The following is a 280,392-nucleotide window of genomic DNA, read 5'->3' as shown; positions in this document are numbered from 1 at the left end:
ATCCCAGGTCGTGCAGCCGGGCACGGACGCTGGCACAAACCCCAAGCCACACAAGTGTCCTCAAATGCCACTCAGGCCCCTCTGCCCAGGTGGGTGTGGGTGGGTGTGGGCAGCCTCAAGAGAGGCCCCTGGTTGCACTTCTCCTCCTGCCTCCTTGTGGGCGCAACAGGGGCAGAGAAGAAAGGGCACGCCAGATGGGCAGGTGTCCTTTGAAGCATAGGATGCCACAAGGGAACCTCTGGGCAGCTACTGGCTCCGATTCTTGCCAGGCCACACAAGCAGGCCACCGGGGGACAACGGGTCCTCCCTTCCCGGCCTCAAATGCCTTGTGGTTATCGGTCAGTTTCCACCACCAGGACTCCTGACCCAGACAAACCAGCCAGCCCTGTGGACCAAGGGACAGGCCAGAGTGGATTGACTTCCCCGCCTGCCCAGTTGAATGTCAGGTCTGCCGACCAGCCTGGCCACCGACCCTCTACTGAGGTTCGTTTTTGAAACGTTTTTCCCCTGCAGAAACACTGCAGAGAAGAGCAACCTAGAGGATTAGGGGACTGGAGGCTAAAACATAGGAAGAACGGTTGCAGGAACCGCAGGGGTGAAATGCTACTGGTTCGGGCCGGTTCGCCCGAAACGGTAGTAAAAATGCTTAACAATTTTTTTAAAAAAGTTCGGAACGATCAGCTGTGCTGCGCGATGGTAGGAACTTTCTTAAAAGTTTTTTTAAGCATTTGGGGTCCGTTTTTGCTCCCAGGAGCCTTCCCTGAGGCCTGCTAGGCCAAAAACGGGGGATTGGGGAGGGGTGCTGCGAAAGAAAGAAAGGAAGAGAGGGAGGAAAGAAAAAGAAAGAAAGAAAGAAAAAAAGAAAGAAAGAAAGAAAGAAGAAAGAAAGAAAGAAAGAAAGAAAGAAGAAAGAAGAAAGAAAGAAAGAAAGAAAGAAAGAAAGAAAGAAAGAAAGAAAGAAGGGATGGGAGAAATAAGGCAAGGAAGGGAGAAAGAAAGAAAGAGAAAAAAAGGAAGAAAGGAAGAAAGAAAGAAAGAAAGAAAGAAAGAAGAAAGAAAGAAAGAAAGAAAGAAAGAAAGAAAGAAAGAAGGGATGGGAGAAAAAGGCAAGGAAGGGAGAAAGAAAGAGAAAAAAAGGAAGAAAGGAAGAAAGGAAGGAATGGGAGAAAAAAGGCAGGGAAGGGAGAAAGAAAGAGAAAGAAAGGAAGAAAGGAAGAAAGGAAGGAATGGGAGAAAAAAGGCAGGGAAGGGAGAAAGAAAGAAAAGAAAAAAGAAGATATAGGAGAAAAAGGCAAGGAAGGGAAAAGAAAGAAAGAAAGATGGAAAGAAAGAAAGAAAAGAAAGAAAGAAAGCAAGGATGGGAGAAAAAGGCAAGGAAGGGAGAAAAAAAGAAAGAGAAAGAGAAAGAAAGAAAGAAAGAAAGAAAGAAAGAAAGAAAGAAAGAAGGGATGGGAGAAAAAGGCAAGGAAGGGAGAAAGAAAGAGAAAGAAAGAAAGAAAGAAGGGATGGGAGAAAAAGGCAAGGAAGGGAGAAAAAAAGAAAGAGAAAGAGAAAGAAAGAAAGAAAGAAAGAAAGAAAGAAAGAAAGAAAGAAGGGATGGGAGAAAAAAGGCAGGGAAGGGAGAAAGAAAGAAAAGAAAGAAAGAAAGAAAGAAAGAAGGGATGGGAGGAAAAAGGCAAGGAAGGGAGAAAGAAAGAGAAAGAAAGAAAAAGAAAAAGAAAGAAAGGAAGGAAGGAAGGAATGGGAGGAAAAGGGCAGGGAGGGGAGAAAGAAAGAAAGAAAGAAAAGAAAAGAATTGGAGGATGGAAGGAAGAAAGGAAGAAAGAGAGGGAAAAAGGAGAGGGAGGAAGGAGCACAAACCTGGCACTAGATTCAGCTTCATAGGATGCCTTGAAAGAGCACAGCAATCCAGAACTGGAAGGGACCTGGAGGTCATCTAGTCCAACCCCCTTCTCCAGCAGGACATTGTTAGTTTCTGTCTTTTGACTCCCCACCCCCCCCACACACACACGTGCCATGACTACATAGCCACACCCACCCAGTCATATGACCCCCTCCCCAAACCACGCCCACAGAACAGGTAGGAAAAAAACTTTACTCAGGAACTGGGCATATGGCTAGTTGAATGAAAAGAAGGACCAAGGGAGACATGATAGCAGGGTTCTGATCTCTCACGGGTTGCCCCAAAGAAGAGGGAGCCAAACTATTCTCCAAAGCACCTCAGGGTAGAGCAAGAAGCAATGGGTGGAAACTAATCAAGGAGAGAAGCAACCTGGCATTAAAGAGAAATTTCCCAACAGTTAGAACAATTAATCAGTGGAACAACCTGCCTCCAGAAGTTGTAAATGCTCCAACACTGGAAGTTTTTAAGATGTTAGATAACCGTTTGTCTGAAGTGGTGTAGGATTTCCTACCTAAGCAGGGGGTTGGACTAGAAGACCTCCAAGCTCCCTTCCAACTCTGTTATTCTATTCTGGAGCCTTTTTTTTTAAATTTTGGCTTTTTCAACCTCCAGAAATAGGGTGAAACCGAGCCTTTCCTGGCAGATGGCACCCAAGGCAATAATGTGCGGCTTGGAGGGAGAGGCTAGCTAGACCATGGGCTGACCACCAGGAGCCCCGGCCAGCTGGGTTGGCAGCCAGATCTGGGGAAAGGTTTGCACAGCGGGAGGGTTTAGATAAATATTTATCTCCAGAGGGCAGGTGCCCAAGGAGGTGAGAAAAGGCAAACCTGGGCAAGATTCAGGTGAGAGGAGGAATTCAATGCCCAGATAAGAGAGGAAAACAGAGGTGCTTCCCCAGGTGGCAGCAAAGGGGCTGTGCCAACGCTGCCCGGAGTAGAGACCAATGCCCCTTCCAAAACCAACCAATCAGGTCATCGTGGAGGGCTGGCAAAGCCGGACACAGAAAGCCTCTGTCCTCTCCATGCCACCAGGCCAATTCTGCCCGGGCACTAAGAATAGCAACCGGACAGGAGACAGGGAAGGGCCCTGAAAAGCACTTTTGCAGATTTGCTCTTCGCGGAGCCAAGTACCAGCTCTCTTCCAGTGCCAGAGCAGGAGCACACGGCACATCGGATCCTGGCATTTTGGGGCGAGCTGGGGGGGGGGTATCTTCCCCTTGACGGGTTTAATACGGGGTGTGTGTGTGTGCAGATTTGGTTTTAGAGAGCCCAAAAATCAATAAAGTAAAAATAGAAAGCAGCCACAGGTGGTTTTCTTTCAAGTTTCCTTCCTTCCTTCTCCATCTCTCTCTTCTCTCTCTCTCTCCTTCCTTCTCTCTCTTTCCCCTCTCTCTCCTTTCTCTCTCTCCTTCCTTCTCTCTCTCTCTCCTCTCTCTCTTTCCTCTCTCTCTCCTTTCTCTCTCTCCTTCCTTCTCTCTCTCCTCTCCTTCCTTCTCTCTTTCCTCTCTCCTTTCTCTCTCCTTCCTTCTCTCTCTCTCCTCTCTCTCTCTCCTTCCTTCTCTCTCTCCTCTCCTTCCTTCTCTCTCTTTCCTCTCTCCTTTCTCTCTCCTTCCTTCTCTCTCTCTCCTTCCTTCTCTCTCTTTCCCCTCTCTCTCCTTTCTCTCTCTCCTTCCTTCTCTCTCCTCTCTCTCTCTCCTTCCTTCTCTCTCTCCTTTCTCTCTCTCCTTCCTTCTCTCTCTCCTCTCCTTCCTTCTCTCTCTTTCCTCTCTCCTTTCTCTCTCCTTCCTTCTCTCTCTCTCCTCTCTCTCTCCTTCCTTCTCTCTCTTTCCTCTCTCCTTTCTCTCTCCTTCCTTCTCTCTCTCTCCTTCCTTCTCTCTCTTTCCTCTCTCTCTCCTCTCTCTCTCCTTCCTTCTCTCTCTTTCCTCTCTCTCCTTTCTCTCTCTCCTTCCTTCTCTCTCTCTCCTCTCTCTCTTTCCTCTCTCTCTCCTTTCTCTCTCTCCTCTCTCTCTCCTTCCTTCTCTCTCCTTCTTTCTCTCTCTTTTCTCTCTCTCTCCTTTCTCTCTCTCCTTCCTTCTCTCTCTCCTCTCTCTCTCTCTCCTCTCTCTGTCCTTCCTTATCTCTCTCCTCTCTCTCTCCTCTCCTCTCTGACCTTCCTTCTTTCCCTCTCCCTCTTTCTCTCTCTGATTGCTGACCCTCCAGGTCACCGCGCCCTCTTCTTTCCTGGCAGTTCCTGCAACAATTCACAATATTGGAGTTACTGCCAGGCCTTTCCCGAAAAAACCAAGCTTCTAAAAAAAAGAAGAAGAAGAATAACCCCAAACCACTTGGCAAGGGACAATATGGAAACCAGCTTACAGCCAACCTTGGGTAGGGTTCCCCCACAGGACCAGACAAATCCCCCCCACCCACTTTCAAGCCCAGAATTGATCACCTCACATCCACAGCCTCTTTTCTTCCTTCAAACCTCCGGGATGAGAAAACGCTACCCTTTAAAATTAAACATCTGGCCCTTTTACAAACCCAAGGCAACCGCTGGCTTGGATCCGATCCCTCAGGAAGGGCTGCCATCCCTGGGGTTGACAGAGCGTGCCTTGAAATATTGGTTTATTTCTTTGCCCCTCGGACATTATTAAGCTGGAGAATTTCCTGCCCGAGGTGTGTGGTGATGGTTACACATTTAGACGACTTTCAAGGTGGAATACCTGAATCTGGCCAGAACTGTTGAGGGATGCCTTACATTAACGTCCCTGTGTCTCAGGGGTCCCTCCCCTTGAAAAACGGGGATGGGGGAATTGGATCCCGCTCACGGCTTCTGCAGGGGAGGGATGGGGCTGAGGCAGGAAGGATCTCCTCTTGGTGCTATTTTCACTGTGTTGATCCCAAGGCATCAATGTTGTCATTGTTGGTTGGGAAGTCATGTCCGACCCATCGTGACCCCCATGGACAACGTTCCTCCAGGCCTTCCTGTCCTCTACCCATCCTCCGGAGTCCATTGAAGCTCACTGCTTCGGAGACTCCATCCAGCCGCCTCCTTCTCTGCCGTCCCCTTCTTCTTTTGCCCTCCATCGTTCCCAGCATCAGACTCTTCTCCAGGGAGTCCTTCTTCCTTCTCATTAGGTGGCCAAAGTATATATTTTTTATATTATAATTTTTTTATTTTTTTTATTTTTTTAAAAGACAAAACAACACATACAGAACAAGAGCAAGGAGGGGAGAAAAAGAAAAACAATTTCATCAAGCATGTCGTTTGGTTACAAGTTTTTGTGCAGCGGTTTTTACAATTAAGAATAAAGTCACTGGTTATCCATTAGACATAACTAAATATTTCATTGAGCATTGTGTGTTCAGATTGCCATTAGTATCCTTTCATTTGTGGCAGCCCTTATTTCCTTACATCCATAATTATCTATTAGGTAACAATAAGTCTTTATAGAATTATAATATCACCAATCTCTAAGAAATAAGAATAAGGATTAAATAAAAAAAATCCCATTAATTCATATTACACATTTCTACTTTCATATATCCATAAAATTTTCAATCATCCACAACTCCAGATATAATTTTAAGGTTTAAGGTTTAAGGTTTATTAAATTTATAGACCGCCCCCTCTCCCCGTAGGGACTCGGGGCGGTGTACAGACCGTTCATGTTCAAGACAACAAAACATAACATAAGACATCAAACAAAACAACGCACACATACCGTCTGTGTATAAAACCCAAAACCAATTTAAATAATTAAAAACAATTCTAAAACCAGTTTAAAACCCCAATTTAAAATTTAAAAAGCCATCCAGGAAGGTTAGTAATAGATGTTCCCTGTAAATACAATTACAATTTCAATTATATTGTATATTGTAATTAGGCCAGGCCGGCTAATCGAAACAGGTGGGTCTTGAGTTTCTTGCGGAAGGAGCGGAGGTCCAAGGTGGTTCTAATATCGGGGGGGAGGTCGTTCCAGAGGGTTGGGCCCATCACAGAGAAGGCCCTATTCCTAGGCACCGCCCGCCCGCACTGTTTAGCAGAAGGTACCCGGAGGAGACCCTCTCTGTGAGAGCGGATTGGTCGCAGGGATGTATGGGGTAGAATGCGATCCCGCAGATAACTAGGTCCCGAGCCATGGAGCGCTTTGAAGATGACAATCAACACCTTGAAACGCACCCGAAAAGCCACAGGCAGCCAGTGCAGCTCACGCAGGAAAGGTGTTACATGGGAGTACCTAGTACTCCCCATAATAACCTGCGCGGCTGCATTCTGAACCAGCTGGAGCCTTCGGGTACATCTCAAGGGGAGCCCCATGTAGAGAGCATTACAGTAATCAAGACGGGAAGTCACCAGGGCATGAGTGACTGTGCAAAGGGCGTCCCGCTCTAGTAAGGGGCACAATTGGCGCACCAGGCGAACCTGGTGGAACGCCCCCCTAGCCACGGCCGTCACATGATCATCTAGCGACAGCTGGGAATCTAGGAGGACGCCCAAATTGCGTGCCCTATCCACCGGGGGCAGTTGTACCCCCCCAATGGCCAGAGATGGAACACATTGGCTAAAGCGGGGCGCCGGTAGCCACAGCCACTCCGTCTTGGAAGGGTTGAGCTTGAGTCTGTTGTCACCCATCCAGACCCGCACGGCTTCCAGACACCGGGACATCACCTCGACGGCTTCGTTGGGGTGGTTCGGGGTAGAGATGTACAACTGAGTGTCATCTGCATACAGATGGCACTCAACCCCGAATCTTCGAATGATCTCGCCCAGCGGTTTCATGTATGTGTTGAACAGGAGAGGTGAGAGGACCGACCCCTGTGGCACTCCACACGTGAGCGGCCTCAGGGTCGACCTCTGCTCCCCCGCCAACACACATTGCGTCCGACCGGAGAGGAAGGAGGAGAACCACCGCAAAACGGTGCCCCTCACCCCCATCCCCTCCAGTCGATACAATAGGATACCATGGTCGATGGTATCGAAAGCCGCTGAGAGATCTTAGAGGACTAGGATGGAGGAACAACCCCCATCCTTCGCCCTCCAGAGATCATCCACCAACGCGACCAAAGCCGTCTCCGTGCTGTGGCCGGGTCGGAAACCGGACTGGCGCGGGTCTAGATAAGTAATTTCCTCCAGGTGTCGAGGGAACTGCTGCGCCACCACACTCTCAACAACCTTCGCTAAAAAGGGAAGGTTGGAGACAGGACGATAATTGGCTAACTCTACTGGGTCTAGGGAAGGCCTCTTAAGTAGGGGCCTCACCACCGCCTCTTTCAAGGCGGTTGGTAGGAACCCCTCCCCCAGCGAGGCGTTCACCAGCCCCAGGAGCCAGTCTCGTGTAACCTCCCAGGCTGCCAGTACAAGCCAGGAGGGACACGGGTCCAATAAACATGTGGTGGCCCGCAGTCACCCGCGTAGCCTGTCCATATCCTCGGCGGCAACAGAGTCAAACTCCTCCCAGAGTGGTACCTCAAGACTCGCCTCCGGTGTCTCCCCACGATCACTGAGGGGGACCCATTCGCTCCGGATTATTAATTATCAATCCATGTAATCATTAAGTGTTTCAATTTATATATATATATATCCATTGTTCATTACATCATCATTAATCCTTTTTATATTATAAAATAGTCACTACCTACAATTATACCTAACGATTTAAATCATCCCACGCTTATACATTAAGTACATTATTATTCTTCATCCAAAGGATTTGAGTTTCCTCTTCAGGATCTGGCCTTCTAAAGAGCAGGCAGGGTTGAGGACGGACCGATTGGATCACCTTGCAGTCCAAGGGACTGGCAGGAGTCTTCTTCTCCAGCATCAGAGTTCAAAGGCCTCCATTCTTTGGCGCTCCGCCTTTCTCATGGTCCAATCTTCACAGCCATCCATTGCAACTGGGAAAACCACAGCCTTGACTATATGCACTTTTTGTTGGCAGGGTGATGTCTCTGCTTTTTAGTCTGCTGTCTAGATTTGCCATAGTTTTCCTCCCCAAGGAGCGAGCATCTTTTAATCGGGCTGCATTCCCCATCTGCGGTGATCTTGGAGCCCAGGGAAATAAAATCGGTCACTCCCTCCATTTCTTTCCCATCTATTTGCCAGGTATTGAGAGAGCCGGATGCCATGATCTTAAGTTTTCTTAATGTTGAGTTTCAAGCCCACTTTTGCACTCTCCTCCTTCACCCGCCTCAAGAAGCACTTTAGTTCCTCTTTGCTTTTTGCCATGAGAGTGGTGTCATCTTGCATACCTGAGGTTGTTGATATTTCTTCCGGCAATCTTAATTCCAACTTTTGATTCGCCTAGCCCCGCCTTCCTCATGATGTGCTCTGCATATAAGTTAAATCGGCAGGGCGACAGTATAAGGCTGTGAGGGCGAACCTATGGCAGGTGTGCCCCAGGTGGCACACGGAGCCATTTCTGAGGGCATGGGAGGCTAGCCAGCTGATTTTCAGCCTTGATTTTCAGCCGTGACTTTTGCCCGTTTTTCGCCCTCCGGAGGCTTCCCTGAAGCCTCCTGAGGGAGAAAAACGGCCCAAGGCGCAAACCAGAAGTTCGGGAAGTGGGGGCTTCCCTGAACCCTCCGGAGGGAGAAAAACGGCCCAATGCACAAACTGGAAGTTCAGAAACAGACTTCTGGTTTGCGCATTGGGCCATTTTTCACCCTCCGGAGGCTTCAGAGAAGCTTCCGGAAGCCTCTGGAGGGAGAAAAATGGCCCAACGGGCAACCCAGCAGTTTGGGAAATGGAGTCTTCCCTGAAGCCTCCAAAGTTTGAAAAATGGCCCAATGCACAAACTGGATATTCGGAAACAGACTTCTGGTTTGTGCATTGGACCGTTTTTCACCCTCCGGAGGCTTCAGGGAAGCTTCCTGAAGCCTCCGGAGGGAGAAAAATGGCCCAATGGGCAACCCGGCAGTTTGGGAAATGGAGGCTTCCAGAAGTTCGGGAAAGAAGTTCGGGAAAGAAGTTCGGGAAAGAAGTTCAGGAAATGGGGCTTCCCTGAAGCCTCCGGAGGGAGAAAAACGGCCCAATGCGCAAACTGGAAGTTCAGAAACAGACTTCTGGTTTGCGCATTGGGCCATTTTTCACCCTCCGGAGGCTTCAGGGAAGCTTCCTGAAGCCTCCGGAGGGAGAAAAATGGCCCAGCGGGCAACCCGGCAGTTTGGGAAAAGTTTGAAAAATGGCCCAATGCACAAACTGGACGTTCGAAAACAGACTTCCGGTTTCCATGTTGGCCCGTTTTTCGACCTCCCCAGGCTCCTAGAAAGGGGGGGGGGAATGGACCTACCGAACTCACTGGAAGTCGGAAAACCACGCACGCATGCATGGGGGGCAGTGGTGGTAGTGGGGTCACGCAAGCATGCACGGGGGGCATTAAATTATGGGGGTGGGCATGTGAGCGAGTGTGCATGATAGTGCGTGCTTGTGTGTGTGTTTTTGGTACACCGAGGTGAAAAAAGTTTGCCATCCCTGGTATAAAGGACCGATGCTGAGCTTCTCAGAAAGGCAGAACAAAGCGAGAAGTGGCGAGTTCCTTGGCATTTCTAACTGGGTGGGCTCCTTCCCTTCAGGTAAACATCAATTTGCTCAGCACGAGGTAGATTAAAGGGGAAAGCCCTTAATCCCAACCGGCAACCCAGGCAGAGAGGGGGCGCCGGGGAGTGGGGTGTCCTCAGACAGATGCTTATCACTTGAACGCAGAAAGCACAGCATGTTTTCTTAAACGGAGGGAGGGGGGGGCGGTGGAGGGCCGGCACCCAGGGTGGTTGCTTGCTTGAAGTCTCCTTGAATCACACACCACAACCCCCCCCAGCCCCCCAAAAAAGGAAAGGCAAGAAGGGGAAAAAGAAAAAAAGAAAGAAGGGAGATAATGGTAGGAACAAATTGTTTAGAAATTGTTGAGATGACTAAAAAGTTATCCTCGTCCCAGCTGCGGCCAAGCTGGAGAGCTCTTGATGGGGGATCCGTTTTCCCTCCGGTGACGACAGTTCCCAGGGTGGCCTGGAAAACTCAGGTGGGCCGCGCCCCCCTCTTCACCCTTCCTGTTTGGGATTTGTTTCCACAAACTTTGAGCGGATCAAGTTCAGAGGGTAATGGGGGAATTTGGCTGGAGATTTTGCAGAGGCAATCTGCTGTGGGGAGAGAGAGAGAGAGAGAGAGATAGAGAGAGGAGAGAGAGAGAGCGGCCCAATAACACAATGTCCCTTTTGTCCCCCACCCTATACTCCGTATGCTTCACATCCCCTCTTTTATCAGAAAATAACAGCACCCCTGACGTTGGAAATGCCCCCCCCCCCCGGAAAGACAGCATCTGCGCCACGAAGCATCTTCCTTCCTCCCAAGATTATAGTGTTGGAAAGAAATGTCCTTCTGGGATCAGTTCCAAGTGGGAGAAAAGATTCTGGAAACATGGAGGCTGCTTGGAAAGATGGTTTTAATGGTGGACAGGATCACAGGGCTTGAGCTCCTGAACAGGAAAAGGGGGGATCAGATGCTCCAAAGATGTTGGGTGAAGAAGAAAAAAAGAGAGACCGAGATGCTGAAAGTCCCTGGTTTTATGCCCTCTCTGGGCTTTGATCTTGATCTTGTATTCTGATGGGTTGTCAGACACCCAATGGGGCCACGCAGGGGCAACTTTTTGGTTGTGCTTTGAGTTCAGGTTTGCTTCTTCCCAGCTGCCCTGTGGTGAGTTTCTGTAGAAGGCTAATCCTATCTTTGTTATGTAGAGTAGACTAGCCCAGAGCCCCTAATGGCTCATTGACAAAGGTGGGGGCTATTAAGAGTAAGTCTGTTTTCCTGCCCAAAACATGTTTCTCCATTTCTGATCCAAGGAAATATAATATTCTGCCTTTTCAATATTTCCCAGAATATTTCATTTTTTTTTCTAGGAGAGGCGTGGGTGTTAACTTCCTACAATAGCAAGTGAGTCCCATCCTGCCTCCCACTTATCTCCACTTGCTTCCCCCCTAAGACGGCACTCCTTTAATTATTATTTTTTAATTAATAGGTGGAAATGATGAGGGGCTCCGTTTCCTTCCTCAAGCCTTTTAGAATTTCGAATAACAGAGCTGGAAGGGGACCTTGTAGGTCTTCTAGTCCAATCCCCTGCTTAGCAGTGGTGGGATACAAAAGTTTTTACTACCAGTTCTGTGGGCGTGGCTTGGTGGGCGTGGCATGGCTTGGTGGGCATGGCAGGGGAAGGATTCTGCAAAATCCCCATTTCCTTCTCACTCCAGGAGAAGGAAGAATACTGTAAAATCCCCATTCCCTCCACACTCCTGGGGAAGGATACTGCAAAATCTCCATTCCCTCCCTACTCCTGGAGAAAGGATACTGTAAAATTTCCATTCTCTCCCCACTCCTGGATAAAGGATACTGCAAAATCTCCATTCCCTCCCCACTCCTGGAGAAAGGTTACTGCAAAATCTCCATTCCCTCCCCACTCCAGGGGAAGGATACTGTAAAATCTCCATTCCCTCCCCACTCCTGGAGAAAGGTTACTGCAAAATCTCCATTCCCTCCCCACTCCAGGGGAAGGATGCTGCAAAATCTCCATTCCCTCCATACTCCAGAGGAAGGATACTGTAAAATTTGCATTCTCTCTCCACTCCTGGAGAAAGGATACTGCAAAATCTCCATTCCCTCCCCACTCCAGGGGAAGGATACTGCAAAATCTCCATTCCCTCCCCACTCCAGGAGGAGGATATTGCAAAATCTCCATTCCCTCTCCACTCCAGGGGAAGGATACTGTAAAATCTCCATTCCCTCCCCACTCCAGGGGAAGGAAGGGTACTGCAAAATCCCCATTCCCTCCAGATCAGCTGGGACTCGGGAAAATCCCCATTCCCTCCAGATCAGCTGGGACTCAGCGGGCAGAGAATAGATGGGGGTGAGGCCAGCCAGAGGTGGTATTTACCGGTTCTCCCAACTACTCAAAATCTCTGCTAACGGTTCTCCAGAACTGGTCCGAACCTGCTGAATACCACTTCTGGTGCTTAGGCAGGAAACCCTACCCCACTTCAGACAAATGTTTATCCAACATCTTCTTAAAAACCTCCAGTGTTGGAGCATTCATAACTTCTGGAGGCCAGTTGTCCCACTGATTCATTGTTCTCACTGTCAGGAAATTTCTCCTTAGTTCTAAGTTGCTTCTCTCCTTGCCTGACGTGCCAGAGAGGAAGGTGTAATGGGAAAGACGGAGCTGCAATCCCTGTTTTAAAGATATTCCGAGGATGTTGGCCCCGTGCCGGTCCCTCCCTCTGCCAGATCATTCCCCAAAACAAATACACAAAGCATCCTCTCCCACGTTCCTACTCCTGGGTTGCTCCTGTCCCCAAAGGTGATATCATTGCAAAGCTGGCTCTGCTTTCTACGCAGAGGCCCGGCCAGCTTCCTCGGACGTCATCAATTGATCCCCCCCGTCCCCCGTCTCCACCTTGCTTGATCATTCCTCATATTTGATGTTGAGATTCTAGAAAGATTGCAGAGAAGAGCAGCAATGATGATGAGGGGCCTGGATATTAAAACATATGAAGAACAGTTGAAGGAACTGGGTATGCCTAGTTGAATGAAAAGAAGGACAAGGGGAGACAGGATAGCAGCGTTCCAATATCTCAGGGGCTGCCCCCCAAAAGAGGCAGTCAAGCTAGTCTCCAAAGCATCTGAGGGCAGGACAAGAAGCAAAGGGTGCAAAATAATCAAGGAGAGAAGCAACTTAGGAGAAATTTCCTGACAGTGAGAACAATTAATCAGCGGAACGTCTTGCCTCCAGAAGTTGTGGGTGGTCCATGGGGGCTTTTAAGAAGAGATTGGACAGAGATTTGTCTGAAATGGTACAGGGTTGCCTGCTTATGCAGGGGGTTGGATTAGAAGACCTCCAAGGTCCCTTCCAACTCTCTAGTTCTGTTATTTGTGAATCAGGGAATTGAACGAGCAGAAGTCTGTGGGAATGAGTTCGGCCAGAAATAATAAGTCAGCGGGTAAATAAGGGCTGGGAATCTGATGGTGGAAGCTTCCCGCTAAGAAGATGGGAACAAGGAAAGTTCCCAAGGGAGCAAGTGTGGATGGATCTCCAAGAGATCTCCAGGAGATCCATTCCTGGGTTCCCACGTTATTAAGTTTCTTGTTTCTTGCCGTGGCCGGAGGCAAATTTACTGGAGTTTGAACTAACGCACCATCTCATCATCTGTCACATTGTAAAAAATACCCGTTGTGTTTGTTGAGAGGGCCTGAGACCTTTTTAAGGTGTGTGAATGCAGCAATCTAGAATAATTTTCCACAAATGGTGGAGTCAGCAGGTCTGCCAGAGGTCATCTAGTCCAACCCTCAGCTTTGCGCAGGGAAACCAACTCGAATATCCATACAAGAGCCACAAAGGTCCTAACTGGAAGCTTTTCATTCAATTCTGGAGCCAACCGGAAGTCTGGTTCCCCCACCATAGAGTCTCTTCCTAGCATGGCATCCTTTTTCCTCTTCCCTTCCTAACCGAAAGCCCTATCAATTGTTGAGCCAACTGGAAGTCTGGTTCCCCCACCATAGAGTCTCTTCCTAGCATGGCATCCTTTTTCCTCTACCTGTCCTAACCGAAAGCCAGGGACGTGCGGTCAGGGGAGGCAGGGAAGGCAGAGCCTCACCGCTCTCATCATGAAAAGAAAAAAAAAAGGGAAAAGGGAAAAGGCACACGTGGTCCCATTCCCCGCCTTCCTGAGTCAACATGAAGGGGACCGCGGCTCGCACTCCGCGATCCCGCGGCTCACGCTCCACAGTCCCCTTCATGTTGACTCAGGAAGGTGGGGAATGGGACCACGTCCCATTCCCCGCCTTCCTGATGACATCACCAGCCATAAACCTCACCGCACGTCACTGCCGAAAGCCCTATCAATTGTGGAGCCAACCGGCAACAGGGAGCTGCAGCAGAGGGATGAAAAGAGCCACATGTGGCTCCAGAGCTGCAGGTTGCTGCCCCTTGAACTAAGGGCTTTTAAAAGTTCTTTTACTGGACTTAAAAGAAAATTGAGACTTTTGGTTCTGTGGTTAGGGACGCAGGACAGGCCCAGCTCTGCCTCTGCAAAGTGGAATGACCGTGCCAAAGTTCACTGGAAGAGTTTTTTTTGGCCGGCTTGCCAGGTTGTACACCTTCCCAGTGGGGACTGGCCAGGTATGAACTCTCGTCCCGGAATGACCTGTGATATCACCCCAGATGGAAAACGAAGAATCTGGAACAGACGCAAGTTCTCGCTCTTTGCAGGAACCAAGTCTGGAAAAGTTTCCAGACTTCTTCACCCTGGGAAGGATCACAGAGCTGTCAAAAGGCCATTCAGACAGAGCTGACCGTCCAATAGGGACCCTCAATCAAAGAGACCTCACTGGAGAGATTCGGTTTCCAAAGATAGCAAGAATTTTCCAAACACAGCGAGCGTCGGCGAGAGGTAACAGGGGAAACCTTTCTTCGTAAAGGGGACAACTGGATCAAAGCCACCCAAAACAAACAAACAAACAAACAATAATAAAATAATGGATGCAAAAAGCGCCACTGAACTTAAATCAATACCCAACACAGTTCAACTGTTCAGCAGCGACATCAAAATGAACTTTGGATTTAAAACATCTGCTATATTATCCATGCGGCAAGGAAAAATGGAAAAAAAATAGAAGGAATAGAACTGGGAAATGGAAATATAGGGAAAGCATTAGCAAAGGACCGGAAAACCTTTGAACATGTACCATGCTTTACATCCACGAAGTGACATTGATAGGTTGTACCTGCCAAGAAAAATAGGGGGCAGGGGGCTATTGCAAATCCATCAAACTGAAGACAAAAAACGAAGTTTGAATGATTATGTGAACCAAAGCACAGAAAAATTGCTGCAGGCTGTGAAAACGGGGAACAGCATAAAAACAACAGAAGCAAAGGCAGAATCTAAGGAAAAACAGCTGGATGACAGATTAAATAGATGGAAAAACCAAAGCTTTGCATGGACAGCACTTGAAAAACATTGAAGGAAAATGTGATGACAACTTGACACGGACATGGCTTAAGATGGGAACCATCAAGAAAGAAACGGAAGGTTTAATACTGGCTGCTCAAGAACAAGAACTACAAACTAATGCCATGAAAGCGAAGATACAAAAATCCACCGACAAACCAAACTGCCGACTTTGCAATAACAAAGTCGAAACTGTTTCACATTTAACATGTGAGTGCAGCAAAATTGCACAAACTGAGTACAAAGCTAGACATGACCGAGTTGCTAAATTAATCCACTGGTCATTATGTAAAAAAATACGACTTACCTGTATCCAAAAAGCCATGGGAGCACAAAATGGAAAAAGTCATGGAAAATGAGACAGTGAAGATCGTGTGGGACTTTTGAATACAAACGGATCGTCATTTGGAGCACAACATGCCAGATATCGTGGTTGTAGAGAGCCGAAGTGTACGGTTTATTGATATCGCTGTTCCTGGAGATGCCGGAGTCGAAGAAAAAGAACTGGAAAAAATCATGAAATAACGCAACCTGGCCATCGAAACTATACGGCTATGGATGAAGCATGTAACAGTGATACCCATTGTCATCGGGACACTTGGCACCATGTCCAAGAATTTTACAAGATACATCAACAAACTGCAGCTTCCTGCAAATAACCCCAGCGGAACTGCAAAAAACTGCGCTACTCGGAACATCGTATATTTTAAGAAGGTCCTCGGTTGATACCTAGGACGCTGGCAGCAATCTGTATCAACCATTAGCACCAGTCACTGGTATTTGCAACACATCTTTAAATGTTCAGTTGACTGAGTTTCATGTTTAATGAATAAGAGAAATAATATTAATAATAATTGGAACATCCTATATTTTAAGAAGATAGTTGGTTGATACCTAGGACGCTGGCAGCAATCCGTATCAACCATCAGCACCAGTCAATGGTATTTGTCATGCATTTTTGAATGTTCAGTTGACTGAGTTTCATGTTTAATGAATAAAAGAAATAATATTAATAATAATTGGAACATCCTATATTTTAAGAAGGTCCTTGGTTGATACCTAGGACGCTGGCAGCAAACCATATCAACCATTAGCACCAGTCAATGGTATTTGTCATGCATTTTTGAATGTTCAGTTGACTGAGTTTCATGTTTAATGAATAAAAGAAATAATATTAATAATAATTGGAACATCCTATATTTTAAGAAGGTCCTTGGTTGATACCTAGGACGCTGGCAGCAAACCGTATCAACCATCAGCATCAGTCAATGGTATTTGTGATGCATTTTTGAATGTTCAGTTGACTGAGTTTCATGTTTAATGAATAAAAGAAATAATATTAATAATAATTGGAACATCCTATATTTTAAGAAGGTCCTTGGTTGATACCTAGGACGCTGGCAGCAAACCGTATCAACCATCAGCACCAGTCAATGGTATTTGTGATGCATTTTTGAATGTTCAGTTGACTGAGTTTCATGTTTAATGAATAAAAGAAATAATATTAATAATAATTGGAACATCCTATATTTTAAGAAGGTCCTTGGTTGATACCTAGGACGCTGGCAGCAAACCGTATCAACCATCAGCACCAGTCAATGGTATTTGTGATGCATTTTTGAATGTTCAGTTGACTGAGTTTCATGTTTAATGAATAAAAGAAATAATATTAATAATAATTGGAACATCCTATATTTTAAGAAGGTCCTTGGTTGATACCTAGGACGCTGGCAGCAAACCGTATCAACCATCAGCACCAGTCAATGGTATTTGTGATGCATTTTTGAATGTTCAGTTGACTGAGTTTCATGTTTAATGAATAAAAGATATAAGAATAATAATACAGGTAGTCCTCAACTTACAATCACGTTTGAACCCAACATTTCTGTGGCTAAGAGAAGCACTTGCGAAGTGAGCTTTGGCCCATTTTACAACTTTTCTTGCCGCAGTTGTTAAGTGAACCACTGCAGTTATTAGATTAGTCACACAGTCGTTCTGTGAATCCGGATTTCCCCCACTGACTTTGCTTCGTCAGGAAGTCGTAAAAGGGATCACATGACCCCAGGACACTACGACCGTCGTAAATACGAGTCAGTTAACAAGCGTCTGAATTGTCCTTAAATATTAATTTTTATTGGGTTTTTACAATTGGGGTATTTTAAAGTTGATTTTTAACTGTCTATTGATGTAATTTGTTTCCTCCTCCGTGTATGTATGTAGGTATGTTGTGTATGTATGTACGTTTGGTGTTGTTATATATTTTTTATGTTTTATGCTCCATTGTACGCCGCCCCGAGTCCTACTTGGAAAGGGAGCGGCTAATAAATCCAAATTTATTATTATTTATTATTATTATTATTATTAATTTTTGATCACGCGGCTACGGGGATGTTGCAAAGGCCGTAAGGGTGAAAGACGGCTAGAAGTCCCTTTTTTCAGTGAGGTGGTAACTTCAAATGGTCAGTAAACAAACTTGTAAATCAAGGACCACCTGTAATAATAATAATAATAATCAAGTATGTTTTGCGATGAAATAAAAGAGAGATGTAGAGACAAGCTTAATTTGAGAGTATCATTAGGGAGGCTCAGTGGCTAAGATACTGAGCTTGTCGATCAGAAAAGTCAGCAGTTCGGCGGTTCAAATCCGTAACAGAGTGAGCTCCCGTTACTTGTCCCAGATTCTCCCAGCTTCTGCCAACCTAGCAGTTCGAAAGCACGTAAAAAATGCAAGTCGACAAATAGGGACCACCTTTGGTGGGAAGGTAACAGCATTCCGTGCGCCTTCGGGCGTTGAGTCATGCCGGCCACGTGACCATGGAGACATCTTCGGACAGCGCTGGCTCTTCGGCTTTGAAACGGAGATGAGCACCGCCCCCTAGAGTCGGGAACGACTAGCACATATGTGCGAGGGGAACCTTTACCTTATCATCAGCACTTAAGGATCCTCAGAGGATTAAAAAGCCAGGAATTTGATGGGGTTGGAAGCCAAAGATTCTGTTAAAGAGAAAACCGAACAGCCGGGAAAAGATGAAGAATATTGGGGGGGGGGGGGGGGCGGGAAACCTGGGAACATTCCTGCATCCGTAATCACAGAAACGAAACTCTCTGTTTTCTTTCAAGTCCAGAAAAAGAACTTTTAAAAGTCAACATCCAGTAATTTTGCATCAGACCATGGTAGCACTACAAGAAACTTAAGAACTTGGGAACAAAAAGCTGCGGAGTTGGAAGAGAATAATATACGGAATGATTCTGTTTATGCTCTGAAAAGAAGGGCAAGCCAAAAGGGTGCGTTTGAATTTGAGAGTGAAAGATAAAAGCCAGGATCAAAGCAATTGGGGTCAGCTTTGAGGGTTTGCGGGGGGGGGGGGGGGGCTGTAGCTGCAGGGTCCTTGGGGAATAGCCCAGCTCTAGCAGAAAGACCCCTTCAGGGACCCCTGGAAGAGACTCATAAGTGTGAGCGGGTGCGAAGAGGTTAATCCTCTAGATAAACTCTTGTTCATCCGGATGGAATTTTTTCCTTTGGAATATAAACAGTTGTGGCTAGCACCAAAGGCAGTTTTGCATTCTCTCTGGCCTGTGTACCCCAACTGCGGTTTTCTGCTCTGTGTGCGTCCCCCCTCCCAATTTTTCGGGTGGGGGGGAGAATGTCAGAGACATCATTACCCTGAGCAAACATTGAGGGGGGAAACGATGCCAGGCGAGCTCAACTCCGATGAAGGAGGATATCTGCCTTTCAGATATCTCTAGTACCCCAGGAAGCAGTTGTGATGCCAGCTGTGGTGCCAGCAGTCCCCAAAAGCAGAGAGAGATAGAGATAGAGAGATAGAGAGAGAGGAGAGAGAGAGAGAGAGAGAGAGAGAGAGAGAGAGAAGAGAGAGAGAGAGAGAAGAGAGAGAGAGAGAAATGAGAGAGAGAGAGAGAAGAGAGAGAGAAGAGAGAGAGAGAGAGAAGAGAGAGAGAGAAATGAGAGGGAGAGAGAGAGAGAAGAAAGAGAGAGAGAGAGAGATACAGAGAGAGAGTAGAGAGAGAGAGAAATGAGAGAGAAGTGAGAGAGAAAGAGAGAGAAGAAAGAGAGAAGAGAGAGAGAGAAATGAGAGAGAGAGAGAGAAGAGAGAGAAGAGAGTGAGAGAAATGAGAGAGGGAGAGAGAGAGAGAGAAGAAAGAGAGAGAGAGAGAGAGATACAGAGAGAGAGAAGAGAGAGAGAGAAATGAGAGAGAAGTGAGAGAGAAGAGAGAGAGAAGAGAGAGAGAGAAGAGAGAGAGAGAAATGAGAGAGAAGTGAGAGAGAAGAGAGAGAGAAGAGAGAGAGAAGAGAGAGTGAGAGAAATGAGAGCGGGAGAGAGAGAGAGAGAGAAGAAAGGGAGAGAGGAAGAGGGAGAGAGAGAGAGAAGAGAGAGAGAGAGAGAGAGAGCTCTTCTGGCAAAGCAGTTGGCATCTTTGGGCTATGTTGGGACTCTAAAGAGAGAGAGAGACTGTCCAGAGTCTGGCGTGCTCTCCTCTCATCAGCCCAGGGGGATTAAATGGGGCTAAACCTACCCCCCCCCCAGTATCCACAGAATTAACAGAGTGGGAAGGGGCCTTGGAGGTCTTCTAGTCTAGGGGTCCCCAACCTTTCAGACCTCAAGGACCACTAAATTCATAATTTTAAATCCTGCGGACCATTAATATGATCTGTCTAAAGACCGGCTGTGTGGGGGTGGCAAGGTGGACGTTTGACTGATTGGGCGTGGCCAACTCGATGTCCCTCACGTCGAGGGGTGCCTTGCCAGCTTCTACTCGCCACTCCTCGCCTGCCCGCCCGGGATCCTTACGGCCCCAACAGGAAGCAGTTGCTGGAGCTAAGGAGCGCCCAGGAGAAAGAGTTGGCAAAACAGCTCAGTTCAAATTGGATCTGGCCGAGAAGGAGGCTCAGCAGAAGCACCTCACTGAGGACTGGGAGCATAGGCTTTCCAAGCAGAGGGCAGACCTGAGGGAGTGCAAGGCCAGGGACCGGCGCCTGGAGGCTCAGTGGGCTGAGATGGTCAGCCAGTTCCAGGCCAGGATGCAGTCCCACTGGAACGAGGCCCTCCAGCTCTTCACCACCAGCGGTTCTTCCCTCCAGCCTTCGCCCAAAGCCCCCCACCAGGAGACCAAAGCAGATCCCGAGTTGGAATTTCTGCCCCCCTCCGGACCCGCATAAAAAGACCCCGAAGGGGGAGACTCTCTGCAGCAACACAAGCCTTCATTGCACGTGTCCGTCCCAGGGGCCGTAGTTTGAGGACGTCTGATTTAGTGCAATGTAAAAAATGCAAATAATTTTTCTGCGGACCACCAAAATTTTCTCTCAGACCACCAATTGGTGACCGCTGTTCTAGTCCAACCCTCTGGTCAGGCAGGAATAGGTAGTCCTCAAGTCAAAACCGCAATTGTGCCCGACATTGATGTCGTTAAGCGAGACATTTGCTAAGTGAGGTTGGTCCCCCGATTTACCCCCTGTCCGTCGTTAGGTTCAAGATCAGATTAGCCTCTATGACAGTACAGTCTGGAACTACGCCTAACAAAAACAACTGGGGTGTGAACTTTATCCTCTTTTTCAACATATTTTGAATAACCCACCATATTTTTATCCGAAATGCTTTAACTTTTTTACAAGTCCACCAAATATGGTAGTACGTGGCACCAACACAGTCACATCTCCAACATTTGGTCTGAAATTATTATTGTTTTCCAGCCTAGCAAATTGGAACCTTAATACTGGACTGTAAATGTTATCTCACTGCTTGTGTCTTGCTTCTATCCTTGGTTTCAAAGCTAGGCCCATTCTTGAAAACATAGAAGAAACTGTTACACGGGTTGCATAGATAAAGGAACCAAAGTAGGGAGTTTTCCTGGTTCATAAATCCTTAAAGCATTCTGCCGAAAAGCAACTTGGCAAAGGGGGGCAGCCACCCCCCCCTACCCAAGGCTATAGGAATCCTCCACAGATAAGATAGACAAAAGACAGGAGCTTGAACAAAAGAAGGCTTTAAAGATCATGTTGGTAACGAATCTTTGTCTCTGATTGGACAAACTTTGTTTCTATCTGCCTAAAATATATAGAATACTCTGAGCCTCTCTTGCAGGGAGCGGCTAATCCTTACCTGCATTTATTTGCATGTTTTGAATATAGTTTTGTCACCCAGCTTCTGCTATGGCCATAAATAAAAGCTTTTTGCAAGCCTCGTCTGGAGTCTCCACTCTCTTTAGCATTTCAGTAGCTTGGGGAAAACTGCTGGAACCTTACAATTCTATTCTATTCTATTCTATTCTATGAGGGGGCTGGCCTCGCCTTGCGCACCCGAGGGAAAGACAGGGCCGGTGGTGCGCCTTTTGAGGAAGGGGATTCTGCAAGAGGCCTGGCCCCGCCTCCCCCCATCATCCAAACGCCTGACTAGGTGGCTCAGTGGCTAAGACACTGTCGATCAGAAAGTTTGGCCGTTCGAATCCCTAGTACAGGTCTCCCGCGTGAGCGGGGGGTTGGACTAGATGACCTCCAAGGTCCCTTCCAACTCTGTTACTGTTACCTGCAGCAAGGCTCTCCGCTCGCTTCCCTCTGTCCTCCCAGCGCTGTGCGTCGCTCGCTCGGTCTCCCCAGGGTTCAGAAAAGAGCGGCGGGATTGGCCGGGGCGGAGGGGGGGGGAGGAAGCGGGAAAGTAGCCGCACATCCAACCTGCAGCCAAAAAGGGTGCTGGGAACAGCTGGAGGGGACCTGGGACATGCCAGGCTTCTCCACGGCACTTGGATCTGCTAGTTTGCGCAGAAGCGTCTGGGCGGGTGGGTAAAGCCTCCCGGCGATGCTACTACCGGTTTGGCTGATCCGGGCCGAACCGGCAGCAACTCTCTGCTGCATGCAGACCTTCCCTTCCCTTTTCTTTCTTTCCTTCCTTTTCTTTTTCGTAACTTTGTTTCTCTCTCTCTCTTCCTTTACTTTCTTTCCTTCTTTTCTTTCTTTTCTTTCTTCCTTCTTCTTTCTTCTTTCCTTCCTTCCTTCTGGCTTCCTTTCTTTTTCTTTCTTTTTTGTTCTTTCTCTCTCTCTTTCTTTACTTCCTCTCCTTTCTTTCTTTCCTTCCTTCTTTCTTTCCTTCCTCCCTCTCTCCTTGATTTCTTTCTTTCCTTATTTCTTTCTTTTTTCCTTCCTTCTTTCCTTCCTCCCTCTCTCCTCGATTTCTTTCTTTCTTTCTTTCTTTCTTTCTTTCTTTCTTTCTTTCCTTCTTTTTTCTTCTTTCTTTCTTTCCTTCTTTCCTTCCTTCCTTCTTTCCTTCATTCCTTCCTCACTCTCTTTTCTTTCTTTCTTTCTTTCTTTCTTTCTTTCTTTCTTTCTTTCTTTCCTTCCTTCTTTCCTTCTTTTCTTCCTTCCTTTCCTTCCTCCCTCTCTCCTTGATTTCTTTCTTTCTTTCCTTCCTTCCTTCATCCCTCTCGCCCTGATTTCTTCTTTCTTTCTTTCTTTCTTTCTTTCTTTCTTTCTTTCTTTCTTTCTTTCTTTCTTTCTTCTCTTTCTTCTTTCTTTCTTCTTTCTTCTTTCTTTCTTTCTTTCTTTCTTTCCTTCCTTCTTTCCTTCTTTCCTTCCTTCCTTCTTTCCTTCCTGCCTTCCTCCCTCCTTTCTTTTTCTTTCTTCTTTCTTTCTTTCTTTCTTTCTTTCTTTCTTTCTTTCTTTCTTTCTTTCTTCTTTCTTCTTTCTTTCTTCTTTCTTTCTTTCTTTCTTTCTTTCCTTCCTTCCTTCCTTCCTTCCTTCCTTCCTTCCTTCCTTCCTTTCTTTCTTCTTTCTTCTTTCTTTCTTTTTTTCGCTTTCCAGCCAAAAGGCCGCTTTTGATGTGGCCCTGAGGGAGGATTCCGGTTTGGAAACCCCAAACATCCCACAAGATCCTCCGGGGGAGATTTACGGCTGTTGGGCTTTGGCTCTGCCTGCAGTCAAATTTTGAGGTTTTCCCTTTTTTTCTTGTTTCCTTCCTAATATTCCCCTAATTAGCCTCGGGCAAATACAGGTAGTCCTCGACTTATGACTGCCATCTCAGGTGAGACTATCCCGAAGTGAATTTTGCTCCGTTTTATGCCCTTTCTTTGCTGGATTAGTTAAAGGGAATCTCTGCCATTGTTAAATGAATCACACGGTCGCTAAGCGAATCCATGGACTCCATTTGTTTTAAGAAGGACATCACCCAAGGGGATCACCGGGCCTGCGCCCATTGTAAGCACCCAAACGTAAATCGGGGAAGCTGCAAACGGATCCTAAATCTGAAAAAATAAAATCACTTCCATTCGGTGCAAGTTGTGACTCGGAACGGTCGCTAAGCGAACCGCCGTAACTCGAGGACGACCTCTAAAGGCGGCTGGTTTGCAAAAAGGCGGAGAATCTGCTTTCCTTCCCGATTCTATGTGGTGCTCTGCTCCCCCCCCCTCCGCTCCAGCATGTACCCACAGAATGGCTTAGCGCAATGATGGCTAAACTTTTTGTCGTAGGCCAAAAGTGCGTGCATATATGCGCAAAAGCGCGTTGGCGCACCTGCACCCATAAGACAATACCCACGTGACCCCTCCCCCTTGCACATGTGCGCACACCTCCCCTAAGCTCCCCTCACGCATGCATGCATGACACACACAAACCCATGCTCCATTTTGGGCCTAGTCGGCTTCCCCGAAGCCTCTTGGGAGCAAAAACAGGACACGGGGTGGGTGGGTGTCTCCCGCATGCCCCCCCGCCTCTGCGCATGCGTGGAAGAGACCCCAAAATCAGCTGGCCGGTGGGAGGCGCATGACGGGCTTAGCCATTAAGATGTCAGTCACCCCAGTAGCCCACAGCCCTGTTAACCATGGCTTAGTGAATAAACCACAATTGGAGGAGAGAGGTGGACTTCAGCTCCCAGAATCCCCTCTTGCTAAAGCTGAGAGATATTACACTGAAAACTTTGCTCCTCCTCCCAGCATTTTAAACCTGTTTTTTCTGGGAGGACGGAAAGGAAAACCGTGACGGTTGCATATCCGTCCAAGCCTCCCAAATGCTATCGGGTTTCCTCCTTCCTACCCAACCTCATCTCCAGACGAACATTAGAATTGGACATGGGACTGGAGCAGGAGGACTCCATCCTGCCATTGAAAGAGTGGTACAGAAGTTGCCTCCAGAAGTTGTGAATGCCCCAACACTGGAAGTCTTTAAGAAGATGTTGGATAGCCATTTGTCTGAAACGGTATAGGGTTTCCTGCCTTGGCAGGGGGTTGGACTAGAAGACCTCCAAGGTCCCTTCCAACTCTGGTATTGTATTGTATTGTATTGTATTGTATTGTATTGTATTGTATTGTATTGTATTGTATTGTATTGTATTGTATTGCATTGCATTGCATTGCATTGTATTGTATATTGTATTGTATATTGTATTGTATTATTGTATTGTATTGTATTGTATTATTGTATTGTATTGTATTGTATTGTATTGTATTGTATTGTATTATTGTATTGTATTGTATTGTATTGTATAAGACAAGCAGATCATGGCCTCCTTTTTCTGACCGAGGCTTCCCAACAGCCTGAAGCCAACTCCTGCTCCTGGCAAAAAACCCTTTTATTCATTGACTGTGAATTCTGCTCATTAACATCCAGCAAAGTCTATCAAGGGAGGATTTACAGTCACAGACCTTCTCTGGCTTGGAGAGCTGCCAGGCCGATATCTGCAAAACTAGGCAAGGAGTCTCGGAGAGTCACGAACCAATGAAGCGAACTAATTGTCTCCTTTCCTCTCTTATTTCCTCTGGGAGGGGCCATTCATCGTCCACCTGTGGCCTTACTCCCAAGTCGACCCCTGTTCTTTAGCTGTTGCCTTCGTCTGGCAACTCTGCGCATGCGCACACTGGGAACAGGCTCCAGCTGTTCTTCTGCCTCACTGATGTCTGACTCTGAAGGCAGCTGATAACTGGCACACGGCTCTGGCCTCCTCTCTGCCTCTGATGCAGAGCCCTCATCAGAGCCTTCCCCAGACTCCAGGACTGGCCCATCTTCCTCCCCAACCCTCCTCACTCTCTGAATCTGCCGCCAGCTCCTTCTGGCAGCAGATCTGGGCCACACCATCTCCCAAATCAGAAACCTTCCTTCCAGCGGGACCGGGAAACGGAAAAAAAAAACAATGTGGAGGTTTCTCGTTTTATTTTCCAGCCTGTATATCTTAAAAAGCATTTTACAAATAGATTTCTTCTTACAATAGCGATAAATAGATATATGTATATTTATATATATATATGTATATTTTATACACAGGTCACTGGAAACACGAGTACAGTCTGGGAGTTTAAATTAAACGCAAGGTTTAAACTTCGTTAAGTTCATGGATTTTGTGCATCTTTTTTTAAAAAATAAAATAAAAAATGAAATAAAATGAAGCAACCAAAACAACCCCCCCCCCCCAAAAAAAAGGGAAGGAAAGAAGAAAGGATGGATATACGCAACAGACATAAGGACATAGAGGCCCAGACATTGTGGAATTAATATTTTCACATCACCGGAAGGATGTTTAAAATTAAACGTGGATGCCTAGGAATTGGGGGGGGGGGCTTTTCCCTGATCCAGACACCTGTGGAGCCAGTAGGGTGCATTGCCCACCCCTAAACCCTGCACAGCATGGGGGTAACTCAACTACAGCACGGCGGGGAGGTCCCTGCAGCTTAAGAGCCCAGCCAGAGTGTCAAATGAGGTCTCCTGGCTCCTTTGGCCAGCCCATGGGGTCAAGGGAGGGGGGGGCAGCTGGTGGCCCAGCTGTCTTGGACCAGCCTGAAAGTCACCGGAATCAGCTGAGCCCCATCCTCCACACCCTCGCTGACCTGTGGCGAGATTGTCAAAGTTTCTTTGGGATGAACATGGAGGGAGGGAGGGAGAGATTGGGCACGTCTGGGCAGGATACGCTCTGCCCGCCCCCAACTGCCCTAGGATAAGAGGGAGCACACGGCTGCCATGAGGAGGGAGGGGGCAACGTGATGAGAACTGAGGGCAATGTGCCAGCCGGGACGCAGAAGGAGCATTGGTGGCAATGCCAGCTGGAAAAACGGAGACGGAGGGAGCTGATCCAGATGTTGCTCCATTAAACAGCTCCATCCATGGAATCTCCTCAGCGAGATCCAGAGGTCTGGAAAACTCCTGCTTTCAGTTCCTTGCCCTTTTCCTGTCCTTTTCCAAGGGGGGGGGGGCGTGCAAATGGCATGACCGCCGGCCTCTGCGACAGGAAAGCCAAGAAGAGGCCGAAGGCTCTCTGCCCCCCCCCCACCGTAGCCAGTCCAGACGGCCTCCCCAGATGGACGGGGATGGTGGGAAACACGCAGGCCCTTTTCCGTAGTGCTCCGCGATTGTCCGCCATTTTGACTCCACAGGGTTTGGGTTAGGGATGGAATTGGGGAAGGGGGCATCTTGGAGCACAGCTCATGGAAGAGGTGAGGGAAGAAATCGAGGCCAGAGCCAATGCCGTTCCCGGCTTGCCTTGCACCGCGATGGAAGGAATCCGCCGCACGGACGTGGCGGGAGGGTCGGAGAAGCAGTGGCTTAAAATGGAGGATCAGGAGAAGCAGGATTTGCTGGTCGCTGGTCGGAGAGGTCGTCTTTGTTCCAAGATGAAGATGGGACTTCTCCACCGTTGCCTCAGCTTGTGCTTCTTTGTCGTGAGCTGTCGGGGAAGGGCAAAGGAGGTATCACCGCTCCCCCTCCAGACCCGGGATGGAGGGGGGGGCCTAAAAGGTAGAGGACACAAGGGAGCAGAAGAGAATAAGCAGAGACAGGGACTAGTGTGTGTGTGTGTGTGTGTGTGTGAGAGAGAGAGAGAGAGAGAGGGAGGGAGGGAGGGAGGGAAGGAGAGAGAGAGAGAGAGATGGGGCAGGACCAGTGGTGAAATTCACAATTTTGTATTATTGGTTCTGTGGGCATGCCTTGGTGGGCCTGGCAGGGGAAGGATACTGCAAAATCTCCATTCCCTCCCCACTCCTGGAGAAAGGATACTGCAAAATCCCCATTCCCTCCCCACTCCTGGATAAAGGATACTGCAAAATCTCCATTCCCTCCCCACTCCAGGGGAAGGATACTGCAAAATCCCCATTCCCTCCCTACTCCAGCGGAAGGATACTGCAAAATCTCAATTCCCTCCCCACTCCTGGAGAAAGGATACTGCAAAATCTCCATTCCCTCCCCACTCCAGGGGAAGGATACTGCAAAATCCCCATTCCCTCCCCACTCCAGGGGAAGGATACTGTAAAATCTCCATTCCCTCCCTACTCCTGGAGAAAGGATACTGCAAAATCCCCATTCCCTCCCTACTCCAGGGGAAGGATACTGCAAAATCTCCATTCCCTCCCCACTCCTGGAGAAAGGATACTGCAAAATCTCCATTCCCTCCCCACTCCAGGGGAAGGATACTGCAAAATCCCCATTCCCTCCCCACTCCTGGAGAAAGGATACTGTAAAATCTCCATTCCCTCCCTACTCCTGGAGAAAGGATACTGCAAAATCTCCATTCCCTCCCCACTCCAGGGGAAGGATACTGTAAAATCTCCATTCCCTCCCCACTCCTGGAGAAAGGATACTGTAAAATCTCCATTCCCTCCCTACTCCTGGAGAAAGGATACTGCAAAATCCCCATTCCCTCCCTACTCCAGGGGAAGGATACTGCAAAATCTCCATTCCCTCCCCACTCCTGGAGAAAGGATACTGCAAAATCTCCATTCCCTCCCCACTCCAGGGGAAGGATACTGCAAAATCCCCATTCCCTCCCCACTCCTGGAGAAAGGATACTGTAAAATCTCCATTCCCTCCCTACTCCTGGAGAAAGGATACTGCAAAATCTCCATTCCCTCCCCACTCCAGGGGAAGGATACTGTAAAATCTCCATTCCCTCCCCACTCCTGGAGAAAGGATACTGTAAAATCTCCATTCCCTCCCTACTCCTGGAGAAAGGATACTGCAAAATCTCCATTCCCTCCCCACTCCAGGGGAAGGATGCTGCAAAATCTCCATTCCCTCCCCACTCCAGAGGAAGGATACTGCAAAATCTCCATTCCCTCCCCACTCCTGGAGAAAGGATATTGCAAAATCTCCATTCCCACCCCACTTCTCGGGACGGATGCTGCAAAATCTCCATTCCCTCCATACTCTAGAGGAAGGATACTGCAAAATTTCCATTCCCACCCCACTTCAGGAGAAGGATACTGCAATCTCCATGAAGGATACTGTAAAATCCCCATTCCCTCCACACTCCATGAGAAGGACACTGTAAAATCTCCATTCCCTCCCCACTCCTCGGGAAAGGATATTGCAAAATCTCCATCCCCCCCCCCTCTCTGGGACCAGCCAGAGGTGGTATTTGCCAGTTGTCCCAACTACTCAAAATTTCTGCTACCGGTTCTCCAGAACTGGTCAGAACCTGCTGAATTTCACCCCTAACAGGGGTTGGCCAGAGGCTCGGAGGTGGGGGGGCAGGGAAAATACTGGGGGATCCCCAGGTCTGACCTGCTCAAGAGGCACATCCATGAGACAGGAGGGAGGTTAACAGCTCTGGGGGGAAAAGACAAAAAGAGGATTAATGCTGCTTCCCATCGAGATGCTGCATGTACCAATTCCCTACCCGACAGACCCCCTCTCAAGAAAAGGCCCTCCCTCCACTATCCCTCGTGGACCCCTCACCAGATGTGGGGGTTGCTCGTCCGAGTGTTCCAGCTGGATCTGGATCTCTGGGCAAGGGGGGTCCGTGGGTTTCCTGGGGTCCGGCTGGGGGGAGCGCGAGGGGCCTGGAGGGGGAAACAAGACAACCTTGGATTAAAACCATTCCTCCCTCCCTTGGGAGCAAAAGGGCCCCACGTTGGGCACCAGGGGGGGGGGTGAGGATCCATCCCATTTGTGTATGGGGGGGGGAAGAAGGCCGATTCCTCCAGAGCAGCCTTGTGGGTCTCAGGGAGGGGCAGGGAGGTACCTGGAGAGCTGCCCCCACTGGCGGTGCTGGTGCTGTCGTCCAGCCACGTGCTGTACATGAAGGAATCGCGTTTGTGGGAATGCGTTGAGGGGAATGGGCTCTCCTGGGACAGAGAAGGCAGAGGGGGAGGGTGGATTAGGGGACACCCAAGCCAAACCGAACGAGAATCCAATGTTCCTCCGCCAAGTTCCTAGTCCACACCGTTTAGGGCAGGGCCAGCCTCGGATCAGGGAGTTCTTTAAGTGGGTTGTTGAAACTGAGAACCAGGGTCAAGCCAGGGGACGTCGAAAAGAGGGGTGGAATCCTTGAACCATTTCCATTTAATGGCCGCAGAGATGGCCTCCCTGCCCACTGCTTAAGATACTCCGGGAGGCTTTCATTCAGCTGAACAACAAGCCCCGATTTCCTGGGGCAAACTGTGGCCCGTTACTGCTTTTAATTTGTCTACTTTCAAAGAGGCTAGAAGCCAAGAAGAGAATCTATAAAAGCCACTTTTCGGCCTCCTTCTGAATCCCCTCCTGGCTTCTGTGCCCTCAGCCCCTCTCCCTTAAGCCCCCTCCTCCCCCGTGCCACCTCACCCTGCTCGTGTCATCTCGACAGCCTTCGGTATCCTCCACCATGCTGCCAAAGCTGCTGGCACTGGAGGAGGAGCGGGACGATTCGTGCCCGGCTTCTGGCTTTGGCATCACGGCATCCGCCCTGCAAGGGGGTTGGAGAAACAGGGGTTTAAGGGGTTGCTGAGAGTCCAAACTAAGGCCGGACTCAGCCAGGAGATGCCAGGGTGCCTTTGCCCAATGCCCACCTGTTCTTGGTGGTGGGCATCTCTGGCGAGCTCTGAGTGGAGGAGGCCTCGGACCGGGGCTCCTGGCCGGGGTGGCTGCCGTCTGGCGTCTTCACACTGTCCGTCGGGCTCTCCCTGTGGGATACACAGCCGGGGTTTCCTGATCAATGCTGGGGCAGAGGAAGGCTGGTGTGGGAGCAGGTCCTTCCCCAGCCTCAGAAAGTGTTGTGGCCCGCCAGCAGGTCTGGCAGCAGACTCAGACAGTGAGGAGGGTTGGGGAGGAACATGGGCCAGGCCTGGAGTCTGGGGAAGGCTGTGATGAGGGCTCTGTGTCGGAGGCAGAGAGGGGGCCAGGGCCGTCCGACAGTTATCAGCTGCCTTCGGAGTCGGAGATCAGTGGGGCAGAAGAACAGCTGGAGCCTGTTCCCAATGTGTGCATGTGCAGAGTTGCCAGATGAAGGGAACAGCTAAAGAACAGGGGCCGACTTGGGAGTAAAGCCACAGGTGGACAATGAATAGCCCCTCCCATAGGGAATAAAGAGGAGTGAAAGGGGAGTGGAGTTTGCAGGAGACAATGAGTTCAATTCCTTAGGGTGAAGATCTGTTCCTGACTTCTTGCCAAGTCATTGCTGCTACAGCATGGAGTTTGGAAGATATCGGCCTGGCAGCTCTCCAAGCCTAATCAAAGTCTATAGATGTGAAATCTCTTGAAAGACTGTTGGCCGGGACTTTGCTGGAGAGGAATTCCCTTTAACTTAAATAAAAGGGGTTTTATCGGGACGAGGAGTCGGCGTCGTGTTTTTGGGAAGCCTCGGTCAGAACAGAAAGGAACAACCTCTGTTGGGCCATGAAGGCAATGAATTTGAGTGGGCCTCAGTGACTTTGAGGATTCCCTCCGTTGTGGTTTAGTGCGCTTAGCGTGATGTACAATTGTGGCCTCCCAGGACGGCTCAAGAAATCCAGGGTGGGTGGAATATGGGGGTGGGGGGTGGGGGGCAACCCGCCTGCATCTTCCCCACCTTTTCTCCTGCACTTCCTGGATGTTCTCGATGCCGATGGCGCTGCTTCGGCGGGAACCAAACGGCCCCGATTTCTTTCGCGTTGGGCTCTTTCCGGGCACGATCAGGGACTGCAAGAGACGGGGAGAAGTGAGGTGGCATGAAGCAGAAAGATTGGAGAAGAGGGGGAAGCACTCCAGACAATTGGGAAGTGGGGGGGGGGGTCTCTGCCTTGGGAAACCCTGCTCCAGAGCTGACCAGCAGGCAAGCAAGCCGAGGGCGGAGGTCGTGACAAAGGCCACCCCCAACTCAAGAACAAGAAGCTGCGCTAACCACCGTTGTCTCAACCGTGTTTATTCCAAATATTCCAAATAACTTAAACATCTCCCTTGGGAACGGCACCGGCCTGGGGTCCCTGAATAGCTATGGGTGTTCTGGGCCAGACCCCACAGGGGCAATCCATCCAAATCTTTTTTAGGCCAACCTAAAAGTGCTTACGATGCCCCAGAACAGGATCTGCAAAACAGACAGCAGGACTGGGGCAAACCATACCTCCTCCCACCCCGAAATAATAATCCCGCTGCATCGTGGCAAGGTTTTAATGCTTTTCCTGGAGAGGATTCCCCGGTAGAAGGGGGAGGCAGGGTAGGGAGTGGGAGGGGGGAAACAGGGGTGAAATTCAGCAGGTTCTGACGCGGTTCTGGTTAACCAATAGCGGAATTTTTAGTAGTTCGGAGAACTGTCAAGTACCACCTCTGGCTAGCCCAAGAGTGCGGAGGGAATGGGGGATTTTGCAGTATCCTTCCCCTGGAGTGGGGAGGGAATGGAGATTTTGCAGTATCCTTCCCCTGGAGTAGGGAGGGAATGGGGATTTTGCAGTATCCTTTCCCTGGAGTGGGGAGGGAATGGGGATTTTGCAGTATCCTTCCCCTGGAGTGGGGAGGGAATGGGGATGTTGCAGTATCCTTCCCCTGGAGTGGGGAGGGAATGGGGATGTTGCAGTATCCTTCCCCTGGAGTAGGGAGGGAATGGGGATTTTGCAGTAACCTTTCTCCAGGAGTGGGGAGGGAATGGGGATTTTGCAGTATCCTTCCCCTGGAGTGGGGAGGGAATGGGGATGTTGCAGTATCCTTCCCCTGGAGTGGGGAGGGAATGGGGATGTTGCAGTATCCTTCCCCAGGAGTGGGGAGGGAATGGAGATGTTGCAGTATCCTTTCCCCAGGAGTTGGGAGGGAATGGGGATTTTGCAGTATCCTTTCTCCATGGAGTGGGGAGGGAATGGAGATTTTACAGTATCCTTTCCCCAGGAGTGGGGAGGGAATGGAGATTTTACAGTATCCTTTCCCCAGGAGTGGGGAGGGAATGGGGATGTTGCAGTATCCTTCCCCTGGAGTGGAGAGGGAATGGGGATTTTGCAGTATCCTTCCCCTGGAGTGAGGAGGGAATGGAGATGTTGCAGTATCCTTTCCCCAGGAGTGGGGAGGGAATGGAGATTTTACAGTATCCTTTCCCCAGGAGTGGGGAGGGAATGGGGATGTTGCAGTATCCTTCCCCTGGAGTGAGGAGGGAATGGAGATTTTACAGTATCCTTTCCCCAGGAGTGGGGAGGGAATGGAGATTTTACAGTATCCTTTCCCCAGGAGTGGGGAGGGAATGGGGATGTTGCAGTATCCTTCCCCTGGAGTGGAGAGGGAATGGAGATTTTGCAGTATCCTTCCCCTGGAGTGAGGAGGGAATGGAGATGTTGCAGTATCCTTTCCCCAGGAGTTGGGAGGGAATGGAGATTTTGCAGTATCCTTCCCCTGGAGTGGGGAGGGAATGGAGATTTTACAGTATCCTTTCCCCAGGAGTGGGGAGGGAATGGGGATGTTGCAGTATCCTTCCCCTGGAGTGGAGAGGGAATGGGGATTTTGCAGTATCCTTCCCCTGGAGTGAGGAGGGAATGGAGATGTTGCAGTATCCTTTCCCCAGGAGTGGGGAGGGAATGGGGATGTTGCAGTATCCTTCCCCTGGAGTGGGGAGGGAATGGGGATGTTGCAGTATCCTTCCCCAGGAGTGGGGAGGGAATGGGGATTTTGCAGTATCCTTCCCCTGGAGTGGGGTGGGAATGGGGATTTTGCAGTATCCTTCCCCAGAAGTGGGGAGGGAATGGAGATTTTGCAGTATCCTTCCCCAGGAGTGGGGAGGGAATGGAGATTTTGCAGTATCCTTCCCCTGGAGTGGGGAGGGAATGGAGATTTTACAGTATCCTTTCCCCAGGAGTGGGGAGGGAATGGAGATTTTACAGTATCCTTTCCCCAGGAGTGGGGAGGGAATGGGGATGTTGCAGTATCCTTCCCCTGGAGTGGAGAGGGAATGGGGATTTTGCAGTATCCTTCCCCTGGAGTGAGGAGGGAATGGAGATGTTGCAGTATCCTTTCCCCAGGAGTGGGGAGGGAATGGGGATGTTGCAGTATCCTTCCCCTGGAGTGGGGAGGGAATGGGGATTTTGCAGTATCCTTCCCCTGGAGTGAGGAGGGAATGGAGATGTTGCAGTATCCTTTCCCCAGGAGTGGGGAGGGAATGGGGATGTTGCAGTATCCTTCCCCTGGAGTGGGGAGGGAATGGGGATTTTGCAGTATCCTTCCCCTGGAGTGAGGAGGGAATGGAGATGTTGCAGTATCCTTTCCCCAGGAGTGGGGAGGGAATGGGGATTTTGCAGTATCCTTCCCCTGGAGTGAGGAGGGAATGGAGATGTTGCAGTATCCTTTCCCCAGGAGTGGGGAGGGAATGGGGATGTTGCAGTATCCTTCCCCTGGAGTGGGGAGGGAATGGGGATGTTGCAGTATCCTTCCCCAGGAGTGGGGAGGGAATGGGGATTTTGCAGTATCCTTCCCCTGGAGTGCGGAGGGAATGGAGATTTTGCAGTATCCTTCCCCAGGAGTGGGGAGGGAATGGGGATTTTGCAGTATCCTTTCTCCTGAAGTGGGGAGGGAATAGAGAGCCACCAAGCCACGCGCACAGAACCAGTAGTAAAAGAAAATTGAATTTCACCACTGAGGGGGGAGGTTTAGAAAAATGGAGGCGTGAGCCAGGAAATCCCCCCCCCCCCAATGGGATGAGTCTCTCTCTTCCTCCCAAGCCTCCATCTTTCTTTTTCTACAAACATTTTAAAAAAAAAACACCCTACAGCATGACAAGAAATCTCCAGGATCCCCAAAAGAGGTCTGGAAGACAAATCGAGCCATGGAGAGAGCAGGAGAAAAAGGACATGATTCTGAGGTGGGGGTGGGGGGTGGGGTGGGGGAACCTGACCCTCCCCACCCAGCAGGCTCCTCCATTTGCTACAAATGCATGTCTGGTTCATGCGTAAAGAAAGAAAGAAGCGTGCTGTCGAATCCTGAACCTTGCACGTTATGTTCTGTGTCTCCCAGGAGAGTTCGTCCCTCAACCGTATTTTCCAGCTGAGGACACAAGGCTCCCCATTAAAGATAAAGCTTCCCCTCTCACATATGTGCTAGTCGCTCCAGACTCTAGGGGGCGGTGCTCATCTCCGTTTCAAACCCGAAGAGCCAGCGCTGTCCGGAGACGTCTCCGTGGTCAGGTAGCCGGCATGACTCAGCTCCCGAAGGCGCACGGAACGCTGTTCCCTTCCCAACAAAGGGGGTTCCTGTTTTTCTACTTGCATTTTTTAAAATGTGCTTTCCAACTGCTAGGCTGGCAGACGTTGGGACAAGTCACGGGAGCTCCCTCCGTTACGCGGCGCGGGGGATTCGAACCGCCGAACTGCTGAACCTCTCTGATGGACAAGCTCAGCGTCTTAGCCGCTGAGCTACCGCGTCCTAGGCTGCCCATTGCAGAGGGATAAACGGGAGACCTTGAAACTATCTGAAAAGATGGGAGACCCAGCTTGGCTGGCTGGGCGGGGAGGTGGGAGGGGACTTCAAGGGTTCAGAAATAATCAACCCCCCCTCTAACAGACCCACAACCCCCTCGGTTCGTGCATGCAACTGAGGTATGACGTAAAAGGGGTCAATAGCAAAGGCCTCTCTTTTGAAATGAGTCTCTAACTGTCTTCTATTCCTGTTTCCTTGGGATGCCAGCTTAACCAGAGGTGCTGGGGAGGGAGGAGGGTCCAAGACCCCTGGAGGACTGTGGGGGATGGGGAGAAAGAAAGGCTAAAAGGACAAACAAGCCCAGAGGGTCCACTACTTCCTTTCAAATGCAAACGGTTGTAATCATCTCGCAAAGCAAACTGGCAGAAGGAAAGGCCTTAACAAGCAATTTCCCAGGCTTAGGAAAGATGCCCCCCCCCCCACCCCTCAGCGGGAGACGAGAGGGGTGTGGGGCATGCAATAGGGCAGGAAAGGGGATGGGAAGGAAAGAGTAAGAAAAAGAAGAAAGAAAGAGAGAGAGAGAGAGAGAAAGAAAGAAGAGAGAGAAAAGGAAAGAAGAGAGAGCGAGAAGAGAGAGAAAGAAGAGAGAGAGAGAAAGAAGAAAGAGAGAGAAAAGGAAAGAAGAGAGAGCGAGAAGAGAGAGAAAGAAGAGAGAGAGAGAAAGAAGACAGAGAGAGAAAAGAGAGAGAGAGAGAAGAAAGAGAGAGGGAGAGGGAGAGAGGGGGGAGAGAGAAAGAAAGAAGAGAGACAGAGAGAGAAAGAGAAGAAAGAAAGAGAGAAAGGAGACAGAGAGAGAAAGGAAGAAGACAGAGACAGAGAGAGAAAAAGAAGAGAGAAAGAGAGAAAGAAAGGAGACAGAAAGAGAAAGAGAGAGAAAAAGAGGGACAGAAGACAAAGAGAGAGAGAGAGAGAAAGGAAGAAGAGAGACAGAGAGACAGAGAGAGAAAAAGAAGAGAAAGAAAGAAGGGAGACGGAAAGAGAGAGAGAGAAAAAGAAGAAAGAAAAAGAGAGAGAGAAAGAAGAGAGAGAAAAAACAGAGGAGAGAGAGAGACAGAGAGAAAGAGAGAAAGAGAGAGAGAGAGAGAGAAAGAAAGAATGAGGAAAAAGTTCAGCCACCTCTTCAATGGTTCCTATGCCTATCGCGCTGCCTCGACGTCCGTATCTACTTGACGTTTTTCCGGGCACAAGCAATGACTGGCAAGCAGGCAGAGCATGAAAAAGGGGAGGGGTGAAGAGGACAGAGGGGGGAGAAAGGGGGGAGGACAAAGGAGGAGGAAGGGAGGGAGAGAGAGAGAGAGAAAGAAAAAGAAGTCATGCGAACAAAATGACGCTCAGTCATTATCCACCAAGGGCCCAACCTCCCCTGAAAGGGCCAAGGCAGCCAGCGGGCATGGAGAGGGCATGAGAAGGCAGAGGAAGCTGCTGGGGCTGTGCCTGGGATGTGATGGGGGTTGGAGGGGAGGGAGAAGCTGGGGTTGGGCAGCGGAAGCGATGCCCAAGACGAGGGCCTGGAATTCCTGGGACTCTGCCACGCTCGCTGCCCCCTCTTGTTACAGCAACCCAGACGTTCCCTGGCATCCACCTGATGCCCTCCACCCCAGAAATCCTCCAGCCTGGGGGAGAAGGAGGAAGCAGGGGAGGCCGGGAGACGGCCCCCTTCATAAGTTCCTGCCAGCGACGGTGAGGGAGAGAACCTGGGGATGCCCAATGCCCGTCAGCCATCAGAAAGGGCACGTGGGGACCTGCTTCCAGCAAGGCAAGGAGGGCTTCAGCCCATAAGACCACCACCCCTCCCTTCCAAGCCCTGCCCAAGCAAGGGTCCCGCCCACCCCTCTAGGCAGCCAACTCTTTGCCCATCGGCCAAGGCTCCTATGCAGGGCCAAGGCTGCCACCCAGTGGCCACTCTGGGGCACTGCATACCAAACAGGGAAGAACAGGGGGAGATGTGGGCCGTCTGCTGAACCCTCCATCCTCCCCTGCCCACCCTGCCAATATCCAACGCCATCCCCATTGGGGCGGCGATCCAAGCAAAGACTAAGGCTACCCCAGGAGGCGCTGAAGGATTTGGGGGGCTGTGAAGGGGAGTGGGGGAAAGCGGGCACTGAAGGCAGAGGGGGGGGGCACTCACTAGGCCCGTGGCTTTGCCGATGTCAGGGCTTTGGTGACCAAAGCTGCCGCTGTGGCTGATGGTGACGGTGTTCTGTCTCTTGCTGCTGAGACCCATGGCGTCCATCGACTGGCTGCGGCTGCGAATCACCCGCTGGAAGGGAAGGCCGGCCCACCCTGAGTCACCCTTCGCCCCACCCCGGGCTCTCCCCCACCCACCTTGCCCCTCCAAGTAGGGACTTAGATGGCGGACCAGTCCGGCTCCCACTGCCTGCGAAGAGGGCAAAGGGAGGTAGGCCAGGGAAGGAGCGAAGGGCTGAGGAGGGGCTGCCGAAGGCGGTGGGAGATCAAGGCACGAACCCACAGGATGACCCAAAGCATCTCCGGCCGCGCTGCCCTCCCTCACCTTGAACGATTCGAAGAAGCTGCTGCTGCCTCCCCCGCCGTTCTCCATCTTGTCCTCCTCAGCCCCCAGACCCATCATGGACTGGCTGTTGAGGTGCAGCTCCTCGTAGAGGGTCTCCAGCAGAGCCGCCCGGGTGCGCTCCTGTCACGAGAAGGGAAACCACCCACCACCCCGTTGAGCCGGCTGCAGAGGCCGTAGGAGGATCAACAAGCTGGGTAAGGGGGGAGGCATGGAGGAGGTACTGGGACACCCACCCACTCGTCCACTTGCAGAAGAGCCAGCCAGAGAGGCTCCTCTCCCGCCCCCCCCCCCCAATTTCCTGGAAACTCACTTCTAGTTTGGCAAACTTCTCTGCTTTGTAGCAGGCGTATTCGGCGTTGATCAGCTTGGTCAAAAGGAAGGCCTGGAAGTCCGGCCCCTGCAGGGAGAGTAGCGGGGGGAGTGTTTTAAAGGGTTGGTTTGGCTGGGCGAACACCCGCCCCCTCCCGGCTAAGATTTAGCAATAGCCCGTAGACTTATATACCGTTTCACAGTGTTTTTACAGCCCTCTCTAAGCGGTTGACAGAGTCAGCCTCTTGCCCCCCAACAATCTGGGTCCTCGTTTTACCCACCCCGGAAGGATGGAAGGCTGAGCCAACCTTGAGCCGGTCGGGATCGAACTGCTGGCAGTCAGCAGAGTTAGCCTGCAATGCTGCATTCTAGCCACTATGGCCCAGGGCTCTTAATAGGAATAACACTTGGACTTATATACCGCTTCACAGTGCTTTACAGCCCTCTCTAAGTGGTTGACAGCCTCTTGCCCCTAACAATTTGGGTCCTCATTTTACCCACCTTGGAAAGATGGAAGACTGAGCCAACCTGGAGCCCAATCAGGATCGAACTGCTGGCAGTCGGCAGAATTAGCCTGCAATACTGCATTCTAGCCACTGTGGCCCTATGGCTCTTAATAGCAATAGCACTGAGACTTATATACCGCTTCAGAGTGCTTCACAGCCCTCTCTAAGCGGTTTACAGAGTCAGCCTCTTGTCCCCCAACAACCTGGGTCCTCGTTTTACCCACCTCGGAAGGACGGAAGGCTGAGTCAACCTTGAGCCTGGCGAGATTCGAACCGCTCAACTGCAGCAAGCAGTCAGCTGAAGTAACTCTGTAGCACTGCGCCACCTCGGCTCTTTAGCCCAGGATTCTGCCTGTCGCATGAGGCCAGCGCCTGACTGTCCTGTGGCAGCCCCCAGACCCAGCTGGGGAGCATTGCCTGCCCACCCAGAGGGAGGGATATTGCACGGTGCTGCAGCCTGCCCACCTTGGATGCCCACAAGAGGAGACCCCCAAAATAAAATAAAAAGTTAAAAAAATATGATGGAGCTACAAAAACAGAAATGGAGCCCGACAGAAAACGAGGACTCGGCAAATCAAATAAAATCGGCACAAGACAACTTTTTTGAAAATGCAAACAAATAGATTTAAGATGCTGTAATGAATTGTTATATGTAATATAAATGAATCCAATGCCTAGAATATCTCGCTTAAAACGAAGGAATAATAGTTATAGTCAAATAAATGATGTACAATGATAATAATGTAGACATATATATTTGATTGGATAATTATGTGATAATAAGGATGCACAAAAACCGTGTAACCAATCGACACACTGTATGTAATTGAAGATGGTTTTATGTTTTGTTTGTTGATGTCTGTCTAAAAATAAAAACTTTTTTATACATAAGAAAGAAAATGCAAATAAACCAGGACCGTTGGCTGGCTTACAAGATGAAAAAGGAAAGAGAAAAAAAAAGGATAAGTCAATTGGCAGATGAAGAAGGGTATATACAACATTTAAAATGAAAAAAAAGAGAGAAAAATAATTGAAAACATCTACAATAAGTTGTATCAACAAGAGGAGACGCACTCACCTTCTGGAAAACGGCTGGGTTGGGCAGCGGTGGCCCGAAAAAGGGGACGTCGTCCCGGGCAGTGACCGAGACCTAAAGGGGACAGGGCGAGGCTCTGGCATTGGCACTAGGGGGCTGCTCCCTCGCGGCCCGACCTGGGGACCTCATTGAGCGGCTCCCTCCTCCCCACCCAGCCCTGCCTCCTGCAATCTGCCCGGGTCACCTTGTAGAGGGTCTTATCCGAACAGGCATTCTCGGCCTGCACTACCACGTAGGCGTGGAGGAAATTGGAGGCGATCATATCCGGCACGAAGGGAGTGTTCTCGTCCTGGAAGACGATGGCCACGATGTCGTTGCCGATGTGGCGCTTCCGCTGGAGCTGGGGGGAGGGCGGGAGAGGCGGGGGAGAAGAGGGTCAGCCTCACCGGCTATTCTGTGGCGTGGAGGCGAGGAAGGAGGTTCCCTCCCCCTTACCTGCTGCGCATCCCCTTCGGTGTAGGGCAGCTTGGTGGAGACGTGGAACATGATCTCGTTGTTTCGAAAGTTGCAGTAGACGGACTCGGTCCCCGTCTGGCCGTGGGTCACGTCCAGGCCGCCCCGGAACCTGTGCAGGCCCCAGAGTTTTAGTTTTAGTTTTAGTTTCAGTTGTAGGTTTAGTTTTTTGTTTTGGTTTTGGCTTAGGTTTTAGTTTTTAGTTTTGTTTTTAGTTTTGGTTTTAGTTTGGGGTTTGGGTTTGGTTTAGTTTTTAGTTTTGGGTTTGGTTTAGTTTTAGTTTTAGTTTTGGGTTTGGTTTAGTTTTTAGCTTTTAGCTTTTAGTTTTGTTTTTAGTTTTAGTTTTAGTTTTAGTTTTAGTTTTGGGTTTGGTTTAGTTTTTAGCTTTTAGCTTTTAGCTTTTAGTTTTGTTTTTAGTTTTAGTTTTAGTTTTAGTTTTAGTTTTGGGTTTGGTTTAGTTTTTAGCTTTTAGTTTTTAGCTTTTAGCTTTTAGTTTTAGTTTTGGGTTTGGTTTAGTTTTTAGTTTTGGGTTTGGTTTAGTTTTAGTTTTAGTTTGGGGTTTGGTTTGGTTTTTAGCTTTTAGCTTTTAGCTTTTAGCTTTTAGCTTTTAGCTTTTAGTTTTGTTTTTAGTTTTAGCTTTAGTTTTAGTTTTAGTTTTAGTTTTGTTTTTAGTTTTGGGTTTGGTTTAGTTTTAGTTTTAGTTTGGGGTTTGGTTTAGTTTTTAGTTTTTAGCTTTTAGCTTTTAGCTTTTAGCTTTTGTTTTTGTTTTTAGTTTTAGTTTTGGGTTTTGGGTTTTGGGTTTGGTTTAGTTTTTAGTTTTAGTTTGGGGTTTGGTTTATTTTGGGTTTGGGTTTGGTTCAGTTTTTAGTTGTTGTTTTTGTTTAGTTGTAGTTGCAGTTTAGTTTAGTTTTAGTTTACTATATACTTCACTTTATTGTCACTGCACCTCGTACAACAAGATTAAATGCCACCTTCAGTGTACATTATAACTGTACAAATAAATGAATGAATAAAATGAAATATGGGGGGATTTTATAAAATCAGCGTTGTTGGAAGGCAAAGGGAATAAACCTACGCAAGAATATCTGTTGTTTTTTTGGGGGGGGGAGGAGGGATAAGGGCACAATTGGAATATATTGCGTATCTGCACTGTAATATGTGGTTTTTTTCCCTTTTCCTTTGGTCTTTCTTTTTTTGTATTCAGTTGTATATGTACTGTTTGTATTATTTGTGTGTGTATGTATGTGTGTGTGTGTATATATATATATATATGTTGTATTTGTACTGATAAATAAATGCAGACCATGCCTACATGGTCTTCTGTGATAAGCCGAAGGACAGAAAGAGGGAGTAGTGACCTTCCTCCCATATTTAGGCATACCAGGGGTTGTAACACAAATACATATGTATGTATGTATGTATGTATGTATGTATGTATGTATGTATGTATGTCTTTGGTTGTTCGGGTTTTCTCCCGCGTAGAATTGGAAGTATCTTCACGACGTTTCGATTAAGTCTCATTCATCATCTTCAGGCTGGTGCTTCTGGCTTGGTGCTTCCGGCTTGGTGCTTCCAGGAGCAATGTGAGATCTCAGCCGGTTCCTCCTTTTAACTGCCAGTGGGGGTTTGTGCTGATTGGGTGGGAGCTTGGCTGCATTCTGATTGGGTGGAGGTGTATTCTGATTGGTAGGGGGCTTGGCTGTGCTCTGATTGGATGGGGGCGTGTTCTGTTTGGGTGGGGGCCTGGTTGTGCTTGTGTTAGTCTGAGTTGCAGAGGGATTTGAGCTGGTGAGCTGCTTTACTGTTGTTTGGCTTCGCGTTTGTGGTCGTGCCACATCTCCGTGGTGGGCATCAGTTTGCTTAATGTATGGATCGGAGGGGTTTAAAGTGGCTAATAATGCAGCTGTGGTCTGGCTTCTGGTTTGTGGTCCGGCTTCTGGTTTGTGGTCATTATCGGTGTGGGGTTTGGGCTTGCTTTTTGCGTGGATGTGTGATAGAGACATCCTGTGTGGTTTTCGTGAGTGTGGGTCTGGTATCATTCTTTGTGTTAGGGACTCATTTGTCAGTGAGGGCGGGTTTCCAAATGGCTGGTAGGCGGGAGGTATCATCTCGTTTATTCATGCTGTGTGGTCGTTTTTCTATCTCAATAGCTTCTCTGATTATTCTGTTGTTAAAGTGTTCAATTTTGGCAATAGTTCTGGTCTTTTTAAAGTCTGTATCATGTCCTGTGGCTTTGAGGTGTTGGACCAGGGAAGAAGTTGGTTCCTCCTTTCTGACTGAGTTTTTGTCTTCTTCAATGCATGCCTTTATTCTTCTGTTGGTTTGTCCGATGTATGTGGTGGTGCAGGTGGTGCATGGGATTTCATATACTCCTTGATTTTCTAACTCTATTTTGTCTTTGGGAGCCCAAACCCACACCGATAATGACCACAAACCAGAAGCCGGACCACAAACCAGAAGCCAGACCACAGCTGTATTATTAGCCACTTTAAACCCCTCCGATCCATACATTAAGCAAACTGATGCCCACCACGGAGATGTGGCACGACCACAAACGCGAAGCCAAACAACAGTAAAGCAGCTCACCAGCTCAAATCCCTCTGCAACTCAGACTAACACAAGCACAACCAGGCCCCCACCCAAACAGAACACGCCCCCATCCAATCAGAGCACAGCCAAGCCCCCTACCAATCAGAATACACCTCCACCCAATCAGAATGCAGCCAAGCTCCCACCCAATCAGCACAAACCCCCACTGGCAGTTAAAAGGAGGAACCGGCTGAGATCTCACATTGCTCCTGGAAGCACCAAGCCGGAAGCACCAGCCTGAAGATGATGAATGAGACTTCATCGAAACGTCGTGAAGATACTTCACGACAATTCTACGCGGGAGAAAACCCGAACAACCAAAGACATACATACAAACACCTGCGAAAACCTCAGAAAACACATATATATATATAAATAAAAACCCAAAGACACTTCCTTCGCATGCTATATAATCGAAACTGAAAACCCCTGATATTACATTAATATTGCACTATACCGCAGAATTCAATATAGTTACTGCCATTATATAGTTAGAAACTGTTTTTCAATCTATTTGTCCTTGTTTTTATTGTCCTGTACCGGCTGCCAGATGGTCATAATAGTTTTTTTTAAAAAAGGGATGCCCAGGATGAGATGGATCTTTAAGGATGTTTTGAGCTTTCTTAAGGCAGCGGGAGCTATCGAGCTCTTCCAAAGAGGGGAGAGGGGCAACCCATGATCCTCTGGGCAATGACATTGACCCTCTGGAGCACTGTCCTATCTGTCACTGCGCAATTGGCAAACTATAAACAGGGGCAGTAAGTTAAAATACTCTCTATGGTGCAGCGGTAGAAGGTCACCAGCCGTTTTTCGTTAATTTGTTGTTTCCCGAGATGTCTCAGGTAGTATAATTTCTGCTGGGCCCTTTTGACCTGGGCTGCAATGTGAGTGTCTCAGGTCAGGTCCTCTTTTTATGACGACACCCAGAAACTTAAAACTGGCCATTTGCTCCGCTTGGTCTCCATTGATAAGCAAGGGCTGAATGTCTGATCTATGCTTTCTGTAGTCCGCTATAAGCTCCTTGGTCTTTTGGTGTTAAGGACCAAGTTACTGTCTCCACACCACGAAAGCAAAAATAAAAATAAAAAAATTGTTTAGACAAATCAGCTAAATGTTGGAAAGGCCACTAGACATTGGGTTCGTACTATCATATGTGGTGGACCTGCGCAGAAGCAAAAAAATATTGGCCTAAAATACATATGTGGCTGGAAAAGATGATACAACAATATATTGCCTTAAAACCTGAAATATTTTTGCTGGGGATTTTACCAGAAAATCATAGTAAAGATAATGTATATTTGATTATTCATTTTATAACAGCAACTAGGATTGTATTTGCACCAAATTTGAAAAGCGAAGAGATTCCTACAGAGGAGAAGGTGATTAGGAAAATATTAGAATGTTCAGAAATGAACAGATTGACACTGGCAATCAAAGAACAAGAACAAGCTGATTATTTCACAATTTGGGAATCTTTTTACCCGTGGTTAGAGAATAGACATAAGAATTAATAATAAAAGAAGTTATCTAAAGTATAGAAAATAAACACAAAACGGCGGAATGAACAAGTGGGGGGGAAATGTAAGATAGATTGTATATAAAATAGTACGGAATAAGAAATATAAGAGAAATATATGTACATAGAAGGATATGAGATGTATTGTATGGAATTAATAAGAGTAGATGAAAAATACGTAAAAATGGACGGATAGATAGATAGATATAGATATAGATAGATAGATAGATAGATAGATAGATAGATAGATAGATATAAATAGAGATAGATAGATAGATAGATAGATAGAGATAGATAGATAGAGATAGATAGATAAATAGAGATAGATAGATAGAGATAGAGATAGATAGAGATAGATAGAGACAGAGATAGATGATAGATAGATAGATAGATAGATAGATAGATAGATAGATAGATAGAGACAGAGATAGATAGATAGATAGATAGATAGATAGATAGATAGATAGATAGATAGAGATAGATAGATAGATAGAGATATAATATAAAGGTGTATGTGTATGGATAGAAGGAGTATAATAGATATGTAAAGATGTAGAAATGTGGCAAAGATGATAAGTATGTTTATTAAAAAATTAAAATAAAATAAAGTATAGAAAATGCATTAGCATTTAATATAATTAACAGAGTTAAATAAATTACAGTGGGGCTGTTATAATATTAGATACTTAAGGTATTGGAAAATTAAGCCAAGATAGGATTAAATAATGAATAAGATTGTATATTTTAAGGTTGGCACAAAATATTTGTACCCAGATGACACACTGGTTAATGGAAAATGGATTGTTTATATATGTATATAACATGTATGTATGTATGTATGTATGTATGTATGTATGTATAGTATGTATGTATGTATGTATGTATGTATGTATGTATGTATGTTTTCATAGATTTTCATGGGTACAGGTATGCAGGTCTTGGTGTATTTGGGTCTTTTCCAGTGTAAGATTGAGAATATCTTGGCGAGGTCCCACTTATATACAGTATATATAAAAATAAAAGAAAGCCTCCCTGGGGGATTTGCTGTGGGGGGAGGGAGCAGCTACACACACACACATACACACACACACACACTGCCCCCTCTGCCACACTCACCCTTTGAAATCCTGCAGCTGCACCTTCTCGCCCAAAAACTCAAGGAATTCCAGAAAGGCCGGGCTCTCCTCCATGTTGCTGAATAGCTCCTCTTCCGACGTCTGCAGGGAAGGAGTGGGGAGGGGGGCGGTGGCATGCCCAGGCAGCCGAGGGTGGGGGGGCACAGGGGGAGGTCTGGCTCAGGCTCAAAGGTTGCCTCTGCCCACAGCAAGCATCCTGCCGGATCTCCGGAGGTATGCGGCAACGCAGGGCACCCCGTCTAGCCGAGGCCAGCTGCATCGCGGACGGGAGCGGGGTGGGGGGAGGGAAAGGAAGGGCAGACACCCTCCCCAGCTGGAGGCCGCAGATGGCACTGCCTCCCTGGCACACAAGCAGCTGAAGCCTTTTGGTGAAGAAGCGATGGGAGGGAGGAGGACGTTGGCATCTCTTATTTGGCAAGCTTTTCCCCTCAACGGCCCAGCTGGAAGGGCAGCCGCGCTTCAAGAGAAACCACAGGGGGGGGGTTCTCTGCACTGTGCCCGGACCCCCCCCCAATCTCTATTCCCTTCCCCCCATCCTGGCCAAAGGCTCCTCGCCCTGACAGCCTCACCTGCTCCCTCCGGCTACAAGGCGCAGAACTCACCTGGCCCAATTTCTGGTAAATCACCCCAAATTTGAAGTTATTGCTGATGACGTGTTCGTCGAAGGTGACGATCAAGCGGGAGGCCTGGGGAGGGGGGCAAAGCAGAGGCGGGGGGGGGGGTTTCTGGAGAGACCGGGAGGGGCTTGGGCGGTGGGGAAGGGGCTTTTCCATCAGGACATTCCCCCCTCCCTCCAAGTTCAATTCACGCTCTTACCTTGGGATACAGGACGGGGTAGAAACGGTCCAAGTTCACATCTTCACAGACCAGCTGCAGGGGGGGGGGCAAGGAGGGAAGTGGCCGTGTGAATACACACCTGACCCCCCTCCCCCTTCTACACAGGGGGGGGAGATCATCTCCCCCAAAAAAACCCCTCTCCTTTAAGTTTTTCTTTTTCTTTTCCCATTCAAGGTTTTTTTAAAACAAAAATACAAATTATATATATTATAGAAAGCAAGAATTGTCCCGAGTCTTTTATTTTACATCCTCTCAATTACATAGTCCTTTTTTACATCACAGTTTCGTTTTCACTTTCCACCAAATGATTATCTCCCATTATTTTTCTATCTTTATAGTTATTTTTTTCTTAAGACATAAATAATATGCTCTAACACTGGAAGTCTTTAAGAAGATGTTGGATAACCATTTGTCTGAAGTGGCGTAGGGTTTCCTGCCTAAGCAGGGGGTTGGACTAGAAGACCTCCAAGGTCCCTTCCAACTCTGTTATTCTATCCTATCCTATTCTATTCTATTCATTCCATCCCATATTTTCTATTCTATTCCATTACATTCCATATTTTATATTCTATTCTATTCTATTCTATTCCATTCCATTCCATTCCATATTTCTATTCCATTCCTTTCCATTCCCTATTTTCTATTGTATTCTATTCTATTGTATTCTATTCCATTCCATTCCATATTTCCTATTCTATTCTATTCCATTCCATATTTTATATTCTATTCTATTCCATTCCATTCCACTCCATATTTTATATTCTACTCTATTCCATTCCATTCCATATTTTATATTCTATTCTATTCTATTCTATTCTATTCCATTCCATTCCATTCCATTCCATTCCATTCCATATTTTCCATTCCATATTTTCTATTCCATTCCTTTCCAATCCCTATTTTCTATTCTATTCTATTCTATTCTATTCTATTCTATTCTATTCTATTCTATTATCTTTAATTGCCTCTTCAAAGTTACACCAAATTTTACGTTCTTATTTTCTCCATTGGTATATTTTGCTATAAACAGCATGCATCCTCTAATTTAATTTAAGCACAGAGAGCATTTCTTTCAAAATTTTTCTACCATTCACAATCTACGATCATTTCTTTATTTCTTAATTAGTTACGTAACAATAACAATCTTACTACTGTTCTCTTTAGTCTACTAATATAACTCCCCCCCCCTCTTTCTTCCTTTTTGAACCGATTTCTCTCGGGCTCCCTAAAATCCCAGTTTCAATTCTTTTCTTTCTTTTCCCAGTTTCCCCTCACTTCTTCTTTTTCTTTCTCCTATTTTTGTGGCAATTATATCTTTTCTCTCCTTGAGTTTTTTGTGACCGGCACGCCCAGGGGTGGGCTCCGGCTGCTGCTACTGCCGGTTTGCTTCTCACACCCGCTTGATGCGCGCAATGCACACATGTGCAGTACAAAAAAACCCTGCGCATGCGCAGAAGCAAAAAACAAGGTGGCGGCACCTAGGGCGCTGCCGATAGAACCGGTTTGGGGGCGTGGCAGGCTGAATTACTACCTACTCCGGTCCGAATTGGTAGGAACCCACCTCTCTTTCACACCTCCCTCTGCCCTCGCACCCTCCTCTGCGGCAACCTCACACGGCAATCTGCAGCGAACGTCGCTGGGGTCAGCTGCCGGGAGGAAGCGCCAAACCCGTGGCTGAGCTGGTTCTCTTATGGGAAAAGAGAAAGGGGCAGTGGTGGGTTACAAACGGTACGCCCTGGTACGGGCATCCTGGTGCCTGCCGGGAGCACCGGGTACCGTTCCGGTACGGTGCTCCGGAGGGCCCACCCGCCCACCCGCACTCTTTACTGGTATTTGAGCTCTTTGGCGCTTCCACGCATGAGCACAGAGCATACTCCGCCGAGCAGATGGAGCGTCATGGAGGCATCGTGGAGTGTCGCAGGCGGTAAGTACGCACGCCGGGCCCCGTTGCACCGTACCGATTGCACCGGGATCCAGAACCCACCACTGGAAATGGGTGACCCCCACCCGAAGGCCTCCCAGCCCAGCCCTGCCCAGAACTTGCCTTGGCCATCTGGATCACGTTGGGGAATTCGGTCAGGCAGGAAATGGGGATGACGTCGTGATAGGACCGGCTCTTGGTGCTGCGACGGAGGGGGGAGGGGAGGAAGAGGAGAGTCAGGGCCAAGCGGCCAGGGAGGGGGGGAGAGAGAAAGGGGGGCCACCCCCACCCCCAGGAGGTACCCCTGCTCTTACCGCAGGAGCAGGCGCAGATGCTCCTGGTCCCCAATCACGTCGTACTTGAGCGAGAAAACCAGGTGTCCCAGGGCCGCGTCCACCGAATAGTAATTGAAATGTTCCTGACCAGACACAAACAAGATGATCAAGATCTACTGCTCCTGACCTTGGAGGGCCCGCGACGTGACGGCCGCAGAAAGCATCGCATCGGACCAATTCCAGTTTGACAACTACTTTGAATGAGGTATTCTCCCAAGAAAACCTCCCTGCCCCTCAGTTCCACCAGATTGGGCCGTACCCACCCCAGCCAGCGGTGGGTTGCTCCCGGCATTACTGCCGGCTCAGTGTGCACAAAACATTTGCACGCGTGGATGCGTATTTGCACAAAAATAGGTCAGTGCATGCACAAAATGTTTAAAAATGGGGGGGGGGGAATTAAATTTGGGCAATTACAATTGCTTCGCGCATCCACTGAACCAAAAATAAAAATGGCGGCCCTGTAGGAGAACCAGTTCGAGGGCGTGGCAGGCCTAGGTTGCTGCCAGTTCTTAGGGACCCAGGCCACCAAATCACTACCGGTTCGGCTCAACTGGGCCAAACTGGTAGGATCCCACCTCTGACCCCAGCTGGGGAGAGCAATGGGACCCCCCCCCACACACACATACAATTCACCCTTCCTGCTTTCATCTCTCTGCAAGGCCTCCTTTCTGAGGAAGGGGATTGAGTTGGGGTCCCTCTGCCCCCCCTCCCAGTGCTGCATTCCTTGGAAGGGCAGGGCAAGAGGAGAAAAGGGGTTCACCCAGCCCTGCCCAAACAGCTGGGGCAAAGGGCACAGCCCATTCCTGATAATCGCAGCTGCCCCACCCAGTAGGCACACAGGTGGCAGAGGGCAACTCCTCCGGACAGGGGAGGGGTGAAAGAATCCACACACTGGGAGAAGGGGTGGGGGTGGGGGGGAAATAGGAAAGTATTAAAATACAAGTATACAAATTTAAAAAGACGGCACAAGTGGATTTAATACTGGGAAGTAAAAGGTTACAGAGAAAATTATTTTTTTTAAGTAAATATCAAGTTGGGATCGCTGAAACGCCACCCCGAGAACCCATCAGAGAAGGAAAATGAGCAAAGGGAACAACGGAAAGGGGGGGGGGAGGAAGGAAAGGAAGGAAGAAGGAAGAGTAGGAGAGAGGGTAAGAAGGAGGAGAAGAGAGGAGGAGTGGGGGAAAGAGAGGGGAAGAAGAAAAGAGGAGGGAAAGGAAGGAAGGAGAAGTAAGAGTAGGAGAGAGGGGAAGGAGGAGGAGAAGAGAGGAGGAGTGGGGGAAAGAGAGGGGAAGAAGAAATGAGGAGGGAAAGGAAGAAAGGGTAAAGCAGAGGAAAGAAGGAAGGAAGGAAAGAAGGAAGGAAGGAAAGAAGGAAGGAAGGAAAGAAGAAGTAAGAGTAGGAGAGGGTAAGAAAGAGGAGAAGAGAGGAGGAGTGGGGGAAAGAGAGGGAAGTAGAAAAGAGGAGGGAAAGGAAGGAAGGAAGGAAGGAAGGAAGGAAGGAAGGAGAAGTAAGAGTAGGAGCGAGGGGAAGGAGGAGGAGAAGAGAGGAGGAGTGGGAGAAAGAGAGGGGAAGGAGAAAAGAGGAGGGAAAGGAAGAAAGGGTAAAGCAGAGGAAGGAAGGAAGGAAGGAAGGAAGGAAGGAAGGAAGAAGGAAGAGTAGGAGAGAGGGTAAGAAAGATGAGAAGAGAGGAGTGGGGGAAAGAGAGGGGAAGAAGAAGTGAGGAGGGAAAGGAAGGAAGGAAGGGTAAAGCAGAGGAAGGAAGGAAGGAAGGAAGGAAGGAAGGAAGGAAGGAAGGAAGAAGGAAGAGTAGGAGAGAGGGGAAGAAGGAGAAGAGAGGAGGAGTGGGGAAAAGAGAGGGGAAGAAGAAAAGAGGAGGAAAGAAGAAGGCAGAGAAGGAAGGTTGAGAAGACGGAAGGAGCAAAGTTGTTGCAGAATAAAATGGAGACAGGTGGGGGCAAGAAAGTGACCCAAACTGTATTTTGTAAGAAGTTAGTGATAAACATTCATGCTTAATAGATAAAAAGAGCACTTATAAGAATGTATATTTGTGAATGCATTTGAATGAGAAAAAAACATATTTTTTAATAAAAAGAATCCCCACACTGGGGATCCCCAAAATCTGCAGCATCCCTCTTTTTCGTCCCCTACTCAGAAATCTCCCCACCCCCCCCTCCGTCCTTGTGCCGAAGCCCCACAAAACAACATCTAGGGTGAACAGGGGCACCATCCGGGGGAGGAAAGAGGGAGGAAGCCCTGCAATGGGGGGGGGGAGAGAAGCTGGGGGGGATCCCCGCGGATCCCTCCGCCCAAAGGAAGGACGGGGACAGCTCATCCTCCAGCGTTGGCTCCGACTTGTCGGGCGTTCTTTGCATTCCTCCTCAAAGCCGGCAGGCCCAGGCAGAGCGGGTGGGAGGTCCAAGGCTGCCCGTGGGCAGAGCAGCCCGCACCCCGACTTCGGAAGGCAGCCCCTCCCCCACCAAAGAGTGAGAAAACTGGAGATGACCCTCTTAAAGAGAAAGGTTCCCCTCGCACATCTGTGCTAGCCGTTCCCGACTCTAGGGGGCGGTGCTCATCTCCGTTTCAAAGCCCAAGAGCCGGCGCTCTCCGAAGACGTCTCCGTGGTCATGTGGCCGGCATGACTCAACTCCCGAAGGCGCGTGGAACGCCGTTCCCTTCCCACCAAAGGTGGTCCCTATTTTTCGACTTGCATTTTTTTAACAGGCTTTCCAACTGGGAAAGAAGCTGGGAAAAGTCATGGGAGCTCCCTCCGTTACGCGGCACCAGGGATTCGAACCGCCGAACTGCCGACCTCTCTGATCGACAAGCTCAGCGTCTTAGGCACTGAGCCACTGCCTCCCTGACCCTCTTGGGAGGCACCAAAACATCCCTTCCAGGCGGGAGGAGAGGAGAGGGGGGCACGGGCTACTCAGGAGGAGACAGACTTTTGGGGAGGAGGCTGCACCCCAACAGATTCAAGGACGCTTTGAGGAACACGGCCTGCCCAGGTCGCAGGGCATCACAGAGGCCTCTTGATGGGGGGGGGGTCCCAGTGGGGTTATGAGGGGGTGTTGTTCCCCTTCCCAAGCCCCCTCCCTCCCTCCCTCCTTGGGGACTGACCTTGCCTAGGAAATGCTTCCGGTAGACCCTGGCCAAGTGGTTGCATTCCAGCTTGACCTTACAGCCGGGAGACTGGAATTCGGACAGCTCCGCCAGATCGTGGTTGGTGCCCTCGATCCAGTAGCCCCCAAATTGGGGAAGCAAGATGAGGGGGAAGGGAGGCCCTCGGCCCAGAACCTGCCGAAGGGTTGGAGGAGGAGGAAGATTTGAACCCGGAGCAGGCAGGTAGGAAGACTGCCCCCGTCCTCCCCTGTCCCTCGCCCAGCTGAGAGACAGGAGAGTCCGCCCAACGGCCCACTACCCCCCCCCCAAAAAGGGGAGGGGAACACAGGCGGGCAACGATTCTCCCCACCACTCTGAGGTAGACTGCTCCTAACCATGGGATCTCCTTTTCAGCGGATAAGACTTACTCTTCCTTACCTCATGGACGCTGGGATACGGGATGTAATCCTCTTCCGTCTGCGAAAACACAAAAACATATATGTGTGTGTGAGAGAGAGAATGCACAAGCAGGCACATACACATATGCGCCCAGACCGCCAGCCCCCCCGCTCTCCTTCGCCTTCCCACAATCAGTCCTGCAAGTGGTGGGGAAAGTCGGGGGAAAGATCTGAGGGGCTGCAGACTCCACTGCCCCCCCCTCCCACGGACCGGACAGGAGGAGACTAGTGGGGGCGAGGAATGAGTGAGGGGGGGGAAGTGATGCCATCTGAAGCAGGGGCAGCCAAGAGAGGGCATAGCCCCATAATGGGCGAGGAAGAGGCCAAGATGACAACCCCCCCCCCCCAGTTTCATGGGGAGTAGACAGAAATACACTTTCAGGCTGGCAAGATTCTGCCAAGGTAGCTTTGCGACACCATGGAAGGAGCTCAACCTGGTGGATTTCTGCCTGGGGGAGGAGAGATGTGACCTGAAGCAGGGGCAGCCAAGAGAGGGCATAGCCCCATAATGGGCAAGGAGGAGGCCGAGATGACAACCCCCCCCCCATCCCTCTAGTTTCATGGGGCGTAGACAGAAATACATTTTCAGCCTGGCAAGATTCTGCCAAGGTAACTTTGCGACACCGTGGAAGGAGCTCAACCTGGTGGATTTCTGCCTGGTTGAGGGGTGGGGGAAGGAGGGATGGAATACCTACCTTGAGGGTAGGTGGGAAGGCACAGCGCTGCTCGTCCATCCGGTTTCCCTGGGGTGGGGAAGAGAGAGAGGGACCAGCCCGAGTCAACAGCCGCGCCTGGGCCGCCCGCCAGCTGCGCCTGGTCTCGGGCAGAGGCCAGGAATTGCGGAGATCCTGCTTGGCACAGGTCGGGCATGGGACGGGAGAGGGGGGAGGGGAAGAGCGTGCGTCCAGCTGCTGTTTCTGAGCCAGAGGCACAGCCCCGGGGGCCACACGGGCCCTCCAGATGTGGCCATAAACCAACCCCACGGGAGACCCGACTGGTTGGCACCCTGCAAAAACCCAGCTCTCTTTTAAAAAATGCCCCATGCCATCCCTCGCCATCCTTAGGGACAATGGTGCCAGCTGAGTTTTAGGGATACTGCAATCCCACACGCCGGAAGAGCCCCGGGGGAGGAGGGGGGAGGAAAGGAAAGGCGGCTGTGGATTATGAGCTCGAGGGAAGGCACGGGCACCTCTGAGCATGCAAAGAGCCCATTTCTCAGATGCCCACTCCCCATCACCACCCAAAGGCCCAGGGGGAGCCCGTTGCCTGCCCATCCCACTCGAGTGCCTTCCAAAGCCAAGGGCCGTGTCCACTCGCAGAAAAATGATCGATAACACTCCTTATGCTCCAAGAGGGGACGGACGCTCCCCCCCACCCCACTGTCTCTCAACCGCCCCCTCCCCACTGCCCCAGCTCCACCAGATCCCCTGTGGAGGATCTGCCTTACCTGCATCTTTTCGATCATCGCAAACAGTTCGGTGTGCTGCAGACAGAGAGAGAGAGAGAGAGAGAAGGGATGAGGCTGGGGGTGGGTGGGAAGGGGCTTTCAGACCCTGAACTGGAAGCCCCCCACCCCAATTTGTCAGCCAAAGCTTCCTTCTTCTTCTCCAACGCAGAAGAGGCACAAAGAGGGCACATGTACCGGATCCTCTCCCAAGGCAAGGGGGTAGGCAGAGCGGGAGGTCAGCGGTGGAAGGGGGGCAGAATCACGGGAGGGGGAGACCCCCATGGTCCAGGATTCTCCATCACAGGCAGATGGGTTCCTTCCTGCTAGCCCCTCTTCTCCCCACCGCCCCTCTTCCCAGAGGACCCTCGGTGGGAGAGCCAAAGGGGCTGAGGAGACCCCTGCAGCAGTGGCTACTCACACTCCAGCCCCTGGGGTCCTCGCCAGCCCCCCTCCACTGGGGGAACTTTGGGAGGGGATCCGCCATTGGCTCCCTCTCTCTCTCTCTCTCCTCTCCCTATACAAGGTGGGTCAGATCACATCCTTCTCCCCACGCGCTGCAGGGGAGGGAGGGAGGAGGGAGCTGCACAGCACCTCCCGCCAGGTTGATCTGGCTCCTTCCTCCGAGGGAGGGAGGGGCGAGCCGCACACGCCTGGCATCTCCCCGTGCAGCCATTGGGCCGCCAACCAGGTGGCCGGGCCAGGAGGAGGCAGGTCTTTCTAGAGGGAGGGGGAGCAGGAGGGAAGAAGGAGGGCAAAGGGTCACCATGGCAACTGAAGGGGATGAATGGCAGGGGGGGCTGCCATTGGGGAGGGGGCTAGGCCAGGAATGAATCCATCCAGGAAGCAAGGAAGGCTTGGATGAGGATGATGGTTTTCCTCGTGGAAGGGGTTGCAGCTACACCCCCCCCCCCCAAAAGGAGAAACTGGCATAGGCGGAAATGTTGGTAAAACACATGGAGGGGGGGGGAGAAACTGCAGACACAGAGGGGCTACAGGAGAGCAGCCCACCCCCAGCCCCCACTCCCACCTGTAATGCTGGCATTTGGCCATTGAATTAAAAGAGAAATAAAACTTGAATGGGCCTTTCATGGCTTCTCTTGGGGCATGCGGAGAATACGGAATAACAAGAGTTAGAAGGGACCTTGTAGGTCATCTAGTCCAACCCCCCGCTCAAACAGGAGACCCTGTACAAATTATACCACACACAGACAGACAGACAACAGACAGACGCATGCAAATACATTCCCCTGAACTAAATTGCCAATCGACCACCAGGGAAAATCTGTGCCCCCTCCCCACATTCTCCTTCCCTATGGCTGACCCCCTTCTGGAGGTGCTGGTCTGTCTCCCTTGCTCAACCCCAAACTGCCCAACTTCACCGAGGAGGGGGTGGGGAGCAAGGCTACGGAGAAAATTATTTTTTAAAAGTAAATATAAAGAACCCATCAGAGGGGAAGGAGAAAAGAGGAAGGAAAGGAAGAAAGGGTAAAGCAGAGGAAGGAAGGAAGGAAGGAAGGAAGGAAGGAAGGAAGGAAGGAAGGAAGGAAGGAGAGGTAAGAGTAGGAGAGAGGGGAAGGAGGAGAAGAGAGGAGGAGTGGAGGAAAGAGAGGGGAAGGAGAAAAGAGGAAGGAAAGGAAGAAAGTGCAAAGCAGAGGAAGGAAGGAAGGAAGGAAGGAAGGAAGGAAGGAAGGAAGGAAGGAAGGAAGGAAGGAAGGAGAGGTAAGAGTAGGAGAGAGGGGAAGGAGGAGGAGAGAGGAGGAGTGGGAGAAAGAGAGGGGAAGGAGAAAAGAGGAAGGAAAGGAAGAAAGTGCAAAGCAGAGGAAGGAAGGAAGGAGAGGTAAGAGTAGGAGAGAGGGGAAGGAGGAGAAGAGAGGAGGAGTGGGGGAAAGAGAGGGGAAGGAGAAAAGAGGAGGGAAAGGAAGAAAGTGCAAAGCAGAGGAAGGAAGGAAGGAGGGGTAAGAGTAGGAGAGAGGGGAAGGAGGAGGAGAGAGGAGGAGTGGGAGAAAGAGAGGGGAAGGAGAAAAGAGGAAGGAAGGAAGGAAGGAAGGAAGGAAGGAAGGAAGGAAGGAAGGAAGGAGAAGTAAGAGTAGGAGAGAGCCCTCCTCCAATTCTGGTCCTCCTGAGCTCTGGGCCAAACTGAGGACCCTCCTCCCAACCTGTGAGATACCCGAAGGCCTACCCTGCAGGGCTGGTAGAAAGTGGCCGTCAGCCAGGAGGCCTGTCTGGTGAACAGCCCCCCCTCCACGCCCTTCCCCCGCGAACCCCAGGAGGGGGGATCATGGAGGTAACTTCCCACAGCCCCCCCCCTCATTTCAGCTCTAAGGACAACTTAGGACGCAGGCTATCAGACATGTGGACATGACCCCCTCCTCCAAAAAAAACAATCAGCTGTGAAAACTCTTACCTTGGGATGGAGAAATGTGGGGTGCGAAGAGGGGGAAATCCTTGGGGGCAGGTCTAGGGGTCCGCTGGAAGAGGAGTGGGGCAGCCCGTCATTTTTCCTGCGGTGGGGAGGAGAGAAAAGTTTGTAGGGGGAAAAAACCCGCACAGGAGAAGCTCTCTAAACCAGACCCTTTATTGGGGGGCTGGGGAGGGGGTAATCTGAGCCTGCTTTGGGTACCGGCCCACCCCTTGGTCAGCGGGGGAAATTAAATGCAGGGAAAGTGGTTGGGGGTCTTGAAAGCATCACCCCTTCCCAACTGTGCCAGGATGCACCAGAGGTCCATGCGCAGTTAGCCGCGTGGGGAGGGGTCCTTTTTTAAGGCAGAGTCACCCCGGTGAAACTGCCTCCCGTCCTGTCTCTGGCAGCCACGCCTTCAAGGGGAGGGCTTCCCAAAGCCACAAGACCCCCCTCCCCAGCCAGGCTCTCCTCCCCATCCATCCCCGGTAACCCTGGCAACGGGATGCTATCGGCAACCTCTCCTTCCCCTACCGGCAAAAGTGGGCCAGCTGGGGCCAGGCTGAAAGACACTCGGTGTATGCTCAGAGGCTCCACGCTCAAGTGAGATGGTGGCCAGAGGAAACCCCCTCCCAATTGCACGCACCCGAGTTTCCGTAGCAACGCGATACCGTTAAATTGATGGGCAATTACTATACGTCATGCTGGTGGCAAATTGTGCGTTGAACTCAAGGCCCTTGTGCAGAGAGGAAGCGGATGGGGGGGGGGGTTTGTCGGTGGGCATATGGTTGTCAAGGCAGTGGATGCCTCCCGCTCCGGAGCCACCTGGTGCTTCTAATGCCAAGTCTAAGAACCAGAGGGATGCCCGCTGGACTTCTGTGGGCATCCCTGCTGGGACCCCAGAAAGCCCTGAAGGGGTGGGGGGAGGGTTCCCTGGAAGGATGAGCACCCATCCCCTCACAAAGATGGGGGACTTGAGTGCTGCAGCCTTGTCTCCCCCCCCCTCCCCAACCCACCCGGGGCGCCCCCTGCCCAAACGGAGCAAGATTTCGCAAAAACTAAAGGAGTCAGCATTCCCACAGGTGGCCACCAGGGGGTGTGTGATCCCTCTTCCCAAAAGGGAGTGGGCGGAGTCCGACCGTCACAGCTGGGATGCAGCTTGGATTTGGGCCCTCCCCCTTTTAAAGGGGGCTTCCAAATCCCTCAAACCCACCCCCCACCCCAATCTAGAGCTGAAGATTAGAATGAAGAGGTGCAATACCACGTCAGCGCCAGTAGGGAGCGCTGTGTCGCCTATGAACTTAGAACTAGAGGTCTGTAGAGAAAGAATTTGCATTTTTAAAAAATATTCCACTAAATACTATTTATCTTTTTTTTTAAAAAAATTCATGTTACGGTCCGCGGGATTTAAAATTAGGAATTTAGTGATCCCTGAGGTCCGAAAGATTGGGGACCCCTAAATTCTAAGCCAGTGTTTTTTTCCCCCCAACCTCGGCTACTTTTTTAAAAAAAAGTTTATTTTTATTCTTATACATCTTGCTGCGTGAATGGTTTGATTCCTGAGTGTCAGGCAGTTCAATACCGATAAACATCACAGTATCATTCCTAGTAATTACATCTCATTTATCATTTTTAGTTTTACCAAGACGTCATTTCTACTATCGTCCTTCAATTCTAAACCTTCTCATGGTTCTACCAGACATTGGGTCATCTTAACATCTGTTTTTGCTATTCCCCCCCCTTATTTCTACCTCTATTTTAGCCCTCCCTTTCCCCTATCATTCTAATATTCAAAGACCTGATCCTTCCTTTTTTCATTTTTTGGCAGCAGCTGCCAAAAAAGCCAACACAGTCCTAGGCTGCATCAACAGAGGGATAGAATCAAGATCACGTGAAGTGTTAATACCACTTTATAATGCCTTGGTAAGGCCACACTTGGAATACTGCATTCAGTTCTGGTCGCCACGATGTAGAAAAGATGTGGAGACTCTAGAAAGAGTGCAGAGAAGAGCAACAAAGATGATTAGGGGACTGGAGACTAAAACATATGAAGAACGGTTGCAGGAACTGGGTATGTTTAGCTTAAGAGAAAGAAGGACCAGGGGAGACATGATAGCAGCCTTCCAATATCTCAGGGGTTGCCACAAAGAAGAGGGAGTCAAACTATTCTCCAAGGCACCTGAGGGCAGAACAAGAAGCAATGGGTGGAAACTAATCAAGGAGAGAAGCAACTTAGAACTGAGGAGAAACTTCCTGACAGTGAGAACAATGAATCAGTGGAACAGAAGTTGCCTCCAGAAGTTGTGAATGCCCCAACACTGGAAGTCTTTAAGAAGATGTTGGATAGCCATCTGTCTGAAACGGTGTAGGGTTTCCTGCCTAAGCAGGGGGTTGGACTAGAAGACCTCCAAGGTCCCTTCGAACTCTACTATTGTATTCTATTGTATTATTCAATGTGTCTTTTTTAAACAGATTTTTTATTGTTTTTCTCCTCTATATCTTACAATCATCACATTGTTTTTCTCCTCTATCTTACAATCATCACATTAACATTGTTATGTCGTCATACCTGTATACATCAATCTTATATCCCTTCTATATTCATATGCATTCATCTACAGTTCTATACATTTCTCTATTGTTTCACAGCTGAATTAACTTTATTCCTGTTACGCAACCATTTAGACCAATTATCCCAAATTTCATACTGTTCAGACTCTTCTTGGTCTTTTATTCTTAATGTTAACTTGTCCATTTCTGCAAAATCTAAAGTTTTCTGAATCACTAATTCATCTGGGGGAATATTACTTTGTTCCCAGCATCGGGCAAATGTTATTCTAGCTGTAGTCGACAGGTGTATTAGTATGTATTTAATTTTCTTTCTATATTTCCCCTTGGTTATTCCCAGCAGAAAGAGTTCCAGTTTATATTCTATTTCTTCCTCTGTAATTTGTTGCATCCATTATTCAAAATTTCAATATGCCCTTCTAGCATCAATCATGATCATTCAAAGCATTGATCAGGTTACTTAATCCTAGCTTTTCACTGTTGATCACCTTTTTATACCTATTTAATAATACCCTTGTGCAAATTCTTTACAAACTATTTTTCAGCCTCTATAATTCTAATAATAATATACATTACATTTACTACCATACTAAGATATATTGAAAATATGATTTTGGTCTCACATCACATACAAAACAGTGATTTGCATTTTTTTTATCCCACTAAATACTATTTATCTTTTTAAAAAAAATCATATTATGATCCGCGGGATTTAAAATTGGGAATTTAGTGGTCCTTGAGGTCCGAAAGGTTGGTGACCTCTGGACTTGGCCGTGTTCTAAGCCAGTGGTTTTTTTTCCAACCTCGGCTACTTTTGAGAGGAGTGGGCTTCGATTCTCAGAATTCCCCAGCCGAGGGTCCGAGAAGCTTTGCTGGTTATGGGGTCAGCCTCCCAGGCCCCTCCAAGCAACAGCTTCTTCCTTCACGCGAGGCTGGCAAGGGCATCCTGGCAACACTTCAGGCGGGCACCTTGCCAACGAGGGCTGTGAGTGGCTTGGATTGTCCCCTCAGGACTCAGGGTGAGGGTGGAGGGGGGGGGTGTCCCCAGGTAGCTCCAAGGGCCAACGGTGGTGGGAGGAACTCCGGAAAGCAGCCCCCCCCCAAATGTCTTGGGAGCACAGAGACAAAGTGGGCACTCTCCTTTCAATATTCAGAGAGGGGGGTACCCCAATTCAAAAGAGGGGAAGGAGAGTTTCTTTTAAATGGCTTTGGAGCCCTGACTAGGCCAGGAGATACCTGAAATTGGAGGGTGGGCAGGAAGAGGGGGGGGAGAGAGAGAGGGAGGGAGGGAAAAAGAGGAGAGAGAGAGGGAGGGAGGGGGAGGGAGGGAGAGAAAGGGAGAGAGAGGGAGGGGGATAGAGGGACGGAGAGAAAGGGAGAGAGAGGGACAGTGGGGGACGGAGGGAGAGAGAGAGAGGAGAGAGAGAGGGAGAGAAAGGGAGAGAGAGGAGAGGAAGGGAGGGAGGGGGATAGAGGAGGGAGAGAAAGGGAGAGAGAGGGAGAGATAGGAAAGAGGGAGGGAGAGAGAGGAGAGAGAGAGGGAGGGGGACAGAGGGAGGGAGAGAGAGGGACAGTGGGGGACGGAGGGAAAGAGAAAGAGAGGAGAGAGAGGGGGGGAGGGAGAGAAAGGGAGAGGAGAGAGAGGGAGGGAGGGGGATAGAGGGAGGGAGAGAAAGGGAGAGAGCGGGAGAGATAGGAAAGAGGGAGGGAGAGAGAGGAGAGAGAGAGGGAGGGACAGAGGGAGGGAGAAAAAGGGAGAGAGAGGACAGAGGGAGGAAGGGAGTGAAGAGGGGGGAGAGAGAGAAAGGGAGAGAGAGAGTAAAGAGGGGGGGGAGGGAGAAGAGAGAGAGAGAGGGAGAGAGAGAGAGAGGAGAGAGAGAGGGAGGGAGAGAAAGGGAGAGAGAGGAGAGAGAGGGGGGAGGGGTATAGAGGGAGGGAGAGAAAGCGAGAGAGAGGGAGAGGAAAGAGGGAGGGAGAGAGAGGAGAGAGAGACGGATGGGGACAGAGGGAGGGAGAGAGAGGGACAGTGGGGGACGGAGAGAGAGAGAGAGAGAGGAGAGAGAGAGGGAGGGAGAAAAAGGGAGAGAGAGGAGGGAGAGGGAGGGAGGGGGATAGAGGGAGGGAGAGAAAGGGAGAGAGAGGGAGAGATAGGAAACAGGGAGGGAGAGAGAGGAGAGAGAGAGGGAGGGACAGAGGGAGGGAGAGAAAGGGAGAGAGAGGACAGAGGGAGGAAGGGAGTGAAGAGGAGGGAGAGAGAGAAAGGGAGAGAGAGAGTAAAGAGGGAGGGGGAGGGAGAAGAGAGAGAGAGAGGGAGGGAGAGAGAGGAGAGAGAGAGGGAGGAGAGGGAGAGAGGATTGGAGGGGGACGGAGGGAAGGGGAGAGAGAGAGATGCATCTCCAACAGAAGAGAACAAAAGCATTTTATGATTTGGAAAAGATGCCTCCACAGAGGGAAGGAACATTTTTTTGGCTGGGGGGGCAGTTTGCCGGGGGGTGGTGCTGGTCTTTCCTCCACGGTGCATGTACCAACCCAGCCAGGAACCCCATGCCCTGGCACTGCCCTCCTCAGCTTAGCCAAGGGCGAAAGTCCCAATGCCAGCTTGTGCCAGCTTTCCGACGGAAAAGCCCTGAGCAATGCTGCCCACCGCCCACCACCCCCTAGAGCCAAGCTGGGCTCCTCGTGTGCCCCATGCCGGGGTGGTACTCACCGCAGGCTCCAGGGGTAGGTGGTCGTCTTGTCCACCCTGAGGGGGAGAGAGAGAGAGAGAGAGAAAAGAGGCAGCGGCTTCAACATCCGGAGCCAAGCAGCGCCAGCGATCCTGCGGTTGGCTCTACAGTGGTGCCCACCATCTCTCTTCACCAAACGAGCCCCCCGCCCACAACCCTCTTGGCACCAAGGCGCCCCCCCCCTCCAAGCCAAATGTAGACCAAAGTTCGGCAAACAAACAAGGCCTGTTTAGGGTTTCTTTAGCCGAGTTTGCAAACCAGTTTAGCCGGCCCGAGAACCGGTCGTCTTGTTTGGGGTAGAACTAAGGAAGCGGGCAGAGCTGAGCGATTAAGCCTGCACCACCCGCAGCTCTGGCAGGAAGCCCCCCCCCTCCCTCCCTCCCTGGGATGCAGCAATCCCAGGTGTGATGGTGGTGGAGCCTCCACCCTCAAGGGCAGTCTACCCTCGCCGTCCTGGTGCCGATACGGAGGATGAGGCAGAGCTGTGTTAAAGGGGATTTCGCAGGAAGGGAAAGGGGGGGGGGGAAGCTGGGATGGGAACCCCCCCCCTCCCCAGCAGGTGGGACTCCTGTGAGGTATGGCAGAGCCTGGGTAGTGAAGAAAGGGGCACTGTTTTTTTTTGGAGGGGCACCAAGCCTCTTCCCCTGAAAATATAATAACAACAACAATAATAACAATAATAATAATGCTGGCAGCAAACTGTATCGACCATTAGCACCAGTCACTGGTATTTGTACTGCATTTTTGAATGTTCAGTTGGCTGGGTTTCATGTTTAATGAATAAAGTATGTAATAATAATAATAATAATAATAATAATAATAATAATAATAATAATAATAATAATAATAGGACCTTGGTTAGAACTCGAGCTACCAACCAGCCCCAAAGGCTGTGAATCTCACCAAAGATTAATCACGCAATAATAATAATAATAATAATAATAATAATAATAATAATAATAATAATAATAATAATAAGTCCTTGTTTAGGACTCGAGCTGTTGAGCTACCAACCAGCCCCAAAGGCTGTGAATCTCACCAAAGATTAATCACGCAATAATAATAATAATAATAATAATAATAATAATAATAATAATAATAATAAGTCCTTGTTTAGGACTCGAGCTGTTGAGCTACCAACCAGCCCCAAAGTCTGTGAATCTCACCAAAGATTAATCACGCAATAATACTAATACTAATACTAATACTAATACTAATAATAATAATAATAAGTCCTTGGTTAGGACTTGAGCTGTTGAGCTACCAACCAGCCCCAAAGTCTGTGAATCTCACCAAAGATTAATCACGCAATTAATAATAATAATAATAATAATAATAATAATAATAATAATAATAATAATAATAATAATAATAACAATAATAATAATAATAAGTCCTTGGTTAGGACTCGAGCTGTTGAGCTACCAACCAGCTCTAAAGACTGTGAATCTCACCAAAGATTAATCACGTAATAATAATAATAATAATAATAATAATAATAATAACAACAACAACAACAACAACAACAACAACAACAACAACGTATTTGTCAGTGCACAGCGTTTCGTACAATGAGATTTGAAACATCTCCCTTCCTATCTGGAAGCAAAAGTACCGTTGAATTGGGGAGGGGGGGCACGAGATGACCAGGCCGCATCACTTGGGGTGAGGGCAATGAATCAACCCCCCCCACTACCAGCTTTCCCCACCCCCCACATTCCCGTAGCTGGTTGGGGAGGGGGGTTTCCCAGCAGCCCCCTACCCATCTTGTACCAAGAGGGTCATCGAATCAGAAGTCAATGGACTGTCCTCCCTCTCCCCAAAAACACTCGGCAGCTCTGCCCCTCCCACGGAGGAAATTCCCCAGCCTGGAGAACAGGAGCTGCCTTGTCCCAAGGCAAGAGGTGGCTTGGCGGGGGTGGGCTTAGAGGGGGGGGGCACGGAACCAGCTCAAACTCAAGCAGGACAAACACCCCCCCTCCCCATTTCGAATCTGAGAGAGACAAAGGGTTTTTCTAGCAGCTGGTTGAGAGGGTGGGAGGAACAGAAGAGCTACAGAGCCCCCTCCCCTCTTTCCGAAACAAAGTTTTTTTTTCAACTTTTGGTTATATATTTCACTTCTTTTATAAACATAGTGCTTCCCCCCCCCCCCCTTAACGTGTACCTGGTAGTTCATTTTACATCATGTCTCCATTTCCAATTTCAGCCTTATTATTTTCTTTCCATATTTCATAATTTCTTCTTATGAAACAATATCGTTACTTGCCCCCTCCGAATTGATCGAGTTTAACATTTCATTTCCCTCTCTAATTCTTTTTCTTTTTACTATAAATCACACCTATCCTCAGATGTAATAAACATTTCGCTTAGTTAATTATCCACAATTCCTAGCATGCATCTATTTCCCTCGCATCCTATTAACTAGATGCCATTAGCAATGTTAACGTATTTCATTTTATTCCACTGGTAAATCCTTTTCCTTCTTTTCTCCTCTCCTAACCATCTTCTCTTGGTCTCCCTGAATCTCCACTTCTTTCGTATTCTCTTCTTTCTCCTCCCTTCTCCTCCTTTCCTAATCATTTTCTCTTGGTCTCTCTGAATCTTCACTTCTTTCGTATTCTCTTCTTTCTCTTCCTTTCTCCTCCTTTCCTAATCATTTTCTCTTGGTCTCTCTGAATCTCCACTTCTTTTGTATTCTCTTCTTTCTCCTCCTTTCTCCTCCTTTCCTAATCATTTTCTCCTGGTCTCTCTGAATCTTCACTTCTTTCGTATTCTCTTCTTTCCATCCATTCGTCTAGCTTTTTTTTTCCTTTTCTCTCTTTCATGGGGAGGGGGGGCAGTGGGGTATGGTGGGGAGGGGAAGTTTCCTTCCAGCTGTTAAAAAAGTCAGTTTTGGGCAACGGCTTCTATTCATGCAGGACCCGAGTTCAAGATGCTCTAGGAGCCTGCCGGGGCATCTCGTTTCGTGCCAGGGGGTGCCAGCAAATAGGGAAGGGAGGGGATGCCCTCTTTTGAAAAGGTTTATTAACTGCCTTTATTGCAAGTTTGTTGGCACAGCACCGGGGGGGGGGGGGACAAAGCGAGGACGAGCCCATTTTAAAGAGGGCTGACTGAGGCCGGACACGGAGTCTGTCTGCCCTGGGGGGTGGAGGGGGGGGAAAACGCGCAGGATCTGAATGCCGGTCCAGGAATGGCAAGAGGGAGAGAGGCTTGGTCTGCCCTCCCACCCCAGAGATGCAAACCCCCCCCCCCCAACACCTCACCCACTCACCCGCCGTAGGCTCCGAAGGTGAAGCTTCGCTTGCGGGAGCCCATCCTGTCTCCCGGAGTGCTCGGTGGGGCTGGCCAACCTGGGAACCCGGCTGAGAAAGGGGGAGGGCCTGGCTGGCCCCTCCCGCCAGTCCAAACTGGTTGGGCGGCTGCAGACGGCCTCAGGGCACTTGGTTTGCCAGCCAGCCAGCATCCCCGGAGGGCAGAGGGGCCGCTCATCCTCCCTGCCTGTCAGGCCTTCGGCTGGTGCCAGTCTCTGCCAGTGCCCTCCCATCAAGCGTCTCTCTTGCTCTCGGCCCTGGGCAGCTGGGGGAGGGCCTGGAGCATCTCCTGCAGTGCACCCTTTGCTGTCCCTCAGACCCAGACACAGCATGGCTCTCCTTCCTCCCTCCCTCCCTCCCTCCCTCTCTCTGTGTGTGAGAGAGAGGGGGGGAAAGGGATGGAGAAAGAGAGGAGGAGAGAGAGACACACACGGAGAGACAGAGAGACAGAGGAGAGGAAGAGAGAGAGAGAAAGAGAGACAGAGGAGAGAAAGAGAGAGACACAGAGAGAGAGAGAGACAGAGGAGAGGAAAAGAGAGAAAGAGAGAAAGATACAGAGGAGAGGAAGATAGAGACAGACAGAGAGAGAGACGGAGGAGAAAAACAGAGGCAGAGACAGAGGAGAGAAAGAGAGAGATGAGAAAGAGAGAGAGGAGAGAGAGAAAGAGAGAGAGAGACAGAGAGACAGAGGAGAGAAAGAGACAGAGAGAGACAGAGGAGAGGAGGAGAGAGAAAGAGAGACAGAGACAGAGACAGAGGAGAGAAAGAGAGAGACAGATAGAGAGAGACGGAGGAGAAAAAGAGAGACAGAGACAGAGGAGAGAAAGAGAGAGATGAGAAAGAGAGAGAGAGGAGAGAGAAATAGAGAGAGAGACAGAGAGAGAGACAGAGGAGAGAAAAAGAGAGAAAGAGAGACAGATACAGAGGAGAGAAAGATAGAGACAGACAGAGAGAGACGGAGAAGAAAAAGAGAGACAGAGACAGAGGAGAGAAAGAGAGAGATGAGAAAGGGAGAGAGAGGAGAGAGAAAGAGAGAGAGAGACAGAGAGACAGAGGAGAGAAAGAGACAGAGAGAGAGAGACAGAGGAGAGGAAAAGAGAGAAAGAGAGACAGATACAGAGGAGAGAAAGATAGAGACAGACAGACAGAGAGAGACGGAGAAGAAAAAGAGAGACAGCGAGACAGAGGAGAGAAAGAGACAGAGAGAGACAGAGAGAGAGACAGAGGAGAGGAAAAGAGAAAGACAGATGCAGAGGAGAGAAAAATAGAGACAGACAGACAGAGACGGAGGAGAAAAAGAGACAGATGGAGGAGAGAAAGAGAGATGAGAGAAAGAGAGACAGACAGACAGGCAGAGAGTAGAAAGAGAGACAAAGAGTCAGAGGAGAGAAACAGAAACAGAAAGACAGACAAAGAGTAGAGAGAGAGACAGAGAGACAGAGGAGACAGACAGACAGACAGACAGACAGACAGACACAGAGAGACATAATTCTCCTCCTTCTGTGCAGGGGATTCTAACCACCCCCCCTATGGCCTCCCAAGGTGGGAGGACACAAATGGGGGGCTGGGAAGGACGATGGGCAGACCCCAAACTCAGGCAGGGAGACTGGCCCAGGGACAGGACAAGAGGAACCCACCCTACCCTGGGCTTACAGCAGGAAAGAAAAGAAAAGGCTATTGTACATGTGCAGAGTGCCTTTCTTTTGCTTTTGAAACACATCTGTTACCCCTTCCCTTCACAGCTGGATTCGAGCCCAAGCACCCTTCCTTAGCAGCCTTTGGGGTCGAAAGCGAGGGAAGATGTCCCAAAGCAGGGACTTCGCAGCCCAAACACTCCCAGATCATGGAAACCTCCGCCCCCCTCCCACACACAAAGGGTCCAGCCAAATCCCTCTGTAATGGGGCGGGGGCGGGGGGGCGGGGAAAACCACCTCCTCTCCCTCTCCATCAAAACACCACTAAAGAAGGAGAATGTCCTGCCTCTTTAAAGGTAAAGGTTCCCCTCGCACCTATGTGCTAGTCGTTCCCGACTCTAGGGGGCGGTGCTCATTTCCGTTTCAAAGCCGAAGAGCCAGCGCTGTCCGAAGACGTCTCCGTGGTCACGTGGCCGGCATGACTCAACTCCCCAAGGCGCACGGAACGCTGTTCCCTTCCCACCAAAGGGGGTCCCTATTTTTTCTACTTGCATTTTTAACGTGCTTTCGAACGGCTAGCTTGGCAGAAGCTGGGCAAGTCACGGGAGCTCCCTCCGTTTACGCGGCGCTAGGGATTCGAACCGTAAACCTTTCTGACTGACAAGCTCAGCGTCGTCCCCGCCTCTTTAGGGCAGCCCAAATCAGCTCCCCCCCCCCATTCCCCAGAAGGCTTGGCCCAACAGAGAGTGATCCCCAAGGCAGCCAATCTCTTCCCAGACTTCCGAAGTTGTGACTTTGCAAGTACCAACCTCCCCTCTAGGTAGGGGACATCGGACAGGGAGCATGGCTGGCTCCCAGTCCACAAGCGCCCCCTACTGGAGTATGCCAGGTGTTGCTCCAGCCGGTGGGGGGGGGCACAGCAGAGGCAGCGTGCGGTGTGAGTAGCACCGTGGACAGCGTCTCTCGACGGCTTCCTTCCCACAGCTTGTGCTAGGCGCGTGGCTTGTGCCTCTCCTCGACATCACCCACCCACCCCATGCACCTGCAACGACGCCCACTCAGCCAGGCAGCGGGTTTTCTTTGGCAAATGAGGTGCCAGAGTGCACCCAGCGGGTTCCAAGCACACCCACCCACCCACGTCAACGGGCACAAGAGAAAGGTGCGTTCTTCTTTGCAGAGAAAAAAAAACACAACGTGTGTTGTGTATGTTGCGAGCTTTAACGGACGAGCCAAACAAACAAACAAACAAACAAACAGAGCCCGGGCAGGGGTCTCTGCAGCCTGGATGCCCATAATAAGCCAAGCAGCGAGGAAGCTGGGCCTGCCACCCCCACCCCCCCACCGCCTCTGACCAATTCAGCCTGGGAGATGCCGATTTGCAACGGTATCTCCTATTACTACAGATGGGAAGACTGAGGCCAGAGAAATTGCCTGGCTAATGAGCTCGTGACAACGGATCCGGATGAGACAGGCTGGCAAGAGCTGGCACATCTCTCTCTCCCCCCCCCCATTCCCTGTTTCTGGGAGACAAAGCCTGGCAAGGAAACGTTGCCAGGCGTATTGGGGTAGCGGGTGGTTGGTAGGAGGTGTGAAGCCGCCGAGGAGTGTGGGCCACGTTTTCGAATCTGGCAGAAGGACGCCGGAGCTGAATAACAAGGGGAGGGGGGGGAATTGAACAAGAGCGAACACGGGCAAGAAGCAAACTCTCAGCCACGGGGGGGGGGGGGAGGGCAGGGAAGCGGGCAAGGCAACAGGGAGGGCAGAGGGGACCCTGGGCACAGGGGGTGAGAGCTGGCATGGCATCCCGTGGGTAAATTAAACCTCCAGGACCCCTGGCAAGGAAAAGCACAGAGCCCTTGTTATGGGGGGACTTTTTCCAAGGGGATGACATTTATGCCATCCTCCTCCTCCTCCTCCTCCTCCTCCTCCTCCTCCTCCTCCTCCTCCTCCTCCTCCTCCTCTTCCTCCTCTTGCAAGGCATGGGGAAATTCAGCAATCCCCCCCCCCCCTTTCTTCACCCGAGGAGAGGAAAAGGAGGCCAAAGACTCCCCCCCTCCCCTCATAGAAGTGCGGCAGGCAGAAGGGATGGGGGGGGGGAGGCACGAGGCCAGGGAGGGCACGTGGCAAGCAAGGCGGGCAGAGGCCGGGCACAGTTTCTTTCGCAGGGCGCCTGCCAGTGCCTCTCAAGCCCCTCTTACAGGACTCCCCTCCTCTTCCTCCTCGCCCCCCCAACCCACCCCCGTCAGCCATCCAGGATCGATGCCCTCTTACCTGGCACAACCTTCCGTGCCCTTCAAGAGGCTCTACCTGCCCAAGCACACGGGGGAGGGGGAGGGAGGGAGGGAGGGAGGAAGACGCCCCCTACCGGACTCCGGGAAACTCTCCTTCTCCCCCCCTCCTCCCGCATCCAACCCCCAAGCCCCTTTGCTGCCCACTCCTCCGCCCGCAGCCCCCTCCCAAACGCCCCGCTTCCTTAGCCAAGCGCCGCGCCAGCCCAGAGGAAGCGGGATGAGGAGGGGTGGGTGGGGTGTTTCCAGCCCACGGAGGGGAGGCGAGACCACTACCCCCACCGCCCGGGACTCCGAGGGCCCCGGGCGATGCTCTGCCTGGCTGACAGCCAGACTCGGGCACGCGTCGCCAACACAAGCGCGCGGAGGGAGGGTGGGAGCGGGAGCTTCAGACCGAGACCCCCGTTCTTAAAAAGAGACCCCCGTCTCTTCCAGCGCAAGGAACGGGGTGGGTTCGGCAGGAGCCCCCTCCTCCGCGGATGCCAACCTGGTCCTCTCCTTCCAGAGGATGCGGAGGGATGGGAAGGACCGGAGAAAGGGAGGGGGGCTGAGTTGGGGGGGGTCTCCTCCCTCTTCTGCCCCAAGAAGGGTGGCCGGGGTCTCCGCAAAGCGGCCAAGCTTTTGCCCGGTGCCGGGGGAGATGGGAGGCTGGGGGGGGGGTGTCTCCTCCTTCTCCTGCCCCGAGGGTGGCAGTGGGGGGGCTGGGGTCTCCCGCCACGCAAAGCGGCCAAGCCTGGCAGCCGGGAAACGCGGACGGCCTTGGAGGAAGCAGGGAGAGAGAGAGAGAGAGAGACCTACCGACCGGAGCCGCCGCCGCCGTTTTCGTCTCGCCTCCGCCGGGCAGGAGCCGCTCTCGCTTCGCGCAATGCCAGCTCCGGCCCCCTCCGCGCGTGCCCATTGGACGCCCGCCGCAGGAGCGGGAGGAGGGATGGATGGAGGGGGCGCGTGCCCGGAGATGCTCGTGCCCGCCTCTCACGCTGGGGAAAGGAGAGGAGAGATGGGGGGGGGGGGAGGGAAGAGAAGGTCTTTGCCCCCTGCGGAACGCGCTGCTACCCGGTGCGCCTTTTGGAGAGCCCTGGGTTTAGAGGAGGGAGCACGGGGAGGGGAAAGGCTGGGAATTGGGGGTGGGTGGGGGGGCGCCCTAGAGTTTTCCCTTTTTTCTGATTTCCTGCACCAAATCAATTGTGTTTCTTCTGCACAAGGGCTAAAAAGAAAAGGTTCCAGTCCTCATTGTTCCAAATCCAGCCGGTTTAAGAGGGAAGCGAAATGCGACCCACCCACCTCTCTGCTATTATTGGCTGGGGGATACCCCCCCCACCTCACCCCCATTTTTCAAGAGACTTGGCTGAACCTGCCCTAAAATCCTTATATCCTGCAAAATGGAGCCTCCCTCATATTCTTCTTGCCTCCCCCCCCATCCCCATCCCATTTTTTCCCACGCAGGACCCAACCCGGGTTTAAAGAGAGGCTGCAGCATCACCACCCTGGCACCTGTACAGACCTGGGACGGCACCTTCCATCGTCCCCGGCCAGAAAGGCGTACGGCTCCAGGCAACGTGAAAAAGGGCCACGGCTGGACAAGACGCCCACGCAAGAGGCTGACGGACTTTGAACCCAGACAGGCTGCCAGTCCCTGGCAGGTGGAGGGATGGTGTGTGTGTGTGTGGGGGGGGTTGTTTGCAAATAGGGGGGGAAAGGCAGGAGCCTGAGAATGGGCATTGCTTTTAACGGGCCAGGTGGGCAAAGCAAAAGACGGGCATCTGCCTACGGCGGGTTTTGCTGGCAGAACTTTTTGACCAACAGAAAATAGCAGCAAGGCCCATCCTGAGCTGGAGTTACAAATAAAAAAAATGACTTTAATGCTTTTGGCTGTTCTGTGGTCAGCCCTGCAATAGGTTTCTCAAAGGGTCTGGCTTTTATGCCAAGATGCCAGTGGCGGGCAATTATTGGGCGATTCCTGGACAGATGGGCTGGAGAGACTCCCTCGACGCCATCCAAATGGGGACATTCCCAAGAGCCAACCAGCATGGCAACGTCCAACCCATGCCATGTCCGAATGGCTCTCTTGACGGCACGACCTCCCTCTGTGCCGCCACGCCTTCAGCTGCTGGGCAAAGAGGCTGGATACCAACCGGTGGCTTTTAATTACAACGGGATACCCGAAACAGAGGTGGCGGAGAGGGAAGGAGGGAGGGCATGGCGGTCACTCTGACCCCCCAAACCCGATCCCAGGGAGATTTTAGATGATTTTTAAAATAAAAAATTAAAAAGCACAGAGCCGATGCCCGAAGAGCTGAGTGGGAAAAAAAAGACATATTTTATGCAAGGCAATACGATACAAAGAAGACCGACTATGTGTACATACTCTTTAATAAGGCTCTGAAGGACTAGTCCCAAAAATGTTTGCAGCGCAGGCAGACGGGGCGACGGAGGGGAGGGCTTGGGGCACCCCTCTACCTAGACTGGGCCAGACTCGAGTGGTCTCTGACCCTCACCCGGGGCAACGTTTCGGCTCTCCTGGGGCTTAAGACTTTCTCCATCTGGGAGGCTGGCCAGAGAGAGACAGAAGGGGGGGAGAGAGAGGGAGGGAGAGAGAGAGAGAGAAAGGAGGGAGGGAAGGGGGAGAAAGAAGAGAGGGAGAGAGAGGGGGAAAGAAGAGGGAGGAGGAAGGGGGAGGGAAAGGAGGGAAGAGAAGGGGAGGGAGAAGGAAAGAAGGGAGAGCTAGAGAAAGGAGGCAGGAGGGAAGGGGGGAAGAAGAGGGAGGGAGGGAAAGAAGGGAGAGAGCATGCGGGAGAGAAAAAGAGAGGGAGAGGGAGGGAAAGAAGGGAGAGAGAGCGCGGGAGAGAGAAAGAGAGGGAGGGGAGGGAGAGGGACAGAGGCCAGGATGGTCTGGGAGATGTGGGACAGCCCCTACCTCCAAGATAGGCAGGCAGCCCATGATGGGGAGGGGGGGGAGGCTGGGGAAAGGGAGAATAGGCAGGAAAAATCCTCCCCTCCCCTCCCCTCCCCTCTTCACTTCTGTGAAGAGCTGTAAACTCAGCAGGATCCATCCCCCCCCAACCTCCCCCCCCCCCGGGTCTGGGAAACGCAAGCTCTGGGGAGGAAGAAACACCCCACCCCCGAAAGGTGTCCAGCATCCCTGCCCCCCCTCGTCTTGCTGGGCTGCCCCCCCCCTCCCACCACCACCGTCGTGGACCGACAGCCGAGACATCGAGCCTCCGTTCCCTCCACCCCACCCGCCCACCCTAAAAAAAAAATCCACACTTTTGCTCTACCCCCCGCCCCCCCCATCAGGAATGGTTCACCTGCTGGCCCAGCTTGGGACAGCCTCGGAAGGGTTTATGTGTGCAAGCCCCCTCCCCCCCCTCAAAGAAGCCAGGCCTCCGTTGCTTTGGGACTGAAAGGAACTGGGGGGGGGGGGCGGGAGGAAGCGGCTGCAAACTTCGGGAGCGCATCGCCCCCCCCCTCTGGTCAGACGTCACAAGCTGTCCTGGAGTGAAGGCCCCGATTTGGGGGAGAATGCCTCGGTGCAGGAACAGCGGCCCCCAAAGGGAGAAGTGGTGCTCAGGAAGGGGTCCCCGGAAAGAGGGTCGGCCGCTGTGTGCTTGAGGAGCTCTCGGGGCCGACGTGCTTCCCCGCTCTCCCGTCCCGAGGAGGCCATCCGCCGTTGGCTTCTTCAACCGCTTGTTAAAATCTGTTTCAAGAATCTGTTTCAAGGGGGACCTCAAAGTAGGGGCTCCCCTCTTGGGAGTCCTCTCTCTCCCCAGATCTGCACCAAGATGAGGCCGTGGGGGTGGCCGGACTGAAGGGGGGGGGTGTCCCTCTGAGAGGCTGCCGGTTGCTTCCCCCCCCCCCCCCCGAGGCCCCAAAATCCTTTCCCATTCCGGCGATTTCAGGAGTGGCCGGCTGGCCGAAGAGCGAACGTTAGTGTCCAAGGAGACCGGTCCCTGGAAAAACAAGGAAAGGGGGGAGTTTCAGCTAAGGAGGTGGTGGGGTCTGAGGAGGAGAAGGAGATCGGACAGGGAGGGCGTGGCTCACCTACCTTTAAAGCCTTCCTCCGGAATGCAGACTGGAAAGGAAGAGAAACGTAGTGAGGGAAGAAGCCTCCAGAGCCCACCACGTTCTACTTTGCTGTAGAGGAGAATTCGGGGCCTTTGCCCCCCCCCACCACCACCCTGCAGCGCTTGGGGGGGGGTAACCAGGAATGCCGGAGGAGGGAGGTTACCTTGCATAACGTCATCTATCGCGGCGTAATCCACAATTGGCTCATCGGCCTGTTTTGGGGGGAGGAGGGAAAACCGGGTGTTTGAAGATGCAGGGGTGGGATCGTACCAGTTAAAAAACCGGGTCGCTGAGCACGCGCACGAAGAGGTTAGAGAAGGCTGACATTCCGGATTAGAGCTTGGGAAGGAAAACACCTGAGGTGCGGCAATATACTCTGCCGCGCGATTCAGCTGAGATGATAAAGGTTGGTAAAGCACCGGGCGAGCCCATTTGCTCGTGAGAATGAACTGGTCCGCTCAAACTGGTCCGAATAGGTAAAATCACATCCCTGGTGTGAAGGTGGCACACACACTCCACTGCTCCCCGGCTTTTGCAACGCCCTCATGAGAGGAACAGGGACATACCACACCCGCCATGGGACCTCCGGCTGACCCTCCGAGTCAAAGCAGAGCAACAGCCGTGGGCAAAATTTGGGAGAGCCACTTTAGGTCCGCTGCGTCGAGGGCCGCGACTCGCTCACCTTCAACAAAACCACAGACTCGGGAGTGACCCCCAGGCTGCCCAGCGTGGCCACATCGTCGGACAGCACGGTCCCGTCGATCGAGAGGTTCTGGTCGAAGGGAGCCACGGAGAAAGCATGCATGATCTGCGCCAAAGACACACGGTGAGACACCCTGAAGTGAGGCCATCTTGGAGGCTTCAGGGTTGCCACACAACCGAGGAGGGCGGGGAATAGCTAGAATGGTTTTTTTTTTAGCCAAAACAATGAAGTTTTCCTGTGGGAACCAAGGACGTTCTCACAGGTGGCTAGTCAGAGGAGGAGCAAAGTAAGCAATCAACCGGCCAGCACTTGGATTGGACATCCTGACCAGGGACTTGGAGGAAAAGGGGAGGCATTTACTTTTTAATTAGGTGAAAGCCGCGGGAAATTTCAGAGTTGGTTTTCACCAGTTGTGCCAATAGGATGTATCCAATTAATTGTTCCTTGAGGATTATGGGTGCATTACTTGGAACGCCAATGCTAGCTGAACAGGTGAGCTTCCCTGCAGGAAGGACCTGCCTACCTGGGGACACACACCCCACACACCTTTCTTCTGCAGAACTCCGAAACTCCCACCCCCGGCTTGGCATTCTCTGCTTCCTGAACGGCTCGAAGGCCACGGAGAACGGCCTTGACACGAGCAGCTGCAATGCTCCTTCTGTGCTGAGAAACGGGGGCCCCCACTGCGCATGGGCAGGAAGGAGGCTGCTGGAGGCAGCAACAGTGCGGCCTCACCTGGATCTTCAGGTCCTTCAGCGTCTGGTTGGCGGAGACGAGGAGGGCCTTTTCCCCCCGTATCCTCCTGTGCCGGGTGCTGCGCCGGATGCCCTGCTTCTGACAGACCACGGAGTTGGGGTGCGAGACTTTCTGTCGCTTGGCATTGTTCTCCTTTGATGTGAGAAGAGATTCAAGAAGGGGGAAAACTGAGTCCCATCCACCTCTTCCCCAACCTGCTGGGTTCCCGAGGATCCCGAGGCCGGGGATCCCAAGACCCCTTGACCCAGAGCGACCTTCTTCCCTTTGTGTGACTCCAAAATCTCCCTGCGCCGATTCAAAACAGGTAGTCCTCGACTTACAACAAACAATGGAGCCCGATGTTTCTGTCGCTAAGGGAGAAAGTTTGTCATGGGGGGCCCATTTTTACGCCCTTTCTTGCTACGTTTGCTAGGCGGATCGCTCCGGTTGTTAAATCCGCGACACGGTCGCTAAGCAAATCCGGTTTCCCTCCCGTTGCCTTTGCTTGTCAGGAAGTCGCAAAAGAGCGATCGCGTGACTCTGGGACCCTGCAACCGTCATAAACGTGAGTCGGTTGTCCAGCATCCAAAAAATCACGAGATGCTGAAACGGTCGTAAGTGTGGAAAAATGGTTGTGTGTCACTTTTTCGAGTGCCGTTGTAACTTTGAAAGATCACTCAGCAAACAGTTGTAAGTCGAGGACTAGCTGTAGATGCCTCCAGGGAAGCCTCAAGTGGACCCCTCAGCAAGAGAGCTTGGGGTGTGGGATTGTTTGTATCCTTGGGAATTCTGACATGTTCAGTTTGACAGTTGGAGATGAAGAAGGATGGAGCCTTCACTCAAAACCTCATCCCTAAACCGATGAGTCAACCACATTCTAATGTCTGGCTCACCGGAGGAGGAGGAGGAGGAGGAGGAGGAGGAGGAGGAGGAGGAGGAGGAGGAGGAAGAGATGTCGCCAAGCAACCAGCTCCCATCTTGATTGGACAATGTGACAGTTATTTTCGAAACGTAAGAAAACGGAAACTTATCTTGCAGTGAAAAGCCCGCGAATTTTAGTACTGGCTTTTCAACCAGTTAGCGCCAATATGATGTATCTAAATTAAATTTGTACTTTTGAGAAAACGGAATGCCTCCGAGTTCAATTTGTGATGGATGCATTGCTTGGCAACTGACAGGAGCTGCCGCCCGGGGCAATCGGGGTCTGGATCACAGAGGACACCCCCGCCCCATTTCCCCGTGACAAATACCCCCCCCTCTCTGTTTGGCCGATCCCGGTTTAACACGAATGCCTCTAAAAATCGCCATGCCGCCTCCCTCGCCACTTTCTTCGTAGTCTTCCCACTCGCCCAGCGGTCCGAAGTCAAGGGGGAAACTTCGGATGAGAATTCGGAGCCACCGGAGAATCGCTTCCATTCCCCCCCCCCCCCCCAAGACCAGAATTTACCTGGTTGAAGTCCGGATCGTGTTCCCCTTCGGCCCTGGCTTCCTCCCGCTCTTCTTCGGCCTCCGAACTGCTCACATTCAGCTCCGGAGCAGCTTCCTTCATGACCTGGGTGGGTGGGTGGGAGGAGGGGGGGTACCATTAAGGGACAGAGATGAGAGACAGGAAGTGCTCTCAGGCTCCTCCAATAATATAGGTGGGTAATGTGCTTAATTCTGTATTTATCTATATTTATTTATTGATTCTGTTAAATTATGCAGTGTATATTGGAGGTGGTGACTCTTTGAGAGCTGTATGCAACGAAATTTCACTTTAATGTATGCAGATTAGTGCACATTTAAAAGTGACAATAAAGTTATCCTATCCCGCCATTATTCTACTCTATTCCTTCGCTATTCTATTCTATTCTGTTCTATTCTTTTCCATTCCTTCATTAATCTATTCTATCTGCGGGATCGCATCCTGCCCCATACATCCCTGCGGCCGATTCGCTCTCACAGGGAAGGACTCCTCCGGGTGCCGTCCACTAGGCAGTGCCAGCGGGCGACGACCAGGAGTAGGGCCTTCTCTGTGATGGGCCCGACCCTCTGGAATGACCTCCCCCCAGATATTAGAATAACGACCGATCTCTGCTCCTTCCGTAAGAAACTTAAGACCCACCTGTTCAACTTAGCTGGCCTGGCCTAACTGTAGTTTTGTGTCCCTCTAGCCTGTATTTTAAATTTTTAGGGGTAGATTTTTTAAGTTGTTTTAATTTTTAACTATACTGTACAGACTACCACTTAATCTGTTTTATGGGTATTTAAAAATATCTAAGTTTTGCATATTGTTTTATTTGTGGTCTGTACACCGCCCCGAGTCCCTTTGGGGAGAGGGGGGCGGTCTATAAATTTAATAAAATAAAATTAAATTAAATTATTTCTTCATTATTGTTTCCCTTCATTATTCTATTCTACATTCCATTCTATTCTGTCTTCTATTCTATTCTTCTATTCTATTCCTTCATTATTCTATTCTTATTCTATTTATTCTTATTCTATATTCTATTCTACATTCTATTCTATTCTTTTATTCCATTCCTTCATTATTCTATTCTTATTCTATTTATTCTTATTCTATATTCTATTCTACATTCTATTCTATTCTTTTATTCCATTCCTTCATTATTCTATTCTTATTCTATTTATTCTTATTCTACATTCCATTCTATTCTGTATTGTATTATATTCTTTTATTCTATTCCTTCATTATTCTATTCTTATTCTATTTATTCTTATTCTACATTCCATTCTATTCTGTATTCTATTCTGTTCTTCTATTCTATTCCTTCATTATTCTATTCTTATTCCATTTATTCTTATTCTATATTCTATTCTGTATTCTATTCTATTCTCTACTATTCTCTTCTTTGGAATTGAACGTTCACACTGAGTGGGAACTCACTCATAACAACCCCCTGGGAGATACTCAAAGCTTGGGGCCCAGTCCCCAAAAATAAGGATACACCCAACAGGGCTTGTCTGCAGATACTCAGTCATACAGGTCACGGTTGTCGCTTCTCATCCAAGAAACTGTTCTTCAGAGCCGAAGAAGCTTCTTGGATGAGAAGCGAAACCTCTTCAAAGAAAAACCAAGAAAGTCCAGTGGCCTTTTGAAAAAAAAAAAGCACCTTTGGGATCCAGGGCCATGCAAACACGAGAGATCAAGATTTTCTAGAAAGAGCACTGTGGAAAACAGCCAGAAGGGCCCAAGCCCCCCCCACCCCCCCTAAATCAGCCTTGCTTGATTGCAGCCCTGGCTGGCTTTGCATGGGGGTGGGTGGGGAGAGGGGCGATGCAGCGACCGTGGACAAAGCCAAGGCCCGGGGGCTGCCATTGGGAGAGGCATCTCACAAATGGAGGGGTTCCCCCCACCTTCTTGCTTTTAACAGAATTGCTGAAGGGCCGGGACTGATTGTGACATCGAAGAAGGAACCCGGCCTTGAATGAATCCACCCCAGTTTACAAAAGCCCTAAAGAGCAGAATTAGCTCTATTTTGGGCCCTCCGTTCATCGGCCGCCTAATGGAGCAGAAACAGACACCAAGTGCTCTGCTGAGACTCCGGCCCAGAAGCGGAGGGGTGGTGGTGTTCTGAACCCCAAAAGCAGAATATCCGGGCCCGTCACCAGCTCTTCTAGCTCACCCACCCTTTGAATCCCCAAGATTTTTCTGGCCGGAGAGGAGGGGGGTGGGGCGTACAACCGACCTTTTTATCGTCCACCACTTTCCGCACGTAGATAGTGGCCTGGGTGTATTCCCGCAGGTCTCTCTGCTGCTGGTACAACAGCCCTTCTCGGCAGTCCAGGCACAGCTCTGGGGGTGGGGGAAGAGAGCAAGGAGGAAAAGAGGTCCCGTCTCTGCAGAGACCGCCGTGTGCTCTGCAGGATCTCAGCCAGCGAAATGGACTGTCGCGGTGGGGCAGAGAGAGAGTCACAATTTGTTCTGACCGAGGCTTCCCGAGAGCATGAAGCTAACTCCTGGTCCCGACAAAACCCCCTTTTCTTAATTTCTTGTGAATTCTGCTCATTCACCTACAGCAAAGTCTTTCGAGGGAGGATTTACGGTCACAGACCTTCTCTGGCTTGGAGAGCGGCCAGGCCGATATCTGCAAAACTTGTCCAGGAGTCTCGGAGAGTCACGAATCAATGAAGCAATCTAATTGTCTCCTGCAAACTCCACTCCCCTTTCGCTCCTCTTTTATTTCCTTTGGGAGGGGCCATTCATCGTCCCCCTGTGGCCTTCCTCCCAATCGACCCCTGTTCTTTAGCGGTTCCCTTCGTCTGGCAACTCTGCGCATACGCACACTGGGAACAGGCTCCAGCTGTTCGTCTGCTCACTGATGACTGACCCATGTTCCTCCCCAACCTCCTTACTCTCCAAATCTGCCGCCAACTCCACTGGCCGCTGGCAGGCCACAACAGATCCCACCCGGCATCTGAACCCCTGTCCCGCCCTTCTCATCCCCCCCAGGGCACCTTGTCTCCCCTGAAGCTGATAAGTGGCATACGGCCCTGGCCCCCTCTCTGCCTCTGACACAGAGCCCTCGTCAGAGCCTTCCCCAGACTCCAGGACTGGCCCATCTTCCTCCCTAACCTCCTCACTGTCTGAAATCTCTGCTGGCGGTCCACAACACAACACAACTCTGACTTAAGGCCCTTGGAATTAAAACTCAACATGCCAGACCAGAGAGAGAGAGAGAGAGAGAGAGAGGAGTCACAGCTGCGATGGGTGTAGAAGAATTAAAGGTGACATGCAGCAGCCCTGGGCAAATCAAGGGAAAGGAAGGAGACGTGGCATGCAACCAACATTTCTCTTCCCCCCGGTGTGTCTGCTCTGAGGGTCCTGGCAGAGAGGCTGCCACGGCACCCAGCTGCCCACTAGGCCGCTTCAGAAGTGGGATATACCCGAGCTTGACGCCTGCCGAGAAGTGCCCCACAGCTGAAGGGAGCAGCGTCCGTGATATGTCAATTTCTCTTGCCCCCCTCCCCTTCCTGCTCGCTCGCTCACTCACCAGGTTCGGTCATGTAGAGCAGGCGCTCTGCGCTCTCCTGGGGGGCTTCCCTCCTGATCACTCGGATGGCGTGATCCACCACGAAAAGCTTTCCGATCTTCTCCCATTCGTCGGGCCATATCAGAGCTATACTGTGCCAAGAAGCAGAACCGGCTGTCTTCTCTCAAAGGCCACCCACGCGACCCCTCGCACCTCCAGACCCTCAGGGACGCCGGACACCAGGGAAGAGTCGAGGGGGGAGGGAAGGCTGAATGCCTTGTGCAAAGGCCGTCTGGTGTGTGTGTTTGTGTGTGTGTTATGCTGCTGGAGCCGCAGACACACACACACCCCGGTGCCCTGAGCCGCTTGGCTCTTCTCTCCAGCTTTCCAGGGGGGGAAAGGCGCCGGACGGAAGACACTCACAGTTTAGAGTCGTCCTTGGTCATGGACGCAACAGTGAACATCAGCCCCCCGTGGGGGCACAGCAATTCCCGGTTTCCAACGGAAGAGACGGGGCTGCATCGGGTGGGCCTCCTGGTGGAAGGCAAGAAAAGGGGAGGGAGGGCGTGTTGCAGACTCCCTTTGGCTAGCAGAAATGGGGAGGGGGGAGGAAAGGCGCGTGCGTGAGCGCCCAATGGAACGGAGGGGTGGGGGGTGGGGAGGGAGAAAGGGGTGGGCACACGAGCGGACCAAAGGATGTGGAGGGGATGGAGGAGCCGTTCCCAGGAGAGCTGCCCTACATGGAAGGGAAGAGGGGGAGGAGGAGGGGGAGGACGACAACGACTGTAGGGTCCTTGGTGCTTTCTGAGCGTGGTTGCTTTCTCCAAGACATTTCATGACCTAGCTAAGGAACATCATCAGGGCTAGAAGGGAGTGGGGTTTATGGAGAGGAGGAGGAAGAGGAAGAAGAGGATGAGGAGGAAGAGGAGAGACTGTGAGGTCCTTGCTGCCTTGAGCTGGGTGGTTTTCTTGCAGCTGTTTCGTGACCCAAATAAAGGAACGTAATCAGTGCTAGAAGGGAGTGGGGTTTATGGAGAGGTGGAGGAAGAGGAGGAGGAGGAAAAAGAGGAGAGAACTGTGAGGTCCTTGCTGCCCTGAGCTGGGTGGTTTTCTTGCAGATGTTTTATAACCCAACTGGGAAACGTCATCAGTGCTAGACGGGAGTGGGGTTTATGGACAGGAGGAGGAAGAGGAGGAGGAAGAAGAGGAGAGAACTGTGGGGTCCTTAGTGTTCTCTGAGCTGGGTGGTTTTCTTGCAGATGTTTCGTGACCCAACTAAGGAACGTCATCAGTGCTAGAAGGGAGTGGGGTTTATGGAGAGGAGGAGGAGGAAGGAGAGGAGATAACGTGGGGTTCTTGGTGCTTTCTAAGCTTGGTTGCTTTCTCCAGGACATTTCATGACCCCGCTAAGGTTTGTCATCAGGGCTAGAAGGGAGTGGGGTTTATGGAGAGGAGGAAGAGGAGGAAGAGGAGGAAGAAGAGGAGATAACTGTGGGGTCCTTGGTGCTCTCTGAGCTGGGTGGTTTTCTTGCAGACGTTTCATAACCCAACTAGGGAACGTCATCAGGGATAGAAGGGAGTGGGGTCAATGGAGAGGAGGAGGAGGAGGAGGAGGAGGAAGAGGAGAAAACTGTGGGGTCCTTGGTGCCCTCTGAGCTTGCTTGCTTTCTCCAGGACATTTCATGACCCAAATAGGGAACGTCATCAGGGATAGAAGGGAGCGGGGTTTGTGAGGGAGGAGGAGGAGGAGGAGGAGGAAGGCGGCTCACCTCACAAACTTCCGCCATTCCTCCACAAAGAACCTGGAGACCACGTAGAGCTCCCCCACCTCCTGGGGAAAAGAGAGGTCATCATTAAGGGCCCCGAGGGTCCCAAAGGGAGGCCCGGCACTCAGTCAGGTTGCAGGGGAACTTAAGCCTTTTGGGAGAAATGGGGAGGGGGAGAGAGAAGGAAAGCAAAGCCAGGACTCCGGGGAGATCCTGCCTCACCCTCCTGCTCCCCAAGGAACACACAGGACCTCTAGGCTGCAATTCGGAGAATTCTGTCGCTTGCAAAGCACGGCTGAATCTTTTCCTGCGGCTGCTGATTTACGGGGCCGGTCACAGCGGTTCCTCACTTAAATGGGCAGCCCCCTCCCCTCCCTCCCCAGCGAAACATCTTGGCCAGAGAGCCTTGAGTCGCTTCCCCCCCGCTCCCCCCCCTAATATCCCCCGTTTCCCCCCCACCTCAGGCCAGCTGCTGAGACAGGGCCGGGTCTTGTCCTGGAAGAGGTGAGGCAGGCTGGCCTTCTGCTCATTGGCCATCATCTTGTGCAGGGCTTCGTTCTCCTCCCCTTCCCGCTCCAGGATCTGTAGAAAGGCAAGCGCTGGTCACAGGGGGCCCCTTCCTGGAAGGAGTGAGGGTCTGCCTGTTTTTAGGAGGTGGGGGGGGGGGATTGGCCTACTCCACTGGGCAAAGCAACAACAGCGGAAGGGGCTGAATGTCCTGATCGAGGCTTCCCAAAAGCGCGAAACAAACTCCCGATCCCTGCAAAAAACCCTTTTATTCATTGACTGTGAATTCTGCTCGTTCACTTCCAGCCAAGTCTTTCGAGGGAGGATTTATGGTCACAGACCTCATCTGACTTGGAGAGTTGCCAGGCTGATATCTGAAAAACTTGGCAAGGAATCTTGGAGAGTCACAAACCAATAAAGCGAACTAATGGTCTCCTGCAAGCTCCACTCCCCTTCCGCTCCTCTTTTATTTCCTCCGGGAGGGACCATTCATCGTCCATCTTGTGGCCTTCCTCCCAAGTCGAGCCCTGTTCCTTAGCTGTTCCCTTCGTCTGGCCGCTCTGCGTATGGTCACACTAGGAATGGGCTCCAGCTATTCATCTGCCTCACTGATGTCTGACTCCGAAGGCAGCTGATAACTGTCCGATGCCTCAGTCCCCATCTCTGCCTCTGACGCAGAGCCCTCATCAGAGACTCCCCCAGACTCCAGGACTGGCCCCATCTTCCTCCCCAACCTCCTCACTGTCCGAATCTGCTGGCAGGCCACAACACTGAAGTTGCAATCTTGCCGAGTCCGAAGGCTGGAAGGAAACTGACCCCAGGCCCCTCTAGGTCTCAAGGAAGACACACACCCTCCCCAAAATGCCTTCCTGGTGTGAGGCTTCAGTCCTGACTCCACAGCCAGTCTCCATCTTGGCCTCCTGAAGCTGCTCACGTGACTTCTTCCGTGCTCCCTCCCTCCAAAGTTCCCCCCGCACCTTGCACTGGGAGCAGGAGTCTCTGCTGCTGGGGAATTCTGGGGCGTTCCGGAAGTAGCGCTGAAGCTTCTCCCAGGCGTCCCTGCAGACCACGCGCCTCTCGTTCTCCAAGATGCAAAGGTTGCCTGCGGACGGAAGCGGAAGAGATGCTGTCCGGATGGCCGAGGGGCAGATCCTGACCCCCCAGAGACTCCGGTCGCCCTTTGGCTTGCCTGCCAACAGCGCAAGGACCCCAGAGGAGGAGAGCTTCCCTGCCAGGGAAGTGCGCCCACACAGATCTGTCTCACAATAGCACTTAAGACGTATATACCTCTTTGCAGTGCTTTTACAGCCCTCTCTAAGGGGTTTACAGAGTCAGCCTCTTGTCCCCAACAATCTGGGTCCTCATTTTACCGACCTCGGAAAGAGGGAAGGCTGAGTCGACCTTGAGCCCGATCAGGATCGAACGGCTGGCAGTCGGCCAAATTAGCCTGCAATACTGCATCGCAAACACTGTGCCATTATGGCTCTTGTAGCAATAGCACTTATATACCGTTTCGCGGTGCTTTACAGCCCTATTTAAGCAGTTACCCACCTCGGAAGGATGGAAGGCTGAGTCAACCTCCAGCCTGGTGAGATTTGAACTTCTGGCAGCTGGCAGTCAGCAGAAGGAGCCTGCAGTACTGCACTCTAACCACTGCGCCACCGCGGCTCAAGACCCCTTCCTTCTCTGTCCTCATGGAGGACATTGGAAGTGACCACAAAATGGCAGTGGTTTTGCCATGGTGAGGGGCCAGGGGGAGGGAAAAGGTGGTGCCCGAACACCTTCGGTACCACCATCAAGCATTCCTTTTTGGATGCCAGCTTTTTCGTTTCAAGATGTTGACTATCATCTTCAAAGCGCTCTATGGCACAGGACCTAGCTACCTGCGGGATCGCATCCTGCCCCAAACATCCCTGCGGCCGATTCGCTCTCACAGGGAGGGACTCCTCCGGGTGCTGTCCACTAGGCAGTGCCAGCGGGTGACGCCCAGGAGTAGGGCCTTCTCGGTGATGGGCCCGACCCTCTGGAATGACCTCCCCTCCGATATTAGAATAACGATCGATCTCCGCTCCTTCCGTAAGAAACTTAAGACCCACATGTTTAATCTAGCTGGCCTGGCCTAACTAGCTTTTGTGTCCCTCTAGCCTATATTTTAAATTTTAAATGTTTAGGGATAGACTTTCTTTAGGTTGTTTTAATTTTTAATTATAACTGTACAGCCTATCATATAATTTGTTTTAATGGGTATTTATAATTATCTAAGTTTGTATATTGTTTTATTGTGGTCTGTACACCGCCCCGAGTCCCTTTGGGGAGAGGGGGCGGTCTATAAATTTAATAAATTAAATAAAATTAAATTGCCATGGGGGGGGGGGGGGGGAAACGGGACGGAAATGCCGCCTGAATGTTGCACCGTGTCCTGTCCCCCTCCCTCCAGCAGCAGCTGGCTCCTCCAAAGAGCCCCTCCTTCCCAGCAAAAGGGACCCACTCCCAAACTTTACAGGTAGCAGGGGGACCAAGAGAGCTGTTTGCTCCCCCCCCCCGCCGGGGCTGGCTCCTTCCCTCCCCCTTCCCCCTAAATTGGGAGCCCCTCTCCTGGCCGCCCCTTCCGAGCAGAGCGTGCACACCAAAAGGCCCCCCCGCTCGCTGCTCCCCTCCGCAGCGAAGGGAACATCTGGAGGAACCCCGTTGCCATCCAACTCCTTGCAGAGCTGTCGCTAAGGTTACCGGCCAATTACAAAGGAGTCAGCCGGCAATTAAGCCGACGGGGTGGGGTGGGGGAGTGGGAACTTGCTTTGCTTCTGCCGCTCGGCTCGTTCCTGCTCTGCAGCGGCACAAAAGGAGGATTAGATCCAGAGAAACACCTACCTAAGCTCCCCGAGGACACGATATGCCTGGCAGAGGCGGCCAGAGGTGAGCACCGCTGTGCCGGCAACGTGTTCTGGCACGACGCAAACTCCTCCCGAGGCCCCAAATGGCCTCCGGGGCACATGACAACCAGATCAACCCCAGGCCAAGGGAAGCCCAAAGTGGCTTATTTTGTTTTTTTTGTTCAGGAGGCAACTGGAGTTGCTTATTCCCCCCCCCCCCCCTTTGGAAGATGTTTCGCTCCTCATTCAAGAAGCTTCTTCAGCTCTGGCAGAATTGAAATTAAGAAGATGAGACCGGGGAGGAGGGAGCATCTTTGGGACAACCAGGACCTGGAGGACTTGAGAATCTCGACAGACTTTTTAGCTAGGCAATTTGGGATGAGGACCCTTGGAATGGTGGGGGAGGAGGAAGGGATTTCCAGAGGGGGAAAAAAATTACAGGAACTATTTGCACCACTCTGGTGACCCTGAGGACACAGAGAAACCTCTGAGTGGCCTCAACGACCCTCTAAAAGGATGCAAATGACCAGCTGTCCGCAAGGAGGATCAATCCTTCCTTTCCCCACTCTCATCCAGTCAGAGCTGATGAAGCTTCTTGGATGAGAAGCAAAAGAAAAACAACACAAACAAGGAAGTCCAGTTGCCTCCTGGAAAAAAAAGCACCTTTGGGAGAACCACGACCAGGATGACTTGAGAATCTCTACGGACTTTTAGCTACACAATTTGGGATGAGGAGCCTTGGAACGGTGGGGGGAGGAGGAAGGGATTTCCAGAGGGGGGAAAATGGCAGGCTACAGAAACCATTTGCACCGCTCAGGTGACCCTGAGGACACGGACAAACCTCCGAGAGGCCTCAACGACCCTCTAAAAGGATGCAAATGACCAGCTGTCTGCAAGGAATAGAAACCTTTCCATTCCCCAGCATCCTGCCAGAGCTGAAGAAGCTTCTTGGATGAGAAGCAAAATGTCTTTAAAAGAAAACAAAACAAAACAAGGAAGTCCACTTGCCTCCGGAAAAAAACAACAAAACTTTGGGAGAACCATGACCTCTACAGATTTTCAAGCCAATGGAAGCTCTTATCTAGAAAGGCTCCTCCCCTGTCCTTCCTTCCTTCCCTTCTTTTGTCCTCCCCTTTCTTTCCTTCCCTCCTGCTTCAGGACCTCACTTGTTCTTCCCAAATTTTTATTTTTAAATTAGCCTCTAAAAGAGCAGAGGAAATACCCCAACGATGCGTCTTGCTCTTCTCCCTCCAGTGATGCGCTAACCCTGCTTGCTCAGAGGTTGCCAAGGCCTCTTTTTGGGCAACTGCATAGATGGGCAGTTTCTCCTCTCCTCCTCACCCTAGGTCCACCATCCTAGGGGGCCACAGTTTGGGGGAGGGGGGTGGGGGAGGCAAAGGAACCCGGACGAGCAATAGGCAGGTTTTCCTCCACAAACATATAGGAACAAGTAACTGGGTGGATCACAACCCAATAAAAGAAGATGACATATGACTGTGGAAGAGAGGCACGAAAGCCTTTTGTAACCAACTGAAACACTTCCTACAGTATGCGAAAAAGGAAGATTTTATGTGTTGTGTTTGTTTTGAAAATTAAAAAAAAAGTCTTGGGGGGAAAAAAAAGAAGATGACATATGTTACGACGACAATAAAATGTGGAGGAGGGAATCTATTTTTGTGTAAATATGGAACCTTGAGCTTGCTTGGATCCCAACCTGAAAATCCATCAGAGTGAAGCAGAAAATAAGTACCACATTTTTCAGAGTATAAGACGCACCTTTGTCCCCTCAAAAAAGAGGGTGAAAATCTGGGTGCGTCTTATACACTGAATACAGCATTTTTGGCCTCCCGAAACCCCGCTCCCTTCACCAAAATGGCCATGCAGAGCCTTTAGGAGGCTTATATGCTAGAAGGAGACTTTATGGTGGGAGGAACTGGACTTCCTGTCAGCCCCACATTTGATAGGGCTTTCGGTTAGGACAGGCAGAGGAAAAAGGACGCCATGCTAGGAGGAGACTCTATGGTGGGAGAACTGGACTTCCTGTCAGCTCCACAATTGATAGGGTTTTTGGTTAGGACAGGTAGAGGAAAAAGGATGCCACGCTAGGAGGAGACTCTATGGTGGGAGAACGGGACTTCCTGTCAGCTCCACAATTGATAGGGCTTTTGGTTAGGACAGGTAGAGGAAAAAGGACGCCACGCTAGGAGACGACTCTATGGTAGGAGAACTGGACTTCCTGTCAGCTCCATAATTGACAGGGCTTTTGGTTAGGACAGGTAGAGGAAAAAGGACACCATGCTAGGAGACTCTATGGTGGGAGAACTGGACTTCCTGTCAGCTCCACAATTGATAGGGCTTTCGGTTAGGACAGGAAGAGGAAAAAGGACACCGAGCTAGGAGGAGACTCTATGGTGGGATGAACGGGACTTCCTGTCAGCTCCACAATTGATAGGGCTTTCGGTTAGGACAGGTAGAGGAAAAAGGACACCATGCTAGGAGACTCTATGGTGGGAGAACTGGACTTCCTGTCAGCTCCACAATTGATAGGGTTTTTGGTTAGGACAGGTAGAGGAAAAAGGATGCCACGCTAGGAGGAGACTCTATGGTGGGAGAACGGGACTTCCTGTCAGCTCCACAATTGATAGGGCTTTTGGTTAGGACAGGTAGAGGAAAAAGGACACCATGCTAGGAGACTCTATGGTGGGAGAACTGGACTTCCTGTCAGCTCCATAATTGATAGGGTTTTCGGTTAGGACAGGCAGAGGAAAAAGGATGACGTGCTAGGAGACTCTATGGTGGGAGAACTGGACTTCCTGTCAGCTCCACAATTGATAGGGTTTTCGGTTAGGACAGGCAGAGGAAAAAGGACGCCACGCTAGGAGGAGACTCTATGGTAGGACGAACGGGACCTGGTCAGCTCCAGAATTGAATGGGGGGGGGGGGCGCTTCCAGTTAAGACTTTTGTGGCTCTTTTGAGTGTTTACGGTTGCCGACCCCTGGATTAGAGACGGAACTACACAACGACCCACCAAAAAAAAGGATATAAGAAATCAAATGGATTTAACGAAACATAAACTGAGACTATAGAGATAGAACTACAAAAAGATCCAATGAACGGTAATCTCAAGCAGAGGAGTCGGGAGGGGGGAGGGGGAAGAGGAGAAATGCCTTGGGGTATGATCCCGCTGGGGCCACACCTCCACCTGCTCTCCAGTTTGGCTGAGAGTGGAAATTAGGGGGGCCTGGCGGGAGGTGTGTCCCTCCCCAACGCCACACAGCTGCAAATGTGTCTCCAAGGTGAGCGAGTCGCCCTTGGGACGCCGGTGTCAGCCTGACCAGGAGGACCAAGCGATCTCGGCGCTTCCTGGATTTTGAATGATGTCAACGGCTGGATTCCCACCACACGCGCCTGGCCAGGTTTGGGAGGAAGAGTGGAACAAGCCATTCTCCTGGGAAAGCCAGTTGCAGGAACAGCTCCCGAGGGAGGGAAGGAGGAAGGGAGGGAAGGAATGCCTTGCGGCTGCTAGAACCAAGTAAGGATCTCGTCGTTGCCCTCCCTCCCCGCTCACCGTGGGGGCACACGATGTCCTCGTTGAACTTCAGCTCCTCTTCTTCTCCTCGTTTCTCTGCACTGGGCTCCTCTGTGGAGGAGAAAAAGCAAGGAGGGTGGGGTGGGGGGACAAGTCAAAAGACCCTCTTGCAACCTGGCTGAGGGGACAAGATGGGGTTGGGTGATCCTCCCTCCACAGGACAGAGGCAGGCTGGCTGCACTCTCAAGTCTCTGGAGCATTTGCCCTGGAGCCTTCCTTCCTTCCTTCCTTCCTTTTCTCCCCTTTTTCATCTCCTTCCTTTGGCTTCTTCTCCCCTTCCTTCCTTATCCTCCCCTTTCTTTGTCCTCCTCCTTCCTTCCTTCCTCCCCTTCCCTTCTTTTGTCCTCCCTTTTCCTTCCTTCCTTCCTTGTCCTTTCCCTTCCTTCCTTTCTTTCTTGTCCTTCCCCTTCCTTCCTCCCCTTCCCTTTTGTCCTCTCTTTTCCCTCCTTTCTTTCTTGTCCTTCCCCTTCCTTCCTCCCCTTCCCTTTTGTCCTCTCTTTTCCCTCCTTTCTTTCTTGTCCTTTCCTTTCCTTCCTTCGCTACCCTCCCCTTCCTTCCCCCCTCTCTCTTTTTCCTTCCTTGCCTCCTCCCTCCCTCAGACTCTCCCTTCCCCTGAAAGCAGAGGATAACGGCCAGCCTGCAGGCCCAGGGAGTTTGCCACCAGCAGGGATTCCATAGAGTCTTTAACCAGGGAAGCAGACTTCGCTTCAGGTTTGTCCCAAGCTCAAACCAGGATGATCAAGGTTAAGGCTGAATCCCTCAAGTCATCCTGACAACCTTTGAGGCTGCAAACAGGTGCTGGCCCAGGGAGACCCAACCTTGGGGGCCATATGGAGAGGCCAGGCCTGCCTTGACTAAGAGAGTTCGGGAGTGACGGGGGTGAGGAGGGAGCTACCTCTCTCCTTGGCGTCGCCGTTCATCTTGCCGTTGCTCGGCTCGGTGTCCTCGTCCGAGTCATCCAGCTGCTCCAGGGCCAGCTGGCGCCAGCTCCGTAGGGAGGACTTTCCTACCCAAAACCCGTCGCTCCTGCGGGGCGAGAGGGGCAACTCACAGCCCGGGGAGGCGGGGAGGGAGCGGCGGAATTGGGAACCTCCACCTCTTGCCCGCCCAACTCCCGAATTCCCTCTCTGCCCGGCGGAAGCCGCTCACCCCTTGACGGCTGCTTTGAGGAGGTTGCAGACGGCTTTGTAGTCCTCGCTTAACCGACTTTTCAGCCGCAGTACCCGGCATCTCTCCACCACGCAGTCCTTGCAGAGGGCTTTCACTGAGGGAGGAAGAGGAAGGAGGATGAAAGGCATCCATCCATCCAATCACCCAATGATCCAATCATCCAGGCAGGCAGGCAGCAGGTAGGCAGAGAGCCAGCCAGCCAGCCACCCATCCATCCATCCTATCTTTCATCCAATTATCCAAACATCCAGGCAGGCAGGCAGCAGGTAGGCAGGAAGCCACCCACCCATCCATCCATCCAATATTCATCCAATTATCCAATAATCCAGGCAGGCAGGCAGCAGGTAGGCAGGAAGCCATCCATCCATCCATCCATCCATCCATCCATCCATCCATCCATCCATCCATCCAATCATTCATCCAATTATCCAAACATCCAGGCAGGCAGGCAGGCAGGCAGCCACCTATCCATCCATCCAATCATTCATCCAATTATCCAATCATCCAGGCAGGCAGGCAGCAGGTAGGCAGGAAGCCACCCACCCACCCACCCACCCATCCATCCAATCATTCATCCAATTATCCAATCATCCAGGCAGGCAGGCAGCAGGTAGGCAGGAAGCCACCCACCCACCCACCCACCCATCCATCCAATCATTCATCCAATTATCCAATCATCCAGGCAGGCAGGCAGCAGGTAGGCAGGAAGCCACCCACCCACCCACCCACCCATCCATCCAATCATTCATCCAATTATCCAATCATCCAGGCAGGCAGGCAGCAGGTAGGCAGGAAGCCACCCACCCACCCACCCACCCATCCATCCATCCATCCATCCAATCATTCATCCAATTATCCAAACATCTAGGCAGGCAGGCAGCAGGTAGGCAGGAAGCCACCCACCCACCCACCCACCCATCCATCCATCCATCCATCCATCCATCCATCCATCCAATCATTCATCCAATTATCCAATCATCCAGGCAGGCAGGCAGCAGGTAGGCAGGAAGCCACCCACCCACCCACCCATCCACCCATCCATCCATCCATCCATCCATCCATCCATCCATCCATCCATCCATCCATCCATCCATCCATCCATCCATCCAATCATTCATCCAATTATCCAAACATCCAGGCAGGTAGGCAGGCAGGCAGGCAGGCAGGCAGGCAGGCAGGCAGGCAGGCAGGCACCCACCCACCCACCCATCCATCCATCCATCCATCCATCCAATCATTCATCCAATTATCCAATCATCCAAGCAGGCAGCAGGCAGGCAGGAAGCCACCTATCCATCCATCCAATCATTCATCCAATTATCCAATCATCCAGGCAGGCAGGCAGGCAGCAGGTAGGCAGGGAGCCATCCATCCATCCATCTAATCATCCAGGCAGGCAGGCAGGCAGGGAGCCATCCATCCATCCATCCAATCATCCAGGGACCCCCCTTCTCGGCTATTCAGCAAGGGGGAGCCTTTGCCATCCCACTGCCCACCCTGCAGAGGAGACTCAGCCGAGAGCTCCCGCACGGGGGGGGGGGGGGGGGGAGAGGAGAGAGAAGAAGGCGAAGGGAGATTTCCCTGAGCTTTCGTAGGCAGTCGCCCGGTTTTTGCCAATGGGGATTCCTCGGGTCGCACCTCGCATCTGCGAAAACGTGCTGGGGAAGGTGCGAGGGGGAGAGGGAGGAAACTGACAAATGTGGCAACGCACCAGCAGAGGTGCAATGCCAACTTTGCAACGGTGTGAGAGATCGCACCTCCTGCAGAGCGGGAAGGCTCCCTTCCCCTTCCCTGCAAGCGCATAAGCAGCTCCATCTGCCTGGTATTCCTTGCCTTCCTTGCAGAGGGGATCACACCGAAAAGGAGGAGGAAGAGGAGGAGGAGGAGGCACAGGTTGAAGCTGGCCTGGTCCAGGAAGGGCTCCCCCCCACACCTCCCACACACACACCTGTCAGCCTGGGTCCTCCTCCGTATCGCTTGTAGAAGTAGTCGGCCACGTCCTCTGAGACTCGCTTGATGGTGGAGATCTTATCTGGGTGCAGTTTGCCGTGGGAGCACAAACAGCCCGTGTTGTCGATGGCTTTGGGGGGCGTCGATTCGTCCAGCCACTGCTGCAGCCATTCCAGGGAGACAAAGTCGTAGGGGCAGCCTGAGGGAGGGCGCAGAGGGCCAGAGCGTCAGCACCCCCGGCTCCCTCCGCCTCCAACACCGACCACAGCGCACAGTTTTAAGATCGTGCATCTTCCCCACTCCCCTTCAAACCACCAATCAACCCCTCCGCCACGTCCCTTCCCGGCTATGCAACAGCTGGTCAGCTTCTGTCCCGTTCCTGCCCTCTGCCCTGTGGGGATTGGGGGGAGGCGGCAGCAAGTCAGAAGACCAAGGGCCGAGCTCGGATGATGCCCGCCAAAGCGAGGGGCCTTTAAATAGACATCAAAAGGCAGGGGGTCTCCAACCTTGTCAACTTTTAAGGCTTGTGGATTTCAACTCCCGGAATTCCTCTGGCAACTTTTAAGGCTTGTGGACTTCAACTCCCAGAAATCCTCTGGCAACTTTTAAGGCTTGTGGACTTCAACTCCCAGAATTCCTCTGGTAACTTTCAGACTTGTGGACTTCAACTCCCAGAATTCCTCTGGCAACTTTTAAGGCTTGTGGACTTCAACTCCCAGAATTCCTCTGGTAACTTTCAGACTTGTGGACTTCAACTCCCAGAAATCCTCTGGCAACTTTTAAGGCTTGTGGACTTCAACTCCCAGAATTCCTCTGGCAACGTTTAAGGCTTGTGGACTTCAACTCCCAGAATTCCTCTGGTAACTTTCAGACTTGTCGACTTCAACTCCCAGAATTCCTCTGGAAACTTCAACTCCCGGAATTCCTCTGGAAACTTTTAAGGCTTGTGGACTTCAACTCCCAGAATTCCTCTGGTAACTTTCAGACTTGTCGACTTCAACTCCCAGAATTCCTCTGGAAACTTCAACTCCCGGAATTCCTCTGGAAACTTTTAAGGCTTGTGGACTTCAACTCCCGGAATTCCTCTGGAAACTTTTAAGGCTTGTGGACTTCAACTCCCAGAATTCCTCTGGAAATTTCAACTCCCAGAATTCCTCTGGTAACTTTTAAGGCTTGTGGACTTCAACTCCCAGAATTCCTCTGGAAACTTCAACTCCCGGAATTCCTCTGGTAACTTTCAGACTTGTTGACTTCAACTCCCAGAATTCCTCTGGCAACTTTTAAGGCTTGTTGACTTCAACTCCCAGAATTCCTCTGGCAACTTTTAAGGCTTGTGGACTTCAACTCCCAGAATTCCTCTGGCAACTTTTAAGGCTTGTGGACTTCAATTCCCAGAATACCTCTGGCAACTTTTAAGGCTTGTGGACTTCAATTGCCAGAATTCCTCTGGCAACTTTTAAGGCTTGTGGACTTCAACTCCCAGAATTCCTCTGGAAACTTCAACTCCCGGAATTCCTCTGGTAACTTTCAGACTTGTTGACTTCAACTCCCAGAATTCCTCTGGCAACTTTTAAGGCTTGTTGACTTCAACTCCCAGAATTCCTCTGGCAACTTTTAAGGCTTGTGGACTTCAACTCCCAGAATTCCTCTGGCAACTTTTAAGGCTTGTGGACTTCAATTCCCAGAATACCTCTGGCAACTTTTAAGGCTTGTGGACTTCAATTGCCAGAATTCCTCTGGCAACTTTTAAGGCTTGTGGACTTCAACTCCCAGAATTCCTCTGGTAACTTTCAGACTTATGGACTTCAACTCCCAGAATTCCTCTGGCAACTTTCAGACTTTTGGACTTCAACTCCCAGAATTCCTCTGGCAACTTTTAAGGCTTGTGGACTTCAATTCCCAGAATTCCTCTGGAAACTTCAACTCCCAGAATTCCTCTGGTAACTTTCAGATTTGTGGACTTCAACTCCCAGAATTCCTCTGGCAACTTTCAATCTTGACTTCAACTCCCAGAGTTGAAGCTTTGCTGGCTGAGGAATTCTGGGAGTTGAAGTCCAAAAGTCTTAAAAGTTGCCAAGGTTGGAGACCCTTGTCCTAAGGCATTCCTGCTGAGTAAATATGGACGCCCCGCCCACCCCAACTCAGAGAGTAGGCCATGCTATGGTTGGCTCTCTTGGGAGATGGAAAGGGGGGGGGACTGTACCTAGCGTCGTATGTAGGAAGCTTTCCAACCCTGGGGGGAAGGCCAGAGCCGCCCCCTCCCCTGCCCTTCTGCCTTGGCCCAGAGCCGCCCTACAAAGAAGAGACACGTAATTGGAAGGTCTTACAGACCAGCTTTGGCAGGCAACTTCTGGTAGAGCTCCTTCACCTCTTCGTGCTTGACCTTGCCCCGCGCCACGCTCTGCTTCCGCATCTCGGCCATTTCGTGGCACCACTCCTCAAACCTGCTGTTGTCCTCATCCACCAGCTCCTGCAGGAAAGCTAAGGCGGGGAGAAGCCGAGGAGAGGGATGGCAGCAGGAGGCGGCAGCCACGCCCAAAGACCTCCTCCTCCCTGGCCCAGGGAGACACACACACACACACGCACACACCGAAGAGGCCTCTTCCTCCTCCCTGTCGAGGGAGCTTCTACACACAGACACAAGAGGTCTCCTCCTCCTCGTCCCTTGCCCAAGGAGCCTCTACACACAGACACAAGAGGTCTCCTCCTCCTCGTCCCTGGCCCAAGGAGCCTCCACCCCAGCTACTCAAAGGCAGCACTAAGGGAGGAAGCCTCCCCCAAGCCCTTCCTTCCACTCAGGGAGGGGCTGGCAGAAGAAGGCTTCTTCCAATCCCCCCCCCCCCCCCAGCACATCACAATTCTGAATTTTCAACCAGGCAACCAAAGTGCGGCAGTTTCTAACCCTCGTGTGCATCTGGGACGGGAGCGTGTTCGGCTGTCCTGACGCACCAACGTGTCATTGACGGGCGGGTTGGGAGGAAAGGGCCGAGAGTGGAGACATGCGGGAAGCCTCACCTGGGAGTTCAACAGCCAGGGACTTCTCCCGCGACTGCAACCGATACACCAACATGTAGGCATTCCGGGAGCGGTAAATCCCCTTCCCGCACTTGGGCTTCCGAGACTGAGATTTAGAAGGTTCTGGAGGAGGGGAAAGGGGGAAGGGGGGAGAGGAAGAAGGCAAATGCTGTGGACCTTTGTTCTCCTGCCCCGCTTCTCTCCCTCCACCCCACCCCCCCACAACCAGAGACAATCTCGGCCAAGGCCAAGTTGTAGCGAGCCAAGTAGAAGGGGCCTGGCGCCAACCTACATGCTGAGCTGTGGACACCCCCTCCGTATTTGATCCAAGAAGTGACTCCATTTACCCAAGTCCTCCTCCGCTCCCAGCTGCAGCTTCTTGCTTTCCATCTTCTCGATCTCTTCGTCGTTAAATCGGTACCACTCCCCGGTTTGGGGGTCCTTCACGTGGGCGATGTAATGGCCCGAGTAGGCGCTGACCCCTCGGTGGATGAGGATGGCGCTGAGCTCGTAGACGAAGACACTGGCTGAAACAGCAGAAGGCGGCGCTCAAGGCTTGGGGAACAGCGAGGCTTCCCCCACCACCCCTACCGCAATCCTTGTTTTTCCCGCCAGCCATGGGCAGCAATGCTCCTCCCCATAATATTCTAGGCTTCCAGGTGGGAGAAGGGCCCTGTCCTCCCCCCCCCCAATGCAGGGAACAGGACCCCGAACGAATGGAAACGTGCCCACCCCAACTCTGTCTACCTTTGTCTTCCATGAAGGGTCCCAGGTCCAGCAGTTCAGAGAACTCGATGTAAGCGTTCAGCTTCTTCTTGTGCCCCGTTTGCCTACGATAGCAAACTTAGTTAGTTAACACAGGAAAGCTCTCGTTCACCCCTTTCCACCTGGCAGTACCAACACAAAGTAATAGCGACAACTGTTCTGACCCGAGGCTTCCCAAGAGCTTGAAGCCAACTCCTCGTCCGGGCAAAAAAACCCTTTTATTAATTGACTGTGAATTCATTCACATCCAGCAAAGTCTTTCGAGGGAGGATTTATGGTCACAGACCTCATCTGGCTTGGAGAGCTGCCAGGCCAGTATCTGTAAAACTTGGCAAGGAGTCTCGGAGAGTCACGAACAAATTAAGCGAACTAATGGTCTCCTGCAAACTCCACTCCCCTTTTGCTCCTCTTTTATTTCCTCTGGGAGGGGCCATTCATCGTCCACCTGTGGCCTTCCTCCCAAGCTGACCTCTGTTCTTTAGCAGTTCCCTTCATCTGGCCACTCTGCGCATGCGCACACTGAGAACAGGCTCCAGCTGTTCTTCTGCCTCACTGATGTAAGACTCTGAAGGCAGCTGATAACTGTCAGACGGCTCTGGCCCTCTCTCTGCCTCCGACACAGAGCCCTCATCAGAGCCTTCCCCAGCCTCCAGGACTGGCCCAGGTTCCTCCCCAAACTTCTCACTGTCCAAGTCTGCTGCCAGCTCTGCTGGCCCCTGCCGGGTCACAAGAGCAACAGCACAGTGTCCTTTTCCACATCAAGAGTACAGGGGGCTGAATTGGGAACCTGGAGACTCCCTGGTGTCGGTGCCCCTCAGGCGCAGAAGCATCTGGGTCACTTGGGGCACTTCATGTCAACGTTGACCGTTATTCCTCTTCGCTTGCAGCTTGACAAGGAATGGGTGTGTATATGTGTGTGTGTGTGTGTGTGTGTATTGGAATGCAAAGGTGGGGGGAATGGCCTGCCAAGCATGGTGGGTTCTTGTGCTCCCCCCCAAAAAAAACCCAGAGCAATTGTCCCAGAGTGGGCGCCTGGTTCCCATAACAAAACAAACAGTAGTGATTTGGTGGACGTTAATGGACTCCGGGTGGCCCTATGGGGAAAGGGAGAATGAACTATGCACACGTTTGTGCAGGGAAGCCCAGAGCCGGTTTTGCTTCTTCTGTGCCAAGGTGGACTTATTTAAGTTTATACTCTTGGAAAAAATAACATCCCAGGAGTTTCTTTTTTCTGGATTCCCCAACTGGACAGTTGGCATTAAACCGATCTCTCTCTCTCCCTCTCTCTGTCTCTCCCTCTCCCTCCTCTTTTTCTCTCTCCTTCCCTCCCCCCCTCCGTCTCCTGTCTCTCCCTCTATCTCTTTCTCTCTTTCTCCCTCTCCTGTCTCTCCCTTTGTGTCTCTCTTCCCTTTCTTTCTCTCTCCCCCCCTTTCCTTCTCCTCTGTCTATCCCTCTGTATCTCTCTTCCCCTTCTCTCCCTCCCTCCCCCCTCTCTCTCCTCTCTCCGTGCCTCTTGCCCCTTTCTCTCCCCCTCCCCCCTCCTCTCCGTGTCTCTCTTCTCCCTCTTTCTCTCCTTCCCTCCCCCTCCCTCCCGTCTCTCTTCCCCTCTTTCTCTCTCCCTCCCTCCCCTCTCCGTCTCTCCCTGTGTCTCTCTTCCCTCTCTTTCTATCCCTCTCCTCTTCTCCCTCTCCGTGTCTTCTCTCTTCCCCCCCTCCCTCCCCCTCCCCCCACTTCTTCTCCTCTCCCTCCCTCTGTGTCTCTCTTCCCTCTTTCTCCCCCTCCCCCTCTCCTGTTTCTCCCTCTGTGTCTCTCTTCCCCCTTTCTCTCCCTCCCCCCTCTCCCCCTCCTGTCTCTCCCTCTGTCTCTCTCTTGCCCTCCTTTCTCTCTCCCTCCCTCCCTATTCTCCCTCTCCGTGTCTCTCTTCCCTCTCTCTCCCTCCCCCCTCTTCCTCTCCTGTCTCTCCCTCTGTGTCTCTCTCCCCCCCTCTTTCTCTCTCCCCCCGCCCTTCTGTTTCTGTCTCTTTCTCCCTTTCTCCCTCCCTCCCTCTCCCTCTCTCACCCTCTTTGTAGTAACAGGAGCAGGGAGTTGGCCTAGAAGACCTCCAAGGGTCCCTTCCAACTCTTGTTATTCTAAATTCTAAATAGATCGCTTTTAGTTGCCCAAAGAAAGGCAGGACACAGTAAGTCAGCGGGACAAACGAAAGCTGAGCTGCCGTGTGTGTGCATGTGTGTCTTGTTCTGAAGATACTTCATGCCCAGCCAGTTCGATTCCAGCCTCGCCAGGCGGCCCACTTTCTGATGGAAATGGAATCCCGCCGCGAAGCGAAGGCTTCGGGCGAGCGCAGGAGGCAGCTCACCTATCAAACACGAAGCGCATGAGCTGGAGGTTGAGGGTGCAAGGAAGGCTGAGCAGGCGTATCCTCCGGGTGGCGTTCTGTTTGCTCTGGCAGGACTCGCAGAAGTAGCGATTGTCCCCTTCCAGCTTCTCCTCCTGCCAGGGGAAGAAAAGACCAAAGCTGGCTGCAGAGGCACCCCGACCTGACTGGCAGCGGGACCCCCAAGGTCATCAACTCTCCCCAACCAAGCTCAGGGGCAAGCAAGACCCCCTCCGGGTCCCCTAGGCTGCTCCCAAAGCCGGCGCTGCTGTGTTTGGCCCTTCTTCCCCCTCGCGGACAGGTACCTTCAGGAACTCCGTGATGCAGTCTGACAGCTGCTTGTGGCCCTGGATGTTTAACTCAAGCTCGTAAAACTTGGAGATTAGTTTGGACTCTCGGCCACACTGGTTGCAACTGGAGAGAGAGAGCAAAGCAAGAGACGGCCGTGAGCCCCCGAAAGCCCCGTAGCCCAAAGAAGGAAGAAGGAAGCGAGAAGCAGTAAGGAAAAGCCTTACACTGTAACGTAGGCGTATTCTCCACAAAACTGCTTCTGGACGATGTCGCGCACGTCCGGGTTTTTCTGAGAAGACAGGGTGTCCTCCAGGAGGGACATGAACAGCTTGGAAAACTCCTGGGCATCCTAGAAGAACAGTGGAATAGACAGGATGTGAGTTCAAGGAAACAAGGCAGGGCTACCCAGAACAGAATAGAATAGAATAGCAGAGTTGGAAAGGGACCTTGGAGGTCTTCTAGTCCAACCCCCTGCTTAGGCAGGAAACCCTGCACCGCTTCAGGCAAGTGGCGATCCAACATCTTCTTAAAGACTTCCAGTGTTGGGGCATTCACAACTTCTGGAGGCAACTTCTGTTCCACTGATTAATTGTTCTAACTGTCAGGAAGTTTCTCCTCAGTTCTAAGTTGCTTCTCTCCTTGATTAGTTTCCACCCATTGCTTCTTGTTCTACCCTCAGGTGCCTTGGAGAATATTTTGACTCCCTCTTCTCTGTGGCAACCCCTGGGATATTGGAACACTGCTATCATGTCTCCCCTAGTCCTTCTTTCTCTTAAGCTAGACATACCCAGTTCCTGCAACCGTTCTTCATATGTTTTAGTCTCCAGTCCCCTAATCATCTTTGTTGCTCTTCTCTGGACTCTTTCTAGAGTCTCCACATCTTTTCTACATCGTGGCGACCAGAACTGAATGCAGTATCCCAAGTGTGGCCTTACCAAGGCCTTATAAAGTGGTATTAACACTTCCCGAGATCTTGATTCTATCCCTCTGTTTATGCAGTCTAGAACTGTGTTGGCTTTTTTGGCATGTGCATGCTGGCCAGCTGACGTAGGCCTTCTTTTGAGGCCATTTTTCGCCCTCCGGAGGCTTGAAGCCTCTGGAGCTCAAAAAATCGGCCCTATGGGCACACCAGAAGTTCGGGAACGTACTTCTGATTTGCTCATAGGGCCGGTTATAGCCCTCTGGAGCCTTCAGGAAGCTTCCGGAGGGCTAAAACTGGCCCTACGAGCAAACCAGAAGTCCGTTCCCAAACTTCTGGTTTGCCCATAGGGCCGGTTTTCCGGATGCTTCAGGGAAGCTCCTGAAGCCTCTGGAGTTCCTCCGGGAGGGCAGGGGAAGCTGTTTTTGCCCTCCCCAGGCTCCTACAAAGCCTCTGGAGCCTGGGGAGGGCAAAAAAACCACACCAAAAATGGGGGGAGCGCTGCATATAGCATTATGGGTGTGGCATGCCCATGCATGACCCCCCCTGCGCTCCCCCTGCTTTTGGCATGTGAGCCACAAAAGGTTCGCCATCATTGAAGTAAGCTATTGTCAGAAAATCTTCCGAAAGAGGCAACCCTTCCACCGGGACTTTTCAGCTGAGTAGCCCAGGCCCAAGTGAGGAGGGCTTTTTATTTTTCTGCCATCAAAAGGATTCCTGGTTTTTCTCAGTGTGGCAACGGCTCTCTTAAATGTGTCGTTCTGAGAGACGAGAAGGCGAAAGAGGGAGAAGCTGACTGGGATGCCTCGAACCTTACCTGTTGCTGACCTGTGTCCAAGCCAAGTGCTTTCACAAACCCCGATGGGTCAATGTATCGCCTTTTGCTGTTTTGGAGCAAGGCGAATAAGTACTGGAGGTGCTCGCAAATGGTCTGAGGTTCGTAATCTGTCAAGGGATCAAAAGGTTTGATTAAAACACCAGGATGCAGACTTGGGACCTGCGAAGGAATTCGTTTGCCCCTCGTTTAACTGAGAGCAACGAGCCAAACACTTCTGTGAAATGGGAACAATCTCTTCAGGCAGAATTTGTGAAGTGACTAAGCTATTTATTAAGTCTGCACTACTATTAATCTTCTCATCGTTCCTATCACCCATCTCCTCTCACTTATGACTGCAGGACTGTAACTTTGTTGCTTGTATCCTTACGATTGATACAGGCGACTGTCATTAACTGTTGTAGCTTATGATTCTTGACGAATGTATCTTTATGAGAATATATGCACCAGAGACAAATTCCTTGTGTGTCCAACCACACTTGGCCAATAAAGAATTCTATTCTATTCTAAATTCCATTCCATTCCATATTCCATTCCATTCTCTATTCCATTCCATTCTCTCTCTATTCCATTCCATATTCCATTCTCTCTCTATTCCATTCCATATTCCATTCCATTCTCTCTCTATTCCATTCCATTCCATATTCCATACCATTCTCTATTCCATTCCATTCTCTCTCTATTCCATTCCATTCCATATTCCATACCATTCTCTATTCCATTCCATTCTCTCTCTATTCCATTCTCTCTCTATTCCATTCCATATTCCATTCCATTTCATTCTCTTCTATTCCATTCCATATTCCATTCCATTCTCTCTCTATTCCATTCCATATTCCATTCCATTCCATCTCTATTCCAATGCATTCCATTCCATATTCCATTCCACTCTCTCTATTCCATTCCATTCTCTCACTATTCCATCCCATATTCCATTCCATTTCATTCTCTATTCCATTCCATATTCCATTCTCTCCATTCTCATTTTCATTCCATTCTCTCTCTATTCCATTCCATATTCCATTCCATTCTATTCTCTTTCATTCCATTCCATTCTCTCTCTATTCCATTCCATTCCATATTCCATTCCATTCTCTCTCTATTCCGTTGCATTCCATTCCATATTCCATTCCATTCTCTCTCTATTCCATTCTCTCTCCATTCTCATTCCATTCCATTTCATTCTCTTCCATTCCATTCCATTTTTTCTATGCTATGCTACACTGCCCTATCCCATAAATGGTCCTGGAGTTAGACAGAAGCGTTTTAGTCCATATTTTCCCCAAAATAAGACCCAGTTAAGATAGTCAGCTAGACAGAAGCATTTTAGTACTGTATTTCCCCCAAAATAAGACCCAACTGGGAAATAAGCCCTTGCATGATTTTCCAGGATGTTCGTAATATAAGCCCTACCCCAAAAACAAGACCTAGTTAAGATAGTCAGCTAGACAGATGCATTTTAGTCCATATTTTCCCCAAAATAAGACCCAACTGGAAAATAAACCCTTGCATGATTTTCCAGGATGTTCATAATATAAGCCCTACCCCCAAAATAAGACCCAGTTAAGATAGTCAGCTAGACAGATGCATTTTAGTCCATATTTTCCCCAAAATAAGACCCAGTTAAGATAGTCAGCTAGACAGAAGCATTTTAGTACCGCATTTCCCCAAAAATAAGACCCAACTGGAAAATAAACCCTTGCATGATTTTCCAGGATGCTCGTAATATAAGCCCTACCCCCAAAAATAAGACCCAGTTAAGATAGTCAGTTAAACAGATGCATTTTAGTACCATATTTTCCAAAAAACAAGACCCAACTGGAAAATAAGCCGCAATGCATCTTCTGGAGCAAAAATTAATGTAGGTCTTACTCTTGGGAAAACATGGTATCTATACAAATTAGGGGGACAATGACGATATCTAGACCTGGCCAACCATTTGGGGTTCAAATCAGGTGAATCTTAGGACCGCCTGCTTCTAACAAGAGCAAGGATGCCACCGAAATACCTTTCTTCGCCGCGGTGACACATTCAGGGCGGGCAACCGGACACAGATACAGCGCCTGCCGGAGCTCCAGATTTAGGAACCACATCTGTAGGAAAGTGTTGACGTAGCACGTGGCCCCCAGGTTGGTGAGGCCTACAAATGCATTCTGCATTTGGGGAAGGAGAAGCGAAACAGAGATCATGAGAGGTGAGGCCAGCCAAAAAAGCAGAGGAGTTCAAGGATAGGCAATTTTTAGCAGGGCTAAAGAGAAAGCTAGTGTGTTCTTCTCCTTCAACAATAGTGGAGTTGCTTCCTGCAGAAAGGAGAGCTGGCGCCCAGAGGCCCTAAGCGTTTGAGAGAACCTCGCTGCATTGTTAAAAAATTACTTTGGTTTTGCAGCCGCAATTCAATGGCTCCATTCATCCGTATCTAAGCACAGGACAAGTTCCACTTTGAAATGCTTTTCTATCTTGCTGTCCTTAACATGCTCAGCTTTTTTTAACACAACAAAAGCAGAAAAACATTCCCCAAATACGTTTGAAAAAACAAAAACAATTCCGCTTCTTACAATGCTAGACAACGCAGTATCGGCAGTAGAGACCTTCACGTTTCTAGGTTCTATCATATTTCAAGACTTAAAATGGACACCTAACATCAAAAATGTGGTCAAAAAAGCACAGCAAAGAATGTTCTTTCTGCCCTAACTCAGGAAGCTCAGACTGCCCAAAGAGCTGCTGATTTTGTTCTACAGAGGAATTTGAATCTGTCATGTGCACCTCCGTAACTGTCTGGTTTGGCTCCGCAACCCAACAAGACAGACCCGGACTTCAATGGATAATCAGAACTGCAGAAAAAACCATGGCTACCAACCTGCCTTCCATTGAGGACCTGTATACCGCACGAGTCAAAATGAGGGCTGTTTCAACTCCTACCCTCAAAACGACGCTCTAGGGCACTGCACACCAGAACAACTAAACACAAGGACAGTTTTCCCTCGAATGCCATCACTCTGCTAAGCAACTAATTCCCACAACACTGTCATATTACCTACTAACTGTATTACTATTCTTCTTCTCTTTTTTCCTAGTACTTATCTCTTCCCACTTATGACTATAACTATGTTGCTTGTATCTTTAAAATTTATATTGTTTTATTTGTTTCCTAGTACGATTTGATTGCTTATTAGTAACCTGGGACTATCATTGAGTGTTGTGTCTTAGGATTCTTGATGAATGTATTCTATTTTTCTTTATGTACACGGAGAGCATATGCACCAAAGACAAATTCCTTGGGTGTCCAACCACACTTGGCCAATAAAGGATTCTATTAACTTGCACCGGCTCAGAAATGGCTTCCCGTCACAAGAGAAACCAGACTCACAATTTCGCGGCTTCGAAGATACATAAGAAAAGACCCAGTTGAATGACGTTTTGTGTCCCCTCCAATCCCAGAGGCTCCCTCCCTGTGATACCAAATTGCCTCCCAGGCCCAACTAGGATACTTCACAGCCAACCGACTTCTGTAAGATCTTGGGAAGGGAGGCAATTTCAGCCTCAGCAATTTGGGGCGGCAGACGTAAGCACCAAGTGCAAAAGTGATGAGGCTGCAATGGGGAAAGAGCAACACTTCTCGATCGAAACAGAAAACCATAGACGTTACCTTTTTTCGCCTCTCAAAGTTGGGATCGTCGATGTTGTGAAAGGTGTTTTCATCGATCTCCCCCAGCCAAATGTGCTCTCCAATCCCCACTAGGCAGTTGGGATTCCCTCTGCAGTTTCTCCTGTAAGAAGCAAAGCCGCCGGTCGGGTTATTTATTTTTTATTTATTTTATTTTCTTCGAATTTCTAGACCGCCCCCTCTCCCGAAAAGGACTCGGGGTGGTGTACAGTCCACACAACAAACAATAAGTATCAAATACAAATATAAATACAGATATAAGTACACATAAGGAGGAGGTTAAAAATTTAAAAAGAACTGTACGGAAGAATATAAATCTGGTTCTAAAAACCCTAAAATCAATTAAATTTAAAACCGTACCCTATAAATAACGAGGTAAGAATATGTTTCCAGGAGGTAACAGTTGTCACAATTATAATTATGCCAGGCCAGCTAATCGAAACAGGTGAGTCTTCAATTTTTGTCGGAAGGAGCGGAAGTCTGTGGTGGTTCTGATATCGGGGGGGAGGTCATTCCAGAGGGTTGGGCCCATCACAGAGAAGGCCCTACTCCTTGGCGTCGCCCGCTGGCATTGCCTAGTGGACGGCACCAGGAGAAGCCCCTCCCTGTGAGAGCGGATTGGCCGCAGGGATGTATGTGGGAGGATGCGATCCCGCAAGTAACTAGGTCCTGTGCCATGGAGCGCTTTAAAGATGGTAATCAGGACCTTGAAACGCACCCGAAAAACCACAGGTAGCCAGTGCAGCTCGCGCAGGAGAGGTGTTACATGGGAGTATCTAGAGCTCCCCATGGCAACCCGCGCGGCCGCGTTCTGGACTAGCTGCAGTCTCCGGGCCCGTCGCCATTTTTCCCACGAACGGTTCAGGTTGCCTTGTTTGCTAGCATTCCCCCTCCTGGTTCTAAAATCTCTTGATTTCTGGGAGGACAAGAAAGCGAGGCCCCTCACAGCTGGGGATGGAGGATTCTGAAGAGAGCTTCGAGGGATGTCCTTGGGGATAGCCACGCTGTTATTTGCACAAACACTTCTTGCAAAGGAAGCCTTTTCAACAGGCTAGATGTTTCAGCTTTCCTTAAATCAGGATCAATCTGCACTAGCTCCCTCTTTCTCCGATGGAGACAGCTCTTGCTGGTCCCTTACTGCATTATATTTTGATATTGGCGAAGGTTCCCCTCGCACATATGTGCTAGTCATTCCCGATTCTAGGGGGCGATGCTCATCTCTGTTTCAAAGCTAGGCAATGCCAGCGGGCGACACCAAGGAGTAGGGCCTTCTCTTGTGATGGGCCCAACCCTCTGGAATGACCTCCCCCCCGACATCAGAACCACTACTGACCTCCGCTCCTTCCGGCAAAAATTGAAGACTCACCTGTTCCGACTAGCGGGCCTGGCATAATTACAACTGTTCCTCCTGGCAAATGTACTATTAATGGGGTTATTTTAGGGGTATTGTTTTTAATTTAATTTGTGTGTGTTTTAGGGTTTAAAATTATATTTATATATACTGGCTCTGTACAGTTCTTTTAACTCTATTTTAACCTCCTCCATTCTAACTGTACATATTCAATTCTACTTATTGTATCTTGATATATTTTTACATGGACTGTACACCGCCCCGAGTCCCTTTTGGGAGAGGGGGCGGTATAGAAGCACGGTAAAATAAATAAATAAATAAATAAATAAATAAATAATTAATAAAGAGCCAGCGCTGCCCGAAGATGTCTCCTTAATGATGTGGTCGGCATGACTCAACGCCGAAGGTGCACAGAACCCTGTTACCTTCCCACCAAAGGTGGTCCCCATTTTTCTACTGGCATTTTTTTAAACATGCTTTCGAACTGCTAGGTTGGCAGAAGCTGGGACAAGTCACGAGAGCTCACTCTGTTATGCGGCGCTAGGGATTTGAACTGCCAATATGCCGACCTTTCTGATCGGATCTTAGCCTTTGAGCCACCACGTCCCCACTGCATATATATTCTCCTTAATCCTCTGAAGGGAAAAACAGAGGCTCCACTCTCAGCCTTGGTAGCTAAAAAATACACATCCAAGGAGGCAGGAGGAAATTCTGGGGCTGCCTTTGAAAATTATCATCGTTATCTATCAATATAGATGCCCACTTTAGTGGACTTGGGGAGGATTTATAAAATGTTAGGAAGAACGTCTAAACTAAAAAATTAAATCTTCCAGAGTGGAGGCCATCTTGCAATTACTGCCCTCCTTAATTCAACCGTATTATTTTGCAAGATCCTTATTGTGGCTGTCTTTTCTGTCAAGGCATAAGCACCAATAATAATAATAAAAAAAACAATAAAGCACCAATGAAAATAATATAACAACTAGTGTCTGAAAAGAGATAAAAATACTCCTACTCCCACATACCCTGAAATTAGCAAAATACAAAAGCTGAAAGGCAGGGATGTAAACCAGGCTTCCTTTTATGTGGTTTTTTTTGTTTTGACAGCAAGGACAATAATTGAGGGATCAGATAATGGAAGCAAACAAAGCTTGTCATTAGCTCCTACAGCTAGCAAAAAGCAGGTGTCCTTGTAAACAATAACTGTGCTAAGGTAATTTATCATTCATTAAAGACAGTTCCTTATGCATCCCCTGCAGCTGCTAATCGATTGTGCAAAGCTATTTACCAAGGAAAATATTTAATTAGTAAAGTAAAAGCAATCAGGCTCTTTCCCACCCAACGGGCAAATAATCGTAAAATAACGTATTACAGCTATGCTAACCCATAAAGGGGAGGGGGGGGAACCCTCTTCCATGGTTGACAAAACTTAATTAGCATCAGACACGATGCCACCTTGGCTTCTAACCGGGTGAATGAACAATGTAGGACCTTGAACCCACCTGGGCAGCATTTTGTAGGATGCCAATGAAGGTGCGATACAATTGGGATTATTTGTATTTAATTTTTTTTTAAAAGGAAGCTGCACCACTGCCCTGCCTAGAAACACTATATATTATATAGATTATATGTGTATATGTGTGTGTGTGTGAGTGTGTGTGTGTGTATGTATGTATGTATGTATGTATGTATGTATACACACACACACATTGCATTTGTGCTGATAAATAAATTAAGGGCAACATTAAAAAAAAATGCCTTTCTGCCTGGATGGCTCGTAGGGTGAGCCGATAGCATACTGCTTCCCTTTTCTGTCTATCGGCTCACCCTAGGAGCCATTCAGGCAGAAAGCCATTTTTTTTATGTTGCCTTGTTACATTTGTGTTGCATTATTTATCAGCACAAATGCAACATATATATTATATCATATCATATCATATATATAAACAAATATATACAAATTAGTATACGAAAACAAATATATATATTTATATTTTAGGCATACCAGGGGTTGTAACACAAAATACACACACACACACAAATATATATTTGTTTTTGTAGATTTTCACGGGTGTAGGTATGCTGGTTTTATTGTATTCGGGTCTTTTCCCATGTAGGATTGAGAGTGGCTGGGAAAAGACCCGAATACAACAAAACACAGGAAAAGACCCGAATACAACAAAACCAGCATATATATATATATGCTGGTTTTGTTTGTTTGTGTGTGTGTGTGTGTGTATACACACGCACAAACAATACACACACACACACATATAATATTGTATGTATGTATGATGTATATATATATCATAAATACATACATACATTATATATGTGTGTGTGTGTATTGTTTGTTTGTGCGTGTGTATACACACACACACACACAAACAAACTTGTGTTTTAATAATTTAATAGTAGAATTATATGGATTGAAGAATTGAAAAGAATGAGTAGAACTACTTTAAATGTATAAATGATTGTGTTTGGTACTAAAACTGTTTACGGAGCTATTGAATAATGGAATAATGAAATTCTGATTTAATTAAGGAAATATAATTAACCAAATAGGTGAAAAGCAGGTCTTTGAATATTATAGCGATAGGAAAGGTGGGGAGGGGGAGTTAAAATTGGGATACTAAATAGAGGGGAATAATAATAGTTAAGATATACAAAAGGAGAGAACGAAGGTTTAGAAATGAAGGGTGAAAACAAAAGACGTGTATAAATAAGATGAAATAATGGAAATGAAAAGTAACACTTAGGAGTAAATAAGATTATGTTTATGTGTACTGAAATGTAGGATGCCACACTATTCACGCGGTGATATGTATAAAAAATATAAAAATTTGAAGGGTTATTCAGATGAGAAATACAAGCGGGAATGGAGAAGACGGATTGACTACATTCAAAATAAATATCGGATTAAGAAATTCCAATGAGCTTATGAATGAACAAGGAACGTTACAATTTATCTAAAGTTAGTTTAATAAAAGGAGAGTTAAAGTACAAGAGGAGGTAGGATGCTATAGTTAGTTAACTTATGTTAGTGTATGATTGTTAAATGTTTATACCCTGCATTTTGCTCTGGGAGTTTGGGGCGAGGGAGGGTTGGAGGAGGCGTAGGGTTGGGGTGGAGGGAGGGAAGGGGAAATATTTGTAAAAACTATTAAATTCTTTAATAAATATATATATATTGATTGGAATAAAAAATAAACATTAGGCTCTGGACTGCAAGAGACCCAAACAACCCCAGTTAACCTCCCCCCACAAGGGAATTTCTGCAGAAAGCAGGAAGCCTTCAGATCTATTGATCTCTTTTTATTTGTACCCTATGACTATCATTAAGTGTTGTATCTTATGATTCTTGACGAATGTATCTTGTCCTTTTATGTACGCTGAGATCATAGGCACCAAAGACAAATTCCTTGTGTGTCCAATCACACTTGGCCAATAAAGAATTCCCTTTCTATTCCCTATTTTATTCTATTCTTTTTTTTTAAGGCAAGCCAAACTCAGAGCTGTGAGAAGCAGCAGAAGGGAAAGGGCACCACAGGGTGCTCCCAGGGGAAGGAAAAAAACTGATTTGCCACCATCCAACTAAAAAAAGGGAAGGCCCCTAAAGGATCCAATTATACCGATAGGGAGAGGGGCACGCCTAGCATGGTAACCCATGGGGCACCGCCACCCCCTTGGCAGGATTTCGATTCCTGCGTTGGGCTCCTCCCTGGGTGACGCCCAGAAGATGGCACCTGTCGTAACCCTTTTCCATTAAGCGGGGGAGAGGCTCCAGGCTTTGCCCAGGCTCCTTAACTCGGGACTAGAAGCCGAGCAACAGAAGGCCGCGCCCACCTGGGCGTCGCCTCACCTGCAGGCGCCCCGCTGGCAGGGCTCCAGGCCAATCCGGTAGGCCGCCTCTATGTGCTCCTGCGTCACGGCTTCGGGAGGCACCGTTTCCGTCCAGCGCCAGGCCGCCTTCTCCAGCTGCAGCCGCGGAGCCATCCCGGGACCGGCCCGAGCGGGAACAGGGCCTCCGGAGGGGCGATTCCGGAAGAGGAAAGAGAGACCGGGCGACCCCCGGAAGCGGAAGCGGTCCCAAGGACCTTGGCGGCCTTCGGGCCACGCCTCCTGGGGGCGGGCGCGGGGCGGCTCGCTCTACCACAGCGTCTCGGCTCTGACGTCACGCCAACGGCGGACACCAAGCCTGGGGGCGAGGGGGGGAAAGGAGAGAGGGGGGGCTTGGAGGGGCGTGGCCCGCGACTTCCAATAGGGCAGCGCCCTTTCGAAAAGGCCCCGCCTCCTTCCCGTGCGGCGAAGATGAAGGGAAAAGTTTTGAGAAAGCCGTTAGACGAGCGGAGCATGCGCACTTCTGAGGCGAAACCTCCCCACAATGCATTGCTCCTCCCTTCAGCTTTGTCTCTTTTGAGGTTTTTTGTATGATCACCAAGTTTTTTAAAAAAACCATAACAAAACGCCCTACACCTAAATGTGGGGAAATTTCCATTTATTTGTACCCATTTCCTAATTTCTTATTCATGTTTATTCTTATTTCTGTTATCTTATACATGAGTGACAAACTAAATAAATAAAAATACGAGGCACTTTTGACCCTTTTAAAATGGCTGCGCTCTTGTTCTTGGGCGCGGCTGGTGCTGCTTTCAACGTCCCACCCCTCCACAGATCTCCGTTTCTCCGCGGACCCTCAATCCACGTGTTTATTTGTCATGCTAACGCGCGTCCACAACGCCATTGTGGCAAAGAACCGCAATGACCACGACCTGGGAAGGGGATATACATTAGAAGGCCCTCTACACCAGCGCAAGACTACAACTCCCAGTAACCCCTGGGCTCACACCGGAAGAGCTCTGGTCCGGAAGCGTGGCTGTGCAGGGGTCGGCCAGCTGAGCGCCAGACACTTCTTGACAGCCAGGCGCGTTCTCGTAGCCTGAGAGAAGCAAAACTTGGCGAGAGGAGGAGAGAGAAAGAAAGGAGAAGAGAAAGAAGAGGAGAAAGATGACAGAAGAGAAGAAAGAGGAGGAGAAAAGACAGAAAGAAGAGAGAAAGAAGAAAAGAGAAGGGAAGAAAGAAGGAAGAGAGATAACAAGAGAAGAAAGAGAAGAGAGAAAGAAAAGGAGAGAAACGACAGACTAGGGATGACAGAAAGAGGAGAAAGAAGAGACAGTTGACAAAAGAGATGACAAGAAGAGAGAAAATAGGAGAAAGAAGAGAAGAAAGAAGAGGAAAGATGACAGAAGAAAGATGACAAGAGGAGAAAGGAGAGAATGTAAAGAAGAGAGAAAGAAGAAAAGAAAGAGGAGATAGATGATAGAAGAGGGGCGACAAGCAAAGAAAGGAGAGAGAAAAAAGAGATGACAGAAGAAAGGAGAAAAGAGAGAAAGAAGGGAAGAAAGAAGAGATGACAAGAAAGAAGAGAGAAAAGGAGAAAGAAAAGAAGAGAGATGGAAGAGGATTGAGATGACAGAAAAGAGATGGAAGAAAGAAGAGAGAAGAAAGAAGAGAGATGACAGAAGAGAAGAAAGAAGAGAGAGAAGAGAAAGGGACCTTGGAGGTCTCTTCTAGTCCAACCCTCCCTGCTCAAACAGGAGAACCAGGCAAGCTGCATCCTCCTTGCCCCGGAAGAGTCAGACAGTGAGGACTTTGGGGAGGAACATGGGCCAGTCCTGGGGGCTGAGGAAAGCTCAGACGAGGGCTCTGCGTTGGAGGCAGAGAGGGAGCTAGACAGCAGTGAGGCAGAACAGCTGGAGCCTGTTCCCAGTGTGTGCATGCACCAGAAGACAAGAACAACTAAGAAAGCGGGGTCGACTTAAGAGTAAAGCCACGTCTTGGAGGTGATTGACCCCTCCCAGAGGAAACAAAAGGGAGTGGGCTTTTGCAGGAAACAATTCGTTCCTTCGGTCATTTCAAGAGTGGGAAGTTCTGCTTGTGATTATAAGAGACTCTGTGCCAAGTGTTGCCTTGCCCTGTGTTTAGAAACCAGTTATCTGGCAGCTCTCCAAGCGAGATAAGGTTCGTGTGGATAAACATTCCTCTGAAAGATTGTTTTACTAAGCCTTGCCTTGTTGACTGTGAATGAAAGGACTTCATAGTCGTGTAAATAAAAAGGGGTTTTGTCGAGACCAAGACTTTGCTTCTTGCTTTCTAAAGAAGCCTGGGTCGGAACAGTATGTACCTGGATGCCCCTAGTTGAAATTGGGAGGGCATGATGTTTTTTTAGAAAAGAAACTCAAATCAGATTGCTGGACGTAGGGATTGGTTCTGGTTCTGGAACAATGTTTCATCTCTCTCACTGAAATACCACAATCACACACTCCTCTGCAATAGAAAAAAAACAATCTCGATCGTGGGGTTCAGCACCATTTATTAAGAAAAAGAAGTACAAGAACAGTCAAGGGAAGGATGGTAGAAGAAGCAGAGAGAGAGTCTGCAGGCTGGCCGCTCCGATCCTGGACACAAGAGGGGCTGCCCCAAAATGCCCAGGGCAGCCAGGCCAACATGAGAAGTGTGGGGCGCCCTGGCTGAAGTAGAACCAGGCATCCCCCCAAGGCAAAAGCAGTTTGCCGGCCCCAGTGCGTGGGGGGCCCGGCTGGCAGGAGAGGACAAGGATGCCGGCAGTCAGCAATGCCAGCGGTCAGCAATCTCCTGTCCGAGCAATGGAAGTTTCTTTGGACCTGGCTAGTTAGGCAAAGCTCCTTTTGTCCTTGGAAAGCGGTAAAAAAAAAACCTTCTGGTTCTGACTGACCCATAGCAGGGACAGGACTTTCTGACTTGTGGGGCCCCTCTGCTCTCTGCCCCCCAAGAAACAGCCTCATTTCCAGAAGATTTGCTGTGAGAAATAACACTCAGCAGGCAACGGAGAGTGGGTGAGAGGAGATTGGGCTGGGAGATAGCCTGTGCATCTGTTAGGAGATGCCCCCCTCCTCAATAAGGCACTGAAGCAACCCAAAGGCGGTGGGAAAGACACCTCCCAGGGTGCAGCAGGGTTGCTCCATCCACGGAGCGAGACCAGGACTCCTAGGCATGATCCAGGGGTGAAAGCAGCTGGCCCTAGAGGACCCACAGGCATAGGGCGAAGTTGGGTGGGTGGGCACCTCTCAGAAGCACTGCAACTGTGCAGGGCAATGAGGCAGAGATGGGACTTCAAAAGGATCCGTCTCCTACATGGCATTTGCTGGGCACGGGGATGTGCCGAGACCACCTTCCCAGGATCCTTTCACTGCCCCAGGGAGAGCGAGGGGCAGGATCTTTGGTCAGTCACAGCCAGCCGGCCCAGCAGAGTAGCCGTCGGGGCGCTCAGCTCACTTGCCGAACTCTGGGAAGCCGGCCTGGTTCGGGCCTCCTTTGGCAGCTTCCGGCACAGCGTGGCAGGGCTCCCTGGTCCTTCAAGAAGGCGCGTGGCTCCTTTCCTGCCGTCCCAGGATGAGGAGACCATCAGCCAACTCCCTCCCCCTTTCCTCTTTTTTTGGCAGCAGCAAAAGCACCATTTGTGTGTTTCTTCCTTTTAAAAAAAATTGTAATAATAATAATAATAAAATAATGATAATCAGCGTAGATGTCTCTCCTTTGGCCCGGCGATGGCAACGAAGAGCAGGAGGATGGAAGGTGGGTGGGTGGGCCTCCCCTATGAGGGGCACTCCTGAATGTTCAGGGCCATTTCCGCTTGATGTTGCAGGTCTACTGGCTGACGGGGCTCCTGGCCTGGCCGGGCATTGACCAGTACCACATTTTTGAGGCAGCCTGTGATTCCTGAGGCATATTTCCCAGCCGTGAGCATCTGGATGTCAGGGGCGCCTCCTGAACAGAGAAAGACAATGCTCTCAGCAAAGGAAGTGATCGTCCAGTCTCAAGGAAGTCGGGGGTGGGGGTGGGGGGGAAGTGAGGGGGGAAGGGCAACCCAGAAGACCCACTCTTTCGCTCAGTCCTATTAGCCTGGGATATTGAACCCCTTGGCAGTTCTCTCTGGACAGCAAGTGAGGAGGTTGGTGCCACTTTCAAATGGGCCTCCTGTGACCCCTGAAGAGGCTTGATGGGAAAAGATCTCCAAATGACCCTCCTGCAGCCACAGAGCAGTGGACATAAAGAAGCTGTAAAGGTAAAGGTTCCTCTCGCATGTATGTGCTAGTCGTTCCTGCCTCTAGGGGGCTCATCTCCGTTTCAAAGCTAAAGAGCCAGCGCTGTCTGAAGACATCTCCGTGGTCATGTGGCCAGCATGACTAAACGCTGAAGGTACACAAAATGCTGTTCCCTTCCCACCAAAAGTGGTTCCTATTTTTCTACTTGCAGTTTCACTTGCTTTTGAATTGTTAGGTTGGCAGAAGGTAAGACAAGTAACGGGAGCTCAATCTGTTATGCGGGGCTAGGGATTTGAACCACCGAACTGCTGACCTTTCTGATCGACAAGCTCAGAGTCTTAGCCACTGAGCCAATACCTCCCTGTATAAGTAGCTGACATCTGCATAAAATAGCACCCTCCGGGGCAGAAAAAGGTGTCAGAAGGTAGAACAGGCCAGCTCTTTTGGAATTGCACAATCCAGAAGACATCCGGACTGCTTTCCAGGACCCCAACCACTCACCTATATAGATCCGGCCTTTGGTGTTGACCATGACGTTCCTGCCAGAAGATTCTCCAGTCACTGCCTCCTCTCCATCCACCTGAAGGGAGCCTCTTTTCCCTTCCCTACCAAAAAGAAAAAAATCAGGGGTTTTATGTCAGAAGGGCAGGGGGTCCGCACTGCTGATCGAAAACTCACTCTCCGAAACCCCAACCAGCCATCTCTTCTCACCGGACAGCCGTCACTCGATGCCACTCTCCGTCATCCACGGGGTCTTCAGAGCGGATGTTGGCCTCTCCACTTCCCAGTTGGTAACTGGAAGACATGTTGGTCAGTCTGGAAAGGCAGCCCACCAGCCAGATTGCCCTAGCAGGGGCGGGGGGAGCCCAGCCGGCAGTGCGGCCTGACTCACCTGAACAGCAGGTGCCCGTCCTTTAGCCCGAGGCTGATGAAGTCCTTCCCTTTGCCTGGTTCCCCTTCCTCCTGTATGTGTGCATGTAAGAGAGAGGGCAGTGTGATGACACCATCTCAGCCTTCTCCTGCAACCCTACAACCGCCTCCTGGCCACACTGGGGAGCCACTCCCATGCACTGCTCCCCTCGCATGCTTTGAGCACCTGTTCAGAGCTCCACCAGCCCAACCATGCAAGCTGTACAATACCTGGATAGCAACATGCTGCAGGGAACCCGGCTCTCCCGTGGCCTGGAAAGACAAAGGGACAAGCAGAAGCCACACGCACGTTTCAGCAAGGCCATGCAACTGGGGAGCAGCATCTGCAGCCACCGCCATGCAACTCATGCGAGAGACAGCCAAGCGCCCGGTTGCGGTTTCTCAGCTCAGCAAGTGAAGGCAGAGGCCCTTCCCTCCCACTAAACCCCTCCTTTCAGGATGGCTGAACACAGTCCAGATGTTCTGGCCAGCACTGAGGGGGGTCGAGACCTCATCGGTTGTCCAGGGGAGGGCCTGTCGCCACTGGGCTGCTTTTAAGCGAGGAGCTCACCCCAACCCCCCTGGCCTCACTCGAACTACCTTCCCAAGGCCACTCGCCATGGGGCCGACGGACTGCCCTTTGCCCCCAGTCCCTCCCGTGCCCGCCATCTCTTTGCCACTCACCACCCCCTGCCAGAAGAGCAGCCCGTTTGCAGAGGTGGTGCGCACTTCCAACTCGATGGTCTCCGGTGACTCAGGAAGGCTGCGAGAAAGGTGACCCCCAATTAGAAACACCAATTCCCCCCATCCCGCTATAGGGAGAAATGTCCCATTTTGCTAACCTACTGTTTCTCCCGTTTGCCCGAAATTGCCCAGCAGACCATCCAAATACAGGGTTGATTTTCTGCAATGGCTTCACCTCCCCACCCCACTGAACCCTCCCTTTCTCTACCATGGACTACGATGTCCCTCCCTTGATCATCTGCAGGCCTCTGGTGTCTCTAGAAGTGGGGCCCAGTCACTTCAGAGGGGTCTTTTCCCAGCACCAACCGCAGTGCCCTTCAAGACTGGGAGGGCGTGGGCAGCACCCTAACACATACCGTGTTCAGCCACATACATTCTCACCTCCTGGGGAAAGCATGTCTCGGCAGGGCCACGTAGCCCCCATTGCAGAAATAGGCCCCGTACTGTCCAGGAGCGTCTGTCAGAGGGAAAAAGAGCAATTGAGTCAGAGGCGGTATTCTGCCGGTTCACATCGGTCCGCCTGAAAATCGTGGATGGCCCCGCCCATCCACCCAAGCTCTATGGCATCCCATTTAGGCACTTTTTTTAGCCAAAAGCATGAGCACTAACATTTGCGAACCGGTAGGGAAGGTAAGTGAATACCACCCCTGATCTGAGCCAGCTGAACCAGCAACAGATAAGAAAACCAGAGAGGGGAGGGGTCCAAAGAGGGCCAGGCTTACCATTTCCTCCGCTGCCTTCCGGCCATTGGGCTTTCAGCTGATGCTGCAGTTCGTCTACAGGACGAAGGGAGAGGCTCACATCAAGCAGGGTCCTACGGAACCTCCTCTCCCTCCCAAAGCCATGCTGGGTCAGCAGAGACCCTCAGAGCTGGTTAAAGCAGCCGCTTCACACTTGGGATGTCCTTGCCCCTGATGCTCACCGTGTTCACAGTACAGCCCTGAGAAGCCCTGGCGGCAGAGACAGGCGGTGCCTTTGCAGACGCCCCCATTAAGGCAGGGATGATGGAGCTGACAGTGGGCCTCGGGCACCTCGCAGCGTTCCCCTGCGGGCAGAGAGAGGTTCCAGTGAGCACCAGATGGAGCAGAGGCAGGTGGGTGGATACCCCACCGAGAGCTTCCCGCTGGCCTTCTGCCTCACCCGTGAAGCCGTCCGGACACAGGCACTGGAACTCGTACTCTCCCGTGATCAAGCACTGGCCGCCGTGCTGGCAAGGCCTACGGTCGCAAGGGGAGCTGTCAATGCACTGCGCGATGCTGCGACTCTCCAGGAAGCTGTAGGAAATGTCCACCTTCTTCCCGTTGACCGAAACCTGGAAGGGGAGAACCAGAAATAGCATCCCATGCTACTCATAAGAGGAGCATGCTTGGCGGGTGCAAACCTCTGCTTGCAAGGCATGCCTTTCCTGTTTCTGGGGTTTCCAGGAAGGAGGGGAAGAGATGGATGCTGCCACCTTGACTGGCTGAGCAAAGAGGCGGGTGCTTCCCTGCCCGCTAATGGCCCACCTCTCCAATGCACCCATGGAAGTGGCTGGAGATGTTGGCGGCTGCGGGGAGCTTAATTGTGTCCTCCACCCCTCCAAGGTAGAGAGAAGTGCGCAGGTTGAGGCCCTGGCTCTTCCCGGGAGATGACCTCTTGACGGGCCGCTCCTCGTCCACCTGCAGGGTGCCGTCTTTGTTCAGGCGCTCGGCTGCCACCTTGTGCCACTGCTCCAGGGCCAGGGGCTTGTGGCTCCGGAGCACAGCAGTACCTGCGAAGAAAGACCAGCTTGGCAAATCCAGAGGGGCTGAAGGCGGCCAAAGAGGGAGGGGAACAGGCGGCAGCGGAGATCCTACCTGAGCCCAGCTCGTAGCGGAACTCCAAGTGCCCATTGGCCATGTTGAGCGAGACGAAATCAGCCACGGGGGTTCCGTCGCCCCCGTTGAACAGGACGAGGCCGTTGGGGGAGAGCGGCTTGATTTCGATCTCCAGCCGCAGCTCGTAGGGGTTTCTGGTGAGGGTCGGGTAGGAGATGAAAGCGTCCCCACCCGGGAAGAGGGGGGTGGTCACCGTGAGGCCTGCGGAAGGAGAAGGGCAGGGGGTCACCTGGGCCTCTGTAGGCTTCCTCGTCAGCAGGGCTGAGCCTGTGCCTCACTCACCCGCCATGCACTTCTTCCCGTGTCGGCCCAAGAGGCAACGGCAGGTGTAGCCCTCCCCGGAGGCTTGGTTCACGCAGGTGGCGTCACGCCCACAGGCCTCTGTGGGGAGAAAGGCAGGCAGAAGTTCCGCTCAAAGGCGTTCAGGCTTGGCAAAGTCCCAGCTCTGCTCCGGGGCAAATGCCCCAGTTCCTGGCACATGAGGTTACATAGAGGAGAGAATCGAGGGGTGGGCAGGGGTCTTACCTGGATGGCAGCGCAGGGCCTGAGGGTGCTCGCAGTTGCTGCCAGCGTACCCCTGGGGACACTCACATACGTAGCTGCTGCTCTCCAAGTCTCTGCAGACTCCTCCGTTCTAGCCAGATAGAAGGGAGGGAGGGAAGGCAGTGATGCAGTTAAAGTCCCTGACTCACAATTGCTCCGGGCACCCTGTGGGCACCATTTAAAAAAAAAAAAAAAACAAATCAATGCGTGAACAGTGTGGCACCTGGGCACCATACATCCCAGCACAAACGAAACGGATCAGATGAAACATTATTATTGTATTCAACAACTTATAAAATTCCCACAACAATACACATCTGTATTAGATGACCATCTATCATTATTCAATTGTACTTCTCATTATAACTTTCATTTTATCAAATCAAAAATGTAATACACTAATATTCCCTTTATTTCTATCTCTGGTTCCCCTTGCACGTATCTGCTAGTCGTTTCCGACTCTAGGGGGCGGTGCTCATCTCCGTTTCTAAGCCAAAGAGCCAACGCTGTCCAAAGACGTCTCCGTGGTCATGTGGCCAGCATGACTAAACGCTGTTACCTTCCCACCAAAAGTGGTTCCTATTTTTCTACTTGCATTTTTACATGCTTTTGAACTGCTAGGTTGGCAGAAGCTGGGACAAGTAACAGGAGCTCACTCTGTTATGTGGTGCTAGGGATTCGAACCGCCGAACTGCCGACCTTTCTGATTGACAAGCTCAGCAGCCACTGAGCCACTGTGTCCCTTTTTTAATCTCTTACTCTAGCTTTTAATCATATCGCCCTACTTTAAAAAGCCTTTTCTTTCTTTTCTGTCTAACTTCTAATCGTGTCACCTGCCTGCAAAAAGAGAAAGAGAGAAAAAAAATAGAGAGGGAGAGATTTAAAAAAAATACAATTCAAAACAGCAACCGAGAATAGGAATCATCCATCCATAGTCTCTTGCCTGCTTTATACTTTAATTGCTATATTTTAAATAGAGAGGGGTAGAAGGAAAAGCAAGTCAAACCAACAATAAAAAAGGGATCATTTACCCATTGTCTCTTGCCCGCTTCGATACTTCAATTGCTATGCTTTTTGACTTGTCTCCCACATTCCTCTCTTAAGTCTCCACCTGTATCTATTTCTTGGATGTCCTGTGGGCACCGTCTTTGAGGTCACCAGGATAGCTGCTCCCTCCCCCCCCCCAATTATGCGCAGAAGGCTACCTGACATGGTTGGTCTTGGCAGGTGGGGCAGTTGGAGACTCCGTGGGCTTGCAGGTCAAAATCTTTGAAGATAACCTCTTTCCCTTGGATGATGAGTTGGCGCACACATCCTGCAGGGGGCGGCAGGGGAGGGGGCACAATTAGAAGGTCTCGGTGCTTGGCACTACCAGGCCCACAAGCCTAGCCATGTGTGACCCAGCACCAGGAGAAGGAGAGCATAGTCTGAGATCCCTGGGCCAAGCACACAGCCTGTCTTCCCTTACTAGACTAAGATCCGTGGTGGCATAGTGGTTAGAATGCAGTATTGCAGACTAATTCTGCCCACTGCTAGCAGTTTCGATCCTGACCTGCTTAAGGTTGACTCAGCCTTCCATCCTTCTGAGGTCAGTAAAATGAGGACCCAGATTGTTAGAGGCAATAGGCTGACACTGTAAACCATTAGAGAGGGCTGTAAAGCACTGTGAAGCAATATGTGCTCTTCCTTCCTTCCTTCCTTCCTTCCTTCCTTCCTTCCTTCCTTCCTTCCTTCCTTCCTTCCTTCCTTCCCAGTGGTTAGAATGCAGTATTGCAGGCTAACTCTGCCGACTGCCAGCAGTTAAATCCTGACCGCCTTAAGGTTGACTCAGCATTCCGTCCTGAGGTCGGAAAAATGAGGACCCAGATTGTTGGGGGCAATAGGCTGATTCTGTAAACCACTTAGAGAGGGCTGTGAAGGCACTGTAAAGCGGGATATAAGTGCTATTGCTAGACTGAGCCACCACGATCTAAGTCTAGTAAGGGAAGACAGGCTGTGGGCTTGGCCCTGGCAGGAGAGGCTGAGTAAACCTTCTCCAGATTAGCAAATCTGGTTTAAACTCCACCATTCTGACCGGTTCCCCACCTGCTCCATCCATCCATCCATCCATCCATCCATCCATCCATCCATCCATCCATCCATCCATCCATCCTGGGACAGACCCATCGCACGCCCTCATCTCACCTACAAATCCATTGCTGAGACCAGTTTTTGCGATGGCTGCATAATTGGGGTACCCGCCCAGGAAGAGATCCTCGTTGAGATCCAGGCCTTGAAACCTGCCCTGGGGTGACACACAGGATGGAAACCTTGGTCTGAAAAGGGCCGGAAGACAGGCCCACAGATAACACACACCCCTCCCTCCCCGTGGGAGTTTTCTGGGACCGAAGGTGCAAAGCTTGGTCCACATAAGCAGTTTAGGTGGCATTCATCATCCAGCTCCTGCCTGCCTCAGTTTCCCAGAGAGAGAGGAGAGACAAAGGCCTCCTGCTCTTCCAGGGGAAGGGAAGCTCCATGGGGGAATGGGCTGTGGCACGAGTGTTGCAGCACACAAGGAGTCTTCCTCCGGAGCCACGGGCCCCCTCTCCATCCCTGCCCAGGTCTCAAGAGAAAGACACGCCCCCTCCTCTTCCTTCAGCCAGGGATCACCTGGGAGCTGCCGTTCACGGGGTGCTGGCCGTCCACCACCAGGGACCCCTGAGTCAGGTTGCGGTAGAGGCGGACGGTGTGGAACTCGCCCAGGTTGAGGATCGAAGGGTGTCGGATGGTGGCCATGCCGGAACCGGCATCGAACCTGCCATGGCAAGACGGAGGGAGGGGCAGCTTCAGATGCCCATCCTGGCTGGTCGGCCCTCTAACACCTCTTTCTTGAGGGGCTGCACCATCCGCTCCACCCCCCCAGAAATCATTACCCAGCTCCAGAAATCTTTGGCAAAGCAGGGGTGAAATCCTATCGGTACGGACCAGTTCACCCAAACCGCTAGTGAAAATACTACCTGTTCGCCTGTACCGCTAGTAAAAAAAATGCTACCAGTTCGGATCAGCTGTGACACGAGATTTATATAAGCTAGAAAGCAGGATTTTTCAGAGTATAAGATGCACCTTCCCCCCCAAAGAAGGTGAAAATTTGGGCACGTCTTATACACTGAATGTAGCCCCACCCACCCACCGCCCCCCACCCTTTGGCCTCTGCCTCCCAGCAATTTACCTCCTTGCAGCAAATGGGGGCTTGTGGCGGTGGCAATAGGCTATGGCAATCCCTGTAGCCTGAAACAGCTGATCAATGGGAGGCCCGTGCTTAAACAGGAATTGAAAGTGAAACTTGCTGTTTGCTGCAAGGAGGCAAATTGCTGGGAGGCAGAGGCAGATTTTTTCCCCCTCTAATCTGTCTAAACTAAAACAGGTTGTTACTGCAAGGAGGTAAGTCAATAACTATAAATGCCTATAGAATGTCCAAATTATTAGACTTATATTTTAAAGACTGCTTTATTATTATTCTAGACAACTTAACAAAATGTAGAAGCTTTTTAAAATAAAGGCTTGATTTGAAGAGGCGCAGTGCTATGGTATCTTCTTTTAAACAGCAGAGAAGAACGTATACTTCTAGAAAGCCACATCAATTTTAACAGCATCTGTACAAATACAGTCTGAAATGTAAGATCACAAAGAGTGTATATCGTCTGTACTGTTTGCTGTTTGGGGCAAGGAGGCATATTGCTGGGAGGCAGAGGCAGATTTTTTTTCTCTTGTTTTCCTCCCCAAAAGCTAGGTGCCTCTTATACTTTGGAGCGTCTTATACTCTGAAAAATACAGTAAGTGGATTTCACCCCTCTGGCAAAGGCTAACAAAAGAAAGCTATGGGAAGGAGGCAACCTGGTAGACACTGAGCCAGAGGGCGCAACGGGGCAGCTCGATCGCCCCCCTCGCAGGGACCCCGGCCTCACCTGAGTTCTGGGCGGCCCCCCACCAGCCCAAAGGAGACAAAGTCGCTGCCCGTGTTCTTCTTCTGCCCGTTGTACACCAACATCCCTGTGGGAGACCAGAAGAGGGGAGCTCAGGGACGCTGGGGACAAGGGATACCCCACCACCCCACACATGGACCCCCAGGTCCGTTGGGCAGCATCATGCAAGGTGCTGAGCTCAGATCCGCCATGCTCTGCCTCCTGTCCTTCCCCAGGCCCTGGGAGCCTGAGGAGGGAACGGGAGTCTTCGAACCGAAGGCTGAGAGCGGCCCTCACAGCCCCACAGCCAGGCAGAGGGGCAGCATGGGACAAGAGCAGGATCTGCCTGTGCACACACACACACACACACACACACCCTTGTTTCCTGGGAAGCATCAGCTTCCCTTTGCAGGAGTTAGCAAGGGGAAATTAAGTCCAAACAATGCAGCCAGCTAAATAGGAATAAGATAGACTGCAGCTGGATGAGGAGGCTCGGGAGCTCCTGGTGTATTAGTCAGCTTGTCAGTAGCTCAGGTAGCTCAGGAGGCACACTCCCACCCACACCACCCACTCCAGAAGCAGAAAAGGGTTAGAAAGGAGCCGGGTGCTGGGCAGGAAGCCTGCAGTGCCCAGCAGGGGCACAACTCACCTGAATAAAGCATGAGAGCTGGAAGGGCAGAGGGAGGAACGAGGGGAAGAGGCGAGAGGAGGAGGAGGAGGAGGGACAGATGAAAGGAAGAGAGGTTGAGTGATAGATGCTCAGAACAGAGAGCTCAGGACTCGTATCCACAACAAGAAGAGGAGTGGCTACCCTCGCCCACCCACCCGCCCCATAGACTCTCTTACCATCCGCGGTGTCGGGACGGAAGGTGATCTCGAGGGCAAACTCCCGATAGGCATTCTTCATGGTAGGCAGGACCAGGTAGGACTGAGGATTCTGGGTAAAGTAGGGCACCACCCGTTCTGCAAGGGGAGGGCAAAGGATGTGAGGACGGTTGAGCCCTCCGCCTCCTTCTGCAGATGGGCAAGACCTAGGCAGGGGCGAAAGCTTCTGGCATAGGCCGGGGCAAAGCTGGCAGAGGCTACAACTGGCACATGATGAGTCTCTGCCCAGGTCCTCGTGCCTGGCTCCTCTCATGGCCACAAGGGGTGGGGGAGGGGGAGAAGGAGGAGGAGAAAGAAAAAGGAAGGAAGAAAAAGAAAAAGGAGGAAAAAGGAAGAAGAAGAAGAAAAGGAAGAAGGAGGAGGAGAAAGAAGAAGAAAAAGAAGAAGGAGGAGGAGGAGGAGGAGGAGGAGGAGGAAGAAGAAGAAGAAGAAGAAGAAGAAGAAGAAGAAGAAGAAGAAGAAGAAGAAGAAGAAGAAGAAGAAAAAGAAGAAGAAGAAGAAGAAAAGGGAGGAAGAAAAAGGAAGAAGAAAGGAGGAGGAGGAAGAAAAAGGAAGAAGAAAGGAGGAAGAAGAAGAATCAAGGAGGAGGAAGAGGCGACAGTGGGGGAACATCCAATATTTATTCTGGAGGAGGCTGGCAGCATCTCCTGCCCATGCCCCCTCCTCCGTCTCCTATGGGCCAGATTGGGAGGGAGAGGCGGGGGCCACACTGACCTCGCACTTTGAGCATGGAGAAGGCCGTCCCCTTCCCCTGCCGGTTGGATGCCGTGCACACGTAGACACCTGTGTCTTCCAGACGAACTGAGGGAATGATCAGGCTGTGGCCTTCCAGTCGGGCATGCTGGGGCAGCTCCCCTTCCAGCTGCAAGACAGTGAGCCACAGAACCCCCTAGCAGGCCTGCCACCATCCCCCCAAAAAACAGATCACCCTATCGCAGAGCCAAAGGGAAGCTCTGCAGCACATTTCCCAACGCCTCTGCAGCAGCGCCTCCCTCTCCCTGCATCCCGCCTGGGGGGAGAGAGGGGAATCACTCCCGTCTGAGACCTACCTTGGTCCACTTGATTTCTGGGACAGGGAACCCAGAGGCCGAGCACGGGAAAACCACGGTGGAGCCTGTGGAAACCTCCTTCACTTCTGGCTGGGCAGCCACTTGCGGGACGGCTGTGGGAAGACAGAGGAGGGCCCACCCCGTCAGCCACGGAGAGCAAAGCAGAGGGAGGACACCCTTCCGGGAGAAGGTCGGGCTTACACTGGACGTGCAGGATGACATGAGACTGGACGGTGCCGACGTTGTTGGTGGCCGTGCAGCGGTACTTTCCCGCATCGGCCTGCTCCACCTGCTCGATCTTCACCAGGCTTCCGCTGGCCAGCACTCCCGGGCGCAGCTGCCCGCCCACCTTGCTCCAGGTGAGGTCCGGCTTGGGGTCGCCGAAAGCCAGGCACTCAAACTCCACGGCATTGCCCGCCAGGACAGTCTGCACCGATGTCCGGATGTTGATCATCACTTTGGGGAGGGCTGAGAAGAGAAATGGGGTGGGGGGGGGGAATTGGGTGTCTCCAGAGAGGGAAGAGCAGGCTTCCTGTCTCCCTCGGGTGGGGCACTTGGTCCACCAGCTGGCATGACGCTTACTTACCCCGGACAGTCAGGCTGACCCTCTCCTGGGCCTGGCCAGAGGGACTCCTGGCCCGACACACATATACCCCCTGGCACTCCAGGTCCAGCTTCTCGATCCTAGAGGGAAGCAGCCACTCTGTCAATCCCTCAGCTCTTTGCCCCAGTCTACAGGTGCTCAGTGCCGCCACCTCCTCCTCCCTCCATGCCACGCCATGGCCCTCATCTGCCCCACTTACCGCAGCACTCCATTGCGGATGGTGTGAGTGGGAGGCAGCTCTCCGCCCTCTTTAAACCACTCGATCTGCACCCCGGGACCCCCGGAAACGGAGCACACAAACTCTGCTGTGGCACCCACGGCTCTGGTGTCGCTCTGAGGGGTGACCTGAACGGAGAGGGGTCCTCCAGCATGGCCTGAATTGGGGACAATGAGGAGGCAACACAAGTCAGCACGAATATGACAAAAAATGTGGACCCAGACATACAATATGTAGAGCCATGACGGCAAACCTATGGCACGCGTGCCAGAGGTGGCATGCAGAACCCTCTCTGTTTTTAAAAATATTTTTTTATTTTATTTTTAATTTTCAAAACAAACACAACACAAAGAATCTTCCTTCTTTACGTACTGTAGAAAGTGTATCAGTTGGTTACAAAAGGCTTTCGTGCTTCTCTTCCACAGTCATCAAGCATAATTCATATTAGCTCGAGTATTTTAACTCAGATATTTATACATGTTACCGTCATCATACCTCCATTTTCATTTGACTATAATTGTTTAAACGTCCTTCATCATAAAATATACCAAGATTTAATACATAACCACATACTGGCATTTCATTTGCTATTTCTAAAATCCTCCAATGACACTGAATCCTTATGTCCTATTCTAGCTAAACATCCATAATATTTAATAACAAAGTTTTCTAATCCTTCTTTCCAAATCACTGTTTACAATTTACATCCAGTTTCCTTATGTTGTACCCATACCTGTATATAGGTTGTTATTATTATCCCTCCTTTATTTGACTATATCCTGTATCATAACATTTCTCCCCCCTAATAATCAAGACTTAGCTGAATCTAACTTAGTTCTTTTTTATTAGCCTTTATATATAATCAAAAAGATTTCTAATCTTCCTTTCATGGGTACCATTCAATATTCATATCCAATTATTACTTATCATAACACTACACATGTATACATTATTATTATCATTATCAGTTATTTATTTGACTATATCTATTGTCACTAAATTTCATTAAGTTTAACTAGTTTTAAATTATACACTTCCTGTATCTTTCCAGTAGCAAAACAGTCTCATTTCTTCTGCCATTTGTGGTATCAATCCTCTAATCATCTCCTTAATCAAATTTGTATGGACTCCTCTTAGCAACACATTGCTTATAAAATCTCTCATGTAATTTCGATGCCCTTCTACTGTTTCCTTAATCAGCTTATCTTTAATTGTCAGTAGTGTTTTCAATGATGTTGCTAATAAAATTTCTCTCTTTAAATCCATACATTCTTTTGTTTTTTCTTCTTCTGTGTCTTGCCATCTGGGGTAGAATTCCCCTCCATTTAATTCCTCTTTCAGTATTCCACTCTTTCCGTTTCCAGACACAAACCAATCACCATAAATATCAGCAGATTTAATTTCTTTATGGTCATTTTCCTCTTCGGTTTTCAGAATTCTAACCTCCACTTTTTCCACTTGATAAACATCTCCAACTTCTTCATCATATTTTACTGTTAGATGCTCTAAGTCTTCCAACTTCTTCTCCGTCCTCTCAAATGTGTTTGATAATTTCTGAATTTCTAAGAATATCTTTTGCAGGCTTAAAGTTTCTTTCTGCTGTTGAAGTTGTGCCATTATCTCCAGCTAACAAACACTGCTGCTCTGGCTTGGAAGGTTTTTACAAGATTAAGCATAAATTTACAATAAAGTTTTATTTTCACTTTTCTCTGGTTAAAGATATACTTCAAAGGGGCATCTGTATGCTTTTCTTCTTATCTCTCTCTATAAACAAGCAGTGAGACCTTGGAGTGCCAAGCCAGGATAATCAGTAAGGAAAGTAAAAGTGTTTCGTTTCCAATACATAAACCTTCCAGCCTCCGAGTAGCAGTGTTATTGTTACAAGTTTCTTTTTGTATCTTTTTTATATTCCAAGTTAAAAAAAAGTCCGATTCTTGAATGAGTTAGAAAAACACCCACAGTAATGAAAAAAGAAATTTTTAGTCCATAGGTTACAAAGAATAATAAAAAAAAATAGAAGAAGAAAACTTAATCCATTCGTTTTAAGCGGCTTGCATAAATTCCATCCATGAACATAGCATTTAAAAAGTAAGATAAGCCACTGTCCAAAACCATTCAAAGCTTAATTCCGCCACTTATTTCTTTTGTTTTCCAATTTAGATTAATTTTAAGTTTTTTATAGGCAGTCTCTTTTAAAACAGTAAAAATTCCTCACCAGCTGGAAACACTTTCTCTTTCCATATCCTTCCGTTTTGGAGCCGACTTCATCAGCCTTGGCTGGATTTTTTGTCGCCAGCTTGAAGAACTTCTCTTGCATCGATCAGGGACTTTGCGACGTCCCTGAGATCAGCAAGACATATGCTTCCTGTTCACCGTCTCTGCGGGATGGTTTAGTCCGATTGGACCACCCAGTGGCAAAAGTATTGGCTGCGGTCTCAGAGCATCGAGACCGCACGTCCGTATCGTCATGATGTTGGCTCCTCCTCTCATGCAGAACCCTCTCTGTGATGTGCACCATCGCCAATTGCTCTTCTGGTTTCCGGTGTGCATGAAATACGGCCCGAAAATGGTCCCAAAATCGGCCTGAAAATGGCCTGGAAAACAGCCTGAAAACGGCCCGGAAAACGTACTGAAAATGACCTAAAAACAACCTGAAAATGGCCTGAAAATGGCCCAAAAATAGGCATACGCACGCCGCCCATCTAGTCTTCAGTGCTCCAGCGCATGCACATACATGCATTTGTGTTTCGGTTTGGGCACTCGGTGCCGAAAAGGTTCGCCATCACTGATGTAGAGCAATAATTCGTTTTTTCAGATCCTCAGAGAGTTCATTGCCATGAGAGCGATAACACCAATTTAACACAGCTGCTCCTCCTTCACACCTGAGACTTTGTAACACTTAATGAGTCACATGACACCAGGAAGGGAAAACGGCTCCTTGGGCCCCCTTTGGACATGATCACTTAGGGGTGTACTCACTTTTGTTTCCAGCAGCTTAGACATTAATGGCTGGGTGTGTTGCGTCATTTTGAGAGGACAGCACATTGACACTGTTATGCAAGCTGTATGCTCACTACTTTACATGGTAGCCAAGTGTCATTTCTTCAGTGTTGTCACATGAAAAGGTATTGAGATAGGCTAAAACCTTGGTTCAGGTCTAAAAATCAGGCTACAGGCCCAGGCCTGTAAAAGTCTGATCAAGTCCAAAGCCTTATTTCCTTTCTTGTAAGAATTGCTGATATGACTAATGTTTATTTTTATCTGCAGTAAGGCAAGCTGACCCAGACGGATGTTATTCACTTCTGCTTTCCTCCCCAAATGCAATAGTTAGAATGTGATAAGGTTTGCACAATTCTTGAGATGCGTGTAACTCTCTTTTCTGTCATTAACTGTAACCAAATATCTGTATGAAGCATTTTCCAGTTCCTCTTAGGACCATATATGTCAAATGTAGCAATCAGCAACTGTATACGTAATGTGGGGTATAAAACCCTGTTTATGATAATCATTCGGGGTCCGGACAAGTTGTTTTCTCTTTGTTCGGTCCTTTATTATGCATAATAAAACTGTTTCGGGGTCCGGACAAGTTGTTTTCTCTTTGTTCGGTCCTTTATTATGCATAATAAAACTGTTTCCTACACTAGAGTGCTTGGCTGTGTCCTTCCCTCTTCCTACATCAGTATACTTAAATATTTACAAAATGTGAGGGGCTGTACTCACTTCTGTGATATACTGTACATCAGGTCCAAGGCTGGGACCAAAGCTAGCTTTTCAGGGCTCTCAGGAATCCTAGGACTGACCCACAAGTCCTTGGGGGTTTCTTTTATACCAGCAGCCTACTTTTTAATCTCCCAATTCGAGAGGGTTCAAGGTTATGAGGCAGGATCGAGCCCCACGCCCTTCTGGCCACTCCCTTGGCTGAACCTCCCATCTTGGATGCAATAGCAATAGCACTTAGACTTAAATACCACTTCACAGGGCTTCACAACCCTCTCTAAGCGGTTTACTGAGTCAGCCTCATTTTACCCACCTCAGAAGGACGGAAGGCTGAGTCAACCTGGAGCCTGGTGAGATTCGAACTGCTGAACTGCAGCTAGCAGTCAGCGGAAGTACCCTGCAGTACTGCACTCTAACTACTGCGCCACCTTAGATGCCCACTCACCTTGCACATAGACCTGGGCCAAAGCCTCAGCGGAGCCCACACGGTTGCTGACGTGACAGCGGTAGGTGCCGGAATCCTGGTGCCCGGCGGGGCTGAACTGCAAGACGCCCTCTCGCACCGTGGCCCGTCCGGGGAGACTGCCATTCACCTTGGTCCACTGGTAACGCAGTGGGGGCGTGCCGTGGGCCAGGCACTGCAGCTGCACCGCGTCGCCCTCGTGCACCACTGCTCGGTTGGGAAGACTGGTAGCATAAGGTGGTACTGAGCAGACAGAGAAGAGGGGGCAGGGTAGAAAGAACTTGGCACAGGTACCAGTCCCGGAGCTTCCTGAGGAAGGCACTGAACCAGTCCATGGATGCGAGTGGTCCATGGGGAAGGGGTCCCTGGCATTTCTCCCTCTTTTGCCATCCCCCTCTCAACCCAAAGTCACCCAGGGAGCAGCACAGCACCCCGGCACGAGCCCCATCCCTCCTCCTCCTGGCGTACTCACTCTCCACATCCAGCACCACGAAGGCTTCCGTGAACCCCGCAGAGTTACTGGCATTGCAGATGTACTGGCCTGAGTCCTGCTGGGCCGCCCGGGGGATGATGAGAGTGTCATTCACCACCTGATGCTGCCATGGCAAGGGAGCCCGTAGCTTGGACCAGTGGATGGTGGGAGTTGGGTCACCTGTCGGTCCCGGCAAAGGAAGCAGTGGTGAGCCCAACTAGCCAGCAATCCAGATAGCCTTGGCACAGGGGACCCCCAAGATGGGCTTGTCAGCTTGGAGGGAGGGGACCAGTCAGGGTTGAATAATCCCCCCTATACAAACACACACACACACACCAGCACACACCTGTGGCAGAGCAATGGAGCCGAGCTGTCTGTCCCGCCTCCACCGTCTGGGTTGGAGTCACATGGATTTCGGGGACTCCTCTGCTGCCGTGCACCGCCTCCACGCTCACTTCCACCTGCGCCTCTGTGGTGCCCACGGAGTTCTGGGCCACGCACACGTAGGTACCGGCATCTCCCAGCTTTGCAGAGGAGATCTGTGGAGGGAGAGGAGCCCACACGTCACCCTCAGCCTGATTCCCACTCAAACGGAGGAATCAAGGTATCTTTTAGTGTCAGAATATTCATGAACTGGCAGAGACATGGTAACAAGATCAGCCAATGAATAGACATGGTAACAAGTCAGCCAATGAGGCTTATTTGGAAAAAGAAACTTAAGTAAGCAGTCTGGGCATGGCTTAGCTGTATTAAGGGCTGAGCTCTGAAATGAAACTACCTACTACTTTTCGGAGTATAAGACGCAGTGGAGTATAAGACACATCCAAGATTTTGAAGAGGCAAATTAAAAAAAAAGTTTTTGCACTCTGCAAACCTCCCCAAAATGGTCTGTTTTTTGCGACAACAGGCCCGTTTTTTAAAAAGGGCATGAAAAGCCATTAGGAGGCTTGTAGAGTGCTCGGGGGGGGGGGGGCAAATTGAGCAAAAGATGGTTTGTTTTTTGCTCATTTCTGTCCTCCTGAGCCCCCAGGAGCACTCTGAAAGACTCCTAAAAGCTATGCACGGCCATTTTGGTGAAGGGGGCAGGGTTTCGGCAAAAAATGCTGTAATCAGTATACAAGACGCATGCAGATTTTCAGCCTCTTTTTTGAGGGAAAAAGGTGTGTTTTATACTCCGAAAAATACGGTAATCTGGACTTGTCTGCTAATCTGAACTGAAATGAAACTGTTCTCTGCTGTTGATATTGTATATATATTCTTAGGTATAAAGACATTTCTTATTTAAATCAATCCTGCTGAATCAGTTATCTGTGTGTGCTTTCTGGATTTGATTTTTGCAACAAACTCTGACGTTTAGGAGGTCGGGAATGGCCACTGGCCACCATTTTCTGTCTTTGAGCATAGAATAAGAACCAGCAGTGGGTGGTTTCTGGAGGGATCACATCCCAAAAAATGAGAACTTTCCAGGACAGGCGAATTAGCTGCAGCTGCACCAGCCCTCCAATCCTTCAGTTTCCTTCCAGGTAACTGTTACTCTAAGATATGCTGCTCCCAATGCTGGAGGCTTTATACGGCTTGTCCTTGACTTACAACCACAATTGAGCCCCAAATTTCTATTGCTAAGCGAGGCCTGTGTTAAATGAGTTTTTTTCTCGTTTTTGCACCCCCAACCCCCAGGGGCGCACTATAAGACTCCTAAAGGCTATGCATGCCAATGTTTGCTCGTTTTTGCCCCCCCCCCCCGGCCCCAGGAGCACTCTACAAGCCTCCTAAAGGCTGTGCATGCCCATTTTTTGACAAAAAACGGGCCTGTTTTTTGGGAGGTCTGCAGAGTGCAAAAACTTTTTTAAAAATTTGCCTCTTCAAAATCTTGGTGCGTCTTATACTCCAGTGCGTCTTATACTCTGAAAAATACAGTATCTGCTGAACAAAACTCCGCATTGGTGACAGGAAAGGCATCCGGACATTAAACGCTCTGCTAGCTCCATTCAGTTGCCCAGACTCCACCCCGCAAGGGATTACGGGGTCATTAAAAGATGATGATGAATCATGGGAATGATGAAAAGGTTATAACTGGGAAGAAAGGGTCCCAAGTCACTTTTCTTCAGCGTCGTTGTTACTTTGAATGATCACTAAACAGACTGTTGTAAGTCGAGGGCTATCTGTATTATCCACCAGGCAGCCAGAAGTTATATATAGGTCCAGTGTCTCAGGCAACACCCACAGACTTCCACCAGCCCCAGCCAGCAAGGGAAGATACAGCCACTGGAAGGACTGGGTTCCCTGCCTTTAGACTTGGGGTGTCAAACTTGATTTCATTGAGGGCCGCATCAGGGTTGTGTTGACCTTGGAGGGACATGGGGGGGGGGGCAAGGCCAGCTCGACGTCACTTGTGTCGGGGGTGCCTGCGGTGGCCCCAGTGCTCTGTCAGCAAAAACAAGCTCCCGAGCTCCATTTTCAGCTTACAGCCTCCTGCAACCCTCTGCCAGCGAAAACAGGCTCCCGAGCTCCGTTTTCAGCTATGACGGCCTCCTGCAACCCTCTGCCAGTGAAAACAAGCTCCCGAGGTCCGTTTTCAGCTATGACGGCCTCCTGCAACCCACTGCCAGTGGAAACGGAGCTCTCAAGCTCCGTTTTCAGTTATGACGGCCTCCTGCAACCCTCTGCCAGTGAAAACGGAGCTCTCAAGCTCCATTTTCACTGGCAGAGGCACCACAGGCCAGTCCTTCGCAGTTTCCAGGGTGGCCCCGTGGGCCAGATCCGCCCCCCAGGCCTTGTGTTTGACACCCCTGCTTTAGACCTTCACCCACCTGCAGCACCGCTCGGCTCTCCAAGGGTAGCATCCTCTGGTTCTCCAGCTTCTTCCAAGCTCCCAGCTTGGTCCAGCGCACCACAGCCCGAGGGTCCCCGGCCGCCAGGCAGTCCACGCTGATGGATTTGCCCACTTTGAGCTGCAGGGGCCCCTTCGGCACCACCGAGACGGTAGGCAGCCCTAGGAGGAGAGAGAGCGCCATCCGAGTTTACCCAGGGCCTTCGGCAGACCCTCCGCCCTGTCGTTCCTTCAGAGTCCAAATTTAGCCTCGGCTGGATGAGAACAAAAGGGGGCCTTGTCCTTGCTGTCCTAGAGAGACCCTCAACTGTTATCCCTTACCTTGGACTAGGACATTGACTAGGCTGTTGGCAATCCCAAACGGGTTGGAGACCACACACCGGTAGGCCCCGTGGTTTTCCGGACGGGCGTTGGAGATGGTGATCGCAGAGCCATTAGGGCTGATTCTCACATTATCTGCAGAGGGGATGGAAGGAATTACCGGGGGGGCGCTCCCCAGAATCAGCACCCCCTCAAACCACATGGCCTAGCTGCTCACCTGGCAGCCCCCAAAACCAGTGGTGAAATTCAGCTGGTTCTATCTGGTTCAGCAACGGGAGGCTCCATCCGCCCACCCGGACATCATCACCCCCTATTATTGACACTCTGCGCATGCGCAGAGGATGGCACGTGCACTCGCATTTGTTAACTGGTACCAAAGGTGATTTCACCCCTGTCCAAACCTCACCTAGCAGCTGGTTGTTGGGAAGCTTCCAGGTGATCTCGAGAGGCGGGCTGCCTTTGTGGACGTGGCACCGGAAGGAGACCTCTTCCCCTCCGCGCACAACCACACTGTGGGGCTCTATGGAGATGATGGGGCTCTGCAGACCTGGCGGGAGAGAGCGACGGTGACCCCCGGAGTCTGCACACCCTCCACCCGCCCACTCTCACCCCTGCCGGAATGCCAGACGTACGGGAAGTAGGACTGGTGTTGGCCACGACAGAGACCACGAAGGACGCCTCTTGTGGGACGCTGCCTCCACTCACACGGCAGATGTATTCACCAGAGTCGGCGGGGGTGAGTCGGACCAGTCGCAGATGGGCGTTGGAGACCTGTAGGGGCCGGGCAGGAAGTGGAAAAGCATTGCAGATTTCTGATTTCCCCACCTGCGTGAGCCTCTTCTTCTGTCAACAAGGCTGCCTTCTTTGCCCCACTGTGGACAAGCTTGCCCCTACCTGGTGACCTGCAGGCAGCTGACCCTCTCGCCGATACCAGGTGAACGTGGCCTGAGGCTGGCCTGGAGCAACGCACGACAGATCCAGGGTCTCTCCTTCAATGGCGGAGGAGGAGGACGCCTCGATCCTCAGAGCTGAGGCACCCCCTGTAGCTGCACGAAAGGAGAAGACAACATCTCAAATGAGCCGGGCCTGTCCTGCAGCAGGTCTGGGTTGCCAAGTGGTGGAGAGGAGAGCAGAGGAGTCTTACGGTGGGAGGGTCCCTCACTGTCCTGGATGGTGACAACCAACACCGCCTCCTGGACAGCATTGGGGCTGCTGACACGGCAGATGTACTCGCCGGAGTGGGCGGAGGAGACCTGTGGGATGCGAAGGCGAGTGCCCGAGACCTGCCAAGTAGAGGTAAGTTACCCACTCACCACAATGGCGGTATTTGGCTCTTCCGCTGGCCCTCTTTCCCCAGAAAGGAGCTGGGAAGGGTGAAAGGAGCGAGGATCACCACCCTCACCCGAGTCAGGCGAAGCAGACATGCCTTTTCCCTTTTACCTGGTGGTTGGGTGGGAGGGGTCCTCCTCTCTTGGACCAGCTGACTTTGGGGTGTGTCTGGCCAGTCACTAGGCAGTTCAGCTCCAAGGTCTGTCCCTCGGCGAGGGAAGACGAGGAGGATTCAATCCACACCGGTGGTATTACCCCAGAAGCTGCAGAGGATGAGGAAGGGTTGGACTGCAACCCCACTGCATGGCTCCCCAATTTCCCTTCCTCCCCTTTCCCCTCCACATGCCGCAAGCTTCCTGGGCACCTACTGGATGGGCCACCTGAGCTGCTGGGAATGGACACAATGATGGATGTCTCCAGTCGGCTGGTGCCCTCGTTCACATAACAGACATACTCGCCCGAATCGGCTGCCGAAACTTGTGAGATCCGGAGGCGGGTTCCGAAAATCTGTTGCCGGGAAAAGAAAAGCAGACAACCAAGAGCTGATTTCTTTTACCAACTGAAGCCATTTTCCACCTCCATCCGCCTTGGATTCCCCAAAGCCTCAATGTCAAGATCCAATGCGAGAATCCAAATAAAACCTCAGGTTCATTCTATTTCCAAAAGTTTTACTGTTTATTGAATACACCGCATGGTAAAGTCGAAGTAAAACTAATTCTGAGGTTCCCAAACATTGGTTGCTAGAATTAAACAATAATTTTCCCAGCCCACTGTACAGCCCAAATGTAATTGAGGCTGATGATGAAGACCTGAGGGATATTATGACAAATCTACTGGCTGAATATATCCAAAAAGACAGACAACAGTTGGGGTGGGATATTGACCTGGTCTATAGAGTAAACTCTGCATATGCCAGAACACATAACGTTCCAAGGGAGGTTCACATTAAATTTCTCAGAAAGACTACAAGAGATGAGATTCTGAGTGCACAAAGGAGGCAAGTATTAAAATACAAGGATAGAGAAATAGCCATTCTGAAACAAATCCCAAAGAAAGTTAGAGATAGAAGAAAAAACTATTCGCTTCTAGCGAATAAATTATACCAGAAAGGGGTGTGGTTCAGATGGCTTATGCCAGAAGGTATGTTAATATTCTGGGAGGACACGAGAGTTAGAATCAACACAACTATGGAGGCTGAGGCCTTCATGGAAAAAAACAAAGTCCTCCTAGATAAAACTGATGACACTACACGGGACACACAGGACACGGGAGGTGCCGGAGTTCTGCTGGAGGGGGGAGAAGAGGCAACATCGAGAAAACTCAGATCACAAAAATGAACTGAAAATCTGTTTGATATAAAATGATTGAAATTATTTGCAGATAAAAGGTTATATGCTGACAAAATATTATTAAGTAGTAACAAGTTAATGTAATAATAAATGAAAGTTATGAGAATGGGGGGGAGGGCCATTTCCTGCATAATGTAGCTGTCAAAATTTGTAACTTCATCCACCGTCCCTTTTCCTGATTATTTTTTGTAAAACTAATAAAATTTTGTTGTTGTTTTTAAAAAAATAATAATTTCCCCAGCCAAACCCCATTGTCCTCACTTAGTTATGGGAACTGTCTGCTTCAACTCCACACCCATTATGATGTCCTTGAGAAGGTTTCAGGCTCTCACGGTCTTCGGTGGAATCGTAAAGGTTTCGTTTCTCCATCTAACCCATTCTAAAGCAACCCCTCCCTTCCCACTCTAAGTTGAAACGAAGAGTTTCATCCTTGACACTCGGTTTCCATTTCTTAAGCCCCCAAATATTACGCCCAGGTGTTTCAGGAGATCCCTCATTACATGACCGAAAATGCATAACACACATTCTGAAAAATAATGTCTGGCTAATCCAGTTTTCCCACAATCACAAACCCGCTTCCTTTCCATCGGCTGCCCTCTGTAGCCTCTGGGTCTCCCAAAGCCCACCATTGCTCAAACGCTGCGGGAATCTCTGCTACGTCCCCTTACCTGACTGTGGATAGGCAGGGCGCCCTCGCGCTTGTACCACATCACTTTGGCTTGGGACTGGCCAGCCACCAGGCAGTTCAGGTCCAAGGTCTGCCCCTCGGAGATGACTGTGGAGGACATTTCAATCCTGATCGGGGGAGTGACGCCCATAGCTGGAAGAGGAAAACAGGGATCCTGTCAAGATTCGAAGCATACTCATGCTGCTTTCACTTTTACTTCTTCTCAGCTTGCCAACAAACCATGGGGGGGAGGGAAGGGGGAATTGAAATGTGGGTTGTAACCATCAAGCATGCAGCCTGTGAGAACCAAGGTCACTTCAGCAGGTGTTTGCCAGACCTTCCAGACATCGTCTCATAACAATAGTGTGACACTTAAATTGGACAATGTGACCTGCGCTAATTGGAGGGAGAGAGGAATCTATACTTTAATTATATTGAATTACGCGGGAATTAGCCAGAGCTGGTTTTGCTTCCATTCTGTGCCGAAATGATGTGCACAATAAAGTTCTGCATGAAGCGATTGGATCGTCCCGATGGTGCTTGCTGGGTTGGGTTCGTCAGTCGGAACCTTGACAGATCCATATCAATGAGACCCCCCCCCCCATAGAGCAGGCAATCAATCACACGCCGCAGCCCAGCGCCCGTGGGGAAGGGGACTTACAGTAGGAGCCCCCTTTGCCTTTGATCGTCACCACCAGCGAGGCTTCGTGAATGGCCGAGCCATGGCTCACGCGGCAGACGTATTCCCCAGAGTCAGCTGGTGAAGCCTGTGGGATGCGCAGGAGGAAACCGGAGACCTGGGGAGAGGTGAGCCGAGGGTGAACAGAGATGGCTAGCATGGTCGAGGCGCCAGCCTCTTCCTCGCAGCTTCTGGAGATGTTTCCAGAAGAAAAGGCCCTCTTGGCGAGCCCCACATGGGCAGTGCCATACCTGGTGGCTGGCAGGAAGAGCCCCTCCTCGCTTATACCAGGTGACTCTTGCCTGTGGCACAGAGGCGGCCACGATGCATTTCAGGTCTAAGGTGTGGCCCTCGGAGAGCGAGGTAGAAGAAGACTCGATCTGTACAGGTGGGATCACCCCAGCAGCTGCAACGGTCATAAGAGAAGAAAGCTCAGGGCTGTCGCCAAATTCCCCCCACCCTGCCAGGGAGAAGCCAAGTGTTAGAGAAGCCGCACAGTTGCTGCCTTCTCTCCTCCCACCTGACCTACGTAATCCTTGGGAGGCAGAGAAGCAGATCCTTTAAACATTCCAGGGCTTAGGATTCCTTTCAGGGCCCTATACATCTAGTCCTCGACTTACGACCACAATTGATCCCAGAATTTATGTGGCTAAGTGAGACTGCTGAGTGAGCTTTGCCCCCTTTTACCACTTTTCTCGCCATGTTTGTTAAGTGAATCACGGTGGCTGTTGAATTAGTAATGCCGTTGTTAGGTGAATCCGGCTTCCCTGTTGGTTTTGCTTGTCAGAAGGTCACAAAAAGAGGCTCACGTGTCCCCTGGGACACTGCAGCCGTCATAAATATAAATAGTTGCCAAGCATCCGTATGTAAATCCCAGGGATACTGCAACGGTCGTAAGTGTGAAATACGGTCATAAAGTCCCTTTTTAACGTTGAACGGTCACTAAGCGAACTGTTGTAAGCCGAGGACTGCCTGTATTCCCTCCCTTTGCTTTTTCACGCTGCCAACCTTCGCGCCAGCCCTCCTGGTTCATCCTCCCTCATTCCCTCCCTTATGCGCTGCTTCGAGGGAAGGGAGTCCTTACGGAAAGTGGGGCTGCCCTCCTGCTGCTGGACAGTGACCAAGACAGAGGTTTCCTGGCTGGCGGCATCGGAGCTGACCCGGCAAACGTACTCTCCAGAGTCAGCCGGAGAGATCTTGACCAGGCGCAGGCGAGTTCCCAAGGCCTGAAAGAGGATGGCACCCAGGGGTAAGATCAGCCGGTTTGTATCGGTTCGCACGAACTGGTACATCCATCCACCTGCTCCTGCACTAGTCTGTCCTGTATTTCCTTTGTTTGAACCCCAGCTGATAGATGCGGCAGAGCGGATTTCCACGCCTCAGCAGTAGGAGGTTAAGTTTTAGAGCTGTTTTGAAATGAACTGCGCAGGCGCTCAGCGAACCGGTTGCTATACTGGTTGAATCCCACCACTGGTGGCACCCTTATCAGCGCGCCCTTAAAACAATCTTGGTCTGCTGACTACTGTTAGGAATGTAAGCTAACAGTTGGGTCAGCAATATATAAACCATGATGGTAATACTGTAGCTTTAAGTACTGCTGTACAATGTGATTGGTTGCTGTTACCTCAAGCAGCCGTAAGAGGGAGCCAGAATGACTGTTAGCTCTCTGTTTTGTTAGATGCTGATCGGTGGATAGATGTATCGTGAGTTACTGTGAGTTTTGCTACTGTTAGTGACTTTGTGTGCTGAACTGATTATATGATACTGGACTGTGTTCGATGGATAACTGACTGACTGAACCGTGTGTAAATTGAACTCTGAATACATCTATTTCCACGAAAGTAAAAACCTATTTAAACTGCAGTGTCTCTGTATGCTGGTTTGTATGTTCTTCCACACCACTCTCATTACGCTTCTCTGCGCACTCGCTCTTCCAACGGGGAGTTTACCTAACACTATGACGTATGGATTTATAGATTTTACACAAAAACGATGATTCTAAAACCCTTTAAAAAATAATAATGAAAATAAGGCCCTTCTTTTCTATTTGCAGTGAGGGGAGGTTTCCCAATCGTCGGGTTGAAAATAATGATTATTTAAACAGCAACTTTTGCAGAATTGCCCCCCATATCCGCCCTGCCCTCACCAACTTCTGAGCTCCAAATAGAACTCAGTTCGTACACAGACTAAGCCAGACCTGGTGAGCCACACTTTGGAGCCACCTGATTCTGTTTGTTATGCCCCAGATGTGAATCTACGGGGGGTGATGAGCTGGAACAAAAGCTGACAGAGATCTAGAGGGTGGCTCCGTTGGCCTTGGAGGAAACTGGGGAAGGGCAGAGTCAGTCCGGGAAGGGCTTTTCAGGATTAGAAAGGCTTGCAGACAAGGAGGAGGAGGACAGGCAGAGATCAGGCAAAGAGCAAGGACCACCTGCTCCTGATCCTAGAGCATGGAGAGAAGAGAGAAGGCGAGAACAACGCGGACCAAGCCGGCTATGAAGGAGGAGATTGCCCTGCTCCCGCTTCACAAGGCACACCTGGGGACTGAGATGTAAGGAGGTGCCGGTGGGAGGGGCATTTGTCGGGAACAAGCCTTGAATCTGTGGAGCCTCGTGTGCACTTGCCGACGCCTGGAGATTACCGTGCTCTGTCTTGTGGGGCTTGCCCAGTTTGCCTGCACTTCTTGCTCTGGTTACTGTTTGGCTAAACCTGTCTTACTGGATTGCTAACCCTGGTTACTGTTTGGCTAACCTGGCTTATTGGACTGCTGGTCCTGGTTACTGTTTGGTTAAATCTGGCTTACTGGACTGCTGGTCCTGGTTACTGTTTGGCTTATCCTGGCTTAATGTCGCAGCCAAAGGCTGCTGAAGGTGCATGTGAGAGCTTTGCTCCAGGACTTGTAGTAAACAAGTGACATTTGGGGGCAAAGTTAGAGTACAAAAGATGACTTAGACCTGTATTCTGGCTGTGTTGCTTTCATGCCACCCCCACGGATCATCACACTACTTCCCCAACAGCAGCTTTGGGCTCCAAAGTCCGAAGAGCGTTTTCCAGCTAATCAAAGTGCTTTGAAACTGGCATTGTGCCCAAGAGCCAATTTGGGGCACTCTGCGGGCAAGGAGGTGCCTTCGAGACTGTAGCTTTTAGCCCTCAAAGTGCCAAAATGGCCCCAAAGCTGTTATGCAGTTGCACGTGTTAAGGCTATGTCATGCCTGTACCTGGTGATGGGCTGGCAGGGCTTCACCCCGTCTGTACCAGGTAACCATGGCTTGCTCCGGGCGGGAAACCACACAGTCCAGCTCCAGTGTTTGCCCTTCCGCTATGATGGAGGAGGAGGCCTCGATCCTCACCGGGGGAGCCACGCCAAAGGCTGGGGAGAGTAGAAGGGCGGGTGAGGATCCTGCCAACCCCCCACCCCCACCCTCAGCAAACCCATCCCTCCTGCAGGGAGGCCCACACCTACTGGAGGAGGAGGAGCGGGTGAGGGAGACGAGGATGGAAGCTTCTCGGGTGAGGGAATCCAGGCTGACGCGGCAGACGTATTCCCCCAGGTCAGCCGGGGAGATCCGGGGGATGCGCAGGCGGGAACCGGAGACCTGCGGGGTGGGAAGAAGAGGCAGCCGGCACAGAAATGAAAGGGATGCCCTAAGTCAGAGGTCACCAACCCCCAATCCGTGGACCAGCTACCAGGCTGCAGCATGCCAGAAAGCGGGCTGCGCAAACAAGCGAAGCCCCATCCGCAGGATACAGGCAGCACATGAAGCCGTGTCCCCCCCCCCCCCGGTCCAATCTGCGTAACAGGTCCCTGCTCCCCAAAAGTTTGGGGGCAGCTGCTGTAAACCCCCACCCAGGGAGGAGAGGTCTCTGGATAAATCTGCCCCTCCTCTCCAGCCTCAAGGGGCTCCCATACCTGGTGGCCGGCTGGCAAGGATCCGCCTCGTTTGTACCACGTGATGGTGGCGCTGGTTTGGCCGGCCATGACACAGTTCAAGTCCAAGGCTTGACCTGGGACGAGGGAGGGCGACGAAGGCTCGATCCAGAGCGGAGGCGTAATTCCCGAGGCTGTAAGGACAGGAGGAAGGGGCTGACAATCAGTTAACAGACCTCTCCCCTCCAGCCAGTCCTCTCCTACAGGCTCCCAAGGGCCTAGCTCGAAGGGGAGACCTGAACTCCCCCTGGAAATGCCCTGGGCTCCTCTTGGGCGTGGCCTGCCTTCTTTGGCCTTTCCACCCCCCAAGAGCTGCACCAATGAAATGCACGTTCTGGATCCTAAGCTAGGACCTGAGCTTCTGACTCACTTTCGGAGCTGCTATGCACAAGGATCACTTTGGAGGCCTCTTGAACGATGCCATTGTCGCCGTCGGTCACCCGACACACATATTCACCCGAGTCTGCTACTGTGGCTTTAAGAATCCTTAAATGGAGGCCGGAAATCTGAAGGGAAAAGGTGGTCAAGGGATGTGGTGAGGAACCCCAAAGCGAGGAAGAGGCGGGCGGTCTAGCCAAGAGTCTCCTGTTGTGGAGCTGGCGGCAGACTCAGGCAGTGAGGAGGTTGGGGAGGAAGATGGACCAGTCCTGGAGTCTGGGGAAGGCTCTGATGAGGGCTCTGTGTCGGAGGCAGAGAGGGGGCCAGGGCCGTATGCCAGTTATCAGCTGCCTTCAGAGTCAGACATCAGTGGGGCAGAAGAACAGTTGGAGCCTGTTCCTAGTGTGCGCATGTGCAGAGCTGCCAGGAGAAGGGAACACCTAAGGAACAAGGGCCGACTCGGGAGTAAAGCCACAGGTGGACGGTGAATTGCCCCTCATGTAGGGAATAAAGAGGAGCGAAAGGGGAGTGGAGTTTGCAGGAGACAATGAGTTCAATTCATTCGGGGGAAGATCTGTTCCTGACTTCTTGCCAAGTAATTGCTGCTACAGCATGGCGTTTAGAAGATATTAGCCTGCCAGATCTCCCAGCCTGATCAAGGTCTGTAGTTGTGAAATCTCATGAAAGGCGGTTGGCTGGGACTTCGCTGGAGAGGGATTCCTTTTAACCTAAATAAAAGGGGTTTTATCGGGACGAGGAGTCGGCTTCGTGCTATTGGGTGAGCCTCGGTCAGAGCGTCTCCCGCCATGGCCATACCTTGCGATTCGCCGGGAGGGACCCTTCCCGCTTGTACCAAGTGACTCTGGGCTGCGAGAGGCCAGTGACCTGACAGTTGAGGTCCAAGGACTGACCCTCGGTGATGGAAGAAGAAGCAGAGTCGATCCGGACTGGCGACGGCCCTGAGGACGTCAGAAGACGGGTCAGTTTCTCTCGCCCACCAATTCCAGGGCTCCATTCCCAAGCCAAGATGGCCGGGAAGAGAGACAAAAAAGATGCCAAGAACATTGCCTTTTGTGCCCCCCAGTGAGTGACTCCTAGCTCTCCTTCCCTCACGCAGGTATGGTCTTTAGCCTTAGCTTTTTTTTTTTTTTTAATAAAAAGTTTTTATTTTTAGACAGACATAGACAAACAAGACATAAATCATAAAACCATCTTCCACTACATACAGTGTGTTTTTGTGCATCCTCTCCATAGTCATCACTTACAATTTATATGAAATCACATATTATCAAACCGAATATGTTTGTATACATCATTATCATTATACCTCCTTTCTTTGACTATCACTATTATTCCTTCATTTTAAACGAGATATACTAGATATTGGGTTCATTTACATTGTAACAATTCATTACATCATCTTAAATCTACCCAATAATAATATCTCTTTATGTTATATTCCGTATCATTCTATTATTCTTGTATTGATAACATTCTCTAGTGTCTTTCATTTCCATGTTTTTTTTTTAAATCTAACCACTGATAAAATAAATCCCATGCCTTATAAAATTGTTTATCTTCTTGTTCTTTAACTTCAAATGTCAATTTACTCATTTCAGCACATTCCATTATTTTGGGAATAACTGTTCTCATTTTTCCAATTTTTAGCAAATACAATTCTAGCCGCCGTTAACACCTTTACAATCAAATATTTCAATTCTCTGTTGCATGTTTCCGGTATAATTCCCAATAAAAAGATCTCTGGTTTAAAGTCTATGTGTTTTTGTATCATTTTTTTCCATCTTTAGCCTTACCTTGAGAAGGGGTGTGGCTCTCCCGGATGGTCACCTTGATAGAGGCTTCCTTCGGGCCGGCTACGTTGCTGACTCGGCAGACGTATTCCCCGGAGTCCGCGGCCGAGACCTCCAAGATTCGCAGGAGGGACCCATAGATCTAGGAAGGAAGCAGCATTGCTGTCTGCAACGACGCCCGTACACCGTGGAAGTCCCCCCCCCAATTTTCTTTAAGTTCAGGTAGTCCTCAGCTTATGACCACAGCAGGGCCCCCAATTTCTGTTGCTAAGCGAAACGTTGCCTAAGTGAGTTTTGGCCCCATTTTACGACTTTCCTTGCCACCCCGTTCTCAAGGGAGTCGCTGCTTGTGAAGTCAGTCGCCCGCTTGTTAAGTGGATCTGGCGTCCCTGTTGACCTCGCTTGCCAGAAGGTCGCAAAAGGGGGTCAATGTGACCGGGACATTGTAGCTATTATAAATATAAACCAGTTGTCCAACATCCGAATGTAAATCACGGGGCTATGGAGTTACGGTCATAGGTGTAAAGAATAGTCTTAAGTCACTTGTTTCAGTGCCGTTGAACTAAATGAACAGTTGTAAGTCGAGGACTATCTGTATCTGTGCCCCACCGGTCAGTTTTATTTCTTTACTGGGATCCTATGAGCCGTGGTGGCGCAGTGGTTAGAGTACAGTAACGCAGGCTACGTCTGCGGACTGCCGGCTGCCTGCAATTTGGCCGTTCGCATCTCACCAGGCTCAAGGTTGACTCAACCTTCTGTCCTTCCGAGGTCGGTCAAATGAGGACCCAGATTGTTGGGGTGGGCAAGAGGCTGACTCCGGAAACCGCTTGGGGAGAGCTGTAAAAGGAACTGTGAAGCGGTCCAAAAGTGCTATTGCAGGCGAACTCTGACCAATACCAACAGTTCGATCCTGACTGGCTCACGGTCGACTCAGCCTTCCGTCCTTCCAAGGTGGGTCAAATGAGGACCCAGACTGTTGGGGGCAAGAGGCTGACTCTGTAAACCGCTTAGAGAGGGCTGTAAAAGCACTGTGAAGCGGTGTATAAGTCTACAGGCTAGTGCTATCTTCCTTCCTTCCTTCCTTCCTTCCTTCCTTCCTTCCTTCCTTCCTTCCTTCCTTCCCAATGTTAGAATGCGATATTGCAGGCTAATTCTGCCCACTGTCAACAGTTTGATCCTGACTGGCTGCAGGTTGACTCAGCCTTCCATCCTTCCGAGGTGGGTAAAATGAGGACCCAGATTGTTGGGGGCAAGAGGCTGACTCTGTAAACCGCTTAGAGAGGGCTGTAAAAGCACTGTGAAGCGGTATATAAGTCTATGGGCTACCGCTATCTTCCTTCCTGCCTTCCTTCCTTCCTTCCTTCCTTCCTTCGATTCTGACTGGCTGCAGGTTGATTCAGCCTTCCATCCTTCCGAGGTGGGTAAAATGAGGACCCAGATAGTTGGGGGCAAGAGGCTGACTCTGTAAACTGCTTAGAGAGGGCTGTAAAAGCAATGTGAAGCGGTATATAAGTCTATGGGCTACCGCTATCTTCCTTCCTGCCTGCCTGCCTTCCTTCCTTCCTTCCTTCCTTCCTGCCTGCCTGCCTGCCTGCCTGCCTTCCTTCCTTCCTTCCTTCCTTCCTTCCTTCCTTCCTTCCTTCCTTCGATTCTGACTGGCTGCAGGTTGACTCAGCCTTCCATCCTTCCGAGGTGGGTAAAATGAGGACCCAGATTGTTGGGGGCAAGAGGCTGACTCTGTAAACCGCTTAGAGAGGGCTGTAAAAGCACTGTGAAGCGGTATATAAGTCTATGGGCTACCGCTATCTTCCTTCCTTCCTTCCTTCCTTCCTTCCTTCCTTCCTTCCTTCCTTCCTTCCTTCCTTCGATTCTGACTGGCTGCAGGTTGACTCAGCCTTCCGTCCTTACAATGTGGGTAAAATGAGGACCCAGATAGTTGGGGGCAAGAGGCTGACTCTGTAAACTGCTTAGAGAGGGCTGTAAAAGCACTAAGAAGCAGTATATAACTCTATGGGTTAGTCCTTCCTTCCTTCCTTCCTTCTTCCTTCCTTCCTTCCTTCCTTCCTTCCTTCCTTCCTTCCTTCCTTCCCAGTGGTTAGAATGTAGTATTGCAGGCTAATTCTGCCAACTGCCAGCAGTTCAATCCTGACAGGCTCAAGGTTGACTCAGCCTTCCATCCTTCCTAGTTCGGTGAAATGAGGACCCACGTTGTTTGGGGGGGGGGCAAGAGGCTGACTCTGTAAGCCGCTTAGAGAGGGCTGTGAAGCACCGAGAAGCGGTATATAAGTCTAAGGGCTGTTATCCTGGCTTATAATTGAGCGGGATTCTTAGTCTTGTTACAATTACAGCCCTCTTTTCTGAAAACCGTCCTGAGAAAATTTAATCTTATACATTCTTTGGAAAAAAAAAAAAGAGATAGAGAGATCTTTAGGGCCAGATGAGACCAACCGTTCCGAATGAAATTCATAATCAAGAGGAAACTCTTTATGGTTTCTGGAAAGCCAGGGAGTCTTTTTTCTAACTTCCCCACTTTCGTTGCCCGGAATGAAACTAGGAGGCCCCTCCCAAAGAGAAGTGGGGGAAATGCGGCCGCCCTCTCCCCTTGGGTCCCAGGAGAGTCCGAACCTGGTGGTTGGCTGGCAGGGCCCCTCCCCGCCGGTACCATGTGACGGATGCTGTAGGGTGGCCGGCCACTACGCAGTTCAAGTCCAAGGACTGGCCTTCAGTGACCGAAGAGGATGAAGGTTCAATCTTGACCATCGGTGAGATGCCGGGCTCTGAATGGACACAAAGGGCAAAGAAAAAAGGGGCAAGGACATGATTTGCACTGCGAGGGGGAGAGTTCCAGTCCAGGTTTGAAGAGGGCCAATGATGGCGAACTTTTTCAGCACCAAGTGCCGAAAAGGACACACGGAAACGTCAAGTATGCACGCTCGTCCGGGTTGCGCTCCGGAAAAGCCGAACCTTCGGGTTCTGGCACGCATGTGCGCCCGACGATCAGCTGGCCAGTTGTCGGCACTGCCGCGCACGCAAAGGACAGCTGATCGTCGCGTGTGCATGCGTGCCAGAAACCAGGAAGACAAACAGGCCAGGCCGCATGACATGGGCGACATGGCTTCGCGTGCCACTTTGGGCAGGCGCGCCATAAGTTTGCCATCACGGGAATAAACTCTCCTTGGGCTGACCATGACCGGTTTGACGTTTTGCTCAAACCAGCCACTTCTTTGGTTGATGTTTCAGGTGGATGGATGGCTTCCCACAGAGAGAGGTGCACACACTAGGAGCTGGAGCTAAAAATGAAGGGGTTTTGTGACCGCCAGCTGATCTGGCAACAGATTTGGACAGTGAGGAGGTTGGGGAGGAACATGAGCCATTCTTGGAGTCTGGGGAAGGCTCTGATGGGGGCTCTGATGTGTCGGAGGCAGAGAGGGGGCCAGGGCCGTATGCCAGTTATCAGCTGCCTTCAGAGTCAGACATCAGTGAGGCAGAAGAAGAGCTGGAGCCTGTTCCCGATCTCCGCACGCGCAGAGTTGCCAGATGGAGGGAACAGCTAAGGGACAAGGATCGACCGGAGTAAGGCCACAGGTAGATGGTGAATGGCCCCTCCCAGAGGAAATAAAAGAGGAGCGAAAGGGGAGTGGAGTTTGCAGGAGACAATGAGTTCATTCTTGCATTCTTGCCAAGTATTGCGGCGTCTGAAAGATATCGGCCTGGCCACTCTCAAGATTGGTAAATGTGAACGATCTTGAAAGATTGTGGGAGAGGAAAGACTTTGCTGGAGAGGAATTCACTGTCAATTAAATAAAAGGGCTTTATCGGGACAAGGACTCGGCTTAGTGCTGCTAGGGAAGGCTAGGTCAGAACAAGGGGTCACGCCTTACCCTGAACGACCGCCACTTCAATGCGGGCCCTGCCGACTCCCATCGGGCTGCTGCCCACGCACAGGTACACCCCTCCGTCGGCAGCCGTTATGGAGGGTATCACCAGGGTGGAGATGTCGGTTCTCTCAGAGTGGGACTGCACACACAAAGGGAAAAACGTTAGAGACCCTCAAGCGCGGGTCTGGCTTCCCACCCTCCTGGGCCACATGGGGAAGGAGATGCCAAGGAGGGCCCAGAGCTGGGGTGAAGCACCCTCAGCATCCGCGAATCCCAGGCATAAGCAAGAACCAGAAGCAGCAGGCGAGGGGGAGGCAGGATCGGAGTGCAGCCAGCACAATCTGGGAGGGTGGGGAAAAACGAAGCCGTTTGGGGGAGACCTTGCTTCTCTCCGCTGGAGAACCGAAAGCCAGAGAAGAAAGACGTAGCCGACCAGCAGAGCAACACGAGGGGCTCATGCAGAGGGATACCTGCTGGAGAGCCTGTATTCGCTGCCGGACGGCCTCCCAGCTGCCACTTTGAAAGTGGAAGAACCCAAAGACAGGAAGCGCCTGGCCCAGGAGGGAAGCGGCGGAAAGAGAGAGAGGGGGCGGGTGACAGAGGCCGCCAGGAAGATGAGAAGCACCAAAGAAGGTACCACAGGCTGGGTTTGCTCCTGGCCCACTTCTTCCCTCGGGCAACCTCACCTGGACCCAAAGGTCTGGGAGGGGCCGTCCTCCCTGGGAGACCAGGCCTTACCTGTGGAGGCAAGCTGCCGCCCTCTTTCTCCCAGGTGATGGTGGCCGCTGGGGAGCCCGCAGCCCGGCAGTACAGTCTGACGGTGCTGCCCTCCTGTACCTCTGTCCGTTCGGGGCTCACCTGCACTTGGGGGACGCTGGTACCTGCCCAGGAGCAAAGGGGAAGTCAGTCCCTCTCTCTCTTCTCTCAGACCGTCATGCCATTTATGGCCCGATTCTCTGGTCGCCCCACTTAAATTTCTCTGTGGCGATTTCTTGCCTTTGGCAAATTTGATTAGGTATCAGCTAACTCTCCGAGTGGCCCGGTGGCCTAGAGGTGGAGCTCTCGTCTTACAATCAGGAGACTGTGAGTTCGATCCTAAGTAGAGGCAGATATTCCTCTCTTTGGGAGCAATGAAAATGTACTGTATCTGCCGAACAAAAATCCACACTGGCAACGGGAAGGTCGTCCGGCCAGTAAACGCTCTGCTAGCTCTATTCAGTTGCCCAGACTCCACCCCGCAAAGGATTATGGGGCCGTTAAAAGACGATCAAAGCTAAGTTTCTGTTCTTTCTGCCTGAAGAAGAATAAATCCTGCTGGATGCATCCTGGGAAGATGGACTCTGAGGTCCGGGGAGGCCCTTGGAAGAGCCCCATCATCCTCAATCTCTCACTGAGGAAGGGGGATCAGAAGGGTTGCTGGAGGCCATCTTATGTAAGTATTTGTGCACCTCTTTTATTCTTATTTAACTATTAAATGCACGAAATAATATACTACCTTTTTGTATATCTTCTTTTTGTAGGTCATTAGGGCAAAGAAGGGATATTGACTTGGCCATGCTCACCCAGTCACATGACCAGCAAGCCACACCCACCCAGTCACATGACCACTAAGCCATGCCCACCCCAGTCACATGACCACTAAGCCTTGCCCACCCAGTCACATGACTACCAAGCTGCACCACTCAGTCACATGACCACCAAGCCTTGCCCACCCAGTCACATGACTACCAAGCTGCACCACCCAGTCACATGACCACCAAGCCTTGCCCACCCAGTCACATGGCTACCAAGCTGCACCACTCAGTCACATGACCACCAAGCCACACCCACCCAGTCACATGACTACCAAGCTGCACCACTCAGTCACATGACCACCAAGCCACACCCACCCAGTCACATGACTACCAAGCTGCACCACTCAGTCACATGACCACCAAGCCATGCCCACCCAGTCACATGGCCACCAAGCCGCACCTGCCCAGTCACACGACCACTAAGCCATGCCCACCCAGTGACATTACTACCAAGCTGCACCACTCAGTCACATGACCACTAAGCCACACCTTCCCAGTCACATGACCACTAAGCCATGCCCACCCAATCACATGGCTACCAAGCTGCACCACTCAGTCACATGACCACTAAGCCACGCCCACTCAGTCACATGACCACCAAGCCTTGCCCACCAAGTGACATGGCTACCAAGCTGCACCACTCAGTCACATGACCACCAAGCAACGCCCACTCAGTCACATGACCACCAAGTCAACACAGTCACATGACCACTAAGCTGCGCCCACCCAGTCACATGACCACCAGGCCACACCCTCCATCACATGACCACCAAGCCATGCCCCCAGTCACATGACCACCAAGCCACACCCACCCAGTCAAATGACCACCAGGCCATAGCCACAGAACCAGCACTAAAAATATTTGAATCCCACCACTGGGATGTGGGTATTGGGCATCCACCTTGTGGCATGGTTTGTCCTTGTGGCCGGAGCGATGCCGCCTCAACTTACTTTGCACTTGCAGGAAAGCTCGGGCCATGTGCTGCCCAACGCTGTTTCGCACTCGGCACAGGTACTGGGACTCGTCGGTGGGCTCAACTGCAGGGAAGCGCAGGATCCCGCCCTGGATAACGGCCTTGTGGGAGATCACGCCCCCGGGTCCTCCTGGAGCAAAGACGAAAGCTTCCCAGTTATACAAAGAGAGGGGGGATTTCTGCTTATGGGGAGAGGATGCTAGATCCACCCGGGCATGTTCTGTCCCACCCCAAGTCCTGGAACACCAAGCTGAAAACGGCATCGGCCAAGCTACACACAGAGTCTAGCTCTTACAATAGGGGTGTCAAACTCAAGGCCCGGGGGCCGCATCCGGCCCACCAAATGCTTAGATCTGGCCAATGGTACCAACCTGGAAACAGCCCTCCTGAGCTCTGTTTTCGCTGGCAGAAGGCTGCAGGAGGATGACACAGCCGAAAACGGAGCTCGGGAACCCATTTTTGCGAATAGAGCGCTCGGGCCACCACAAGCACCCCCGACACGAGTGACTCCAGCGGGCTACGCCTCCCCTGCCTCCCTCCCCGAGGCCAAGAACAACCCTGATGTGGCCCTCAGTGAAATCGAGTTTGACACACCTGCTTTAGAAGGATCCCCCTATCAACAGCACAATCCTGCGTTAAACCAATTGGCTCTTTTTTGAACCACAAGACTCTCTGAATGTTATATTCACTTGTACAGGTATTTTGTATTTGTCACTTGCATTTATGTTACAGCTAAAGCAGGGGCCCTCAACCCCAACTACTGGGACTTGAGCTGTTTAGAACTGGGCTGTGGAAGTGGTGAGCGAGCATGTGTGCATCCCACTCCCCCTTGTGCGAGCAGCAGGCGAGCCCATGCACGAGAGTTCCATTTGCATGAGCAGCAGTCGTGTGTGCCCGCCGCTCGGATAAACAGCGCTGTGTATACGTGTGCTTGCCCGCCGCTCGCACGGAGCCAACCCCTCTCCTCCCTCCCATGACTCCCTGTTGTGGCCCAGCAGGAGCCGGTGGAGCGGCCACCAGACTCCGACAGCGAGGGTCCCTATGAGTCAGCTCTGGAGGATGTGGAGGACCCTGGGCAGGGTTCTGACTCTGAGCAGGGATCGGACAGTCTGGTCGGCCACCAGGAGGCGCCTGAGGCATGGAGCAGCGGTGAAAGCCAAAGGAAGGGGGCTCCTGATGTCATGCCTTGGAGCAGTGGGGAGGAGTCACGGAATAGTGAGTCAGACATCAGCAGTGAGTTATTAGATACTAGTTACCGACGCGCTAACAGGCGTAAAGAGCAAGTGTGCAGTTACAGGAGGTAATTGCTCTCCGCTGCTGATCATTAGACACCTCTCCAGACTATAAAAGGACTGATTGTGCACATGCTCTTTGCAGAAGTCAACGCAGGAACTATTGTGGGAGTACAGTCTTGTGAGCGTGGCAGGCTGGATAGCTGCTATTGCGTGTCAGTGCCGGAGGGTTCTGAATGTCGAGTTTGTGTTGGATTGCTGCCAAGGATCTGTCTGTCTGTGCAATAAATCTCGTGCAATATCTTTGGCCTGGAGTGTGTCTGTGATTGCGGGGGAAGGGGGGGGTGTCAGAACAACTCCCTGTCAATTCCAAAGGTCGGGGAACTGAGAGAGAGAAAAAAACCAGGAAGTTCAGTGGCCTCTTGAAAAAAAAAGGCACCTTTGGGACAACCAACGACTTCGATGACTTGAGAATCTCCATAGACAGCAAGCGATGTAGCCATCAGCCGCCAGCAGAGGGAGCACACGCACAGAGACACGCTTGCTGTTTGTGTGTGTGTGTGTGTGTGTGTGTGTGTGTGTAAAAAGTTAAACTCAGGTCGATCCCTCTGACTACATAGACCTGTCCTTGTCTGGCGTGCAGGCTCAGCCCAGAAGTGGTTTTTTAACGGCTTCGGGACACTTTCTCAACTGCTCAACTCAGCCGAGGCCCCTTAAGGTTGAGGGACACGGTGGCTCAGTGGCTAAGACGCTGAGCTTGTCAATCAGAAAGGTCGGCAGTTCAGCAGTTCGAATCCCCAGTGCCTCTGGGGCTCGTGGGTGGGCCTGGGTCAGCGTACCTTGTGGGTACGACGCATCCGGGCATAATAGGTCTCCCCCTGGCAAGAAGATCAGGCAGGAAAGAAGGAACATGATCAGGCAGGAAAGAAGATGCTGGATAGCCATTTGCCTGAAATGGTATAGGGTTTCCTGCCTAGGCAGGGGGTTGGACTAGAAGGCCTCCAAGGTCCCTTCCAACTCTACTATTGTATTGTATTGAACAAATAGCAGGAAAGAGAAACAGAGAAGTCAAATAGAGCCAGTGCTTTTCCACACCTTGGCCTCGTTCCTGGGGGGCAGAGGGGAGTGGGGAAAGACCCCCCCCAATGTGCCACTCCCTGATCCTCCTGCACAGTTTTGCCCTCTGTGGAATCCCAAGGGGAGAAAATATATTGATGCTGCCACAACCACGGGATTTTAGGGAAGATGGGTATAAAGGTATTTATAGATACAGTAGCAGCCAAAATTGTGGAAACCTTTCAGGAAAAGTGTAGAGCATTTTTGAGGTTTCACAGCACTTTTTTTGGAGGAGTACCCCCCCCCAAAATTATCAATGGCTAAGAATGTCAATCAAAAAAGTCGGTTTGAATCCCTAGCGCTGCGTGACGGAGTGAGCTCCCGTGACTCCAGTCCCAGCTTCTGCCAACCAAGCAGTTCGAAAGCACGTTAAAAAAATGCAAGTAGAAAAAATAGGGACCCCCTTTGGTGGGAAGGGAACAGCGTTCCGTGCGCCTTCGGGCGTTGAGTCATGCCGGCCACATGACCACGGAGACGTCTTCGGACTCTTCGGCTTTGAAACGGGGATGAGCACCGCCCCCTAGAGTCGGGGAACGACTGGCACATATGTGTGAGGGGGAAACCTTTACCTTTTTAAGGTTGCCCAGCTGGTCTGAGCCTTCCTGGTTGCCAAGCCGAGGTCAGCCAGGGGGTCTTTTCGGAGCGATTCGGGGCTTACCTATCCACTCCACAGTGGGCTCTGGGCTTCCGGTCACGACGCAGCGAAACTCAGCTGCTTGGCCTGGCTGGATGCTCAGCTGGGAGGGTTCAATGGTGGCGGTGGGCTGGACGGCGGCGGTAGCTGCAGGAGGAAGCAAGTTCAGCTTGGTCAGTGTTGGGAAGGGTTGGGGGAGAAGGCGGCCGCAAGGATTCCAGAGCCAGCCTGAAATCCTTGGCAAGGCTCAAGATCCCTGCTGGAGGATGTGGCTGAGCACACTGAGCGCATGCAGGCAAGAGAATGCGAGGCATGCATGGACAGAAACATGACCAGAAGAACAAGGCCTGGAAAGGGAGGCGGGGGGCGGAGGGGGGAATGGAGGCAGGTGGGAGAGTCTGCCTACCCCCGCCTTGTTGGCCTGTGAGTAAGTAGGGCCATTCAGCATCCCAGAGAAAGGAGGACGAGGAGGAGGGAAGAAGAGAAGGAGAAAGAAGGTGGGGGGAGAGGAGGAGGTAGAGAAAGGAGGAGGGAGGGGGAGGGAGGAAGAGGAGGAGGAAGATAAGGAGATGAGGAGGAGGGAAGAGGAGTAGAAAGAGGAAAAGGAGGGGAGGGGGAGGAGGAGGGAGAAAGGAGAGAATAGGAGGGAGGTGTAGGAAGAGGAGGAGGTAGAGAAAGGAGGAAGAGGAGGAAGAGAAAAGAAGAGAAGGAGAGAGGTGGGGGAAGAGGAGATGGAGAAAGGAGGAGGGCGTGGAAGGGAGAGGAGGAGGAGGAGGAAGAAGAAAAGGAGAGGAGGAGGAGGAAGCAAGAAGAGAAAAAAGAAGAGCAAAAGGAAGAGGAAGAAGAAAAGAAGAAGAGGAGGGGAGAGGGGAAGAAAGAAAAAGGAGGGGAGGAGGAAGAGGGAGGAGGAGGAAGGAATGAGAGAAGAGGAGCGAGGTGGAGGAAGAGAAGGCAGCGAAAGGAGGGGAGGGAGGAAGAGGAGGAAGAAAAGGAGAGGAGGAAGAGGAAAGAAGAGGAGAGATGTGGAGGAAGAGGTGGAGAAGAGGGAAGGGGGGAAGGGGAAGAGAAAAGGAGAGGAGGAGGAGGAAAGAAGAGAAGGAGAGAGGTAGAGGAAGAGGAGGAGGTGGAGAAAGGAGGAGGGAGGGGAAGGGAGAGGAAGAGGAGGAAGAGGAAGAAAAAGGGAGGAGGAGGAGGGGGCAAGAAGAGAAGGAGGAAGAGGAGGAGAAAGAAAAGGAGAGGAGGAGGAGGGGGAAGGAGGAAGAGAGAGGGGGAGGAAGAGTAGAAGAAAAGAAGGGGGTGGAGGAAGAGGAAGAGAAGGAGAAAGGCCAAACAGCACCAGCCAACGGGCAAAGTGGGGTCCCAGTGGGGAGGGCGGACAGGCACCTGCAGGCCAAACCGACTTACAAGGTCTGTGGCCTTCCACCATTTCTACGGGACCATAGAACATCTGGGTCTTCGATGGAGCTGAAAACAGGGGTGGGGAGAGGGTTGGTGTATGAACAGGTGGCCGCGCGATGAGCTGCCTCAAGCGGGAGACTTGTGAGTCCAGGAGCCGTCTTCAAAGACTGGCCAACCATTCCCAAAAGATTCTTCCTCCATTTCCCACCCCCGCCCCCACCCTATGGATGTGAGCAGAAGCGTGTCTTTGCATGAGCCTGCGTGGAAGCCGCTGGTCCTGGGGTGGTGGCCCAGGCCAGCGTAGCGCTCGGGAGGTGCGGGCTGCTGGGCCGAGTCGGAGGCGCTTCTCCCCAGCAGCCGGCAGGGCGCGAGAGCCGAAGCCCCACCTTGCACGTAGAGGGTGGCTGTCCCCTCGTCCATGTCAAACATGTTGGAGCCCGTGCAGATGTAGATGCCGGCGTCCTCTGGCTGCACGTTCCGGATGGTCAGGATGCCGTTGAAGTCCATGGCGCGGCTGGGCAGCTTCCCGTTGTTCTGCCGCGTCCACACCAGCGTGTAAGCAGGAGACTGCAGGGGAAGGCAGGAGGTGGACGGGTGAGAGAAAGGTGGGGGGGGGAGAGAGGCAGCCAAGGGCCCAAAGGGATCCGCCCGATTAGGAAAGGGGAGGCGGTGTCCATGGCTGAAACGCTGGACATCCAGGGAGAGTCCCGGCATGCTGAGCTGAGAGGCAACCACGGTGGCCCTCACGCTTCCCCTGGGTGCTGTTGTGCCACTGCGGGTCTTGAAAGGCCCTCTCGGACTTAACCCGCTGTACTTCTGCCTGTCCTTTGCAAAGCTCCCCCCAAACCCCTTTCTCTCTCCCCCACCCCCAAAGACTCACCTTGCTCCTGGCCGTGCAGAGGAAAGTGACGTCACTGCCTGGTTTCACATTCTGCACTTTCTGCTCTTCCACCGTCACGGAGATGGCCTTGCTGGGACCTTCTGTGATGGCCGAAAGGAGATGGTCAGCCTTGCCCAGCTGGTCCTGTCCTCTCTCCCTCTCTCTCCCCAGAGGAAAAGAGGGAGCTGGCCTTCATCAGCTCTTCTGGGAGGGTCGGGGGTCCCCTTACACGCCTCCCTGCACCTGGCAGCCCAGTTTCTGAGTGGAAGCTTCCACCTCACCTGTGACGACCACCTCACTGCGGCTGGAGTTGGTAAAATGGGGGTTTCGGCAGGTGCAGACGTAGACGCCGGCCTCCGAGGGCCGGATGCTAGCAAAGTGCAGCTCAACACCTGCGGGGGATTCAGGAGGGACAAGGTCAGAAACCAACTGGCTGCTTCACCTACAAGCAGATGTCCCCAACCTCTGGGCCACGACCCACTCGTGGGCCTTGAGCTGTTTGCAACCAGGCAGGCGAGTTCAGCAACACGCAACCCACACTTGTGCGAGCGGTGGGCAAGCCCATGCCCACGTGCTCCATTTGCGTGGCTGGTGGGCGGACACGCACGCCGGTTGTGTAAATGGTGCCTGTGCACACGGCTCGTGCAGAAACATCCCCTCTCCGCCCTCCCTGTTCCGCAAAGCCAGAAAGGTTGGGGAACAGTGGTCTACAGAATAGGATACCAATAGGCTGACACATATTTTGAGCAACAGGGAGCCGCAGCAGAGGGATAAAAGAGCCACATGCGGCTCCAGAGCTGCAGGTGGCTAACTCCTGCCCCAGCTGAATCCCGGCCTCTCTAGAGCACTCTGGGGAAGCTTCCCACTTCAGACCCAGGAGCGTTGCCGAGAATGCAGCAACACTCAGCCGAGAGAAGGAATCAAGTACCCCGTGAAGGGCCCTTCAGAGGATCCCTCAAGCTTGAATAGATCCCTCTATTCAAGCTTGAGGGATCCTCCCTGGCCAAGCCCCAATTCCTTTGACTGCAAAAACACGACTCTCCACGCCCGAGTCGCTGTCCCTCCCCTTCTGGGTCTCCCCCACCGCTTTGCAATCTGCCCAGCTGGGGGGGATAGTACAGACTCACCTTCCTCCCTGCGCTGGGCGGTACTTGGCACGGGGCGGCCATCTTCCCGGGACCAGTAGAAGAAATGTGGCGACTCCCCACTGACCTGGCAACGCAGCGTCACTTCGCTGCCCTGGGATACAGCGGTCCGCGAGGGATGGATTTGGACGACCAGGCGGGGCTGCTCGGGGCGTCCTGAGAAGGAGCAGGAGGCAAAGGGAGAGGCCAAGGTGAGGGGGCATGTCAGAGTGTGCATATATACATACTGTACATGTACTAGGCAAAACCAGGCAATCAATCAATCTTCAACTATAACATGGAAGCACACACACACACACAGAGAAACCGCCCTTACAGGGCCTCTCTTATATAGACAGTCTCTTAAAGTGGCAGTAACCCTGCTGACTCATTCTCATTGCATCATCTCGGTTTACAGCCTTAGGGCAGCTGTTACATCATCATTACCTTAACAGAGCAGCTCAGCTCAGTGGCTAAGATGCTGAGCTTGTCAATCAAGAAAGATCGGCAGTTTGGCGGTTCAAATCCCTAGTATAGGTCTCCCTGCGTGAGCAGAGGGTTGGACTAGATTATTACCTCCAAGGTCCCTTCCAGCTCTGGTTACTGTTAAGCTCCCCCACCCCTGACTGTGTAAAACAAGAGCCATCAGCACGCACACACCCTTTTCGTACAACGACAATTCCACAACTAGCAAGCACATCTTTGCTCACCCAACGGAAGACATTTCTGACCACGGATGTTGGGGTTGCCCGTATATCCAGAGGCACACCTAGGGGGAGAACCAGAGACCCATCAGGGGGCTCTCGGGGGCTACTGCCCCATCCCAGCTCAGCCCTTCCAGGGAGAGACCCACTCACTGTTCACAATACTGGCCAGCATAACCAGGTTCGCAGGCGGTGCAGCGATAGCCGCCGCCCTCCAAGCTCTCGCACGTCCGCGAGAATCTGCCAAAAAAGAAAGAGGGGATCATCCTGAGCTCTGGCCAAGAGAGGGATCTGTGCCCAAGCCCTGTCCCAAGAGGGCAGGTGGCTTACTGGTTCTCAGAATCCGGCAATGGGCAAGCGCACGGCTGGCAGTCCTCAGGGGTCCCGGCGGTGGCATCTCCATAGTAGCCAGGTGCGCACCGTTCACAAAACTCCCCAGCCGCGTGGTGCAGACAATGCTGGAGAAGGAAAGAAGGGAGAAAGCGAGGGAGGGAGGGAGCGATGGAGAAAGGAAGGAAGGAGGGAGGGAGAGAAGGAGAATGAAGGAAGGAGGATGGGAGGGAGGGAGGGAGGAAGGGGGACGGGAGGGAGAAGGAAGGAAGGAGTGAGGGAGTGATGGAGTAATGGAAGGAGGGAGGGACAAAGGAAGGAAGGAAGGGGGAAAGGAGGGAGGGAGCGATGGAGAAAGGAAGGAAGGAGGGAGGAAGGAAGGAAAGAAGGAAGGAGGTTGAGGGAGGGAAGGAAGGAAAGGAAGGAAGGAGGGAGGAAAAGAAGGAAGGATCGATCGTCATTGTGGGAAAGAAAGGCAAACGGAAACCCCGAGGGGAAAAAAAGAGACTTAAGAAGGCCACATTGGAAGCCAAACCTCCCCACAAGTTTCCACCGCTGCTTTTTTTTCCCCCAAAAGAAAATGCTCATTTAAAGAAAAGCCCCGTTTGATCCAATTAATGGAGAATTAAGGGATAAATGGGATGCCTGATTCAAAACAGGCCGTTACATCACGGCAAAAGTATCCCAGTTGCGTAACATCAGCCGATTCCCCCTCTCCCTCCCTCCCTCCCTCCCTCCTAGCCCCACATCCTCCTCTGCCAGATTCCATGCAAGGTTTAGACTAGCTTTGAGCAGAAAATGGCTTGCTGGATGCCTTTCTCAGGCAGGAAAGGACTGCTGCTCTGGGCAGAGGCCCTGCTTGGCACCTGGGGTGGGGTGGGGATTCCAGTTCGAGCTCTCCTGATAGGCCCCAAAAGGCCCCTCCTCCTTCCAGGCCCTTCCCTAGGCAAAGAACATATCCCTGCTCCTCCCTCTTTGCTAGTGTCTCTGGCACTCAGAGAAGGGCCAGAAACTCAGGGGGAGCAGAGGTGGCATCCTGCTGGTTCGGGCAAACCATTAGTGGCATCAGGAGGAGGCTCCGCCCACCCACCCAGACGTCATCACGGACGCCCCAAACCGGTAGCGAAAGTAAAGAGGATTTCATGCCGGGAGGACGGGGGCAGCAACCCAGAGAAGGGGTCTCACCGAGCAAGTGCCAGTCTCAGGGTGGCAGGACTCCGAGTGCCCGTTGCATTCGCACAGCGTGCAGTGGCCCAGGTACAGCCCTCCGCCGGTCCGGGTGTAGCCGGCCGCACAGTCCTGTGGGAAGAGAAGGCAGGAAGTGGGGAGGGGGAATGTCAGTGCCTCCTCTGAGGCCTGCGGGTCCCGCTGGGCCGAGTCGAGTCAGCTCACCTGGCAAGAAAGGCCCTGGTATCCGGGCGGGCAGCGGCATTCCTCCACTTCCAAAGCTCGGGGCAGACTGGTATAGGTGGGCACCGCAATCTCCATGCTGATGCCAGCGATGCCCGCCGAAAGCATATCCGTGGAGTGGGTGGCGCGGATGAGGATCTCGTCCAGGTCGGCCAGGGCCATCAGCAGGTGCTCCCGTGTGGCAGGCTGCCCGTCCGGTCGCTTCCAGAATTGCTAGGGAGAAAAAGGAGACGGGGAGACTGGGGCAGAAGCAGGGCAAGGCATGGGACCGGCAGCTGGACTGCTTCTGCAGCTCAGTCTGGAGGCAACAAGGTGTCAGGGTAATGACGATTGAATAGTTGACCAGCTGCCGTAAGGCTGTAAACTGAGATGATGGCATAAGGATGAGCCAGCAGGGTTACTGCCACTTTAAGAAGCTGTGTATATATAAAGGAGGCCATATGAGGGTGTTTCTCTTCCCTTGTGTATTTCTTTCCTTGTGTTCTATCTCTATTGTGGTTTCCCGTGTAGAGTTGAAGATTGATTGCTTGCCTGGTATTTGCCTAACACGTGTAGGTATGTATATATAAGTCTTGTATATAAACCACTGTGTCAACACTCAATGTTGTCATGGGGACAGAATTTGGGGGGGGGGGGCGAAGTGCATTCCACACATACTGTTGGCTGGAGTCGGATCTCAGATTACTGCAGCCGGCTTGGGAGGGGTGCATCTTATAGGGTAATGTGATTTATGACACAGACTGAGGGAAGGGAAGGAACAGGGGTAAAGTTCAGAGATAAAGCAAACAAAGCAGAGGCTTGGCTGCGAACAAATCTTGCCTAATGATGCTCCTAATAAAAGACTGGTTTTGTATTGAAAACTTGACTCGATGCTTATGAATCAATTAGGGCATTTTTGGGAAATATGACACAGTGTTTGAGAGACAAAACCTCTGTGTACTATATTTTGCTCCTGAGTTGTCTCAAAATAGCAGTCACGCTGGGTGCATTCATTGTGACACAAGGGGCACACTGGGGTGCAGTGGAGTGTGCAGGAATGCCACCCTGCCTGCTCCCTCCCCCCCCACCACGTAACTCCCCCTTGCTTTACCTCCCGGAAGATCACTTCGAAGCTCTTGTGCTCGTGAGGCCGCAGCTCGGATAGGTAAGCCACCAGGGTGATGTCGTTGCCCTGAAGGAGAGGAAGAACAAGGGAGGGAAGCCTTCCACAGCAGCTGGGGGATCCCCGAGCAGAGCCCCATGAGCCCCAGATCCTCCACACCCACCCACTTCCTAGGGTGGCGCAGTACTGCAGGCTACTTCTGCTGACTGCCGGCTGCCTGCAGTTTGGCAGTTCGAATGTCACCAGGCTGAAGGTTGACTCAGCCTTCCTTCCTTCCGAGGTGGGTAAAATGAGGACCCAGATTGTTGGGGGGCAAGAGGCTGATTCTGTAAACCGCTTACAGAGGGCTGTGAAGCGGTATATAAGTCTAAGTACTATTGCTCGGGGGCAGAGAAGCCAACTGCTAATCCAGCTTCCTTCCTCCAAGACAGGGAAGGCCAGGCGGAGTGCTTGAAGGAAACCACAAACTAGAGCAGCAGAAAAGGGAAGGGGGAATCCTGAGGGAGGGGCTTCAGCTTCCCCCTCCCATCCCCACAGGCCACTTCCAGGCAGGGTGCCGCCATCCCCAACTTACGGTAATCTGTACATCCGCATCGGGCAATGGGGTGCCCCTCCCTCCGGCCGAGTAGGAAAGCGTGTAGCGGAGGCGTCCTCCGTAGGAGCCCACCTGCAAGGGTGAAATAGAGACCCTCTGTTCGGTCACTCGTTCCCCCCCCCCACAGCCAGGAGGGGCTTCCGGTCCCAGTCAGGAAGATTCCTGTCAAGGTGCCCCCCCGTAACCTGCTTCGACCCAACGGGGATTTTTATCCTCCTTGCGAGGTAGGCCAAGCGGAAGGCAGACCTCCTGCCATGGGCTTCCCTGCTTCTGCGCCTTTTCTCACAACCATCAAGCAAGCAACAGAGCAGGCACCAATCGAAAAGCTGCAATGGGGTTTCTCTCTGCTGGGTTAGCTCACGAGGCCTTCAGATGCGCCTGTGGGAGCACAGGAAGACCCCCTCCCCTTAAAGGATGACTCTCCCTTGGACACCCCCCCCACCTGGAGAAGAAACGTCCTTTCAGTTGGTTGCATAAGTTCAAATCCAGAAAGCACACGCAGATAACTGATTCAGCAGGATTCATTCATTTCTTTATATACATAAGAATAGATGAATAAATGTACAACACCAACAGGTGGCCCTTCCAACTAAACCCAAGGCAGGAGAGTTACAGGCAAACACAAGCAGTTAGTTTCATTTCAGCAGACAAGACTGCTTGTTTACTTCTCAGAGCAGCAGACGGCTTACGTTTCTGTTTCAATTCTCTGCACAGACGCAGCTCTGTTTAAGCTCCCATTAGCTGACTTAGTTGCTATGCCTATTTATTGGTTGACCTTGTTCCCATGTCTCTCCTAGTCATGAATATTTTAACAAACTCCCTCCCACCCGTCACACACACACACACGATATTAATTCACACAGCCTCATTTGAGTTTTTAAAAGCTCTGGAAAAATCAACCTGCGAATGAGCGCACACATTCTCAACTTTATCCGTGAAGCGCCACGCGCCATAAGGCTCCATGCAAGGCAGGTAGTCCTCGACTTACGACCACAATCGAGCCCAATGTTTCCATGGCTAAGAGAGGCATTTGTCACAAGGCAGGATTTGCCCCATTTTACGGCGGTTCAATGAATCTGGTTTGCTTGTCAGAAGGTCGCCACAGGCGATTGCGTGCATCCCCGGGATGCTGCAACCGCCATAACTCCGAGACAGCTGCCGACAATCTGAATTTTTTAACCCCCGTGACCATGGGGATGCCTCAACGGTCGTTAAGTGTGAGACTCGACTTAAAACCTAAAATGTTTTTGTTGGGGATTTTGCCAGAAACTCATAGTAAAGAAAATGTATATTTGATTATTCATGTTACAACAGCAGCTAGGATTGTATTTCCACAAAACTGGAAAAGTGAAGAGATCCCTACAAAGGAGAATGTGATTAGGAAATGTGCAGAAACGAATAGATCTGTGATGGTGAACCTATGGGACAGGTGCCACAGGTGGCACACAGAGCCATTTGTTAGGGAACGCAAGGCGTTGCCTCCGGAGTGCGAAAAATCGGCCCTGCGGGCAAAGCGGAAGTTTGGGAATGGACTTCCAGTTTGCTTGTACGGTCATTTTTTGGCACACAGAGCCATTTGTTAGGGAACGCAAGGCGTTGCCTCCGGAGTGCGAAAAATCGGCCCTGCGGGCAAAGCGGAAGTTTGGGAATGGACTTCCAGTTTGCTTGTACGGTCATTTTTTGGCACACAGAGCCATTTGTTAGGGAACGCAAGGCGTTGCCTCCGGAGTGCGAAAAATCGGCCCTGCGGGCAAAGCGGAAGTTTGGGAATGGACTTCCAGTTTGCTTGTACGGTCATTTTTTGCCCTCCGGAGCCTTGAGGGAAGCCTCCTGAACGCTCCGGAGGGCAAAAAACAGCCCTACGAGCAAATCGGAAGTCCATTGTTGAGCTTCCAGTTTGCCCGTAGGGCTGGTTTTTCGCGCTCTGGACACTGCAGGAAAGCTCCTGAAGCCTCCGGAGGGCCTCCGCAGGGGAGGGGGGAGGCTGTTTTCACCCTCCCCAGACTCCTAGAAAGCCTCTGGAGCCTGGGGAGGGCGAAAAAAGCGTGCCAAAAGCAGGGGGGAGCATTGGTTGTGTGCGCATGTGCACGGGGGGGAAACATGCGCATGCACACTGGGGGTCATGCACATAGCATTATGGGTGTGGCACGCCCGCGCACAACCCCCCTGCGCTCCCCCCGCTTTTGGCAAGAGAGCCAAAAAAGTTTAGCCATAATAAATTAACACTGGCAATTAAAGAGAAAGAACAAACTGATTATTGTATTATATGGGAATCGTTTTACCGATGGTTAGAGACTAGACATAAGAATGAATAGTAAAAGAAGTGTAAAATATAGAAAATGTATTAACAGTTAGTATAATGAATACAGTTAAATAAACCATGATGAGGATTGTACATTTAAGGTACTGGAAATTAAGCTAAGAATAGATTAAACAATGAATATGATTGTAAATTTCAATTGTTGGGACAAAATATTTGTACCCAGGTGACACACCGTTTAATGGAAAATGGATTGCTTATATATAACAGCAGCTGGGATTGTATTTGCACAAAACTGGGAAAGTGAAGAGATCCCTACAGAGGAGAAGGTGATGAGGAAAATATTAGAATGTGCAGAAATGAATAGATTAACACTGGCAATTAAAGAGAAAGAACAAACTGATTATTATACAATTTGGGAATTTTTTTACCGATGGTTAGAGAATACACATAAGAATGAATAGTAAAAGAAGTTGTGTAAAATATAGAAAATGTATTAACAGTTAGTATAATGAATACAGTTAAATAAACCATGATGAGGATTGTTATAGTATCAGACATTTAAGGCATTGGAAATTAAGCGAAGAATAGATTAAACAATGAATATGATTGTAAATTTCAATTGTTGGGACAAAATATTTGTACCCAGGCGACACACCGTTTAATGGAAAATGGATTGCTTATATATAACAGCAGCTGGGATTGTATTTGCACACAACTGGGAAAGTGAAGAGATACCTACAGAGGAGGAGGTGATGAGGAAAATATTAGAATGTGCAGAAATGAATAGATTAACACTGGCAATTAAAGATAAAAAAACAAACTGATTATTATACAATTTGGAAATTGTTTTACCAATGGTTAGAGAATAGACATAAGAATGAATAGTAAAAGAAGTTGTGTAAAATATAGAAAATGTATTAACAGTTAGTATAATGAATACAGTTAAATAAACCATGATGAGGATTGTTATAGTATCAGACATTTAAGGCATTGGAAATTAAGTGAAGAATAGATTAAACAAGGAGTATGATTGCAAAATTTAATTGTTGGCACAAAATATTTGTACCCAGGCGACACACCGTTTAACGGAAAACGGATTGCTTATATTAAAATAAGATATTTCAAAAAATAAAATAAAATGCGAGAGGCGTTTTTCGTAAGCCGCCTTTTTTGCGCGATGTGTGTTTGGTCACTAAATGATCCGTTGTAAAGTCGAGGACTACCCGTAATGAGCTGCTGCCACGCAGGATGGTTGTTACAAGAAAGAGAGAGAGAGAGGGGGGGGGGGAGAAGGAGAGGGAGAGGGAGAACAATGCCATGCTGGGTCCCAGGCTCACCACCTGGGAAGGGGGGTTACCTGGTTGCCCAGGAAACCTCTGGGCAGTTCCCAGTAGAAAATGGCTTCCGGAAGTTTGGGAAGGCCTCGGTAGAGCAGCCAGCGCTGAGGCAGAAGAGGGGAGCTGGTTCCAGTGGGCACACACCAATGCCACCGCCCAGCCCAGCAAAGAGCCCACGCCTCTGTTTTCCCCACATACACACTCATGCGGCCCCCCAGGAAAAAGGACTCCAGGAATTCAAGTGGGAACAAAGCACACCCCACCGTACCCCGCCATTTTAGGGGAAAAGGACCTTGGGATGGAAAGCAGCTCACTCACTCACTCACTCCTTTCTTTTCTTTCTCTCTTCCCTGATCTTCCCTTCTCTTTCTTTTTCTTTCCTTCCTTCCTCTTTCCTCACCCCTTCCGCCTTTCCTGTCCTTCTCTCTTCCGTAATCTTCCCTCCCTTCCTCCTTTCTACCTCTCTTCCCTTTTTTTCCTCCCTCCTTCCCCCACGTTCCTTCCTTCCACCTTCCCCCCTTTCCTTTCTTTCTCTTCCATTCTCTTCCCTAATCTTCCCTCCCTTCCTTTCCTTTTCTTCCCTTCTCTTCCCTTTCCTTCCTCGCTTCTTTCCTTTCCTTCTCTCTTCCCCAATCTTCCCTTCTCTTCCCTAATCTCCCCTCCCCTTCCTTCCATTCCTTTTTCTCTCTTCTCTTTCTTTCCTCCTTCCCTACCTCTTTCCTTTTCTTCCTTCCACCTTCCCTCCCCCTTTCCTTTCCTTCTCTTCCATAAACTTCCTTTCTTCCCTTCCTCGCTTCTTTCCTTTCCTTCTCTCTTCTTCTCTTTTCCTCCCTCCTTTTTCCTTTCCTTCTCTTCCCTAATCTTCCCTCCCTTCCTTTCCTTTCCTTCTCTCTTCCCTTTCTTTCCTCCCGCCTTCCTTTCTTCTCCCGTTCCTTCTTTCCACCTCCCCTCTCTCTTCTCTCTTCCCTAATCTTCCCTCTCTCTTTCCTTCCTTCCTTCCCACCCACCCACAAAAGAAAAGGCCCCAAGCTTTGGATGTTTCGACATCCGCTGCCCAAAGCCCACTCCCAGCCTTGTCTGCGTTACAACCCCCCCGAAAGGGTACCTTTGGGGCCTCAGCCCCCCAGAGTTGGTGCTTGGAAGAAGAAAGCAGTCGGCTGTTGGCATCAACAGACCGTCCTTTGGGAAGGCCACCTGCCTGGATTCCAGGGCAGAGGAGGTGCAGCCCCATCCAGAGAGAAGGTAAGGAAGGAAGGAGAAAGGAGGGAGGAAGGAGAAAGAAGGAAGGAGCGAGGACAGATGGAAGAAAGGGAGGAAGGAGGGAGGGAGAGAGAGAGGAAGGAGAAAGAAGGAAGGAAGGAGCGAGGACAGATGGATGGAAGGAGGGAGGAAGAAGAAAGAAGGAAGGAAGGAAGGAGGGAGGGAGGAGAAAGAAGAAAGGAAGGAGGACATATGGAAGGAAGGAAGGAAGGAAGGAAGGAGGGAGGGAGGGAGGAGAAGAAGGAAGGAGCGATGACAGATGGAAGGAAGGAAGGAAGGAGGGAGGGAGGGAGATAGAGAGAGAAAGGAGAAAGAAGGAAGGAAGGAGTGAAGACAGATGGAAGGAAGGGAGGAAAAAGGGAGGGAGAGAGAGAGGAAGGAGAAAGAAGGAAGGAGCGAGGACAGATGGAAGGAAGGAGGGAAGAAGAAGAAAGGAGGAAGGAAGGAGGGAGGAGAAAGAAGAAAGGAGGGAGGGAGGAGAAAGAAGAAAGGAATGAAAGAGGACATATGGAAGGAAGGAAGGGAGGAAGGAGGGAGGAAAGAAGGAAGGGAGGGGATGGGAGGAGAAAGAAGGAAGGAAGGAAGGAAGGAAGGAAGGAAGGAAGGAAGGAAGGAAGGAAAAAGAAGACATGTTTTGATCCACCCAGGTCGTCAATTTAGTTAAAAGGAGGGGAAGGATGAATATGGAGTCAAGGGCCCCAGAGGGAGCCAGCAAGGCAAAGTTGCCCTGGGGAAACAGGGGTTGCCAGCCCCCCCCTTCTGGCCAGACACATGCAGAGGTGAAGGTAGAAGAGGTGTACCTGGGGGGCTGAGCCGGGAGGGGCGGCCAGAGAAGGAGGGAGCAAAGAAGACCTGCCTGGGGGAGCAGCCGAGCGAGGAGGATGCAGAGCCACAGAGGGTCTCCGCATTTTGGCAGGCGGGAGGGACTTCGGGGGGCTGCCTTCTGCTGCAAAGCGGGAAAGCATCTCCCAGATGTCGGCATCCTGTCTCAGCTGGGTTTCCCGGGTCTGATGGTGGAGCAGAGAAAAAAAAGAGAAAGAAAGAAAGAAGGAAAGAAAGAAAGAAGGAAAGAAAGAGAGAGAGAAAAGAGAAGAGAAAAGGCAAGAGAGAAAAGAAGCAAGGCAAGAAAAGAGAAGAGAAAAAAGAGAAAAGGCAAGAGAGAAGTCAAGTCAACGGAGAAGAATAAAGAGAGAAGGCAAGGCAAGGCAAGAGAGAGGTCAAGTCAAGTCAAAAGAGAAGACAGAATGGAAGAGAGGAGATGAGAGGAGAGAGGAGAGAAGGGGAAGAGAAGAAAAGAGGAGAAAAGAGGCGAGGAGGGAAGAGAGGAGAGAAGGGGAAGAGGAGAGAAGACAAGAGAGAAGATAAAAGAGAAGAGGAGAGAAAAGAGAGGAGAGGAGAGAAGGGGAAGAGAAGAAAAGAGGAGAAGAGTTACGAGAAGAGAGAAGAGAGAAGAAAAAAAGAGAAAAGGCAAGAGAGAGAAGTCAAGTTAAGTCAAGAGAAGAGAAAAAAGAGAGAAGGCAAGGCAAGAGAGAGAAGAAGTCAAGTCAAAAGAGAAGAGAAGGGAAGAGAGGAGAGAAGAGAGGAGAGGGGAGAAGGGGAAGAGAAGAAAAGAGAAGAAACGAGAAGAGAGGAGAGAAGAAAAGAGAAAAGAGAGGAGAGGGGGAGAAGAGATAAGGGAAGAGAGGAGAGGGGAGAAGATAAAAGAGGAGAGGAGAGGAGAAGAGGCTGGCAGTTTTCCAAAGTTCCTCAGGCCCTTCCCAAGTCCGCAAGAAGGCTCAGAGCTGACTCCACGTTGCCCAGGCAGGGATGCCCTGCCTCGCACATGGCATAGCCTGGAGCCAGAGAGGATCTGCAGCTCTCACCCAGACCCGTTACCTGAGCAGCTCGCCTGCCCCTGCTCTGGAGGGCCACAGGGCCGGGGATCCGCCCCGCGGCCACCTCCTTCCTCAGCTGCTCCTCCGAGAGAGACGTGGAGTTCTGCCGGGAGGGAGGCAGACCAGTGAGGGCCATGCCAGCTGCCCATCCAAAGCCCCCAAAGTCACCCTTTGTCCCCGGGGGAAGAACGCAACAGGGAGGCCAGCTGCTCAACTACGGTGGGCACAGCGAGCAGCAAACAAGGGGAGCCGCCACATGAGGACGGACGGACCCCAAGCGCTGAGAAAGCACAGCCCCCCAGACGGCTCCCCCTGGGATCTCAGCCCTACATTGCACCCCTGGTCTTCTGCCATCCTGCCTCCCACCCTGCAAGGACCCAAATTTGGAAGGGCGCAGTGGTGGGTTCCTGATCCTGGCGCAACAAGTACGCTGCACACGGGGCCGGGCGTCCTATGCTGCTCGGGGGAAGTCGCGCATGCTGTGCGCGCTTGTGCAATTGGCCAGTTGTGTTATAAACAGCCATGGAACGTGGGTGGGCGAATGGGCCAAACGAGCCACTGTACTGGTACGGTTGCCGCTGCTCCCAGCTACTACCGGTACACCCGTACTGGGCCGTACTGCCCGGAACCCACTACTGGCGCCGGTGCCAAAACAGGATAGAGCAAGACAGGTCTGGTTGCTTGTGTTTCCTCAGCTCAACACCCAGAGAGGACAGGAGCTGCCCCACGTTCTCTGGGGCTCCTGAATGGGCTTGGGTCAGCGTACCTTGTGGGCACGACGCATCCGGGCATAATAGGTCTCCCCCTAGGAAGCAGGTCAGGCAGGAAAGAAGGAACAAGTAGCAGGAAAGAGAAACAGAGAAGTCAAATAGAACCAGTGCCTTTCCACACCCTGGGCTCGGTCTTGGGGGGCAGAGGGTGGGGGAGAAGACCCCCCCCCATGTGCCACTCCCTGATCCTCCTGCACAGTTTTGCCCACTGTGGAATCCCAAGGGGAGAAAAGATATTGATCTTGCCACAATCAAGGGATGTTAGGGAAGACGGGTATAAAGGTATTTATAGATACAGTAGCGGCCAAAATTGTGGAAACCTTTTGGTTTCATAGCTAGTAACAGCACTTGTTTGGGAGGAGTACCAAAAGAAATAAATCAGTGGCTAAGACACTGAGCTTGTTGATCAAAAAAGTCGGCAGTTCGGCGGTTCGAATCCCTAGCGCCGCATAACGGAGTGAGCTCCCGCTACTTGTCCCAGTTGCTGCCAACCTAGCAGTTCGAAAGCGCGTAAAAAATGCAAGTAGAAAAATAGGAACAACCTTTGGTGGGAAGGGAACTGCGTTCCGTGAGCCTTCGGCGTTTAAGTCATGCTCGTCACATGACCACGGAGATTTAAGTATTGCTCAAAGGTCACGTGTTAGACAATAGACTGACACCCACACCCTCATATTGACTGGGAAGAGGTGCATAAATTGTCAGCCTTCCCTGGAGGAAAAATCAAGAGATTTCCTGTGACACACACAGACACCTGTCCGTCCGTCCATTGTAGTCCCCGGAACAGAAGCCCCTGATCTGAGCCAGCCTCCTCTATGGGGTCCCCCTTCCTGTACACGACCCTTTAATTCTGGCCATACAGGAGGGTTTGCCCCACTCCTCAAAGCTCCTAGGATGCCGGATTGGCCCCACCCTCCCACCCGGACTCACCTTGTCTCCCAGATAGGCATCCGGCAGCTGCCAGTAATAAGACTCCTGGCTCAGTTCCCCAAATTGGTCATAGGAGAGCTGAGGGCCCTCGGGGGACATCTCTACCGCAAAGCCGGTCAGGAGGCGGACACTGCGCTGCCGGTTGACCAGTGCAAAGCCCTGGAAATCTCCGGGATGGAAGGTGGTGCTGACCTGCGGGGGATGGCAGAATCGGTTGAGGAAAACCTCGTCGGAAGACCTCTGATACACACACACATCCCAGGAGTGAAGTCCCAACCCCTTAACCCAGGGCAGAGGTGAAATTCAGCAGGTTTTGACAGGTTCTGGAGAACCGGTAGCGGGAATTTTGAATAGTTCAAAGAAATGGCAAATACCACTTCTGGCTGGCCTCAGAGTGGGGTGCGAATGGGGATTTTGCAGTATCCTTCCCCCAAGAGTAGGGAGGAAATGGAGATTTTGCAGTATCCTTTCCTGGAGTGGGGAGGGAATGGGGATTTTACGGTATCCTTCCCCTGGAGTGGGGAGGGAATGGAAATTTTGCAGTATCCTTCCCCTGGAGTAGGGTGGGAATGGGGGATTTTGCAGTATCCTTCCCCTGGAGTGGGGAGCGAATGGGGATTTTGCAGTATCCTTCCCCCAAGAGTGGGGAGGGAATGGGGATTTTGCAGTATCCTTCCCCCATGAGTAGGGAGGGAATGGGGATTTTGCAGTATCCTTTCCCTGGAGTGAGGAGGGAATGGGGATTTTGCAGTATCCTTTCCCTGGAGTGGGGAGCAAATGGGGATTTTGCAGTATCCTTCCCCCAAGAGTGGGGAGGGAATGGGGATTTTGCAGTATCTTTCCCGCAAGAGTGAGGAGGGAATGGGGATTTTGCAGTATCCTTTCCCCAGGAGTGGAGAGGGAATGGGGATTTTGCAGTATCCTTTCCCTGGAGTGGGGAGGGAATGGGGATTTTGCAGTATCCTTTCCCCAGGAGTGGAGAGGGAATGGGGATTTTGCAGTATCCTTTCCCCAGGAGTGGGGAGGGAATGGGGATTTTGCAGTATCCTTCCCCCAGGAGTGGAGAGGGAATGGGGATTTTGCAGTATCCTTCTCCTGGAGTGGGGAGGGAATGGGGATTTTGCAGTATCCTTCCCCTGGAGTGGAGAGGGAATGGGGATTTTGCAGTATCCTTCTCCTGGAGTAGGGAGGGAATGGGGATTTTGCAGCATCCTTCCCCTGGAGTGGGGAGGGAATGGAGATTTTGCAGTATCCTTTCCCTGGAGTGGGGAGCGAATGGGGATTTTGCAGCATCCTTCCCCTGGAGTGGGGAGGGAATGGAGATTTTGCAGTATCCTTTCCCTGGAGTGGGGAGCGAATGGGGATTTTGCAGTATCCTTCCCCTGGAGTGGGGAGGGAATGGAGATTTTGCAGTATCCTTCCCCTGCCATGCCCACCAAGCCACGCCCACAGAACCGGTACTAAAAAACTTGAATTTCAACACTGCCACAGGGGTGTCAAACTCAAGGTCCGGGGGGGCGTGGGCGGCTTGCGGGGTACTTAGATCTGGCCCTGGAAACCGCAAAGAACCAGCCCATGATGCTTCTGCTGGCGAAAAATGGGCCTCCGGAGCTCCCTTTTCGATTGCCACGGTATCCTGCAAACCCTCTGCCAGTGAAAACGGAGCTCGGGAGAGAGCCCATTTTCGCTGGCAGAGCGCTCGGGGCACCACCGGCACCCCTCCCCAACAGGAGTGACGTTGAACTGGCGACGCCCCGAGATCAAATGCAACCCCGATGCGGCCCTCCGTGAAATGGAGTTTTGGCACCGCTGCCTTACCATGTCCCGGTAGTAGGATGAGCTGGTGCATAGCTGGGTGACCCCCATGCAGAAGCAGGGCAGGCAGCCCAGGGGGTTCTCCGTGCTCAGGTGGAAGTGGTGAGGGCGGCAGGAGTCACAGGAGAGGCCCTCCACGTTGTCCTGGAAGGAGGCAAAAGGGCTGCTGGGGAGCAGGAAGATACACACAGACACAGACACAGGCTCTGGACGGAGAGGCAGGGAGCAAAGGAAAGCTGGCATGACTGGAGACCTGGGCGGGGGTGCAGGGATGTCGTTCGAGGGAGCTGGGCAAGAGGCAGAGCAGGCTAGCACTCCTCTGCAGAGGAAGGGGGGAATGAGGAGGAAGAGAAGGAGGTGGAAAGCACAAGGCCCCTTCCCCTCTGCCCTTCTCCTTGCCTACCTTACACTGGCATTGCCTGCTGGCATCACAGCGGTGGCTGATGCTGCCGTGTGGGTTGCAATGGCATCGGGAGCCGGGATCTGGAGGGAGGCGGAGAGGAAAGGGGGCTGTGGCCTGGTGGGTACTCTGGATGGTTCTTTCCCCCTTCTGTGCCATCCTTAAAGTCTTTCTTTTTGTTTCTCTTCCTTCCTTCCTTTTTTCCCTCGCTTTCTCCCTCCCCCTCTTCCTCTCCTTCCTTCATTTTCTTTTCTCTCCCTTCCTTCCTTTTTTCCCTCTCCCCTCCCCCTTTCTGTCTCTCTCTCCCCTACCTTCCTTTTTTCTTTCTTCCTTTTTCTCTTTCCCTCCTGCTCCCTCCCTTTCTCTCTCTCTTTTTTCTTCCTTCCTTTTTCTCTCTCCTTCCTCCTCCCTTTCTCCCCACTATTTCTCTCTCTCTCCTTCCTTCCTTTCCTCCTTCCCCATTCCCATCTTTCCTTCCTTCCTTTTTCTCCCTCCCTCCTGCTCCGTCCCTTTCTCTCTCTCTCCTTTTCTTTTTTCTTTCGTCCTTTTTCTCTCTCCCTCCCCCTCCTTTCCTCCCCTCTCTCTTTCTTTCTCTCCTTCCTTTCTTCCCTCCCCATTCCCATCTTTCCTTCCTTCCTTTTTCTCCCTCCCTCCTGCTCCGTCCCTTTCTCTCTCTCTCCTTTTCTTTTTTCTTTCGTCCTTTTTCTCTCTCCCTCCCCCTCCTTTCCTCCCCACGCTCTTTGTCTCTCTTCTTCCTTCCTTCCCTCCCTCCCCATTCCCTTCCTTCCTTCCTTCCTTCCTTCCTTCCTTCCTTCCTTCCCATGCCAGTTCTGATTCCATCCTGTCAGGGAAGCTTCCCCTGTCTACATGGCCAACTCCCCATCACCTCCCCATCCTCTTTCCTCTGAACTCACCTGTGCAGGATTGACCCAGGCTGGGGTTCCCAACGTATCCAGGAGCACACCTGGGCCGAGAGAACAGGCTCAGTTAAGAAAAGAAGTGGGATGTTTGAGGAATTGTTGGAAATGTTTAAAAACGCACGAGCAACACTAAAAGGCAACAAAGAGGTAGAAAAGGAACCAGAAAAACTGTTGAAAGCGGAGACAGGAGGAGAACAGAACAAGTAACATAAATGAACTAGAAGTTAACAAGATAGAAAAAGAAATGGAAAGCAAAACTAAATGGGGCAATACTAGTGAGATTAGAGGCACAAAGAGAGTAGAGAGGAAAAAAGGAAAATGGTATCTGAACAAGAAATTAGCCAAAAATAAAGAAAGAAATAATGGAAGATGGGAAAGAGAAATTTGGGGGGGAGATATCCGAACACTCTATTGAAAAGCGATAGAAAAAATTCAGAAGAAAAGATATAAGACACATAAAAAGAAAAAAAGAGAAAAGAAAATTTAGGAATAGGAAATTAGCAGAATGGTATGAATTAGTAGAATGAAATGTAATACTGTAAAGAAGGCAATAATATTATTTAGGATGTATGTGAGCTATATTAATACTTCTAAATGTGTAAAGCAATTATGTTAAATGTTGATTAAATAAAAATTGAACTTGAAGACGTACGTTGCTAACAGAAAAGAAATGGAAAAGAAATGATAAGGTGATTTATTTCTAAAGAGAAGAGGAAAAAAAGGATATTTATATATGTTAAAAATTTGAAACTGGAAAATATGAGAAGAAAAGTATACGGCTAAAATTGGAAATAACGGAAACATAATGTAGAATGAATTATGGATTTGTGGAAATGTCAAAGGTGGAATCTGGACAACACTCTGTTCAGAAAAGAATTTTTTATTACGTACCGTATTTTTCGGAGTATAAGACGCACCTTTTTCCCTCAAAAAAGAGGCTGAAAATCTAGGTGCGTCTTATATGCTGAATACAGCATTTTTTGCCCCCCCCAAAACCCGCCCCTTCAGCAAAATGGCCGTGCAGAGCCTTTAGGAAGCTTTTAGAGAGCTCCTGGGGGCTGGGGAAGGCAGAAAAGAGCAAATAATGGCCCATATTTTCTCAATTTTACCCTCAGCCCCCAGGAGCACTCTATAAGCTTCCTAAAGGCTATCCAAGGCCTTTTTTTACGACAAATGGGCTGTTTTTTGCTCCTGGGGGCTGGGGAGGGCAGAAATGAGCATAAAATGGCCCGCATTTTGCTCAATTTTACCCCACCCACCCGCCATGAGCACTCTACAAGCTCCCTAAAGGCTATTCATGCCCTTTTTTGTGTGTGGGGGGGAATGGGCCCATTTTTGCGAAAAACGGGCCATTTTGGGGAGGTTTTGCACTCCCCAAAGTATATGACGCACCGGAGTATAAGACTCAGCAAGGTTTTGAAGAGGAAAATTCTTTTAAAAAGGTTTTGCACTCTGCAAAACCTTTTAAAAAGAATTTTCCTCTTCAAAACCTTGCTGAGTCTTATACTCCGGTGCGTCATATACTCTGAAAAATACGGTAACTAAAATAAAATTAAAAACTTTTTATATATAAAAAAGAAAAGAAGCGGAAACTGGAGCCAGACCCGTGCCAGCTGAAAGCCAACGGGCAGCCCCCTATCAGGATCTCCCCAATGCCAGCAGAGGGCCCAGCTGCTTACCTTTCACACTGGCGCCCGATGTAACCCGGGGCACAGGAGTCGCAGGTCGGCTCTCCGTCGGCATCCACAAAGCAGGTCCTCGTTTCCCTGCAGGGGCAAAAGAAGAGGAAGTCAACGGGACTCTCATGGCGAGGAATGGGCTGCCGATGGTCATGGGTTCCACCTACTGGATAGCTGAGGATGGTCCGTGGCAGGGGCACGGCTGGCAGTCTCTGGGGGTCCCGTGTTGGGCATCCCCGTAGAATCCTGGCTGGCAGCGCTCACAGTGGAGCCCTTCGGTGTGGTGCTGGCAGCCCTGGAAGCAGGTAAGGAAGCTGGGTCAGCCACGAGAGCAAGGGATGGGGGTGGGGGGAGTTTCCCAGGCTCCTCCTCAGCACTGAGAATGAAGGGCTGCCGGTCTGGGGTGAGCCGAGCAGTCCAGGACCCCTCCTTCCACTGCCAAGAGCGGCGGGGAGGCACTCTCCCCTCCTGCTCCCAGCCTGCGGCCTGCCCACCTGGCACTCTCCCGTCTCCACGTCGCACTCGGTGGCGTGCCCGTGGCAACCGCACGGCTCGCAGGTGCCCAAGTAGAGTCCGCTGGTGCTGCGCGTGTACCCAACGTCGCAGTCCTGCAACAGAGGAGGGAAGGGGCAGCTCAACAACAGCAGAGGGGAAAATCCACACGTGGTTGGAGAAAAATAATACATAAGCACATAGACTTAAAACCAGAAGTTTTTTTATTGGGAATCATACCAGAAAACTTACGACAAAGACTTGAAATATTTGATGGTAAATGTCTTTAACAGCTGCTAGAATTGTATTTGCAAAAAACTGGAAAAATGGGAAAGTACCAACAGAGGAGGAAACTATTCGGAAAATAATGGAACGTGCTGAAATAGGTAAGCTTACATTTGTAATTAGAGAGCAAGAGGACGAGCAATTTTATAAGGTATGGGATTTGTTTTACCAATGGTTAGAGAAAAAAACTTGGAAATTGTTTACCTATGTATCACTAGAAAGTCATAGTCATTGCTATGAAAGTTTTTCTTTTCTTTTTTGCTACGCTTAATAGATAATTAAGGATTTAAGGAAATAAGGTTTGTTTGAAATGAAGGATTAGTAATGGTAACTTGAACACAGGATGCTCAATGATAGTGATGTATTTAGTCATGTTTGATGCACAACCAGTGATTTTATTTCTAATTGTAAAAATTGATGCACAAAAACCTGTAACCAAACGACATGCTTGACGAAATTGAGGAGAGTTTTTTTGTATGTGTTGTTTTGCTTTTGTTTGTTTTTGGTTAGACAAAAAAACTTGGACATGAAATTGTTTACCTATGTATTACTAGAAAGTCATAGTCATTGTTATGAAAGTTTTTTTTCTTTTTTCTTATGAAATAGAGTGCTTGATCATATGATATATAAAGGACAATAATGAATCTAATGTATAAGAGTGGGATGACTTGAACGTTATGTATAATTGTAAGCAGTGATCATGTTATACTGGAAAAATTCTTGTATGTTAAATGGACTAATGATGATGTCATGAATAATTGATACATACATGCTCAATGATAGTGATGTATTTAGTCATGTTTGATGGACAACCAGTGATTTTATTTCTAATTGTAAAAATTGGTGCACAAAAACCTGTAACCAAACGACATGCTTGACGAAATTGAGGAAAGTTTTTTGTATGTGTTGTGTTGTTTTGGTTTTGTTTATCATATATATATATATATATATATATATATATATATATATAGTATTTGTGCTGATAAATAAATAAAGGGAGACTAGTATAGATCTATTTCAAGCTATTTAGCTCTCATCAGCTAGCCATACCCTTACTGGGATTTGAACCTGGGCTTGAACCTGAGTAAGGGTATGGCTAGCTGATGAGAGCTAAATAGCTTGAAATAGATCTATACTAGTCTCCCTTTATTTATTTATCAGCACAAATACAACACAAATATAAAAAGGCAACATTAAAAATAAAAATATGGTTTTCTGCCTGGATGGTTTTCTGTAATGAGCCGAAGGACAGAAAGGGGGAGTAGTGAGCTCCCTCCCATATTTTGGCATACCAGGGGTTGTAACACAAATACATACATACATACATACACACACACACATATATGTATTTGTGTTACAACCCCTGGTATGCCCAAATAAGGGTATGGCTAGCTGATGAGAGCTAAATAGCTTGAAATAGATCTAAACTAGTCTCCCTTTATTTATTTATCAGCACAAATACAACACACACATGACACACACAAACACACACACACCACACACACACATATATACAGCAGAGGGAAAGGCGATCCGATGGGCCTTTGGTCCGCCCCACTGGCTGAGTGCTTTCCCCAGCCTCGTTACATGCGCATGGGTGTGCTGATCAGGACGGGCTCCGAAAAAGCTGAACCTCCGGGTTCAACCACCCATGTGCGCCAGGCAATCAGATGGCTGGCATGCATGCGCAGGCTGGTTTTCGGCACTGCCGTGCACGTGAAGGGCTTGCCCTCCGGAAAAGCCAAACTTCCAGGTTCTGGCATGCATGCACACCTGAAAATCAGCTGGCCCCGGTTTTTGGCATTGCCACACACGCTGATCATCGTACATGCATCTGCGCCAGAAACCACAAACAGGCAAGGTCGCACGTGACATGGCTTCGTTTGCGACTTTGGGCACGCATGCCATAGGTTCGCCATCACGGACCTAGATAGTCCTCTATGTATGCCCATAGGCTCAAGGGGTAATGCCCGCTCCCCACCAGCCTGCTTACCTGGCAGGAGGGCCCTCGATACCCGGGCGGGCAAGTGCAATCCTCTACCTCGGGGGCTGGGTTGAGGCCTGTGGAGTGTGGTACTGCCACGTCCATGTGGATGTCAGAGATCCTGTCAGAAGAAAGCAAGTTATGACCACGGGTTCCTGCTTGGAGAAAGGCAGGAATGGCTAATGAGCCATCAACCCCACCCCCCCAGCTCCTTGGCTCCCTCCCGCCTGGCACAATTCAGGGACTAAATGAAGAACAAGAAGAGATCGAAAAAGAAAAATACTTAGATACAATACAAAAGCAGAGTTGGAAGGGACCTTGGAGATCTTCTAGTCCAACCTCCTGCCTAGGCAGGAAACCCTACACCACTTCAGACAAATGGCTATCCAACATCTTCTTAAAGACGTCCAGTGTTGGAGCATTCACAGCTTCTGGAGGCAAGTTGTTCCACTGATTCATTGTTCTAACGGTCAGGAAATTTCTCCTCAGTTCTAAGTTGCTTCTCTCCTTCATTAGTTTCTACCCATTGCTTCTTGTTCTACCCTCAGGTGCCTTGGAGAATAGTTTGACTCCCTCTTCTTTGTGGCAACTCCTGAGATATTGGAAGACTGCTATCATGTCTCCCCTAGTCCTTCTTTCTCTTAAGCTAAACATATCCAGTTCCTGCAACCGTTCTTCATATGTTTTAGCCTCCAGTCCCCTAATCATCTTTGTTGCTCTTCTCTGCACTCTTTCTAGAGTCTCCACATCTTTTCTACATCGTGGCGACCAAAACTGAATGCAGTATTCCAAGTGTGGCCTTACCAGGGCCTTATAAAGTGGTATTAACCCTTCTCATGATCTTGATTCTATCCCTCTGTTGATGCAGCCTAGAACTATTTCGGCTTTTATGGCAGCTGCTGCCCACGGCTGGCTCCTATTTAAATGGTTGTCCACTAGGATTCCAAGATCCCTCTCCCAGTTTCTACTATTGAGCAAGTACTGTTGATAATTTTACTGGGATTTACAGTTACACACCAAAAGGCGGATGTGGCCCCCAAATAGGAAAAATTAATTAGCAAAGGTGGGATTTATAGGGAAAGATGGGAGGAAAAAAAACTAGGGGAAGGTACTAAAACAATAGAATTATAAAGGAGAAAAAAGCTTGGAAAGGAAAAAAAATATAGAAATTACAAGAACAAGGTATTGAAATTACAAGAACATTACAAGAACAAGTATGAAGAACGGTTGCAGCAACTGGGTATGTCTAGCTTAAGAGAAAGAAGGACTAGGGGAGACATGATAGCAGTCTTCCAATATCTCAGGGGTTGCCACAAAGAAGAGGGAGTCAAGCTATTCTCCAGAGCACCTGAGGGCAGAACAAGAAGCAATGGGTGGAAACTAATCAAGGAGAGAAGCAACTTAGAACTGAGGAGAAATTCCCTGACAGTGAGAACAATGAATCAGTGGAACAGAAGTTGCCTCCAGAAGTTGTGAATGCCCCAACACTGGAAGTCTTTAAGAAGATGTTGGATAGCTATTTGTCTGAAACGGTATAGGGTTTCCTGCCTAGGCAGGGGGTTGGACTAGAAGACCTCCAAGGTCCCTTCCAACTCTACTATTGTATTGTATTATTGTATTAAGGGAAAAACATTGCTGGGCCAATGGGTGGAGAGAAGAGAATATAAGAGAAGTGAAATTTCTGAGGGAAAATGGTTGAAAGGAGGAAGGGAGGAAAAGAATCTACCCCTAGAATGCAATGAAATGTGGTAAATATAGCCAATGGCATATAGATAATATGAAGCGGGGGAAACAGAGCAATCATATTAATTGTGGAGGATCAACTCAGTGAAATGTTTGCTAGATAAAATGAAACTCCAGGTGATGTGTCATTGATAGTAAAACAGAATAATAGATGGAAACGAGATGCATGGGGCTTCCCTTGAGATGCACTCGGAGACTACAGTTGGTCCAGAACGCGGCCGCGCGGGTGATTATGGGGAGGACTAGATACTCCCCTGTAACACCTCTCCTGCGCGAGCTGCACTGGCTTCCTGTGGTCTACCGAGTGCGTTTCAAGGTTTTGATTATGATCTTTAAAGCGCTTCATGGCACAGGGCCTAGTTATATGCAGGATCGCATCCTGCCCCACACATCCCTACGACCAATTCGCTCACACAGAGAGGGACTTCTCCGGGTGCCGTCCGCCAAACAGTGCCGGGGGGCGACACCCAGGAGCAGAGCCTTCTCTGTGATGGGCCCAGCCCTGTGGAATGACCTCCCCCGTGACATCAGGATTACTTCCGATCTCCGCTCCTTCCGTGTACAGCTGAAGACCCACCTCTTTCAATTATCTGGCCTGGCTCAATCGTAATTTCTCTTATTCCTCCTAACTGTTTTTTAAATTGTCTTTAAATATTAATTCTTAATTGCATATTGGGTTTTTACAATTTGGGGTATTTTAATGCTGAATTTTAGCTGTCTAAATGATGAAATTTGTTACCTCCTCCGTGTATGCGTGTATGTGTGTTTTGTATTTATGTATGTTTATGTGCTGTTATATATCTTTTATGTTTTATGCTCCATTGTACGCCGCCCCGAGTCCTACTTGGAAAGGGAGCGGCTAATAAATCCAAATTATTATTATTATTATTATTATTATGCGAAATTTGGATAATCTGGAGAGGCAAATAACGATACTGTTTATATATTAAGAAGCTGGAAAATATGGAATGAAAATAAGATGAATGTGAAATGAAAATAGGATGTAAAATGAATTATGCATAACAGGAGATGTAAAGGGGGGGAAATCCTGACAACACTTTGTTTATAAAATATGTTAAAATATGTAATAAAAAAAGATTTACCCCCCCACCCACCAGCCCCCTGACTCCCTCCTGTCTGGCACAATTCAGGACCTCTTTCACCCCCCAGGCCCTCCTACCTGGTCTCGGAAGGCCGCTCGGCGTAGGAGGCCCGTATCATGAAAACATCGATGTCAGCCAGCGCCATCAGGAGGTGCTGCCGGGTGGCATTCTGCCCATCGGCACGGCGCCAGGCTTGCTAAAAGAGAAGATTGGTGTCTGTGTGCGTGTGAAGGCTGCCTTTTGCTACCTAGAGCCGAAAATGACATGCGTGCTAACCGTTCCCGACTCTAGGGGACGGTACTCATCTCCGTTTCAAAGCCGAAGCGCCAGCGCTGTCCGAAGACGTCTCCGTGGTCATGTGGTCGGCGTGACTCAACTCCCGAAGGCGCACGGAACGCTGTTCCCTTCCCACCAAAGGTGGTTCCTATTTTTCTACTTGCATTTTTTACGTGCTTTCAAACAGCTAGGTTGGCAGGAGCTGGGACAAGTCGTGGGAGCTCAGTCCGTTACGCAGCGCTAGGGATTCGAACCGCCGAACTTTCTGATCGACAAGCTCAGCGTCTCAGCCACTGAGCCACCAGACCTCCCCTCAAAGTGGGGGAATGAGAACTCACACACACACACACACACACACACACACAGACACACTCCATTTTCCACAGAGAGTCCCCATCTTTGGCTGGGCAGGTAGAGCGAAGGCTCAGGTAGAATCTAAGCAGGGGCGGGCTTCAAAATTTTTAGCAATGGGTTCTTTGGTTGCTGGGTGGGTGTGGCCATGGTGGGTGTGGCCTAGTCATCCTCCTGCACCACGGGGGGGGAGGGTGTTTTCGGCCTTCCCCAAGCTCCTGAGACTTTATACAATACAATAACAGAGTTGGAAGGGACTTTGGAGGTCTTCTAGTCCAACCCCCTGCCTAGGCAAGAAACCCTACACCGTTTCAGACAGATGGCTATCCAACATCTTCTTAAAGACTTCCAGTGTTGGGGCATTCACAACTTCTGGAGGCAACTTCTGTTCCACTGATTAATTGCCCTCACTGTCAGGAAATTTCTCCTCAGTTCTAAGTTGCTTCTCTCCTTGATTAGTTTCCACCCATTGCTTCTTGTTCTACCCTCAGGTGCCTTGGAGAATAGCTTGACTCCCTCTTCTTTGTGGCAACCCCTGAGATATTGGAACACTGCTATCATGTCTCCCCTAGTCCTTCTTTCTCTTAAGCTAAACATACCCAGTTCCTGCAACCGTTCTTCATATGTTTTAGTCTCCAGTCCCCTAATCCTCTTTGTTGCTCTTCTCTGCACTCTTTCTAGAGTCTCCACATCTTTTTTGCATCGTGGCGACTTTCCTTGAGCCTCTGGGAGGGTGAAAACCTCCTCCCCCAGGCTCCAGAGGCCCTCCGGACGCCGGAACGAGCCCGTTTCCAGACTTCCGGAACTTCCGGTAGTCCCGTTTCCCCTCTCCCCAAGCCTCCGCATAGGCCCTGCACACCTTGCATCCGAAACAGGCCGCATGGTGACTCCTGGGAGGGTAGAGATGGGAGGGGCAGGGCAGACCCAGAAAGGGGTGGGATGTGGAGGTTCTCCGAACCGGCCATAACGTTAGCTACGGGTTCTCCTGAATCGGGGCGAACCCATAGCAGCCGAAACCTGAATTGAAGGCTACTTCCTGCCAGGTTAGGTTCTCACCTCCCGGAAGGGCACGGCGAAGGTGGTTGGCTCCCCGGGCAGAGGGGTGCTGGTAGCCACGTGTTCCAAGAAAATGCCGTTTCCCTGGATCACAACGTCGGCCTGGTCACGCAGCAGAGGGGAGCCGGGGTAGGCATCGTGGCTGATGGTATAGCGTAGCTCTCCGCCGTACGAGGTCACCTGGGGATGGAGCAGAGATCAGTCTCGCCGCTGGTTGCCCCTCAAACTCTTCCACCGGGGGGGAGCCCCAGGATTGAACTCTGTACAGGTAGCCCCCCCAGGTATGACCCTCCCCCCAACAGAGCCCCAATTTTGCCAAATGAAACGCTTCTCAAGTGAGCCTTGACCATTTTACGGGCCCGTTCTTGTCATCGTTTGAATCGCGACGGCCGGGAAGCGAGTCGCGCGGTGGTTCAGCGAGTCTGGTGGATTTCCCCATGGGCTCTGCTCGTCAGGAGGCCGCAAAAGGGGGAAATCACATGACCCCAGGGACGCTGTGACCGTCATAAATAGGAGCTAAGTCGCCAAGAGTAGGAATTTCGATCATGAGGGTACTGCAATGGTCGTCAATGCGAAAACCGGTCATAAGTCACTTTTTTAGCGCTGTTGTAACTTCGAATGGTTGCTAAACTTACAACAACTGTTGTAAGTCGAGGACTGCCTGCGTTTATTTTTATCATGAAACTTATTTGATGCCCATCTTGTAACCAACAACTCTGGGCATCTGTAGAAGTCACTTAAAGAACAATCTAACAGTCTGGAGGGTTCTGAGCGAGGCTCCCCAAGAGCCTGAAGCAAACTCCTTGTCCCGACAAAAACCCCTTTTATTAATTGACTGTGAATTCTGCTCATTCACATCCAGCAAAGTTTTTCGAGGGAGGATTTACGGTCACGGACCTTATCTGGCTTGGAGAGCTGCCAGGTTGATATCTGCAGAACTTGGCCAGGAGTCTCGGAGAGTCAGGAACCAATGAAGCGAACTAATGGTCTCCTGCAAGCTCCACTCCCCTTTCACCCCTCTTTTATTTCCTCTGGGAGGGGCCATTCATTGTCCACCTGTGGCCTTACTCCCAAGTCGACCCCTATTCTTTAGCTGTTCCCTTCGTCTGGCAACTCTGTGCATGCGCACACTGGGAACAGGCTCCAGCAGTTCTTCTGCCTCACTGATGTCTGACTTCGAAGGCAGCTGATAACTGGCATACCCCTCTCTGCCTCCGACACAGAGCCTTCCCCAGACTCCAGGACTGGCCCATGTTCCTCCCCAACCTCCTCACTGTCCAAATCTGCCACCAGCTCCACTGGCCGCTGGCAGGTCACAACAGATCCCACCCGGCATCTGAACCCCTGTCCCGCCCTTCTCATCCCCCCCAGGGCACCTTGTCTCCCCTGAAGCGCTCGGGCAGCAACCAGTAGTAGACATCCCGTGGCAGAATGTGGAAGGAAGAGAAGGTGAGCTCCGAGCCCCCTGTAAAGCTGATCCCTTCGCTGACCGTCCGGGTGTTGGCGGAGTTGGCAAGACTGAACTGCCCTCTCTGGGCATCCTCATGAGCCAGCTGCACCTAGAGCCAGGAGCAAAGTTGGGGGGATCAATTGCAGAAAGGGCTTCGGAGGAAACTTCAGTGTTGTGCCTTCCTGGGGGTGCCCGTTCCCCTCCCCCACTCCTTGAAGGAATCCGCCCCAAGTGCTCTACCTGATCTCTGTTCCAAGAGGAGCTGGCGCACTGGCGTGAGACCCCCATGCAGAAGCAGCGGAGACAACCCTCGGGGTTCCCGTGGCTCAGGTGGAAGCTGCCCGTGGCACACTCATTACACGATCGCCCTTGGACGTTGGGCTGGAGAGAGGGAGAGAGAGAAAGAGAGCGGGAGAGAGAGAGAGAGAGAGAGGGAATAGAGGGGGGAGAAGGGGGAGGGAGAGAGTGAAGGAAAGTGAGAGCGAGGGAGAGGGAGAGAGAGAGAGAAAAGAGAAAGAGGGACAGGGAGGGAGGGAGGGAGGGAGAGAATAGAGAGAGAAGGAGAGGGAAAGGGAAAGAGAAGAGAGAGAGGGGAGGGAGGGGGAGAGGGAAAGGGAGAGAGAAGACAGTGAGGGAGGGCAAGAGAGAGGGAAAGGGAGAGCAAGGGAGAGGGAGAGAGAGAAAAGAGAAAGAGAAGGAGAGAGAGAAGAGAGAGGGGGGAGAGGGAAAGGGAGAGAGAAGAGAGGGAGGGAGAGAGAAGAGAGAGAGGGAGATGGAAAGGGAGAGCAAGGGAGCGGGAGAGAGAGAAAAGAGAAAGAGAGGGAGAGAGAGAGGAGAGAGGGAGAGGGAAGAAAGAGGGAGAAGAGAGAGAGACGGTTCACATGGGGTGCCAAAACAGTGGCCGGCTCTGTAAACAGCCTCCGCCCTAAACCCTGGCTGCCAAACGGGAATGGCTGAGGTCACCCAGCCACCTTAAGCCAAGCAGCCTGCTTGTGTTGGCTCCCCGTCAGCCTTTCCACACTCCGGGAATTCCCCCCTGGACCACCTCCCCAGAATGAGGGGGTTATGCCAGGGGTGAGATTCAGCCAGTTCAGATTAGTTCGGGCAAACCGGTCGTTCCAGCGATCAGTTAGCCCCGCCCACATGCCCCTGCTCTATTCCATCCTATATTTCCTTTGTTTGAGGTCCAGCTGATTGGCGCGGCAGAACGGATTGCTGCGTCTCAGCTGTTTTACTCACCCAAGCTGCCGGAAAAGGTCAGATTTAGTGCTGATTTCAAATGCAATGTGCACGTGTGTGAAGTGAACTGGTTGTTACACCGGCTGAATCCCACCACTGGGTACTGCCGGTGGTGGGATTGAAACGATTTAACGACCAGTTCTCTGCCCTAATGAGCAGCTGGGTAGGCGGGGAGCGATGGTCATGTGACCATGTGTGTGTGCAGTGACGTGCGGTGAGGTTTATGGCTGGTGAGGCTGGTGACGTCATCAGCGTGAGCCGTGGTCCCCTTCATGTTGACTCAGGAAGGCGGGGAATGGGACCACGTGTGCAGGAGGCTGAAGCTGCCTCAGCCTCCTGCACACGTAGTCCCATTCCCCTCCTTCCTGACTCCTGAGTCAACATGAAGGGGACCACGGAGCACGCTCCGCGGGACCGCAGCTCACGCTCCGCGGTCCCCTTCATGTTGACTTAGGAAGGCGGGGAATGGGCCCATGTGTGCAGGAGGGAGGCTGAGGCTAGAGGAGCCTCCTGCACACGTGGTCCCATTCCCGACCACGTGTGCGGAAGGCTTCTCAGCGCCTTTCCCCCCTTTTTTTTATTTTCATGATGAGAGCGGTGAGGCTCTGCCTCCCCTGCCTCCCCTGACTGCACGTCCCTGTGTGTGTGGCCACGCAGGTCGATGGGCATTTCGCCGAGCTGTTACAATGTAATGAGGGTTAACCGGAGAGGCGGTTTCTGTAAGTAGGACAACAAAGATTAGGCTAGAAACAACAGAATGTTTCCTTCCTGCCTTCCTTACAGGATTAGCCCTGTAAAGTGGGGAAAAAACAAAAGGAGATTTCTTCCAGCAACCGGTTCTCCAAACTGCTTAGAAAGTTAACAACAGGTGTCCCAAATAGGTGCGAACTGGCTGAATCCCACCACTGGGTTCTGCCAAGCAGATTTCTACTCTGCAGCGCCAAACCCTTTCTAATATTTTAATCTCACGCCCTCTTGGATTCAGACGTTCGAAAAGGAAACAAGGACCCAGAGGACAAGATTGGCTCGGCACAGCTCTTTCCTGAAGTGGGACTGGTGTGTGCTTGCACGTATATACACATTTGGAATTTCAGCATCCAAAGTCCAAATACAGAAGCCCCCCCTTTTCATTTGGCTGAACCACAAATCCACTTCACTATTCCAGAGGTACCAACCTCTTGAGGAAGAGCTGGGTGTGGATGTGTGGGTGTTTGTGTGCGCGCGCAGCAAACTGCCTCCTTTCCTAAGGCGATGCTCCATCCCCCAGTGCCATCCTCTTACCTTACAGCGGCAGCCCCCATCTGAGGCCTTCCTGCCCCCTCGCTCGTCACAGATGACCTCCTTCCCTACAGACAGAGAGAGAGAGAGAGAGACAAGGCACCTCCTTCAGGGCCGGCCTAGTTTACACTACCTGTCAGGGTAATGACAATTTAATAGCTGACCAGCTGCTTTAAAGGCTATAAACCGAGATGATGACATGAGGATGAGTCAGAAGGGTTACTATCACTTTAAGAAACTGTATATGTATATGTATATGTATATATGTATGTATGTATATGTATGAATGTTGAATTTGTGCTGATAAATAAATAAAGGGAGACTAGTATAGATCTATTTCAAGCTATTTAGCTCTCATCAGCTGGCCATACCCTTACTGGGATTCGAACCTGGGCTGTATTACATATTAGGCGGATGTATTAGCCAGTAAGCCACAGGCTCTCCTCCTTATCAACTGTTCGAATCCCAGTAAGGGTATGGCTAGCTGATGAGAGCTAAATAGCTTGAAATAGATCTATACTAGTCTCCCTTTATTTATTTATCAGGACAAATACAACACAAATATAAAAACATTAAAAATATGGTTTTCTGCCTGGATGGTCTCCTGCAGTGAGCCGATAGACAGAAAGGGGGAGTAGTGAGTTCCCTCCCATATTTGGGCATACCAGGGGTTGTAACACAAATATATACATACATACATACATACATACATACATACATACATACATACATACAAACAAACAAACAAACAAACAAATAAAAGGGAGGCTATGTGAGGGTGTCTCTCTCTCCTCGTGTTCTATCTCCATTGTGGTTCTTGTTAAAATATTCATGACTGGGAGAGACATGGGAATGAGGTCAGCCGATAAATAGGCATAGCAACTAAGTCAGCCAATGGGAGCTTAAACAGAGCTGAATCTGTGCAAAGAATTGAAACAGAAACTTAAGCAGTCTGTTGCTCTGAGAAGTAAACAAGCAGTCTGTCTGGGCTTGTCTGCTGAAATGGAGCTAACGGCTTGTGTTTGCCTGTAACTCTCCTACCTTGTGTTTACTTGGGAAAACCACCTGTTGGTATTGTACATTGATTCATCTATTCTTATGTATATATAGAAGTGAAGGAATCCTGCTGCATCGGTTATCTGTGTGTGCTTCTGGATTTGAGTTTAAGCAACAAAATCTTACAGTTCTCCATGTAGAGTTGAAGATTGATTGATTGCCTGGTATTTGCCTAAGACGTGTATATAGGTATATGTAAGTCCTGTATATAAACCACAATTTGAAAGACAAAACCTCTGTGTACTGTATTTTGCTCCTGGGTTGTCTCAAAATAGTAGTCACACTGTGCACACCCTGACACTACCCCTCTGTGGGATTTGAGGCTGGCTGTGGAGGATGGGGAGGCCAAGGAGCCGGTCTCCAGGAGAAGGGTTTGCTCCCAGATGGGGCAACAAGAACAGCCGGAATAAAAGCAGAAATTTCATACCAGCAGGACGAAGGCTTTCTCGACATCCCACCCCCTCTCCTTGAGGGCGTTCAGTCCCGCTGGGCCTTCAGGGACTTTGAAATAGCCCTTTGGGATCCCAAGGAGGTTACCTGGAATCTCGGTTTCTCCTCCAATCGGCACACACTTCCCGCCTGGCTGGATGGGGTTGCCTTTGTAGCCAGGAGCACACCTGGAAAGAGCAGGGATGGACAAGGCCAATCAGAGGCCACCACCACCCCCATCTCGAAAGGAAAGCCCTCCCTCTAGAGGTGGTATTCAGCAGGTTCTGCCCAGTTCTGGAGAACTGGTAGCAGAAATTTTAAGTAGTTGAGAGAACTGGCAAATACCACCTCTGGCTGGCCCTGCCCCATCTATTCTCTGCCTCCCGAGTCTCCAGCTGATCGGGACAGAATGGGGATTTTGCAGTATCCTTCCCCTGGATTGGGAGGGAATGGAGATTTTACACTATCCTTCCCCTGGAGTGGGGAGGGAATGGGGATTTTGCAGTATCCTTCCCCTGGAGTGGGGAGGGAATGGGGATTTTGCAGTATCCTTCCCCTGGATTGGGAGGGAATGGAGATTTTACACTATCCTTCCCCTGGAGTGGGGAGGGAATGGAGATTTTACAGTATCCTTCCCCTGGAGTGGGGAGGGAATGGGGATTTTGCAGTATCCTTCCCCTGGAGTGGGGAGGGAATGGGGAGTTTGCAGTATCCTTCCCCTGGAGTGGGGAGGGAATGGGGATTTGCAGTATCCTTCCCCTGGAGTGGGGAGGGAAGAGGGATTTTGCAGTATCCTTCCCCTGGAGTGGGGAGGGAATGGGGATTCTGCAGTATCCTTCCCCTGGAGTGGGGAGGGAATGGGGATTTTGCAGTATCCTTCCCCTGGAGTGGGGAGGGAATGGGGATTCTGCAGTATCCTTCCCCTGGAGTGGGGAGGGAATGGGGAGTTTGCAGTATCCTTCCCCTGGAGTGGGGAGGGAATGGGGATTTTGCAGTATCCTTCCCCTGGAGTGGGGAGGGAATGGGGAGTTTGCAGTATCCTTCCCCTGGAGTGGGGAGGGAATGGGGAGTTTGCAGTATCCTCCCCCTGGAGTGGGGAGGGAATGGGGATTCTGCAGTATCCTTCCCCTGGAGTGGGGAGGGAATGGGGATTCTGCAGTATCCTTCCCCTGGAGTGGGGAGGGAATGGGGATTCTGCAGTATCCTTCCCCTGGAGTGGGGAGGGACTGGAGATTTCGCAGTATCCTTCCCCTGCCACACTCATCAAGCCATGCCACACCTACCAGGCCACGCCCACAGAACCAGTAGTAAAAAAATTTGAATCCCACCATTTCCTCCCTCGGATATGTCACCTGGCCATAACCTCATCCCCCCTCCCCACGCACCTTAGCACAACAGAGCTGCTGCAGCCCCACACTCCTGGGGTGGGGCAAGAGGCAAGAGCTCTGTGCCTGTTACCTTTCACAGCGGCGTCCGGTGTAGCCCGGGAAGCAGGCATCGCAGGTCGCCTGTCTGTCCGTATCCAAGAAGCAGGAGTTGGAAAACCTGCCAGAGGGAAAGCGCCATAAGGCTGGGCTGCCAGGGAGCTCTGCCTGGCCTCCGGCGAGCCCCACTGGTGCAGCTCACTCAAAGTGCAGAGGTTGCACCAGTGCAGCACCTGAAGATGGCTGTGGAAAGGTGTGTATATGATGGAAGGAAGGGAACCTGGCTTTTCTCAGGCCCTGAGAGTTTAGTTTTCTTTCCTCGAGCGAGGGGGGGGGGGACAACATTCAATAGCCATAGCACTTAGACTTATATGCCGTTTCACAGTGCCTTTAAATTCCTCTCTAAGCAGTTTACAGAGTGAGCCTCTGAAGGATGGAAGGCTCAGTCAACCTGCAGCCAATCAGGATCGAACTGTTGGCATTGGGCAGAGTTAGCCTGCAATACCGCATTCTAACCACTGGGAAGGAGGGAAAGAAGATAGCAAATAGCCCTTAGACTTATATACCGCTTCACAGTGCTTTACAGCCCCCTCTAAGTGGTTTACAGAGTCAGCCTCTTGCCCCCAACAATCTGGGTCCTCATTTTACTCACCTCGGAAGGACGGAAGGCTGAGTCAACCATGAGCCTGGTGAGATTCGAACTGCCAAATTGCAGGCAGCCGGCAACCGGCAGAAGTAGCCTGCAGTGCTGCATTCTAACCACTGCACCATCGTGGCGCAGTACAGAAATCTGGGCAGAGAGTACGAGCTGGCCCAAACACTCCACCCCCTAAACAACCCCTCCCTTTCCTCACCTGCGCGGAGCTTCGGTGTACGGGCATGGGCAAGGCCGGCACGCCGCCGGGGTGGCCTGGGTGGCATCACCAAAGAAGCCCAGCTTGCATTTGTCGCATCGTGGCCCTTCAGTGTTGTGCTGGCAGTTCTGAAGGAAGAGAGAGGAGGAGGGGCCCATGAGAGGTTAGAACTCTGCTCCGGTCCAAGAACCATTGCCTTTTAGATCTGGGACCTCGTCGAAGTTTCATGCCCTGGAGATGCCCGAACTCCATATAGATGCATTTGGGGGGGTGGCACACCAAGAAAAGGGGAAGTGTTTTGGGAAGAGGGTTGGGAAATGACAGAGGAGTAAAAGGATTTGGGGTGGATATCTGTGTCTCAGTTTTGCAAATCTTAATTTGTTTTGCCCCGCGCACCAAACAATGCAACGCCACCACTTAGCAAGGGCACTTATATGCCGCTTCACAATGCTTTACAGTCAGTGGTGGTATTCAACCGGTTCACACCACTTCAGCCGAACCGGTTGTTAAATTGCTGGCTGGCCCCGCCCTGCCCTGCCCAGCCACTACTTATTAGCCTCACACACCTTGGCTGGTGCCTTAGAGCAGGGATCCTCAAACTACGGCCTGCCGAAGCAATTAACCCCCACTGCACAGTACCAAGCCATGCCCACCTAGCCACGCCCACAGAACCTGTTGTTAAATGATTTGATTCCCGCCACTGTTTACAGCCCTCTCTAAGTGGTTTACAAAGTCAGCATCTTATCCCCAACAATCTGAGTTCTTAATTTTCCAACCTCAGAAGGATGGAAAGCTTGAGCCGGTGAGAATCGAACTGCTGGCAGTCGGCAGAATTAGTCTGCAATACCACATTCTAACCACTCCGCTGCCATGGCGCTTGTAGGACAGGCTTTGCTGCTTGAAAAGTTTCCCAGCCGTACCCCTAGGTCCGTGATGGCGAACCTACGGCATGCCTGCCATAGGTGGCACGTAGAGCCCTCTCTGTGGGCACCCCAGCCATCGTCCCAGCCCAGCTCCACCAGCACACCTCCCACCAGCCAACTGGTCTTCAGGTCTCTAGCGCGTATGTGTGGGAGGGTAGTTGCATTGCATTTTGGAGTCTTGCACGCCCCTCCCACGCCCCATTTTGGCTTCCAGGTTGATGCAGGAGGCCTTCCAGGCCCCATAAAAGGCACAGGGGACCTCCTGCACCAACCTGGGGCGCACGGTGTGTGTGTGTGCCACATTAACATTGCATTATGGGTGCAGGAGCGGGTGCACACGAGCTCTCGGCACGTGACAACAAAAAGGTTAGCCATCACTGCCCTAGGTTCTCCAGTCGGCACACCCTAAGTCTAAAGCTTGTTTTGGAGCACCCCCAAACTTTAGGGCCCACCCTGCCCCTCCCCAAGTCCTGCTGCTGAGCCACTCACCAGGCAGTATCCCGAGAAGGGGTCGCAGGAGGTGGAGTGGCCATGGCAGCTGCAGCCGGAACAGATGCCCAGGTAGGGGCCGCCGGAGACTCTCTTGAAGTGAGGCTCGCACTGCTCGCAGGAGAGGCCAGAGTAGCCCACGGGGCACCTGCAGAAGGAAGGATGAGTGGTAGCTACAACTACCAGCTGCCCCTGCCAGCGGAGACAATGGGCAATGTTCTGATCTAGGCTTCCTGATACAGTAAAAAGCACACACGTAGTCCCCAAACCCCTTTTTTTATTTCAAAGGCTATGAATTATGTTCATTCACAGCCCGTAATGAGTCACAAATAGTTTGTAAAGAGTCCGAGAGCAGTCTGTCAAAGTCTTTCGGGATAAGGCTGATAAACACCCAACTTTTATCTTCCTTGAAACGCTGCCAAAGACCTAATGGCAATTAGCTTGCAAGGTCACGCGGAGCAAAGAATCAAAACAGAGCTTCAGAATTTAAACCAACCAGCATGAACAAAGTTGCTTCCTGCAAAGGCTCATGTGCCTTTGCTCCTCTTTTATGTCCTATGGGAGGGGCCAATCACCTCCAAGCCTTACTCCCGAGTTGTCCCTTTTTTCTTTACTGTTCTTGCCTTCTCGCAGCTCTGCGCATGTGCGCACTGGGAACAGGCTCCCCCTCTGCCTCGCTCTTGTCCAACTCTGGAGGCAGCACATAACTCCCAGATGGCACTGGCCCCCTCTCTGCCTCTGATGCAGAGCCCTCGTCCGAGCCTTCCCCAGTCTCCAGGACTGTCCCATGTTCCTCCCCAACTTCCTCACTGTCCGAATCTGCTGCCAGCTGCACTGGCCGCTGGTGGACCACAACAGGCAAGGCGAGTGAGGGGGTAGTGCAAAGCTTGTCCTTGTTCTGGCTATTTTAGAACGGCTCTAGGTGGAAGCACGATTGCCCGAAGAGGTCATGGCAGGGAGTTTCAGCAGGGCATAGCCAAGCCCGATAGGTCTACTCAGAGTAAATAGAGGACAAAGATGTCTGCAAAATGGCTGTCCCGTGCAAGGAGGGAAATAATATTTTAGTGCAAAAGAATTTCTGCTGCCTGATCGAAGTAGAAGCCGTGGATCATCGGAAGGCAAAAGTTAGAGGAATCCTAAAGTGTTGTGGCCCGCCAGCAGAGCTGGCGGTAGACTCAGACAGTGAGGAGGTTGGGGAGGAACCTGGGCCAGTCTGGAGTCTGGGGAAGGCTCTGGTAAGGGCTCTGTGTCGGAGGCAGAGAGGGGTCCAGGGCCGTATGCCAGTTATCAGCTGCCTTCAGAGTCAGACATCAGTGAGGCAGACGAACGGCTGGAGCCTGTTCCTAGTGTGCGCAAGTGCAGAGTTGCCAGACGAAGGGAACAGCTAAGGAATAAAGACTGACTCGGGAGTAAAGCCACAGGTGGACGGTGAATGGCCCCTCCCATAGGGAATAAAAGAGGAGCAAAAAGGGAGTGGAGTTTGCAGGAGACAATGAGTTCAATCCATTCGGGTGAAGATCCGTTCCTGACTTCTTGCCAAGGAATTGCTGCTACAGCATGGAGTTTGGAAGATATCGGCCTGGCAGCTCTCCAAGCCTGATCAAGGTCTGCAGTTGTGAAATCTCTTAAAAGACTGTTGGCCGGGACTTTGCTGGAGAGGAATTCCTTTTGAACTAAATAAAAGTGGTTTTATCAGGACGAGGAGTCGGCTTCATGGTTTTTGGGAAGCCTCGGTCAGAACATAGAGTGGCCCTGTTCTTCCAGGCCTTAGAGGCTCCCCTTTCTATGATTGAGGGGGAGGGGGTAGACACACATTCTGTTAATCCTCTCTTCCATGTTCACCCTCTAACCCAAACAAACTGGGGAACAAGCTAAAAGCGTTATCTGACTCCAAAGCCAACTTGGTTATGGGGAATGTGTGATCCGATAGGCCCTCTTCCCCCAAACCGATTGTGGTCCTAGAGATTCCCCATAAGTAACCGCCCCCCCTGGCTGGTACCTGCACTCCTCCACATGATGCGCCACACCCAGGCTGGTGACCTCTGTGGTGGTGGTGTCCATGGCGACGTTGCTCAGTCCCACCGTGGCCATCCGATTATCGTACACCGTCTGGATCATGATGGCCTCCAGGTTCTGCAGGACGAGGAGCAGCCCCTCCCGGCTCACGGGCTCCCCGGATTCCTTCTGCCAGCTCCCCTGTGGGTATAAAACATGATCAGACTCCGCCAATCTTGCCAGTGTTATGAATTCCCCTCCCGTGGCCTGCAGCTTGTCTTATTCCTGGAGCCACGAGTCAGACCCAATGTGGCCTACTTCAAAGCTTGGTTAATGCAAGGATGAAAGGGGCCAGCTCTAGGATCAGCATCCCAAGTCCTTGGAAACACTAAAAAAATGGGAGTGTATGTCCCATTTGGCAGGGGGTGTTGTGGCCTGTCAGCCGCCGGTCCCCTCCAGCAGCCGAATCAGAGGAGGAGGAGGAGGCGCGGTGGGAGTTAGGGTTAGCATCAGGGCAACCTGAGAGCTCCAAGGGAGAAGAGGGAATGGAGCTGTCAGAGAGAGAGAGAGAGACAACGATGGAGCCTGAGCTGTCCGTCAGCCCTCAGAGGAAGAGTCAACCGCCCCCAGGTTTAGAAGTGGCTGATGAGGAAGAGGAGGAACAGCTGGATCCTATGCCTGATGCACAAATGCGCAGAAGGCAGAGGAGAGGAGAGCAGTAGTGGAAATCTATGGGCCGGTCCTTGGGACGGAAGAGCCACAACTGCTAGCGAAGCCCCACCCTAGCTCTGGGGATAAAAGGCAGAGGAGAGGAGAGCAGTGGAAATCTATGGGCCGGTCCTTGGGACGGAAGTGCCACAACTGCTTGCGAAGCCCCACCCTAGCTCTGGGGATAAAAGGCAGGGGGCGGAGATGAATAGATGTGGCGGGCAACTATTAATCTCCTTGCCGGACAGACTTGCTAGCCTGCGGTGAGAGAGAAACTTTTTACCGGGGCTGCCGGCGTTCCTAATAAAGGAATCATTGATTTAAAATACAGAGGGTTTGTCCTGTTTGGGAAACTGGGTCAGGTTTTTATCGGGTCTATCTCAGAAGACCCTCCCAGCAAGAAACAAATGTTCTCCTCCTCCATCCCGTCATCCCTGTCTCCCCTGGCACTCACCTCTGTGAAATGGACTTGGCGCCGGTTGACCACAAAGGGCTCGGGAGGTGCCTGTAGCCGGTAAAGCAGTTTCTGCCCGTTGCCCACAAGGACCACGTCTGGCTTCCGGACAGGCTCTGACTGTCCTCGGCCCAAGTGGTAACGCACTGTGTACTGGAGGGAGCCTCCGTAGGAATCCACCTGCAGGGAAAGTGGGGAAAGCTGGTTGCCTGGGGAGGGGTAAGCGGGTATACAAGAGTGCCCAGACTCTTTTCAAAATGTTTTATAGATGGCACTTCGCACCGGCAAGGTTAGTTTAGTTTATTAGACTTCTAGACCGCCCCCTCTCCCCGAAGGGACTCGGGGCGGTGCAAAGGGACTCGGGGCGGTGCGAAAAGACTTGGGGCGGTGTGAAGGGACTCGGGGCGGTGAACGTTCTAAAGCTAGAACGTATAAAGATAGATCGGCCAAATGTTGGAAAGGTAACCAAACACCAGGTTCCTATTTCCATATGTGGTGGACATGTCCCAAAACTAAAAAATACGGGTCGAAAATACATAAGACCAGAGACATTTTTCTTGGGCATCCTACCGGAAAAATACAACAAAAAGACTATATATTTGATTTTACATGCACTGACTGTAGCTAGGATCGTATTTGCACAACAGTGGAAGAGTGAGGAGAGACCCCGTCAGATGAGAGGGTGATTCAGAAAATAATGCAATGCGCAGAAACGAACAGATTAATGCTTATTATCAAGGAGAGAGAAGAAACTGAGTATTTTTTGACATGGGATGTATTTCATCAGTGGCTAGAGAATAGAAACAGAAGTTAGGAAGGAGGAGATACAAGAAGAGAAAATGGTACTCTGGAGAAAAGTTTATGATGATATTACCGTATTTTTCGGACTATAAGACCGATGTATAAGACACACCAAGATTTTGAAGAGGTAAGTAAGAAATTTATTTTTGTCCTCCCCGGCCCCCAGGAGCACTCTGCAGGCTTCAGTAGGGCTGGGGGAAGGGAAAAATGTCTGTTTTGGTGAAAAACTGGCAAAAATGGCCCCTTTCTGGGGGAGAGGCAAAAACGCCCCATTTTTGCAAAAAATGGCCCGTTTCTCACAAAAATGGGATGCAGGGGGAGGCCAAAATTAGCTGTATTCAGCATATAAGACGCACCAATGTTTCCACACTCTTTTAGGGGGAGAAAAGTGTGTTTTATACTCCGAAAAATACAGTATGTATTATTGTAATTATCTTAATATATACCGTATTTTTCGGAGTATAAGGCACACCAAAACGGGCCCATTTTTTGTTAAAAAACCTGCATGCATAGCCTTTAGGAGGCTTATAGACTACTCCTGGCGGCTGGGGGGAGGGCAAAATTGAGCAAAAAACAGCCCGTTTTTCACTCATTTCTGCCTTTCACAGCCCCCAGGAGCTCTCTAAAGCCTTCTACAGGCTCTGCGTAGCCATTTTGGTGAAGGGGCGGAGTTTCAGGAGGCAGAAAATGCTGTATTCAGCGTATAAGATGCACCCAGATTTTCAGGCTCTTTTTTGAGGGAAAAAGGTGCATCTTGTACTCAGAAAAATACGGTAGTTGTATTATAAATGTTATTGCAATGAATATAACAACAAATATGTGGACTATGAACTCCCAAATAATTGTACCCAGTTCACACACTGTTTGATGGAGATGGAAAGTATTATAAATAAAATAAATAAAACATTTTAAAAAAAGACCCAGGAGATGGGCGGGCATCCGGGAAGTGGGTGCCGTCTGCTGCCCTTGCCTTGTTCCCCAGGAACTGCTTGGGGAGAGTCCAGAAGGAGTCGTGCACCAGGAAGCGTCGCGAGAGATCGACCAGCTGGAACTCCTGCGCGCTGTGGTCGATGAGCATCTGCGTCGAGGCGAGGGGAGGCGTGCCGGGCTGATCGAGCGTGGTCACGTTCACCCCTGGGAATAAAGAGGAATTCAACAAGCCGGGTGGGTCGGTGGGAGGTGGGATAAGGAGGGCCACCCAGTCCTATCCTTGGGCAGGGGAGACTGCCCCACTGCCTCACCTTTGAAATTGTTGTGTTCATCAAATTGGAGGTGGATTTGTTGACGGTAGCGGCCGGTGCTGCGGCACGATTTAGCGACCCCAAAGCAGAAACAAGGCAAGCACTGACCGGTCTCTTCAACGTGGAAGTGCCTCTCGGGGCATGGTCCTAGATGGTGAAGGGGTGGGAGGATCAGAAACTGAGAAGCTGGGGAGGCCGCCTCACAGTGGTGAGCTGCTGCCGGTTCGGACCGGCTTGGACGAACCAGTTGCGGCAATCTCCGCCCATATCCGCCCAGGCGCAATCCCGCCCTATATCGCTGCATCCTTGATGCTGCACACATGTGCTGAAGGAGCACACGAGTGAATTGCCATGTGTTTCGATGCCGCACGCTTGTGCGGAAGGCGCACACGTGAGCGTGCTCACATTTCTGGAGCTGGGCGAACCAGTTGTTACAGAATGTGACGCCCAGCTCTGCCTCTTCACCCTGAACAAATCCCAGCGAGAACAGAAGGGTGCAATTCTCCAGCTCTGCTCCTCCTCTTGCAGCTCACCTTGGCCAGGCGTGAGGCTCAACACACCGTCCGGGATGCCGAAAACCATTCCCCGGGCATTGATGGCCTCGCAGGTGTAAGCCCCTTGGTCGGCCTCCTTGACATCTTGGATGATTAGCGTCCCCCGGCCGTTCTCGCTGGTCAAGCTCACCCTGTAGGAGCAGGAAGAACTGAGCACCCTGAAGTTTTGAGGGGGGAGGGGACGGGGAACAGTTGGGGCTCGACCAGGGCTGGCCTACCTGCGGCTGGCGGGGAGATGGCCCCAGTTGAGCCTCCAGGAGATGAGGGGGGTTGGCACGCCCACGGCCACACAGGTGAAGCGAACGGTGTCCCCTGGAGCGGCCTGGATGAACTCCTCTGGGGGAGTGATGACCTGTGGAGGGACTGGGGTGGTGGAGGAGGAGGAGGTACAGGGAGAATGGTGAGTCGGGCAGAATGAAATGTGAATTATCTTAAAAGGCACCAGGGGAGGGAAATACGGAGGGATGGCCTAGCCATACTTTAAAGGTTAGGTAAATCTTCCACTTCCAGAGGCAGCCCATTTGGAAGAGAAAGCCAATCTTTTGGAGCTTCCCGGGGGAGGAACCCCAAGAAGCCAAACCCCCTTGCACTCCCCTACGGTCACCGTCCCTCCCTCCCCGCCTGGCCTTTGCCCGCATCCTCGCACACTCACTGCAGCCGATCTCATCTGAGCGGTCCTGGCAGTCGGCCTCGTTGTCACACTGGTAGCTGGCCGGTATGCAGGTGTGGCTGGAGAGGCAGACAAACTGGTCGGGGCCACAGGTGTCTCCGGGGCCCTTGGTGGCTGCAAGGAAGGAGGAAGGAGAGGGAGGATCAACCCACTCTGCATCAGGAGTCTTTACCAGCTGCCCCTCTTGAATGGCTTCAGGGGTCCTGCGAGGCCTGAATTTGGGGCCAATTCTTTCCCAAACCCAAGATTTCGATTTCCTAGTTTTGAGCATTTGTCTCGCTTTGGCCCCTCGTGAACCCAAGATTTGCAGAAGAGATCTCCCCCCCAACCACCCCCAACCCGCCCCGCCAAGCTCTTGATCCTCACGGCAGTCCAGCTCGTCAGAGCCGTCGGCGCAGTCATTGTCCCCGTCGCAGCGCCAGAGCGTGAGAGCGCAGTGCCCGTTCCGGCATCGGAACTCATTGGGTTCGCAGGGCGAGGGAGTGCCTTGGAGGGGGGCGACAAAAGGAGAGTTACCGTTGCGGTTCTCTCTCTTTCCCACACCCTGCACGCGCAGCACACCCGCATCCCCCGGGACTCACCGCAGTTCTGTTCGTCGCTGCCATCCGGGCAGTCCCGCTCGCCATCGCAAAGATAGTCTCGGCGAATGCATTGCCCGTTGGAGCACGGGGTCTCATCTTTCTGGCAAGGCCGCAATCCGGGGAACTGTTGGGGCTTGGAGACCTCCACCCGAAGAGGCACGGTAACTGGCGCCCGGTGGGTGGTGATCGTGGAGGTGGTGGTAGGGAGCCGGGCAGTGCTGGGCGACGGGGAGGAGGTGGGCTCCAAAAGTCTCTCGAGGTCTACCGGAGCAGAGAAGAAGAGCGATGGTTAATACATACATAATTAAATATTCATTCTCTATTATAAATTCCAGATACCGTATTTTCCGGCATATAAGCTGACTTTTTAGCCTATAAAAATCATTACAAAAATTTATACACCAGGTATACGGCAAGCTGAAACTTACCGGTTCCAAGCCGGTCTGAATGCCGTTAAATACCCCTGCTGCTGTTATACTGAGCTGCATTTTCCATGGCGGCAGCACTGAGCCGGCAAATTTCACATAGCATATACCGCTACGAGCCGGCCTGCTCGGACTCTCTTGGAGTCAGGAAGGGGGGCTGATGATGTCACACCCTCTGCCAATCCAATCAGGCCTTGTATTCATTAATAGAAAATACATTGCTCGCCGTGATTGGCTGGGCGCTGTATACTGGAATGTTTTTAAATTTTTTATTTGGCGTGCCTCGGAAGAGGCGTGGTCTTATACGGCGAGTATATCCCAAACCCTATATTTTAACAGGAAAAGTAAGGGGTCGTCTTATACACCCAGTTGCCTTATACGCCGGAAAATACGGTATTAACCGCAGCTAGAATTGTATTTCCACAACATTGGAAAAGTGTAGAGATCCCTATGGATGAGGTGGTGATCAGGAAAATATTAGAATCTGCAGAAATGAAGAGATTAACATTAGCAATGAAGGAGAAAGAGCAAAAACGGAATATTATATGATTTGGGAAGTACTTTACCAATGGTTGGAGAAAAATAAAGGAGTTTGGAAATGAAGAAGGCTAAAAAAATAAATAGAAAATATATTAAGATAGAGATATAAAGAAGATGAAAAGTGTTAGTATGTGTAGGATGAGACAAATGATGTTTAAGGTTAATATGATCTAATTACCAGAAGACATTAAGAAGAAAAATTGAGAGTTTTGTCCTGTTTAATATATTATAATACTAAAGCTTAGGGAAATAATGTTAATATAAATGTGAAAGATTTGGCAAATGAGGAATGATGTGACACAGAGATATTAGTACTCAGTCGACACGCTGCATAAGGAAAGATGGAATGTTTATCTTTGTAACTGAAAAATAATAAAATTCTTTATAAAAAAGAAAAAAAAACATTTGTGATATGAATTTGAGTCCCAGTTTTACAACTTTTCTTCCCACGATGGTTAAGTGGCTTCCCTGTTGACTTTGCCTGTATGTGTATGATGAGAATAATGATGCTTAATGTTGATTTGATTTTATTACTAGAAGAAATTAAGAAGAAGAATTGAAGTATATATTCAAGAGCGAGATATAAAGGAGTGGGGGGGGGAATATAGTTAGGATAGATTAGCGAAGGTAAGGGAATAGGAAATGATACTAAATTATATTTGGGTTGGCGGAAATACCATCCCAAGGAAACATAAACTGAGATTTGAAAGAGACACCTGCAACAATAGAAAACGAAAGGGAGAGAGGAAGAGAGAATGAGAGGAAGACGGGGGAAAGAAGAAAGAGGTAAGGAGAGGAGGATGGAAGGGAGAGAAAGAGAAGGAGAGAGGGTAGGAAGGGGAAGGGGAAGAGTAGGAGAAAGGGAAGGGAAGAAGGAAGGGGAAGGAGAGGAGGAAGGAAGAAAGGAGAGAAGGGAGGGAGGAAGAAAAGAAAGAGAAAATAAGGGGAACAACAGGTGGAAGGGATGGTAAATAAAGCAACCCAAACTTTATATTATAACCTATTAAATGAAATAACAAATGCATAAGAATGACAAATGTAAAGAAGAATAAAAATTATGTGACTGTATACTTAAAATGGCATGTAAGAGAAATAAAAATAAACAAAAGTTGGGGGAAAAAGAAGAAGAAGAAGAAGAAGAAGAAGAAGAAGAAGAAGAAGAAGAAGAAGAAGAAGAAGAAGAAGAAGAAGAAAGGAGGAGGAGGAGGAGGAGGAGAAGAAGGAGAAGAAGGAGAAGAAGAAGAAGAGGAGGAGGAGGAGGAGGAGGAGGAGGAGGAGGAGGAGGAGGAGGAGGAGAAGAAGGAGAAGAAGGAGAAGAAGGAGAAGAAGAAGAAGAAGAAGAAGAAGAAGAAAAGGAGGAGGAGAAGGAGAAGGAGAAGGAGAAGAGGAAGAGGAGGAGGAGGAGGAGGAGGAGGAGGAGGAGGAGGAGGAGGAGGAGGAGGAGAAGAAGAAGAAGAAGAAGAAGAAGAAGAAGAAGAAGAAGTGGCAAAAGAGGAACGATTTTGCAAGAGATGTTTTTACCCAGACTGCACACTACGTAAGGGAAGATGGAATGTTTATTTTTGCAACTAAAAAATAATACAACGTAAAAAAAAAAAGAGGTGGAAAGTGGCAGCGGACGAGCCTGTACCCGGGTGCAGAAGGAAGCCCAAATTAGGCAGAGCGGAAGGCATGACGAGGCTCAGTGTCACACAGCTGTTCGGCTTTGCAAACCGCAAAACCACACCTGGAACTCAAACCTGACTGCCTCCGTGTTGCTCGAAAGCCGCCGCATCCAAAGACAAACCTCGCCCACCTCCCTCCCAGGAGAGGCTTAGTAAAGGCGGACTGACAGGGGATTCTGTCACGCGGAGGTCGTCACACACTCACCGCAGCCATCCTCATCAGAAGCGTCTCCGCAGTCGGGATTGCCGTTGCAGCGCAACGCTCGGGGCACACATTCGCCACTGTCGCAGGCAAACTCCTGCGGGGCGCACTCGGGGGGCTCGGGCTCCTCTGTGGGACGGAGAGAGAGAGCACAGCTGAGAAACACACCCTCGCGGCGAAGGGGACCAGGAGTCCAAAGCTGCCTAACGGGACCCAAACGCTCACCGCAGTCCAGCTCGTCCGACATGTCGTGGCAATCCGGCCGACGGTCACAGAAGTATTCGCGGGCGATGCACTCCCCGCTCAGGCAAGTGAATTCCTCCTCCGTGCAGGGCCGGATATCTGGAGAGACTGGAGGAGAGGTTGGGGTTAGGGTGGGAATCGTGACCTGACCGGGGAATGGGAGACAGAAAGACCCAGAATGCCTTTCCTGCCTCTTTGTGAAGGTGTTCGAAAGACAGCCTTTCCTTCCCCACTGAACAAAAGGCAGTTATGTGGGACAGGACTTGGGAGGGGGGAATCCCACATCTGACACCCCAATGATCTGGTTTTGGGTTCCAGCTTGTCTTGGGCATCTGCCCCCTGCCACGATCCTGGGAATGCAAAGAAACAGGAAGCAGAGTTTAGGATTTTAAAACTCGGGTGCCAAAAGCTTTTTCGAAGCGGGAGTGCACCCTTCAAACGAATACCATCAACATAAAATGGAGCTCGCTCGGAGGCTGAAATACACCAAGGAAATGAGATGAAGGGCGTGAAGTAGAGGAGAGAGGAGGGAAGAAGAGAGGGATAGGAGAGAGGGTAGGGGGGAAGGGGAGGGGAGAAAGGAGGAGTGGAAGGGGGAGAGAGGAGAAGGAGAGAGGTAAGGGAAGAAGAGAGGGATAGGAGAGAACGTAGGTGGGAAAGAGGAGGAGAGAAGGGAGGAGTGGAAAGGGGAGGGAGGAGAAGGAGAGAGGTAAGGGAAGAAGAGAGGGATAGGAGAGAGGGTAGGGGGGGAGGGGAGGGGAGAAATGAGGAGTGGAAGGGGGAGAGAGGAGAAGGAGAGAGGTAAGGGAAGAAGAGAGGGATAGGAGAGAGCGTAGGGGGAAGAGGAGGAAGAAGAAGTGGAAAGAGGAGAGAGAAGGAGAGATGTAAGGGAGAAGAGAGGGATAGGAGAGAGCGTAGGGGGGAAGAGGAGGAGAGAAAGGAGGAGTGGAAAGGGGAGAGAGGAGAAGGAGAGAGGTAAGGGAAGAAGAGAGGGATAGGAGAGAATGTAGGGAGGAAGAGGAGGAAAAGAGGAGTGGAAGGGGGAGAGAGGAGAAGGAGAGAGAATAGAGGGATAGGAGAGAGGGCGGGGGGAAGAGGAAGAGAAGAAGGAGTGGAAAGAGGAGAGAGAAGGAGAGATGTAAGGAAGAAGAGAGGGATAGGAGAGAGCGTAGGGGGGAAGAGGAGGAGAGAAAGGAGGAGTGGAAAGGGGAGAGAGGAGAAGGAGAGAGGTAAGGGAAGAAGAGAAGGATAGGAGAGGGGGCGGGGGTGAAGAGGAGGAGAGAAAGGAGGAGTGGAAAGGGGAGAGAGGAGAAGGAGAGATGTAAGGGAGAAGAGAGGGATAGGAGAGAGCGTAGGGGGGAAGAGGAGGAGAGAAAGGAGGAGTGGAAAGGGGAGAGAGGAGAAGGAGAGAGGTAAGGGAAGAAGAGAAGGATAGCAGAGAGCGTGGGGGAGAAGAGGAGGAGAGAAAGGAAGAGTAGAAAGGGGAGAGAGGAGAAGGAGAGGTAAGGAAAGAAGAGAGTGATAGCAGAGAGCGTAGGGGGAGAAGAGGAGGAGAGAAAGAAGGAGTGGAAAGGGGAGAGAGGAGAAGGAGAGAGGAAAGGGATGTAGAGACGGACGACAGAGGGAAGAAAGGAGGTAGCGATGAAGAAAGGGAGAAGAAAGTGATGGATAGGGTACAAATACGGTGTATGGAGAGCAGAGGAGCCAATAATCATTTTGGGGAGTTGAGGTTAAGACAAATTGATCTAAACATTTAACAATATAATACGATGTTGGTTAGGTGATAGTATACGTGTGGATATTTGTGATGAAAATGAAAAACAAAACACAAACTTTTATTTTTTTTAAAAAGAGAAAGATCCCATGTGCGACTCCAGCGAAAGCTCTCCCCCACTCCCACCAGGCTGGCAACCCCATGCCTTGCTCATCAGGGGAGCCGCGCCCACAAAACCTCACAGCACACAGCAAGCGTTTCGGGGAGCCACAGGCCAAGCGCAGCAAGGCGCACTTTTCGGGTAGCTTCTGGCCTTTTCAATTTTGCTCAGCGACACACAACAACACGGCAACCAGAGAAGGAACTGGGGCAGGGGTGTGTGGAGAGGAAGGCAGGCAGTGCCTACTGGACTCCTGGGGCGTGTTAGAGCTACATAGCTCTGCAGCTCCGCCCGTCCCATGGAGTCCCTGCTTGGAAACGCCATCCAGAGGGACTGAGAACGGCCAAGATCGACATGCTTCACACTCACATCCACAAGGAGCACAAGGAGAGGCGTGCAAGGAGGCCTGCAAATGCCCTGGGCAAGGAGGGAGGGAGGGCTGAGTGTGCAGGAGGAAAGGAATAAGTGGACACCCAGTTCCAGACAGAATCTGGGCGAGAAGGACAAAAGACCGGCCTTCCCCCTTTTCCTCCTTCTCCTCTTCCTCCCCCTCGTCCTCCTCCTCCATCTATGGAGCCTGAGCAGCTGCTGAAACCGGAGCCACCTTCAGGGGACAAATGTCTTCCTTGCTAAGACTCCCTTCCGGCTAAAATGCCAGGGAGGCCAAGAGCGTGTAGAGAGAAAAGTGGGAACGGCTGTCTCTCCGGGCAGTTGAATCGGTGGGCTGCACACAAGCCCCCCCCATGCACCTCTCCGGCGTCTGACTCACCTTGCGGCGCCTCAGAGATGGGGGGAGGTGGGGTTTGGGCTGGAAGCAAATTCAGAGTTAGCGGCATTGGAGGGGGCGCGGAAACACTCCCTCCCAATCTTCCATCACTACCACCAACAGCCCTGTCTACTTTCGTGCCCCGCTCCCCCTCCCTCTGGTTAAGAGTCAGCGGGCGGCTTCACCTGCTCCCAGGCGGCGGAACTGAAATCCTCTCCGGGAGGTGCGGTAAGAGGCGATGGAGCCGCTGGCCACCACGGAGAAAAGCACCTCGCGGATCTGCTCGTCGTCGGTGTTCCCTTCGGATCCCACGTCCAGCTCCACGAAACTGTAGCCATCGATCTCCCTGCGGGGTAGGGTGGATACATTTTCACAGGTCGCCCCCGAAACTACTCCCCTTCCCCACCTCTGCTGCTTTGGCAAGCGTGAACTTCTCCCTGGGGCTTCTGTAGAGGACGCGGGTTCAAATTCTGCCCCGAACCAGCTCAGATACTCACTTGATAAAAACCACGCTGACCGACTGCTCACCGGGGATCTTGAGGTATTCAGACTCCAGCTTAATAGAAAGGGGGGGGGAAACACAGTTCAGACATTTTGGGGCAGGGTGGATTTGATTTAAATCAAGTCCATTTCAATCACGATTTATTTATTTTATTTTTTTAATATATTTTTATTATTTTTACATTTAAAACAATGCAATACCGCGGAGTCGGAGTGACCATATGTTCACATTATGTACAGCTAGTTTCAACCATTAACAGTTAAACTACTTGATACATTGTCTATCCTTCTGTCCGATCACAATATATACATTTGTTCCAGTCTTGTCATCTTGTCTTACACCAATCATAAAATCTGTTCCATACTTCAAAATATTCTGATTCCCCTTTATTTTTAAGTTCAAGAGTGAGCCTATCTGCTTCTGCACAGGCCAACACTTTTCTGATTATATCAAGCTCTGATGGTGTATTTTCTTTTTTCCAATACTGTGCATAGGTTATGCGCGCTGCAGTTAGCATATGTATAATTAAATAAAGTGTATCTTTCTTAAACCCCTCTGGTGTTATGCCTAGGAGAAAAGTTTCTGGTTTAAACATAATTTGTTCTCCCACCATTTGTTCTAACCACGATTGAATCATTTTCCAATATTTTTTTGCCTCATTGCACGTCCACCACATATGATAGAAAGTGCCTGGTGTTTTTTTCTACACTTCCAACAATTTGGGGCCAGATTTTTGAACATTTTGGAAAGCCGTGCTGGGGGGAGATGCCATCTGTAGAACATAGTTGTAAAACACAGTTCAGACATTTTGGAGCAGGGTGGATTTGATTTAAATCACTAGCAAAAAGGCTTGATTTTTTTTAGCCGATTTTTAAATTATTTTTTCCCTTCTACAACACATTACAGTCATTATATCAACATTGTTATGTCATCATATCTGTGTAGGTATATAACATTTCGCTTCTATATTTACACACCTTTATACACAGTTCTATATATATTTATATATATATATATATATATATATATATATATATATATATATTGTTTTTCGGCTTAATTAATGTTCTTGTTTTGCAGCCGTTTGTACTAATTGGAAACAAAATAATACCCCCTGGGACGAATTAGTAATAAAAAAAAAAAACTTGGGATTGTGCAGAGATGGACAAATTAACACTGAAATTAAAAGATAAAGAGGAGTCGGAATATTATGAAATTTGGAGCAATTGGTACAAAAAGGCTTGATTTAAATCAACGCGATTTAAATCATAATTCTTTAAAGAGGCAGCTTTTGTCTGTCCTGCAGCAGCTCCTTCTCTGACCTGAAGTTGACTCACCAACCGTCCCGTTCACTTTAATAGGACAGCTGGTGATGTGTCAGTGATACAACAAGGTGACGGGCATGGCAGGTAGCAGGTGAGTGGATGCCCGCTAACGGGCGCTGCCACGAGGGATCTGAAATGACAGGCGCTCTTTAATTGCAAGGACCCATTCTTTGCTGGTAGTTAGAATCTTTAATACGATTATTTGCAAACAAAGTAAAGTTTTTTTTAAAATATATTTAGTTCGCAGAGCCTGGATTCATTGAACGAGTTTACCAAAAACATAAATGTTGTAGACTCTACAGCCTCATGCGACACAACTAAGTTCCATTTCAGGTCGAACAAACTAAATTATGAACGTATCTTAAATAGAAAACTATCTTTAGATAGATTTTAACTCCAAAAGCGTTTTATTCAAATAGGTTTTGATCAGTGGTGGGTTCCTGCCGGATCGCACCGGATCACGCGCGCTCCCTTTCAGCGCTAAACCCGGATCGCGCGCTCCCTTTCGGCGCTAAACCCGGAAGTACGGTGTTGCCCCGCCCCTGGCGACGCGACGACGCTTGCCTGCGCTCCACCAGCTCGGCTGGGAACGGAGACGTTTCTCTGCTCAGCAATGTCTTCAGTGGAGTGGTGGCAGCCTGGCAGGCTGAGCCTGCGTCCCTTTCAGGTGCTCCGCTCCGCTGAGGAAACGTCTCCGTTCCCAGCCAAGCTGGTGGAGCGCAGTCAAGCGTCGTCGCGTTGCCAGGGGCGGGGCAAGACCGTACTTCCGGGTTTAGCGCCGAAAGGGAGCGCGCGATCCGGTGCGATCCGGCAGGAACCCACCACTGGTTTTGATTAAAAAAAAGAAAAAAAACCCGATTTAATTTTTTTTAAATGATGTTTTTAATTTTTTTTTAATTACCTATTTTTATCCACCCTGCTTTGGGGGCAGCGCTTCAGTACCCCCCCAGTTAGCTTCTGGGCTGCGGTTCAATCTGAAGATCTCTTAAGAAGAGGAGGAGGAAGATGGGAGGGAGATCTCCCAGCAATCCATGGGAACTTCACGGTCCGGGAGACCAGCTCCGAGTAATTTTAAATCCAACAGAACCCTAATCTCCTTCAAAGAGGGGGGCTCAGAATTGCCTGAATCCGAGCCAGGCCCCTCTCTCAGTCTGGTCTACGGCGCAAGGGATTCGAACCGCCGAACCGCCGACTTTTCTGATCGACAAGCTCAGCGTCTTAGCCACTGAGCCACCACATCCCTAGTAGATTAAGATTAAGTATAGCCTTTATTATCATTGTACACCATGTATACAATGAAATTGGTGTTAGCCTCACTGGTGCAATCCGTGACCAAAAAAATCCAAACAACATAAATAGCATAAAGAATAATCCCTATGAAAGTAATTAGAAAGAAAAAGAAAAAAAACTACTCATACTTTTCCATGTGACGTGGAGCAATTGTGGTTGTGTTTAAGAGTCGGACAGCCCAAGGATAAGAAACTATTTTGAAACGTATTTGTTCAGCTGGCTATGCTTCGATGTCTACCTCACAAGGTTGCTGTGAGGATAATACGATACAATAGTAGAGTTGGAAGGGACCTTGGAGGTCTTCTAGTCGAACCTCCTGCCTAGGCAGGAAACCCTATACCGTTTCAGACAAATAGCTATCCAACATCTTCTTAAAGACTTCCAGTGTTCCTTCCATAAAAGGCAATAGGGAGGGAAGGTAGAGCCAAGCTCACCGCCTTCTGGGGCCAATGGATAGAGGGGACCAGGGGCCACTTGTACCGAAGAGCTCAGGGCATCTGCTCCAGAGGGAGAGGGGGTTGAGGACAGGTGAAAAGGGTGGGAGGCTCACCGTATCCACGACCGCTTCGGACACCTCCTGGAAAGACTCCGAGTTGACGTCTTCCAGGCGGGGGCTATACTCGATGGAATGGGTGAAGTTCACCAGCGCCCGGAAGTAGACTGCGGAGAAAAGGGAGCTGGGTGAGGAAAGGCCTGGCCACCCTTCGCAGGGCAGTGCCAACCTCCCACCCACCCTTACTTCGCAAGGAAGGGATGAAAGCCTGCTCAGCAAACCCTTCACACAACCCTCTTCGCTAGCTTCCTGGCTGCGTGGCCGGAGCCCAACGGAGGCCCTGCCCTGAAGACCGTGGTGCCGAGCAGATGTTTGAGAGTGATTAAGAAGGTCCAGTCCCCCCCCGGTCCCCGAGGAAAAAGTCTGGAGGACACCCAGCGTCACTAGGCGCCTGTCCCTCAGACCTTTTCCTCCTCCGAGGCAGCTGCGGGGGCATGCGAGCCAGGAACCGAGGTCCTCCACCCCCAGTTTTCACAAGGGTAGCCTGCCGAGAGGCCCCGATTCCAGCCCCAGCTGGACGGCCAAGTGGCCAAGACCGAACTCAGCTGCGGAGAGGGATGGAGTGGGAAAAGGCCCAAAGGCCAGCCTGTGTCTCAGGTGCCGGCGGCCGCAGCCTCGGACCCCAGCCCGCTGACTTCCTCCCAGGGCTTCCCGTTACAAAGCATCTGTAGGCCGTCTCTGGTCATGCCCTGGTCTCCCCACCACCACCACCCCCGTTTGGGAGGGAGAGGAGAGGGGCCAGCCATGGAAGAAGGAGACTGGCGGAGACAGGCGGAGCTTCCGCTGGGGGAGAGGGGCAGAAGGACAACCTGGCTGGCTGGGGAGGCCCCTTCCATGCCCAAATCCAGGACGGGAAGGAGTCCCTCAGCCTGGGCAGCCGCCGTTCCCGGTTCACGCCGGGTGAAAAATACCAGGGAGGGAGCCCAAGCGAACCTTTGCCCCCCTCCCACCCACACATTCTTAGATTCCAGGATGCCCACCCTTCTCCAGGGCCGCCAGTAGAACGGGGGGGAGGGGGGCAGAGGGGACTGTTGTTCATCCCTCACTCATAATGGTCCCATTCAGAGCTCGGCTGCCTACTGTGCCCCTGTGACTTGGCCCAGCCGCTGCTCCAGGGCCCCACCCGCCTGCAGAGTCACCCTGAAAGAATGTTGTCTTGCCCCTGCATTTGAAGGCACGGCGGGGGGGGGAGGGAGAGGAGGGGGGGCCTTTGCAAGCCTCCTGCGCTGGTGGGGAATGAGCCAGGCGTTGCCCTGCGCGCGCCCTGCCTCTTTCCTTCCACCACACCTCTGCAACCCGGCATGTTCGGCTCTATTCGGAGGAAGGAAAACACCTCCCCTGACTGCCTGCAGAGTGCCACGGCTGAGACTAGGAGGAAAGGCTGAGAAATCTCTTTGGGGGTGTGTGTCTCCCTGACTCAGTCGTTTCCCACCCCTCCCACCGCACAAGCTCTTTTGGGATGAGAGGGCTGCGGGGCTTCTCCCCCAGGGTGTGTTTGGGGGGTTTGGGTTAGCACATCTGGACTGCCAGATGTAAAAGGAGGGGGGAGAGAGACGAAGTCTAAGCCACAGCCGTTGCAAAAGAGCAGAGTGAGTCAGAGTGAGCCCCCAACGTATAGTGGTGGGGGGACCGAGGGCACAGCTCCCAGGTCCAGAGGTGGGGATGGGAAGCCAGGAAGGCTGGCCTGCAGTACAGGCCGTGGCCCTCCCACCCCCTCCTTCCCCACACCGCTCCGTCTTCTGCAGGGGGCACAAAGCAGCGCTGGAGTTTTGCCTCCTTTTAAGGCGGCGGGGAGCTTGCTTGCAGCTGTGAAGGAGAACAATGCGGAAAGGGCTCGGGGCTGAGTCAGCTTCCCCTGGCCATGCTCAGAGGCCCTGGACCTTGCAGGGAAGCTTGGGGGGGTGGGAAGGGGGAGGAGAAAGAGACTGAGTGGGGGGAGTATTTTATCTGAGATATGGGGAGCAAAAGCTCACAACCAGAGAAGAGACCCAGAAAAGTCACTTTGGGACATGGCCCCAGCTGGCAGAGTTCTGCCCTGCACCTCTTAACGAACAGAGGTTCGGCCTCAATGGAGTAATAGGTTGGTAGCGAAAACCATACAGGCACCATTCACAGGAGCCCTCCCGCCATCTGCCTCCCCCCCCCCAGGCTCGCTGATCGCATGCCAAGCCAAGTCAAGCCGAAAACTGTGTTTTTGACCCCTGGGCCAGCCGCCAAGGAGCCCTGCATGCTAGGTATGCCTGGAGGTGGGGGGGGGGGAAGAGCAGGACAGGATCGGCCGCGGACTTTCCTGGCTGCTCACCCATCGGGAGTGGCCCATGTCTCCCGGAGAGCTCTGACGCCCATCCCTTCCAGGGCACAAGGGGTCCCACTTAAAGGTGGTATTCAGCAGGTTCTGACCAGTTCTGGAGAACCGGTAGCGGAAATTTTGAGTAGTTGGGAGAACTGGTAAATACCACCTCTGAGTGGCCCCTCCCCATCTATTCTCTGCCTTCTGAGTCTCAACTGATCGGGAGGAAATGGGGATTTTGCAGTATCCTTCCCCTGAAGTGGGGAGGGAATGGGGGATTTTGCAGTATCCTCCTGCAGTGGGGTGGGAAAGTAGATTTTGCAGGGGAATGGAGAATTTCCCCTGGAGTGGGGAGGGAATGGAGAATTTACAGTATCCTTTCCCCAGGAGTGGGGAGGGAATGGGAATTTTACAGTATCCTTCCCCCTGGAGTGAGGAGGAAACAGAGATTTTGCAGTATCCTTCCCCTGAAGTGGGGAGGGAATGGAGAATTTACATTATCCTTTCCCCAGGATTGGGGAGGGAATGGGAATTTTACAGTATCCTTCCCCTGGAGTGTGGAGGGAATGGAGGATTTTGCAGTATCCTTCCCCTGGAGTGGGAAGGGTATGGAGATTTTGCAGTATCCTTCCCCTGGAGTGGGGAGGGAATGGAGATTTTACAGTATCCTTCCCCTGGAGTGGGGAGGGAATGGGGATTTTACAGTATCCTTCCCCTGGAGTGGGGAGGGAATGGAGATTTTGCAGTATCCTTTCCCTGGAGTGGGGAGGGAATGGAGATTTTACAGTATCCTTCCCCTGGAGTGGGGAGGGAATGGGGATTTTGCAGTATCCTTTCCCTGGAGTGGGGAGGGAATGGGGATTTTGCAGTATCCTTCCCCTGGAGTGGGGAGGAAATGGAGATTTTGCAGTATCCTTCCCCTGCCATACCCACCAAGCCACGCCCACCAAGCCACACCCACAGAACGGGTAGTCATTTTTTTTTTGAATCCCACCACTGGTCCCACTCCTCTTTTGGCCTGGACTTGATTTCTTTGACCTCCTCAGCCTAGGATCCTATAGCCGTCCACTTACTGAGCGGAGACTCATCGTCCGGCTCGGGGGCAGCCATGTTGGCAGGCGCAGGGGGCCCCGCAGGAGAAGGAAGAAGAGGAGAAGGAGGAGGAGGAAGAAGAAGAGGAGGAGATGGCAGGTCTGCAGAGGCAAGAAAGAAAGGCAAAGGCAAAAGGAAGAAACATCTGGAAACAACCAGCCGAAGGCGCAAGGCCAGAAGGAGACGACAAACACGGATTCGGCCCATTGCAGAAACTCCCCAACCTCTTTCTTCTCCCTCTTGGCCCTGACTAGCCACCCCACTGCAGGACCTTCTCCTGAAGGCTTCTCCTGAAGATCCACCACAGCCCAAGGAAGCCCAGAACGGAAGGCCTTCATCCTCCCTCCTTGGGAAATTCCCCAGTTTTTCTCAGGAAGCCGAAGCCACAGGGCATCTGATAGTAGCCCCGTCTTTCAGCCTTGACCCACGGATGACGTGTGGGAGAATGGCTAGACTGAGGGTTGGGGGAGAGAAACACGTCCCCAGATTTGGTGTATGAGTGTGCTGGTTTCACACACCCACACCGGCGGGCCTGGGCTGATGGAAGCCAAGCTGCCTCTGCTGAACCGCTGCACCAGCTGTTCCAGAAAGAAATGAGAGAGTAGGAGTGGGGGAGAGACGCTGGCCCTGCTTTCTGGACTGAGGTCGTATGAAACAACTGAGCCCAGAGTTGGCCAGATCACTTGCTGCTTCCCAGGGGGGGGGGGGGGAAAGGAAGAAACAAACAAACACAAACGCACATACCACATCTGCGGAAAGTACAGCAGCGATATGAAAATTGGGGAGGGGGTGTTGAGTGCGGCAGAAAGAGCCGGGTTTAAGAGAGGACATCCGAAAAGAGCCACTTTCTGAGCTCCACGGGGGAGCCGTTTTTGCATGGGGGTGGGGGGGGCAGGCAGTAAAAGCCTGACACCCCACCCATCCCAGCCAGCAAAACTTCCAGCTGCCGGCACTGGCCGCAGCAAGAGGAACCGTCGTCCGAGGCTTCTCGGAGGGACGCGCCCCCTGCGCTGGGGACCGTAACCCTAACGCGGAGGGCTGAAAGCAGAAACGTGGCCTCTTTGGTGTTTTTCCCGCGCTGCGAAGGCCTCAAAGAGTGAGAAAGCATCTCTTCCTCCCTCGCCAGAAGGCCGTTCCTGGCGAGAAGGGTGGAAGGGAAGCCATCTGCTAGAACGCTCACAAGAACAGGCAGGAATCGGCCCCAGGGACCCTTCCAGACAGACCGGCCCGCAGCCCTTCCCAACCGCGCCCCCGGATGATCTGCTCCCTGCGCTGCCAAAGAGATTCTTGCACGTGGACCGGCTTTGGCCTGGGCTCCCGAGAAGCACTGGGAAAGCAGCTGTTCCCAGCATCCTCGGCGACTAATTCGGACCGTCAACCTGGATCTCAGAAATTTGGAGCAAGGGGTGCGAGGGGCCTCGTCCAGAACCAGATCCTTCGCTGAAGGACGAGCTCCGGGGGCACTTTGGAGAACTGCAGAGGGGGCCCTCCTGCCTCCCCTGCCACCCTCCCTTTTCCACGAGATCTCGGACTGCTCCCCCATCCAAACGCCAGCACTCACCTGTAGAGAGGAGAGACTGGCTGGAGCTGGCCGGGGGCTCGACCGAGGTGGTCCCGCTTCCGTTTTCTCCGCTGCCGTACTCATCTGCAACAAACAGAAAGTCAGTGGGCATTCTGCCAGAAGCATTGGTGATAACCAAAAGGAAGATTATGGAAAGAACAGATGAGGGGTTTCGAGCCTTTACAAGATACCCAGTGAAATATAAGTTGCCAAGAGATGTCCCTACAAGATTTACTAAAAAAAAGCAATTAGAATACAAATACCACAAATGGCAAGAGAGAAAAGATTGTGCTACTCTTGGATGGATACAGGGGGATGCAATGAAATGTCATAATAAAAATTAATTTGAACTTATTTAGAGTGAGAACATTTTGCATAAAATGAAGGAATAATAGTTACAGTCGAATAAATGATTAACAGTGATAAAATTGTATACACATATATTAGATCGATAATATGAGATTTTATATAATTTGCAAGCGAGGACTACGGAGAGGACGCACAAAAACTTTGTAACCAAAGATAAACAATTTTATAAAACATGGGACTTATCTTATCAACGGTTAGACAAAGAATTTTATAAAGATGTATTACTACCGGGTGGATTTAGGATGATGTAATGAAATGGCATAATATACATTTCCTCAAAATTTAGAATATCTCACATCAAACGAAGTAATGACAGTTATAGTCAAATAAATGTTTAATCATGATAATAATTATATACATATATATCAGATCGATAGTACGAGATTCTATATAAATTGTAAGTGAAGACTGTGGTGAGGACAGACAAAAGTTTTGTAACCAATCGACACATCGTACGAAACTGGAAGATGGTTTTATGGTTTACGTTTGTCTGTACTTGTTTGTTTAAAAATAAAATAAAAATGTGTTTTGTTGTTTTTTTAAAAAGAAAGTAGGCAGCAGGAGGGACAAAGGGGGAATCTGAAGCGGCTCGGCCAGGCCTCCAAAGACCCCAGGGCAGTAATGGCTAACCTTTTTGTCACTGCGTGTTGAAAGCACGACCGCACCCATAATGCAATGCATGCGTGCCCCCCCGCCACCCCCCTGTGCACGTATGTGCAACCCCTCCTGCGCACCCCAGGTCCTTCCATGCATGTCTGTACGAGCCCCTGCACCCTGTTTTGGGCCTAGCAGGCCTCACTGCAGCCTCCTGGGAGCAAAAGTGGGCCCCTTGCTCCCCCCCTATGCATACACGCATGACCCCCTAGCACAGCAAACTGCAGCTCCGGAGCCGCATGTGGCTATTTCCTCCCTCTGCTGCGGCTCCGTCACCGGTCGCCGCCACATTTTTGAGAGGAGCTTCCGGGGGGTGGGGGGGAGAAAGAGAAGCAGAGTGTGCCAGGAGAAGACTCTATGGCAAGCGGAGGGTTTTCCAGTTGTCTCCACAATTGATAGGGCTTCCGATTATGACAGGTAGAGGAAAAAGGACGCCGCGCTAGGAGGAGACTCTATGGTGAGGGAACTGAACTTCCGGTCAGCTCCAGAATTGAACAGGGGGGCTTCCGGTTAGGACCTTTGTGGGTTCCCGGTGGTTTCTTTTCTGTGGGAAACGGGTCCAAATGACTCTTTGAGTGTTTAAGTTTGCCAAAAATCAGCTGGCCGGGGGGAGGTACGCACATACACGGTGGAGCTGAGATGGGCCGATGGCTGGTGTGCCCGGAGAGAGGGCTCTGTGTGCCACAGGTGCCATAGGTTCGCCATCACGGCCTTAGGGAGCCCCCATCCCCAGCTCATCCTCTTCCAGGCTCACCTCCAGAGGGGCCTCCCGCCATGAGATCCTCATCGTCAAAAGTGCTATCGTAACTCTTCTGGAACCAGTGCGTGATCTCCGACTCGGTGTCCTCCGGGAACGAGGCCTCGTCCAGTCGGCTGGAGGCCTGAGCCACCTGCAAAAGAGAGGAGGAGGGTTGAGGGAGGGGCTATCTTGCAGCCTCGGGCCCACTTCCTGCCCACATCCCAACCTGGCAGCTCCGGCAGTTCTGATCTAGGCTTCCCAGCAGCACGAAGCCGAGCCCTCGTCCCAATAAAACCTCTTTTATTTAATTTGCAGTCACAGACCTTATCTGGCTTGGAGAGCTGCCAGGCTGATATCTGCAGAACCTGGCCAGGAGTCTCGGAGAGTCACGAACCAATGAAGCGAATTAATGGTCTCCTGCAAACTCCACTCCCCTTTCGCTCCTCTTTTATTCCCTCTGGGAGGGGCCGTTCATCGTCCACCTTGTGGCCTTCCTCCCAATTCGACCCCTGTTCTTTAGCTGTTCCCTTCGTCTGGCAACTCTGTGCATTCGCACACTGGGAACAGGCTCCAGCTGTTCTTCTGCCTCACTGATGTCTGACTCTGAAGGCAGCTGATAACTGGCATACGGCTGGTTGTATAGGGGGCATAAGGAGCCCCCTCTCTGCCTCCGACACAAAGCCCTCATCAGAGCCTTCCCCAGACTTCAGGACTGGCCCATGTTCCTCCCCAACTTCCTCACTATCCGAATTTACTACCAGCTCCTGTGGCCACTGGCGGGCCACGACACTGGCCTTCTCTTGCCTCCCGATGCCCAAATCCTGGTTGCAAGATGCTGAGCAGAGAGCAAACTCCCTTCCGTTCCCCCTCCCCCATCCAGGCTGGTTTAGAGGGTTGCGACCCCCGGGTGCCATGCAGGGAAAACCCCTCCCTGCCTACAGAAATGGCCTCAAGTGAATTACGGCCACTTCACCGCCTTGGTAAGAGCCCAAATTGACAGACTTCAAAGGGGGCTTGTTCCAAAGGGCGCAAGAAGCCCATCGAGAGAGGAAGACGAGGGTCCTTAAAGTGCTCTGGGGCGGAAGGGCGGATGCTGTGACTCTCTGGGGCTGGGACCTCGAGAGCTGTCAGGGGAGGCATGTGGGGAATGAAGGAATGCTACACGAAACTGAATGCCATCCTTCATCCCTGCACCAAGAGAGGCAGGCAGGGTGGGAAGCAGATGGCACAGATTCTCAGCCAACACGGAAAACCTGAAGATGAGGCTCTGAATGGAACTTCCCACCCACCCCAGGACCCTGGGCATGCAGGAGCAAGGATTGGCCTCGGAGAAAGGATGCCCACAGCCACGCTGGCACTACTACCAAACAGTAGACCAGACCTGCAATTCTGATTAGGACCTTTGCAAATTGGGAAAGGTTATTTCACACAAACACAGCCACCATAATGGCAAAAAGAGGCTGAATTTGTGAGAACCCCAGGACTTCCTGGTTAGGTTCTCTGATTGTACAGGAAGCCCATCAAGGAGTCTTCTGCATTGAGTGTCTACCAGGGATAATCTCAGCCTGGGAAGGACAGATGCCACCCATCTCTCGGGTGTTGGGCACAGTTCACAACGAGAGGGCAATGCAGGAAGGGGAGGGCTCAGGTTGAGCATTCACTCCAGACAAACTCTCCTTGTCCTGGCCCCTCCCTTCCTGCCTTGCAGACAGGAGCAGCCATGCCCCAAGGATGCCACTCGAGGGGCAGCCACAGGGCATCCCTGCAGCAAGAACGGGGAATGTGCCACAAGCCCAGAGGTGGTATTCAGTCAGTTCTGACAGGTTCTGGAGAACCGGTAGCGGAAATTTTGAGTAGTTCGGAGAACCAGCAGAGGCTGGCCACGCCCCTGCTGCCTCCCAGCTGATTTTTTTTTGTGGCCCTGAACAGAAGAACAGGGGCTGGAAAGCAGGTTAGTGAGGTGGGGAGGGAATGGGGATTTTGCAGTAACCTTGCCACGCCCACAAAGCCACACCCACAAAGCCATGCCACACCCACAGAACTGGTAGTAAAAAAATTTAGAATCCCACGACTGAGCAAGCCTGAAATTCTTGCAGGGAAAAGCGCTCAACCATGGCCCCCAGTTTGAAAGGAGGGCAAGAGGCTCATGGAGCCCCTCTTTCTGCTCTCACGCCTTAGGAACTCAGGGGCAGACTTCCCCTAGCAATGGAGGCTCTGCCTTTAAAGCAATCCTGGCCTGCCACTTCTAAAATCAGCGCTGGCTTGGGGATGACGATGGGAGAAAACCACACATTTTAGAAGATGCCCATCGCCAGATGTTCCTGAGCCGGGAAGGGACGTGCCAAATGACCATACTTTGGGGAAGGGAAAATGACTCTCTGAAAAAGCTTGGACAGAAGGCGCACACGCGCACACGCACACACACACACTGGTGGCTGCAAAGCAAATAGAGGAGCCCAATCGCACCTTGCCTGTCTACCTAGGTTTCTCCCTCCTCGTGGGGCAGAGATGGTTCTGGGCTGCCAGGCAGGGCCCAGAGATGAGCAAGGGTTGAGGGGCTGGGCCCCCTGCCCACCAGCAGGTCCAGGAAGATTGGCACATTGAGCTCCCTAGTATTATGGCTCACCAGCAGCCAGCAGAGCTGGCAGCAGATTCAGACAGCGAGGAGGGTTGGGGAGGAAGATGAGCCAGTCCTGGAGTCTGGGGAAGGCTCTGATGAGGGCTCTGTGTCGGAGGCAGAGAGGGGGCCAGAGCCATATGCCAGTTATCAGCTGCCTTCGGAGTCAGATATCAGTTGGGCAGAAGAACAGCTGGAGCCTGTTCCCAGTGGGTGCATGCGCAGAATTGGAAGTCAAAGGGAACAGCTAAAGAACAGGGGTCGACTTGGGAATAACGCAGTGATGGCGAAACTTTTCGGCACCGAGTGCCCAAACCGGAACACGTGTGAATTTGTGTGTGCTGGAGCGCCAGAAACCAAAAGACAAGCTGCCCGACGCACACATGCCTGGTTTTTGGGGGGTGTTTTGTGCTGATTTTGGCCATTTTGGGGGCATTTCAGGCCGTTTTCCAGGTCGTTTTTGGCCTAAAAACAGGCCAAAAAGACTATTTGGGGGGCATTTTTTAGGTAGTTTCCCAGCGCTCCGGCACCTGCAAAAACCAGCACCAGAAACCAGAAGAGCAGTTGGCAACAGCACGCCTGCCCACTGAGCGTGCCATAGGTTCGCCATCATGGGAGTTAAGGCCACAGGTGGCTGGCCCCTCCCAGAGGAAATAAAAGAGGAGCGAAAGGGGAGTGGAGTTTGCAGGAGACCATGAGTTCGCTTCATTGGTTCATGACTGTCCGAGACTCCTGGCCAAATTCTGCAGATATCAACCTGGCAGCTCTCCAAGCCAGAGAAGGTCTGTGACCGTAAATCCTCCTTTGAAAGACTTTGCTGGATGTGAATGAGCAGAATTCACAGTCAATGAATAAAAGGGTTTTTTCCGGGACCAGGAGTTTGCTTCAGGCTCTTGGGAAGCCTCGATCAGAGCACCCAGCTGGGACTGGGAAGATTCCCCGAGACCCTTTCATCCCACTGAACCTTTATGCCTGCTGGTTTAAGGTAAGGAAGCGGACAGTCACAGTACCCAAACTTAGGAGAAGTTTTAAGAGCTACCTGGGCCCTCCATCTTCACCAGCCCTCTCCTCAAAGGGGACTCAGGTGAAAGCAAAGCAGCCACCGCCACCGCCGGGCCGCGGGACACTCAGGGCTACAGATGGGGACAGGAATTCGTCAAAGCAGCATTTTGCTATGCAAACACGGCCGGCCACATTACTGCAGGCTGGCCGGGCCGGGGACAAAAGACTGAGCTTGCCGGCATAAAAAGGGGATTTAACTGGACGGACGGTCTCTTTGTGAAAGGAAGAGGGGAAGTAGGAACTAGGGAACCGTGGGGCCTGGGAAGGCGGGCAGGGCAGCGTGCCAACCAGCCAGCAACTGTCTTGGTACGCGGGCTCTGCCTCATCCAGATGTTTGTAAGCTGGACAGCCAGTGGCCTTGGTCTGTTCAGTCTAACCATTGCCCGCTGGATGGGGGCACAGGTGGAGGAAGATGCCCAAGGAGGGGAGGGCCAACTCCTCGGGGAAGAGAAGGGAAATCCCTGCCCAGGCAAGAGAGAGAAGAGGGTGCCCGGCACTGCTCAAAAACTCTTGGGCACAGAGGGGGTTCCAATCATCTCACAAACCGCTCCTTTCACACATACACAAAGTCCCACGCTTGCGAAATCCTTCATGGAAAGGAAAAGGGCCTGCTGCCCGCGAAGACAGAAGCCACTTTGGGGTTCAGCCCTCATATTTGATCTTCAGCCTCCCCCAGGTTGAACTGAGGAATGACCAGCCTCGAAGACTACGGCATTCAGTACCAACCACTCTCAATTTGACAGCAGGAGAGCTGCAAAGGTAAAAGGTTCCCCTCTATAATAAATAAATAAATAAATAAATAAATATTTATTTCTTAGCCGCACCCTCTCCCGAAGGACTCGGGGCGGCGTACAATGAAACATATGAAATAAATATGGACAAAACAAACATATAACAGAGACATATACCGAGACATACACAAGGAGGAGGTCGGCTGATAAATAAAACAATTAAAATACAATATTTAAAAACCCCTAGATAATTAAATATAATTAAAATACCCAGTAAAAACCCGTCAGGAGTGATATGGTTAGATCAAAGTTGATCAAAGTTGAGCCAGGCCAGCTGCTTGGAATAGGTGGGTCTTAAGCTTAATACGAAAGGAGCGGAGGTCAGAGGTATTCCTAATATCCGGAGGGAGGTCATTCCACAGGGCTGGGCCCGCCACAGAGAAGGCTCTACTCCTAGGCGCCGCCCCCCGACACTGTCTTGTGGACGGCACCTGGAGGAGGCCCTCTCTGTGCGAGCGGATTGGTCGCAGGGATGTATGGGGCAGAATACGATCCCGCAAGTAACTAGGTCCTGAGCCATGGAGCGCTTTAAAGATTATTATCAAAACCTTGAAACGCACCCGATAGACCACAGGAAGCCAGTGCAGCTCGCGCAGGAACGGTGTCACATGGGAGTATCTAGTACTCCCCATAATTACCCGCGCGGCTGCGTTCTGGACCAACTGTAGCCTCCGGGTGCATTTCAAGGGAAGCCCCATGTAGAGAGTGTTACAGTAGTCCAAGCGAGACGTCACCAGCGCATGAGTGACTGTGCGTAAGGCGTCCCGGTCCAGTAGGGGGCGCAATTGACGCACCAGGCGAACCTGGTGGAATGCCCCCCTTGCCACGGCTGTCACATGGTCATCCATGGACAGCCGGGCATCCAGGAGGACGCCCAAATTGCGCGCCCGCTCCACGGGGGCAAGTTGAATGCCCCCAATGGCCAATTATGGAATTAATTGGCTGAACCGGGGAGCTGGTACCCACAGCCACTCCGTCTTGGAGGGGTTGAGCTTGAGTCGGTTGTCATCCATCCAGATCCCTACGGCTTCCACACACCGGGACATCACTTCGATGGCCTCGTTGGGGTGGTTCGGGGTGGAAAAGTACAGCTGAGTATCATCAGCGTACAGATGGTATCCCACCCCGAAACCACGGATGATCTCACCCAGCGGCTTCATATATGTGTTGAAGAGGAGTGGCGAGAGGACCGACCCCTGTGGTACCCCACAAGTAAGGGGGCGTAGGGTCGACCTCTCTTCTCCTGCCAACACACGCCGCGTCCGGTCAGAAAGGTAGGAGCCGAACCACCGCAAAACGGTGCCCCGGACCCCCAACCCCTCCAGCCGGCGCAGCAGGATACCATGGTCGATGGTATCAAAAGCCGCCGAGAGGTCTAATAGGACCAGGATAGAGGAACAACCTCTGTCTCTGGCCCTCCAGAGATCATCCACCAACGCGACCAAGGCCGTCTCCGTGCTGTGACCGGGGCGGAAGCCGGACTGGCGCAGGTCTAGATAATCATTTTCCTCCAGATGTCGTGGAAACTGGTAGGCCACCACACTCTCTACAACCTTCGCCAAAAAGGGAAGGTTGGAGACAGGACGATAATTGGCCAGCTCCAAAGGGTCCAGGGAAGGCTTCTTGAGCAAGGGTCTCACCACCGCCTCTTTCAAGGCGGCCGGGAGAGACCCCTCGCTCAGCGAAGCATTCACTAGGCCCAGGAGCCAGTCTCGTGTAACCTCCCAGGATGCCAGTACAAGCCAGGAGGGGCACGGGTCCAATAAACATGTGGTGGGTCGCAGTCGTCCACGCAATCTGTCCAAATCCTCGATGGCAACCAAGTCAAACTCCTCCCAGATCGATACCTCAAGACTCGCCACGGACGTCTCCATTGGACCACTAACAGGGGCCCAATCCTTCCGGATTTGAGCGATTTTATCCTGCAGATATTTCCCAAATTCCTCTGCTCTGCCCTGTAGGGGGGCCTCCCGCGGCCTCTGAAACAAGAGGGAGCGGGACACCCGAAGCAGGGCGGCAGGGCGGTTCTCCGCGGATGCAATGAGAGTGGCACAATATTGGCGTTTGGCCACTCTCAATGCCACAAGGTACGTCCTTAAATGGGCTCGTGCCTGTGTTCGATCAAATTCGGAGCGAGAGGATCTCCAACGACTCTCTAGACGTCTCTTGCGGCACTTCATCACCCTTAGCTCCTTGGTAAACCAAGGGGCTAGGGTGGATCGTTGCCGCCGGAGAGGCCGCAAAGGCGCCACCCGGTTCAAGGCCCCGGTAGTTGCATTATTCCACGCAACTACCAGGTCCTCTACCCGGGGGCGGGTCAAGGTTACAGGAGGTGGCCCAAGCTCCGTCTGGAACCTATCAGGTTCCATCAGGCGCCTGGGGCGGAACCATCTGGAACTTTCTGGTTCCGCCTCCCCGCAGCGGGAGGTAGCACCAGGGAAGTCAAGACGAAGGAGTGAGTGATCTGACCATGACAGGGGAGTGATGGTTAAGTCCCCTCCTCCCAGATCACTCAGCCACTGGCCAGAGACAAAAACAAGGTCCAGAGTGCGTCCTCCCTCGTGTGTCGGGCCCTGAATCATTTGAGTCAGGTCCATGGCTGTCATGGAAGCCATGAACTCCCGAAGCCCCTCTGATGCTTCTCCCATCGATGGCAGGTTAAAATCCCCCATCACTAAAAGTTTGGGGGTCTCAACCGCCACCGATGCGATCAGCTCGAGGAGTTCAGGCAGGGCCGCTGATGTATAGCGAGGAGCCAGGTATACTATCAGCAGGCCCAACTGTCTCCCAGGCCCCCATTTCACAACAAGGGATTCACATCCGGACGTCTGTGGCACAGTAGACTCCCTCGGCTCTAAGTCCTCCCGAATAATTGCTGCCACCCCACCGCCCCTTCCCTGGGCCCGGGGCTGGTGAAATGCTCGGTAGACTGGTGGGCACATTTCGACGAGGGGAAGACCTCCCTCGTGGCCCAACCAGGTCTCCGTTATTCCCGCGAGGTCCGGCTCCCCCTCTAAAATTAGATCGTGAATGAGGGGGGCCTTGTTAACAACGGACCTCGCATTGCATAACAACAGCCTCAGGCCCTGGGTCTGCAACTCCTGACCACCTAGAACGCGGGGGTTGGTACAAGCGACCGGGTGTAACCAGCAACCACGGTCTCCCAACCGACTGTAAGTTCTTAAGCTGTCCTCGTATCTGCCCCTCCCTGCGACCGTTGGAATTAAAGAGCCCTGTATAGGAATTGTGTCCTCCCCCTCCTCCTCCCTTCCGCCCCTTCTGCTCGCGACCACACCTGGAGGCCCGGCTCTCACATTGCTCCTGGTCTGATCCACCCACCCACCCTCCCTGGAACCCCCTAAAAACAATGTAAAACATTTGACTAAAAATCCCCTCAGCTTCCGTTTCTTCCACATATGTGCTAGTCGTTCCTAACTCGGGGGGGGGGCAGTGCTCATCTCTGTTTCAAAGCCGAAGAGCCAGCGCTGTCCGAAGACATCTCCGTAGTCATGTGGCTGGCATGACTCAACGGCGAAGGCACACCCAACGCTGTTCCCTTCCCACCAAAAGTGGATCCTATTTGTCTACTTGCATTTTTTACGTGCTTTCGAACTGCTAGGTTGGCTGAAGCTGGGACAAGTCATGGGAGCTCCCTCTGTTACGTGGCGCTAGGGATTCGAACCACCGAACTGTCGACCTTTCTGATACACAAGCTCAGCGTCTTAGCCCCTGAGCCACCGCGTATAGGCCTTCCCCCCCCCCCACGAGGGGTTTCTGAGCCCCTTTCAAGCCAGGGGGTGCCTTGAAGCTATCTCGGGAGCTCTCTCTCCCCTCCGTGGGGGAATGAAATAATTCTGTCCCCTTGCCCCCCACAAATGAACACATCCAAGGGACCTTCCTCCATTGCAAAGATCTTTCCACTTCTTAGCCAGCCTGGATCTTCCAGCTGCCTGCTTCCAGCCCCCCCACCGCCCGCCACCCCCAAATCAAGAGTAGCTAAACCAGAGGCTCGTCAGCCACCAATGCCTGTTAAGCAGCAGCAATAAAGGTAAAGCTCCCCCTCGCACATACGTGCTGGTCGTTCCCGACTCTAGGGGGCGGTGCTCATCTCCGTTTCAAAGCCGAAGAGCCAGCGCTGTCCAGAGACATCTCTGTGGTCACGTGGCCGGCATGACTCAACACCGAAGGCGCATGGAACGCTGTTCCCTTCCCACCAAAGGTGGTTCCTATTTTTCTATTTGCATTTTTAACGTGCTTTCGAACTGCTAGGTTGGCAGAAGCTGGGTCAAGTCACGGGAGCTCACTCCGTTACGCGGCGCTAGGGATTCAAACCGCCAACCTTTCTGACCTGCAAGCTGAGCGTCTTAGCCACTGAGCCACCCTTTGAAGCAGCAGCAGTGGCAGTAATCAAATCCTCCCCCCCCCCCGAAAAAAAATCCAGGATGCAGTGAGAAAGCCAGTTCGCCCATAATCCCGACTGGCTGCGGAGACAGACACTGGAGCCCGTCCTAGGATTGTTTATACCCCCCCCTTTTGGATCCCCAGCCAGGCCTGGCCGGAAAGAAAACACACACACACCTCCCTCTCTTCTCTTCCCCTCCCCACGACCCACTGCACCTGTCACCAGAGGAGGGGGCTGAATTGAAAACAGGGTCTATTTCAGACAAAGCTTTCGGTCATGCAATGAGACCGAACAGCGCAGGGAAAAAAATAGATCATGATGGGGAGGCCGGGAGGAGGAAATGGGGGTGGGTGGGCGGGTGGGTATAAAAAGGGAGAGCTGATCTTCCTCCTCCTTGCCCAGCCCCAGAGGTGCCCACCTGCTCCCTGGGGAGCTGCCAATCAAGCCCTCAGCCACTCACAGCAAGAAAGCTGGCACGGGCCTTGGCAAAGAGAGACGGGCACCATCATCCAGAGGACAAGGGGTCACAGTCGCCGCCAGCTTGCCTGGCACTGAATCTCGGATGGGTAGACACAGCGCCTCCCAAAGGTGGAGGGAAGGAACTCGCTCTTAAGGTGGGGGCTTATCCGAGGGCGCCCATTTTTCCTGATATAAATATTTCTATTGTACCTTTTTCTTTACGATGCATCGTATTTCCAGTTTTCTGGCTATATCCAGTTCTTTTTGAGTGTCCATAGTTTTATACACCGTGATGATAACCGATATTCTCTTAATCATACATTTATAGTCTCTTTTAAATACATAATGTTGTACGTTGTTGTTATTAAGCATTATTTTCATCATTGTACCGGCACATTCTATATATTTATCTCTCTCCTTTTCCCTCTCTACATCCTTCTCCTTCCTTCTCCTCTTCTCCTCTCCCTTCTTCTCTCTCCTCTTCTCCACTTCCCTCTCCTTCCCTCTCTCCTACTCCTCACATTCATTTCCTTCTCTTCTTTCCCCTCTCTACTTCCCTCTTCTTTCTCTTCCCCTTTCTCCTCTTCTCCCCTCTCCTTCCCTTTCTCCTACTTCTCTCCTCTCGTCCATTTCCTTTTCTTCTTTCCCCTCTCTACTTCTCTCTTCTTCTTTCTCTCCTCCTCTCTCTCCTTCCCTTTCTCCTACTTCTCTCCTCTCGTCCATTTCCTTCTCTTCTTTCCCCTCTCTACTTCTCTCTTCTTCTTTCTCTCCTCCTCTCTCTCCTTCCCTTTCTCCTACTCTCCTCTCGTCCATTTCCTTCTCTTCTTTCCCCTCTCTACTTCTCTCTTCTTCTTTCTCTTCTCCTCTCTCCCCTTCTCCCCTCTCCTTCCCTTTCTCCTACTCCTCTCCTCTCGTCCATTTCCTTCTCTTCTTTCCCCTCTCTACTTCTCTCTTCTTCTTTCTCTCCTCCTCTCTCTCCTTCCCTTTCTCCTACTTCTCTCCTCTCGTCCATTTCCTTCTCTTCTTTCCCCTCTCTACTTCTCTCTTCTTTTTTCTCTCCTCCTCTCTCTCCTTCCCTTTCTCCTACTCTCCTCTCGTCCATTTCCTTCTCTTCTTTCCCCTCTCTACTTCTCTCTTCTTCTTTCTCTTCTCCTCTCTCCCCTTCTCCCCTCTCCTTCCCTTTCTCCTACTCCTCTCCTCTCGTCCATTTCCTTCTCTTCTTTCCCCTCTCTACTTCTCTCTTCTTCTTTCTCTCCTCCTCTCTCTCCTTCCCTTTCTCCTACTTCTCTCCTCTCGTCCATTTCCTTCTCTTCTTTCCCCTCTCTACTTCTCTCTTCTTCTTTCTTTCCTCCTCTCTCTCCTTCCCTTTCTCCTACTCTCCTCTCGTCCATTTCCTTCTCTTCTTTCCCCTCTCTACTTCTCTTTTCTTCTTTCTCTTCTCCTCTCTCCCCTTCTCCCCTCTCCTTCCCTTTCTCCTACTCCTCTCCTCTCATCCATTTCCTTTTCTCCTTTCCACTCTCTACTTTCCACTTCTGCCTTCTCCTTCCTTCTCTTCTCCTCTTCCCTCTTCTTCCCTTTCTCCTTCTTTCTCTCGTTCCCTCTCCTTCCTTCTCCTTCCTCTCCCCTCTCCTTCCCTCTCTCCTACTCCTCTCCTCTCGTCCATTTCCTTTTCTCTTTCCCCCTCTCTACTTCCCACTTCTTCCCTCTCCTTCCTCCTCCACTCCGTTTTTTTGAGTTGCCCAATTCGCTAAAACCAACCCGAGATGCCACCTTCTCCAGACGAGCGAACGAAGGACGTTCCCCAGTTGGGCACAGGTTGTGTGAATGCAGCCCCTTGTGTTCAGCTGACCTGGAGGTTTGGGGGGGGGAGCGTGGCAGGATGGATTGGTGCCCAGGGGCTGCTCTGGGAGAATGCCACGGGATGGGGAGGCAGGGATGCAGCTTTCCTGCCCTCTAGGCCCTCTGCCTACCAGCTCCTCCCTGCCCATCCTGCCTAGCGCCTGACACAGCTTTCAGGATGCCGACCCTGTCACCCTGCTCTCTGCGGCCAGCACCCCAGTCGGCTTTCTGACTCTGGCTGGAAATTCCTGCCCTGTGAGAGCCGCCTCCCCACCACCACGTGAAAAAAGAAGCGCCAGCCCCTTTTGGTAGCGGGTAGAAAGGGAGGAGCGGCGAAAGGCAGCTGCCGGCAGCAGGCAAAACGAGCAGCGAGAAGGGCAGGGAAGCAGGAACGCCACTTCTCCCCCAGGCAACGCCTCCCACGGCTGGCAGGGGGAACATCTGGGCACGGGGACGAGCGCACGCATGCAGCTCTGCCTTGCGCGCCCGCCTCCATCCTGCAGCCTGATTGCTGGCTGCTGACGTCCTCTGGGGACAAAAACTGCCCTGTGCTCTGCGTGGGAGCCCCAAATCAGATGGCAGGATTGGAACTGGGGACCTGAAGTTCAGGGGAACAGGGCACCCTTGATTTAAGACCCTGGCGGTCACGGGTTCAGGGATGGCTCCAACCTGCGATTCCCCTCGACGAGGATGGCTAAGCAAGCAAAGGACCCACTTTATGAAGAAGCCTCTATCCCCAAGATGGGGAACCTACAGCACATGTGCTGGAAGTGTCACGCAGAGCCATCGCTCCGGGCAAGCGAGCCGTCGCTAATTGCTCTTCTGGGTTTCCAGCACGCCAGCCACCTTGTCTTCTCATGCATGGGAGTGGCACAAAGTGGAAGAGCGGCCACACAGTGCGCTGGGCAGCTGCTCTTCTGGTTTCTTACGTTCGCATGCCAGTGGTGGGTTCCGGATCCCGTCGCAACCAGTATGCTGCGATGGGGCCAGGCGTCCACCTCGGGTATGCACGCTGCGCACACCACCACCCTGCGACGCCCCAGCTGCTCGCCGGAGGTCACACAGGCGCTGGACGCTGTGTGCGCATGCACAATTGGCCCGTTTCCCTCAAAAAGCGGTGTGGAACGTGGGAAGGCAGGTGGGCCCAACGATCCACCGTTCCGGTACGTGGCCGCTGCTTCTAGTTGCCACTGGTACGTACCACCCGGAACTTACCACTGGTGCATGGGCACTGGCCCTTTGGTCTTTGCATGTGCATACAGGCCAGAAACTGGAAGACCAAAAGACTGGTGTGCCTGTGCACACCACAAACTGGAAGAGCAGCCACTGGGCATGCGCATCCGTGCCGAACAGCTGCTCTTCCAGTTTTCAGCACATCCACACACACGCACGCTCCCGTTTTAGCACTCAGTGCCGAAAAGGTTCGGCAACACTGCTCTATCCTCAAATTTGCAAGTCCAGAGGTTTCAGAATTACAAATCCCATCATCCCCGCTCCAAGCCGAGGACTACGGAACTCCCTTCCGCAGCTCGTTTTACACCCCTTCCCCCCAGGGCACGCTTAGGAAAATGAAGCTGCTTTCTGCCCCCCCCAACCGTCAAAAAAACAATGACCACCTCTTCCCGCAACACCGGGACACTATTTTAAGCACGCGTGGCCTTGACCGGTTTCCTGAAATTGTCCCGCGAGGGGAGAAACTTTGCGCAAATACATCCAGCCGCCTGAAAGCTCCCATTTCCTTCCTCTTCCCCCATGCCCCCCCGCTCCCCAAGTCTCTCCCCAGCCTTCCGCCCTTGCTCCCAAATGTGTCCCAAAGGAGAATGCCCCAGCGCTTTGGCCGTGGGAAAGTCAAAGGCTTCTGGGGTGACCTTTGCAGGGATGGCCCTTCGGGGAGGGTAAGCAGGGCCTTTTTGGAGGTGGCTCCTGCAAGATGCCTTTAAAGAAGCAAAGCGGAGCAGCCGCATCCCATTCGGGGATCCGTTAGGACCAAGAAGGCGTTTCTATAAATAAGGCAGTGGATATACCTAATCCTCCTATTTTCTCCACAACGATAACCCTGTTGGGAGAGGTGGACTGAGAGAGAGGGACTGGCCCAAAGTCACCCAGCCAGCTCTCACGCCTAAGATGGGACTAGAACTTCCAGTCTCCTGGTGATTGGCTGAAAGTCACCCAGCCGGTTCTCATGCCTACAATAGGACTAGAACTTCCAGTCTCCTGGTGATTGGCCCAAAGTCACCCAGCTGGCTCTTACGCCTAAGGCGGAACTAGAACTTCCAGTCTCGTGGTGATTGGCCCAAAGTCACCCAGCCGGCTCTCACGCCTAAGGTGGGACTAGAACTTCCAGTCTCCTGGTGATTGGCCCAAAGTCACCCAGCAAGCTCTCACGCCTAAGGCAGGACTAGAACTTCCAGTCTCCTGGTGATTGGGCCAAAGTCACCCAACCGGCTCTCACGCCTAAGGCGGGACTAGAACTTCCAGTCTCCTGGTGATTGGCCGAAAGCCACCCAGCCGGCTCTCACGCCTAAGGCAGGACTAGAACTTCCAGTCTCCTGGTGATTGGCCCAAAGTCACCCAGCTGGCTCTCACGCCTAAGGCGGGACTAGAACTTCCAGTCTCCTGGTGATTGGGCCAAAGTCACCCAGCCGGCTCTCGCGCCTACAATAGGACTAGAACTTCCAGTCTCCTGGTGACTGGCCCCAAATCAACCAGCTGGCTCTCATGCCTAAGGCGGGACTAGAACTCCCTGTCTCCTGGTTTCTACCGCCTGACTCCAGCTCCTGTTCATGCCTGCAACTCCTGCCCCATTTTTTCCTGTCCCAGTTACCACGCCCTGTGTCTCCTGTCTCACCCGCCCCCCCAGCGCAGGCTTCCTGCCCCCCCCGAAAATCCTTGCCAGCGGAGAGCTATGGAGCCTGTGGATGTGAAGGCCACATGCTTCCTTCTCGGACACTTCTAAGAGGCTCCATGCAGGAAGGGGAGGAAAGGAGTGGCCCCCAGGGGACCATCCTTCTTCTGCTGGCTCAGGAGAGTAAACACGGCCCTTTTAGTCAAGGGGGAAGACCTCTTCCCCAAAACTCCCCAAATCAGGTGCCAAGAGAGGAGGCGAAGGAAGCGGACGCGATGGAGGAAGGACGCTGCTTTTTTTCCCCCTCCACGATTCAGCCAACTATTGCCGAAAAACCGACACGCTTTAGCCGCGCTTTGGGCCCAAGTTCAGCACCACGCAAGCTTCTAGTCCTCAAGGTCAAACCCTGAACTCCAACAACCGTTACATCCTGTGTGGCTCAGCGAGGATCCTCAACATGATCAGAATTATGATATATATATCTCCTCTCACCAGTAATAAACGTCTTCATTTGTCATTCATGGGGGGGGGGGGGTAATGGGGTGGAGGGGGGGGGAGGAAGGTTTTATTCAACGAAACTAAAATGCCAAACAGAAGAGAGTCACGCGTGAGCAATTGTGCATTCGAGATTGCACAGCTTTGAAAGGAGCCCTTTCATGCAGGCCGCCTCTCTGTGGGCATCGAAGCCACTGGCCCCTTCCTCCCCACCCACCCCAAAAAAAGGAACGAGTGGGAAAGAGAGACAGAGAGAGACCGAGAGGGAGGGAGGGAGGGAGGGAGGAAGAAAGAAAGAAAAAAGAAAGAGGAAAGAAAGAAGGAAGGGAGAATGGAAGAAAGGAAGAAAGAAAGGAGAAGGAAGGAAGGAAGGAAGAAGGAAGGAAAGGAAGGGGAAGAAAGGAAAGGAAGGGAAGAGAAGGAAAGGAGGCATAGGAACGAAGGAAGGAAGGAAGGAAGATAGACAGATTGAAAGAAAGAAAGAGGGAAGGAAGGAAGGAAGGAAGGAAGGAAGGAAGAGGAAGGAAGGGAGGGAAGGGGAAGAAAGGATGGAAGGGAAGGAAGGAAGGGGAAGGAAGGAAAGAAGTAAGGAAAGGGAAGGAAGGAAGGAAGAGAAAGGAAGGAAGGAAGGGGAAGGAAGAAAAAGAAGGGAAGGAAGGAATAAAGAAAGTAAAGAAAGAAGGAAGGAACAGGAAGGGAGGGAAGGAAGGGGAAGGCAGGATGGAAGGAAAAAGGAGGAAGGAAAGAAGGAAGGAAGGAAGGAAGAGGAAGGAAGGAAGGAATAAAGGAAGGAAGAGGAAGGAAGGAATAAAGGAAGGAAAGGAAGAAAGAAAGAAAGAAAGAAAGAAAGAAAGAAAGAAAGAAAGAAAGAAAGAAAGAAAAGGAAGGAAGGAAGAAAGAGGAAGGAAGGAAAGATGGAAGAAAAGGGAAGGAAGAAAGGAAGAAAGAGAAAGGGAGGTAAGAACAGGAAGGGAAGGAAGGAATAAAGAAAAGAAAGAAAGAAAGAAAGAAAGAAAGAAAGAAAGAAAGAAAGAAAGAAAGAAAGAAAGAGTTGCCCTTTGCAAGTCTTCCCTCTAATTATCTGCCTCCCAAAAGTCGGAGTCCCGTCCCTCCCTTTGCGTCCAAACAGTAGGGTTGGCCTTCAAAATAGACCCCTTCGCTTCCAGGGATGGGAGAACTCCAAAGGTTGCAAAGACAAACAGAAAAAGAGGTGTGTGTTTTTTTTAAATCCCCCCCAACCCCCACTGGAAATGCCTCCACCCTGGTCTCCCGGCCCCCCTTGCCACCCAGGCCCTGAGGCTGCAGGCCGAAACAGCAGCCGGGCGTTCCCCCCCTCCCCGAATACTGAGCCCCTTCCTCCCCGCGGCCGGTTCCCACACTGACCAGTCACTCTTTCCATGGGGAGGAGGACGGCGTTATCGCTTTCCACAGGCTGTGACGGGGGACTGCTGCTCCTTGGCAAGCCCCAATGATTTTTCTCCCCCCCCCCGACCCACCCACACTCCCTTCCAAAGGGAGGAAACGGAGCGGGGAGGGGGCGTAAAAAGGAGGGGATGGGCTTTTCCAGAAGGAAGAAGACTCCGGCAGAATCAGACCAACGGTGGGAAAGCTATCCTGCCAACTGCTTCCAGGCCCTTTGAGTTACTAAAAAATAACACATACCCCAATGCTCCCACTAGCTGTCAAGAGAAGGGCAGTGCCCAGGGGCCAAAGGCAAGCAGTGGGGGCAAAGAGGAGGGGAACCAAGGCTGAAGAGGGCCCAGATATGCTGGGACACAAGACACCCCGAATGCAGGCTCTGGGAGAGGTGGCCGTCCCCCCTGTCCTCCCTCCTGATGGGTCAGTTGAGGCTGCCCAGTGAGGTGGAGGGAGCTGACCCCACAATCCCGGACTTCATCGGGCACCGGCGCCGCCCTTCCAGCAGGAAACCGAGCCAACCCATAAGTCATTTTGTATTTATACAGTGTATAAATATATTTATTTAGAAATGTACACAGACATCAGGCAGGAGCCGTCGCTACCAATGAGAAGCTATCGCTTTTCGAAGGGGCCCAAAATACACCCCTGGCAGCCGAGATGGCGGCACGCGCAAGATCCCTTTCGTGCCCCATGCCAACAGCGCAGTCTTCGCCCGGTGGCTGGCACGGTTCAGCCCTGTGCCCAGGCAAAACCTCTGGAGAGCAGCTGGAGGGGTCTCCAAGCCATCTCTGGGGATTGCCACCTTCCCCCCTCGCCCCCAATAGCCTTCTAAGCAGAAAGGAAGGCACCGAGATGGTAAAAGTCAGTGTTGTTGGGGGGGGGTTGAATTTTTTTATTGTTTTAATTAAACAATAATTTAATTATTGGAGACTACTGGAGACTAAAACATATGAAGAACGGTTGCAGGAACTGGGTATGTTTAGCTTAAGAGAAAGAAGGACTAGGGGAGACATGATAGCATTGTTCCAATATCTCAGGGGTTGCCACAAAGAAGAGGGAGTCAAGCTATTCTCCAAAGCACCTGAGGGTAGAACAAGAAGCAATGGGTGGAAACTAATCAAGGAGAGAAGCAACTTAGAACTGAGGAGAAACTTCCTGACAGTTAGAACAATTAATCAGTGGAACAGAAGTTGCCTCCAGAAGTTGTGAATGCCCCAACACTGGAAGTCTTTAAGAAGATGTTGGATAGCCATTTGTCTGAAACGGTTTGTCTGAAACACAAACCTTACTTATACTTCATTCCTATTGAATTGTACATTTTAAATCAAAAATCTTTATGTGTTTTACGATCAATGTACCCCCATTCTCCTTTACCTAAAATTATTTAAGCATGCTTTTATCTAAAATCATTTGTATTTAAAGACCCAACCACCTACTGGCATTCATTAGCAATTTCAAATAAACCTCCAATAACATGACTCCTTTATAACATATTCTGAAAAAGAAATCAAGTAATAAAGTGTGGTTGTTGTTTTTTTAACTTTTTTATTTTGTTTATGCAAATGTAACATCCTTGCAACACATCTCTGTTGCGATTCTTTTATCTGTACATGTAAATCTTATATAACTCTTAACGATATAAATCTACATATTTTATTTCGCATCTCTTTTCTCTCCATTCTGTATATAGCAACCTTTGTATACATTTGGACCGTCTTATATCCATTTCCTATTACTTATTTGCTAGAGTCTCTTTTGTATTTCTCTCTTTTATTCATTTTCCGGTTTTGCCATTATTATTATTTTTTATTTCTTGATCTTTCTTCTTTTCTCTTACGCTTTGCTACTACCCCCCCCTCTCTTTCTTCTAGCCCAGTGGTCCTCAACCTTCCCAATGCCGCGACCCTTTAACACAGTTCCTCGTGTTGTGGTGACCCCCCCCCCAACCATAAAATTGGTGTCTCGGTTCTTAAGACCATTGAAAATACGTGTTTTCCGATAGTCTTAGGCGACCCCTGTGAAAGGGTCGTTCGATCCCCCCCCAAAGGGGTTGCGATCCACAGGTTGAGAACCGCTGTTCTAGCCAATTTTACCATAAGTCCCATACTGAGTAATATTCAGAGTCTTCTTTGCCTTTTAATCTTTAAACCCAGTGTTTAAAGCCAGCCGTGTGCAGCAGCTGCCAAAAAAGCCAACACAGTCCTAGGCTGCATCAACAGAGGGATAGAATCAAGATCACGTGAAGTGTTAATACCACTTTATAAGGCCTTGGTAAGGCCACACTTGGAATACTGCATTCAGTTCTGGTCGCCACGATGTAAAAAAGATGTGGAGACTCTAGAAAGAGTGCAGAGAAGAGCAACCAAGAGGATTAGGGGACTGGAGACTAAAACATATGAAGAACGGTTGCAGGAACTGGGTATGTTTAGCTTAAGAGAAAGAAGGACTAGGGGAGACATGATAGCATTGTTCCAATATCTCAGGGGTTGCCACAAAGAAGAGGGAGTCAAGCTATTCTCCAAGGCACCTGAGGGTAGAACAAGAAGCAATGGGTGGAAACTAATCAAGGAGAGAAGCAACTTAGAACTGAGGAGAAACTTCCTGACAGTGAGAACAATTAATCAGTGGAACAGAAGTTGCCTCCAGAAGTTGTGAATGCCCCAACACTGGAAGTCTTTAAGAAGATGTTGGATAGCCATCTGTCCGAAATGGTATAGGGTTTCCTGCCTAGGCAGGGGGTTGGACTAGAAGACCTCCAAGGTCCCTTCCAACTCTACTATTGTATTGTATTATTGTATTGTTTCTATGCCAGTGATGGCGAACCTTTTCAGCACTGAGTGCCCAAACTGGAATGTGCGGGCATGTGAACGTATGCATGTGCCAGAGTGCTGGAAACCCAAAATCCAGCTAGCCAGCTTGCACATGCCTCTTTCTTAAGCATTTCTGGCCATTTTTGGTCTGTTTTCAGGGTGTTTTTTAGATTTAAAATGGCCCGAAAAACCACCGGAAAATGGCTCAGAAAATGCCCTGGAAACAGCCCCAAATGCCCCGTTTTTTGGCCATTTGGGGGGCCGTTTTTCAGGCACCTGTCAAGACCAACTGGCTGGCGTGCATGTTGGCGTGCACCAACTGGCTGGCGTGCAAGCTGGCGAGGGCACACGTGCCCACAGAGAGGGCTCTGGGTGCCAACCCTGGCATGAATATCGTAGGTTTGCCATCACGCTTCTATGCAGTGCCAGGTATTGTGACCAAGGGCCACAGCCCAAGGATATCTTTAGCCCAAAGAGGATCCAGTTACAGTCCCTAGATTTTCTGTGGGTGTCCCCTCCGTCCTCTGCCCTCTTGCTGCTTTTCTCTCTCTCTCTGAGCCAAGGTTTCACAAGGGATCCCATCCTGCTTCGGACGGGCCCATCTTTTCCAAGGCTGGGGGCCATTTCTCTCCATCTCGCTGAGCGTCTTTGGGGTGGACCTTGGAGGAGGAGGGGGGGAGGAAGCTGGCTCTTATTTTTACTTCCTTACATCATAAGGGGAAGTGAGGGTTTTCCTTGCAGGGCCTGCATTGTCTCAGCTCCATCTGGAAAAGAGCTCTGCCCCCGCAGGGCACGGCCTTCGGCAGCCAGAAGCTCTTCCCTGCGGATACAGTTCTAAAGAGGAATTATTGAATCTGTCCTCTGCACCTCCATAACTGTCTGGTTTGGCTCTGCAACCCAACAAGACAGACACAGTCTTCAGAGGATAATCAGAACTGCAGAAAAAACAATTAATGCCAACCTGCCTTCCATTGAGGGCCTGTGCACTGCACAAGTCAAAAAGAGGGCTGTGAAAATATCTACAGACCCGTCACACATCCTGGACAGAAATTGTTTCAATTCCTACCCTCAAAACGATGCTATAGAGCACTGTACACCAAGACAACTAGATACAAGGACAGTTTTTTCCCTGAACGCCATCACTCTGCCAAACAAATAATTCCCTCCCCACTGTCAAACTATTCACTAAGCCTGCATTACTATTACTATTAGTCTTCTCATTGTTCCTATCACCCATCTCCTCCCACTTAGGACTGCGGGACTGTGACTTCGTTGCTTGTATCCTTACGATTTATACTGAATGTTTCCTAGTATGATTTGATTGCTTATTTGTACCCGATGGCTATCATTAGGTGCTGTACCTTATGATTTGTGACGAATGTATCTTTTCTTTTATGTACACTGAGAGCATCTGCACCAAAGACAAATTCCTTGTGTGTCCAACCACACTTGGCCAATAAGGAATTCTATTCCATTCTATTCCATTCCATTCCATTAATTCTATTATTCTGTTCTGTTCTGTTCTGTTCTGTTCTGTTCCGTTCTGTTCCATTCCGTTCCATTCCACTCCATTCCATTCAATTAATTCTATTCTATTCCATTCCATTAATTCTATTCTATTCTATTCTATTGTGTGTTCTATTCTATTCCCTATTCCTATTCCTATTTCTATTCTTATTTCTATTTCTATTCCTATTTCTATTCCTATCCTAGTCTATTCTATTCTCTATCTTATTCTCTATTCTATTCTATTCTAGTCTAGTCTAGTCTAATCTAGTCTAGTCTAGTTAGTCTATTCTAGTCCCTATTTCTATTCCTATCCTAGTCTATTCTATTCTCTATCTTATTCTCTATTCTATTCTATTCTATTCTATTCTATTCTAGTCTAATCTAGTCTAGTCTAGTTAGTCTATTCTAGTCCCTATTTCTATTCCTATCCTAGTCTATTCTATTCTCTATCTTATTCTCTATTCTATTCTATTCTATTCTAGTCTAGTCTAGTCTAATCTAGTCTAGTTAGTCTATTCTAGTCCCTATTTCTATTCCTATCCTAGTCTAGTAGTCTATTTTCTGTTCTGTTCTGTTCCAGTCTAGTCTAATCTAATCTATTCCATTCCCTATTTCTATTTCTATTCCTATTCCTATTCCTAATCCTACCCTACTCTATTCTATTCTACTCAACATTATTCTACTCTACTCTATTCTATTCTATTCTATTCCCTATTTTATTCTATTCCAGTCTAGTCCCTTCCAGTCTAAACCGAGGAGGGAGAAGTCGTCTCAGCCAGTGGGGCAAGAATGAACAGAGTCCCTGCCGATGTGGGACAGGATTCTGCCCCCCCCCCACTCTTCCCCCTAGAGGCCCAGCCATAGCTTCGTTTGAGCTTCCCTATGGGGAGCATCAGCCTTTCCAAGGCCAGGCATAGCTGGCATTTTAGGGCACCTTGGCAAGGGATGAAGGCTTGGGATAGAGGTCATTTCCCTACCAGGTCTGGATGGGCCCTTCCCCGAGCAGGGAACCCAGGCTCGAAAATGGAGAGTGGGGGGGGGCAGCCTCCACGGGGCAGGGAGACTATTAATACAAGCCCAGCTATTTCCTGCCTGCTTGTGCCATGGGACGCGAGACCAGGGAAGCTGTTTCCTGCCTGGCGGTATCAACTCCGGGCCCCTCCGCCTGGCAGGGAAGCCGGGTTCACGCAAGGCGAGGGCCCCTAGGCTCAAGGGAATGTCCCCCCCACACCGCCGAAGGGGAAACAGCTTTGCTTTTGCCACGGGGAGAGATGCCAAGAGCCCAGCCATGTCCATCTCCTCTCCGTCTCCTTCCTGGGCAAACGGCCAGCAGCGCTACAAGTTCAGCCTAGAAGGAGGCAAGCTAGAATTTGGCACTCAGAATCCCTCCGTGCAACATCTGGGCAAGATGCCCACCGACCCCAGTTGCAACCTGTCTGCCCAGATGATGGAGGGGGGGATGATGGGGGAAACGCACCGGGCCAGCCTTGGGGGGGGGGAGACAGAAGCACAGCCAGTTGCAGGGGAAATGGGAGGGGAGGCTAACCTCTTTTGTGGCTAGTGAAAGGACTCGCTAGCCATTTACAGAGCCAAGGAACATGCCCTGTGGGGCAAAAGGGCCACAGGGTCAGAAGAGGGCACCTGCCAGGCCTCCTTTTAACATGAGCACAAGGGCGGCTGAAGTCCCCACCCCCCCAAGGGCAGAAAAGCTCTCTACACCTCCAGCCTCCAGGTGTTTCCATGCGTCCTTTCATTGAGTCAGATGCCAAGAATGCACACACCAAATAAAATATACAGGAAGTTTTAAAGTGATGCCAAGAAGAGGGCAAAGGAAGTGCTAGGCTCGGGGGGGGGGGTGCAGAGCCCCCTCTTATGCACCAATTTTTGATCCGGTTGCATACAAACACTCTCTGAAACACATGGGGAGAGACAGAGAGAGAGAGAGAGACAGAGAGAGAGGGAGACTGAGAGAGAAATTGAGAGAGTGAGAGACAGAAAGAGAAAGAGACAGAGAAAGAGAGAGAGAGACAGAGAGAAAGAGAGAGAAAGAGAGAAAGTGTGTGAGAGAGAGACAAAGAGAAAGAGAGAGTGAGAGAAAGAGAGACAGACAGACAGACAGACAGAGAAAGAGATGAGAGAGACACACATAGAGATGGAGGAGAAAGAAAGAGATGAGAGAGAGAAAGAGAGAGAGAGAAATAGAGAGAAGAGAGACAGAGACAGAGAGAAAGAGAAAGAGAAAGAGACACACAGAAAGAGAGAGAGATGAGAAAGAGAAATGAGAAAGAAAGAGAGAGGAGAGAGAAATAGAGAAGAGAGAGAAAGGGAAAGAGAGAGACAGAGAGACAGAGAAAGAGACAGGCAGACAGAGAGACAGAAAGAGGAGAAAGAGATGAGAAAGAGAGAGATGAGAGAGAAATAGAGAGAAGAGAGAGAGACAAAAAGAGAGAAAGAGAGAAACAGAGACAGAGAAAGAGAGACAGAGAGAGACACACACAGAGATGGAGGAGAAAATAAGAGAGGAGAAAAAGAGAGAGAGGAGAGAGAAATAGAGAGAGAAGAGAGAGAGAGAGAAGTTAATTGCAGGGGAAAGGGAAGTCACACACTTTTAAAAACCTCAGTGCATGGAGGGGGGCAGTTAAAAATTCCCAGCCCATGGTAGGGGATGTGGGGGGCACGGGTGGTCTGAAATATGAATCCAAGAAGCAGAGAGAGAAGGGCTCCTTAAGTCACTTAACTATGTTTAATTGTTAACACGTGAGTTTCCAAGGATTTGGGGGAGGCGGGACAGCTGCCCGAGGAAGGCAATGCCCACTTCCAGGAAGCACCGAAAGCAGGCCTGCCCAGTCGGTGCCCATGCCCCAGCCACCAGCTTCGTCTCCTTGACCTCTCCGATGGGCTCTGAATAGAGTTTAGCTCCTCCGGCTATTCTCTGTCTGCTCGAGTTTCTGGTCCAAAAGCAGGGACATTCCTCTCCCAAATTATCCTTCTGAGCTCACTCAAAAATAGCAGCCACCGCGGGCACCAGGAGAGATTGGTGGGGGCACCGGGGGGGGGGGGGTGAGAGGAAGTCATTTCCCCCAATATCACTAGGGAAAGAAGGCATCTTCCCAGCATCCAAACAGCCAGTCAAAAAGGGCTTTGATGTTTTATCGATGGCCCTTTGCACCGGCAAGGTTGACTAGAACGTGTAAAGATAGATCAGCCAAATGTTGGAAATGTAACCAAACACCAGGCTCCTATTTCCCTATGTGGTGGACATGTCCCAAAACTAAAAAATACTGGTCGGAAATACATATCTGGTTGGGGGGGGGGAAATGACAAAGAAGCACATCGAACTGTGACTAGAGACATTTTCTGTTGGGCATCCTACGGGAAAAATACGGAGAAAAGACTATAGATTTGTTTCTACACATACTAATTGTATTTGCACAAATGTGGAAGAGCGAGGCGATCCCGTCAGATGTAGAGGATAGTTCAGAAAATAATGGAATGCGCAGAAATGGACAGATTAAGGCTTATTATCAAGAAGAAACTGAATATTTTTTGACGTGGGATGTATTTTATCAATAGCTAGAAAACAGAAAGAGAAGTTAGGAAGGAGGAGATACAAGAAGAGAAAATGTTGCCCCGGAGAAGTTCATGATGATATTATGTATTATTGTAATTATCTTGATATATAGTTGCATTATCAATGTTACTGCAATGAATCTAACAACAAATATGTGGACTATGAACCAGGCTGGTGAAATTCAATTTTTTTTTTTACTACCGTTTCTTGCTGAGCGTTTTGTGGCTTGGTGGGCGTGGCAGGGGAAGGATACTGCAAAATCTCCATTCCCTCCCACTCCAGGGGAAGGATACTGCAAAATCCCCATTCTCACCACACTCCAAGGAAAGGATACTGCAAAATCCCCATTCCCTCCACACTCCAGGGAAAGGATACTGCAAAATCCCCATTCCCTCCCCACTTCAGGGAAAGGATACTGCAAAATCCCCATTCCCTCCCCACTTCAGGGAAAGGATACTGTAAAATCTCCATTCCCTCCCCACTCCAGGGGATGGATACTGTAAAATCCCCATTCCCTCCAGAGGTGGCATTTGCCAGTTCTCCGAACTACTCAAAATTTCTGCTACGGGTTTGCCAGAACCTGTCAGAACCTGCTGGATTTCACCCCCGCTATGAACTCTCAAATAACTGTACCCAGTTCACACACTGTTTGATGGAGATGAAAAGTATTATAAATAAAACTTTTTTTTGAAAGGGCTTTGATGCCCGCAGGACGCTGCGTTTTGTGGGCCAGTGAGAACTGCCTCCTTCGGTCTCATTCCAAACGCACTGGACTGGCTGGTGACGAGGGGCAGCGGTCCAACTTCTCTGGAGAGACTAGGCAGCGAGGGAGGGGGGAAGGTTGGTCAACCGCAAGGCCACACCCCATGGAAAGAGGTTGTCCAAACATCCGCGGGTGGGAAGGATCCCCAGGTATGGGCCAGGCCCCACCCTATGGAGGATAGAAAGCCATTCAACAGGGGAGAGGATTCCCTGGGGCCGGCCAGGCCAAGCAGCCACGCTTGTGGGGAAGCTCCCTCCAGACCGGCTTCCCCTCCTCCCTTAGCCCCACCGCATCACGGGCACAGCCGCCGCTGCGGTTCCACCCCCTCGGACCTGCTTATCAAGCATTCCTCGCATGCTCTTTGCCCTCTTTGCAGCCAGCGGGGAGGTGTGGGGGGAGAGCAAAAAAAAAGGCCTCCCCAGCTTAACCCCTTGCATCGAAACGACACACCCAGGAAGAGGTGGGGGAAGAAGGCACGTTCGTTCAGCCGGCGGCCTCCACCCAAAGGAATGTGCTCCCTGGGGAGAAAGACTGTCCGGAGAGGGTCTCACCTCATTCTTAGCACCTGGAAGCTCTTTTGGGTAGAGAGGGAATCCTTTTCGGAGAACTATCAACGGAGTGCGAAGAGGAGAAGCGGGTGCAAGATCATCGGGGGGGGGGAAAGGGGGGAAGCATTCCATCCCAGGTGGGGTGCCTGACAGGTATAGCAGCTAAAGGTAAAGGTTCCCCTTGCACATAGGTGCTAGCCGTTCCCGACTGTAGGAGGCGGTGCTCATCTCCGTTTCAAAGCTGAAGAGCCAGTGCTGTCCGGAGATGTCTGTCTCCGTGGTCATGTCGCCGGCATGTCTCAATGCCTGAAGGCGCACGGAACGCTGTTCCCTTCCCACCAAAGGTGGTCCCTGTTTTTCTACTTGCGTTTTTTAACGTGCTTTCGAACGGCAGCAGCTGGGACAAGTCGCGGGAGCTCACTCCGTTACGCGGCGCTAGGGATTCAAACCGCCGAACTGCCGACGTTTCTGATCCGACAAGCTCAGCGTCTTAGCCACTGAGCCATCCTTGTATATCGCAGTTAAGCAGCTGGAAATGCCCCTCGGGTGTTTGTCCCAGCCCACGGCCCACAGAAGGGAGGAGGTTTCCATCCCTCCCTTTCTCACCTCACGGAGAGCCCTCAAAGCAAGACACCAGAGAATGAAGGAAGGTTGCAAAAGATAATAAAGGATAATAATAAACAGAGGACAAGAGGCCGCCAAGTTCACTAACCGGCACCTCTTTGCCCGCCCAGGGCAGTGTGGCTCAAAAGCCTTTCTACACCCAAACTAGCCCCAAAGAAGTCAGATGCCCCCCTGAAGGACGCAAGGATGGTCAGGGAGCCCCCTCCCGCTGCCCCAAAACGTGACGAGCCCAAACACAGCCTTTTATTTCACTACAACAACAACTACTACTGCTCTTTAGAAGGCCAGATCCTGAAGAGGAAACTCAAACCCTTTGGCCACCTGATGAGAAGGAAGAAGGACTCCCTGGAGAAGAGCCTCATGCTGGGAACGATGGAGGGCAAAAGAAGAAGGGGACGGCAGAGAAGGAGGTGGCTGGATGGAGTCACCCAAGCAGTTGGGGTGAGCTTCAATGGACTCCGGAGGATGGTAGAGGACAGGAAGGCCTGGAGGAACGTCGTCCATTGAGGTCGCGATGGGTCGGACACGACTTCACAACTAACAACAACGCAAGAAAATCAAAGCCCGGCCAGAATGGAAAAAGTTACTTCTAATATCCGTGCGATTTGCAAAGTGTGCCTTAAAAGAAGACCAAAATAACCATCTGGACTGCAAGGTAAAGCAATCCATCCAAATTGAGCCATGTGGAAAAGGCATCAGCCATGGCTGAACGGCTTTTCCCGGAAGAAGGCAGTCTTTTGCATCGGTTTGCAACACACAAACACACAAACACACACACCCTCAAAGGCTTAACAGGGCTGAGAGGAAAGGCTCTTCCACAAAAGCAAACGCAAACTTAAAACCCAACTTCTGCACCCCTCTGCTCCGACCCAGGCAAGCAAGAGGAATGCCCTCCGGGCATTAATGACGCTGCCTTTTGGGACAGGCCCTGCACGATGCCCGTTCAACCGCTAATGCCATCTTTCACTGCCTTCCCCAAGTGCTCGGATGCCCAGAATAGAAGGTTGCATGGACCAGCTGGAGGACAAGGCCAAGCAAGGCTGTGCCCGCGGGGGGAGGGGGAGATGAGGAGGGGGCAGCAGGCTGGGCATGCCGAACTTGGTACCTTGCCATCTGCTTGTCAAACAGGGCCTGCCCAGGGGGTGCCCAGAGGACATCAAATCCACCCTAGACTGGAGCAAGTGACTCCCCCCGGGCTGCCCTTCAGCCCCATCCTTCTGTCCGGCTAGAGTTGCCAATGTGGTGCCCACTGCCGCATAGGGGAGGGGGGCAATTTGATTTTTAAAGGGGGCAATTTGAACCTTGTTTAAACGAAGTGAATGGCCTCTTAGGCGTGAGTAAGTTCACTTTTGGAGTAAAGTAAGAATTCTATGTCAAGGGAGGGGGGGGAAGAGTATCAAGATTTTAGAGATGCTTAGGTGGGGCACAGCCAAAAAAAAAAAAGGTTAGGAACCACTGGGCTAGAGGGGCTGCCCACTAAGCGGGCCACCCACCCACCCACCAGGAATGTGCCCTGAAGACTGGGCATCCAGGGAGGGGCAGCCTGGCCGTGGGAGCCCACCCACGCCAAAAGTCAGCGGAACAAGGGCGCCCATTGTTCCCCAGCCGTCTGGGAGGGTAAGGAAGGAGGCTGCCCACCTGGGAGTAGAGAGACTGGTGGGGCAAAGAAGTGCGCCCAAGGGCATCTGGACAGGAGAGTGCCAAGCTTTAAGAGTCGCTCCGGGCCGAGCATGGAGCGCTTTCCCTGCGCCCGGCCACTGCGCGCCTCTCCTTCCTTTCCTCGCCCTGCAAATGCCCAGACGTGGCGAGGGAGGCCGTGCCCGGCGGAGTCCCAACCCGGGCGGGCAGTCTCCCCGCCGCGCCACGAATAGAGCTTGCCCGATCGATGCCAACCCCTCGGGCGTTTAAAATTAGAGCCTCCGACGCCGGCGGCGCCATCCTGGAGATCACCTCCCCCACCCCACCCTCTTGCCCAGCAGCCGCGACCCCCGGGCATGCCCCCCAGCCCCGCTTACGCTCAGCAATGCCGCGGCGCAGACTGCAGCCGCCGCCGCCGCCACCACCAGCGCCCGGCTCTCCAGCATCCCGGCTGCTCCCGCAAGCCGCGAGTTTTCGTCTCCCGGACCTGCCCTGCGCGCCTCGGCTGCCCGCTTCTCTTCGCCTGGCTGCTTTTGCTCCGCGCGGGGAAAGGGCGAGCCCCGCGCCAGCCCCAGCCAAACTTTTTCCCCGGGACGCTTGGCCCCGCCCTGCCGTCGACGGCGCCCCGGCAAACCCGGACTGGATTCCTTTAGCGGACGGGGCAAGGGAGGGGGGAGAAAGAAAGAGAGAGAAAGAGAGAGAGAGAGAGAGAGAAATAGAGAGAGAGAGAGAGAGAGAGAGAAATTGAGAGAGAGAGAGAGAGAGAAATTGAGAGAGAGAGAGAGCCAAGCAGGGCCAGCTTGGGAAGCCCCTTTCCACCCACCCACCCAACTCCCTGGAAGGCCGCCAATGCCTCCCCCATCCCTCCAGGATGGCTTTCCCCCCCTGAAAGCGAGCCTAAGGCTGAGAAGAATGTTGGCAGGGGACCTAGAGGTCATCTAGCCCACCCCCGATGGCCATAGGACGACCCTCTGGGGGCCCTCTCTGACAAGGCTGCTGTGTCCCCTCTGAGGAAACTGAGCCTCCAGGCCGGCCTTCCTCCCTGCGACTGAACCTACAGCAGAGAGTGATGTTGAAAGAGGGCGTAGAGGTCATCTAGCCCACCCCGGCTGGCCACAGGACGGTTCCTTCCAACACTGATGGGGGGCCTCTCTCACGAGGCTGCTGTGTCCCCTCTGAGGAAACTGAGCCTCAAGGCCGGCCTTCCTCGCTGCAAATGAGCCTACGGCAGAGAGCGATGTTGGGAGGGGACCCAGAGGTCATCTAGCCCATCCCCGATGCCCACAGCACGACCCTCTGTGGGCCCTCTCTGACAAGGCTGCTGTGTCCCCTCTGAGGAAACTGAGCCTCCAGGCCGGCCTTCCTCCCTGTGACTGAGCCTACGGCAGAGGGGGAGGTTGAAAGAAGGCGTAGAGGTCATCTAGCCCACCCCGGCTGGCCACAGGACGGTTCCTTCCAACACTGATGGGGGGCCTCTCTCACGAGGCTGCTGTGTCCTCTCAGAGGAAACTGAGCCTCCAGGCCGGCCTTCCTCCCTGCGACTGAGCCTACGGCAGAGAGTGATGTTGGAGGGGGACCTTGCTGTTGTAACATTGAAGGGTCAGGAAATGAGCTGTTGTTAAATCGAGGGCTGCCTGTATAAGCGCGGTTCCGTCTTGTGACAGGGAGTCCCATGGGTTAACTGCATGTGGTGGTGGGAACGTGCATGGCCCCTCTGTCCCTTTTCTAGCTCCCCTTTGGGACAGGATCTCCGGCATGGACGGTGCTATCATTCGAGCATTGTCCTTGCTCATTTTTGAAGTTTCAGTGACAAAAATCTGTAATTGCAAATGGAATGGAATGGAAAGGAAGGGAATGGAATAGAATAGAATAGAATGAGAATAAATGGAATGGAATGGAAGGGAATACAATAGAATAGAATTAGAATAAATGGAATGGAATGAAATATAATAGAATGGAAGGGAATAGAATAGAATTAGAATAAATGGAATGGAATGAAATATAATAGAATGGAAGGGAATAGAATAGAATAGAATTAGAATAAATGGAATGGAATGAAATATAATAGAATGGAAGGGAATAGAATAGAATGAGAATAAATGGAATGAAATGAAATATAATAGAATGGAAGGGAATAGAATAGAATAGAGAGAGAACAGAATGGAAGGGAATACAATAGAATAGAATTAGAATAAATGGAATGGAATGAAATATAATAGAATGGAAGGGAATAGAATAGAATGAGAATAAATGGAATGGAATGAAATATAATAGAATGGAAGGGAATAGAATAGAATTAGAATAAATGGAATGGAATGAAATATAATAGAATGGAAGGGAATAGAATAGAATGAGAATAAATGGAATGAAATGAAATATAATAGAATGAAAGGGAATAGAATAGAATAGAATAGAGAGAGAACAGAATGGAAGGGAATACAATAGAATAGAATGAGAATAAATGGAATGGAATGAAATATAATAGAATGGAAGGGAATAGAATAGAATGAGAATAAATGGAATGGAATGAAATATAATAGAATGGAAGGGAATAGAATAGAATTAGAATAAATGGAATGGAATGAAATATAATAGAATGGAAGGGAATAGAATAGAATAGAGAGAGAACAGAATGGAAGGGAATAGAATAGAATAGAATTAGAATAAATGGAATGGAATGAAATATAATAGAATGGAAGGGAATAGAATAGAATAGAGAGAGAACAGAATGGAAGGGAATAGAATAGAATAGAATTAGAATAAATGGAATGGAATGAAATATAATAGAATGGAAGGGAATAGAATAGAATGAGAATAAATGGAATGGAATGAAATGAAATATAATAGAATGGAAGGGAATAGAATAGAGAGAGAACAGAATGGAAGGGAATAGAATAGAATAGAATAGAATAGAATAGAATAGAATAGGATAGAATAACGAGAGAATAAATAGAATAGAATAGAATGGAAGGGAATGCAGTAGAATAAAATAGAATGAGAATAAATGGAATGGAATGGAATGGAATAGAATGGAATAGAATAGAATGAGAATAAATGGAATGGAATGAAATAGAATGGAATAGAAGGGAATGAAATAGAATAGAATGGAATAGAATGGAATGAAATAGAATAGAATAGAATAGAATAGAGAGAGAATAGAATGGAAGGGAATGGAATAGAATAGGATAGGATAGAATAGGATAGAATAACGAGAGAATAAATGGAATGGAATAGAATGGAAGGGATGGGAAGGGAATGGAGTAGAGTAGAATAGAATAGAATAGAATGAGAATAAATGAAATGGATTGAAATAGAATAGAATGGAATGGAATGGAATAGAAGCTGGAAGGGACCTTAAAGATCTTCTCGTCCAGCCCCCTGCTCAAGTAGGACAACCTATACTATTTCAGACCAGCCTCTCCTTAAAAACCTCCAGTGATGAAGTGTCCATGATTTCCACTGTTCCACTGGTTAATTGTCCTCACTGTTAGGAAGTTTCTCCTTAATTCCAGGTTGCTTCTCTCCTTGTTTAGTTTCCACCCATTGCTTCTTGTCCTCTGCCCTCAGGTGCCTTGGAGAATAGTTTGACTCACTCTTCTTTGGGGCAACCCCTGAGATACTGGAAGACTGCCATCATATCTCCCCTAGTCCTTCTTTTCATTAAACTAGACATACCCAATTCCTGCAGCCGTTTTTCACATATGTTTTAGCCTCCAGGCCTTTGATCATCTTGCTTGCTCTTCTTTGAACTTTTTCCAAACTCTCAATATCTGTTTTTGTAGTACGGTGACCAAAATTGGTTGCAATATCCCAGATGTGGCCTTACTAGGGCTTTACAAAGTGGCACTAATACATCACATGATCTTGATTCTATGCCTCTGTTTCTACAACCAGGAATTGTATTAGCTTTTTTGGCCGCTGCCGCACACAAGAGACTCCTATCTGTTTGTGCCCTTAAGACCACCGAGGAATTGTGGTAAATGTGACCTGGGGGCACAGCTGCCCCTTCCAGGTGACCAGACCAGCAGCTGGAGGTCATCCCAAGGAGGAGAAATTTCCTGACAGTTAGAACAATTAATCAGTGGAACAGAAGTTGCCTCCAGAAGTTGTGAATGCCCCAACACTGGAAGTCTTTAAGAAGATGTTGGATAGCCATCTGTCTGAAACGGTGTAGGGTTTCCTGCCTAGGCAGGGGGTTGGACTAGAGAACCTCCAAGGTCCCTTCCAACTCTACTATTGTATTGTATTGTATTGACACCCTCTCCGGTATGGATTCTATGGAGCCCTCAGAAAGAAAGCTGTTTCTAGTCCTCTTTGAGTAAAGACCCAGGTACCTCAGAGTCGAATACATCCGGATGCAGAAACCAGCTCTGCCCCCTGCACACACCTGTTACAGACACGGTCCTGCAAGCTCTTCTGAGAATGACAATCACAAACCTGGCACCCACAAATGGGCAGAAAAGCTGCCAGTCCTCCAGGCTCGCACTAAGAGGCTTTCTTCCCCTCCCCGCACAACCTGGGCCTTAGTTTGCACACCAGAAAACCTAGCGCCACCTGTTCTAATCGAGGCTTCCCAAGAGCCTGAAACAAACTCCTTGTCCCGACAAAAAAAAAACCTTTTTAAATTTGCTGTGAATTCTGCTCATTCACATCCAGCAAAGTCTTTCGAGGGAGGATTTACAGTCACAGACCTTCTCTGGCTTGGAGAGCTGCCAGGCCGATATCTGTAGAACTTGGCAAGGAGTCTCGGAGAGTCAGGAACCAATGAAGTGAACTAATGGTCTCCTGCAAGCTCCACTCCCCTTTCGCTCCTCTTTTATTTCCTCTGGGAGGGGCCATTCATTGTCCACCTGTGGCCTTACTCCCAAGTCGACCCCTGTTCTTTAGCTGTTCCCTTCGTCTGGCAACTCTGTGCATGCGCATACTGGGAACAGGCTCCAGCTGTTCTTCTGCCCCACTGATGTCTGACTCTGAAGGCAGCTGATAACTGGCATACGGCTCTGGCCCCCTCTCTGCCTCCGACGCAGAGCCCTCATCAGAGCCTTCCCCAGACTCCAGGACTGGCCCATGTTCCTCCCCAACCTCCTCACTGTCCGAATCTGCTGCCAGTTCTGCTGGCCACTGGCAAGCCACACCACCACCTGGCACCGGTTTCCCCTCTGGAAGAGAGCGGCCCCGGAGAAGCGGGTGTAAAGAACAAAACAAAAAAGATAGATCCATATTCTTGCCTGGATTAGATCCCGTGGGCTGAAGCGTGCTAAAGAGGGGGGAAGAGGGCAGAAGGAGGAATTCTGCCTTACAAATACACCCTGGTTGGCACAAGCAGTCCTTAAAAAGCAAGGAAGAAGGTCTCTGCGGTCCGCCCCCCTCCCCGAAAGGGATGGCATTGGGCAAGGCAGAGATTGAGGAGGAGGAAGAGGAGGAAAAGAGAATAGAGACACCATTTTGAGGGTCAACTTCCGTCAGAACAGCATTGTGTAAGAAAATAATAAGAAAATATTGGAACGTGCTGAAATGGACACTTAAAGATAAAGGAGAAACGGAATATTACTCAATATGAGACTTTATGGTATAATTGGCTAGATAATAGATGCAGAAGTTAGAAAATTAATAGTGAAAGAAGATTAACCAACTCGAAACAAATACAGGCAAAAAGTGATATAGGAGAAGATATTTTGCAAGCAATATCGTTACCGGACTGCCCACAACTGTAAATCCAAATGTATAGAATGAGAAATGTATAGATCGTGTTACATTATAACCATGGAAACAATGGATACGGTTATGATGTACAATATGATGTATTTCAAAAGAGACTACCTACTATATGATTAAGAGAAAAATGGTCGTGATTAAGAGGTGTAGAACTTCGTGTATATTTAAAAAGGATCGGATACAACCAGCATACCGCTGTTGCAAAATTCAAAAGGTGATGTAGAATAAAGGAAAATGTACAATAACAGTAAAGGCTCTCCTCACACATACGGTATGTGCCAGTCGTTCCTGACTCTAGGGAGCGCTGCTCATCTCCGTTTCAAAGCCGAAGAGCCAGCGCTGTCCGAAGACGTCTCCGTGGTCATGTGGCTGGCATGACTCAACACCAAAGCCTCACAGAACGCTGTTCCCTTCCCACCAAAGGGGGTCCCTATTTTTTCTACTTGCATTTTTATGTGCTTTGAACTGCTAGGTTGGCAGAAGCTGGGACAAATCACGGGAGCTCACTTCCTTACACGGCGCTAAGGATTCGAACTGCTGACCTTTCTGATCGACAAGCTCAGCATCTTAGCCACTGAGCCACCGCATCCCTTTTACTATCTATCTATCATCTATCTATCTATCTATCTATCCATCCATCCATCCATCCATCCATCCATCCATCCATCCATCCATCCATCTATCATCTATCTATCTATCTATCTATCTATCTATCTATCTATCTATCTATCTATCATCTATCTATCTATCTATCTATCATCTATCTATCTATCTATCTATCTATCTATCTATCTATCTATCTATCTATCTATCTATCTATCTATCTATTCTATCTACTCTATCTACCTATCTATCATCTATTCTATCTATGTCTCTATTCTATCTACTCTATCTATCATCTATCTTTATCTATCTATCTATCTATCTATCTATCTATCTATCTATCTATCTATCTATCTATCCATCCATCCATCCATCCATCCATCCATCCATCTATCATCTATCTATCTATCTATCTATCTATCTATCTATCTATCTATCTATCTATTCTATCTACTCTATCTACCTATCTATCATCTATTCTATCTATGTCTCTATTCTATCTACTCTATCTATCATCTATCTTTATCTATCTATCTATCTATCTATCTATCTATCTATCTATCTATCTATCTATCTATCTATCTATTCTATCTACTCTATCTATCTATCTATCTATCTACTCTATCTATCTATCTATCTATCATCTATTCTATCTATGTCTCTATTCTATCTACTCTATCTATCATCTATCTTTATCTATCCATCTATCTATCTACTCTATCTATCTATCATCTATCTATCTATTCTATCTACTCTATCTATCTATCTATCTATCTATCTTTCTCTCTCTCTCTATCTTATCTATCTATATTTATTTATCTATCTATCTATCATCTATCTTATCTATCTATTTCTATCTATCTATCTATCTATCTATCTATCTATCTATCTATCATCTATCTATCTATCTATCTATCTATCTATCTATCTATTCTATCTACTCTATCTACCTATCTATCATCTATTCTATCTATGTCTCTATTCTATCTACTCTATCTATCATCTATCTTTATCTATCTATCTATCTATCTATCTATCTATCTATCTATCTATCTATCTATCCTATCTATTCTATCTACTCTATCTATCTATCTATCTATCTATCTATCTATCTATCTATCATCTATCTATTCTATCTACTCTATCTATCTATCATCTATCTATCTATTCTATCTACTCTATCTATCTATCTATCTATCTATCTATCTATCTATCTATCTATCTATCTATCTATCTATCTAACTATCCATCTCTCTCTCTCTCTATCTTATCTATCTATCTATCTATCTATCTATCTATCTATCTATCTATCTATCTATCTATCTATCTATCTACCTACCTACCTACCTACATACATACATACATACATACATACACATAACCTGTTTCCCCCCCCCCCCAAATAAGACCTCCCCGGATAATAAGCCCAATTGGGCTTTTGAGCGCACGCGCTAAAATAAACCCTCCCCCCCAAAATAAGCAAGCCCTCCCCAAAAACATTGCAATCCAGCAGCAGCCCTGAGGTGACCATGCTCGCTGCCTCCTGCACCTCAAAAATAATAAGACCTCCCTGAAAATAAGGCCAAGCGCTTGGGGTAATGGAGCAACATAAGCCCGTCCTCTCTCAAAGCTCTGGGACTGAGGATCCTGGCTTGGACAGATGGACAGAGACAAGGCCCCTGCTGGTTCTTACAAAAGGAGCCTACATGTTCAAGAGCAGTCTACCTTTGAGCACAGGCCGCCGGCGAGAAACGACAGGGAGCGGCCGTCGTGCAAGCCTCCTCCCAGACGGGGCTTCCTTACAGGTGGATTTTTGCTGTCTGCGGCTGGCCTCGTGCCGGGTTTAGCTGCGGCTCCTTGGCCTGGCATTCAAGGACTTGGGACTTGGTGGCTTGTTGTGTAGCACACCTGCCGGAAGGCGAAGTAGCCTGGCACGTCCCACAGGAAGCCATAAACCTGGCCCGCTTGCCTTCCGATGGGAGCCACATTTGCCACAGCCCCAGGCCCTCTGGCTCAGGTGAGGGGCGTGACTCTTTTGGAGGAGAGCCCCCTGCCCACTGCTCCAAAAGACCCTTTTCTCAGGAAGCTCCTTCCGAGGTGGCTGCTCTCCCAGATCTTTCTGGGAATGGAAGCAGCAGACATGTCCAGTCCTGGGCACTCGGCCTCTGCCAAGCCAGGGAAGGACCGGCTGCCCAGCTACAGAGGCATTCAAGAAGGGGCCCTCCTTTACTTCCCCTTGGCCCGTCCCTCTTTCCCTTCCCTCTTTTCCTTCCCTCTTCCCTCCCTCCCCCTCTGCTGCTCTCACTCCTCCCTATTCCCCTCCCCCTCCCCTCCCCCTTTCACCTCCCCTCCCTCTTCCCCATCCCCTGCCCTCCCCTGCTCTCACCCCTCCCTATTCCCCTCCCCCTCCCCTCCCTCTTTCACTTCCCCTCCCCCCTCTCTCTTCCCCCTCCCCTGCCCTCACCCTCTCTCTTCCCCTCCCCTGCTCTCACTCCTCCCTATTCCCCTCCCCCTCCCCTCCCCCTTTCACCTCCCCTCCCCCCTCTCTCTTCCCCCTCCCCTGCTCTCACCCATTCCCATTCCCCCTCCCACTCCCCCTTTCACTTCCCCCTCCCCTGCCCTCACCCTCTCTCTTCCCCTCCCCTGCCCTCACCCCCTCTCCTCCCCCTCCCCTTCCCTCCCCTCACCTCTCCCTCTTTCCCCTGCCCTCACCCCTCCCTCTTCCCCCTCCCCTCACCCCTCCCTCTTCCTTCTCCCCTCCCTCTTCCCACTCCCCTGCCCTCACCTCTCCCCCTTCCCCCTGCCCTCCTTCTTTCCCCTCCCCTGCCATCTCTCTTCCCCCTCCCCTGCCCTCACCCTCTCTCTTCCCCCTCCCTCTTTCCCCTCCCCTCCCTCTTCCCACTCCCCTGCCCTCACCTCTCCCTCTTTTCCCTCCCCTCCCCTCCCTCTTCCTCCTCCCCTGCCCTCACCCTCTCTCTTCCCCCTCCCCTTCCCTCACCCCTCCCTCTTCCCCTCCTTCTTTCCCCTCCCCTCCCTCTTCCCACTCCCCTGCCCTCACCTCTCCCTATTCCCCTCCCCTCCCTCTTCCCCCTGCCCTCCCTCTTCCCACTCCCCTGCCCTCACCTCTCCCTATTCCCCTCCCCCTCCCTCTTCCCCCTGCCCTCCCTCTTTCCCCTCCCTTGCCCTCCCTCTTCCCCCTGCCCTGCCCTCACCCTCTCTCTTCCCCCTCCCTCTTTCCCCTTGCCTCCCTCTTCCCACTCCCCTGCCCTCACCTCTCCCTCTTTCCTCTCCCCTGCCCTCACCTTGCTTCCCCTTCCCTCCCTCTTCCTCCCGTGCCCTCACCCTCTCTCTTCCCCCTCCCCTTCCCTCCCCTCGCCCCTCGCTTTCCCCTGCCCTCACCCCTCCCTCTTCCCCCTCCTTCTTTCCCCTCCCCTCCCTCTTCCCACTCCCCTGCCCTCGCCCCTCCCTCTTCCCCCTCCTCACCTGGCTTGGCCCCAAAGTGCTCCAGCACTCACCTTCCCTCCTGGTTCCAGCAGGTTAATGATTTCTCAGCCTAACCTGCCCATCTGCTGGGCTCCCAGGCCCTTCTGGGAGAAGCAGCAGGTGGCAGGGCTTCGGGGACAGCTTGGCTGGCCTCCAGGGGCCTCCAAAGAGAGGGAGATCCCAGCTGAAGGACACCCACCCACCCCCGTTGGGGAAAGGGTCAGAGCGCATGTGCGGAGGGACGGTGCGCTCTCCATTCTGGCTCCCTCGCGGGCCGAGACGGGGGGGGGGGGAAGCATGCCCAGGTCTCCCACGCTTTTTCAGAGACCCCATGGTTTTTTTTATTTTCTTTATTTCGCCAAGCATGTATTGGATAACATATGTAAAGTATAAACAGGATTATGAATACATGAAATGTATTCATACATTTTGGCAGCAGCTGCCAAAAAAGCCAACACAGTTCTAGGCTGCATCAACAGAGGGATAGAATCAAGATCACGTGAAGTGTTAATACCACTTTATAAGGCCTTGGTAAGGCCACACTTGGAATACTGCATTCAGTTTTGGTCACCAGGATGTAGAAAAGATGTGGAGACTCTAGAAAGAGTGCAGAGAAGAGCAACAAAGATGATTAGGGGACTGGAGACTAAAACATATGAAGAACGGTTGCAGGAACTGGGTCTGTTTAGCTTAAGAGAAAGAAGGACTAGGGGAGACATGATAGCAGTGTTCCAATATCTCAGGGGTTGCCACAAAGAAGAGGGAGTCAAGCTATTCTCCAAGGCACCTGAGGACAGAACAAGAAGCAATGAGTGGAAACTAATCAAGGAGAGAAGCAACTTAGAACTGAGGAGAAACTTCCTGACAGTTAGAACAATGAATCAGTGGAACAGCTTGCCTCCAGAAGTTGGGAATGCCCCAACACTGGAAGTCTTTAAGAAGATGTTGGATAGCCATCTGTCTGGAACGGTATAGGGTTTCCTGCCTAGGCAGGGGGTTGGACTAGAAGACCTCCAAGGTCCCTTCCAACTCTACTATTGTATTGTATTGTATTGTAAATGGATACGAATCAATGGGGACAGTAGGACAGGGACCGTAGGGACGTTGGTGCGCTTATGAACGCCCCCTAAAGACCTCTTAGAGTGAGGTGATTTAAATTGTTAGGTATGATTGTAGTTGGTAACTATCTTATAATATAAAATGGAATAACGATGATGTAATGAATAATGGATATAAATATAGACTGAAATATTTAATGACTACATGGATTGACAAATAATAATGGAAAATTATATTTGGAGTTGAGGATGATTGGAAATTCTATGGCTAATGGAAAGTAGAAATGTCTTATATGAAGTAATGAGTTTTTTTTTCCTTTGACTTAATCCTTATTCCTATCTTTTAGAGAATGGTGATATAATTTTATAAAGACCTATTGTTACCTAGTATATAATTATGGATGTAAAGAAACAAGGGTTGTCACAAAAGTAAGAATACTAATTGTAATTTGAACACACAATGCTCAATGAATTATTTAACCATATTTAATGGATAATTAGTGACCTTATCCTTAATTGTAAAAACCGCTGCACAAAAACTTGTAATCAAACGACATGCTTGATGAAATCGTGTTTTTTTTTTACTTCCCTGCTCTTGTTCTGTATGTGCTGTTTTGTCTTTTTTAAAGGAAAATAAATAAATAAAAATTAAAAAACAAAACAAAAAAAAAGATCTCTTAGGAATGGGGTGAGGTCAACAGTAGACAGTCTTAGGTTAAATTTTGGGGAGTTTGGGGATGTAACAAGGGAGTCAGGTAGAGCATTCCAGGTGTTGACCCCTCTGTTGCTGAAGTCGTATTATCTGCCGTCAAGTTTGGAGCGCTTTGCCTTGAGTTTGTGTCGATTGTGTGCTCCTGTGTTCTTGCGGTTGCAGCCGAAACACAAAAATTCAACCCCGGTGGCATAAGGGATTCTGCTGTGAGCAGAGGAGCGGAGGACTCTTCTCGTGAAATACCTCTGGACTCGCTCGATTGCATTTGTTAGATATTAACATATATCGGAGGAAGTCTCCTCTCTGGTCCGCTGCTACAGCGGGAAACAGGTATCGTTCTGATTGGTCGAGGGGCGTACCCGATCCCTATAAAAGGGGAACCCTCCGACCACAGAGCAAGCTGGATCACTACTACTACTAATAAAGAGCTGTTAAGTCACTTCGTGTCCGCAGTCTGTTCTCTCGTTGCCCAGATCTAACATTGGCGACGAGGATGGGATCGAGAGACAGATAGGACGAAGAAGCTACCTCCAGAATCTTCGGATTTGATCCAGCCTAGGAATTCGGCAGAAATTCCGGCAGCCATCTCAGGTCACCACAGCGCGGCAAATTCAAACAAGAGAAGATGGCGATGCACGCTCCCCCCGCTCCATTCGACCCAGCGAACGACGAATGGGAAGCCTTCATGATTCGTTTCGAGTGTTTTCTCGAAGCGAACGAATACACGGGGATCACCGACGCCCGGAAGAAAAACATCTTCCTCGGCTACTGCGGAAAAGAAGTCTTCAACACGGCCAGAGACCTCACCGCGCCTACTCCAATACAGGCAGTATCATGGACGGCGTTGCAACAGGCTCTACAGACTCATTACGCGCCAAAACCTTCCCGCCATGTTTGCCGCCAAGCATTCAACATGAGGAACCAGAAGGCGGGAGAATCTATCAACCAGTACGTTGCAGCTCTACGAAAAGCAGCCACACACTGTGCATTCAGAGACCTGGATGAGCAGATTATGGATCGACTCGTTAGCGGGCTGAGAGACATTTCCCTACAAAAACGGCTGTTAGCCAAAACCAATTTAAGCCTACAGATTGTACTCGATGAGGCAAGAGCTTCAGAAGCAGCAGACAGATCAGCGGAGACAATTCAACGCGGGTTCAACACAGGCCAGCCAGCGCCAAGACACACCAAGTCCACTACGAGGACACCATTCCAGATTTCGAGGATCCTGAGCTCGAGGAAAGTCACCTGATGCGGAGCAGTCACGTGAGACCTGGGGGGAGACCCGGATCCCGTTTGCCGCCCTGCGCAAGCTGCGGAGGGAATCACCCCCGGTCTACCTGTCGGTTCAGGAACGTTGTTTGTTCGCACTGCGACAAACTTGGGCACATTGCACGAGTGTGCCGGAGCGAAGTCCCTGCCTCACGGCAGCCACCCATGTACCGCCAACAGAAGCCCAACCCAGGGGCTTGGCGAAATCAAAAAGGGCGCCCAGAGAGAAATCCACAAGTGTTTACCCAGAGAGAAAATCCCCAAAGAGCTGAGCGAGCGTATTCCCAGAGAGATTACTTGCAAAGAGCTGAGAGACGCTCAACGAGAGTATCTTCAGGATACAAATGCGGAGATAGAGTTGACCCAGAGAGAGGAGTTGCGAACGTATCTCACCACAATAAGTCAGGTCCGCACCAAGCGGCCTAAAAAGCTGAAAGTCACAGTCCTCTTGGAGGGCTCACCTTGCGAGCTAGAAGTTGACACAGGATCGTCCCTGACGATCATTTCATGGGCATCCATGAAACAGGCTATCCCTAGCCTCAAAAAGAGCCAACTACGCGTCCCCGACATCCTGCTTCGGGACTACCAGGGGAACCAAGTCCCCATCGTGGGCCAAGGCACATTCCAGATCCGTTTCAAGGACATCGTAGCCCAGCTGCCCGTGACCATCGCCACCGCACCATTACAGAACCTTCTAGGACTAGATTGGTTTGAAGCCTTGGGGCTAGAAGTCACCGGAATCAACACCGTGGAGAACAGCAGCGCTGAGCAGATCTTTAAGGAGTTCGAGGATGTGTTCAGCCCAGGTCTTGGTAAGTATGTGGGTAAACCAATCTCATTCAACTTAGACCCCAAAGTGGCGCCAATCCGACTTAAACCGAGACGAGTGCCCTTTGCACTCCGCCCAAAAATAGACAAGGAAATAGATAAGCTAGTGGAGCAAGGAATCCTTGAGCCGGTGGATCACGCGCGCTGGGAAACGCCCATTGTGACCCCAGTTAAGCCAGACGGGTCAGTCCGCATCTGCGCGGACTATAAATGCACAATTAATGTCGCGCTACAACAAAGCGCATATCCTGTGCCAGTAGTACAGCACTTATTGCACTCGTTGGGGCCAGGAAAGATATTTGCAAAGTTAGACATGGCACAAGCTTACCAGCAATTGCCCGTGGATAGCGCCACAGCGGAGGCCCAAACTATAGTGACGCATAGAGGAGCATTCAAATGCAACCGGCTACAATTCGGCGTGAGCATTGCTCCAGGATTGTTCCAGAGCGTCATGGAACGACTTTTGCAAGGGATACCGGGAGTCGTCCCGTATTTCGACGACATCTTGGTGTCCGCTGCAAATGAGGAGCAATTAAATAAAAGGGTCAGAACTGTTTTGGCCAGAATCAGAGAGAAGGGTCTCCGCCTTAAAAAGGAAAAAAGCCAAATTAACGTGCCTAGCGTAGAATTCCTGGGATATAGAATCGATGGTCAGGGAATACACCCCACTTCAAAGAAAATTAAGGCGATCCAGGACGCCCCCACACCACGTAATCAGACCGAGCTGCAGGCTTTCCTCGGACTACTTAATTTCTACAGCGTTTTTCTGAGACAGAAGGCGACCGTTGCTGAGCCATTACATCGACTACTCCAGAGGAATGCAACATGGAGATGGGGACGATCCGAAGCAGCAGCCTTCGCCGCAGTAAAGCGTCTGCTCACCACTGACTCGCTGTTAGTCCAATACAGCCAGACACTACCGCTGGTATTGACCTGCGACGCATCACCTTTTGGAGTTGGCGCAGTCCTCAGCCACAGGATGCCAAACGGGAACGAAGCACCCATCGCATTCTATTCCAGGACTCTTTCATCGGCCGAGAGGAATTACAGCCAGATGGACAGGGAAGCGCTAGCTGCTGTAGCTGGGGTAAAACGTTTCCACGAATACCTCTACGGCCGCAATTTTGAACTGATTACAGATCACAAACCGCTGTTGGGACTTTTGGCGGGAAACCGCCCCACTCCAGTCTCCCTTTCTCCACGCATGACCAGGTGGACTGTTTTCCTGGCTGCGTACTCATACAAGTTAATTCATCGACCGGGCTCCACTCTAGGACACGCAGACGCACTCAGCCGTTGCCCACTACCGGACCTTTTGCCAGACCCCACTCCCGAAGTACCGGTGCTGCTCATTGATTGCTTGGACTCAGGACCGGTTTCTTCCTGCGATGTTGCAAGGTTTTCTTCTAAAGACAAGTTAATAAAGCAAGTTCAAACTTGGGTTTGGAGGGGGTGGCCGAAGGGAAACGTGGGCCCGGAATTCAAAGTGTTTTGGTCAAAACGGGATGAACTCTCAGTGTTACAAGGTTGTTTGTTGTGGGGGGATCGAGTTGTTATTCCGTATGCTTTACGTAGAAATGTATTAGATGCTTTACATGTTGGTCATCCGGGGATTGTTAGGATGAAGGTGTTAGCAAGAAGTTACGTTTGGTGGCCAAACATGGACAAAGAAATAGAGGAATGGGTGGCCATTTGCGACCCATGCCAGGAATCGAGACCAGCACCCCCGGAAGCGCCCGCCACAGAATGGGAGAAGCCTAAAGCACCCTGGTCGCGAATACACATCGACTTCGCAGGGCCATTCCAAGGTCAGACTTTCCTTATAGTTGTGGATGCATACTCGAAATGGCTAGAAGTAGTCCTAATGACTTCAACCACGGCAGAGGCAGTCATTAAGGTTCTACGGCGATTTTTCGCCACCCATGGCCTGCCCGACCTCCTGGTCTCCGATAACGGGCCCCAGTTCACGGCCATGCAATTTGAGACATATCTAGCAGGTCAGGGAATTCGGCACGCCCTCGTCGCGCCATTCCATCCGGCATCAAATGGACAGGCGGAGAGAATGGTGCGATTCGCAAAAGAGGCCCTCGCTAGGATGGGTCCAGGTGATTGGCAAACACGCATTGACCATTACCTATTGATCCAACACATTACCCCCAGCGCAACGACGGGTAGGAGCCCCGCTGAACTACTCATGGGCCGCCGTCTATGGTCTCACCTGGACCGTCTTCACCCAAATTACTCTGCCACAGCTCCCCCAGACTCGACAAGCAAGATTCGGAGTTTTAGCATAGGGGATTCAGTATACGCCCACAACTATGCAGGGGGAACATTGTGGATGCCGGCAAAGGTTATTGGCATCACGGGTCCACGATCGTATCTGTTGGAACTAGAAGATGGGCGGAACTGGAAAAGGCACATCGATCAACTACAGGGTCGCCTGGCGCACTCAGATCTACGAACAGAGAACGAGAACTACCTGCCATTACAAAACCAGCCACTCGAGTCAGATCTACGAACAGAGAACGAGAACTACCTGCCATTGCAAAACCAGCCACTCGAGAGCCCCAACGCAGAGAACTATGACACCTGCGAGCCCAGGTCAGAACAAGGGACCGAGCACGAAGCAGAGCAAACCCCAAGCAACGTAAGCGAGCAGACCCCGGAATGCCCAAGCAACGAAAGCACGAAACCCCCTGAACGCGAAGCAGAGAAAGCACCCGATCCTGCAACTACTTCTAACCAACCCGATCTGCGACGCTCCTCCCGAGTAAGACAAACACCAACGTACCTAAAGGACTATGTTACTAACCGCAACGTTCCGTCTAGGAGGGGAGGGGTGTTAGATATTAACATATATCGGAGGAAGTCTCCTCTCTGGTCCGCTGCTACAGCGGGAAACAGGTATCGTTCTGATTGGTCGAGGGGCGTACCCGATCCCTATAAAAGGGGAACCCTCCGACCACAGAGCAAGCTGGATCACTACTACTACTAATAAAGAGCTGTTAAGTCACTTCGTGTCCGCAGTCTGTTCTCTCGTTGCCCAGATCTAACAGCATTCATGTCTTTTTTTAAAAAAAAATTATCAAAACGAACGCAACACATAAAATCTCCCTTTTTTGCACACTGTAGAAAGTGTATCAGTTGATTACAAAAAGGCTTTTGTGCCTCTCTTCCACCATCATCAAGCATAATTCATATTAGCTCAAGTATTTTGTCTGAAACGGTATAGGGTTTCCTGCCTAGGCAGGGGGTTGGACTAGAAGACCTCCAAGGTCCCTTCCAACTCCGCTATTGTATTGTATTGTATATTTTAACTCAGATATTTATACATGTTACCATCATCCTACCTCCGTTTTCATTTGACTATAATTGTTCAAACGTCCTTCATCATAAAATATGCCAATATTTTTTTCCCCTAATAAAGATAGTTGCAGTTTCCCGAATTAGTGATAAAAAAAAACCTTGGATTGTGCAGAGATGGACAAATGAACTCTAAAATTAAAGGACAAAGAAAAATCGGAATACTACGCAATTTGGAACAATTGGTATGAATGGTTGGAAAATAAGAAAAATAATTCAGCCGAAAACAATACACATAAATAAACATAGAATTGTATATAAAAGTAGGTAAATGTGTAAAATATCATTAAAATGTATAAAGATGACATAATGACTGTAGTATATGGTAAAGAGAGAAAAACATCTATAGATAAGACGATGTAACAATGTACAAACTGTTGATGTAACGATTGTAATATATGGTGAAAAGAGAAAAACAATAAAAATTATTAAAAAATAAAATAAAATATGCCAAGATTTAATACATAACCACGTACCGGCATTTCAGTTGCTATTTCTAGGGATAGAATCAAGATCACGTGAAGTGTTAATACCACTTTATAATGCCTTGGTAAGGCCACACTTGGAAGCCTGCATTCAGTTTTGATCACCACGATGTAGAAAAGATGTGGAGACTCTAGAAAGAGTGCAGAGAAGAGCAACAAAGATGATTAGGGGACTGGAGACTAAAACATATGAGGAACGATTGCAGGAACTGGGTATGTTTAGCTTAAGAGAAAGAAGGACTAGGGGAGACATGATAGCAGTCTTCCAATATCTCAGGAGTTGCCACAAAGAAGAGGGAGTCAAACTATTCTCCAAGGCACCTGAGGGTAGAACAAGAAGCAATGGGTGGAAACTAATCAAGGAGAGAAGCAACTTAGAACTGAGGAGAAACTTCCTGACAGTTAGAACAATTAATCAGTGGAACAGAAGTTGCCTCCAGAAGTTGTGAATGCCCCAACACTGGAAGTCTTTAAGATGTTGGATAGCCATTTGTCTGAAACGGTATAGGGTTTCCTGCCTAGGCAGGGGGTTGGACTAGAAGACCTCCGAGGTCCCTTCCAACTCTGCTATTGTATTGTATTGTATTGTATTCTAAAACCCTCCAATGATACTGAATCTTTATATCCTATTCTAGCGAAACATCCATAATATTCAATAACAAAATTTTCTAATCCTTCTTTCCAAAGCATTAATGCCTGATATGCAGTGCGGGGATTTTCCAATGGAAAAATCCCCAAACAGCAGGCAGAATTCTGGGAAGCGCAAAGGATTTTGCCGGGAGGCTGGGCCAGTTGACCGCCCACTTCTCCGGGCAGGCAGGCAGGATGGTGTCACTTCCTTATCTCACCAAGGATCTGCCGAAATCTGTCTCCTTTCCTCCTTAGCTGGCCAAGTGTGCGTTGGATGAGTGCGTTAAGGGAGTGGAGGTGGGGGTGGGAAGAGTCACACATATTACCATGAAAGGCCATGGAAGAGAGAGCGGAGGGATTTCCAGGACTTTGCTGCTACAGCCGGAGCAGACGCCAAGAAAGGATCAGCCTTTCCCTGGATTGTGTGTGTGTGTGTGTGTGTGTGTGTCTGTGGGTCTCACGAAAAGGCCGATCTGCTGATGCTCAGAGCAGTGGTGGGTTTCAAATTTTTTTAGAACCTCTTCTGTAGGTGTGGCCTGCTTTGTGGGAGTGGTTTGCCGGCCATGTGACCGAGTGGGAGTGGCTTGGCAGTCATGTGACTGGGTGGGCATGGCCAACTTGTAAAATGTGGCGAAACTCACTTAACAACGCTCTTGCTTAGCAACCAAAACGTTGGCTCAGGAACTCTGGCATTTGAAGCATGCAAGTCTTAAAGCTGTCAAGTTACAAGACCCTTGCACCCCTAACCCTTTAGGAAAAAAAACCCCAGGGGTGTTCAAACTTGGCAGCTTTAAGACTTGTGGACTCTAAGTCCCAGAATTCCTCCTCCAGTCATGTTGGCTCAGGAACTCTGGCATTTGAAGCACGCAAGTCTTCAAGCTGTCAAGTTACAAGACCCTTGCACTCCTAACCCTTTAGGAAAAAACCCCCAGGGGTGTTCAAACTTGACAGCTTTAAGACTTGTGGACTTCAACTCCCAGAATTCCTCCTCCAGTCATGTTGGCTCAGGAACTCTGGCATTTGAAGCACGCAAGTCTTCAAGCTGTCAAGTTACAAGACCCTTGCACCCCTAACCCTTTAGAAAAAAAAACCCCAGGGGTGTTCGAACTTGCCAGCTTTAAGGCTTGTGGACTTCAACTCCCAGAATTCCTCCTCCAGTCATGTTGGCTCAGGAACTCTGGCATTTGAAGCACGCAAGTCTTAAAGCTGTCAAGTTACAAGACCCTTGCACCCCTAACCCTTTAGAAAAAAAACCCAGGGGTGTTCAAACTTGACAGCTTTAAGACTTTAAGGTTTAGATAGGACTCTTAGAGGCGGGTGGGGCGATTGGTGAGCCAGCCAATCAGTGGGCGGTGGGCGGGGCAAGCGTGGTGCAGACGGGCGGGGGGAGGGAGCTGGAACCGGTTCTAAAGGGCATGGTATATTTGTGGAACCTCTTCGGGGAGAGGGGGCGGTCTATAAATTTAATAAAATAAAATTAAATTAATTAATTGGCAGGGACCCTCCCCTTGGCTCAGAGGACTACAGGTAGTCCTGGGCTTACAAACACAAACACAATTTATTTATTTACAATAAAGAGAAGGTACATTTAATCCTTCATGCATTAACCGCAGCTAGAATTATATTTGCACAAGGCTGGAAAAATGTAGAGATTCCTATCGATGAGAAGGTGATAAGGGAAATATTAGGAATGTGCAGAAATGAACAGATCAACATTAGCCATGAAGGAGAAAGAGCAAACTGACTATTATTATATGGCTACTATGTTATATTAGTAAGGCCACACCTAGAGTACTGCATCCAGTTTTGGTCACTAAATTATAAAAAAGACGTGGAGACTCTAGAAAAAGTGCAGAGAAGAGCAATCAGGATGATGAGGGGACTGAAGGCTAAAAATATATGATGAACGGTTGGTCAGGAAATTGGGCAAGAAGGGAGAGCAGAAGCCAACAGCTAAACTCACAGCCCGGGGTACATCAAGGGAGTGTAAAAGAGGACACACACACACACACACTTTCCTGCTAGCTGTGATGGCCTGAGGCATTCATGGAAGGGCCAGAGGCCCTGATTTTAATCAGATATAAAAAAGATGTTGAGACTCTAGAAAAAGTGCAGAGAGGAGCAACTAAGAGGATTAGGGGACTGGAGGCTAAACCATATGATGAACGGTTGCATGAACTGGGCCTGGCTAGTCTAGTGAAGAGAAGGACCAGGGGAGACAGGATAGCAGCCTTCCGATATTTGAGGGGCTGCCACAGAGAGGAGGAAGGGGTCAAGCTATTCTCCAAAGCACCCGAAGGCCAGAGAAGGAACAATGGATGGAAACTGATCAAGGAGAGACTCAACCTGGAAATAAGGAGGAATTTCCTGACAGGGAGGACAATCCAATGTAACAGAAGTTGCCTTCAGAAGTTGTGGGAGCTTCATCCCTGGAAGCTTTCAAAAAGAGACTGGACTGCCATCTGTCAGGAATGGTCCAGGGTCTCCTGCTTGGGTGGGGGGTTGGACTAGATGACCTACAAGGTCCTTTCCATTTCTGTTAATCTGAATCTATCTAGGATGATCAAAGGACTGGAGGCTAAAACATACGATGAACGGTTGCAGGAACTGGGCCTGGCTGGTCTAGTGAAGAGAAGGACCAGGGGAGACAGGAGAGCAGCCTTCCAATATTTGAGGGGCTGCAAATTTGAGGGGGGGTCAAGCTATTCTCCAAAGCACCCGAAGGCCAGACAAGGAGTACTGGATGGAAACTGATCCAGGATAGATTCAACTTGGAAATACGGAGGAATTTTCTGACAGGGAGCAAAATCAACCCATGGAACAGAAATTGCCTTCGGAAGTTGTGGGAGCTTCATCCCTGGAGGCTTTCAAGAAGAGACTGGACTGCCATCCGTCAGAAATGGCGTAGGGTCTCCTGCTCGGGGTGGGGTGGGGGGTTGGACTAGATGACCTCCGAGGTCCCTTCCAACCCCGTTAATCTGTTAAATCTGGGCTAAAGCTTTCAAGAAGAAGAAAATGGACGGCCATCTGTCAGAAATGGCGTAGTAGGGTGTCCTGCTTGGGGTGGAGGGTTGGACTAGATGACCTCCGAGGTCCCTTCCAACTCCGTTAATCTGCTATTCCTCCCGCCAGCATTGAGGAAGGGGCTTCTTGGCAAGGTCAGCCCTGCTCTGTCAAGAAGAGGCCAGACAGGACTGGCTGCCAGCTTCCCCAAGCCTCAAACCCTTGGCCTTCAGCGTGTGAGATCTCCCCCCCACTTGTCTCTGAGCAACTGAGTCCTTTCTCCAAACTGAGACAAGTTTCTAGTTCCTCTTGGCTCCAGACGCAGGTTAACCCGAGTAAGATCCGAAGAATCTCCTCCCGCTTTGGAACCCATCACGCCCTTGCCCTGCCAGTGTGGATTGGCAGTGCCCCTTCTTGTTGTCCCACAAAGGTCCCTGCCCCCTTGTCCTCCAAACAGCTGCGTCTCCTGGGGGTGGGGGTGGGGAGAGCACAGATAGGAGCCGGGGACACAAGGTTAAACTCTGTCCTTGGGCCGCCAGAAGTGGCGACGTGTTCCCCTGTCTCTGAAAGTGGCGGCATAAAAGGGGCTGACGCTACTGCCTCCATCCCCAGAGAGTCATTCTGCCATCAGCATGTGGAAACTCCTCGTCGCCTTCCTGCTGGCCGCAGAGGGTAAAGCACCAGCACCTGGGCAGGGGGCACGCTTGGCACCTTTCTGGGCTCCTGGAAAAGCTGGAGAATCTTTTGCGGCTTCGTTCAGCTGGTCGGGAAGAATCGCCTTTCTCTTGGGCGAATGGACATCAGTGCTGGGTCCCAGAAGTGGGGGGTGGGGTGGGGGAAGCTGGCACTGGGCAGCCCTTGGAGGGTGAAGGGCTGGTCAGCCAAAGCAGGCATGGGAGGGGGGGGTTATGGTGGAGGGGAGGCTGCCAGGCTGCTGTGGAAGCAGGGACACCAGCTCCCTTTCCGCAGCTTCAGGCATTGAGCTGGCATTTGCAGAAGCGGTGGTACGCCTGGGCACCAGCAAGGTTAACTAGTAACTCATTGAGCATTGGTGTGTAGCTACACCCCCATGTAGAGAGTTAACAGGGGAGACAGACCTTGGAAAGTCGACTCCGTGTGACTAGGTTGTGTGATTCTTTTTCCCTCTCCCCATCCCCCCCTTTTCCGCTCAGCCCACGGCTGTGGAGAGCCGGCATATTCCCCCATCCGAACTGGAAGGGTAGTTAATGGAGAAGATGCCATTCCTTACAGCTGGCCCTGGCAGGTAAGTGGGCGATCCCCCCAGAATAAGCGAGGGGAGGGGGCTTCTTTTGGTAAAAGCCGCTCCCCCCTCCTGCAGACCATGAACTTTGGAGGGGGAGAGGAAGGTTTGGATGGCCTTAATGAGCCCACCCGCCCAATTCTTGTTTGCTGCAGGTGTCCCTGCAATACCAGTCTGGAGATGCCTACTATCACACCTGCGGGGGCAGCCTCATCCACCCCAACTGGGTGATGACCGCCGGGCACTGCATCTCGTGAGTCTCCTCGGGCAGCCTGGCCAGTGGTGGGATCCAAACATTTTTTTAGTGCTGGTTCTGGGGTGTGGCTTTGTGGGCGTGCCAGGGGAAGGAAACTGCAAAATCCCCATTCACTCCCCACACCTGGGAAAGGATACTGTAAAATCTCTATTCCCTCTCCACTCCAGGAGAAGATACTGCAAATTCTCCATTCCCTCCCTACTCCAGGGGAAGGATGCTGCAAAATCTCCATTCCTTCCCCACTGCAGGGGAAAGATACTGCAAAATCTCCATTCCTTCCCCACTGTAGGGGAAGGATACTTCAAAATCCCCATTCCCTCCCTACACCTGGGAAAGGTTACTGCAGAATCTTCATTCCCACCGCCCCGAGTCCCTATGGGGAGAGGGGGCGGTCTATAAATTAAATAAACCTTAAACCTTAAACCCCAATTCAGGGGAAAGATACTGCAAAATCTCCATTCCTTCCCCACTGTAGGGGAAGGATACTGCAAAATCTCCATTCCTTCCCCACTGCAGGGGAAAGATACTGCAAAATCCCCATTCCTTCCCCACTGCAGGGGAAGGATACTTCAAAATCCCCATTCCCTCCCTACACCTGGGAACGGTTACTGCAGAATCTCCATTCCCACCCCAATTCAGGGGAAAGATACTGCAAAATCTCCATTCCTTCCCCACTGTAGGGGAAGGATACTGCAAAATCCCCATTCCTTCCCCACTGCAGGGGAAAGATACTGCAAAATCCCCATTCCTTCCCCACTGCAGGGGAAGGATACTGCAAAATCCCCATTTTTTCCCCACCCCATTATCCTGCTTTCCAGCTCCGTTCTTCAGGGCATAAAAAGAAGATCAGCTGGGAGGCAGCAGGGGCGTGGCCAGCCTGTCTGCCGCTTCTCCGAACTACTCCAAATTTCCGATACGGCTTCTCCGGATCCTGTCAGAACTGGCTGAATACCACCTCTGACCGTGGGGTTCCTTGTGCGGGGCTGGGAGAAGGGCCGCAGGGGCGCAGGGCAGGGGAAGGAGGGCTGAAGAAGACCTAGCGACCCCTTTCCGTCTCACCCCGCCTTCCTCCTTCCCCCAGTCCATACATGAACTACAAGGTCGTTCTGGGTGAATATAACCTGGGCAAGGTAGAAGGTCCCGAACAGGAGATCCTAATCAACCCAGAGGATATCTTTGTGCACCCCGGCTGGAACGACAACTGCATCTCTTGCGGGTGAGTAGGACTGTCCCTGCTGCAAAGGAGAGTGGCTGGTGGGGTGGGTGGGTTAGTGCCTTGCAAAGGAAATCCCATGTGGGGAAGGAAAAAAACCCCTCCGCAACACCATCGACGCCTCTTCCTTTTGCAGGGACGACATCGCCCTGATCAAACTCTCCCGCCCGGCTGAGCTCAACGACAAGGTGCAGCTGGCGTGCCTCCCCCCACGAGGAGAGGTGCTCCCCAACCATCATCCCTGCTACATCTCTGGCTGGGGCACGCTCTACAGTAGGTCCTGGCTGCCGGGGTGGGGTGAGGAAGGTGGGCACAGGAATAGTAATAGCACTTAGACTTGTATACCGCTTCATAGTGCTTTTACAGCCCTCTCTAAGTGGTTTTTACAGAGTCAGCCTCTTGCCCCCCAACAATCTGGGTCCTCATTTGACCCACCTCGGAAGGATGGAAGGCTGAGTCAATCTTGAACCTGTCAGGATCGAACTGTTGGCAGTGGGGCAGAGTTAGCTTGCAATACCACAGTCTAACCACTGGGAGGAAAGGAAAGGAAGGAAGGAAGGAAGGAAGGAAGGAAGGAAGGAAGGAAGGAAGGAAGGAAGGAAGGAGGAATAGCACTTATAGACTGCTTCACAATTCTTCATAGCCCCCTCTAAACGGTTTACAAAGTCAGCCTCTTGCCCCCCAACAATCTGGGTCCTCATTTTACCCACCTTCGAAGGATGGAAGGCTGAGCCCACCTTGAGCCAGTCAGGATCGAACTGTTGGCAGTGGGGCAGAGTTAGCTTGCAATACCACATTCTAACCACTGGGAGGAAAGGAAGGAAGGAAGAAAGGAAGGAAGGAAGGAAGGAAGGAAGGAAGGAAGGAAGAAAGGAAGGAAGGAAGGAAGGAAGAAGGAATAGCACTTATAGACTGCTTCACAATTCTTCATAACCTCCTGTAAACGGTTTACAAAGTCAGCCTCTTGCCCCCCAACAATCTGGGTCCTCATTTGACCCACCTTGGAAGGATGGAAGGCAGAGTCAATCTTGAGCCACTCAGGATTGAACTGCTGGCAGTGGAGCAGAGCCTGCAATACCGCATTCTAACTACTGGGAAGGAAGGAAGGAAGGAAGGAAGGAAGGAAGGAAGGAAGGAAGGAAGGAAGGAAGGAAGGAAGGAAGGAAGGAAGGAAGAAGGAATAGCACTTATAGACTGCTTCACAATTCTTCATAGCCCCCTATAAACAGTTTACAAAGTCAGCCTCTTGCCCCCAACAATCTGGGTGACCGACTTCAGAAGGATGGAAAGCTGAGTCAACCTTGAGCCGGTCAGGATCGAACTGTTGGCAGTAGGGCAGAGTTAGCCTGCAATACTGCATTTTAACCACTGGGCCACCCTGGAAAGAGTGAAGCCATTCACTGGGGAGGGGGGAATGTTTCTCTTCCAGCCGGAGGCTACATCCCTGACATCCTGCAGCAGGCGCTCCTACCAGTGGTGGACTACCCACATTGCTCCCAGCCGGACTGGTGGTCAACCGCGGTCAAGGAGAACATGGTGTGTGCCGGCGGGGACATCAAAGCTGGCTGCAATGTGAGTAGAAGCACGGAGGGGTTCCGGGTACAGTTGGGAGTTCAGAGATCAGGGGGCAAAGGAAGATGGCATCTCCTTTCCTGGATTAGGAGAGAAAGAGAGAGAGAGAGAGAGAGAGAGAGAGAGAGAAGAAAGAGAAGAGAGAAATAGAGAGAAGAGAGAGAGAGAGAAATAGAGAGAAGAGAGAGGGAGAAATAGAGAGGAGAGAGAGAGAAAAGAGAGAGAAGAGAGAGAAATAGAGAGACGAGAGAGAGAGAGACAAAGGGAAAGACAGAGACAGAGAGACAGAGGAAGAGACAGACAGACAGACAGAGAGACAGAAAGAGGAGAAAGAGATGAGAGAGAGAGAGAGAGAGAGGAGAGAGAAATAGAGAGAGAGAGAAGAGAGAGAAATAGAGAGAAGAGAGAGAGAAGAGAGAAATAGAGAGAAGAGAGAGAGAGAAGAGAGAGAAATAGAGAGAAGAGAGAGAGAAGAGAGAAATAGAGAGAAGAGAGAGACAAAGGGAAAGAGAGAGACGGAGAGTCAGAGAAAGAGACAGAGAGACAGAAGGAGGAGAAAGAGATGAGAGATAGAGAGAGAGAGAGAGAGAGAGAGAGAGAGAGAGAGAGAGAGAGAGAGAGAGAGAGAGAGAGAGAGAGAGAGAGAGAGAGGGGCAGGCCAGTGTGTTTCTGAGGATGCATTACATATTTCAGGGTGACTCTGGTGGCCCCCTCAATTGCCCAGCTGCTGACGGCCGGTGGTACGTCCACGGGGTGACCAGCTTCGTCTCGGCCTGGGGCTGCAACACCCTGCAGAAGCCCACCGTCTTCACCCGCGTCTCGGCTTTCCTTCCCTGGATCGAGCAGGTATTGCTCAGCCCCCACATCAGAGGGCTGGGTGGGTATTATAGAGAGGCCCCCTGCCCTCTTTGGAGCTCCCCCCTCCCTTCGTCTCCAAGTGGGTCAATTCACTTGACGTTTGCCCTTGAGCGATGCCAGGGTCTCTACCCTTTCCCACCCGGCCAACTCAACGCCTCGGCCAGCGTGAGGAACCAGGTTGTGTGGGTCAGGCCGTGTTTGCACGCTCAACAAGCGTGCTTTCTGCACACTGCCTAATGCCAGATTGTTGGGTTTTGCCTTGCAGATCATTTCCAGCAACTCCCGTTAAGCAGAACCGTGTGGCGTTTTCCAGATTGGGCTTTGCTTGTATAAAATCAATCAAGAATAATAATAAATATCTTTCTGGCTGCATCACGTTGTCCTCTGGTGGTTCTTCTTCTTCTTCTTCTTCTTCTTCTTCTTCTTCTTCTTCTTCTTCTTCTTCTTCTTCTTCTTCTTCTTCTTCTTCTTCTTCTTCTTCCTCCTCCTCCTCCCTCCTCCTCCTCTCTTCTTCTTCCTCCTCCTCCTCCTTTATCCTCCTCCTCCTACCCCCTCCTCTTTCTTCTTCTTCCTCCTCCGCCTTCTCCTCCTTCTTCTTCCTCCTCCTCTCTTCTTCTTCCTCCTCCTCCTCCTTCCTTCTTCTTCCTCCTCCTCTTTCTTCTTCTTCCTCTTCCTCCTTTTCTCTCCTCCTCCTCCTCCTCCTTCCTTCTTCTTCTTCTTCTCCCTCCTCCTCCCTCCTCCTCCCTCCTCCTCCTCTCTTCTTCTTCCTCCTCCTCCTCCTTCCTTCTTCTTCCTCCTCCTCCTACCTCCTCCTCCTCTTTCTTCTTCTTCCTCTTCCTCCTTTTCCCTCCTCCTCCTCCTCCTTCCTTCTTCTTCTTCTTCCTCCTTCTCCCTCCTCCTCCCTCCTCCTCCTCCTCCCTCCTCCTCCTCTCTTCTTCTTCCTCCTCCTCCTTTATCCTCCTCCTCCTACCCCCTCCTCTTTCTTCTTCTTCCTCCTCCGCCTTCTCCTCCTTCTTCTTCCTCCTCCTCCCTTCTTCCTTCTCCTCCTCCTTCCTTCTTCTTCCTTCTCCTTCTCCTCCTTCTTCCTCCTCCTCCTCCCTTCTTCTTCTTCTTCTTCTTCTTCTTCTTCTTCTTCTTCTTCTTCTTCTTCTTCTTCCTCCTCCTCCTCCTTCCTCCTTCTCTTTCTTGGTCTTGTTCAAATCCTTCCTCTCCACTGTCATTTTGGTGTGTGTGTGTGTGTGCCACTGTCTTTGGGACGTGGTGGCTCATTGGCTAAAGACGCTGAGCTTGTCAGAGTGAGCTCCCGTTCCTTGTCCCAGCTTCTGCCAACCTAGCAGTCCGAAAGCACATTAAAAAATGCAAGTAGACAAATAAGGACCACCTTCAGTGGGAAGGGAACAGTGCTCCCTGCACCTTCAGCATTTAGTCATGCCGGCCACATGACCACGGAGACGCCTTCGGACAGCGCTGGCTCTTCGGCTTTGAAACGGAGATGAGCACCGCCCCCTAGAGTCAGGAACGGCTAGCACATATGTGCGAGGGGAATCTTTACCTTTTACCTTACTGTCTTTGGAGGGGACACACAGCCCCAATGAGGCTTCAATTCTCTTCACCTTTCACTCTCTCTGACCCTGGTGAAGTGTGTGCAAAACTCAGCCACACTAAACTCACATGATTCCTACAGTAGCTCTCAAAAGATTCAAATAAAAGGGAAATCTTTTACTAGCTTCGAAAGAGAGTCATTAGTCCCTACACCCTTTCCATAGTAAGAGGAAGAGTTGGCGGCCCATGACAAGCAAAAATAAAGGCAGGATATAGATAAATATGTTTGTTTTTTTAACCCCATAAATTTAAGAAGAGAGAGCGAAATCCAGAAGCTTCATTTCTGACACCACTTTGAGCCCGCATTCAATCTGTTTTTCATCCCTTGTGATGGCCATACATCTCTCAAGAGTTGCCTCCTCTGAGCTCTACCAGCAGGCAAAATAGGGAGAGGGAGGGAGAAAAAGAAAGAAAGAAAGAAAAAGAGAGAGAAAGAGAAAGAAAGAAAGAAAGAAAGAAAGAAAGAAAGAAGAAAGAGAGAAAGAAAGAAAAAGAAAGACAAAAGAAAAGAGGAAAGGAAGGAAAGAAAAAGAATGAAAGGGGGAGAGAGAGAGAAGGGGGGGGAAGAGAAAGAAAGAAAGAAAAAGAGAAAGAAAGGGAGAAAGCAAGAAAGAAAAGAGGGGAGGAAGAAAGGAGAAGGAAAGAAAGAAAAAGAAAGAGGAAAGAAAAAGAAAGAGGAAAGAGAAAGAAAGAGGAAAGAGAAAGAAGGAGGAAAGAGGAAGAAAGAGAGAGAAAAAGAAAGAGGAAAGAGAAAGAAGGAAAGAGGAAGAAAGAAAGAGAGAAAAGAATGAAAGAAAGGGAGGGAGAAAGAGAATGAAAGAAAAAGAGACAAAGAAAGGGAGAAAAAAAGAAAAAGAGACAAAGGGAGAAAGAAAGAAGACAGAGAGCAAGAAAGAAAGAAAGAAAAAGAAAGAAAAGAGGAAAGGAAGGAAAGAAAGAAAAAGAATGAAATTGGGGAAAGAGAAGGGAGGGAGAAAGAGAAAGAAAAAAGAGAGAAAGAAAGAGGGAGAAAGAAAGAAAACAGGGAAGGGAGAAAAGAGAAAGAAAGAAGGAAAAAGAAAGAGGAAAGAGAAAGAAAGAGGAAAGAGAAAGAAAGAGAAAAGAGGAAGAAAGAGAGAGAAAAAGAATGAAAGAAAGGGAGGGAGAAAGAGAATGAAAGAAAAAGAGACAAAGAAAGAGGGAGAAAGAAAGAAGACAGAGAGAGAGAAAGAAAGAAAGAAAAAGAAAGAAAAGAGGAAAGGAAGGAAAGAAAGGAAAAGAATGAAAGTGGGGAAAAAGAAGGGAGGGAGAAAGAAACAAAAAGAGAGAAAGAAAGAGGGAGAAAGAAAGAAAGAAAAGAGGGAAGGAAGAAAAGAGACAGAAAGAAGAAAAAAGAAAGAGGAAAGAGAAAGAAAGAGGAAAGAGGAAGAAACAGAGAGAAAAAGAATGAAAGAAAGGGAGGGAGAATGAAAGAAAAAGAGGCAAAGAAGGAGGGAGAAAGAAAGCAGACAGAGAGTGAGAAAGAAAGAAAACGAAAGAAAAGAGGAAAGGAAGGAAAGAAAGAAAAAGAATGAAATGGGGGAAAGAGAAGGGAGGGAGAAAGAGAAAGAAACAAAAACAGAGAAAGAAAGAGGGAGAAAGAAAGAAAGAAAAGAGGGAAGGAAGAAAAGAGAAAGAAAGAAAGAGAAAGAGGAAAGAGAAAGAAAGAGAGAGAAAAAGAATGAAAGAAAGGGAGGGAGAAAGAGAAAGAAATAAAAGGACAAAGAAAGAGGGAGAAAAAAAGAAGACAGAGAGAAAGAAAGAAAGAAAGAAAGAAAGAAAGAAAGAAAGAGGGAGGGAGGAGGGAGGAAAGAGAGGGAGGGAGGGGGAGAGAGAAACCAGCCCAACATCAAAGAAGAAGATTCTTTCTGTCTCGTGGGCTGGTAGGGGGAAGGCTGGGTGGGGGGGCTCAGAAGAAAGCTACATGTAGGGGCGGGGGCCACTTGTACATCTCTCTACCGGAAGAATCTGTCCACAAAGAAGGACAAACATATTTGAAGCCCCTCTGTGAGGCTGCAATACAAGTGGGTTGCTATAAAACAGGACCTCCAGAGCCCCCTCCCCACTTTTCCCCACAAGAGACCCTTGAGAAAGGTGCTTCAGGCTGGCTGCCCTAATTGGGTGGGTGGGAGGTCTGGATCTTCTCCCCAACGCCAGAGTTAGGAAACGCACAACCAACCAGGGGCCGATCCAGAAATGCAGTCAGAATAATCCCCTTTCCTATTCAGCCCTTTGGGACTACGCTGATTGAGGGGGGGGGGGTTGGGGAAGTTGCGACATCCCTATCTGGGTGGGTGGGCTTGCACAGAGGCAACCCCCTCCTCAAGACACCGCAAGGCAGGGAGGAAGACCAATGCCCATCAGCCGAAGTAGTTCCTGGGGATATCCCCACCTAACCCGCCTGGATGGATTTTGTCCTGTTAGGATTATTCTTTGCTGGAATAGATTAACGGTAAGTCCTCAATGTACGGCCACAATTCAGCCTGACATTTACGTTGCTAAGCGAGAAACATGCTCAGTGAGTGAGCCCTGCCCCGTTTTACGACTTTTCTTGTCACGTCTGTGGTTCTTATGTTAGGGACACCGTCGTTAAGGGATTCCGACTTCCCTGTCGGTTGACTTCGCTTGTCAGGAAATCGTAAAAGGAGATTGCGGGACCCCGTCCGAGACGCTGTGACCGTCGTAAATAAGAATCGGTTGCCAAGTGTCCAAATCAGTGGTGGGTTCTTACCAGTTTGGACTGGTTCGGCCGAACCGGTAGTGGTTTGGTGGCCTGGGCCGCTGGAACTGGCAGCAACAGGCTGGCTGCGCCCCCGAACCGGTTCTCCTGGCGGCACAGAACACTTTTAATTTTAACGTGCATGCGTGGGCTGCGCGCCCATAAGCGAACCAGCAGTAGTGGCTGCGGGAACCCACCACTGGTCCGAATGTAAGTCATGTGATCGTTGGGAATCCTGCAACGGTCATTAAGTGTGAAACATGGTCGTGCCATCGTGACTTCAAACGGTCACTAAACAAACTGTTGTAAGTCGAGGACCACCTGTACACGTACACAGCTGTGCAGAACTGGCAGGTACTCAGAGGTCATTTAGTCTATCCCAGGGATCAGGAACCTTAAACACTCAAAGAGCCACAAAGGTCCTAAATGGAAGACCCCCCCTTTCAATTCTGGAGCCGACTGAAAGTCCGGTTCCCCCACCATAGAGTCTCCTCCTAGTGTAGCGTCCATTTTCCTCTCCTGACCGGAAGTCCGGTTCCCCCACCATAGAGTTTCCTCCTAGCGCGGCGTCCTTTTTCCTCTGCTGACCAGAAGTCCGGTTCCCCCACCATAGAGTCTCTCCTTAGTGTAGCGTCCATTTTCCTCTCCTGACCGGAAGTCCAGTTCCCCCACCATAGAGTCTCCTCCTAGTGTAGCTTCCATTTTCCTCTCCTGACCGGAAGTCCGGTTCCCCCACCATAGAGTTTCCTCCCAGCGCGGCGTCCTTTTTCCTCTCCTGACCGGAAGTCCAGTTCCCCCACCATAGAGTCTCCTCCTAGTGTAGCATCCATTTTCCTCTCCTGACCGGAAGTCCGGTTCCCCCCCCCACCATAGAGTCTCCTCCTAGCACGGCGTCCTTTTTCCTCTACCTGTCCTAACCGAAAGACTTATCAATAGTGAAGCCGACCAGCAACAGGGAGCCGCAGCAGAGGGATGAAAGAGCCACATGCGGCTCCAGAGCCACAGGTTGCCTTCCCCTGGTCTAGCCCAAAGGTATCGAAGGAAATACGAATGGTCCTGTACACTTGAGGGAGGTTATGGCCAGAATCACAGGGGGAAAAGACTCCAAGACTTGAAGTTTGGAGAGGTCTGTTTTCCTCTTGTTCCAAACGACTCCGAAGCCCACTTCTCTCCCACCTTAACTGAACTCATGGGCGTCTTGGATCTAGAGAGGGGAGGGGTGTCAGCCAAAACAGCCCCCTGGCGAAATTGGAACGCCTTCGGTCAGCTGTTCATAGAAACGGTGCCACGAAATGGGATTTCCCGCACAGGGAAAAGAGAAGGAGCTGGAGGAGGGCCCTCCCCAGACCCCCCCCCAAAAAAATTCTCCACAGGGCAGGAAACACACCCGTTGGATTACACACACACACACACAAACACATGTGGTGTTCACACCCTTTCCAGATTATACCGCTGCTAAGTCAAGGCTTGCCAAAGTGAGGCGTTCCGGGCAACAAAATAAATAAATTCACACCACCCGTGTTACATAAGCCTCTAGAAACAAAGGCTGGGTCCTGACCACCACATCTGGATCGTATGAGGAGCTAATGCCAAGCAGGAGAAAAACTCAAGGTGGTTTGGCACCCCGGCTGCGGCTGCCAGGAAATCCCCCGGGAGCCAGCCCAGAAATCCTTCTTTCTTTCTTTTTTTCTCCCTCTGGCAAAAGATAAAGGTAAAAGTTCCCCTCGTACCTATGTGCTAGTTGTTCCTGACTTTAGGGGACGGTGCTCATCTCCGTTTCGAAGCCGAAGAGCCAGCGCTCTCCGAAGACGTCTCCGTGGTCACGTGGCCGGCGTGACTAAACCAGGACTGGGTTGCCGCCGGCATTGCTGCTGGTTCACTTCGCGCATACCCAGTTGAGTGTCAATTGTTCTGCGTATGCGCAGACCATGAAAAAAACGATAAGCCGGCGGCGGTGACCGGGCAACCGGTTTGGGGGCGTGGCCAGCCTGCCATCCCTACCTGTTCAGTGACCCAGTCTCAATTTCCACTACCTGTTCGCCCAAACTGATGCGAACTGGTAGCAACTCACCTCCGGACTAAATGCCGAAGGCGCACGGAACGCTGTTCCCTTCCCACCAAAGGTGGTTCCTATTTTTCTACTTGCATTTTTTACGTGCTTTCGAACTGCTAGGTTGGCAGAAGCTGGGACAAGTCACGGGAGCTCGCTCCGTTAGGCGGTGCTAGGGGTTCGAACCGCCGAACTACCTTTCTGATTGATAAACCTTAGCGTCTTAGCCACCGAGCCACCGCGTTCCCTCTGGAGGGGGATGCAAAAGCGGTGGGGATCGGCCAGTGTCACGGAAGGGGTTGGACGGACAACGGGGAGAAAAGCGTCTCTTGCCCCCAGGTCAACTCAGCCCCTGGCCTTGGCAGCTTCCAGGCCTTCTTCGCCTGGACAAGGAGCCAGCTGTGGCTTTCCCTGGGGAGCAGGCCAGCTTTCCGGGCCTTGGCTTACTCTGCCAAGGGCACCGCGGGTACCAACACATCTGTGCCCAAGGTCCCTGTGGCAACTGCGGGGGTATTTAAGGCTCAGGATGGCCTGTAAGCCATCCTGAAAAGATGCTGCTGTTGCTGATTTCCTCCGTCCTGTTGGTGGCTGGTGGTAAAGACGCATCCTCCACTTCTCCCCCACCCCTGGAGTCTCCTAGTCCCTTCCCCTTTGTCTTGGAGGAGGAAAGGATCCAAAGTTTCCTGCTCCTCGGAGGGTTCCCTGCCCGGGTCTCAGTCCTCTCTCTTCTCTTCCGCAGCCGCTGGGTGTGGGCAACCAGCCTACTCTGGCCATAGCCGAGTGGTGAATGGCGAAGACGCTGTGCCTTACAGCTGGCCCTGGCAGGTAAGGCGGCCCGCTCCGTCCCCCATCAGGTGCAACCAACCCGCACCCCAGACGGGCATTTACTGGCAAAGAGCTCTGGCTTGAGCCAAACAGCCAAGCCTGGCCTGGCTGGCTGGCCATTGGGCTGCCCTCCCAGTGTCTCCAGGAGGGCCTGAGTGCAGAGCCAGCTGAACCAGGGGTCCTTTAGGGTGATGCCTCCCCCCTTCCCAGCATCTCCTTCTCTGGCCTCCTGCAGATCTCCCTCCAGTACGAGAGAGATGGCACCTTCCGTCACACCTGTGGAGGGTCCCTCATTACCCCCGACTGGGTCCTGACGGCTGCCCATTGCATCTCGTAAGTGTCCCGGGCATGGCTGGAGCATCCCCCCCCACTCTGGAGTCCAGGGAGGCACTCCCTCTTCCTTTCCTCCTTGGACACCATCTTCCTTCCTTCCTTCCTATTTCCATCTATTTTCTCCTTCCTTCTTCTCATTTCTTTCCCTCTTCTGATTCCATTCCTCCCTTTTCCTCCATCCCTCCTTTCTTTCTTCTTGCCCATTTCCATCCATTTTCTTCTTTCTTTCCTCCTTCCTTCTTCTCATTTCTTTCCCTCTTCTGATTCCATGCCTCCCTCCCTTCCATCCTTTCCTTCCTTCCCTCCCTCCCTCCTCCCTTCCTATTTGCATCTACTTCCTTCTTCCTTTCCTCCTTCCTTCTTCTCATTGCCTTTCCTCTTCTGATTCCATTCCTTCCTTCCGATTTCATCTATTTCCTCCCTCCCTCCCTTCCTATTTCCACCTACTTTCTTCTTCCTTTCCTCCTTCCTTCTTATTTCTAGCTCCTTCTTCTCATTTATTTCCCTCCTCGTTTCTTTCCCTCTCTCTCTCATGCCCCCTTTGTTTAGGTCCAGTTTCTCCTGCTTTCATCCTTGATAGGCTTTCCACAGGCTGAGGTTAGAGACCCTGGTCCTAAAAGTCTGTAGGGATTCTCAGCCATCCGGGTCAAAAGAGCCTTTGGGAGCCCCTGGTCCCGTTTAGGTTCTTTCTCCAAAGAACGGAGGGAGGTCACCCTTCCCTCCGGTCTCCGGGGGGATGCAGACCTTCTGAGCACCCTCTGAAAGCCGCTGGGCGATTTCTTCCACAGGCGATCCCGTACTTATAAGGTGGTCTTGGGGGATTATGACTTGACCGCCGAGGAAGGGACTGAGCAGCACATCCCCATCAACCCCGAAGACATTTTCGTGAATTCCAACTGGAAACCTAGTTGTGTGTCCTGCGGGTAAGGAAAAGCGTCCGTCATAAGGGGAGGGGAGGGGAGGAAAGCCTGCAGCGTTCTGTTCTGACTGAGGCTTCCCCAAATCACGTAGCAGACTCCTTATCCTGACAAAGAAACCTTTTATTAATTTGCTATGAATTCTGCTCATTCACCTCCAGCAAAGTCTTTCGAGGGTGGATTTACGGTCACAGACTTTATCTGGCTTGGAGAGCTGCCAGGCCGATGTCTGCAAAACTTGGCCAGGAGTCTCGGAGAGTCAGGAACCCATTAAGCGAACTAATGGTCTCCTGCAAACTCCACTCCCCTTTCGCTCCTCTTTTATTCTCTCTGGGAGGGGCCATTCATCGTCCACCTGTGGCCTTACTCCCAAGTCGACCCCTGTTCTTTAGCTCTTCCCTTCGTCTGGCAACTCTGCGCATGCGCACACTGGGAACAGGCTCCAGCTGTTCGTCTTGCCCAACTGATGTCTGACTCTGAAGGCAGCTGATAACTGGCATACGGCTCTGGCCCCTTCTCTGCCTCCAACACAAAGCCCTCATCGGAGCCTTCCCCAGACTCCAGGACTGGCCCAGGCTCCTCCCCAACCTCCTCACTGTCCGAATCTGCTTCCAGCTCTGCTGGCCGCTGGTGGACCTCAACACGTTCGTCCCCCTAACAGCTGTCTCTCTCTTCTGCTCCAGCAATGACATCGCGCTGCTGAAACTTTCCCGCCGGGCGGAGCTGAACGATAAAGTCGGCCTGGGCTGCATTCCCGAACCAGCGACCGTCCTGCCCAATGGATACCCTTGCTACATCACCGGCTGGGGACGTCTTTCCAGTATGTGGGGGTGCTGCTCTCTGGAGGGGAGTGGGGTGGGGGGCAGGGGGCCTGCAGTGGGGCCTGGCAGGAAGGCCTGACCCTGTTTCCCTCCCCAGCTGGAGGGGCTCTGCCCAACAAGCTGCAGCAGGCTCTCCTGCCTGTGGTGGACTACGACCACTGCAAGAAGCCCGACTGGTGGGGAGGTTCCGTCAAGCAGAGCATGGTCTGCGCTGGGGGAGACATCAAATCTGGCTGCAATGTAAGTGAACGCCTGGAAGGAGGAACGCCGCTGGGCACGGTTTTCTTTTCCTTAAATTGACATGCTCTGCCTGGCTGCTCTGGCAAGCCTTACAGGAGAGCTTAGCAGCATGTCAAAACAAGAAAACCTGAATATTAAAGTTACAGAGCAAGCGTTTATGTAGGAAAGAACCTTCAAAGCAGGAAGGGATGGTGAATGCTGCCCTCTAGTGGCCGATGGGAGGCACTACACTACAAAGGGAATGTAAATGGTCAAATACAGATAAAAGGGGCTGCCTTTTGAGGCCTCTGCTCATCTATCTATCTATCATCTATCTATCTATCTATCTATCATCTATCTATCTATCTATCTATCTATCTATCTATCTATCTATCTATCTATCCAATCTCTCTCTCTCTCTCTCTCTCTCTCTCTCTCTCTCTCTCTCTCTCTCTCTCTCTCTCTCTCTCTCTCTCTGTCTGTCTGGTTTAGTCTTTCTTTCTTTCTTTCTTCTTTCTTTCTTTCTTTCTTTCTCTTTCTTTCTTTCTTTCTTTCTTTTTCTTTCTTCTTTCTCTTATATATATAGAAAACCTGAATATCAAAACAACAGAGCAATATATATGCATAATAAATTTAGAAGATGGGATTAATGAGATATTGTTACCTTAAGAGAAGCCTATATTATGATTTATATATGTTTAATTAATTTAGATGATGGGGTTATTGGGTTATTGTTATTTTAAGAGAAACTTATACTATGATTGTTGGGAGGTGAGGGGGTACAATATTTGAATGGGAAATCTACTTTAAGACGGGGGGAGGGGAGAGGGCACAGTATTTGTATGTGATTTACATTATATGGCGGGGGGGGTGTAAAAAGGGGGAAAATTGGTTTGTATAAAACTTTTTCAATTAAAAAAAACAACTACAGAGCAGCGTTTATGTAGGAAAGAACCTTCAAAGCAGGAAGGGATGGTGAATGCTGCCCTCTAGTGGCCGATGGGAGGCACTACAACGGGAATGTAAATGGTCAAATACAGATAAAAAGGGCTGCCTTTTGAGGCCTCTGCTCATCTATCTATCTATCTATCATCTATCTATCTATCTATCTATCTATCTATCTATCTATCTATCTATCTATCTATCTATCTATCTATCTATCTATCTATCTATCTATCATCTATCTATCATCTATCTATCTATCTATCTATCTATCTATCTATCATCTACCTACCTACCTACCTACCTACCTACCTACCTACCTCTGTCTGGTCTAGTCTATCTTTCTTCTTTCTTCTTCCTTCCTTCCTTCCTCCCTCCCCCCTCCCTTTCTTTCTCTTATATATATAGAAAACCTGAATATAAAAACCACAAGAACCTTCAAAGCAGGAAGGGATGGTGAATTCTGCCCTCTAGTGGCACTACACTAAAAAGGGAATGTAAATAGTCAAATACAGAAAAATGGGCTGTTTTGGGGCCAATCTATCTGTCTCTATTATTCTGTTCTCTTCTGTGTCTGTCTGCTTGTCCGTCTGTCTAGCTAGCTATCAACAGCTGTGTATGTATGTTCCACCTTGAGCAAGTAAGTCATCTGGTACAGAGATGATTTACGCTCTGGAGAAAAATACTGTGGGGGTAAGACACTCCTAAAACCCCTCGGGATGTGTGTTCTGTTAAGATACAACCTGTTGTGCCTCAAAATGGCTTCCAATGGTCCTTCTCTTCACTAGACCAGCCATGCCCAGTTCCTGCAACCGTTCTTCATGTTTTAGCTTTCGGTTCCCTCATCATCCTGGTTGCTCTTCTCTGCTCTCTTTCTAGAGTCTCAACATCTTTATATATATATATATATATATATATATATATATATATATATATATATATATATATATATATATATATATATATATATATATATATATATATATATATATATATATATATATATATATATATATATATATATATATATATATATATATATATATATATATATATATATATATATATATATATATATATATATATATATATATATGATTAAAATCAGGGCCTCTGGCCGTTCCGTGGATGCCTCGGGCCATCACAGCTGGCAGGGAAGACCGTGTGTGTGTGTGTGTCTTCTTTTACACTCCCTTGATGTACTCCAGGCTGTTAGTTTAGCTGTGGCTTCTGCTCTCCCCTATTGCCCAATTTCTTGAGCAGCCTTGATCAAATCTTATTGCCCTCTGTGGGGCAAGGCAGGGCCATACTAAGAGGAAAAACATGCTGGGTGCTCACAGATTCTCTGTGCCACGTAACAGGGTGACTCCGGCGGCCCCCTCAACTGCAAGGGTGATGACGGCCGGTGGTACGTCCACGGGATTGCCAGTTTCGTATCCGGTATGGGCTGCAACGCCTTGAAGAAGCCCACCGTCTTCACCCGGGTCTCTGCGTTCGACAGCTGGATCCTGAAGGTGAGCTGCTAACCCCCCCCCTTTCCCATCAAGAAACCTCTAGATGGCCTTGAGGGAACCCCACAGCATTGTATACAGCTAAATCAGGTAATGAGGATTTAATAGCTGCCAGCTGATCTAAGGTTGTAAACTGTAAACTGTAAGCTGATGCAATGAGGATGATTCAGCAATACATGCGTAGCCTCTTTACGACTCTAATGGGATCCACACAAGTCATTTACCTCTTTAAGAGGAGTCTATATACAGGTGGCCATTAGAGGGCGTTTCTCTCTCTCATCGTGTATCTCATTTCTCTCCTTGTGTCCTTAGCTGAGTGGTAAGGATTTATCTACCATGTATATGTCTGTATATATTTGTACATGCTGTATTTTTCGGACTATAAGATATACCAGTGTATAAGATGCACCAAGATTTCGAAGAGGTAAGTAAGAAAAAAAGTTTTTGTCCTCCCTGCCCCCCAGGACCACTCTGCAGGCTTCAGAAGGGCTGGGGGAAGGTAAAAACGCTCCTGTTTTTGCGGAAAAGGGGATGTTTTTTCGCAAAAATGGAGGTGTTTTTGCCTTCCCCCAGCCCGGCTGAAGCCTGCAGAGTGCTGCTGGGGGCTGGGGGAAGGCAAAAATGCCGCTGTTTTTGCGAAAAATGGCTCATCTTTTCCCGTTTTTCGCAAAAATGGGATGCAGGGGCGGCGCTTCGGGGGCCGGCGGCTTTAATCGGTGTATAAGATGCACCAACATTTCCACGCTCTTGTAGAGGGAAAAAGTTGTGTCTTATACTCTGAAGAATACGGTAAACTACTATTAATTGTCTAAAGGCTTTGTGTGCTGTGTTTTGCTCCTGGTGTTTATCTCATCATAATAGTCACGCTGCCAAAACTCAGAGAAGCTATTTCGAGCTGCGGAAAGAGGTGGCGGATAATCCCTTGTTAACCATCCTTGCCCCTCCCCTGCTCTCTCTAAGACCTTCTTCCTTTCCTTTCAGACGCTCAAAGGGCAGTGAGGAGGAGAACAGGCCGGCTTTCTAATTCCAGAATAAAGTCACTGTGGAGATGCTGTCTGGTCTTGTGTTTGAGTCTTATTTCCCGTGCGTTGGGGGGGGGGGGGGGAAGAGAAGGGAGGGCATCCGGGCAAAACAAGTTCTATGAATGGGGGAAAAAAAAAACAGTCCACCTCAAAGAAGTGTTTTGGCTACCATATGTTTCGGAGTATAAGACGCACCAAGGTTTTGAAGAGGCAAATTAAAAAAAAAAAAGTTTTTGCACTTTGCAGACCTCCCCAAAACGGCCTGTTTTTCACGAAAACGGGCCCGTTTCCCCCCCCTCCCAAAAAGGCATGAATAACCTTTAGGAGGCTTGTATAGTGCTCCTGGGGGGCCAAAAATGAGCAAAAAACGGCCCGTTTTTCACATAAATGGGCCACTTTTTGTCCAAAAAATTGCATGCATAGCCTTTAGGAGGCTTATAGAGTACTCCTGGGGGCTGGGTGGGGGGACAAAAGAGCAAAAAACAGCCCGTTTTCCGCTCATTTCTGCCCTCCCCAGCCCCCAGGAGCTCTCTGAAAGCCTCCCAAAGGCTCTGCATGGCCATTTTGGTGAAGGGGGCGAGGTTTCGGGAGGCAAAAAATGCTGTATTCAGTGTATAAGACGCACCCAGATTTTCAGCCTCTTTTTTGAGGGAAAAAGGTGCGTCTTATACTCCGAAAAATATGGTAAATTTCAGGGATGTCCCCATCTCCTTTCTCTGCCTCCCCGGCATGCAAAAGGGGTCCCAAGGCCCTGAAGGAATCCATTTTTCAGATTTCCTCTATGCAGTGAACACACCTTCACCCCATACCCTTTGCCCAGCCCATAAAAAAAGGATGGGGTTACTGTAAAATGCAACTGAGATCCTATGGCGTGGCTCAGCCCTTGTTCTGACCTAGGCTTCCCCAAAAAGCACGAAGCAGACTCCTGGCCCCGACGAAACCCCTTTTATTAAGATGAATGTGAGTTCCTCTCCTTCCCATTCAGCAAAGGCCTGGCAAATAGTCTTTCAAAGGAGTATTTATGACCACAGACCTTATCTGTCTTGGAAAGCTGCCATGTAAATATTTTCCCAAATGAGGCGCTGTGCAAGGAAAGGCTGGGCACGGAGTCTCTGAGATTCACGGACAGATCTTCACACTCCTGAAACGAATCTAACGACCGAACGAACAAATTGTTTCCTGCAAAAGCCCCCTCCCCTTTCGCTCCTCTTTTATTTCCTATGGGAGGGGCCAATCACCTTCCACCTGTGGCTTTACTCCCAAGTCAACCCTGATTTCAGAGTTGTTCTTGTCTTCTGGCAGCTCTGCGCATACGCACACTGGGAACAGGCTCCAGCTGTTCCTCTGCCTCACTGCTGTCTAACTCCGTAGGCACCTGATCACTGCCAGACGGCCTCGGCCCTGTCTCATCCTCCGACACAGAGCCCTCGTCCGAGCCTTCTCCAGCCTCCAGGACTGGCCCATGTTCCTCCCCAACCTCCTCACTGTCTGACTTTGCTGTGCGACTGGCGGTCCACAAGAGCCCTGGGAAAGTCTTCCTGGGTGCCCAGAGCTGGACCCAAAGGCAGAGCTGTGATGGGCAAGGTATGTGTGTGTGTGTCTGGCCGGCCTCTCTGCCAGGTCCTGCCAGGCCATTTGGGGACCGAGCTCCAATTCTTCTCCCCTTGGAACCAAATTTAATACAGGAGGCAACCACTGCCCCCTTTTCAACCGGTGGATTTCAACACCCAGAATTCTTCGGCCAAGCCATGCTGGGAGTTGAAGTCCACCGATGATAGAGGGGATGGAGTTGACCAGCCCTGCTTTTAAGACTGGCCATAGCAGGGCCCCCAAATGTCTTCCGCCAGCAGATGGCAATATCTTTATATATATATATATATATATATATATATATATATATATATATATATATATATATATATATATATATATATATATATATATATATATATATATATACATACATACATACATACATACATACATATATATATATATATATATATATATATATACACACATATACGTACGTACGTACGTACGTACGTACGTACGTACGTACGTACGTACATACATACATACATATATATATATATATATATATATATAATCTAAAACAGTGCAGTACCGCGAAGTCGAAGTGACCATACAATCACATTATATTCAAATAATCTCATCCATTAACTATTAGCCTACTTAATACATTAGCTATCCTTCTATCCAATAACATTATTTACAGTTTGTTTGTTCCAGTCTTGTCACCTTGTCTTATACCAATCATAAAATCTGCTCCAGATTTCAAAGTATTCCGATTCCCCTTTATTTTTTAGTTCAAGAGTGAGCCTCTCTGTTTCCGCACAGGCCAAAATTTTCCTGAGTATATATCTAACTCTGATGGTGTATTTTCATTTTTCCAATACTGCGCATAAGTTGAACGTGCCGCAGTTAATACATGTATAATTATATAGGGCGCATCTTTCTTATACCCCTCCGGCATTATGCCTAGGAGAAAAATGTCTGAATTGAACAAAATCTGATCTCCCACCATTTGTTCCAAACACGATTGAATCATTTTCCAGTATCGTTTGGCCTCATTGCATGTCCTCCACATATGATAAAAAATGCCTGGTGTTTTTTTTTGCACTTCCAACAATTTGGGGCCACATTTTAAAACATTTTTGGAGAGCCGTGCTGGGGGGAGATGCCATCTGCAGAACATCTTATACAGATTTTCTTTATATGCCGCGGCCATTGTTAGTTTCCAATTAAGTATCCGAAGTTTTTCCCATTTAGTCAATTCCACATTGTAACCAAAGTTTTTCGTCCAGGTGACCATAGTTTCTTTGACATGCTCTTCCTCAAGTTTATATGTCAACAAAAATCTATACAGCATGTTAGGGATGTAACCGTAGGCTTGGCTTGGCAATGTATATAAGCTATGATTATGTTACTGTTACTTTAAATGTTAGAGAAATGTAATTGGCTTGTTACCTCAAGCAGCTATAAGAGGGAGCCAGAATGGTTGTTATATATCTCTCTCTCTCTGTTTTGTTAGAAGCTGGTCGGTGTATTTTGAGGTATTGTGGTTTGCAACTGTTAGCTATACTTTGTGGTTAAACTGAGAATATTGATAACTGAATTACTGAACCGTGTATGACTTGGACTGTTAACCAAACTTTGAATACTTCTATATTTCTACATAGTAAACTACTATATTTTTATACTATTCAGTGTCTCCGTATGCTGGTTTGTGCGTGTTATTCCATATCACTCTCATTACGCTTCTCTGCATACTCGCTCTCCTAACGGGGAGCTTAATTACTTAACACAGCACTTAGATCAACCTGTCTTCTGTCTCTATCAGGAGTTCATCTAATATTGTGTAATCCTTGGCAATACCTTCCTTTTTCCCATCCTGTGCAAACCTGGATTGTATCTGTAAATAAGACCACCATTCTAGTTGTACCCCTTGGGATGCCAATTCTAATCTAGTTTTCAGATGGCAATGTCTTCATGCCCGTCGAAGATCTCTCTTGGGTCATCAGAGAAGCACCGGACCTGTTCACCTCCCTGCCTTGAGGCAAGTGGTGGGTTCCTGCCGGATCGCACCGGATCGCACGCTCCCTTTCGGCGCTAAACTCGGAAGTACGGTCTTGCCCTGCCCCTGGCGACGCGACGACGCTTGCCTGCGCTCCACCAGCTCGGCTGGGACCGGAGACGTTTCTCTGCTCAGCAATGTCTTCAGTGGAGTGGTGGCAGCCTGGCAGGCTGAGCCTGCGTCCCTTTCAGATGCTCCGCTCCGCTGAGGAAACGTCTCCGTTCCCAGCCGAGCTGGTGGAGCGCAGGCAAGCGTCGTCGCGTCGCCAGGGGCGGGGCAAGACCATACTTCCGGGTTTAGCGCCGAAAGGGAGCGCGCGATCCGGTGCGATCCGGCAGGAACCCACCACTGCTTGAGGCCCTCTTTTAACAGAGTTGGAAGGGACCTTGTAGGTCATCTAGCCTCCTCATAGTTACTGCTATGAAGCCTGGTTTCAC

At 50.6% G+C, this 280,392-nt stretch overlaps 5 protein-coding genes and 1 long non-coding RNA gene across 23 annotated transcripts in view; 2 read left to right on the top strand and 4 right to left on the bottom strand.

Annotated features, from left to right (window-relative positions):
- RAP1GAP (RAP1 GTPase activating protein) overlaps positions 1-68,545 on the bottom strand; it is a 92,284-nt gene extending 23,739 nt beyond the window's left edge. Inside the window, exons 1-26 of one of the 6 annotated variants that reach the window (XM_081954627.1) lie at positions 68,433-68,545; positions 60,383-60,418; positions 55,114-55,210; positions 52,710-52,745; positions 51,958-52,005; positions 51,243-51,281; positions 50,823-50,999; positions 47,682-47,785; positions 47,491-47,569; positions 45,426-45,479; positions 45,212-45,295; positions 44,590-44,690; positions 39,351-39,480; positions 39,100-39,255; positions 38,898-38,969; positions 37,315-37,401; positions 36,984-37,124; positions 36,600-36,731; positions 35,588-35,665; positions 30,618-30,727; positions 29,620-29,733; positions 29,396-29,516; positions 28,818-28,920; positions 28,532-28,635; positions 28,358-28,402; positions 25,011-26,525 (exon numbers count right to left, since the gene is read on the bottom strand). In XM_081954627.1, the coding sequence (XP_081810753.1) occupies positions 28,394-28,402; positions 28,532-28,635; positions 28,818-28,920; positions 29,396-29,516; positions 29,620-29,733; positions 30,618-30,727; positions 35,588-35,665; positions 36,600-36,731; positions 36,984-37,124; positions 37,315-37,401; positions 38,898-38,969; positions 39,100-39,255; positions 39,351-39,480; positions 44,590-44,690; positions 45,212-45,295; positions 45,426-45,479; positions 47,491-47,569; positions 47,682-47,785; positions 50,823-50,999; positions 51,243-51,281; positions 51,958-52,005; positions 52,710-52,727 (2,061 nt within the window). In that variant the 5' untranslated portion in view covers positions 52,728-52,745; positions 55,114-55,210; positions 60,383-60,418; positions 68,433-68,545 and the 3' untranslated portion in view covers positions 25,011-26,525; positions 28,358-28,393. Of the gene's footprint in view, positions 1-25,010; positions 26,588-28,356; positions 28,403-28,531; positions 28,636-28,817; positions 28,921-29,395; positions 29,517-29,619; positions 29,734-30,617; positions 30,728-35,587; positions 35,666-36,599; positions 36,732-36,983; positions 37,125-37,314; positions 37,402-38,897; positions 38,970-39,099; positions 39,256-39,350; positions 39,481-44,589; positions 44,691-45,211; positions 45,296-45,425; positions 45,480-47,490; positions 47,570-47,681; positions 47,786-50,822; positions 51,000-51,242; positions 51,282-51,957; positions 52,006-52,709; positions 52,746-55,113; positions 55,211-60,382; positions 60,419-63,672; positions 64,042-68,432 lie in introns of those variants that run through there. The other 5 variants (XM_081954623.1, XM_081954622.1, XM_081954624.1 and 2 more) reach the window with 5 other exon arrangements.
- A 2,370-nt stretch (positions 68,546-70,915) lies between these two features.
- On the bottom strand, positions 70,916-107,265 carry USP48 (ubiquitin specific peptidase 48). 6 transcript variants are annotated; one of them, XM_081954607.1, is made up of 27 exons: positions 107,040-107,265; positions 101,806-101,926; positions 100,168-100,312; positions 98,142-98,269; positions 96,630-96,754; positions 96,420-96,528; positions 96,097-96,230; positions 93,723-93,805; positions 93,323-93,502; positions 92,976-93,098; positions 92,292-92,441; positions 89,959-90,159; positions 87,990-88,104; positions 87,736-87,866; positions 86,820-86,891; positions 81,358-81,482; positions 80,333-80,455; positions 79,877-79,935; positions 78,531-78,641; positions 78,129-78,254; positions 76,824-77,022; positions 74,582-74,686; positions 73,135-73,287; positions 72,379-72,504; positions 71,860-71,908; positions 71,677-71,703; positions 70,916-71,581 (listed from the first exon to the last, which is right to left on the bottom strand). In XM_081954607.1, the coding sequence occupies exons 1-27, from the start codon at positions 107,171-107,173 to the stop codon at positions 71,559-71,561; spliced, it is 3,177 nt and encodes a 1,058-aa protein (XP_081810733.1). In that variant the 5' UTR covers positions 107,174-107,265; the 3' UTR covers positions 70,916-71,558. The 6 variants fall into 6 exon arrangements, 5 of the variants coding, with proteins under 5 accessions (XP_081810733.1, XP_081810734.1, XP_081810732.1 ...); XM_081954608.1 differs by having other exon boundaries at positions 79,877-79,938; positions 89,959-90,121; positions 92,329-92,441; XM_081954606.1 differs by having other exon boundaries at positions 79,877-79,938; positions 107,040-107,264.
- A 2,268-nt stretch (positions 107,266-109,533) lies between these two features.
- HSPG2 (heparan sulfate proteoglycan 2) lies at positions 109,534-237,601 on the bottom strand. Of its 8 annotated transcripts, XM_081954564.1 has the most exons (102): positions 237,444-237,601; positions 209,690-209,825; positions 207,913-207,996; positions 202,967-203,076; positions 199,797-199,855; positions 199,485-199,645; positions 199,303-199,341; positions 196,642-196,767; positions 196,420-196,545; positions 193,586-193,846; positions 193,371-193,490; positions 192,987-193,118; positions 192,553-192,697; positions 192,314-192,465; positions 191,781-191,927; positions 191,510-191,673; positions 189,739-189,918; positions 188,581-188,777; positions 186,582-186,729; positions 185,170-185,297; positions 184,350-184,436; positions 183,000-183,079; positions 181,410-181,474; positions 179,130-179,270; positions 178,816-178,998; positions 177,440-177,619; positions 175,834-175,952; positions 172,920-173,031; positions 170,644-170,757; positions 170,317-170,444; positions 170,150-170,236; positions 168,465-168,514; positions 167,554-167,633; positions 167,154-167,294; positions 165,336-165,527; positions 164,405-164,443; positions 163,640-163,741; positions 162,565-162,771; positions 161,610-161,702; positions 160,525-160,608; positions 156,884-156,976; positions 156,298-156,378; positions 155,190-155,420; positions 154,983-155,096; positions 153,798-153,925; positions 153,621-153,707; positions 153,474-153,532; positions 152,767-152,940; positions 151,921-152,031; positions 151,640-151,740; positions 151,146-151,326; positions 150,766-150,825; positions 149,386-149,508; positions 146,357-146,509; positions 144,570-144,712; positions 143,835-143,970; positions 142,579-142,730; positions 139,957-140,095; positions 138,959-139,101; positions 138,135-138,270; positions 137,747-137,898; positions 137,300-137,432; positions 137,055-137,206; positions 134,921-135,062; positions 134,088-134,242; positions 133,819-133,954; positions 133,159-133,310; positions 131,510-131,648; positions 131,253-131,404; positions 130,957-131,095; positions 130,707-130,858; positions 130,445-130,583; positions 130,219-130,359; positions 129,813-129,947; positions 129,472-129,653; positions 127,008-127,200; positions 126,662-126,841; positions 126,172-126,432; positions 121,992-122,166; positions 121,775-121,872; positions 121,390-121,656; positions 121,189-121,301; positions 120,854-121,001; positions 120,101-120,217; positions 119,258-119,342; positions 117,963-118,107; positions 117,498-117,597; positions 116,519-116,628; positions 115,296-115,404; positions 115,053-115,151; positions 114,750-114,971; positions 114,420-114,664; positions 114,055-114,226; positions 113,837-113,959; positions 113,637-113,690; positions 113,296-113,371; positions 112,855-112,933; positions 112,402-112,443; positions 112,154-112,224; positions 111,973-112,056; positions 111,763-111,866; positions 109,534-110,983 (listed from the first exon to the last, which is right to left on the bottom strand). In XM_081954564.1, the coding sequence occupies exons 1-102, from the start codon at positions 237,510-237,512 to the stop codon at positions 110,811-110,813; spliced, it is 13,359 nt and encodes a 4,452-aa protein (XP_081810690.1). In that variant the 5' UTR covers positions 237,513-237,601; the 3' UTR covers positions 109,534-110,810. The 8 variants fall into 8 exon arrangements, with proteins under 8 accessions (XP_081810690.1, XP_081810692.1, XP_081810693.1 ...); XM_081954566.1 differs by lacking the exon at positions 112,402-112,443; XM_081954567.1 differs by lacking the exon at positions 150,766-150,825.
- On the bottom strand, positions 218,901-220,536 carry LOC309392768. Its single transcript, XR_014175489.1, has 3 exons — positions 220,093-220,536; positions 219,804-219,899; positions 218,901-219,610 (listed from the first exon to the last, which is right to left on the bottom strand). It is a non-coding gene; the product is annotated as an uncharacterized lncRNA (long non-coding RNA).
- A 21,145-nt stretch (positions 237,602-258,746) lies between the features above and the next one.
- LOC309392984 (proproteinase E-like) lies at positions 258,747-263,750 on the top strand. The gene is made up of 8 exons (XM_081954691.1): positions 258,747-258,890; positions 259,391-259,482; positions 259,635-259,732; positions 260,817-260,951; positions 261,085-261,221; positions 262,378-262,520; positions 263,214-263,366; positions 263,644-263,750. The coding sequence occupies exons 1-8, from the start codon at positions 258,851-258,853 to the stop codon at positions 263,665-263,667; spliced, it is 822 nt and encodes a 273-aa protein (XP_081810817.1). The 5' UTR covers positions 258,747-258,850; the 3' UTR covers positions 263,668-263,750.
- A 6,538-nt stretch (positions 263,751-270,288) lies between these two features.
- Positions 270,289-276,387, top strand: LOC309392985 (chymotrypsin-like elastase family member 3B). The gene is made up of 8 exons (XM_081954692.1): positions 270,289-270,361; positions 270,507-270,592; positions 270,828-270,925; positions 271,714-271,848; positions 272,526-272,662; positions 272,761-272,903; positions 275,186-275,338; positions 276,317-276,387. Exons 1-8 carry the CDS (start codon positions 270,319-270,321, stop codon positions 276,332-276,334), a joined length of 813 nt encoding a protein of 270 aa, XP_081810818.1. The 5' UTR covers positions 270,289-270,318; the 3' UTR covers positions 276,335-276,387.
- Positions 276,388-280,392: the final 4,005 nt, after the last annotated feature.

The sequence above is a fragment of the Natrix helvetica genome, assembly GCF_964273705.1.
Source record: "Natrix helvetica genome assembly, chromosome: 5".
NCBI classification, from domain to species: Eukaryota; Metazoa; Chordata; class Lepidosauria; order Squamata; family Natricidae; genus Natrix; species Natrix helvetica.
The sequence above is the reverse complement of the archived record's forward strand: the minus strand, read 5'-3'. Positions and strand labels throughout refer to the sequence as shown.

Bases quoted from the DNA above. Each gene is read 5' to 3' on its own strand.
- LOC309392984 (XM_081954691.1), top strand. From the start codon at position 258,851: ATGTGGAAACTCCTCGTCGCCTTCCTGCTGGCCGCAGAGG. The intron at 259,483-259,634 runs GTAAGTGGGCGA...TGTTTGCTGCAG, and splicing joins CTTACAGCTGGCCCTGGCAG to GTGTCCCTGCAATACCAGTC. The intron at 263,367-263,643 runs GTATTGCTCAGC...TTTGCCTTGCAG, and splicing joins TCCTTCCCTGGATCGAGCAG to ATCATTTCCAGCAACTCCCG.
- HSPG2 (XM_081954564.1), bottom strand. From the start codon at position 237,512: ATGCTGGAGAGCCGGGCGCTGGTGGTGGCGGCGGCGGCGGCTGCAGTC. The intron at 196,546-196,641 runs GTGAGCGTTTGG...TCCGTCCCACAG, and splicing joins GTCGGACGAGCTGGACTGCG to AGGAGCCCGAGCCCCCCGAG. The intron at 130,360-130,444 runs GTACGTCTGGCA...CTCTCCCGCCAG, and splicing joins CAACACCAGTCCTACTTCCC to GTCTGCAGAGCCCCATCATC.
- LOC309392985 (XM_081954692.1), top strand. From the start codon at position 270,319: ATGCTGCTGTTGCTGATTTCCTCCGTCCTGTTGGTGGCTGGTG. The intron at 270,362-270,506 runs GTAAAGACGCAT...TCTCTTCCGCAG, and splicing joins CGTCCTGTTGGTGGCTGGTG to CCGCTGGGTGTGGGCAACCA. The intron at 271,849-272,525 runs GTAAGGAAAAGC...CTTCTGCTCCAG, and splicing joins CCTAGTTGTGTGTCCTGCGG to CAATGACATCGCGCTGCTGA.
- USP48 (XM_081954606.1), bottom strand. From the start codon at position 107,173: ATGGCTCCGCGGCTGCAGCTGGAGAAGGCGGCCTGGCGCTGGACGGAA. The intron at 101,927-107,039 runs GTGAGGCGACGC...TGCTTCTTACAG, and splicing joins TGCCAGCGGGGCGCCTGCAG to GAGAAACTGCAGAGGGAATC. The intron at 88,105-89,958 runs GTGTGTGTGTGG...TTCCTCCCTCAG, and splicing joins AGGAGGACCCAGGCTGACAG to TGAAAGCCCTCTGCAAGGAC.